Here is a 205396-nt window from a genome sequence, read left to right on the forward strand (position 1 = left end):
ATCGTCTGCACTTTGAAAGGAGGGGGACGACTTTGGGCAGAATCGTGGTGCCTGCCAAGGATTGGCACCTGAGTTCCGGCCATTCGAAAAGCATATAAGACAAAACATTAGCTTTCTAAACTAGTCACTACACTGGAGTCATTATTTTCCTGGTGGGCGAGCTTCTTCGGACGGAGAAACGGAGGATCATAGGTCAGTGTCCCAAATCTAAGAAGAGGCAAACACAGCTATGTAGGGTGAGACACATTCCGAAGCGACAGTTAATCGAATCATTTGTTCATTTCGCACACTTTTCTTGGCTATTCTAGTATTAACGTAACGATACACAACCCGTGAAGTAGTTGACTGATTTGTTTCCCTTTGCCTCACACAAAGAGGCCTCTGCCAGTACCGGACTAACAAAGTTCCTAGGCCGACCTTTAGCCACATGACTGGCTGAGCTACAATCAGTACATATTCATATTTTATGGGGGTTTCCTGGTCCATCCTGAAAGGTCTGGAAGCGTGGATCTCCTCACGAACGGCAGCTTTTGACACATCTTGTACCACAAACTTAAGGAGAGGATATGACATGTCAATGAAAAAAGCGCATCGTTTCAGATTGTACTCGTAAGAGTAGGAACGACGTAATATCGATCACACGCATCAACCTGCTTTGACGGGTTTGCACTTACTATGTAGCGCCCCCTGTACTCTTAGCAAGCCGCTCGAATTAGCGGCAAATCTGCCCCACAACCGCCTGCAACCATGGTTCGCTACAGCGGCTGGCCACTTCGTACAGCGACCCTTAGCGTTCTATCGTGCGCCTGAACGCTACTACGTAGTCTAATACTGTCGGGACTCTCCCGAGACTTTTCCAGCTGTTCTGCGCGACTTCATCCGTCGGTGAGCAGTGCCACGCGATAAAAGCGGAGAAAGAAACCCCCCCCGCCGTTTGTTTGATTTTATATCATTTCGATCGAGCGTGAGTTTCATTATGATTCAGGTGCTCCAGGCCTGCTGAACCGTTGGTGACAGATGCGTTGGTGATACAGTCTCTACAAGTCTTAACACACCCCGGTACTCCGTATATATTCCCATTTGTGACGCCGTAGTCCGATATACCAAAGTAAGATACTACCGTTTCAAACCCGTTTTCAAGTCACTTCGGTTGTCATTCCGGCAATTGTTAGATATGGGAGACTCCGGACATCACTGCGGAAATTGAAAATCAGGGCGACGGAGGGAGAAAAGCTGGCGAGACAAAGTGGGCATAACAGAGCTACGTCGTAAGATACATAGTAGATAAGCACCCACACGTGGCATATCAGGTACCATAAGAAGAAGGTTGACTCTCTGCTTACTTTGGGAGGGGAGGGGTGTAAATACGAAAACGGGAGCTTTATCTAGCCATCCAGTAAGCAGAAAGATGTGACAGCACACCATAACAAGCCCAACAAATACGAGGAAGTATCTTGCGACTTAAGATAAAGAAAACGTATGCTTTGCTCCTTGTCAACTCCTTTGCAATTTGCTGCTACACTCCCTTATTTTTACGACCTTTCAGCATACACAAACAAGGGTCGAAAAAAGTCCGTTTATCTTCTAAAATGTCGACGTATTACTTTGTCAGGCCATATAGTGCGTACATCAATTGCACTCGGGGACAGAATTCACAGCGTTGATGTCTACCAGGGCGCCTGTGCTGGATGGCAACAACTTTGGTACCGATAAGCCGTCTTCTGTAGCCAAGCAAACGCAGAAACTCACATCCACCACATACGCACTCTCGGGGCGGCAAGGGGGGAAGACGGTAGCAGGTTTCATAACCAATATCCGGGATAAATCGGCACGGTAAGATGTACCCACCATGAAAGGTGCGGCCGTATTCAGCGAGGGGGCTCAGAAAAAATGGAACGGGGCGTGTATTTATTATTTCATACACTGGACCCAAAGCTATGTATCTTACATCGTAGAGGAATGTATCTTATAATGTATGACCAGAAAAGAAAAAGTTGCGAAAGGAAAGGGGAGGAAGGCGACTTCACCAGTGGCAATTATCAACAATGGAATGAAGCTACCCTCGCCATCCGTTACAAGCATTCTTTTTGATTTATTTTCAATTTACGAAGTATTTGATTGCTGTGTACTCCGTACATACTCTCTCAATCTATGAAGAAATGTGCGAAGATCTCCGAAGCCAAGATCGGGCAAGACGTGGCACTATTTAACTTATGCTTCTACTCTGTACTATGTATAATTTGCTACAGAAGTTGTTCCTTTTTTTTTCTAAATTATACGGAGTACAAATGAGATAATTCAAACGGTCCTCTTTTCCTGAACTTATTTGTCCCAAGTTTGTTTTTGTTATCGTCTTGTGCTTGAAATTTATATAGCATTGGCTATCACTAAAAGCGGTGTGTATGCCCACAATTTGAGGCATCCGAGACCCAGAGAAACGCCGTGTATCCAAAAGACTTTAGAATAAAGCAGATGTACAAATCTAATAGCTATTGGCTCACCGGATGAATGTTCGCAAAGGAAAAACCTACGTCAAGAGCCCTACATTTTCCTAATTCGGCCCTTGCAAGGTCTCAATGCACCTGTAGCGTTCAGACTCGCCTACCTTTGTTTATTTTCCCTTTTTATGTGGCCTTTCTATGTGGTGGATACTCTGGTTTATCTTTATTTTCAGGTCTGACCCCTATGTAACCCGTAAGAGATAATCAGTACTTCACTGCTTTTTTTTTTTTTGAGGAAAAAAAAAAAAAAGAGTCATACTCCGTATTGCTGGTCTTATTTGTGGAGAGGCGTGAACAGCTAAATGATCTCGGCCCTTGCTACCCACCCATACTTCTTGCACAGTACTCTGTATGTAGTACATTGTACGGAATTATGGATGGCGGAGGTAAATCGCCCTAAAAGAGGAGTTGCACAGCCATCTTATTTGAGAGCTGGTCGAATTGTACGTCGTAATGATAGATACATACGATGTGACACTGTCTAGCTGTCTTTGGATTGCTACCGACCATTACCAAGGAAATGAGTAATATTGAGAGTTACGATGTACGGTACCCCAACCGGACAACTACGACGTATGTATCAGCACCAGAGGAGCTTTCACTTGCGACGTATGGAGTACAGATAAAGTAAGATAAGATACATCACTAATACTCTGTACGGAGTAAGTCTACTTGATCTTGGTTCACCCAATATGAGTTTCCATGATCGTTTCGGTTCAAAAGAGGAAATCAAAGTAAGTACGAGGAAAAAAACACGGACACAGTTAAGAACGGTTGTAATTACAGCAGCACAGCTTACTCACAATGAAGGAATCATAAGTATGGCAAAGCTCTTGTAAAATACCAAACCTGCATGACAATGTATCTTATTCATCGAACGGGGTAAAGCTACATTGCAAATCGTGCTGAAGCTTTGATGTTGTGGTTCTGTCAGCCACGTTTTGATACTGATGAGATCTTAAAAATTGTCGCGCTGAGAGGCGCACGTCCTGGGAATTGCGTTTTGCATGGTGTAAGTGCAATGGATGAAGACTGACAGAAATTTGGGCTTGCGTTGTAGAGACGTCAGAAAAGACGGAACTTGGGGTGGCCTGTATGGAGACTTGACTTGATACAGTATTGGAACGTGGCCTTTTGTTAGTAGTCACCGGTGCTAGTTTTCGTAAAAATCTTCACAATGGCTGTCTTTGCTTTATGCCAGCATTCTTCTTTTCGACTAAGCTGAACACATACCGTGCCCAATTCGAAAAGAAGAAGAAAAAATCGAAAATATACGAGCGTAGATTTTGTCACCAAAAAGGCATCTCAGACACGGGACTAAATCACAGCTCTGTGTCGGGAGGCAAAGGCCTATTGTGTGGATACCGTTGACAGATTCTGCTAGGATGTCCCGGCAATTTGTTTTGGTTAAATCCTGTTCCTCGCTTTTCACTTAAATGAATGCTATCCGGTTCCCAACCATGGTATTGGAGCTCCAGTTAACATGCTTAGTGTAGAACTGGTACCAGGAACTGATGGCATTGGCAGTCTACTAACTGGCTCGTTTCCGTAAACATCCCATCGTGTCCGACTCTATGTATCTGCAATCTTTACAAAGTCAACGTAGAGCATGCCAAATTTGGAAATACGAGATGGGCTAAAATCAGCAGCCAAAACAACAGCAATTATTTCCAGTATATGGTCCCCCATGTCCCTTGCTCGTCGAGAGAAATGGTCTGATTTCACGCAGAGATTTCCAATATTCACTCATAGGGCCGATCTTGCGGCATTTACTTGTGAAATCGGCATTTACGCGGAAACCCTTCACGGCAAATATCTAATTCTAATCGTTAGAGGAGGAGCCACCAAAAACAAGGACATAAACGGGATTGTAGCAAGAGGGTCTGGCATACTCCGTACGTGGCAAGGGATCGACTCATCCAGTCTGATATCCACTGACGATGACATTTCCTAATTCTAAGACACTGAATGAAACGGTTTCTTAGTTCGAATCTTCCTGAACGGCTCCTTTTGTCTTGCACGCGGCAGTCACGAGATGTCGACATCCGAGATCCTCACCCTGTTCAAGTCTGTGCATTCTAGTAACTTGTACTCCGTACAGAGTACTCGTATTGTCACCCCCCATCCAACCGACGAGATTACGCGCCTACGCTGAGAGAAGTTGTGCCGCAGCAGTGCCCTGATGCACCTACACAAGAGCAGGCGGACATGCCGAGTTAACCTTTACTTCTCCCTTTGCATAGCCGTAGTAAAATTGCCAAGGTCCTACGCATTCAGCAACGCATCGTGGAAATTTTGATTATGGGCACAAGCAAAGACACCGGACTGTCCACAGAGCATCATTTTTTGACGAAATATGCCTTTTTGCATTTTGTCCTTCTGGATAGGACAGCACAGAACATTCAATACTCCATAAAAAGTCAACAGGGAACACTTACTCCGTATGTCCACATCGCGCGGCAAATAACGGTGACGATTAGTGGATGGGATGATCTCTTCAGGGTACGGAGTAGAGCGAAAATCATGTTAGGGCCTTCTTATCCCCGTTGTATTAGGATTCATGCGCAGGTCGTACGTCGTATTGAGATACACCCCCCCTGCAGCTGCAGCATAATTGAACAAGACAGACGCGCAAAAGAACAGCTGGCAGAAAGAGAGGATCTGTCAGCCCATGGGGAGGAGAAAACTGTACGGAGTACGGAGTACGAATACGGAGTATCATGTACGGAGCACGAGTACAATTTGCTGGACTTGAAACACCCAAGGAAGGGTGTCGAGTGGGCTGTGCCCATGTAGCTTCTAGAAGAAAGAGGCGGCACGGGCCCATTGTGGCTGGCTGACAGGGCCTTGGCGGCAGATGATTCCCAGGCAAAGCCAGCAGAGCCCAGAACCTTGCCGTCACCCGTATCAGGGCCACCTGTGTGCTGTGATTAGCAGGCGCGTTAAGGCGATCATCAGACCCACTGGCAAGAATCCCTCTCTTCAGCCTAGGCAAAAAGCAAAGGATGGCATGTGAGAGCCCCAGCTATGTTTCAGATGCCGGAGATGCGGATCCAGCTCTACCTCGGGACGGGCCCTTGACACAGAGAGGGAGAAATGAACAGCGAGGACAGCTGACAGAGAGCGACGTGGGGAAGCATGGGCTGAGAGACATCCGAGACGTGCGGTAAGGCTAGGCGCGGCGATGGTCAAACGAGGAAGAAGAGAAGGCGAAAGTGGCCTGAGAGCACGAGGAAAATACTCCGTGGATTCGTGAGGTAATGCGCACGAAAACGCATTGGCTAGGGAGACAGGAGTAAGATACAATCCGGGCCGAGGCAGGAATTTTGGGCAAAGCAAAAAGAAAAAAGACAGAAGAAAGGGAAATGAACGAAAGCAATCGGAGCCTTTTTGGTCGTGCATACGCATTCTTCGCTGGCTTCCCATACGTAACGTCGCAGTGCGCAGCCTCTCTTCTCCTTCTGTTCTCGCTCGTTATGTTACGGAATATTTCGTAAATTATTCATGCATGACCGCAAGCCGGTGAGTGCGACCAATGCCCCGCTTGTCGGCAGCCGGCAAAGCCTGTCAGGCCTGTCAGTCGCGTCTTTCCCTGCGAGGACAGTGGCTTTGAGGGCGAAGCAAAGCGGATACTATGTATGCTCAAGACCTCCTGCTGGGGGGGGACTTCGGACAGCCAGGGTGGTGTACAGACTAATAACAGCCTTGCGGGACAGCCGTGAATTTTAGCGGGGAGACTGGTGCTACTACGTAGTACTCCGTAGTACTCCGTAGTACTCCGTAAAAGGCCGAGAAAAAGGCCTGGAAACCCCTGTAGGGTGCCTGAAACGCCACGAAGAGGCCCTGGCATGACTGCCTGCTGAGATTGCTGCACTGTTTGGTGTCCCAGGTACGGAGTACCTCTAAAAAGTGGGTAAAATAAGCCCATCGCATCGATCTCATCTGCGGGAGGGATGCTCCGTAATCACAGTGGCGGCTACCGTATTTTGCAGCCTCAGGGCTATGCTATGGCAGGAACCGACGGTCCTGAAGCTAAGCTGCGACGTGTTCAATGTGCGGTGTAGAGGCCACAGCCAAGTGACAAGTGACACGACGGTCAAGAGACATGGACCCCGTTCTGGTTTCAGCAGGCTTGCCGTTTGCCCGTCTCTGCTGATGGGCATTATCGAACGACGAACCGGTGGCGATAGGAGAAGAAGGAGACAAGGGGAGGAAGAGGATAGGAAGAGGGGAACAGAGCGACAGTCTGTGCTTTGCGCAAGTCAAGGCTCAAATAGCGGTCAGTACAGATGTACGAGTAGTACTCACATCACATAGTAAGATACATAGTATCAGTCGGGGCGAGCAGCCGTCTTGTGTCTCTTCGCTTCGCCCTTCTTGATTTATCCGCATCATCTCTCTCATCTCCCGTTGAAGAAGCCGGCCTGATGCTTATACCGCAGCGGGCTTAGTGATTGCGCTGCTTTGGCGTATGGCACCAGTAGGGAGTACGACGTAAGTAGCTTAATACTAGAAGGCTGGTCAGGGATAGTCTGCTGCGGAATCCATAAACAGCAATCGATTCGTGCGGACAGCAGGCCAGTGCGGCGTGGTATTGCGCTCGCACACGTATCTTACGAGTACGCCGTTGTATTCTCTGCCCCCTCTGCGCGGTTGGATGATCAAGAAAGGCCAGAAAGCCAGAGGCTACGAGTACTCGTAAGATACAAACACCGTAGCCCAGGCGAATCCCGAGTGCCGAGAGCTTTGCAGGGTAGACAGCCACTACTCGCAATTTACCGTTGACAGTGGCCCGAATTGGGAATGGCCATTTTCGGCTGGCGGCAACTCCCCCTGTTGACTCTCTGTTGCGGTCTGCAGCGAAAAGCCTGCTGCAGCCCAAGGTCACGGCGAGAACGGAGCAGGATACGAGCAATGCCCACAGCGCTAATGTGAGGCGGCTGACGACGTTGTATTTTGCAGGCAACTGGTGGTGATATTCTCTGCACGGAGTACTATGTATGTACTCGTAGGTGTATTCGTATCAATATCGCAGGTGCCGAAACGGCAGTTGTGCGCGCATGAGAATGGGTCTGCCTCGAAGATGGCAATCTCACGGCTGTGGAGCAGGATGATTCATCAGGATTGCCTGAACCGGTTAGCCTGAGTTGCCAGGCAGAAATCATCCTGAAACAGTTTTGTCCTGAGCACCTGATGGCCAGACGCAAGAGACACAAGAAACTGCACCCACATCAGCGCGCTTCTTGCTCTTGGCCTCTGGATCCCACGCGGCAGGGGGGATCTATCACGGGTCCGCTTTATGTTGTTGGAGACGCCGTTTTACTTAGCAGGCCAATCGGCACAAAGTGCCCTACAAGGGTGGTATCTGTCCGCTAGTACGTACATACATACGAGTACTCGTACATACTCACAGGCAACAAATCGGTGAGCGACTTAAAATCTCCGCATGATGGAGCATGCTGTACTACTATGTACGAGTATGTACGGAGAAGGGGTGAGGTGAATATAGCCGGATGCGACCCGGTAGCAGACGGAGCAGACAGAGCAGACAAAGCGTGTGGGATGGGTTTCGTGGGCGAGGGTACATACGGCCGGAAATGCTCGATACGAATGCTTCGAAAAAAGGTAGACAGGCATGCTCGCGGTCAGGCGAGTGGAGATTGATGTTCCTCAAGCATTCTGGTACCCAAGGCAGGACGACGATCAAATTTGCTTGGCTCGAGGGCTGTCTTCCGTGCTTCAGAATTGGAGATGTCGGCTTCTAGCGGCGGTGTGTCGTAGACATTGTTTGGGTCTGCTTGACAGACGCGTTTCCGGTAACGCAGGTTTGAAACAAAATAAGGACCTCTTCAAGGAGTAGCCAGCCCCCTTCCCCTCCTCTTTCCCCCCCCCAAAAGAGAAACCCTTCCCTCCCGGAGATACGATGGCACACTGGGAAACGGGGGCGAAATGGTGGGTTCTTCCAAGCAGCAAACGACAGAGGGAGGAGTGCTGCCCTCGGAATTTGACAAATCTTCAGGGGACAGGGGGAGCTCTAAAAAGCGGATCTGCTGCCCTACTCTTAGAGCACGCTAAAATATAAGTACATAGTACGACGACCGAGTACGAGGGTATTGCTCTACGTCGTATGGCTATGTAGCAGGCCTGTGGGGCGCTAAACGGAGCAGCCGATCTGGCTGGGCTCGCGCTTGTGCTTGCATCTTACGAGTCTCTGGCAGCTGTGCGGTGGGCCACTGTGACATGAGCTCGTACCCCGTGCAGAGTGGGAGCAGGACGGCCTGCCTGCCATTTGCTACGCAGTGGGGCAAGACGTATCTTACGATCGGTCTCGGTGTGGCAGAAGCATCGCAGAGGGCTGTGGGAGCTGTTAAGAGCCCTGGCCTGCGATCGGCAGTCTGTCGGCCAATCACGGGAGCCGGAGTTGCTTGACCTTGCTGGTCCACGACTGTGCATACGGGGTGTTGCACTGATGGACGATGGCGGACGAAAGCAGTGGTATTCTGCTGCTCGTATACTTAAATGGGACCATGACGGAAGTCAGGAGGACTTGACTGATACCTAGAGGCACGTGCACTTGTCTGATTTTGTGACACATCGGGAGCCTGGAAATGAGGCCAGACAATCGCAGTCTGTGGCCACCTCGACGGGAGGTCCTTGTTGGAAAGACAACAGTGCAATTCTGTCGCCCGTCTGTTCCGCCCTTTGCCCACGTGGACGCGTCTTTTGCAGCTGAAGGGATGATGGGGGTGAGTGCCGGATGTCGGCTGTCGGATTTCGGTTGTCGGATGTCACCTTGGTCAGAGAAGCACGACAGGACGGGATAGTCGTGAGGTCCCGGCCGCTGCAACCTTTTGTCTTGCTTCACCGGAGTTGGTCGCAGCTCACAGAAACCTGTTTGTCCTGCTGGCGCAAATCTGTGCCACCACAGGGGAAGCTGCCCAGACTTCTGCTCTCTTCGGCACTCCACACCCGGCGCGGGTTGTGCTTGCAGGGCGTTCATCTTCATGTTTATCTTCATATGGCCATGCGGCCTTTTTACGTTTCTTTCTTGCCATGCAACTTAGCAGCCATTTTGGTCGGCGGCTAATACGAATCTTCGTACCTACCTGCTCTTCCAGACACGATCCGAATGCGGAAGGGGTTCTACCACAAATGCGACGTGTTGCGCCCCCTGTGGAAGGCGCCATGGCCTCCTCAACTCCAGATTAGGCCGTCGACTGGACCGCCACTTTCTGCTCTCGGATCGTACGAGTACGGGAGGCGTACAGCCTCATCAGCAGCCAATCATGCTACGCCCCGGGCGCTCCAGCGTAAACCCCTCCAACAGGGCAGCCCAGATCCTGCGCGTACCCGTTGTGTACTATGTAAATACCAGAGTACGGAGTATGTTGCGCCCCTTCTTTCTGCTCCCGTGACGGTGAAGGAAAGATAGAGTGGGTACGACAAACAAAATTGGAAAGGGAAAGGATGCTCGGCCGAAAAGCAGAAACCCCGGGAATTTTAGGAAAGCGCCTATGCCCGTAGTGACTCGTGACCCCCCACTGGTGCGCCATATGCACTGCAAATGGAAGGCACGCGTGTCTGCCCGCAACGTTTTGAGGAAGGTAGTGGCGCAACGCGTTCCTTCACATAGCAGCCACATCAATTCGAATGGTTTCATGCAGGCGGGAAACATCCTCGTTCGTGGTAGGATTACTGTACTGCCATTTCTCCGTTGCATTGCACCGGGCCGTCACTCTGTTCCCCATCTTTGGCCTCCCTTTTTACATTACTGCCAAGTCGACGACTAATTGCCGTCGCCGGCCATGTCTCGTGTCCATCATCCTTGACATTTCTCCAATCCATACTACGTATCTTACGTCGTACAGACAGGGTGCCGTTGCTCGACAGGCTCATGGGCAGCCTGCAATGGCTCTTTGCTCATTGACGGAGTTTTCCGTTGTCTGTCACCCATTTTGAACGAGGGGCGAAAGAAGTGACAGAGGCTTGGAAAGATACTGCGGAATGTTCGGGTCTTCTTACGCCTTACTCTACATAGGAGCCCCTCGCATGCGCCACGCGGGATAAACAAGGGCATGCAGAAAGGCATCAATCAGAAGGCTCCAGTTGCTCACTACGGCTCTTGGCTCACTACGAGTACTATGTAATACGGGTACTGTGTATTCTCTCTCGAATGGCTGGTTGTGTACGTGCGCAGACGCCAGTTCAAAGCTAAGGCAAATGGGGGATTCTGTTCGTCTTGGCCAATACCACTGTCGAAGAGTTGCAATGCTAATAAAATCATTTTAGGCCCTGTGTCCATTAAAACCCCATACCAGGTGCTAGATGCAGCAGGAAAGCGTCACGCATGACGGCTGTCGATTTAATTGCTAGGTCGTATCGATGCATCAATTCTGCGTCCCTTTCGAATCAAGTCTCGCCCGCCGTACTCCGTAATTGGCAGCGCTCTTCTCTCGATATCTGGCCTGCCTATCTGTCCGAAATGAGCCTCCATCCTCCTTCTGCTTCCTCTCAATACACCTTCCTAGGCCGCCTGGTAGGTGAACCTAATGTGGGCTTGCTGCCCAATGACGACTGCAAAAAAGGCTCCTTCATTCTGCTGTCGACGCACGGCCGTGTCCGAGCGCTTTATCCTTTTTTTGGACCAACCTGTCCGCGACCATCTTTAGCACCAGCTGCTACTCATTGCACCCAATTCTCGCTCCGTGTCACTGAATCACACTATCACTTAATGCTGTAATACTGGTGTTGTACAGATCTGTTTGGCGGAACCAGTCGGTACGAGTATACCAGTTTGGCCCGGCACAAGCATACGGAGTAGTTCCGCATGCGGCTGCATGGGAGAACATTGGTCCTGTCAGGGCCCGTGAAAACGCTTACTTCGCTGCCTTAAGCGTTCACTAATATTGAAACTACCGAACGGACTAAGTGACTGCTACATACAGGCACCTTCGGAACGGCAGTCAAGCCGATCTTCCACTAATGGTGCTACCTGCTACGAACGCAAGATTAGGCCCCGTATTTGCACAAACAGGATACCCACCACCGTTTCCGATGTACCGATACGAATGGGCAAAGGTCTCGGGTTCTCAAGCCGTTCCCTGCCAGGATTCTCTGTGTATGGGAGTATTCTTGGCCAGCTATGGAGTAAGGCAAGGGTGCGCTGCCAAAATTGACAGCGTGGCTGATCCTCAACTCACTCTTCGAGGCCTTTTTACCAATTGCGCATTGATGCAAAACGTGACTCCTAGTCCCTGCAGGCCTATGTATTACGAGCAGATTGACACGCCTTCTGTAGGGGCCGTTTGAACACGGAGTGGCCGAGCCCGGGGACCCTCACCTGAAAGTTAATACAGCCAGGACAATGGGAAATGTTTTGGAGCAATGGAAGGCCTTTATGACTTTTTGACCATTTCTTTCATCTCCACCCAGAGGACTGGAGCCTGGTAGCAAAAGGCGAAGCAAAAGCCCGACTGCCAGACGCCGGGCCACGGCCGAGAAAGGAAGGCAGGATTTGGAAAGAGTACGAGTTTCGGCCTGGCAATACATGAACAGGGCAGAAATCGGCGCCAAACCCCATTACGGGGTAGTTTATCTGGGTACCTCAGCGAGCACCCCGTCCTTGGAAGGCCACCATTCCTTTCACCCTGGCTGTGGAAGCTATTCTGAAATCTTGTCCAAGGGCCCCCGGCCATGTCACACTACCCATGTCTGCCTTGTACTCCGGACTACCAACAACCTCGGTCTGATGCTTCGCCGTTTTATTTGTTTGGCAGGTACGGAGCACTCGCTACGTTACCTTGCTCCTTCGCAGAAAGCTCATGCTCGTTCTAGGCCTGGCAGAATGGAGCCATGGACGAAGCAGGGACAAATATTTGTCAGAGGTAGCAAGAATAACAGCGTCATCGACTCTTGCAGGGCCCAAAGCTCAGGTGACACCGTGCTGTCGCAAAAAGAAGGATGGCATTCGGAAGCCGAGTTGTCACAGATTGCTTCGAGAACCCGTAGAGCTGCCAGCCACGAACAAATGAAAGTGTACAATCTGTAGGCCAGCAAACGCCGACAAATGCTAACGAATGACATTATTATGATTTTCGAAATGGACAGACGTCCACCCTCTGTCACTCGGCCTTTGAACTGGACGGACAGGGTTTACTGGCTTGGGTCGAGGCTCTTCTTCGCACACCCCCTTCTCACTCCACCCCCTCTCCCATCATGCTTCCATGCTCGTCCGTGTCTTCGCGCCACACTTGACGTACAAGTACGGATTCCGCTGCTTGTCCTTTTTGGCTGTGATGCGGAGTAGACACTGCCTCAATGCATTGCATGAATCCCCAAGCTTCCACCCCTCCCACCAATTTTTACACTGCCTTTTCTCTTCTTTTAGCCAACATCTCGCCTTTTATCCTGGTATGGAGCTCCAAACAGATAGTGTCTTCTAATTACATCGGTTTCTTTCTATTTTTGGCCTTGCCTATGCTTTGCACGTCAAGTCTCATCATTAACTCACACACATGATTGCTCTGCACCGCTCATCGTGTTGACCGACATTGCTCTCCCTCAGTCTCAGCAAATAAGAAGAGGCCAGGATCTTTATACATATACTGCCCTGCACGATCTGCTGTCAAACCGTGCTCTTGTCTAGGAAGCTCAACCAACATCTCCCACTGCAGATCATTCAAAGGCAGACAGGAAACGCATGAATATCCATGTTGGTCACATCGACGACCACACAATCCTACGCTCTTAAGTTGTCCACCCAAAAGCTAGCCAAGGGTACTACTGGGTTGTGTACCGCTCTGTTGTGCCATTGCAGTAACACCCTGCTATCCGTTGCGTTCCAGCCTTATCAGAGAGGGGAGCATTGCGGCAATCAGCGGTCAGCAGTGTGTCTTTGCTCTCACCGTGAAGACCGGAGAGCAGCTGGGCCGGTCTTTTATGGTGCGGAAAGTGGGCGAAGCCATCCGAACACGAATCATAAGCCACACCGATCGATCGACCAAAGAACACACGACCACAGCAAGTCTTGGAGAGGACGAACTGCCACGGCTGCTACACAACGTTCTTGAAGAACCCGGCACTCGGTCTTACCGTATCCGCCCGACTTTTGATTTCACGTTTCGGCTGTTTGCCTGCGTCCTACCTCGTCTTGATCCTTGCGGGTTTAGACCTTTCTGACTCGCATTTACTACCATTGCCATCACTGTTTTGATTCGGCTAGCTTTGTCTCGAGCCTGTCTCCGCCTACCTTCATCCCATCCACCACCACCTACTCTGTACTGCAATGCTGGACTAGTAAAGTAGCAGGCCACTCCACCCCAACCAGACTTTGATTTTCGGCACCAGCTTCGATCTGCTGTTACCCTACGGAATAAACGGTCGGACCATTCTTTAAGTGCCCTCACTTGGTTCCCCACAGACTGCTTCCGTTACAGAGGCAGGCCATCTGGATTTACTTCCCGTACCTGCAACAAGAAGCAAGAGCCAAAAAAAAAACGCTCACCCGAGTTTTCATCACTCCTCAACCTCGTCCCTGTTTGTCTGTGCCCCAGAAATACTTGGCGAGACCCTTCTTCTCTTTATCTGGTCCGGACGGCTACATCCACCTCTACCACACGCTCCGGCTTGCATGAACAGACGCACTGCTCACACACATACACTTACTTATCTTGGCCTGTCCCCTCTATCTCCAGATCGTAACCAAGAACGCAGCTCGCCTTTCCCTCCCCGCGCTGATTTCGTCAGACTTCCGGCCACAGTTTGGACTCCCGTCATCCCTTCTCGCACAAGTACGACATCACTCGTTTCTTTAACGGTCGCTTGCTTGTTTGTTGCATGACCGAATAACAGGTTGCTTCTCGCCAGTCTCTCTACGACGCACATTCTCATTACGTCCCCAAGCCTCTGTGCTTGGAACACCCCCCCTCCCCCCCTCCCATCTTTTATCCACACCCCCACATACTACCTAATCCTCCTTTTATAAGCACATTGCTGTTCACCCCCCTCCCTTCGACCATCTCGGTCACACGTATATTACGGATATATTACCGTCTCGACACTTGCGTTCCTCGTCTGGGTACCATTCAGAATCAGAAAACAAAACCCGCCTTCTTTCCACTTCAGACACTGCTTTGCATTTTCATTTAAACAAAGTCACCTTGCTTTCAAAACTCGGATCCAAATCATATGCAAGCCGGCTTTACCATCTCCCACTATTTTATGACACTAGGCGACAGTGTTCGGCAGCTCTAAAAATCGGGTGGCGCTGGCTTTCAAGATCGTGTTTAGTGCTCATATTACTCTACACGTTGCTGGGAACAGCCAACTGGTCTAGACTGGCTCTTTTGGTGTGAAGTTTGGAGACCACCTAAGGCACCAAGGTTGCAGTGGTGCTGTCTGCGCAACTCAACCACTCACCTTTGCACACGCCCCGCCTATCTTCCCTCTGGTGCAACATCGAGGAGGTAGCAGCAACGGTACCATTCCTACCCACCGTGCCGTGGACCACTCAGGCGTCCGTCTACTTTACTGTGTGCTCTCACTGTTCTTCGACTTACTTTTCTCGGCTTAATTTGCCTCAAAAAGTCCCTTTCATTTTCCTTCTTGTGCGGTTCTATCTTATTTTATTCTCTACCGACTTCTTCGAGCCTCCGCTATCCTTCCTCACCAAAGATCACATAATACTGGCACAGAAACAAGCTATCCTGATTACTTTCCCCCCTGTCCTACCAAAGACTCAAACTGCCCCCAAGCACAAGAAAGATACGGGATTCATACAAGCTATCAAGCATAGCTATTCAGGACAAGAGTTGCTTCTTTTCACATCGAAACCTGATCTCATATTCATTTTCCGACTGGTATCGGATCAACTTGGGCGTGGATTGATGTTTGCCACACTGGTTTCAAGAAAACCGAGCGACCACTATCGCCCCTGCCAGACCATTGGTTACTGCTATTACGCGGACATAGGAAAACTTGCCCGGAATTCTCTAGCCAAGTTTTCTATCAGCATTATCAACAAACAGAGCTATCGGACAGCAACCAACCACAACAACATACCTCTGCAAGATTTACTTTGTTAGGCCTCCTATCCGAGAAGAAGAAGCAAGTGTCACGATACTTTAGGGCTCTGTACGATTGCAGAAAAACAATTGGCCGTTGTTACCCATGAGCGAGAACTTCCATCCTTACTCGACTTTTGGGGATCACACTATTCCGCACCTTCCAGTGGCTCCAATCAAGATTGAAGATAGGTGAGCATGCAAAAGGCCAATTTCCCTCATAATGCCTGCATACAGGAGCTGATCATCGTACCCTCATTAAAGCGTTCCAGACTATATGTTGGAAATCCGGCAGCAACCCCAGCATGCCAGGGTGGCACTGGGTAAGGATAAAGGTACGTTTGGTGACAAAGAATGGAGCAACCAAAGTCTCACGGTCGGGTTGGAGTAGAATGACGGGCAAGGTATTAACTCATCAAAGCAGACCGAAAGCCCATCGACCCGCCGCCAATCCTACAACTGAGGGTTAGCCACAAGAAAGACCCGATGCAGCACTTCCTTCAGAGTAAGCAATTTCCTACCACGCCGACAATGACAGGGGTAAAGTATGCGAAGGTGATACGCAGTTCTAATGCGACATCTCTGACTAGGCCCGTATTACTTCATGTCTTGTTCGCTTCTCAAGGGCGACGAGACGTCAAGCAAAGATCCACTTCCAAGTTATCTCATCGGTACCGTGGTTTCTTCTTTGCATCGACTAAAGGACACGGACAACCAAGACGGCGGGTTCTTTGTCTTTGGCGACCTGAGCTGCAAAGTGGAGGGCAAGTTCCGCCTGCTGTTTACGTTGTATCAGATGCAGAAGACGGAGTGCTTCCACATTACTTCGACCGTCTCAGACGTCTTCCAAGTCTACCCGACAAAATCATTTCCGGGCCTAGCAGAATCGACCTTTCTGACCCGATCGTTCAGCGACCAGGGCGTCCGGCTCCGTCTGCGAAAGGACTCACGCAGCATAACAACGAGGAAGCGGAACGCAAAGGCAGCCGAGTTTGCACGGAAGACCCAAAGCCAGCAGCATCATGACCGCAGGGTGCTGGCAGGGCGGACAGATAGCACCCATGACAGCTCGTCTTATGGGACCATGGCAGGAATATCAGCGGCGCAAGTGGGCTTCGACACCCACGCAGGCACTGTCTATGGAAACTACAGTACAGACATCGGGCTTCCGAAGAGACGCCGGATGATAGGCGACGAAGTGACAGCGTCTCATCCGTACGGGACTGTTGGTGGCAGCAACGGATCAGGCCCAGACATGTCTGCGTACGGTGCGTCTCGCGGTAGCTACAATCCGTCGCCTCATATGACGCTTCCAGTCAGCTCGGCATCATACGGCATGTCGGTGATGCAGACCACAGCCGCGACTATGGGATACGGAACAGCGACCGGACCTCATCAGCTCGGACGAATGCAATCGCAGCTGGCTGGGGCTCATCAATCCGGGCCTGGCTCGGCCGCGTCAATGTCGTTCCAGTCGGCACCAAGTCGACAGTCGTCGCACGCTTTCCAATACGGAACAATGCAGCCGGCATCTTCATCGATGGCGTACCAGCCAGCGAGTGCAACGGCAACATCGATGCACGCCCTGACGGGCAGCCCATCGGGCGACTATCGTTCCCATCCAGGCACGCTTTACACGAGCAGTGTGTCGACCGACGCGAGCCCGCGATCCCATTCGACTCCCAATCCACACAACTCCACGCCGAGCGGTACGAGCACGAGTCCGCCCGATGCCACGACAGCAAACTATACGGCGGCGGCGGGTGGAAGCATGACGCCCTTCTCGCAGGGCTTGAGCCCCTACAGCTATTCCCATGCGTTAGGCGATCCCCAAGCACATATCCCCTCGTCGACAATGGCGACGGCACGGTCACACGGCCTCCGCGGGCTGGATCTCCAACATGTCAATGGGGGTGGCCTGGGCCTGGATATGAACTATTCCGAGGTGGATCGACACACTCACGGTCAAGTTTGAGTGGCGGACACAAGACGCAAGGCAACAGACACCAGTCTATCGATCTTGCGTCTGTCGACTCGGATAGCATGATGGGACGACAGAACGAAGGAAAGAAAGAAAGAACAAAAAAAGATACAGTCCCATTTCATTTGTCGATTAATTGATAATAGACGGACACGGCGGCGGGAGAATGGCAGACGGCAGACGGCAGCACCAACATCAACGAGCAATGGGGCAAGCATCCATGATTCAAGAGGAGGGGACGGGTTTGCATGGCTGGAGAGCCAAACGAAAGGGAGAACGGCAAAGGATCCAATACGCGTGGAATGCATCAATATTGTTTTGGAAACTGGACACACTCGTCGCCTTGTGAGAAATGGCCAGAGAAAAGCACATGTTTACGGTTTCGGTTGATACCCCTGGGGAATAAGAGAGACTGTTGATTGCGCTTCCTTTCATTTCTGTCAATCATTCAACTTCTTTTTTGCCATTTTACGACTACAACTACTATTCTTAAACTTCTTCTTCTTAATCCTTTTTCATTAAATATCCTTTTAGTTGCCGAGTTTGACACTGCCAGAAAGCATGCAGAGTAGACTCAGCTTACCAATTCATTTCGTTTCAGTTAGTTATAACTTCAGAGGCAGATATTGCCATTCTTGTATGCCGATACACAAAAGTGCTCCTATGCGTCGAGTGTTCTTATACGCCGTATTGCAGCAATCAGATACGGGGTATATGAGCAATTTTATTCGCCCGCCAAAACAGCGTTATTTTCCCCTTTTCTGTCTTTCTTACTGGCTTTTTCTCAATATATCGTTTCCGGATTGAAAGGGACAAAAAGTGCAGTCTTTAAACGGTGCTCTCCCTCGTTGCCAAGCATTTCAACCAGACAGGCATTTTCATTCCGAGAAAATTCGTAATACATAAAGGTAGCGCTATAACTAATTGAATAAAACAGCCATCTTCTTACCGGCACCATATGTCCCTCACGGTTGCGCAGAGTTGCACCGTAACCATTGTTGGCGGTCTGTATTTGCGAATGAAAGGAAAAACCAAGCAATCTGGTTTGTCTTCCCGATTAGGTAGCATGCCGTTTCCCAAGACAGCTGGTCTCCTGTAAGGAAAGGCGCAACCAGTGAGGTAACACGAAACACCTCCTACAGGAAAGAAGGACCCAAAAGAATGATGCGCGTACAAACTCCAAGGAAAGAGTACAGTAGGCCGACGATGGAATTTTGGGCGCGAAAACATTCCACCCAATGCGCTTTCATCGACGAGGATGCATGGAGCATGCAGCTGCTTGGAGTTTCCATTTTGACTTTGTCGAGATTTTACCCACTATTCAGACCTTCGAAGGTAGCCAACGCAAAAGACCGTCACCCACGATACCTGTAGTTTTGTCCAGACCATGATCCTACCAAAAAGGCAGACTGCTACTGGTCTGGCAGTGCTAAATTGGATGAATCTGGCTATGCCTGCTGCATCCATGGCCACCTCCACAGCCCGTTCGGCACTTGTGTCCACTCCTGGCGATGTGGCTGCGATTCCGACGTGGGACATTCAGTCGACCGCGAAGATCACCATAGACCCGGCAACACTTTCGAAACCGGGTACGATGCAGGGCAGCGAGGGCATGTCGTCGTGGTACCATATTCCTGTATCCCGCTGCACGATCATGGGCTGTCTCTTGGAGGCAGGCATCTATGACGACACCCATCTGTTCTTCTCAGACCACATGGCAGCAATTGACCAGCGCCAGTTTCAGGTGCCGTGGTTCTACCGAAGCGAGTTTTTCTTAAATGCGAACGCGACACCCAACACACACTATCTGCTGGAGACAAATGGCGTCACGTCCAGTGCCGACATCTTCATCAATGGACAGCAGATTGCCGATCGTTTCGAGCAGGTCGGCGCATACGGTGGCTACGTATATGAAGTAACGGACGCGGTGGGTGAAGACAACGCTATCGTGGTCCGGGCATATCCAACAGATTACGACCGTGACTTTGGCCTTGGCTTCGTCGACTGGAACCCATACCCACCGGACAACGGGACGGGCGTCTGGCGCAATGTGACAATGCGGCAAACCGGGTCGGTTGCTATCGAGTCGACAAGCGTGATGACTGCATTTTCGGGGTCGTCGCAAGAAGTGGACGAGCCGGTCAGCGGTACTGTGACGATCCAGGTCACCGTGCGAAATCTCGAGAACACGTCGCCAGTGCATCTGGACATGGCTGCAATTGTGAAACGGGACAATGGCACGGAAGAGCAGGTGGTGAAGCTGGTGTTGCCAGCCCCTAGCACGTCCCCCATCAAGCTGATGGCAGGACATGCGATACAATTGACATTGGAGACAGAGATCAGTGCTCCAGCAGTGTGGTGGCCACGGCAATGGGGCAATCAGCCGCTGTACCAGGCACACCTGAGGGTATTCGCCGGAGGCCATTTATCTGACACTGTGTCTATGACCTTTGGGTTTCGGCAGGTCACGGCGGAAGTTGGCAGTTCAGGCGACATCTTGTTCGAAATCAACCGGCGGCCCTTTCAGGTGTTGGGAGCTGGTCTCAACCCAGACCTGTTTCTGCGGTGGGACGAGGCTCGCTTCACAAACGAGGCGCTCTACGCTCTCGATATGGGCCTCAACACACTACGACTGGAGGGAAAACTGGAGCAGCCAGAGCTGTACGCAGTGGCAGACCGACTGGGTATAATGGTTCTTGCTGGGTGGGAGTGCTGCGACAAATGGGAGACATGGTCACACAACAACAACTTGGAGCAGCCGGTGATTGCGTGGACAGATGCAGACTACGCCACGGCCAACGCCAGCATGCGACACGAGGCAGCGATGATGCAGGCACATCCCAGCATGTTGTGCTTCATGATAGGCAGTGACTACTGGCCGGACGACCGGGCAACGGCGCTGTACATGGCAAGACTGGCCGATGCCGGCTGGCAGGCGCCCGTTGTGTCTTCCGGTGCCAGAATTGGCTTTCCGCTGGCCTTAGGGCCCGCGGGAATGAAGATGACGGGGCCATACGACTGGGTTCCACCACGTTACTGGTACGACGTGGTTCCACCAGACGACCATATCCGCCACGGAGCGGCCTTTGGCTTTGGCAGTGAGCTGAGCTCCGGGGCAGGCACACCGGAGGTGTCGAGTCTTTGCCGATTCCTGTCGGAGGCCGACTTGGACGACTTGTGGAGAGCCCCGGACAAGGGTCTCTACCACATGTCGACAGCCAGCTCGTCTTTCCATAACCGCAGCATCTACAACACAGCGCTGTGGAAACGCTACGGCCCGCTGACATCCCTCGAGAATTATGTGATGCTTGCACAGATGGCTGACTACGAGGCCACACGATCCGAGTTTGAGGCTTTCGAGGCTTATTGGACACCTGATAAAGACGACAGCCGCCCGGCAACCGGTATGGTTTACTGGATGCTTAACGCGGCCTGGCCGGCCTTGCACTGGGCCCTGTTCGACTACTACCTGCTTCCAGGAGGCGCCTATTTTGGTGTCAAGGCCGCTGCTAGTCGCCTAGAGCATGTTGTCTATGACTACGTCCGCCACTCGGCCGTAATTGTTAATCGATCCATCGATCGCGGAGGTCTCCGTTCTGTTCATTCTGAGCTCCTTGATGGCTCTGGCCAGATCCTCGCCACTAAGACCACTCGCCACGGTGCCCTTAACTCGATACCCAACACCAGTCAGGTCGCCCTAGACAACATCCTGGGGGTAGCAGAATTGACAGAGGTCGTTTTATTAAAGCTCACGCTGACAGACGAAGACACCAGCAAAAATCTCAGCCGCAGTGTTTATTGGCTCGGACCTGGCGATGACGCCCTCGACTGGGACGCGTCCACTTGGTTCTGCACTCCCACAATCACGTACACGAGTTTCAGCGGACTGGACACGCTTGCACCAGCGAACGTGATTGTGGAGTTACAAAAGGCGACAGACGACGGCTGCCACAACATCACGCTTGAAAATCAATCGGATGTGCCTGCCGTCTTTGTGCACCTGCGTCTCGTGGATGCCGCCGATGCCGATGTCACACCAGTGTATTGGTCTGACAACTACGTAACGCTTTGGCCGCGGGAGATACTGCAGCTAGCACTGGAGGAGATGCCGCAGTCTGGTGCGGTGTCCCAGGGCGCAGCCATTCATATGAGTGGGATGAATGTGGCGGCTGCAGTGGTTTCGTTGTGCACTTTTGGCATGACGTTGGCTAAATCAAATGTGGAAGAAATGGCACTTTTCTAAGACTGGACACTTCCTTGTGCATAATGTGTCCCCTGCCTCCTCCGTCGCATGCCCCTCGGTAGGCGTGTTAGTTCTTGGGGCATAAGCCCTTGAATGGCGACGTTAAAACGTATAAATAAATTAATAAGATACTTCCTTGTGTGGATTTTCGACAAGCCTGCATATCTATTACGAACAAATGTGCCATATCCGAACGCAAAGGTAGGCCAACCCCATCTCGGCTCACCAGGGGAAAAGCACATTGTAATACCCTAGTAGTATGGAGTAGGCCAGTTGCAGCAGGAAAACGAGCAGCAACAAGAAGTAGCGAAAGTAGAAAAAGTACGGAGTAAAAAGATTGAAAAAGATAAAAGAAGACGCGGCGGGCAATAGGATGAAAGAAAGGCGGGGTTTCTAGCCCCGCTTATGCAATATCGCCTTACGAACTGCCGGCAAGGCGGTGTTATTCGCTCCGTAGGGGAGGCAGCAATCCTGGTAGCGAGGGCCTGTTTGTTTGTTTACCAGATTTTGGCAGTGAACCGGATCCACAAAATATGTCCTTGTTTGTTGGACGAGTACCGATAAAGAGGATGGTCATTGAAAATCGACGACGTCGATGACCAAGTTCGGTCTCGCGGGGGCCCACATGATCTGCACGATACTCATCCATAGCAGGCGGTTTCGAGACGCTGGTCGTGTAGACTTTACAACAACTGAAGCTAAACTGTTCCCAAGCATAGGTATATGGCAAGAAGATAGTAATTGGACTCTACAAGGCCAGAAACATAAGAGTAAAGGAAGTAATTATGACAGCTACGAGGGGACCCCGTTGTACAAAGATGGGCTACGATCAGATCCAGGGAACGGTGGAGAAGAAGAATAACAACCAGGATATAAGTATACAAATGAGAATACCAAACAGAGACGGATTGGCGATGTGACAAGCGGCGTCTGTCCACTTAGGCGCTAATAAAGCCTGATTTATGGAGTAGGCATGGCGGCTTTTTTCGACACCCCGTGTTGATTAGGACACTTGCCTACATTAGTATTAGATGCGACATTAATCAGGTGAGTCTAGATGCACGTGCGAGGGAAGTTGAGGCTAAGTATCCTACTCGATGCGATCCGTACGTGTTGGGTGTCCTAAACATAGCAAGATCGGTTTCAGACACATATGAGAGCGGCATAATGTTACAGCTATACTAGCTAGTCTCGTCAAGTACAGATGGGTTGTAGTCAGTGGTAGCCTTGAATTGGGTTCTTTTCAACGTTCTCGGCGACCATTCTGATTCAGTCGGAATTCCGCCGTGCTCACTCTACTCGAGCACTACAGGAGACACCAAAAATCGCTTGGTCGTATAGGCGGTGCTTTGACGTTCGATTGCGACACGCTTGCCAGCGACCACAAGACGGCTAGTGAGTCTGTAGGTAGCACCATGTAGCCATGCCTGTCTCGCTATCTTTCACCTTCCTCTGTGAGACGAAAGTATCCCCAAGAGACTACGGAGAGCCATCCAGCAAGTCTGCCAAAAGGTGTCATCTTCTGACTGGCAGTTCCGTTAACAGGCATTAGCGTCGGCTACGTAGTTTTTGTTGTCGCAAAGTCCTGAACGCTAGGTCCGTTCGGGGAAGGGGTTTGCGTGGGAATTCGAAAAGGAGTTTTGACCGTGCGGCCGAGTTTCTGAAAAAAGTCTAACGGGGATCAAATACATCGTTTCTAATTGTGTGAGGAATTGAAACAATCTGATGTTGCGCGTGGCAGTGCCTAATGGCAGGAAAATTGAGGCCATCCAGGGGGGCTGTGCCCTTGTATTTTTATGTATCGGATCGCAGTACTTCTATAAACAGAAACATAGGGTCTTTGATGATACTATTTTCGAACAGGTATATTGTAAGAGTAGTAATGCGCAAGGAAAGAGCACTTTCTCTTCTTTTAACAATTCGACTGCTTGTGGGTTTATTAAATTGAAAAGGCCTCTGCTTTTCCAGCATCCATACGGAGTACACGGAGTACACGGAGTACATTTCGTCACCGTGGATTTGCTTCAAGGTCCGTGCTCGTATCCTAAGTACTACGTCTACTCCGTACAGTGCGATTACTATGTATTAGCTATCCTCCTACGAGTAATACGGGGTATCTGAACGAGAACTACTCCGTACCTTGGACACAATCTGGGCTCATCCTCGATCAGTGTCAGCTTACTCGGTACGACCATTATCAAAACATAGTCTTCCGCAGGCAATCAACGGCGCTAATTACTTCGTGCTATCAGTTTCTGTCGAATTGTCGGTGTCTAGAAACAGTGTGCCTATTGTTGTGTTTTTAGTATGTAGACGTGCACGAAATTCCCTACCAAATAGCGGCTTGAGCCACACAGTGCATGCACACGTCTTCACACTCCACACATTTTGGACTCATCCAATTGACAGTTTCGTTGGAGCCACGTATCATTTGGCTGTGCATCCAGTACAAATCCTGAAAAAGGCATGTCTACAAAGATGTTTGGGAAGAGAAAACATATCTGCACCTGTCTTATCGCGAACTGATTTATGGCTAGTGTCCAATTTATTCCTCAGTCCAGATGTATGAACAGCTTTCCTCCTTCTCTACCGTCATACGTAGCTGGACCCTAGGTTTGCTCAATCTTGGGGAGAATGACGATGCACAGCTCCGGGAAGGGTTAGAAATAATGTAATTTGTAGCGTCAATGGCGATGCACGTAAAGGGGCCAGCCTTCTAGTTTGCCCAGGTTTGAAGTACTGAGGACACAAGATCATTACTAGAGAAATCGAATCAAGCATGGATACGGTATACTCAGAGGTGAGTCTTGGTCATGTATGGAGTAATACGGAGTATACAAGCTGCAGTCGGCGCGTCGGGCACCGTAATTCGGAAACCCAGAAACACGAGACAGTTGCCTTGAATTCCGTATAGCCGGAACCGAAAGCTTATCTGGACGGAAATACGGAGTACAAGAGGCGGATATACGCAAAGGGCCCGCCGTCCCCCTGATTTACGGGAAGGCTGACGTTGCCGCGTTCCTTTGCAGCTCGTACCCGAAAGCCCGTAGCAGTACCGTTATTCGCAAGTCCCAGAACATTTCCTTGAAAAGCATGATGCGATGCAACGTAGTGGACACTGTCGCTCGACAGCTGTTATTTGTTTCGTTCACCTGATTCGCTGATACGTGCTTCTATTGCTCTCCTTTTCCCATGCCGGAGAAAGGGAGCCGTCAACAACCAAGTTAATTATCGCGTCTGTAAACGTCTTGGCGAAAATATCATTCGATATCATGTGGTATCTTACTCCGTAGTGCTGCATTAGAAAAGCTCTGAAGTCGCTTACTAAGCGGCATGTCCGACTGCAAGCGGGCCGCCGATCAACGCCCCTTAAGCCCCGATTATCATAGCGCCGTCGATTGTTAGTGACAAAACTACTTTAGTACTCCGTACTCCGTACGGACCCGAAGACTATGTCACAACGTTCTACGACGCAAACTAAATATTCTAGAAAAAAACAACAACCACGGAGTAGTAAGACATCGGTAATTGGAGTAGACCGCGTATCGTGCAGTGTTAAGCACTTTCTGACGTAGTCTCGCAGATCCAAATGCTACGATCTCGGGTTGTGCTCGTACTCCGGAATCCGTAGAATTTGCCCAAGCCGTAGCCGGCAGTGGACCCCGGCTACGAATACGGGAAATCATCGCTTAAAACCGTTTCCTAGGTAGCATGTAGCATCCTGTATGGAACGGTTCACCCATAGCTCGGGTTTCAGATGAGGGCAACCGGGGCTCTTTGCAGTGTAACGTAATCACAACAAGTAATGGCCGCTTCAATGAATCTTGATGTGTCCATGTTCTCTTGGGCTTTACTTGCTGAGTACGCGGATTTAAGGACATTCTCCGGAAGCGACCTGAAAGTTCGTATGTCGTAAGAGGTGTGCAGGCCGGGGATGATACTTTGGAATGTACTCGAACTCCATACAGCGGGTAACCGTCGTATGTATCGATAAATTAACTTAGCTCAACGGTACAAGGGCTTGGCGATCATTGCCCACCATATAAGTTGCGACCGGTCTACACCTGCCAGACGTTCCCAACTACTTTCATTCTAGCTAAAATTTCAACCCAGAAGACCCTACACCCTCTATCCAGCGACAAGAATCATGGCTGACACAACTGACCACCGATTTGACCAAAGCAAGCGCCACTGGATCTCGGCGGCGATTGAGTCTCTTGATCCTGAGAAGGATTACGAGCTCATGTGGCGCTTGATGTCGTGCTACCGCTCGTCTGACTTCATGAACAACTTGACATACACGTTGACTTTTCCCAACTTCATCGTCACTCCACATGGGGGCGAGGTGGTCTGGCGGAAGGACGGCGGCAAAGTCACAAACAACGCGACCAGCCGGGTTGAGGACACGGAGAACTACAACATGACCTGGTGGTACTACGGCCCGAGTGACCCTCGCTGTCGCCAGTCGGTCGACCGAATCAACAAGCTCCACGCCAGCTTTCACGAAAAGTACCCCGGCAACTTCTCACACATGGAGGACTACGCGTACGTCGCCGCTTTCAGTGCAATTCTCATGCACCGACTCCGTCTGCGGCTTGGGCTTTCTGGCTTCTCCGAAAAGGAGAAGATTGCAGCTCACCACTTCTGGCGCGATATGGTGCCCCTCTTCTTCGTTGAGGGCCAAGGTTATGCGCATGGCTTTCCCGACGACTTCGAAGGCTGCATAAAGTACGCCGAGGACTTCGAGAACACACCCCGGGAGCACAATGAGAATGCCCGCCTCGTCGGACTTGCAATATACAACCAGTTCGCCTTCCGCTACTTCCCTCCCGGTCTGCGCTGGCTCGGTGTGGCTTTCTGTACTTCGCTCTCGCTCCCAACGACAATGCGTGTTATGGGCATTCAGCCGAACAACCCGATTGTATCAGGATTCGTCTTCTTGTTCGTGCGTGCGCTGATGTGGGTCTCCGAGACTATCCTTCCGGATCCCAAGGAGTCTATCATCCGACATTTGGAGACCATGTCCGATGCCAACAAGAAGCAGCGAAAGGAGGAGATCAGGACGCTTGATCGCAATTATGCGCCATACCTGAAGCAGAAGCTGGGCTTGCACGGCTGCCCTTTCCGCGCGAAGTTGGATTAGAGTGAGACTGGAAATAGCAAGGTGTCCTGAATCTGGTAGAGGTGTCGGTTGCTATATTGGATAGTTGTGCGTTCTAGAATAGTGTCTTTTCAATAACTTGTTATATTACATAAACATACACCCCTAGCGAGACGGAAGTAGACTTGCCGGCTTGCCGGCGATAGCACCTAGAGGAGACAGCCATCTAGCGATCCCCGCTCATAAAGTTTAGCCCTATGACACGGCCGAGCTGGTCCACGACCCTGGAAATGGGCTGACGGCCCGCCCCATCCTCCACTGGCTTAACCGTAGCCAGCGGATCTTCCAATACCAGTCACCCGCTTGGATACGGCAGATGTCAGCAAATAAGCTGGGCGACCAATTCCCCACGCTGCTCTCGTCCTTTCTCTCCCTCCTTCTCATATATATTTTTTCCTTCACCGCCTCTCCTCTCTTCTGCCATCCGATTCTCGTGTATCTTTTCCCCTGCTCCCTACCTCTTTTCCCAGATAGCTGCACTCCGCCTGTCTCTGGCCTTTATAGTCAGGATGGGCTGGATATAATCTAGATGTTCCCCAATCTCTAGAATCTGACGTAGACGAACCACCCCGTAGTCCTAGGATATGGATGCGCCCTTCACCGTAGCTTGTCAATCAAAGTACCCGGATTTGTAGTAGAATTTATGTACGGAAAATCTATGAGAACGACGGGAGGCAGTCGTTTGGCGGACAGATAATAGCATACAGAAAATCCAAGTCAACTCTCTTCCCATTTCTCTCTCGCCCCCTCTCTCCCGCTATCCATTTCTCCACTCTCCATTGTAATGCTGCCTCTGGATTTCGGATGTGGCGAAAGCGCTTAGAAGGTGGCCTTGGCGAGGTTGCTGTTGAAGTTGGCATCCTTGAAGGGAACGTTGGCCTTGCCGAAGTCCGTGTTCGTGAGAGCGACACGGGCCACGTTGGGCAGGCTCTCCCAGGCAATCAGAGGCTGGCTGCCACCGACCACGTTGGTCAGGCCGCAAGAGTGGTCCAGGGGCCAGGCACTCTCGTACTTGATGAGCGGCTTGGAGCCCTGCAGGTTGTAGCCGCTCGTGGCGCACTTCCATCCGCCGTGGGCAGACGGGCAGACGGCCGCGATGTTGTTGGCCGCCGTGCTCGTGCCGCTCTTGAGCCAGACAATGGTGCCCTCCCAGTCGTGACGGTGGCCAATGCCGTCAGACGGCTCGTCCTTGGGGAAGTACCAGGAGTACATGAGCGCAGTCTTGCCGTTCAGCTCGCCCTTGCGCACGTAGATCTGACCGGTGCTCTTGGAGCAGTGGCCTTCACTGGCACCCGTGTCCTGAAGACCACCACTAAGAGAAGGAAACAGTGTTAGCAGGTTGATTTCTTTGCATCTCCTCCTCGTCCAGACTTACCCAGTGTTGCCCGAGGCATCGACAGCCGGGAAGGGCACGCAGCCATTGACGACCTTGAGAAGCGGCTGGTACGCCAGGTAGACGCTGCCGGTGACGCCACCAGGAACGGTCTGGGAGAAGCCAACGACCGCATCGTGGTTGATGGTGCCACGAGCTTCGATGGGGTTGGCAACGGCGGCGCCAGCAGCGAGCAGGACCGTGGTGGCCTCAAGAAGACGAGAAATGCCAGACATTTTGACTTGGATTGGTCTGAAAAGATTGCTTTGGGCTTGGGGGCTTTGGAGGCTGAGTTTGAGATTGAAAGACGAAGAAGTGCGAGATAACCGATGTGAAGCGGATGAAGAGCTTTCAAAACATTCAAAGCCGGCTTCTTCTGCTGTCTTATATACCTTTTTCTCGTCCTCAATCCCGGCATCCCGTCCATGTTTCTGTCCTTCTGCCTGTTTCTCCCTCGTCCCAACAATTGTCCCGACTGTGCCTTCGCTTGCCGTTACGAGCTAGCGACATGAAAGTCTCTCATGCGAGTTCACCAGGAACCCATGGGACTAGCGGCATGATACGATCGGCAGACCAGACACCGGGTGATGTCAACCATAGCTATGCGATCGGATGCTGTCACGGGATTTGCCTATTGCCCAACAACCTGTCTGCCCGTCTGCACGGACGCCATCGTATCATAAAGCTCGTATTACCGGGATCCGCAGTGCTGGACCACATGCGATCGGAATGCTCGCTATTGGTGCAAACCAAATTTGGGTTAAACCATATTTCTCCAAATGATCTTCTCTAGGTCCCCTCTTCCGGCTCCCACGCAAATCTTATTGCTAATTTGGGATAAACCTTAGCACCAATTGGGGATCCAGAATTAGGCTTCCGCGTTTCCCTTCCCGGAGTAGGCACTCCGCAGACTAGGTAGTATTTCGACACCCCGCCACACTATGCGCTAGCCTAACTCGTGGCATTTTCGCCTAGCACAGAGTATCAAAGCGTTAATGCCTTGAATCATGTTTGTTCCGTGGCTCCCCAAACATGGTTGACCTCGTAAATGCAGTTTTTCCACATTTCCAAACAACAACAGCGCTTCGCAGACACCTTGTTGAGCTCTCTACCAAGAGGACAGCCTGAGTAGAGGCATTTCTGAGCCAGATGGGGAAGACTGTCATTTGCTCGTATCAAATACAACATCACCTTATTCGGTTGCGTCTGGTGGTCGTTCCTCCACCAAATAGCCTCTTTTTCTACACATTTTGCACTTTATCTATGCGGGAATTTTACAATGAATGCTCCGTAGGCTCCGTGGAGATGCGTGTGTCGGAGCCGTCGGCTGTCTTTTGAAACTCGCCCTTCAAGGGCTCGGCTACACGATTGTCACCAGAAGCGGCGAATAGCTAGGATCTCTGGTATTTGGCGCATCTTGACCTCGTAAACATGGCCGTGCCACATCCACTTCCATCAGGTTCACGATGTTGCCATACATGCCTCTGATGTCATACGCGGGCGAGCCGGAAATTTGTCGGGCAATGACAATCGCAAAACAACCGCGGCCAAATAGTTTTCCCAGAGGCCCCCTCTAGGAGCACCTTGGCTCACTTCGGGCCAGTATAGTCAGCAAACAGCTTCGTCATCTACTTTCATATTCAGAGCTAGATGATCGCGGAAGAAACACACACGCAATCTCGAAAAGGCAAAGTTGTGCAGCGATCCGGGGCGTGTGATGAAGATGAACATCAATCAGATGAAGATTGACATTAATAGCGCGCATTGGTGTAATGCAAACTTGGCCAAGCAAAAGTCGAATAGGATGAAGAGATCTGTAGTAGTATTTCACAAAATATGAATGAACATAATTTGTGCTGTGTCTTGAGTAATGTTTTATGGTATCGTGGAGACGTTGGCATGAACCAGGTAATACTTGATGCACGACTGTACCGCTATGGAGCCGATATCAACTTGGAGGTTTGCTACCGCCGAATGTCATATATTGACAATATATTGCTGAAGGCCGATGCCGACGTGCAATGCAAAGACATGATACGAGGACATCTGCTGAAGTACGTTACGTACCGAAGCTGCAGACTTATTAAGCTTTTTCAAGTAGAGAAGCTGTATGCATAACGAATTATCGACAAACTTGGCTGACAGCCCTAATTTTTATATTCATGTGCATTTACGACGAGGTAGTCATGGTGCTTCATCAAAAATACTACATAGGTAATAAAAAGTTAGACGAATGGTTTGGCAGCGATCAATCTGGACTTTACAGTAGTTGTTGCGACCAAACTGCTTGTCAAGTATAACGATTACTATAAGACTACAGCAGCTTAGGAGGCTAGAAAGCATGATCGCGGATTAGTATGTATGTCCATATATAATCTACAAGGCTGGGTTACAGATAAGAAGCAAGATAGGCAAAGAGTTAAAACCAAACGGAAACAAACAAAATCTGGCTAAATAAGAATTCGGCACATCGCTATAGGGTTTTCATCGGGATTATGTGAACATTTAGAGCTTACTGGTACTCTGTATAAGCTTATTGTGACCCAATTTTATGGAAATAGTATAGGACATCGCATCAAATGCGACTTTATGGAGACAGCCAGCTTAATATGTGCACATCGCGAATGAAGTCAGACCGCGCAGAGAAACCACTGGACCTGCATGCAAACGAATTATAGTATTTCGTCGGAGAGAGTTTTGGTGGATGTAGAAATGAAGATGTGTTTTTCGTGATCAGCCACAGGAGTACTCCATAATTCTGTGGCTTGCAGATCAATGGAGCGGCTGTACGGAGTACGGCTTTTGTTTCAAATGGAAATCTACAGCCGAATCATCAGCCCCACACCGACGGATTTAAATCCATTTTTGGAACCGGCTGTACGGAGTACTTATCTTCAAGACAGACAATGAGTACACATCGTATTCTTGTCAAATAGAAGCCACTGAGTGCAATTCTCGCCGAGCAGTGTGTGTGGGAGAAGAAAAGCATCATAAAACCCTCGCTGTTTTTTTACACATCAGGTCCCAGACGTTGTCACTGCTCCTTGAGACGAAAGAAGGAAAAAGCTTCAACCCCACCATGTCTTCGCACCCAACAGCCGACGAGTTTTCTCGTTTCGATAACTTCACCGTCATCAACACCACGTACAAAGTTGTGGCTGGCCATGCCATAGGAGCGGACTTTCTCATCCCGAAGCAGCTGCTTGTTGCTGGTGACAAGAGCAGCAAGCCGCGGCCGATTATTGTACGGTACCATGGTGGTTATCTCATCGGCGCCGGAAGTATGTTTCCGCCATTTTTTGGACCTTGGATTCTGCAGCTGGCAGAGCGGCATTCGGCTGTGATTGTCAGCGTCAACTACCGGCTGTATCCCGAGTCGCCCGTGACGGACATTCTGACGGATGTGCGCGATTTTTGGACCTGGCTGCACTCAGCCGAGCCAAGCAAGATTCTCGACGAGCAGACGCAGGGCCGCGTCCAGCTCGACACGGACCGCATCATCACGACCGGTGAGAGTGCTGGCGGCTACCTGAGCCTGATGACAGCTCTGGATCATCCTGGCGAGATCCGCGCCGTCACGGCGGCGTATCCCGTCGTCGACACCCGGGTTGCCTGGTACACCGAGGCCAATAAGCTGCCGCGCCTGGGCCGGTCGTATGTCCCGCGCGACATCTTTGACGATCACGTGGTCAAGGTGGCCTGCGGCGAGCTGCCGGCAATCATCTCGAACGATGCCAAGTTTGAGCGCAACGACATCATCTTTTCGGCCGTGCACAACGGCATCATCGGCCAGATGTTCGACGTCGAGGGCCGCCAGCAGCTGCCCTCGCAACGGGTCGAGGACGGCGCGGTCTTTCCGCGTGGCGGCGTGTTCATCCTGCACGGCCGCGACGACACAATGGTGCCGGTGGCCGAAGTCGAGGCGCTCAAGGCAACGGCGAACAGGCTCGACCCGACGCTTGACTTCCATCTCTCCATTCAGCCTGGAGAACACGGTTTCGACGAGGACATCAGCATTGACGATCCGTGGATGAAGGAGGGCCTCGAGGGTGTTGTCAAGTCATGGTTAGCATGATGTGTACATAGCTTCGCCTGGACAAGACAATTGTCTATGTCACTATTTTGATTACTAATCAAACTCGCGCATACTCTTGCTTTACTACTGTACTCTGTATAAAATGGAATACAGATAACCTTAGCCGTCGCTGTGTTTGGTCTCTTCCATATGAAAAGCATGCACACAAATTTCACTACGAATGAGCCCCCAGAATGTACAGTTCCCCTTCACGACGCTGCACAAGGCGACGCTCGCAATGAAAAACAAGATGTGGAAAGCAAAAATTGCGCCCGGGTCGGCCCCGAAGGACAAACCAAGACGGGTAGCTCCGCGATGTGCAATGCAGGCTTCCCACCCTATGGCCAGGTCTTCATGATCACCCGACTCATCGAACAAGGTAAGTATGAAAAAGAAAAGGAGAAAAGAAAATTAGAAAAGGAGACGGGCGGTGACGGACTAAATATGTTCTGGCAGATGGCCCGTGCGAGAATGCAAACAATGTACAGTGTTCAAGGCCGTGCGTAGACAGTCTCGGGACTGTGCACAGGTGCAGATTGGCACGTGAGCGGGGTTCTCCGCGTCGATGCTTCCGGCTGAACGCGGAATGCGGACGTGTGCAGTACGTGATTCAACAACTGCAGCGAGTATTTCCCCTGGACAGTGCAACAAGAAGCCCTGGCGATTGGTCCGTCTCCAGGCACAAGCATGGCACTAGGAAGCTGGGACGAAGCCAAGACAGCGGTTGATGTTTTAGTGGCTGCTAATGCAGTTTGAAGATCGCAATGACGTCAGGAATCAAGTTCTTACTCACGGACAGCTCGGCTATCCAACGTCAGAGCTGGAAGATCTGGGAAGTAGCTAGGGGAAAGACCAGGTGGAGGTAGATAAAGGTCGGAAATGTCAGCTTCTCTTCCATCTTTTCTGCGTCTCTCAATCTCATTATTCTCAAAGACTACCTGTTTGTTATCCGTTATCAACCGCCACGATGCCGATAAAAGCGACAGCAGCAACCAGCCTCCGGGACCAGTTCAGCCTAAAGGGCAAGGTCGTGGTGATCACGGGGGCTTCGGGCCCGCGTGGAATGGGCATTGAGTCCGCACGTGGTTGTGCCGAGATGGGCGCGGACGTGGCCATCACATACTCGTCGCGCAAGGAAGGGGCAGAGAAGAACGTGGCGGCACTGACGAAAGACTACGGCGTCAAGGTCAAGGCATACAAGTGCAACGTGGGCGACTACGCCGAGGTGGAGAAGCTGGTGTCGGATGTGCTATCTGACTTTGGCAAGATCGACGGTTTTATTGCAAAGTGAGTAATATGGGATGGATGAGGAACGAATGGAATGAAGAGCTAACTGGACAGTGCCGGTGCCACGGCTGACAAAGGCGTCGTGGACGGCTCGGCGGCAGACTGGGACAAGGTGATCCAAACGGACCTCAACGGCACGGCATACTGCGCCAAGGCCGTAGGAGCGCACTTCAAGGAGCGCGGCACGGGCTCGTTTGTGATCACGGCGTCGATGTCGGGACACATTGTCAACTTCCCGCAGGAGCAGACGTCGTACAACGTGGCCAAGGCCGGGTGTATCCACCTGGCCAGGTCGCTGGCCAACGAGTGGCGTGACTTTGCGCGTGTCAACAGCATCTCACCCGGCTACATCGACACAGGTCTGTCGGACTTTGTCGACCAGAAGACACAGCAGCTGTGGAACAGCATGATCCCGATGGGCCGGCCGGGCCTGGCCAAAGAGCTCAAGGGCGCTTACGTCTACCTGATCAGCGATGCTAGCACGTACACCACCGGCACAGACATTGTCATTGACGGCGGCTACTGCGTCCGGTAAACGGGAGGAGGGAGGCCAGGCGGCGTGTACCATAGCAGTGTACCAGTTTCAAGGCAATATACTAAATGATAAATTGTTAAAATCCACCACACATGTCGTTTTGCGTTATATGCTAGGGCTACTCTGCGGGAAGGCCCTGTTTCCGTCGCCAGGCAGCGGCAGAGCGCGTCTTGGGGAAGAAGCGAGCAATGTCGGCCTCGGAGAAGGCGGTGGTGTGGCGACGAAGCATGTCAGCCCGCTCGTCGAGCGAGAGACGGCACTGCTCGGGGCCGAGAGGGGCGAGGCAAAGGGCGAGGTGCTTGTAGTCCTGCCAGAGGATGAGGCGCAAGGTGATCTCGAGGTAGTCGATGCCGAAGAAGACGAGGGCGCGCTCGGCCGCATAGACACGCTTCTGACGAACAAAGGCACGAGGATGATCGCGCCAGTGGCGACGGGGGTTGAGGTGATGAGAGGTGTGGTAGCCGTCGTTAAAGCAGACCCGGTTGCTGGCGACGTCAACAAGGGTGATGCTGGAGCGGAAGTCGGAGTCGGGGGAATCGGGGTCGACAAAGGCATGCTGGCCCCAATTGCCGAGCATGAGGCCCATGCGCATGATGGCAAAGGGCAGGAGGAAGACGCAAAAAGCAGCACCAGGTGCAGTGACGAGAACGGCGCGAGAGCCGAGAAGGTAGGAGCCGACGAGAAGAACGTAGCTGGAGAGCTCCCAGAAGCCGGCGCGCACGGCATTGTGGTAGCGGTGGGTGCGATAGAAGTAGAGCGGGAGGTCGAACCAGGCGAGAACGAGGAAGCGGCCAAGATAGCAGGAAAAGTCGAGGAGGCTGTCGCGGCGAAAGCGGAGGGTCGACGAGAGATCGTCGGGGCCGTTGCCCTCGACATGGTGGTGCTTGACGTGGTGGTAAAAGTACGAGTTCCAGGTGTGGCCCATGAGCGGATCGAGCAGGTAGGGAAAGAGCCGGTCGACAGCCCGAGTCCAGACGCGATCCCGACGCAGGACGCCGCCCTGGTGGATGTGCTGGTGCATCATGATGGTGTAGGAGCCGATGCAGGTGGCGAGCACGAGTGCCGTGTGCAGCAGCCCGTGCAACCACGAGAAGTGCCAGAAGAGCAGCGTGGCCGCACTGGGCACCACGAGCCCGAGGTAGCAGAGCAGGTGCGTAGCAAAAACGACGTCTGTCCGGTGGCGGACGATGTGATCCTGTGCCAGCCGGACGAACCGCTCGAGCAGAGCCACCTGGGCCCAAGCTCGCAGCCGTGCCCGCACATGCATCTCCGCAGTGCCAGCAGCGTCCTTGCGCGCCGTCGCCGCTGCCTGCAGCACATCACGCCAGTCGGCTGATGTGAACACGGTTGGCTCGAACCGGCTGTCGGTCTCGTCGTTGAGCCCGTCCAGCGTCGAGAGCACGTCGGCGTCGGCGGCCGCGTCCGTGCCCGTCTGTTTGATCGTGCCGTTGCCATTGATCTGGCAGCTGGCCGTGTTGTCGTCCTCGTAGTCTCGACCTGCCCGCACATCTCGGATCATGCCCTCCAGCACGAGCCGATCGGCCGGCGTCAGGTTTGCGTCCAGCGTGATCAGCTCGGCCATGGCCTGCCGATGGGCCAGGGTCGCATCCGCAATCGTCTCGTCAGCCATCGCTCGTTATCTTTGTCAGGGGGAGGCCTGCTGGTTCGTAGACGTCGGAGAGGACAGAGTCGAGAGAGAGACGGACAAGGACCAGAAAGATCGTAAGATACGCCTCGGCCAAAGGCGGGCGTTGGAAGCAGACTGGAGCTAGACCATTTCAAAAAGACGGTGAAAGAAAATAGAACCACTGGCAATTAAAAAGGGGAGACAACACGGAAACAATGCAATGCACAGCGCTAGCAAATTGTGGACGTGGTAGGCGAGGTGTAATCGGTCGTGGTGGTAATTACTCAAAAAGGTGGATATCGTTATTTTCCAACGATGCGGATTACTGTGGTATGTTGCTGCTGAGTCAGCATGTCGAGCGAACAAGCTTCCGCCAAGCGATTTTTTTATTCGTTCGAGAAAACACATTATAGCCCCCTCTGCTCCTTAATCCATCACGTACGGCCATAGATACTGGAAAGCACGGGATCCCGTCCGCTCTCCCCTAGTTAAACCAGTAATCGGCGGATTAGTAGTTGGGTCGGTGACGACCAGCGAATACCCGCTGCTGTACGTTTTTCTTTTCCTTTAAGATGGAGAATTATTTTTACTAGGAAGCTTAGCTAATCGTGATGTTATAACAGTGAGCTATGAGACAATCAAGTCTAGTACTTACTACCTTTGGTAGCTGCTATTACTCAGAGCATACGCACCAGCCTCTCAGACCTACCGCAACCGGGATTTCAATTCTGATTCTGAACAATGATTGCAACCCCTATCAAAAGTCTAGAGGCTCTGCTCAAACTTCCAAAAAGAAAAAACCGACAAGCGAAGTTGGGGCTTGACAACAGCGCTGAAAACACACGCCTTTTGCCAATTAGAAGATGGCAGTCAGTTCTGTAGACCTGCTTATGGGCTTTTCCAAGCCATCTGAGGATGAAGAGACTTATTACTTTGATGGCCTTGCGGGCTCACCACGTCTCATCGCCAAGACCTCCACCACTCCCTGGGAGACCCATACAGACATAAACAGTAGGTCGAAAAGGATCTCGACGGTGGGTGACCACCACCTCGTCCACAAATGGTGCCCAGAGCTGCGCACAGGCATCGTCAGAGCCCTGAGCAATCCCGGGGTGGGTTGGGATTGCTTCTACCCTATCCGTATTGGTTATGATGAGAACTCCGCCAATGCAGTTGTGTTGCTTGTCTGCCTACGGGCACCCAGGCAAGGCCCTCATCCATGGGAACCAGCAATGTTGGCGGCGCTGCGGATATGATGATCCATGCAGAAGCTTTGGCAGACCCGGACAGTCAAGATGGTTCTGTCACTCTGAATCTCGATGCCAACGGTTTTCTCCAACTTCACGGCCGCGATATTCCACCCCAGCCGCCCTTTGCATGCGACGATCGCACATCGCATCTGGTGGCCAAACGCGGCCAAACTACGGGCCTCCGATTTGGCATCACTAACGAGATCGAGGCAGTCCGGCGCACTCCATTCGGCAAAGGACAATCTCTTGTCTCGTATCATCTGTTGGTGTTGGATTTTGTGGGTGGTCACTTTTCTCAGCCGGGTGATTCGGGCTCAAGCGTCTTTGACTGGACTGGCCGTGTAATGGGCATATTGGATGGGGGTGAGAGGGTTAAGAACGTGGTGCGCTACATGAAGAAATACCACTTGGAGACCGGGGCTGGTCTGCCCGACGTGTCTGATGTGCCGAGTCAAGAGTCGCTCCCGGAGGGTTTCGCACAGCTGACAGCGAGTGCGATCTTGGGCCTCGATGAGCCAATCGAACCACTAGGGGATGCAATGCCTGGAGAGGACCCGTCGCCAGATGTGACATTTGTCACTCCTATCCAGTGGATTTTGGAGGACATACGGGAGTTTGCGGGCTGTGAGCCTGAAATTCTGTGAAGCAGATGAAGTAATACTTTTGTTATAAAGTATCAGGGATTACCTTTGCAACACAAGAAAGATGTCAGTAATATGCATTCGTCGCTTGTGAAATCTAATGCCCCTAACAGCCGTCCAAACCTTGGCCGCAGAGAAAGACGTTGCCAGCACCTCTGGTATATTGAGGTTAGCATTGCTAGTATAGAGGTGCCTGCTGTTTAACTACTGCGCTCCGACGTAGCTGCGAGGATATGCCGTTTGCTGCAGCGTAGCTGCTGTTTCGTTGTTTTGGAGAAGGCCTGCGCCACCCGGGAGGCTGCGCAGGGTGCAGAAGAAGAGCCTGACAGTAACTGGATTCTTGAACTCGTGCTCTGGTTGCACGAAGCTATGTTGCAGTATGCGATTTCACGTGAGGGGTTGAGAGCGCAATTACCCCGCCAGGAGCAAGCCCTCCCTCACATTATGTAAGGGCTTTCTTTGTACGACGTAAGGCTCTTTATGCAAATTGTGCACTGCTGCTTTGTTTGGGGTCCAAAATTCTCGTTCCTACCTTTCAGTTAACGTTTTGTCCCATCAACGATCTTCAACTAGCGCAACTTTACACAACGAACAGAAATATCGGGACCATGGTGGAATGACCCGCTTCGGCACATGTTGCCACTATCAAATCATCCATCTGTCTCGCCATCACTGTCACCGGCACCGGCTGAAGATGAGCTCTTGGCTACAGAAGCAAGCGTGAGAGTGGACCGGCTCTACGACGTCAACTACAATTCCGCGAAAATCTTGGAGACTTTTGTAAAGCACCTCGGTGAAAGGGGGAGAAGAGCCTTGGAAGCAGACATTAGATTCTGCCAAGACGATGCCCAACTAGTAAGACTTGCACGTCACCTCGTCGATGCAATCCTGAAGCCGTGTGAGTAATCTTCTCCTCTTTTGGTTTTTGCACTTCACCTATTTGTAGTCTATCTGCCATTGTGGTGTCCTAACAAACCACCCTCCCAACGCATTACAGTCTTGGTTGCTGGCGGACAAGCTCCGGCACCTTTGCCAACACCCCCAAGTCCCGAGGCAACTGCCGCAGTCGATCTGGCCATGGCAACTATTGAAACAGCCACCAGGGCAGAGCAGACCCGTCTGCGCAGGGACTGTCTGCGCAGAGACGGCTACCGCTGCGTTTATAGTGGCTCTTGGGAGATGGATGTTCACGACGACCAGATCGTCCTGCCTCCTCGCGGTGCTATGAGGACCTCTACCGAATGCGCTCACATCATCCCTTTCGCTTTGGGCTCCTTCAACGAGAATGACGCTACCGAGACGCGTGACAAGGCCATCATATGGTTCGCGTTGCACCGGTACTTCCCGGCGCTCCGTGAGAAGATTACAGCTAGAAACATAAATCAACGCGCGAACGCCGTCACCCTCGACTCGAGTGTGCATAAGATCTTTGGCAAGTGCAAGCTTGCTTTTTCCCCTTCAGACGAGGTAAGTTATAAATGTTTTTTGTATCTTTTTTGTTTCTTACTCATCACGATTATTTCCAAACTAATTAATGTATAGGAAAACTGCTACAACACAGCACTATTTTTTGATGATGTGCTGTCCGTCAGTTCAAAGAGCGGTTCTCCACTGTTCCGGCTCATTAGAATTGACGACACTATACCAATGCCTGATAAAGATTACCTTCACACCCATTTTGTGATCTCTACTATACTTCAAATGAGTGGGATAGGACGTCAGATTGAAATGGCTATCGGAAAGGCGGAGGCCGACCTCGATGGCCGTGGATTGCACCCAAGTGGTTGCACTAACGTTGGTCCCATCCTCTCGCGAATTCTACTGATGAACATTTGAGCAGACTTTGCTTAATGCAAGAATCAGACTTGCATTGCAAGAGACTGCTTTTTGTAAGCAAGCCGGTCGAAGCGAGAGAGGAAGCATAAGGTGGGAGAAAAAAGCAGGAACAAGACACAGCGTACTGGCCTAGGGATCTTTGCACCTGCCTACCACGATGGAAGGTATAGATCCCTACTTTACACCTTGGTGCAGGGGGTATAGCAAACTATAAGTTATACGACCGGCAGCGACTTCTCTACACAAAAGTCAAGTTGCTACACTATGCAGACCCAACACACCAAGCTACACAGTTCGAACCCATGCCAGATCAAAAGTTTACCAGAATAGAGACACCACAGAAGCCGCAGCAGTGGTCCACGCTTTCAAATTGGGCAAATCTATCAGGGAAACTTGGCACCTCTTCCGGAACTTTTCCGCTTCGCTGCAACCTGTGTGTTAGTAGGCAGGGTTATTTACGACCAGTTTCGATGTCAAACACTGCCTCATCCGCAACGGTTACAGCCAACGCTCCGCCAAGAATGAAGTTGTCTTGCTTGTCTGCCTGCGGCCAATTGAAATCGGCAATGCCGGCGGCGCTGCGATGCTAAACGCGCCTGCACGCATACCATGTCTACAACGCCAAGGAGGAAATAAGGCAGAGCAAATTGGTGCCTATAGCGTCTTCTGCCGCAGCACTAGCTTCCAGCATCGACTGAACATTTTCACAAGTGCTTCCTATCGCTAATCCCCGGGATCGGGACATGGCGGATATTGATAGAAAGATTATAACATTGCCGAGACACGTAACAAGGCCATTATATAGTTCGCGTTGCACCGGTACTTTCTGGCGCTCTGCGAGAAGATTACTGCTAGAAGCACTAATCAACGCGCGAACGCTGTTACCCTCGACTAAAGTGTGCATATTGCCTTGAGGTATTCAATTTTTTAAAATTGATTATACCTTTCCTTTTTACTTGTTACGATTACCTTTTAAAATCAATAAAAAGGAAAACTGCTACAACATAGTACTATTTGTTTCAGACGATATAGATCTTTGCAGTACAGATAGGGTTTATGTTTTACAAAGATGCCACAGGGACCAAAAAAAAAAAGAGACTGGGAAAGGGCGGAGCAGGTAAGGCTTTTCGTGGTAGGTTGCGATATCACGCCTTTTGGGTTGCTACTGTTCGTGTCCTTATCCCGCAAGGAATCATAATGCACGTAAATTTAGGGAACCTAGCCTTATTTTAACAGTGTCCGTCGTGTGTCTACATCGCTTCTATTAGCCTAGATTCTGCGTGCTGCGTGCTGTAAGCTCCCTTTTCTGCAAAGACAAAGAACCGACAACGCAAATTGTCCGGCGGCTCTGGCGGCTCTGGCTAGCAAAGTGCGCCGCATCGTGCGGCATAAGAAGGCCGGGCGCGATGTTACTAAACCGAGGAGGACATATGCGGGCTAAGAAGCTCCGTATGAAGCAGTTGGATGGCACGGCGGCGAAATCTGATTTGGCATCGTGAAGCAGAAGACTGGCGCTTTCCAGCAGCAATGAGCCTCTGCCATGTGGCTCTCAATGGCAGAGACTAGCCTGGTAAATGCAGAAACAGTGCCGTCGACTTGTGTTCCGCTGTACGGGTGCCATATCCAGGGCCTAAATGAGTCTGGTCGAATGTCCAGCGAGGCCGATATTGATCGTGTACAGCACGACAAAGCGGTCAGCTTCGCCATTGCTGTCCTCGTCTTGGAACATCTCCGAGGAAGGTCCGTAAATCTTCAGGAATCTCGGCTGCCTCGAGGAGGGCGACGAGAATGTAGCCGGATATGGATCTCATCGGCGTCGGATTAGCGCTTAGCACTATTAGCTAACATTCTTCAAGAGCCCTTGTAAAGTATATTCTGTCGAGCTTCGTCCAATAATAGTGTTCCACACAAGCTACGATCAGTTCCTCTTGCGTTCTATTGACTGCTCTAAAAGACAATCCGAGAACTGAAGGGACTGATCCAAGTCCTCTTCCCTGCAATATTACTACTTAGACCTGACTTAGCGTCATTCAACGCTACTTCGCTGAAACTTTGACTGTTCGGCCGCTGAGTACATCGGAAATACAACGAAACAGTTGTCACTTTTACTTAGCCTTAGATAACCTCTAGGCAAGGACACAGCTATAGAATTGGCCGTACATCAGACCCTTATCTCGGCAAATCATCTTCCGTGACATTCGCTGCATACATGAGTTCTCCAAGCCAAGTCCCTCGTCTGTCAAACCACTCATCCCTGTCAGGTGACGTAGCCATCCTTTGATACTCATATCGGAGCCACGACAAATATCCTCCCATTGAATACGCGATAGACTCGTCCGGAGGGTCATCATAATAAAGCTCAAACTCATCGTCATCCTTTGTTGGCGGGTTCTTCTGTTAGAAAAACCCAAATTTGAGATGGGTGCAAACATATGAAACTTATGTACTTACGTCTTTCACGAAGGTATCTTCCCGTTTTGCCGGTTTGGGATATAGGCCTATCACGATTTGCACAAACCTTGTTTTAAGAACAGCAAGGGTGTCCGTGGCGAGTTGCTGCATATCTCCTTCGATAAGTTGAACAAACTCGCTTTCTTCGTCGAGTAATTCTCCGGCATCCTCATCTGAGATTGATGGTTCTTTCACCCAATCTGGTATTCCCCGGCCCCTGTGACAACAGATATGTGAAATGCTAACGTCTTCCTCATCACATTTTGCCCTTCGGAGAAAGGACAGGAGCATGGTCTTAGCAGCCTGCATCCCACTATACTCTTCCACCAACGTCAGCCATTCAAAAGCCCAAATAGGGTCCATCGTAACATAGTTTTCACTGTTGCTAAGCCTGAATGCCGACGCAATATGACAACCTCCCGGCGAACAAGGGCATTTGCAATCATCCGCAGCGAAGAGGTCGACTCCACTTCGGATGCAGGTCCGAACCAATTCGAATTTATCGCTGGAGTCTTGGGAACTGAAGAGTTTTAGGCTTGAGAATAGATCTATCATTAGACTCTGGCGGCATTTTCTGCAGTTTTTGACATCTGCACCGTTATCAAGACAAAACTTGACCACATCGGCATCACAGGTTCTGCTCAAGTACCGTATAGCACAGTCACCTTCGCTGTTCTCCTGGTTGAAAGAGTAGAATCCGCATTGAATGAGGGTACGGGCCTCGTCAACAGACTTGACATAATGCATCAAGGTGTTGTTCTTGACACGCCTGTAGGAATCTTCTAAAAGAAAGTTGACATCGTCGACGAGTTTTGCAATTTCTGGGGAGAAAACAGCCTTTGGCATATTAAGAAGATGGGTCGACTTTGTAATGGCAGTGCGAATCAAACGATGGAATACGTCTACCCCGTATTTGTATTTGATAGCATCGAGCGTTTTAAGAGCCAGCTCGGTGTGTTCAAAGTAAAATGCCAATTGCAGAAAGTTGCCACAGAGTTTCCCATAGTATGATGCATGGATGTTTGCGCCTCTCGAAATCAGAAGCGTTGCCACATCACTTTGGCCTAACGATGCGGCATACATCAAGGGAGTCATTCCCCATTTGTCAGATACGTCCATGTCATGTCCCTCTTCTAGGATGAGCTGACACAGTGATAGGCTTCGGACTGCAAGATGCAGCGGCGTCTGACCGAGGAAATTGGTGTTCTCTTCAAGTGGGCGGGATCGGTTCAACCAAAACTTTACAGAATCGACTGATCCTCTTAGAATGGCGCTATGCAACGGTGTTGATCCAGAAAAGTCTAGCACATTTTAGTACTCGCCTATCTCGATGTAGTTCCTATACTTACATTGATTCTTGTCCACTAACTTGGCGAGAAAACCGAGAAAAAAAGGGTCGGGGTGTTTATTTAACCAGCTGTACCAACCTGGCCACGTCTCGAAACGGGGCGAGTCGATGGCTATCAGGTCATATCCGCAGTCCAGGATGACGTCAAGAAGCTCTTGCCAAAGGGTACTGTTGAAGATATTACGTACACACCCAGGAAGAAGTCTGCCCTCGCCTATTAATACATTATTGTAAGGAGCCAACAAGTGGAACTTACTCTTCAGTTTCTTCCTCCAAAGTAAAACCAAATTCATAAGTGAAAAGCTCAAGCAGGCTAACCTGCCAAGCGTCAAATAATCCCCATCCAGAATGCAGGATTTTCTGGAACAGTCAGGAATAAGAAACCATGCAATATTTGCGCATCGCTTACATGAATATAGCTTTTGCCTGAAGGGTCTCGGTGATATTTGAAAGTCGGGTCTGACCGGTTGAGTGATTTAAGCCTATCGATGACTTCCCATACTGAAACCCCATGATAGTGAAGACGATCGATCATCTTGAATGCAGGAGACGTATAAGGCACAACCCTTTCCGTTCTGAGGGAAGGTCGAATTGAGAACCCGCTGCGACTAGAGACAATCTCTAATCCGGCGATCATTGCCATCGGAATACCATATTTGGAGAGGGCCAGTCTCCATCCAAGGCGGATACGAGTGAAGTCGCATCGGCGGCGAAGGTACTCGCTAAGAAGAATCGAAAGAGGTGTATACTCGAGAGTCCAGAACCGACCAGAGATCTTCCTAGTTTGGTGGTAGGAACAAATACAATGCCGCCAAGTGCAAGTTCGGTGACTTTCTCTCCTGGTAGGGGGTACTGCGGGACTCTCTAGCCGAGGTTGATCGTTGGTGCTTGCAGACTCTGCTTCCGTGCTGATAATACAAGGAGAGGGGCAGCTTTCTTCTGCGATGGTCTCACAGCCATCAGTAGCTTGGGGATCGAGGGGTATCGGACGTTCAACATTGGCTCGAACTTCCTTGATGTGAAACCTGATGATAGTCAGACAAGTCTTTATGGACTCCAGCTTGGTTAGACCTTACAGTTGCAACAGAGAGATGACTTCATAGATCCGATCCTTGACTTCTTTAATCTGCTGCCTGACCTCACTCCAGCGAACCGGCTTGAACCGTTTCCAGCTCCGCTGACTGGGGGAGGCTCCCTGCGGAAGCTTGATCAGGAGCTTGTCAAGGAGCAGTTTGGTGTGGCAGTATTGTTTATATGCGGAAGAAACGATGACATTGACCGGGGGTTGGCCATCGAACATGCTTAGCTGTTGCAGCTCCACGTGGAGGATACGGAGAAGATCCGTTATAAAATCTAGATCCTGCTTAATCTCGTGAGGCTGGGGACCGAACATCTCGTGCAGCGTTTCAATGCTACCGGCAACTTGCAGAGCAAAAGCGGCGATGCCGATGCCGGCAGAGACCACGCCTAGGACTTCGGCCATGGTCCAGCTCCGTCGTTTAGAAGCGCACGCAAAGAATAGGGTCAGAAAAGAGACGAGGGAAAGAAAACACCAGAGCGAGCCTGCTTAAGGACTTTGCGGCCCAAAGGCAATTCTGCCATGCAGTCTGCCTAGCACTCTTAGGCACCAATAACTGACCGTTCTGCACCCGCTCGTGCATATTGTGGCGGTTCAAGCAAGTACCAGTGCATTGTATGTGGAGACTTGCGCAGGGTGATGGAGATATCTCTTACGTCGTAAATCTTGCATTGTGGCGCAAGCTGCCTAGACCCACGGATATAATGGACGCAGCTCACAAAAAAAAAAAAGGCAGAACAAACGCACGCGCACTTAAACCAACCATCAGGCAGACATTTGGCAGTCAATTTATAGGGTTTCTAGTGCACATACTTATCGCTCTATCCCCAAACTTCCCTGTATCGAATCTAGGCCATGATAAAGTACAGATATTTACATGGGAAAGGTCCACCCGATGCTTCCCTACTCGGCGGCTACCCATTCGTCAGCATAAATAGTTACTTTACACAATGATCTATTATGAGGTGGACAACCCTGCAGTCGGTTTCACGTCCATAAAACAGCGCAAGCGATAGGTAGCAGGCACGCCTCTGGTATCAAGTCCTCAGCATCCATTCCGCTTTGATGAGCCTTATATAATTATCGGTACGCCAAGCCCATTCGTACGGAGAAGCGATGGCCAATATATCCAGGAGCACACTGCCTTGCCAGTTGCGTGTCCAGGGAGACAACGTGTTGGTAAAGCCGGCGAGATGGAGAAAATCCACCACTTCCTGGACTGCGGCTGGGCTATTGGGGGCCTCCTCCACGTACTCGTATACGATGGCCATGTAATCTGTATCGGGGCCTTCGGCCCAGTTCGGCCATCTTGTGCTTCTGCACTTGATCTCAGCGTCCGGTGGGCGAAGTTGCTGAGGTAATCCAGCAAGGATCTCGCCAGAGATAGACAACCAGCCGTAGCATTTGCGTAGGCGTGGAACGGACAGAAAAGGGCGTAGTTTAATGTCCAGTTCTGCTGCCCTCTTGATGCGGGCCTCGGAGTCTTGGCGTTCTTCAACCGAGAAGGATTCAATGTTCTGAATGGCTTCGACCCAGGCTCTGGCTCTGTGGTTCAGCAAAACGGGCATGCCCACCGCCTTTCCATCCTCGACCGCAGTTTGCATCATCTGGAGAAGCGCGGCGTTGCGGCATTCAAGCTTCGAGGCAAAGCTAGCTCTAGATCTTTGCTCCCTGTCCCAGAACTGTACTTGGTTAGAGACTTGCTTGAAAGAAAGACAGGAAAGGAAAGGACCCGGTGGTGCAATCGGGCGTACGAGTGCCTACAAGCTTGATCACATATGGCCCCTCATTCCCAAACATTACTTTCCAGCAATAGCCGTCAAGACCACCTCCAAGAGGCTTGATCCAGGTGGTACTGCCGATGTCGAATGGGCACTTCCGCAGTCGCGGTCTGCGCAGATCGTTCAGTGTACAGCTAGGGGGCCCAATCATGAAGGCATCGGAACAGAAAGGCCAGCGCTCAGCGTCCTTCTTACGCCTGCATTCTCTTTTGCTTTCAGTAGGGGGGAACATTTCGAATGGACGCTCGCATAGTGATGTTCAAGTTATGTGTATTGGAGAATGAGAAACAAGAGACATAAAGGATGATAGTTGTCGTGTAAGAGGAGCTATTCTTCGGTGTTGTTCACGTGACACACTTTGTCATGACTCAAACTTAGATGAGTAGTGATGACCAAATGACTTTTGTTTCAAGACCCGAGAACCTTCAGTGCTGAATAATGACAAAGAGTTCATTCATGTAATCTGGTAGAGCTCTTTTATTAACGTTCTCATACACCGGTTCACTGATCTTTTGACGTATCCTTGTCGCAAATTACTTAAGCCAGCTGTAGTGGTAATTAAGGTGAACACCGTCAAATGGACCAGGACTGTTCGGAAAACAGATACAAGAAGGACAGGAGAAAGAAAGAGAACCCAAATATCCAAGCCTCCAACTCTAGTTTCGTATCTATCGCCTGGTGTTATGCAGTCGTATCTCAATGCGTTAGTCACGGCGTAGTCAAAATCTAGGCCACGTTGATTAAATGTCAATTCACTCTGGATCCTCGCAGCTAGCCAGCGTGGTAGAACCAAGAGTGCAGATCCAGGACAGGCAAAATCGAACTGAAACTAAAGCATGCAGGCAAATCTATTCGTCCAGTTCGTAATCTAAGTCTATGGTAAGTATGAGGCAACAACAGCCACAAATCCCACTCCTCCTAACCCAATAAGCCCAAGTCTATTTAATTTATGTGCAGCCAGCTTCCATCGAAAGAATAGCGGAAATAAAAGAAATAAAAAAATCGAAACCCTAAATCCTAGCTGTCCGTGTCTATATCCCAGTTCATCTATGATCGTGTCGTATTGCGTAAAACGTGTCCCAGATCCAACGTTCTATAAATTTTCAGGTCCCATACACGGACCTGAACGTGTCGTTGTTCCAATTGCGAAGAGAAGTGTTACTTTCCCAGCTCTCAGACGCGGGTATCTGAAGCTGGCGCCGAGGCAGCAGCAGCAGCAGCAGCGTCCCGCAGGACCTCCTTATCGGAGTCAGACCAGCCCTCGCGACGGTCACGAGGCATGCGGACATAGGCGAGATCCACAACGAGCGCAATGGCGGCCAGGCCGACACCAAAGTAGAGAGCGGCACGGTAGCTGGCGAGATCGCCCGAGTGCTTAGCCACCTGAGACTGGATAGTGCCAGCAGGGCCGAGGCCAAGGCTGTTGCCGTAGAGGTTGAGAGTGCCGATGAGGCTACCAGCGAGTCCCTGTTGGTGGCGGCTGACGCTGTTGCTCGCAATTATTTGGGCGGCAACGTAGACAAAGTCGGGGCAGACGCCACTCAAAAGAGTGCCAACAAAGGTCTGGGCCCAGTACGACTGGCGGACAGGCATGGTGGCCAGCAGCAGGTTCGACGCCATGACGGCAACGATTCCGATGGCCATGATGTACTGGGCAGCCAGGCGAGGGATGAGAAAGGCGGCAATGCCGACGGCAGCGAGGGCTGAAAGACAAAACGGCAGCCAGTGGACGACAAAGTCGAGGACAGAGAGGCCGCGGATAAGCTGCTGCCAAGCGATAAGGTACCACAGCGAGATGCCGAAAGACATGTATGTCAGCAGGTTGACACAGATGAGGGCCGAGAAGGTGGGCGCGCGGAAGATGGAGAGAGGCATGATGGGATCGGAGGCAAAGCGGTGTTCCCACAGGATGAAGCCGGCGAAGAGGGCGACGGAGAGGATTAGCAGGACGATCTCGCTGGCCTGCTGCCATCCGACAGACGGGGCTTGTCTGGGACGGTTAGAACACGAGCAGAGCGAGGAAAAAAAAAAAAAAAAAAAAAAAGAAAGAAAGATAAGATAAACATACGTCCAGACAATATTGAAAACAGCAAGGCCGCCGAGGCCGAGAACAGCACCGATATAGTCGATCTTCCCGCCCTCATCAAAGATCTCCTCGTTTTTGGGAAGCAGCAGGACGAGGGCGGAGAAGACAGCAAAGGTCACGATGGCCATGAAGTAGAACAGCCAGGGCCAAGTGCTGTAGCGGATGAACAGGCCAGCAACCAGGCCGCCGATCCAACCGCCCACCGGAGCAGCAGCACCGAAAAAGCCCATGGAGATGTTGCGGTTGCGGCCAGGCGGCACAGTGACGGCGATGAGGGCAACGGCGTTGGGCATCAGCAGGCCACCGCCAAGACCGGTGAAGGCGCGCACAATGACAAAGGCAATGTAGTGGGTACAGAAGCCGTTGGCGAGGGACATGATGGTCATGAGGGCGAGACCGGCGAGCAAGAGACGCTGGTGGCCGTAGATGGTGCCAAGACGGCCGCCGATAAGGACGACGCTGCTTTGGGTGAGGCTGAAGGGGGCGTCAGTACGAAGCTCTCCAGCTATAGCCGGTCAAAAGACTCACGAGTAAGCAGAGACCATCCAGATGGAGCCGGCCGGACTGGCATCGCCCACTAGCTTATCGGCAAACCAGTAGCCGGCACCCAGTGTGAGGAAGTTGGACATGTACTGGAATCGGTCAGTCTGACATCTGCTTGGCGAGAAGCGTAAAGCTGCGCACCTGAACAAAGCTGCTCATGATGATGCAGCCGGTGATGGCGAGCTGGCGTTGAACGCTCAAAGCAGGCATGGAAGTGGCTGTTGGGCCAGTCTCTGCAGCCGGCTCGGGCCCTTCTTCTGCCGGCAGGAAGAGCGTCGAGGCCGGGCTAGCCACCGACGACGGCACATCCTTCTCGGGGTCAAAGGGCGTTGTGCGGATGCGCACAATGGCTTCTGCCATGGCTGTCTTGGACAACGTCTTGGCCAAGTCACTGCGCCCATCCTTGCCGTCCTCGGGAGGGATGTCCTGGCTGGCCTGTGTTTCCGGCACGACCGTCACTGTCGTCTTTCGCTGGAGAGGCTCCATGGCAGCAGACATCGTGGCAACGAGTGGCCAAGCTGGTCGACTGGACAAGGTGATTTCTGGCCGGAAAATTGATGATGACTACGGAAATTGTTCTTTGCGGCCGCAACTCTGGGAGAATGTTGGGCTCGGGCTCCCTTTTCCTATTGATTTTATAAGACTACGACATACGCACCCGCTCAACTGTTGGCGGCCGTGCTGGATTGTACTAGTCCGTCTGGCTAACACGACAGAGAAAATTTTTGCTTTCGCCGCTCTGGCTGCAGATTTCTGACTCCGTTTTGTGGGCCGTGGCCGCTCGATCCCTCGTTCTTGTCCGTCTACGGCGAGGGCATGCAAGGAGCATGTGCTAGCTTAACCACGAGATGGAACATACCCACCGGGAAAAAAAGAAAAGGGATCCCAAATAGAAAATGCCGTCGTGGTCGAAAAGGGCGCGTTGATTGGTAACCGGTCGTTGGGCTGATTCGCCAGCAGAGATCTGCCATTTGCGTGATGGCTGCTCGGACCCACTTTAAATACCGTCTCAGGCACAACGCTGCGCTTGTCTCCTGCCGCTTTGCAGCGGAGTTGCCCCTTTTGGATACATCGACAAAGACGGCAGAAAACTCACGATGCAGAAGGGAACAGCAGCACACCGCCGCGTGCATGCCCGAGATCGGTGGCCGCACATGGATCGACGAGCAAAAGATAACCAGACCGGGCGGGAATAAAGACGGTGTGGCTATCGTCGTCGCGTCGCAGGCAGCCACGCACGATATCCATCACCGATGCAGACCCGAGGCGATGCGACGCAAGCACGCAAAATTGACAAATCAGTCGATCGGGCGCACGCCCGGCCTGTCGTTTGGGCAGCCAGCTCCCCTCGGCCAGGCAGCTAACCACCGGCTGGGAAATCTGCCAATACGGCAGTCGTTTGGAACTGCATTCGCAAGGATGCAGAGTTGCGCTCGCCCTGTGACTCGGCGACAACTGTGCATGCAGGCTCACAGCGATACCGTCTGAACGACTGCAGCCAGCAACCAGCCTGCACACCCCTGGCCCCGTTTCCCAACAAGCGTCTCCACCGGTCCGCCCAGCCGGCAGAGCTTTCAACTGTTTGCGGGTCCTTCACGCTGCAGTGGGCCCTACGGCTTGTCTGGACCGGAGCCTATTAATCCTAGACAACATGCAGCGCTTATCAGGAGAATGGATCATGCAACCAGGCAGCCAATGGCGTGCTCGTGAAAGATAGCCGGACCGCAAGGGACGGTGGCAGCTTGGAGCTGTTGGATACTACGTAAAATCTTTATTGATAGTCTTCAGATACGACTTACATCGAATCGGACGTCTCAAAACTGGTTAGCCGAGACAGCTGAGGGTATGTTCCAGACAGCAGGTCTCGAATCGGCTTTTCAGGACGACCTACGTCGTATATTCCTAGTCTCTCATCGAATCCGTCGTGCCTTCAACGCAGGGGGTCTATACCAAAAATCAGATGCCTCGTCAAGTACTGCAAATACGAGGTCAAGCATAGTTGACTGCAGCCAAAAAACAAAAAGCCCAGGTTTACTACCGCTAGAATGGTTGAGACTACTAGAAATAGGCGAGAAAGATCCTGACCTGGCGTGCACGGCAACTTCGATCAGATGAGAGACATGCTCAAGGAAAGCGGGCAACATAGGTGTGGATACCACGCAGTCCAGCTGCACCACGTTTCACCTCGAGGTGAAGCTCACGCTCGAATGCTCCGGTTGAATCAGCTTCAAAAGAAATTATCCGAGACAGAGTTTACCACCGCATCTTCCAAGGTAACGAAACAGAGAATGATTACGTGCTCTTTCAGGTGTTTTACCCGGAGGATGGTGCCACAACCAAGACCCATTTCTTCAGCAATCCCTGGCGGCAGTTCCCCAACAAAACCTTTCTATTATAGTGGATTATGGACGCAAGGTGTACAGGCGACAAGTAGCAGATGGGATACGTCAGCAGCGCAATGACTGTAGAGTAATACTTCAACGGTGTTGCATGTATGTATCGCATGTTCTTATCTAGCTTTTCCTCGTCCAGGAGCTGCCTCAAACAGAGCCTTCCACTTTTCCTCCTGCCGAAAAAGAACGATGCCCTCGAGGGCTGTAGGCGTGCCATGATCCGGGTCAGCACCGCCCTCTAGAAGCGCCTGTACGATTGCAGTCAGCCTCGGGATCCGACCCAAGAGAAAAAAAAAACTTAAACTTACTGTGACAACCGCATCTTCACCCTTAAAAACAGCGCCTGCCAGTGGGCTCTGGCCTTTATCGTTAAGCCGGTTTGGGTCGGCACCATGCTGAAGTAACAAGCGCACCAGATCGACGTGTCCGTGGTATGCGGCAAGCATAAGCTGGGCGGTTAGTACGTTTCCTATCTTTGTGCCGAAACCACAATAACGGCCCGCGTACCAGTGTATCCCCCTTCTCATTTGTTAGATTGGCCGGCAGACCAGCCGGCAGAGATTGCGTAAAGAGCGCGAGGTCACCAGTCCGTGCGCCGTCATACATGCGTGCTGCTAGCGCCACGGCCTCGGGCGGAAGCGATGTTGCGGTCCCTGCGTCCATTTCAACCAGAGTGTATGATAAAATGAAAGAATTTGCACAGACGAAAGTACGGAGTTGACGAAGCTGGAATTGTCGGCATTTGAGACGATGACGTCATATTCTGTATTGTTTGGCGTATCTCCGGAGTCACATTATCTGGCGATACTGAAGCTGAGGGGAAAGATATGGGTAACCAAAAGTCTGATTCGTGCTTTTGCTGTTTGCAGTCATTCCGGATCCTTTCTTTTCTACTCCGTACGGAAGGGTTGCAGGAGTACCTCCAATTGCGTGGTAACCGACTTGCACAGGGACGTTCATGGATGACGTAATCAAGTACACACTGCTGCCCCACCATTATTCACCACTAAATTAGCGGGCTGTCAAATCACGATGGCTGTTCTTTTCCCAATTATCTCCAAGCAAAAGCCGTCTTCATCGAGAGACAACGGCTCGCCGATCCGCCGCAGGATCACTCGCCCAGATACCCCCCACACACGTCATGCCGTCTGCACGACAAACTCTGGCCGCTACGTCTTTGGTGCGTGCCGCCAGCCGCAGGTCCGGCTGTTTCTGGCGAGCCTCGACTTTTTCCCTCCCCCACCGAAGCTACTCCTCGTCAGCCGAGCCGCTCGTCGTCGTGTCCGACCTGCCTGCGCCCAACTCGGGCCACATCCGAGTGCTTGAGCTGAACCGGCCGGACGCGCGCAACGCCATCTCGCTCGCGCTTCTGGCGGCCCTGCGCGGCCAGATCGAGGCCGTTGCGGATCAGTATGACGGCGAGGGCAACGAGCTGCCCGCGGCCAGGACCGCCGGACAGGATGGCCTGGGGCCTACACGGGCATTGATCCTGGCCAGCGCCGTCGACAGTTGCTTTTGCGCTGGCGCTGACTTGAAAGAGCGACGGACGTTTACACAGGAGGAGTGAGTTTCAGCGGAGACGTGTTTCTGTTCGACGAACGGTGCAATTGCGTGCGACTCGTCTGCTCACACTCTATGTCATATCTCCAGAACGAATGCCTTCCTTGCCGACCTGCGCGGCACGCTCTCTGCACTCTCGGTGCTGCCCATTCCGACAATCGCAGCGGTCTCTTCCGTGGCCCTGGGCGGTGGCTTCGAGCTGGCGCTGTCCACACACATGCGCGTGTTTTCGAGCAATGCCTTTGTCGGCCTACCCGAGACGCGCCTAGGCATAATACCCGGTGCTGGCGGCACGTACCGTCTGCCTATGCTGATCGGTGTTGGCCGGGCCCGCGACCTCATCCTGACTGGACGGCGGGTGTCGGCACCTGAGGCATACTTCTTGGGCATCGCAGACCGGTTGGTCGAGGTCTCTGAGGAGGCTGAGGGCGAGGGTGAAAACAGCGAGAAGGACGAGAAGGAGAGCCAACAGAAGGTGCTTGAGACGGCCCGCCGGGCGGCGCTCAGCGAGGCCGTGCGACTGGCCGAAGAGATCTGCTCAGGCGGTCCTGTGGCTGTACGGGCAGCTCTGCAGGCGGTGCAATACCCGACTGAGGCCGTCGAGAACGCAATGTACGACAAGGTCGTGGCCACGCACGACCGCAACGAGGCGCTGCGGGCCTTTGCCGAGAAGCGGCGGCCGGTATTCCAGGGACAGTAGTGCAAAAGAGAATCTGGCACGCAGTACACAGCAATAAGGGACAGCAGCTTGGTACCCGGTCACATTTTTAGTTCAGCTAGCGTCAATGCTACCGAACCGAAACAATACGCAATCTGTTGCTCGCTAACCTTGCCAGTCGGCCAGAGCTATTGCTAATTACGCAAGAAAAGCTGCACATGTGGCTGCAAACGGAAAATGCACCACCGCATCTTAACTCCTGGCATGAATGCGCCATTTTCCCAAATAAAAATTTCGAACAACCGAGAGTAGCCCGCCGAGGACACAAGGCCAACGTAGGCGTACACTGCGATGTGCTGCCATGACCCAGTCCGGTAACGGTCAACGAGCGACGAAGAGCTCACGGCTAGCCAAGAATCAAAAACACGAGCGGTCTCTCCGAGGCCAGCCGTCCCAGCATCTGATCAAAGCAAAGCAACGTGCGTTTGGCCATCAAGCAGATTGCAGGAAGGGGAGAGCCTTGAGAAAGATGTGGTGTTCATGTTCTCATGTCGCATGTTAACCGAGATGCTTCTGCAAACGGTTGTCTGACCATTGTTATTAGTACCTCGCATCCCGATCAGTTGCTAATTCGGGCTTCTTTCTCCGCTGCTTTTTTAACGTCTTCAGCAGTCCGTCCAGCTCTAGCCCAGCCTAACTATAAATTAGAGAACCAGAACATGTGTATTGGGATGAAGAAAGTAAAATACGCTGTGGGTAACTACGGCTGAAAGGCGTATATAAGTACGATTCAGACCTTTTGTTTCTGAGATTTGAATCTATGCGCTTTTGGATAGCAAAGTTGTAAAACAAGAACTATAACATTTAGAGATCCCAACATTTCAGGGTGAGAAGAAGGTCGTTAATTATATTTTCACATCCCGCTGATTTCTTTGCAATATTCACAAGTCAAAGTTCTGTAGTGGCCTCGTAACAAAAATAGTGGACGCTTTTATCTCTGTCAGGAATGTAGAAGCCTTTTCAGTGCCACCATCCAGGCAGCATTAGCTTTGCAAGTTACGGATATCCTGACACGTATCAATAGAGCTTTTGTGTCCGTGTGTGAACGCCATCTTTGAATCGGATGCTAATTGACAGCAGCCCGATGGACGTTCCTCCATCGGATGCTGAATTATCAGCAGAGCAAGCTGGCACTTAGTCATACAAGTAAGGTTCCGTGGTCTAGTTGGTTACGACGTCTGCTTCACAAGCGATATGAGATCGCAGAAGGTCCTGGGTTCGAGCCCCAGCGGAGCCAATGTTTTTGCCAGCCAGAATAGGTTTTTGCCGATTTTGCTGCGGCTGTGCACAGACCAGGCAGGTATTTCGGCTCGGGTTTGCACTTTAGCCTCAGATAGCTGTTTTTTTTTTGTATACATAGCAAGCCGGTGGGACCATATTTTAAGATCGACCTTCCCCAGTTTTTACACTCAACTCTTATTCGCCGGTTGGCCTACGGACGAGAACCAAAAAGCCAGATTCTCAGTAAGCATTCAGGACAAGGGCTAGTGCACGAGGGAGGGTCGAACCACTGCACTGACTGGTATCTCTGTTCTATTTTCTGACAATTCACATGGTCTAGTCCGGTTCGCTAAACAAATGCACCTTTACAATGTATGAATGCGTGATTTTCACGCTGCTACTGCACTAATGATCACCCTTCTGGAAGCCGTCCCACCGCTGAAAGTTGCCGGCATCGAGATCAAAGAGATCGAGTAGGCGGCCGACCATCTGGTCGAGAAGGTCGTCTATGGATGCGGGTTTTGTGTAAAAGGCAACCATGGGCGGCGCGATGATGGCGCCCGCCCTTGTAACCTCGCTCATGTTGCGCAGATGGATCTCGTTGAAGGGGGTCTCGCGCACGGACAAAACGACGCGTCGGCGTTCTTTCAGACAGACGTCGGCGGCGCGGGTGATAAGCTCGTCGCAAATGCCGGCGTTGATGGCGGCCAGCGTCTTGACCGAACAGGGCACGATGAGCATGCCGTCGACCTTGAATGAGCCGCTGGCAATGGGCGCCGCGAGGTCGTGCGGATTGTAGGTGAAGTCGGCCAGGGCGCGCACGCCTGCAGCCGTGTAGTCGGTCTCAAATTTGATCGTCTCGGCGGCCCATTTGGAGATGATGAGATGCGTCTCGACGTTGAGGCGACGGAGCTGTTGCAGGGCACGGATGCCCAGAACGGCGCCCGTTGCGCCGGTGATGGCGACAATGATGCGCTTCCGTCGCCGGTCGCCATTGATGTGGCTTCCGCTAGTGCCATTTGTGCCATTTGCATTCGTACCATGCACGCCGGCGGTGCCATTTGTGCCGCTCATGCTGTCGGGTTGAAAGAAGATGCTAGTGCTATTCGATGCTGCCGAGTGCTGTTCGCTGAAAACAAGAGTCTGATGCTGTTTGCGCGGAAATGCAAAGGGCCGTTCTTGATGGACATTGAACGAACGGCAGGATTGGGTGGAGCCGAACAGAGATATATAATATATACGACGACGGCCCCCTCGAACTGGGACGGACGGCAGGCCAGCATTGCATCCGGAGTGACAGTCCGAGATGCTCCGAGTGGGCCGAGACTACTGCGTCATGACTGAGGCCAATCGGCGGACCCACGATGTCGGAGACCTCGGCTTTCTCGGTGGACATGACCTGATCGACGTCACCACCCACTTGACTATCCCCGTCGTCCGCGAAGCTCAGGGCCGTCGGGAAAATGTGTCCCCCACTCATTGGGAGTATCTATATATTCACCGCTTGGCACTGTTGCTTCTTTCCGGACGCTCGTTTCCTCACAGCCAAGCAGCCCAACAGTTTGCAGTACTTTCATTCTTATTCATTCACCAATCATGGCGTCCTCGCAAGACCTTCCGCACATGAGCTTCCGGGCTTTCGTCGACGAGCTTCGTGCCGACGGCGATATTGTCGAGATCAACGACGAATGCGATGCCGATCTCGAGGTGGGCGCCATCATTCGTCTCGCCTGCGAGACCGATGCCAAGGCCCCCCTGTTCAACAAGCTCAAGGGCATGGACGGCAACGGGCTATGGCGCATCCTGGGCGCGCCCAACTCGCTACGTGCAGACCCTGCCCAGCGGTTCGGCCGGCTGGCTCGCCACATCAACCTGCCGCCGACTGCGTCGATGAAGGAGATCCTCGACAAGATGGGCGCTGCCAAGAGCACCCCACCGATTCCGCCCAAGACCGTGCCTACCGGCTCCTGCAAGGAGGTCAAGCTGACGCCCGACCAGTTCGACCTCACCACCCTGCCCTCGCCCCAGCTGCACAAGTCTGACGGCGGCAAGTACGTGCAGACGTACGGCATGCACATTGTCCAGACGCCGGACGGCAAGTGGACCAACTGGTCTATCGCCCGTGCTATGGTGCACGACCGCAATCACCTGGTCGGCCTGGTCATCCCGCCCCAGCACATCTGGAAGGTCCAGCAGGAGTGGAAGAAGATCGGCAAGGACATGCCGTGGGCCCTTGTCTTCGGCGTGCCTCCTGCTGCTATCATGGCTGCCAGCATGCCGCTACCTGACGGTCTGTCTGAGGCCGAGTACATTGGCTCGCTCGTCGGCACCGCCCTGGAGGTTACCAAGTGCGACACCAACGACCTGCTGGTCCCGGCCAACTCCGAGATCGTCTTTGAGGGTTTCATGTCCTCCACCGAGACCGCACCAGAGGGTCCTTTTGGCGAGATGCACGGGTAAGCCCCTTTTCTCTTTTCTATTTCATTTTTCCTTTCTTCTTATTCTGTTTCTTCCCCCTTAAGTTATTGCTTCCTGCTAACCTAGACAGATATGTGTTCCCCGGCGATGCTCACCCACAGCCGCTGTACACGGTAAATATGATTACCCACCGCAAGGATGCCATTCTGCCCGTGAGCAACTGCGGCCGTTTGACAGATGAGACGGTAAGTAAATGCTAATAACACATACTATATGCCTATCTTTACTAATACGACCAGCACACAATGATTGGTCCATTGGTGGCCGTCGAAATCAACGTTATGCTCAAGGCAGCTGGCCTGCCCATCACAGACGCCTACACCCCCTTCGAGTCACAGGTCACGTGGTGTGCCGTCAAAGTCGACACGGCTAAGCTGCGGGAGCTCAAGACGACCCCCAAGGAGTTCTGCCGCAAAATCGGTGACTTGATCTTCAACACCAAGGTCGGCAGCACGATCCACCGCATTGCCGTCGTCGGTGACGACATTGACATCTTCAACTTCAAGGATGTCATCTGGGCCTTCTGCACGCGTTGTCGCCCTGGCATGGACGAGTATTTGTTCGAGGACGTGCCTGGCTTCCCGCTGATCCCCTACATGAGCCACGGCAACGGCCCCGCGAACCGTGGCGGCAAGGTCGTCTCCGACTGCCTGTTGCCGAAGGAATATACCACCGGAAAGAATTGGGAGGCTGCTAGTTTCAAGGAGTCCATCCCCGAGAGCGTGCAGGCAAAGGTGCTGGGCAACTGGAAGGCCTGGGGCTTTTAAGTCATGGACAGACGACCGTCCCATTTAGAACTAGCATAAGCATTAGTCATATGATTCAACGGGGACAATTCAAAAACATTTCTCCCACAACTCACGCTGGGTGCCATTGGATCAAAAGTGATGTAGTCAAACGCCTCTATGGGCAATGCAGAGCCAAAGTCGAATGAGCGCAGAAGCTCGTCAAACTCAATTGTTCTAACCCAGCTTGTCAGCCTGGCACATTCTCTCTGCTGTCTCAGGGGGGCAGGCATACTCTACTGACCCAGGGTCTTGATACATGCCCATTGCATTTCCGGCAAAAGCAAGATTCTCAGGACAATCCATCGGGTCTTCCCCGGTCTCCGTGTCCGGCTGGCCTCGCAGGCCTGGTCGGACTGTCCGCTGGCGCTCCTCTTCGGATATTTTCCGCAGCGCCTTCAAGGCCTTGAGCGACTTTCTGTGTGCAATCGTCATCTGTCTTGCACAGTCGCCCCCGGATGACGCGCCAGATTCCGACGCCAGGATCCCGTCGCCCTCTGCCAGACTCTTGATGAGTTCGTCCTGGATCTGTCTCGACTCATCCTCATTTCGCGTCTCCTTCACAAAGCTCAGCAGCAGCGCCGACGTCAGGCCGTTGTGCACAAAGGCCCACGATCGGCTGGCATATCCCGTCACAGACCTTGTCCGAATAAAGGCCTTGACACTGCGCTTCAGTGAATCTTGCAAACGAGCTAGGACCAGTTCTGCCTCGGCCTTGGTGAGGCCCTGAAGCCCGTCTTTTGATAGAATCGGGCGGCAAAAGGTCGAGATGGTAAAGTTCATGTTCACCTCGAAGCTGTAAAGCTCCTGGATGGCCTGGATCGAATGGCAGGCGTCTCGGCTGCGAAGATGGTCCTGAAGAGCGCCTTCCAAGGCGTCCATGTCGCTGAAGAGGTTCGTGTACCGGTCCATAGCTCGGTCTCCTGGCCGGCTTACCGCGTACTGCCAGTGCTTGAGCGTAAGGTGGCACAGCCAGTTCATAGCATGTCCATAGCTCAGTCCCATGGGGCCATCATCCATTCGCTGGTCGAGGACTGGGAGATCCTGCACCGAGTCCATATCATGCGATGCCGGTGGCCGGTTGAAGGCCAACGAGAGAAGCGCATCCTGCCATACAATGGCCAACCTAAGAATAACACTTGTGAGCAAGATCATCTCGTAATGAAATACTTGGCCTTGCCCTTTCTTACCGGATGCTCCGTGCCGTCTCAGCTGGCACCGGCGGTGGCCCTAGTTTTGGGCAGCTACTTGCTGCATGGATGCCCAGGGAAATGGCCATGCGGATCGTACTACCGCTCAAGATCCAAGCCGCCTGGGGATTGCCATCGTTCTGTAGGACGTGAGCCAGGATGACTAAGGCACTTACGCCCTCGTGAAACGGCTGGAGCAAGTAGTTTTCGGCCATGAGCATCTGAAAGGCACACCGTACTGTCCGTAGCCACTTGCGTGTCAGCAACAGGGAATCAAAGACAGAAGCCCGCACATACCGTGTCGTCGTGAGATGTTGCTCCGGTCGCTGGCGGAAAGGTCCGAGAACTGCCCACTCGTCGCCAGAATAGCGTGCACGAGGCACAAAAACTGGCGCCGGACCGGTACTGTCGCAGCGTTCTGCGCATCCGCGCCAGACAGGCCTCTGCTTCTGGCTCGCCGGTTGATGATCGCGCACAGCTCGCTCTCGACCGCTTCGATGTCGGCGAGGATAAGCTGGAAAGGATGCACTCTAGTCCGGTAGATGGAAAACAGGTCCAGCAGTTCTCGGTCTCGGGGCAAGTCGGCGTACAGGTCGTCGCCTTGCAACGAGGTCCCCGGGCGGCTGTTGTTGTCCATTCCGGGAACTCCCAGCAACGGCATGACGGCATTCTCCAATACGTCCCCTCGACCAGCATCGTCATCGACGCCATTCGTCTCCGAGTCGTGCTCTCGCGCAATGGCCAGCAGCGAGCCGCCACCCAAAAGTGGCATCCCCGAGGACGAAGACGGGGAGTCCTGCGTTGGTTGTGCGTAAGCACCATCCAAGGGCCTCTGTTGGTGGTCCAACGAGGGCGACTGTCGGTTGGGAGGTTCTGCGTGGCGAAAGGCAGTTGAAGCTAGCGAAGCTGGCGGCGTGGTTGAGACTGCAGGAACAGGCTGTACACTGCTCAAGCGTGCCGGAAATGGCGCGTCGGTGTAGATGCACAGGTCCGCATGGTCGCGTTTGATGCATGTCAGGCACGGGTGCTCGCGATTACACCGCACTTTGCGTTCTCGACACGGAAGACACGAGATGCGATTTCGCGCTTTTTGTCGATCGCGGAGAACTCGGCGAAGATCGGACGCAGACACAGAAACAGGGGTGCTAGTAGACCGTCCGTCAGCGCCGTTTAGTCGACTCTCGGGGGCCATCGCCGGCAGCCTTGGCATTCGCTGTTGTATTGCATGAGTTTCCGTTAAAACAACGGTCCTGGTGGAGGTTAGCGATCACGTAAGGATGCCCCTTGATTAATAATAGTTCACACGTGATATAAAGCGTAAAAGCACGTGATACTCTTTTGGGTTAATGCGACTCTTGTATCCTCTTCCAATGGAACTATCAACGAATTGATATCATTACTACGGAGTACTTTTTGTTTATTTTCGTCGACTGTCTCTTATTCCATAAGACGCATTTGGTCCTGTAGTATTCCGTGCATGTGCGTAAGACTATTTACAGACCGCAGAAAGCGTTTCGAAATGGACGTCTGCTCTTAGTTATTGGGAGACTGGACCAATTCCATATACTGAGCCTATGGCTACGGTTAAACATGGACGATGGTTTACCAGAGACTCGTCCATTGCTGTGTTGAACGTTAGGCTCGGTAGGCTCGGATATTTTCGCAGTCCGTGTCGTTTATGTGTAGTGGCAAGCACGGACAATAAGTGGCGTATTAGCTAGCTTCATTATGTGGTCATTTCTAGTTTCTGTCTCGACACACCGTATGGAGCACTACTATCCATTCCATTCATCTGCTCGTAAGCACGTCCGGGTATATAAACAACGGGTCTGGCCTCTATTATTTCCTCAAAGTTCTGCGTTCCTCTGATGGTGAGTCCTCGGCATGCTGCCCGTCTACTCCACCCATGAGAACACTGGTGTCCCTGACAAGTTAGTGACATGTCTAGAACTCACAATGGAAGTGCAGACCTACTCTGGAATTTCAAGATTCGGTAGGAACCAGGTAAAGATGATTGCCGGGATGGACATCCCGAGGGCCGAGTATGTAATGTATCGGATGACGTCGGAGTACTGTTTGTGACTGCTGTCAGCTGAGAAACAGAAAAGAAGGAAAGAAGAAAAGCAAGACCGGGAAGCTCACAGCAAGGTTGATTGCAATCCGATCGGCCGACCCCCATGTTGGTAGCGTCCCAGTGATGGAGTTGTACAGGGAATCAACCAGAGCAGACGAGGCATCGCTGCCCAGGCGCGCGATCAGACGCTCCCGCATCGTGTTAGTGTAGATAGCGCCGGCGATGGTGGAGCCCAAACTGCTGCCGAGATAGGAAAAGGTCCACACGACGGCGATCATTTGTGCGACTTGGCTGTGGGGGATGACCAGCTGGGGCGCAACCAAGGGGGCGGTCTGGATGATGCCGCTGCCGGCACCTTGAATGACTTGGACAATGAAGAGCTCGGCCAGGGAGTTGTGGGCACCTCGCAGGCGAATCATGACACCGTAGCCGATGAGGCGAAGAACAGTGCCAGACATGATGAGCCACTTGTAGCGACGGGCCCAGTACATGTAAAGTCCAGCAAAGATGCCGACGAGGCTTTGGATGACGCCGTTAGTGTAGACATAATAGGTATCGACAGTAGGACGGAAATTATGGGCCACAGCACCCCAGTCATAGAGGTATGTGTGGGTGGCACTGAAGCCGATACTGTCGGTCATGACCAGCAAACAGGACAAAATGATGGTGGCGTTCTTAAGGTAGAACATGGGGATGATGGGGTGACGCGAGTAGTACGTCTCGTAATAGGGCAGACAGATCAGCAGAAAGGCACCAATGATGATGAGCGCAATGATCCAGCCGGTCCTCCAGCCGTTCTTTTCCTGGGCCGCAATGGTCAGCGGTAGGAGGAAGCAGGCAAAGCCAGCAATGAAGAGCAACATGCCGCCGAGGTCGATCTCAGAGCAGAAGCCGTATAATGTAATCGTTTGCGTATGTAGGATGCCGAGCTTGCGCGCTTTTCGCTGATACCACAGGAGAGTGCCGATGATGAAGCTGGCGCCAAAGGGCATGACTGAATGAGTTAGATGATCGAGACAGACAAGAAGAACAAACGGGACGGTCATATGCAATGGTCGTGAAGAAGATACGCACGAAACGCAAACATGCCAATTCCCCAGCGCCAACCGATGCCTCCGTCAGACACGACACTGTTTACAATCAGGGCCGATACCCAAGGCGTGATGAGGAAGGGGAAGTAGCAGATGGCAAGGCCAAAGGACCGCCAGCGTGGACTGGTGATATCAGCAACGATGATGTGCTGGTATAGTGAGTGAGTGGCTGTTTCTCAGCTGCGTGCCTAATTGGGAGAGAACCCACCGTCATTACATTCATACCCGACTGGCCAATGTTGTAAAACACCATGCCGCCGGCGTACGGCCCAATCGACTTGGCTGATGCCATGAGGATATAGGCGAGAAGATAGAAGCACACGGTCATAGCCAAAGTCTGGCCACGACCGATGACGTTGGAGATCTTGGCGATGGGTGGCTTGGCCACGGCGAAAATGATGACTGTGGCTGTGTTGAGGGTACCCAGGGCCGAGAGGTTGTTGAAGTCTGAGGTCGAGTAATTGCTATAGGTAGAGACAGTCGAGTTATCAAGCTCGCTGTAGTTGTCAGCAGAGTGCCGAAGAGATCATTGCTGAGATCCAACGAAGCAAAAACTTACAACAAGGTCATAATCATGGCCAGTCTGGAGTCAGGTCAGCCTTCCGGAACACCATCGCATACATACATGCTCTTTCCGGAAACATACCCTATACACACCAGATAGAAGCCTTTCTTTCCCCAGACTGACTGTGTCGCCGCGATATTAGACACGCCTGCTTCGGCCTCGGCCACAGCCGCAGTTGTCGCCTTAGCCAGGCCCTTCTCGCCGCCATCATTCTCAGCGGCAGCAGCAGCTGCGCCGATCGGCGTCTCCGTTGCAGCGAACACGTCGGCCCGCTCGTTCGCGGGCACCCGTCGGATCATTTCCTTTAGTGCGTCTGTGAAATCCATTCTGGTGGATGTCGGCTGGTAAAGGGTCTCTTCCTGGAGAAAAGCGACCAGACACAGAGAAGACAAATGGGGGCCTCTTAAACCGTACGGAAGATGAACGCTGAGGTCTGTAGACCTGCCTCGTGGAACCCTCTCCGAGCCGTTATCTGCCCCGCTGTCAGGTTCGCTATCTGGAGGCCGGAAGATGGTCACTTTGGCAAAAGGACGAATCGGGACGCAGACGATCATCGCCGTGATAAAGGTCCTCGGAAATATGTGACAAGAAGGACGCTACCCAGATAAGGAAGGAGAGATGTTATACCACAATGCGCCCATTGGGTAGGAGTAGCCTGCCATTGTGTGTGACTGGCCGATCGGCGTTCTATCGCGATGGGACAGGGATGTTTGGCCCGACAACACGAAGTAGGACAGACTAGCCACGAGTTCTGTACGCGGAGATGACCATCAAAGATTGAGCCAGATGCCATGACGTGACCCGTGGAGTATCAACGCAGTAAGTCATCGGCGATCCGCGGCGTGCAGCGTTTTTTGAGAGACTTATCGGATTGCATCAAATGTGGATCGCTTCACCGGCTATTGGTCTGCAGCGGTAGCTTCCGGGGCTTGAAGAAAGCTTATCAAGAGGAGCAGACTGGAGTGGTAGAAGTATAGTTCATACAGACGGAGTTTGCCTGATGCTGTTGAAGTCCGTTGAATCATGCCTTCTGGTACATTGTCTCTGGAAGGTCAGCGATACGGAAACGAAGAGACGTCTCCCAGGGCCCGATCGCCTCATTCTATCCCCAAGTCTCCATCAAAACCGCGGAACTTCCTACTTGAACACAGTTGTTCCTCATTTTTCGTAATGTCTGCACGACAACCATTAAAAACAATGTCATAAGGTAACGCACGCAGAAATAGTGACTGGTCCATTAGCGATCAAAGGCGACTAGACCTATCAAGACGCTTGTTTGGAAGAAGTATCTGCAGCCGAGCGGAAAAGCTAAAATGTAATTCATGCCTAAGTTCTACAGCTTCTTGGGCGAATCTACAGTCAACAGCTTGCTAGTCAGGGCTGAAGATGGAGCCAATTTCTTGTCCTCTTTGCCTAGAAACGGGGCCATTAGAGTCGAAACCCGGAGTCCAGTCCACGCAGAACACAGCTGTCAAAGGCATGCATGAATCTGTAGCTGAGGAGCAAGTTTTTAACTCTCCAGGCATTGGTATCGACTTTGCTCAAATCAAGATCACAAGTCACGTAAAGACGTCTGCACCTTGATTGGTCTTGATGTTTAATAAGAATTAATAGAGTAGAGCTTTCAGAGAGTTACGGCACGTCCCCGCCTTCTTCGGCACGGTCCTACACGTATGGACTTTGCAATTGCCCATACTCCGTATTCGCTGCTTGCTATCTTCATGGGACCGGAAAATGAGATACGACACCATTCGTTTAGACTGCGTAGACATTTCAGCGCACATCGTCGCATCTCGATATGGGCTAAATACGAAATTGGAGACAAGCGCTGGACGATTTGGCCTCAGCTGTCAGAAGTACGAGCACATTATTTGGTGGGGAGTATCGTCTAGATCACACGTTGAGGGGCTCGAGGTACCTAACCTCGTACCACGTACAGGTAGACTGAAGCCACACAGTCTGATATATCACGACTTTGACAAACCCGGGGTCCACTCAGTTCGTTTGTAGCTATATGATAACTGAGCATTGATAGTCCCGGAGAAAGTATTTAACCAAGTTATCCATCCACTTCACTTAGATTGTCGTTGTATTGGCTCAATTTAATTTTTCAACTTTCTGGCTTGACACGCCGCAAGAGCTTAGTGCATGGTTAGCGTCATCTCATGCGTCCTTTTAAGTAGGATAGATTGGTTAACCGGCAGGTCAGGACACATTCCCAGCCACTGGGTATTGCAATTCGAACAGCACCACAGCCATAAGTATGCACCGTGGTCACTACTATTGCGTTCCCTGGAGAAGCACGAGCCGTTTGAGGAGATGAATACGCAAGGCGTGTACACAGGTGCGTGTGTGGCTTATCAGATGGCATAAGCGGCCCCCAATGCAAACTACTGGTCTGGCTATCAGCGGCTGTTTCCGGGACCAAGGGCTTATCATGTGGTAAAAAGGAGCAGAGTATAAAGAGGGCAATACGAAGAGGACTTTGGAGCGAAAAATCTCAGACATCAACTGACGTTTTATAAGAACAGAAAGCCTGTGTTATGGGCGAAATCGAGCTGGAAAAGCTGGGCTTCCAGCCGGCAAGGCTATCGTTTGGGCGGTCTGCAAAGTCAGCATCAACATGGATCCTCGCAGCAGCCGGACTCTGGGCACTGGTGAGCTCAGTCGGTCGTCTGCGGACCACGACACCGACAGAGTTTGGCTGGACCGACATTCAGCCGAGTCGCGACCTGATGTGGCACGCCTGCTATGGCGGCGAGTTTGAGTGCGCGCGCCTGGACCTGCCGATGGACTGGGTCGAGCCGTCAGACAGACAGCGGGTGTATCTGGCCGTGATCCGGCTACCGGCAAAGACACGGCAAGACTATCGCGGGCCAGTTTTTGTCAACCCAGGGGTGTGTACGGCTTACGGACTCACTACGATTCGTGACTGACTCAATGTAGGGACCTGGCGGTTCTGGAGTCGACTTCCTGGTCGATCACGGTAAAGAGATGCAGACTATTGTTGGCGACAACCAGGTAAGTCTTATGTGATCACCGCACCCCATCTTATCTCTGACAGCCGAAGGACATGATCAGCTTCGATCCTCGTGGAGGTGAGTACCAACATATCATAGCCAATAGCTGTTGGACCGTCTGCTGATTCTGGCTCTCAGTGTATGCCTCAGTCCCACGTGTCGACTGCTGGGGTTCCTCGCACACACGCCACGACTGGGAGCGGACGTCGATCGATGTGCTGGATGCGCATCCGGGCCTCGTGTACGAGTCGTATGCGGCAGCGGATGCCTTCTCGCGCCAGTGCGAAGCCCACATGAACGCGACCGCACCGGGGCTGCTGGAGCACATCAGCACGGCGTCACACGCGCGCGATATGCTGGCGATTGCCGAGGCGGCCGGCCAGACGAAGCTGCGATACTGGGGCATCAGCTACGGAACTATCCTCGGTGGCACCTTTGCGGCCATGTTTCCCGACCGAGTCGAGCGTCTCGTCAGCGACGGCAACGTCGACTATGCCAGCTGGTATCGGCTCGACCAGCGCAACTTTTTCGAGGACACCGACTCCATCATGGAGGCCTTCTTCCACTTCTGCCACAAGGCCGGGCCCGATCGCTGCGCCTTTGCTCTTCCGGCCTCGTCAGATTCGTCGCCAGCTGCCATCCGGGACCGTTTTTTCACCCTGTTGGCCCAGCTCAAGATGAAGCCGGTCCTGATCCCGGCCCACGCCTTTGACACTGCCCGTCAGCTGCCGATTTTGCCCGAGCTCGTGACTTACGCCAAGCTGCAGGTGCTCGTACGCACCGTGCTCTACAAGCCGTTTTATGACTTTCCCGCGCTGGCCAAAGCCATGACCGCACTTGAACAGGGCGATGGCCGGCCGTTTTACGCCATGGCCGGCGACGACGATCTGCTGCAGCCCAAGATCTGCTCGCCCAACGCCGACGACACCGAGCCTGGCGGCCTCGAGGACGCTGACAGAAACTGGGGCGACGTCTTTTCGGCCATCACGTGTGCCGACGGCGACGACGTGGCCGACACGCCCGACTCGTTTGCTGACTACGCCGCCGAACTGCAAAACATCAGCCGCTATGCCGGCACCGCCTACTCGCACTTTCGCCGTGGCTGTATCGGCCGCCAGATTCGCCCGCACTATCGCTATGCAGCGCCATGGCCCGGCTCTCTGCCCAATACGAGCTTCCCCATCCTCTTCATCGGAAACACCGGCGACAATGTCACGCCGCTGAGCAGCGCCTACCGCAACTCTGCCGTCTTTCCCGGCTCTGTCGTGCTCGTGCAAAAGTCGTGGGGCCACGCCAGCATGGCTGCTCCGTCCACTTGTACCGCCCAGACCGTCCGGGCCTACTTCCAGGACGGCCAGCTACCGCCAGCCGACACGTACTGCGAGCAGGACTTTGAGCTGTTTGCCGACTCGGAGACCGTCAAGGATGCCATGGGAAGTGCCAACGACATTTCTCGAGCCATTCGCAAGCTCACCAGCGAGGTGTCGTTGGGCCGCATAGGGAAGCTATAGCCGTTGATAAGGTACAAGTGTGATGACTAAGCGTTGATCAAGAGCCGTTGTATATAAACCTGTCTGTAGATTGATAGGCTCTCCTAAATTGATTGAGGTGCTTTCCGAATACAGTATCAATACGAAGGGCGTAATAAGTATGAGTTGCGAAAGATGCTGTTCGGACTCGCGACAGGTCTCCAAGATCTGATAACACGCCTAAAACACGAAAGTAAATATGGTTGGGCTTTTTGTGGGGCCTAGCCTTCTTTCTTTCTTTAGCATATGGCCGGCTGCCACCCCCGTCTCCTGCACGCGCTACAGCTCGTACAGTTCTAATCTCTTTCTCAAACTTCAAGCTGCACCCGCTCAAACAACAATCATGGCTGACTTGTGCCAAACTCGCTGAGCATGTGGATTGCGAGCAAGGAAAGATGAAAAGGAATGACATTAAAATCCTCGAAACTAACTTCTCCCCCGTTATACTCCGTATAGCACCCTCCTTGCGTTGACCGGGCTGTCCTTTGTCCCTCAGTTTTCACGCTTCGTGACCGGCCAAGGCGTTAGGGACATTTCCCTTTTTTACGCCACTTTCAACTTGGTCTCGGACACGGAACAGTTTATGCTGCTGCTTCGTCTGGTGCCTTTTTACGGTAGTACCGCCGTGTCGAGGCGTGAACTCCATTTGTCCGACTGGCTGAATTATGGCCAGGGCTCTCTTGTTTTGCGCTTTTTCTCGTACAGTCCGACGCCCCATCGCTTCTCGTGCTTGTCAGTCCCGACTTACTCCTCCTGCCAGATTTGTCCTCTGTCTTTCTCACTCGCCCGTTTGCACCTGTGGAAGAAAATCGTATTCGTGATTTTCTTCGTCGCCCTTCTCTTCGTGACTGTCCTGCCGGCCATTGCTATTCGCTTGTCATACAAAATGCGAGATGGCTACCCTGACGAAGATTGGGAACTATTCTTTTTTTAGTGGACACATGTATCTTGTGAACCCGGTGGTGACTCTCCTAGGCGTGGTGGCCATTTCACCTACGATATTTGCCTGAGATGCGCGTCTGTCGCTAATCTCGCTGTTTACGAAGTACCTAGCTAAATCCCATCTTCAAATTGTCGAATAAATTAGGCCAAAATGGCGGAGTCTTGTGCCGTGTATTCCGTACTCCGTAGTAATGCATGTACTGTGCGGTGCAAGGCCCAATGTAGTGGAAGATTCTATAGCTCAGAAATACCTAATACAACAATACTCACATGCTTATGTACGAAGTACGGGAAAATCGATAAGCCGTGCTGTTATTGTCACCTTCTGAGCTAGTACATTGTAAGCTCTGAAAAAAACGGCCCGATATGAGCAGTTTCGGTCAAGAATCATCTATCTGTCCGAGCTTTGTCTGGTTAAACTTGTGCCAGGACGGGGAAAGAGCCGGGAAAGTACTCACCTGTCCAAGTTCATCAGGGCCAGCCTCTCTTCTTGTGGGGCGTAAAGACCGGCTCCGAGGTGCATCTGGGGGGTTAGTGGGTGCAGGGGGGAAGAATGATTGTAGAATAGGAATGTGATGAAGTTGATTACCTCTAGGTAAATTGTTTTTTTATGTAAGTCTATCTATAGGACGATTAATCAAAGTGGTAATAATATCAAAGGAGCATATAACGGATCACTTACACTCATTTGTAAATGCTTATGAGAGGGAATACTGCTGACACATTCTGAGACACTGTAAACAGTCGCCGAAGGTCTCTCTACTAGTATTCCATTCTCTGTTACATTCTCCGGAGACATATGGCCCATTAAGTACGTACCGAATGCTAAATGCCAAAAACCTTTGCCATATCAACCATGTTTAAACCGTTGTTCTGTACCTCACACTAGTAACAGCTTTATGGCTTAGTCCAAGCTTAGGTGTACAGAATGCTCCCTGTAAATTGATGATGACGTCAGGGTCGGTCCCGAATCACACGGGCGTCGAAAATGTGGGACATAGGGAAAGACTCACAGCCGGACTTCTTCAGGCGATTACTGCTCCGCTCACGTCTTCAATACTAGGATGTGATGGGTAAATGCAGTGCATAACGGTTTGCTCACTTTAATGGCTTGTTTTTCTCTTGTGCTAACTCTTCTCTCCCGTCTTTCCTGCCTTTGAATGCATACTAAGCTCTGTTCTGATTCTCTTTGACACATCCAGGACCGCGGGCTTGCTTCCGGCTTCTATCCAATCTAGCCGATGCCTCTCAATTCATGCATGGCCATGCCTAGACTTCTGCCAGTGCGAAATTTGTCCGCTGCTTCCCAGACCTCCTCCGCCAATAGGCCATTGACACCTATGCCGAGAACCTTACTCCGCAAGTACGTGTGGCACCACTCCATCATCCTTGCGGGGCTCTCTTTCTTTCTGTCTATTTTGAGAAGCGGATCCACGTATGCACCGAGTTCGAGACCGAATTTAGCATTGCCGACAAGAAGGACCAGAAGCCGGACGAGGTGACAATCGGGATGGAGAAGTGCGGAGCAACGCTAGAAAGTAACAACTTGGTCATTCAGAGGTAGAAATACATACGACAAACAAACTTATCAATTTTTATAAAACTGCGATCCCTGTTCAAGTACAGAACAAGCCTGAAAGCTCACTCCAGTTTTTCATAAATTACAGCACATCACAATAGCAAACAGACGACCGCTGCGGTTGAATCTCCAGGATCGATGACCAAAACTGGTACTGGAAACTAAGGTCTCGTCTTCCTTTGTTTTTTGCGTTAGGAAACCCGCCTGACACTTCCTCCTTGGTCAATTATTCAAGAACTACGACTGCAACGGCATATTCCGGAAGGCTAAAAGTATAGCCACCGCTTGCACTTCCAGAAAGGGTTGATTTTGTCGGGGTTATTGTCACGTCATGGGGATAGTTGCTGGCGGTTGGGTTACCGCTCAGCAACAGCAGGCTGGCCGACCCGAAAGAAGCGCCTGGGACCTTGACTGTGACCGACTGTGTGGTGGTGCCATAGTTGGCGAGCTTGACATAGTACGTTCCCGTATTTGTGGATGACGCGACCCAGTACACCGGCCCAAAGGCGGAGTCGGATGTCACTGGCTTAATCGTCGTACCTCGGTTAGATGCAAAGAGCTGCTGGACGTAATAAGATGTGGATCCGGTAAGCGAGCCAGAAGACGAGTCCAACCCAAACAGATCAGGGCTCCACTCGGCGAGGTCAAAGTGCTCAAGCAGTGGTGCAAAGCTGGCCATCTTGACAATATCCGAGTTGCGCTCCAGGCCAATCATGTACACTGCCTCTGAGCAAGAGCCGACCAGGTTGCTCCAGTACGTTGTGGAGCCATCATTGCCGGTCGTGCTGGCATACTCCCCGACAAAGATGGGCCAGGTTCGCGACCAGTTGTCAAACTCGTTGAACCTTGCCACAAACTGGTTTGGCTCGAGATAGTAGTGAATATCCGTCCAGACACCGGAGGGCAGGGTGGTGGGCAGGCAGTTTTGGTCCGTCGTTGAGGCAATAACGGTGATATCAGGGTAGGCTGCATGTATGGCGTTATAGATCTGTGTGAACCTTGATGCATAGCTGCTGCATCCTTTGGAAAGGTTGTCTTCGTTGCCGACCTCAATCATGTCCACCTTGAACGGCTCTTCCCGGCCGTACGACGCTCGGAGTGCTCCAAATGGAGTCGAAGAGTCGCCCAGAACGAACTCGAGCTCGTCCAGAATGTCGTCAACGTATGGGGCGAGTTGACTTCCCGTGACCACCGTCCCATCTAAGGCGTGACCGGCCCAAACAGCCAGAACGTTCGCTATGCCCATATCCTCCGCCCAGTACAGGTATTCCATCAGACCAAGGGCATCCGTATTGATGTAACTCCACGTGCCGAGGTGACCAGGCCGGTTCTGCACCGGTCCAATGGTTTCATTCCAGATCCATCTTGTCGCAATTGTGTTTCCCTCGAGATTATTGCCGCCAGGCCACCGGAGAAACGAGCCGCCAATAGCGTCTAGGAACGTGGCCACATCATTCCGGAGGCCATTGGCCCGGCCCTTGTATGTCTCAGGAAAGAGCTGGGGCAAGGCGAAGTTCAAGTGGCCATCGGTAGCAGCAGATGCATCGTAAGTCAGCCTCCAGACATTGTCTAGGGCAACAGAAGATTGGGTGACTGGAAGGTCCACGTCATAGTAGGTGTACTCTGAAGATGTGGACTTGACCGAAAATGCCACCGATCCGAAGACAGTTCCGGTAGAATTGGATACCAAAGACACTGTGACCTGGCCGGAGTACGTTCCCTTGATCCAGACAAGCGTCTTGTATGTGCCCTATTTTACAGTAAGAATGGTGTCACCGTACGGAGGTGTGACTGCCGAGAGCAAGGAATCAAAAACGAACTCTATCCACGGGAACACCGTTGTAGCCCGAGTTTGAGAAACCAACAGTACCCGAATGAGAGGACGGGTTGGTAACCTTCAGCGTGCTAGTAATCGCCGTAGAGAGCGGGTTGGCAGTGTCAATTGACAGAGTACTGCCGCCCACAGCTGCGTACGCAGTGAGTGTTGTGTCGTATCCAGGCTGAAACCCGTTATTCTTCAGCACCTGTCCGTGAATGCCTCCGTCACCTGTTACTTGTTAACAACCAAAAACGACAGACCGTGATACTTCAAACGTACCGGAATTATTGATGTCCTTGTCGAGGTTAGATTAGCAGAAGAAGGCAGCAGAAACAACTTGTCGTTCTCACCTCAAACATGTATCCCCAGAGCAGCGGACTGGATGCATTGCCACCACTGGTCGAAACAGACAAGGTGACTGCCTGGGCGGACTGGATGACAGCAGAGGCCAAAATAAGGCCGCGCAGTAACGAGGTCATAATGCCCACGATGACTCCGATGAGATGGCTGTCTGGATTTTCAAGATTAGGAAAGTGGTTTCCGGGGAGAAGACTGATGGGTTTCTGCAAACGAGAGACGGAAACTCGGTTGGCCATAGCCAGCTTTATACTTCTCGGCTGCAACCGCCGCCATGTCAGCGAGTACCATGGATCCGCTTGGAGGCTCTGAACACCGTGCAGAAAACCTCGGACATCTTTCTTCGTCTTCCGTTGAGCCTGCATCCTCAGTATTTAGCCGAGCGTGCACTTAGGCTGCGGCTGCAACTCGATGCGGGGCCAAAGCGGGGGATTGTGGGATGATGAGCTGGCCGAATCATTTTCTGGGGCCCCGATGTCAGGTGCAACTCGGCATACGACTCCTTCACTATATTAGCATGTGCTTCTTATGAGGAATGGGTCGTTAATTCTGGTGTAGGTAAAAGGAAGCTATCGTGACAAGTGAGTTGGGTCCTAGGAGCCGGGTGTGAAGTAACAGCATGGACATGCGATCATATACACGGCATTTTGAAGATCGTTTGAAGATCGTTGGTTAAGATATTATCGTCAGTTTTGTCGTCCGATTGATCAACGTGGCACCTGGGGGCAGAAAATCCCGTACCTCACAGAAGTACGGACGGGAATGCCATTAAGCCGAAGGACCCGTTCCAGGTTGCATCAAACTGGATATAGCCTTCATACTCCACTGTTTGTAACAAGGGGAGGAAAGCGGGACAAGTGTGGAGGAAGAGGGGCTTGCATGACGGACGTATTTTTCCGTCAGCGGATCACGTCTAGAGTCTCTGGGAACAGAGAAGATCGACGATTTAGTCAACTGTCGCCATAGACGGGCCGAGATGATCAATTTTCCATTTACATCAGCGAATAGTGGCATGCTCACGTTCTTAAGAACGGGTTCAGAGTAATCAATGCTTATAACACGGAGTATACTCGATTAGGTTGATTCTGCATACAGGCGCCACTTTGTTCCGACTTGCTTCTTGGCAGTGTCAGTGCAGCCATTTTATGTAAGAGATCTGTGTGCACAAAGCCAGACTTGTCACACCTGATAAGTCAGTTATCTACTCCAAACTTTACGGGTTAAACGCGGGGAGGATAGTTTAACTTAGCCAATAGAGCTGATTGCAGTTGTGGCACAAATTGTGGCACAAGCTCGACCCGAGCCTCGTCTGTAAGGTCGCGAGAGTGGCTTGGGCGCGTTACGTAATCATGACATCTGGATCTCGACTTGTTGGCCAAGCATACCGCTTTAGGTAAACGGATATTGCTGGAGCTTGCCACCCTACATTTGCAATACACTCATAGTCGTACACACGACCCACTCACATTCCTATTCTTACGGCGATGCCATATACGTCATTTCGAACATATGACATCATGACCAGAGCGAGCTCGCTTAGGTATAAAGACTCGACCACATATGTAAATCAGAACTGCAGGTTTCATTCATCTTTACGAAAGAATCTGTCAGGACCGACCAACACACTTACAACATATAAATCATGTCGTTTCTCACCGGTGTCTCTGCCCGCCGGCTGACAGTGGCTCTGCCCCGCAGCAATGCTACGTCCTTTACTACAACACCAATCGCGTGCGCCATTTCGCTGCAGCACCAGCGGAGCACCTTCTCGACGACGCCTTTGCGTGCCAAGACGGCCACCGAGACAGCCAAGGACACACTCAAAACAATTGACCGGACCGTGTCTGACAAGCTGGTGGACGGCATTGATGCAGGATGTAAGCTCGGTCTCCTTTCCGCACTTGATATTCTTTACTGACAATAGCAGCCAACGTTGCAGGAAAGATACGTGATGCCGCGGAGAGCATCCAGAGCCAGGCTTCCAGCAAGACCTCGGAGCTTAAGGGCGCGGCATCCGAGATGCAGGGCAAGGCCTCCGGCAAGGCTGCGCAAATCAAGGGCGAGGCCAAAGGAAAGGCAAATGAGATGGCGGCGGACGCCAAGGGAAAGGCAGACGAGGTCAAAAAGAGTATGTAAGGTTGCGGCCATTAACGTCGAGGACAAAACTGGGAAGAGAGCTATGTATCACCAGCAGAAATTACTAAAACACGTTCAACATTGTGTGCATAGCGATAAAGTGGATTCGGAGGCGTCGATCCGATCTGGGACGGCCGTCGGTGGGTCTTCCAGCTGTGCCTGCCCTGCTTGCTGGGTGCAGCTTTTAGCTAAATTGAGCGCTAATGACGTAGATTCGCAGCGTCTGCAGCTGAAAAGCTATCGGTGGGAAGTCGTCAGTTCGCGCTTGCTCTTTCCGCTGACTTTCATGTCTTAACAAAGGCTCAATTTCCACTCATTTTGATCTATGGCTGTCTCTTTTTCAATTTCTCCTCTTCATCGTTCTTCATCTCTCATCATCCTCCTAAAATCTTACTTTCGTCCTTTCTTGGCTATTCAACCTCATCTATTATCGATCATCCTCAAACCCCATCATGCCAGACTCTCTCGTCATTCACCTTCAGAACCACACGGATTCAAACGAGGTATTTGCCTACATTACCGGCCTCGCAATCCAGGCAAATGGAGCTCGCGTGCTGCTCAAGGCCAATGGCTGCGACCTATACTTTCCGCAAAATCCGACCGACTCCAGCGCGATTCTCCAGCCGTTGACCGAAGACTGTGCCATCCCACTCGGCGCGCCTGGTAACACTGTGCGGGTGACGATCCCACAGATTGCGGGTGGGCGCATTTGGTTCAGCCGCGGGCCTCGACGGCTGATTTTCTTGCTCAACCCTGGCGGTCCTACCGGTCCGGCTCTGGTCGAGCCGTCGGTGCTGAATCCAACCGATCCCAATGCGGCTGTCGACTTTGCCTTTGCCGAGTTTACGCTCAATTCCGACCAGCTTTTTGCCAACATCTCATACGTTGATTTTGTGTCACGCCTGCCCATTGCGCTGACGCTGCAACGAGCCGGCGACATGCAGGCGGTGCAACATGTCTCGGGCATGCCAACTAATGGTCTCAACACGGTGTGCGATGGCCTGCGTGCACAGGCCAGCCGCGACGGCCGCCCCTGGGATAAGCTCATTGTCACAGACCCCGCTGACGCCAGCGGAGGGACACCACTGCGTGCGCTGAGCCCCACGCATGGCGACGCTGTCGGCGCCTCGTTTACCGGCTACTTTGAGCCGTACGTCGAACAGGTGTGGGCCAAATATTCCAGCGGCAGATCGACGGCGAGCATAAATACACAGGCAGCTCCTGGTATCGTCCGCGGTGCCGTGCGCGGCGACGCCCTCTTTTATTTTGGTAACGAAGGCTTTGTCAAGCCTACAACAGCCGACATCCTTGGCTGCAACACTGGGCCGTTTACCACTGGGTCGTCGGCTACGCGCAATGCAATCATTCCGCGCCTAGCCGCTGCCCTGCAGCGTAGCACGTTGTTGGAGGTGGCCGACCAACCGTCTGAACCGAGCACGTTCTACAAGGTAGACCCTACCAACCACTATTGCCGCATCGTACACGCGGCCAATCTGGACGGCAAGGGCTACGCTTTTGCCTACGATGACGTGCAGCCGGACGGCGGTGCCGACCAATCGGGCAAGGCTAATGCTGGCGACCCTGCATACTTTCTCGTGGCTGTGGGCGGAGGAGCGGCATATGCCGGTGACCGGTTGCCTTAGGACGGTGGCCGGTCCCGTCACAGCCGTCGAGGGCAGAAATTGACTCACGGAGAGCGTGAGAAAGAGCACAGAGCGCGCAATAAAGGTCGTGTCGGGCACCGTGAAAGCCTATACAACAAAGTCACAAGGATGCGTGAGAGCTGGCGCCATGACTATGGACACGACGGAACTGGGGAAAACGGAGAGGAAGAAAGACAGGAAACCGGAGAGTCAGACACGAGTGGAGAAAGCCGTCAAAGGACTGGCGACGAAGACCATCCGATGAACGGAGAACCCGATGGAGAAGCCGACGGCAGTGCCGAACAATTCAGATTGCAAGTAGCGGGTTCGGAAATCAGCGAGCAAGCGTGTGAAGACGGGGAGAGCTCCCAGGCAAACGAGCTGTTTTACCTTCCCCTCCGAGGCTTTAGCAGACGGTGGACATTGTGATATTTTCCTTTTCTGAACTGCGTTTTTGTGAGGCCACAAAAGGCCGCAGCGTCTGTCCAGCTATTCTTATCACAACTAAAGCGACCAATAAGCTGGCAAAACCCCAAAAATAGCGATAGACACGACTTTGTTTTCAGATAAGACTCTTCTATCCAAACTTCTGAGCGCCTGCAATCAAACAAACTATTAATTGTAAAGAACGCGAATATTTGCAAACTCCTGCCCTCCTTCTAAACTCATGATATGCTTATGCTTATGCTTATGCTTCCATCGCTGAACTGAACTGGATTATGCTTTCCATTGATACGACAGCTTTCGTCGCAGCTGTTGCAGCAGGCTGCCGGCGCCGTTATCAACGGCCAGATGGGTGTCGTCAGCCGCTGTCAGCGTGCCGTTACTTGATATCGTTTCTGTGCGTACGTACACGGCCATGCCCTCGCCTATGCCGAAGTTTTTGACGTCGTAGGGAAACGGCCATTCGGTGTAGGCATCGCGCACCATGGCGATGACGCGAGATGACGGGGGGTCTGACCAGCCACCGCGGTCGTCGATGCCATGGGGGGTTGGTGGTATGGACATGAACGGTGAAGAAGACGAAATGGAGGCAATCGGCAAGCGGGTCCAGATCATGGCGGCCGGCCGGGCCAAGTCAGCGACAATCTGGCGCACGGGCACGCTGGGGGCGACAGCGATGACGATGGCAGACTCATCGACGGCTAGGAATCCATGCGGGTCCTCGATCACGGTGATTCCGTGCTCGGTCAGCGTGGCAATGTCGGCGTCGTCGTAGGCGGGATCCTGGACGAGACACAAGAGGGGAGTTTTCGTTTTTGTTCTTGTCCTTGCCTCCAATTTTGATTCTGCTCTGGTCTCTGTCCCGTTCACTGTGCAGGACTGCTGAAAGTCTTGCAAGAAGTCGCGCACCGTCAGCAGCATGGCGTGCTGCACCGCATGGCGGCCGATCTCGCGAGGGCTGGCGTCGGCGATGGACCCGCAGGCAAAGGCGACGATCTTGCGGACGGCGAGCGCGGTGGCGGGTGCAGCAGTCAAGGCCTCGGCCAATGTGGCCCGCAGCGTCTTGCAGGCCTCGCTGGCGTCCCACTCAGCTCTGTGTTGGCGGAAGATGGCGCGGGTCTCGTCCACAGCGAGGGGCGATGACGAAATCGAAGGGCGGGGTGGACAAAGAGGGACAGGGACCGGGTCAGCTGGCTCTCCTGCGTCTGGTGTTGGTGTCGTTTCCGATGCTGCAGCGTGGGCAAGACTGCTGGCCAGATCACAGACCGTGCGGCTGCCTTGGATGCTGACGGACCCGTTAGCCGGGTTGCGGTAGCGGGCCTCGCGGCTGTGGCTGATGCGCAGTGACAGAAAGGCGTGTTCGGGGTGAAAGTGGCGGACGTGCCAGCGGCCACTGCCGGTGAGCTTCTCGATGTTCCAGTACTGGATCTCGGGACGGATGCTGTGTCAGGGGTGAGCAAGACGGACGTGCGGGTGTGGGATGCGCGGTTCGAACCGGGGAAGCAACAGGGCCGAGCTCACTTCACCAACACGATATCCGGATGGATGTTCGACTCGGAGATGGCGCCCGACTGCGTCGACAGCCGCACGCGAACGCCGTCGATTCCACGGACGGAAATGGACGCGTTGCGCGAGCCGTCACGGACGCTGCTGCTGGAGCTGAGCTGGCGGGCCATATCCAGCAGCGCCTCGCGCGTGTACAGCGGCACGCCGGCGTCATAAAGTGCCCAGATGCGCTCGGCCACGGCAGCCATGTCGGCACGACGCTGGCCGAGCACGTCGTCCGAGTTGACCTCGACCTCGGGCGGTGGTGGTGTCAGTGTCAGCAGCGGCGTCGATGTTGCTCTCGGCCTGAGCGGCTTCGCGACGCTGTCGACGTACGGCTCGGCGCCCGAGTTCGAGCCTGTCTCCTTGTCGGTCTCGGCGACGGAGATGGAACCGGTCAGCGTGGCTGCCGAAGCCATGCGCAAAAGACGCCAGAGACTCTGACCGGTGGCCGGACGATCGGAAAGGGGTTCCGGAGCGTCCGGGGCCAAGCCCTGCAGCGGTGCGACCGCGTCGAGAGCCATGTTCTGCTCGCGTGTGCACGTCAGGATATGCGGGTGCAGTGGGAAGCGGATGTGCGGATTGGACTGGTGAAAGCCACGATGTGAAGTGGTGAGCGTCTGGGCAGAAGCAAATTGTGCGTCCGTCTCTCTTTTGGCAGGGCCAATGTCCCGGACGGGAAACGTCGTGAGCAAAGAAAGGGGATCGGGCAGGAGCCCGCAGCCGACCCAGAAGGAGCGTCCGACCCAACGCTGAAGAAGCAGGAAAGTGGAACCAGCGTGGCTTCCAGAAGGAGCTACTGGCGCGATGCTGACGACAGGAACCCTGCAAACGGCTCCTCTCAAGGGAAAGGAAATAAAGGAGAGGCCAAAAAGAGAGCCGATGTGACGAATTGCTGACGCTAGCATCCAGTGGAAGACGGCCGCTCCGGAGACGTCGTGGATCGCAGGCGGTCTGGAGGATCTCGCCGTTTCAGCCTCCTCGCTGTAGTGTCACAGCCCTTTCGCCGACCGAACGCTTCACATATGCTATAGCTCGCACGCCGACACCCATGTCGTCATTGCCTGCGGCTTCATGTGTGCCGAAGGCACTTGTGTGCACTTGTGTGCAAGTGCCCTGCCGAACCCGGCAGTTTAGCGCAGTCCTGCGCTGTAGTGGGGTGGACGCCTGCTAAAAGGGGAATTACTGGCCGCTTCCCCTCGTACGAAAGCGGTCTGGACTGACTGCCGGCACTGCCCAAGACCCTTAGCCTGGCCCTAGGGCTGCTCTGCCGCCTGTACAAGCATAGCACAGCAGGCGCGGCGCTGCACTTTCGCGGGGTTAGGGTGCGGCATCGCTGCCACTACGGCTGGCCAATGGCACAGAGGCGGTTAAAACAGCGATCGTCTTAGGGGCACTTCGACACAGGCAGACGACCAAGCAGCGACCTAGCTGACCTGTTCAACGACTGCTTCCTCTAAGCCACAGTGCACTCCGTAAAAGACGCTGGCCTGTGCTGTGCAATTTGGTAAAACTGCCCGCAGCTGTCGGACCGTTGGTGATTTCCGAGGCTGCCGTGAGCTGCTTGCTTTCTGGAGCCATGACACAACGAAGCATTTCTACAAGCATCCACAGATCAGGCCAACACCAACCGTTTCAACTCCTTCTGTCGCATGGAAGTTTCGTGAGGATGAATAACCGGCTGACTGGTAATGGGCAGCTGCCCCACTGTAATGACTCGCATAACCCCGCTGAAGGGCAATTTACCCGGACATCAGGCGAGTACAAAAAGCATCATCACCAAGTCTTGACCGGCTCGCCGCCTGCACCCGTCCCGACATCCCAACCCTCCTGCTCCCTGTCCTGCCTGCCATGGCTGACGACGCTCCCTTCAGCTTCCTGCCGCTCGGCGCCATCATCCAGCGCTTCGACGTCGACGGCACCAACATCGTCCAGGGCTTCCCCACTTCCGAACTGTATGCCTCCCACAACGCGCCCTACTTTGGCGAGACGATCGGCCGCGTGGCCAACCGGATCAGCGGCGCCCAGCTACACAACATCAACGGCAGCGCCGACTGTCCGCTGACCGCCAACGACGGGCCCAACGCTCTGCACGGCGGCCCTGCTGGCTGGGGCAAGAAGACCTGGACCGGACCTTCGCCCGTGGGCGTGCACACACTCTTCCCTGGCTTGGCCCCGCTGACCGAGGGCGGCGAGTCGGTGCGGTTCACCCTCGACAGCCCCGACGGCGACGAGGGCTACCCCGGCAACGTCCTTGCCTCCGTCACATACACGGCCGGACGTCAAGCTGAAGACGACAAACGGATCACCGTACTGGTCATCGACTATGAGGCCGAGCTGGTCGGCAATGCAGACGAGACCGTCATTAACATGACCAATCACTCGTGAGTGTGTTTTTGTTCTGATCTGCTGTTCTGCTGTTCTGCTGCTATTGCAGTTGATTCGGCTTCTATTCATTTGATCCCCTTCTGATTCGCCATCTCTGGCACCTGTACAGCTATTTCAACCTCTCTGGCACCACATCCATTGAGGGCACCGTTGTCGAGCTCGCCACCAACAGCTACCTGCCTGTCGACAGCACCGGCATCCCCACCGGAGGACCCGTTCCTTTCGCAACAGTGCCGCCAGCACACACCTCTTTCGTCTTCGGCGCCACGGCTCCTGACATTGACGACTGCCTCGTGGTCAACGAGGAGCCCTCATCGGTGCCTATCGATACGCGCAGCTCGCCGCTGGTCCGTTTCCTCACCGCCCACCACCCTCAGTCCGGCGTCCACCTGGAGGTCTGGAGCACCGAGCCGGCCTTCCAGCTCTACACTGCCGGCTATGTCGACTTGCCCCCTCTCGGCGGTCTGCCAGCTCGCGGTCAGCGCTGCGGCTTTTGCGTCGAGCCCAGCCGCTATGTCAATGCCGCCAACGTCGACGCCTGGCGCTCGATGGTCCTGCTCAAGCGCGGGGCCAAGTATGGCGCTCGCATCGTCTATCGGGCCTGGAAGGATGCGCAGAAAGAAGGCTGAGCTCATCTGCGATAGAATCAATGCACATCCATACGCTGCACATCAGTCCTCTTCCTCTTTCGGATCCTCCTCGCTTGGCTTCTCCTGTTTCCGGTACAGCGTCGCCAGAAAATCGCTCGTGCTCGCCTCGTCGATGCCCTTGTCGTCACGTTGTCGCAGGAACCGCGGGAACCGAAGGCTGAGCCCTCGCTCGTCGCTGACCAGCCCAATTGCCGCCGTGTATGTTGGGCTGAGCGTGATGTCTGCAAATGCCATCTCCCATACCTCCTGCGGCTCGAACCAGATATCCGGTGCTGGACCGCTGTAGTCTACAAAGCTCGGCTTCTGTGTGCGCGTGTTGCTTTTGGCCTTCTTCTCGGCCTTCTCACCATTCCCATCTTCCTCGTCGTCATTGTCGTCGCTGTCGCTGTCGCTCTCGTCTGCTTCTTCCACGCTGTAGAAAGCCCGGTTCGCTTTGTAGAACGCGTCCGTAAAGCCAGACATACACTTCGTCACTGCCTCTAGTGACCCCGTTTCCTCATTGCGCACCGCCATCAGAATGGGTGACCACCACTTGGCCTTGCGTCCCATTCCGTGCCACGCTGCCACCGGAATCAGGTCCAGCGTCTCGTGTGTCGACCCGTAGTCCTTCTTCACCTTCAGCCAGGAGTCCAGTCGCCGGTCCGGCTCGTACGTTGCCAGCAGTGCCTTGCGTCTGCCACCCGTCTTTGTCTCCACATCGGTCTCGTCGTCGTTCGCGTCAGCTCCGTTGGTTTTCCTGACAATTCCTTTACCCTTTTTCTTTTTGGCTTTTGCAACAACTGGAACCACTACTCTGGCAACTTCTGCACTCCCCTCGCTGGCCGGTAGGTTGTCCAGAATCTTGACCATAATGCCCTCACACTTGATATCGGTGGCACGCTTGAAAAAGGCCGAGATCGCATCGCCGTCCTCCGAGGTCGCATCCATGCTCTCGACGCAGCGGAAGTGGTGTGGCATCTCAACAAAGAGCGAGCGCAGCAGCTCGCGCCGCTCACGGAAGGGCCGATCTAGCAGCGGCTGTCCGTTGAGCAGCATCAGGTCAAACGCAAACAGACACACATCCACCGTGATGCTGCCGACAGCCACGTCTTTGCGCGCCCTATTTGCCAGCGTCTGGAAGCTGCGCAGCGCTCCTGTCTGTCGGTCCACTGCCACCACCTCTCCCTCCAGGATGAAGCTGCCGACGCCTGCGCCACGGATCTGCGGCACCAGCGAAACCAGATCCGGATACTTGTCCGTCATCCGCTCCAGGTGTCGTGAAAAGATCGACACTCGTCCAGCCGTGTCGCAGTGCACCTGTGCCCGCTGTCCGTCGTACTTGAACTCGCACGCAAATGGTCGCCCCTGCAGTCGAGCCAGCATCTCGCCCAGGTGCCGCGTGATCGCTCCCAACATCGGCCGAAGCGGCACGTGCAGCTCCAATCCACAACGCTGCAACAGTGCCTCTGATATCCCCATCTCCAACATCGCCTCCACCAGGTCGTCGTAATTCGGCCGTCGCGCAAAGCACGCCTTTACGATCTCCTCTGACCGTCCGTGCACTTCAGCCAGCTCCTCCTTTTTCAGCCTTGTCAATTCTGCAACACTGCGTGTCGAAAACTCCGCTCCGGGTGGCCGTGACAGCAGAAAGGCTCGCGACAGCGCAATCAGCATCGTTGTCTTGACCGCTCCGATGCGCAAATGCTGGCACAGAGTCCGCACAATGAAGCGGCTCTCGTCACCACCCCGTGCATCCTGCAACAGTCGGTCGACGATCCGTTGTTTCGCCTCCACGCTGCCCGGGCCTTGGCTGTCGGTCACTTTGCAGAGCGCCTGGTACACGCCCTGGATCGTCAACGGCCGAGGCCGCCGTAATGTAAACGCCTGCTTCTTTTTGGCCTCGTATGCCACATCACCAGGATCGCCGTGCTTGTGAAACAGGGTCCTTAGGCTACGTCCGTCCAGGCCACAGACCTGTTTGAGCGCTTTGGAGATTGCCGACCCGCCCAGCCCCAGCTCTCGAGACACATACGGGGGGCTGATCGAATTGGTGGCTAACCACACAGCTGGCAAAAGGCTCCCCGGGTCTCCCTCAATCAGCAGCCGCAGGCAGTTGACCAGTGTATCCACAATCTTGATCCGGCTCTGCGTTCCACTGACCAGCACGAAACATCGCGTCAGCAGGGCATATGGTGCGCCACCACCCTCAGCTGCCCAACTCTGTTGCAGCTTTGCTGTGTATTTTGCCGGCTCAAATACCAGCGGACTTTGGTCGAGGGGAAGGCTGGCTGTCATCTCGTCCTCGACCGTGCTCACAGATTGCAGAGAGAGCGTGCCGTTCTTCGGCAGCTGTGTAACTGTTGTTGCATTGCCATTATCCTTCAGTGGTGCAAAATGGCTGGACTTAACAGAAGAGTCCATATTTGGCGGTTTCACCGGTTCTCCTAGCTCTCCTAGCTCTCCATCTTCCAGGGATGCAATCGACAAGACAGGTAGAACTTGCTGCTGCTGCTGCTGCTGCTGTCGCTGATCCTCTTCATCCCACTGAGCCTGAAGCTTCCTGGCGAACTCTTCATCTGAGATTAGAGTGGATCCTTGTGACGTAGTGGCCGTGACATCGCCATCTTCGACCACCTGTGGTGTCACTGAGCCGCTTGACCCGCCATTTTGCTTCTGCTTTGAGAAGAAATATTCAAGGCCCCGAGGCTGGGAGCTTCTTGCGTTCTCATTCAGCTTCCGCTTTTTAGCTGGGCTCGGCATCTTCTGCGAAACGCCGTGTGAACCCGGTCATGTTGAGCTGGGGTAGCGTCACAACAAGCGCTGATGGCCGTCATTTTCAGGTCATTAGAGAGCAACGTCAACACCGGAACAAGTGTGGCGCTATGTGGCGCAGCTTCGATGAGCTGCCATCACGTGCCTCACTGGGCTAGACATTCCCGCGCTAAACCGTTTCAAGCCCTGGCAATTCACAAAAAAAGGATATCGCCAAAAATGTGCCCCGCCACATTGAAAAAAACTCAAAGATCCGAGCCGGAACGACGCATCTCCCTCCCACGAAGCCCACCCACACCGCGACGCACATCCTCCTTGCGCTGCCCAACATGAGCGGCGAAGACCCGTCAGAGCGCCCGGAGGCCATCTCCGCCATCATCAATGGGCTGGAGCGGTACAACCCCGAGGCCGTCGTTCACCTGGAGGCATACCTGGCACAACAATGCGAGGAGCGGTTCTGCGACTGCAATGCGAACCGGACTCTCCTGAAGCTGTACGTGTTCTCCTCCCGTTATTAGGCTATCTGATTCTGGTTTCCTCTGCCACTATTTTAATGATGACTTAAAAAACGTTTCCTATTACCTGACCTCTCATGAAGTCAACTGTTGAACTCTCTGATCTATGGCTTGTGTTTTGTTTTTTGTGTCCAAAGTGAGAAGAATGATGGAGGAGCTAGAATGCTAAATCTCCTCTACGCCCCCCAGGTACCAGCTCAACCCGGACCGGATCAAGGATGAGGTCATCACCAACATCCTCGTCAAGGCCATGACCCAGTTTCCCTCGCCGCAGTTCAGCTTGGGCCTGCACCTGCTAGGCCCGACCGCCGCCTCCACCACTGCTGCTGCTGCTTCGTCCACCTCTGGCGCCTCTGAATTGGCCGAGGCCGTGTCCAAGCTGCGCGCGCTCAACAACCTGCTCGAGGGCGCCCAGTACGCCCGCTTCTGGGCCACGCTCGACTCCGACGACCTGTACGCTGACCTGACCACCGACATTGATGGCTTTGAGGAGATTGTCCGCGTGCGCATCGCCCAGCTCATCAGCCACGCCTTCCGCGAGATCCAGCTAAGCCTACTGGAGCAGTGGCTTGGCCTGAACGAGGATGCTGTCCGCAAATTCGTCACCGGCACCTGCGGCTGGAAGGTCGAAGGTACCTCAGCTATCATCCCCAAAAACCCCGAGAACGAGGCGAAGAAGTCAGAGATCCGCGAGGACGTGAACATCGACATGTTTGCCCGGGTCATTCGGAGGTCTTGGGAAGAGGCGGCATAGAGAAATACAAGCGAAAACAAAACCACTAGGATGAGGGTGCAGCTTCTTTCATGTCAGGGAGTCATGTGGTAGTGCTGGCGTTATTCGAATTCTTTAGTTTATAACAAAAGAAATGGGCTTCCTTGTTCATATGGCGAATTGAAAGCCATGATGACCGTCAATAAGGTGCTTCCTTCTATGCTGAAATCGTGTTTTGCTTGTAGAGCCAGAGGACGCGTCTCCTCATTTGCGGCTGATGCATAGGCTACAAACCCTACAGATACAGTACAGTTTGGTAGAAAGTCCCCGCATAAAGTTCACTTCGTTGACATCGTGGCCGCGGTGTTGTCTAAAATCATTGATTTAGATAGAGCCTAGATGCTCGTGTAGAATTAATTGGGCCTTGCCCTGACCTCACTGCGCTATAGCAGTGTGCCGATATCTCAAACAGAACTGAGGGAGCCCAAATGTACCTAATGCTCCGTTGACGAGTCCCTGCACCTTGTGCACTGAGCTTCCTCGTTCTATAGGTGTTACGAAGACTCCTGGCCAGAATACAAAGTCTGTTCACTCTCGGACAACTGCAACCTTGGTAGTGCAACTCGCTCTTGCAACCTGCTCCTCTCAGACAAAACAGAGGTTTAGGCGACCACAAACGTACTCTCATCCCACCCGTAAATTGTTCGCAGCCGCCGTGCAAAGATAAGAATCATGTGGCCTTCGATCTTGAACCGAAGCGGCTGATGAACGGTGAGCGGCTTCTTTGCCAGCATGGTATCCGGAGGATAAAATGTGTAGACTGAGCCCAACTTGAGCAAGACCGAAAATCCCATATCTCCCATGGCAGCTTCAAACGCCGACCAGGTTACAGACCCCTGCGAGACCGACTTGGCAAAAAACGTAGCAAAAACCTGTGCTGTCGAGGCGCTTACTTGGAAGGTCTGCGGGGGGGATGCCGGCACCACAGTGGTGGCCACGTCCTTGCGCGGCGCGAATTCAAAGGAAGACTGATCTGTTGGCGTCGTCTGATTTTGTTCCTGCTGCTCCGAGAGGAACTTCTGGGCGTCTGGATCTGCAAGAGGGGGGGTTGGCGGAGTGGCCTTGCCACCCTGCGTCAGCTTGATCTTGGTCATCTCAAATTGTTGCTGTAGTCCTGATAGGCAGTCCTCGACAAGGACTTGATACAGAATGCCTATATTCATACCGGCCTTCTCAATCACAAACTTGTCAAGTAACTGCAGGGCTCCTTCGGCCATACCGGGCACCAAAAGGTTATCGACGAGAGCAGCGAATTCGCTCAGGTCAACTTGGTTCTTGAGCAAATTCAGTTTAGTCTGCAGCTCCTGCATCCGAGAGACAAACGTCTGCCCCTTGTTGCGAGAGAAGGACGGCATTGGGATGACATTGGAGAGATCCTGAGAAAATTCGATGATGACGGCCAGATCGCCAAGGGAGTCGACTTCGCTCTCTTCCAGCTTCTCTCGCTCCAGGGGATGAACCTTGTGCAAATTACTCAGCTTCTTCATCCAGTCGGCTGCTTTGGACACACTGGTGTCGGGGAGACAGAGGCTGATAAGGTACTGAAGCTGTGGGTTGTCTCGTGTCAGGCTGGCCGTGTTCCCTTTCACGACAATGCGTGCATTACCGGCCTTGTCATACGCGCCGGAAATCCTCTTAAACCACTTGACACCGGAGCATCTCTGAACTTGGCGCTTGAGAGTGGTCTGGACGCGCCCGTATTCTAGATAGCAGGCATTCGAGAGCTCCTGGAGAACGATTGTCCGCAACACCTTGTCTTGTCCACCTATGCTGAGCAATGTGAGAAGATGGGCAATGTACGTCCAGATGGCAGTGCCTTGGACAGCGTTGTGGACCACGTCAAACACGGAGCCGCTGATATACTTGTCGGTGTGAAAAGGCATTGTGCGGCCCTTCTCGTCGGCGATGAGCTCGGGCTGACTAACGAATTGCAAGTTGACCGCATGCTTTAGGACGACTGGCTCCACAGAGAGAAGGCCGAGGTAGTCTTCGAAATCAGTCATCTGGTCGTGTGCGTAGGCTAGAAGATCCGAAAAGCTGATATATGCAGGCGCCTCGAGGATAGTGAGCTTGGATAGTGCCTGAGTCACGGATTTGGCCATCTTCTTCGACCGATTCTTCTGGCCATGGGCCCAAGCACCCTCATCCAGTATATCTTCCACAAGGATGTTAAACGACTTTAAGAGGCACTGTTGTCTGATCAGGATCAGCTCGCCAGTCGCCTGAGGAACCGCGACGCGTGCCTTAAGAGCAGGCGTAATTTTGTTCAAAACCTCCCCCTTTTCGCGTGCGATTTCAAACGACTCGCCGTACTTTTCGTCGTCCATGAAAAATGTGATGCAATTGCGGAAACGAGTCGCATGCCGCAAATTTTTCGTGCGCATCATCAGTTCGATGAAGTCCAAATCACCCTGACCGCCGCGGACTCCTGCTTGAAGTTGTTCAATGAGCGACTTGTTTGCTCGGTGCCGCAGATGGTCTAGCAGGAAGTCCGAGCCCGATTCTGCAATGTCCCTGAGGTTTATCTCAGGTACGAACTTGTACACATCTCCCAAAGACCTATCCAGTGGGTGTGCGAGCACACCTCCGTCGACTAAACCGGCTTTGAGGCATTTAGCTCGCGTGGCGCTGTCAAAAGAATGCCACACCTTCTCAATAGCGGTCCCGTGCAGCGCATATTTCCGGCGGAGATCTTTGTGAAGATCTCTCACTACTTCTGCAAGTGACGGCTCGTTCATCTTGGCTCGTAAGCGTTGTGAATGGTGGGTGACTAGCGTTTGTTTTTAGCAAGTTAGGAGAGGGGCGGTAATGAGGGGGCGGGGTAGAAAAACCGTTGAATTTCCAACTAACGCGTTGGCCGAATATTTATACGACATCTGCATAAAGGCATGTGGCTCCTACATGCATATGTGCTTCCAGCACGTTCTTTGATGGGATCCCTTATTGATTCCTTCTCGTGCAGACAGACTTGAATTGTTATGAAACTATTTCCACACTGGACAGACCATTATCTAATATAAAGAGTAAACGAGATTCAACAACTGACATACGCACATGCAAACTATGCAAACAACTGCCCAGAGCCATCTAGCTAGATCTCAGGAGTATGGTTTCTGGGCCCAGACAACATTACATTTGTAGTAAAGACGGATCTTCAGGCTGCGTAGCTCGCGACGCATGTGAGCGCAATAGACAGTAATTTCTTCTGGTGACCAACCAATCGTACTCGCCATGAAGCCCATGAAACCCTCAGGATCGTTTTCCCAGGCAGCTCGAATAAACAAGCCAACTTCTTTCAGCTTTGGGTCTTCTGGCCATTCGGAGCAAGGGACCTAGCAAGTTGTCAGTCAAGTAAATCAGAGCAACGGAAAAAGAATTGCAAACCTTCATTGGGTGCTCTTGAATGTTAATGAAGCCCGCCTCTTTGAGGCCTTTCTGCTGCACATTATCGCTAATTATCGTGAAAGAGGCCGTTGAGCCAAGCTTCTTTGCACCCTCTCGAAAGATGTAACCCCACTGGCTGGCAGCAGCCTTGTCGGTCAAGGAACCATCATCAGACTCAAAGAAGCCATTGAAGTCAAAGGTTTCGAACCAGCCACCTGGCTTCAATGCTTCGAAGGCATTCTTAAATAAGGCCGTCCAGTCCGTTACGGAGCCTATCAACCAACGTCCGTAGATAAAGTCGATTGACTCTCGCGCAAATGTCCACGGCTGGGTAAAATCTTCGATCTCGCTATGCATTTATCAGCCATGCGCCGCAATAAAAGCCAGAATCAAGGCACTGCTCATACAAGCTAACGTTCGGCGGGACCCATGAGGGCTGAATAGGAGATAAATCGGTACCGGTTACCGTGGCGTCAGGGTGTAAGTCGGCAAAGTCACTAAGCCACCGTGTCAGCCGTTATTGACGTACGTTTACACTTGGAGATTGTTGATGGGCTTCCTTACATAGCCCATACTCCCGTTCCAGTTCCAATGTCCAGTACGCGCTTGATTGTACGTTAGCCATATATATGCAAGAACAAGATACAGTGGACAACTCACCTCTATGTTGTCTGGCAAGGGAGCGAGATGGAGTTTTCCGTCCAACATCAGCAAGAACGCATGGTGGCTAGATATTAATAAAAAAGGCCACAGAAGTAGGATAGCTTTAGGCGTACTAGATGTCCAGTGCATTTTGCTGATTCGCGTCATTTGCACCCCTTGATTCAAGTTAGTGCATATCGATGTCGGCACTGCTGTTCTCAAAGCTTACCAGTACTTGTTGGTTGCGATGCTATCGCTGTGATATGTCCGGCCGTTGACTGTCCGGTATCTCAGGATAGATGATGTGATGGAAGAGGTAGAGGTAGCCGCATCATCGCCTTGCGCCGAGTCATTGTCCTATGCAACATATTAGGCAACCGTACACACGCGACCATAGATGCCCACGTTCTTGCGAGGACAGCGTCGAAGTTGGGGCAATCAGAGCAAGTCTCACATCGTCCCACGGCTGGGCAGTCCAATAGTGGCCGGGGTAAACCTCGACGTCTTCCGAGGTTGGCAATACAGAACCTTCCGGTGCAGGAGTGGGGACCACAGGGCTAGTGGCAGATGAAGGTTGCCCTAACGTCTTTTTGGCTTCTGCCATCTGTTCGCCTAACTTAGATGTGAGCGCCGCGAATCAAGTAAACGATGATACGGAGTATATTCAAATTAAAAGAGAGGGAAAAACGGTGACGGATAAGTGTGCAAAAGGTGGCTGGACGATTGTAATGAAAGAGGGGTACGTGTGATATTTCGGCACTACATACGGAGTATTCTACTTGATTTGATCCACGAGGCAAGCTGAAATGTGACGTGTTATGACCAAGGCGCAAATAAGCACAAATCACACCGTACAATGTAATATTTCTACTCCGTACCAGAAGCACATTGCACTTAGCAGCCGCCTGCACTTTCAGTAATCTAGAGCAAGCTCTAGATGTTTACAGCAGACGTCGCCGAAAATTACGTTTAGTTCCTATTTGTCAAGGTTAAAGGAGGCTATACGTAGCGGTCATATAACGTGATGCACTGTGAGGAGCAGGAGGCTGAATAGGGTCTAGTGTAGGCGAGAGAGTGTTGTGTACTAAGGAAGAAATAGATACATCGCGACCCTTCTGGGGATCCGTATTAATACTAGTGCCAGGCCCCGCTTTTGTGCCTTCTAACCAATCACAGGCCCGTACGGCCAAGTGGGGCGGAAGGGCCACAGTGTGGCGGATTCCAATGCTTGACACTATTCTTTACATGCAGGTAGCGGTGCCTCTGCGCCCTCCGAAGTATAGCCTGTACGCCGTAAGTTTCTCTTCGGGTAGGCGTTCCCGGGCCAGTTGCACATTTGCAGAAGGCAACTATCATGTCTGCTCGTATCTGTCATACATATCTTACTATTCCGTACGGAGTGATTTACTGTCTGCGGCGCAGACCACAAAGTAGGGGGTAGTGGATCCTAGACGGAATATTTCGGAGACTTAATTGGCACCGAAATTCGCCCCTAAAGAAAGGAGTACTCGTACTCCGCACTCTGCATCTTACTCCGTACTAGGCCGTAGCGGACGCTGGCTCGTGATCCCGCGCGGGATACTAAGCCCTATCCAGTAAGGATCATGCTTGCTGCCCCCTTTTTATCGGTTTATATTTACGTTAGAAATCATTGATTACGTACAGAGTACGGTGAGGCCATTCTCGGAAGTGTAACCTGTCCTGTAATCGCACGTGGTCTAGAAGTCAATGCCGCGCTGTAAAGTGGAAGGATGCTATTTTATAGGACTGCTAAAAGGGGAATTTCGTTTACATTTTACCACTCCGCATATCGTCCAAGAACTTAGTAATTCTGTGTTGGTAACAAGACTCTGTACTATGTAAGATAGAACGAACATTCGGAGTAAGCTAAGCTTCTTATGTGCAAACATTTACGGAGTACTCCGTATTAGGAATAGTAGTTTCGCACGGACCAACACAAGGCTGAGCTTCAGCGGCCGCACAATGTAAAAAATACTCCGTAAAAAGATGGAAAACGTGCTGAGCCAAGATTGTTGTATTCCTGAAAACAGGCTGCCTTGTATAAATGGTGGTCCGTGCACCACCGCGCAACAAAGTTGGAGCTCTCCGGAAATCTAGATGCGGTCCAAATCATTACCAATTCAGACATAAAACTGCTACGGAGTACTACATAGTAGGAAGTAGCCACACACGTCTGTGCCTGAAGACCCATATGCGACAATGCTACGTGCAAACGGATGGTGGGTCCAATCGGAAGAGTCCCTCAATTCTCGGGTCTTCTGGTGCCATTTTGTGTATTCTGTCTTTACAAGCTCCCTGACTGGACAGCGATAAAATAATGTAAGCATAGTCGGGGAGCCGAAAATCGGCAAGGCCGGTCATTCCAATATCACTGCAGAGTACAGAGCAGATTTGGCTCTACAAAGTTCAACAACACGAAATCTTCCGATCTTCCCCCAGTTCACCCCTGCGCCCCGACATTTGGTTATATTACAGATAGAGTGGTCAGAAAAAGCCACACGGGACCAGGCGGCTGATAATCTTAAAGGAAAAAAGGCAGCTGGGTGCAGGTGTCGTCGAATTTTCTCGTCATCTTTTATTTAGGCAGAGGTTCACAGACTGATAAGAGAACAGGACTAACGGAAACTATGCTGGTACCGAAGCTATCACAGCGAGCTAGATTTTAAAGCCGAATAAGGTCTTACGTGGTGCATCACTCCTTTGCAGCGGGCGTACACAAATCAGACGGCGACAAGAACGACAAGAACGACAAGACTTTAGTGAAGATGGTACTCAAGTACATGGCATCAATGTTCCACGTATTGATACGGCATTGAGCAACGCACTGGCCTCTATCACACAGACGCTGTAAGATAACTACTGTCATAAAACAACCATAAGCAAGGCCGTCTTCACGCGGCTGCTATTTGAGCTGGATATAGCCACGATAGCTTCAGATAGGCCGAACTACCAAGATCATCGCTAGGCCGGGGCTTCAGTCGCGGTAGTGGCAGGCTTCGGTCCTCGGCCGCTCGACCGCCCAGCATTCAATGATGCCCGCGTGAGAAGCTCAAGGCCTAAAGTGGGATCCTACCCAACGCGTGCTTATCAGCAATGCCGGACTGATTTCTCAAATTTTGCTATAATAAAGCTATACTCACTTAAAGACCTCTGTCGCTTAGCAATAGTGCCAGTCGCTCTCCTACCCGATATACTCGATGTGCGCCATAGTATTGCTCGCAGTAACCTTGCAGGTGTATAAGCGTACCATCGAACTCGACAGGACTAACTCTCGCGCTGGCTAGAAATGGTTGTGCTACAGGAGCATGGCTGCGGCCTGTAACGACTTAACTGGACGACAAAGGCCCTTGTGCATGCACAGACCGCTCTGAAGGCCGCAGAGAGCAACGAAGTCGACCGGGTGCCTACCTATGATGGAAAGACCACGATGCGGCTATGAGACGGCGACTACACGTACGCAACGAGCGAGGCCAAGGACGCAGTTGATTACTATGAAGCAGTCTCCGCCGGGAGCAGCCAGAACACGAAGGAGGTAGCTTGGACTGTTGCACGCGCAGTTGAAGCTTGGCGACGCCGACACCCCGAAACTGACAGTGCGGGAAATGTTCCAGTCCGATGGCAGCAGCATACCGTTGGTGACCGTTCTCATGCTTGTTGTGCAGCAGGATGTGACGACGGCGTTGGCACTGCACTACTTTGACCATCCCAAAAGGGGACGACGGTCGATACAATAGACACCGTCAGTATTCCCCGTATAAAATACTGGTACGCTGGACCGCTTCAGAAGTCTGAAGGATCATATTGGACCGTAATAGCTTGCTCTCGGCTTACGGCGGCTCAGACCGGCTTGGCTACAAGGCTAGAACGGCTATTTTGAAAGTTAGTAATGGGATCGTGTAGCGTCTATACTCGAGTATCCATAATCCAGTCAGAGACTGCAACGTCCCCCGTCGTCAGATTCAGTGATTAGAGGAGAGATCTTAAGGAAACGGCAGCTTCAGCACGTAGGCAGGGTCGATGCAATCGTGAAGTGGCGTACTTCCTTGGGAAAAATACGACCTTGCTCGAAAGCTTCGATTTCCATATTCGTATATCTTACGTTAGTTAAGGGCTAAGAAAAGTGGCTGTATTCCTTACTCTGTATCTTCCTTTCTCAAGCACACATTGTCCCGAATGCTGTCAACAATCTGCCGGCGGAAACTCTTGACGGATATAGCGGATTTACGACAGGTGTATTCCCCCTCCCCATAAAGCTCCGTAATATACTCCATACTCCGTACAGCGCCACAGGATCGACCGACCACCCAAGAAGGGCCAGCACATCCACACGCTTCGATCGGGTAGCAGAAAGCCCCGCTGTAACGCGCAGGTCCGCCACGCCAATCAGGAAGACAGTAAGGCTGTCATCAGAGATGCATCCACCGTCTCCGGACAGCAGGTGCGGTCTCTGGGTATATTTGACAGGCCCAAATCTGTCGGATGGTATACATACTGCACATAAGGCGAGAAAGAGTAACTGTGGGGTCCCGCCCTCATTATGGATAATCTGACAGAATTTCGTCGGGTGTCAGAGTATAGCGCCTGCCGCAGCACCCATAGGCTGCTTAGTCGTGGGCGCTAACGGGCGCATCTTCTTGTCCGACTGGAGAAATATACCGAGATAGTTGCCAACAGCCATCACGAGGGCCACGCCACCAAGCTGTTGGTCGAGGCCACCTAGAAGAGCCTCAAAGTCGGCCAGGTTGCCGCCAGATTGCCGATCATCGGCGGAAAAACCTGTATTCATAAGCATTACTCCGTACTTGCTGTCAAATCAACGAACGCTCGCGGCCAAAATCGTACGTCGTACAGCGATTCGTGCCTGCTGGCACGACAGGTCGCAACGGGCGGCAACAACATAGATAACACGACCCAATCACAGGGGTTAGGGGCAAATCACCCGGTCGCGTCGTCAGAAAGTGATGCCATCGCATGAAACTCGAACCGGCTTTGGCTAGTTGGGCGTACGCGGGCGGAGCAGACTGAAGAACCCAAGTCTTGTCCCCAATAGCGGGCTGTCTACGAAGTGATAGCAACAAACTCCACAACAGGCACTACTGCAGGCTCAACTACCAGCGCAGCAGCTTGGGCCTCAGTCCTGGCTCGCACAAGAACGACGAAGCGGCGCGGCAGGAGGCTCAACAGAGAGTGTCCGCAAATCTGAAACTCTGGACATTGGTTACGACGTGTCAAATGCGGCTCCAAAACATCTACTTCTAGACCGTCGCCTGAGTCGCCATGCTGCCCCCCATGAAGTACGAGGACTCGGCCAGGGACAGCGACTTTAATAGATAATATACAAGACAAATAATTTGAATCCCCGAGCTGCGATATATAGCAAGAGCTGGTGAAACAAGTTGAAGGTTTTCATATGTTTATTTGGCTTGGCCCCGCGTTTCTTCCGTTGGGCCAATCAACGCGCATTCATTGATTACTAACCGATGAGCCGCAGTGCGGGGGGCTTAAGGTGATTGCCGTTGTCCCTCAACGCCAACTGACCAACAGCAAACGTAAATTGAAGACTGCTGTCTAGTTATCAGCACACACACTACTCAATCCCACCACACCCAAGGTGGGCACAGGTGACTGCAATTTCGCCCTAAATCGTATACGTCAACCCAATTTCAAGCCATTGCCTCTCGGAGAATATGGCTGATCTGCTGGACGGCCAGCTCTGCAAGCGGGATGAAATAATTCGCTTTCTGTATTGGGGACGGAGATTGTAAGAATAGCCGGAGTTGATAGATTTTATCTCTTTATTATGGAGAGACTGGGAGCGGAAGCAAGTGACCGATGTTGCTAGTGGAAATGAATTATGTGGTTTACCAATCTTATTGCCGCTTACGAGCTTTCAAACGTCCAATAAATCACGTTTGCTTTGTCCGAAGCCACAATTTCTCCTGTCATTCGACATATTCAATCTATGGGACGGGATGTGGGGAGGCAGTGTAGAAACGAGCAAGGCACAGCTGCCGTAATGCTTTCAAGGAGGCCGCCGCGGACCTCTACAAAAACCCCGGTTATGTGTGCCAGAACGGACGGATCAACAGTGTGGTATCAACAGTGCGTTGCCTTGATTTGCCTTCAACTTCTGCAATGGAACCTGGTAGGGTTTCCTTTGCCATCATCTACATGTTTATCACCCTGCTTATCACCCAGCGCCTCTGTAGCAACCTGCTCAATTCATATCATCAATTTTTCTAGTGCATGACGGTCACTTAGGAGTATGGCAGCGTATGGACTTTTGCCACGCATCCACCACACGCAAGTCTCAACTCGCACTAATGCAATGGCAGCTGTACGAGTACGTCGCGACCAGCTGCCTTATAGCGCCATTTGCAGTCTAATCGGCAAACACAATACGGCATTGTCTGCACTGCTACCCGATCAATGATTGTCCGTTAGGCGTTTGTATGTGCCCAGGATGTGACGTTCTTGGGAAAGTCATATAAATAGGATCATGGGATGTCCTGGGTCTACTAATCTTCTTACCATTCTCGGCTTTCAAACAATATCAACAACGTCTACCTGAATAAACAATGGTGTCCAAAAAGATGACGGTGCAGGGATCGGGGATCATTGATTCCATGTCTTCTGATTTAGACAAACAGATGGTGAGGCTAAAGTCTCCTCCCTTTGAGGAACCCATCCGATCGGACAGCATAAGGACATTCCGAGTGCGCGGCGTTCCCAAGGACTGGACAGAGGACAATCTAGAGGCTCGTCTTACTGCAACGTACGGAGAAGAACTTCCTACTGTTGAGTCTTTGGCCGTCGAGTACGACGGACAATGGCAGACGGCCACAGTCTCCTTTCCATCGACGTTCCCGACCGGAGAAAGCAGGATTAAAATTGAAGGATCACGTCGCAATAGAGGCACCTCCCTCACAGTCGATGATGGCTTCATCGGTATCACGACGCTCCACAAACCCGCCCCCGAAGACCACAAATACGAGTAAGTGCTGTTCTGATTTGAAAGCAACTTCACTACTAACTACGCCTAGCCTGATTGCTGTCCCCGGTCTGGGAGCGCATGCATTCGGCTCGTTCAAGGAGCGTGGCGGAGATCACATGTGGCTGCGAGATGCGCTGCCGGCCTACATGGCCGGCACGGGCAAGTCAAACACACGCGTGATGACGTACGGCTACGAAGCTAGCCTGAGTGATAGCCGGAACTTTCAGGGGCTGTCCGACATCGGGATTGCGTTTATGCATTCTGTTTTTGATGCCACACAAGGTCCTAATTCGGCAGGTAGCGACTCCCGCCCGATCATCTTCGTAGCCCATAGCCTCGGGGGCCTGGTCGTCAAGCAGGTGAATATAGACTGCAGCACCCAGAACGAATGTTGCAAGATTCTAACAGTTCAAAGGCCCTTATAGCATTGCAAGAATCCAAGGAGCCGGAGCACATGCGACTTCTTCGTGCTGTGCGTGGGATTGCTTTCTTTGGTGTCCCAAATGACGGTATGAACATAGGATCTCTCAAGGCCATGGTAGGAGATCGGCCGAATCGGCAGCTGCTCGAATCGATCGGCAGCGACGCAGATTTTCTACGGCGACAATACCAGGATTTCCAAAAATTTCTTCAAATGTATGACCCGGTCATCATTTCTTTCTATGAAACCAACGAATCTCCAACGGCCCAAATGGTAAGTCAATATTACAAGCCAGTCGCTGCAAGGGTCTTACTGACGGCAGGTAGGATGAGAATGGGAAGTGGAGTATGAACGGGCCGCATGCAGTATTGGTGTCTATTGCGTCGGCCACGCATTGTAAACCAAACGGGAATAATATGAGCGATACTTGTGCTTTGGCTTGCGCTCATTCGGAGTTGGTCAAGTTTGCGCAGCATGATGCGCGTTCTCTCTTGGCGCTGGGACGGCTTAAAGCTCTTATTCAGAAAGCGAGTATGTGTAAAGAAGCTCCTAGCAAATGGAGCTGGCGTTAATATTTGCAGACCCATTACACATAATACTATCAGACCCGGAGATAAAGTGCCTACAGTCATTAGCATTTCCACACATGCAGGATCGCGCCAACAATGTGAAGCTCGCTACCGAGGGAACATGTCAGTGGCTTTTGGAACACCCAAATTACCGGGACTGGGCCATTTCTGGCCAGGCCGTGCTCTGGATCAAGGGAAAGCCCGGCTCGGGGAAGTCGACGCTTCTCAAACACGCCCTGCGCAATCAGGCAGCTGCTCCAAGCGCTCGGCCTACCGATCTTGTCTTGTCCTTCTTCTTCCACGGTCGCGGCCATGACCTGCAGAGAACATCGCTGGGACTCATTAGATATCTTCTTCACCAGGTTCTTGAACAATTACCAACGGTATTGCAAGGACTCGTCGACATGTCTAAACAGAAGAGCAGCCAATTCAAGGAGAATAAGTGGCATTGGAATGAGAATGAGCTCTGGCCCTTCTTCGAGTCAGCAATCCCAGAGATTCTCGAGAAACGTTCCGTTTGGTTGTTTACCGATGCCTTGGATGAGTGTGGCGAGGATAGTGCAACAGTCGTCATCGAGAGGTTTCTATCCCTGATCACCAAACTCTCGGCCCGCGCCTCAGACCATCACCGCTTTCGCATCTGCTTCGCCTGTCGTCCTTATCCAGTCCAGGACTGGAAGAACGGTCTGGAAATACATCCCGAAGACAACAACAAGGCCGACATTTCGACTTTTGTGATGACCCAACTATCGCATGTGGATCCGGCCATTTCAGAACTTGTCATCCGCCAAGCTTCTGGGGTGTTCTTGTGGGTGGATCTGGTGGTAAGGAAAGTTCGGAAGCTCACAAAGAAAGGTACCTCTCCAGCGAAAATCCAGGCTGCTATAGCAGCCATTCCGCAAGACCTCTATTCACTATACGCCGATCTCATTCAGCAAATGAACGCTGCCTCTCTGAGGATGTTTCAATGGGTTTTATTTGCTACTCGGCCTTTGTCGCTAAATGAGCTACGCTGGGCCATGGAGATCAGACCCGATCGCCCATCCTCTTCAAACGCCTATACGATGGACAATGAACAAATGAGCCGACAAGTACAAACTCTGAGTTGTGGGCTTCTTGAGGTCACTGCGACGCCTGAAGGTCATGTCCAGTTCATTCACCAGTCGGTCAAGGACTTTTTCAACAAGAAGTTGACCGATTTAGACAGCCGCTTTCCTCCCCGCAACAGCTTGCCATCGTCTACTCTCGCGATTGGACGGGCATACTACCAACTGTCTAGAGCCTGCATTCGCTATTTGAAAAGGGAAGAGCTGCAAAATACCCGGCTGAGCCCTTATACGATGTTTTCCAGATACCCTTTCCTTAAATACGCACTGACCTCATGGTTAACGCACACACTGCAAAGCGCCAAGTATGGCGTCCCCATGAAAGATATTCTGGGACTGTTTGACTGGCCGTCAAATTCCTTCGTTGCTTTTTTGGCGCATATCGAACAGATTCTGAGGCTCATGCCGGAAAACTATAGGCTGAATCATATATCAAAGGGATCCAGTTTAGTCCACATTGCAGCAAGATTTGGGATTCAAGAGCTTTTGTCAGACATCATCAAGTCCAGCCACGATCACATTGACGATCGGGACGAAGACGGCATGACACCGTTATCTTTTGCTGCAGAGAAAGGGCACAAGGCGGTAGTTCAACTACTACTTGCTACGAAAAACGTCAAAGTTGATTCGAAAGATACTCTCGGCAAGACGCCGTTGTCTCGAGCTGCTGGGAGTGGGCATGACGATGTGGTTGCGCTACTACTAGCTACGAACACTGTCGATGTTAACTCGACAGACCTTTACTACGGCCAGACACCGTTGTGTTGGGCTGCTAAGCAAGGGCACAAGGCGGTAGTCCGGCTACTGTTAGCTACAAAAAAGGTCATTGCTGATTCAAGGGACGAAAACGGCCGGACACCGTTGTCTTTGGCTGCTGAGAATGGGCACGAGGCCGTGGTTGAGCTACTAGTAGCTGCGAACAATGTCGATGTCAATTCGAAAGCTGTTCACGGTCAGACACCGCTCTCTCGGGCTGCTGAAAATGGGCACGAGGCTGTGGTTCGGCTACTACTAGCTACGAAAAACGTCAACGTTGACTCGAAAGATTCCGTATACGGCCAGACACCGTTGTCTTGTGCTGCTGAGAAGGGACACGAGGCGGTGGTTAGGCTACTGTTAGCTACGAACGGCGTCAATGCTGATTCGAGGGACGAATTCGGTCGGACGCCGTTGTCTTGGGCTGCTGAGAATGGACACGAGGCAGTGGTCAAGCTACTAGTCGCTACGAACGGCGTCAATGTCAATTCGACAGATGTCTACGATAATACGCTGGTTCATAGGGCTGCTGAGCAGGGGCACAAGGCTATTGCCGAGCTACTGCAAATGGAGATACAACGTCGTGGAAACTAAGGATCAGAATAGACACAAATCTTGTTGTAGGCTATATACCATTTATTGTGGCTCGTCGACGTTGCTGTTCTATAGAGAAGAAGGTATAAATCAGTAGGGCACTACATCCACTTCCTGGAGCTGCGGCAGCAACAAAGTCAGCAGATAACGACTTAGGCCGGTTGAGGCAGCATCAGAGCCGAAGACGCCGAGCCGAGAGAAGTCGGCAACAGGTGCATGAACAACTTGGCTAAGCTGACCGGGCTGGGACTGTCGTTCAGCACGACCCTCTCAGCCTCCACACCGGCTGCCACGGGATCCTGGAAAATGCCTTGGGCGCAGATCCCGTCGGTAAACCATCCACGCAGGTAGCACGTCCCGTGGTGCTGACGATGACGAAGCTCGGCCAAGCTTCGATCTTGGAGCTCGGCAAAGAACCGCTGGATCATGCAGAGATCCCGCGGCACGCGGACACTCATGGTAAACGGGCTGCTCAGGCCGTAGACGGTAACAGGCAGGTCGAGGTCCTGCAGCGTCAAGTACGATACGGTCACGCCTAAGCTGTTCGGTAAGAGCCACAGAGTTTTGTATTGTCCGATTGGGCTTTCTTGCAGAAGCACCGAACTGGCTGGAGGAATGGGAGGGGAGCTCTAAGTCGGCATCGAGGTGGCCGCTGTGGACGTTTGTGAGGCTCGACGTCGGTGCAAAAGAGGTATTGTCATTGAAGTTCATGTATAGAACCAGCAGGGTAGGTGCCTCCCGAGGACATCTCGCTGGTGCAGGTCCGAGGGAAACTTACTGTTGATGCGAATTGTGATGCTGATGTGAGGCGGAATCAGGTTGTGGCGCACCAATGTAAGACAGCGTCCAAAGCCGACTCAGCGGAGCCGCTGTTACCCTTGTGTCTAGCCGGGAGATCGGGCTGCTTCCTAAGGCTATACGAGAAGACGGACCGGAAGATGGAGCCGGGGCCGAGGCAGGGGCAACGATGCCGAGCACGCCATCCATCTCTCAGGCGTTGTCGGCTTCTTTTCCGGTGCCGTACATCTCGACGTAGCTGACGTCGTTGCGATAGAATTTGACAGCGGCCAGCACGCGGCTAATGATGACATTGTGGGTGCCGAGGTGGTGACGGCGTCGCAGCGACTGCGACATATCGCTGGCCAGCCAAATGAATGTGCTGACTAATCCCAACAACCGGGCGCACTTCCTCTCGCGTACCGGCGACGTCATTATTCTCAACGCCAGCACACGGCCACACATCCGTCACCATAGACCCCATCTCCATGGCCTCGTAGGCCGTCAGGAGGGCCAGCTGATGCGCCGGGTCCGTTTGCTCGGCCTCGCACAGCCACAACCCAAAGAACCACGCGTCAAAGCCGACCACGTGCTTGAGGAAGCAGCCATTCTCACAGCGTGGAACCCGGACGACTGCAAAAGGAAAGACGACTGCCTCGTTATACAATGCAAGAGCCTAGATGGCAGTGTCCGCGGTCTAGGGCCACCATAGCGTCTGTGTCGGGACGTCTCCAACAGCCATCAACAGGTCTGCAGCAGACGTCGCTGCCAAGGTCTGGCTGGAGATGACACATAGACGAGCAGGCTAAGAGTTTTCCGCGCTGCTGATTCTTTGCACCAGATCCTGTGAGTCCCTCTCAGTGTACAGGTGTGCATTGCGTGCACAACCCTTTCAAACACGCCCCGGCAAATCAGTCACAATGTAGAATTATGCCTCGTGCGTGGACAATACTGCGACCGGGTCGGTATCCGCTACGACGCTACCGAATGATGCCTCTTTGTGATAGATTTGGCCGCATTGGCTGCCACGGTAGCTGCGGTCTTGACCTGAACCAACATGCCTGTACGGAAGACGAGTGCCTCTATCTTTGGAGCTGAAGAGACCAGTTTGGCAATGCTCTTTCTACAGCTAGCAGCCGTGGCTGCGAAGAGGCCAATGGCCGACGGTCAACAGGCATGGCGGCTGCGGAACACTATGCCGGTGTCTTTGAGGCATTTATAGGCTCGGTACAGGGTAGCCGTAGGGATCTGTTGCTGATGCGTTTAATTCGAAATTGTTGCCGTTGAGCGGCAGACGAGAGTCGACGTGCGAGCCGAGAGCAGTGACCAGTGAGTCGGCTATCTTGACCACACGCCTCTCAAAGGACATGACAGGCGTCTGCGCAGCTCCATCGTCAAAAGAGGGATACCAAATCATGCGTGATCGCGATGTAGGCCGATTTTTTAATCCCAGTGGGGCCACAAAAGCGTCGGGAGCAGAAGGCGGCTGCCTATCTCTGTCATGAGGATGTATTGAACTGAACTAAGGATCGAAAAAAACAATACCCACTAAGGGGCATAGTGGCCTCCTTATATACACGTAGCAGACGGCATAACAGGAATCTGAATGGTATTGGAGGGCGCCGTGAAGGGTGGGAAAAGTGAGGTTTTTCGTAATGGGTGGCAATAATTCTTCTTCGAGATGCTACTATTATGATCCCGAAGAACATCACGAGATCTTCCAGCACGTAACTCTTGGAGGACACAAATTTATCTCAACAGCCGAGATAAGAGACTATGCGAGCGATGCTTAGCGACACCATTTCTGCCACAAACACCCTTGCCGGACCGCATAGCAATGCGGGCATCTGTTGTTACCCCGGCAGTGAGCAATGGTCCCACAGAACTGATTGCACCGCGACACATCCTCACCCAGTGGTATATCTGGAGCCGCCGTCGCCTCAGGTTGTTTGCGTTCACAAGTATTTATGCGCTTGCCGAGGTCCGCATCAGTCGGTGTCTCGAGAATCTCCGCAGCTCGCTGGGCTTGTTGGTCGAAGTACTGACTGGCGTATTCGCTTGGAACGAAGGTGGCAGAGTGCGCCGGGCTCTCGGTCGCCGAAATCTCGTACACGTCAATCTGCACGACGTTGGCCTCGGTGAGGTACATGTCTAGGAACTGCGTGTCACCGAGCGTGGCCATAAACGTGTCATAGCGATCCAATTCGTCAATTTGGATAGCATCGCGCGGTGAGAGAGTCATGGCTGTAACGGCAGCTACCAACCAAATGGTCGGGAAGAGGACAGACGATAAAGGCAACATCAATATTATATACAATGTGTATTATAATGAATCTTCTTCTTTTGCCCTGTTTGATTCGTTGAGCGGCTATTTATAAGATATATTTTATTAGATTAAAGCGATCTAAAGTCAGAGGAAGAAACACATCTTTCTTACGCTCTGTCCTCTAATATATCCGAGTCTAGGAAGCTATCGTGGTGTGAAATTGGGTTGTATAATATAGAGAGATAGGTGGTTAGAAAGGGGTGATCTCGGCGACACCTTATATAGACTTTCTCCTTAATAATCGAAGGCTGCAAGTAGTAGAAGTGGTTGAATTTAGTGAAGGTAAAAGTCCTTAGCAGCGACGGCCAAGATAAGCTTTTGAATAATACCGCGACTTAGGGCGGACCACAGATAGTTTATGCTGGCTTTAACAAAGTCTTTTATACTTATTCTTTAGCTACATCTGAGCACCGGCGTACTTTCAACGTAGTAACTGTGCCAGACCATGGCTAGGTTTAGTCCTCGGCTCCGCTGTTAGCACCCTTTGTCTCAGTCCACACTTTCTCCTTACAGACACCTACCTTCACCCCACCTTTGCTAGACAAGAACGAACTATATGGCCACGAGAACTATACCATTTTAACCGCCTCTTTCACTTGATTATGGCCGTAGAGCTCTCGATATCCACCTAGCGAATCAAGATAGCTAATGGCCAAAATAGATACAAGGACGATAATAAATGGATTAGGAGTCTACCACGTTAAGCAGCCATGACTACGAACTAGCACTCACCGGTGACTCTCACGAGACGATCTTAACTAGGATAAGAAGGTGCAATTACGGCTACTATACGGAGTACTAGGAGGTATACAATTTAAATCACCCAACAGTGTTTATCCCCAACAGCAACTTATCCTATTAGGCTAATAATATTGTAATCAGCAGCTACCAACTGTTCCGAGTAAATTGTTAAGACTCTTTACGGAGTACTGATGTCTTAACGCATTTCAGCGTGCAACGGCAGACCTGCTAAACTAGGGTACGTTTACTAGCTTTTGTTAACATGTAAAGAAAATCTCGGATGTAAGATACCTGTAGACAAAGATGTTCACGCTTTAGCATATCTCCTATGATTATACCTGCCGAATTAGGGTGTGTTTACTAGCTTTTGTTTTACATGCAAAAAAGACTTGGGATAAGTGCATTGTAGACGAGGGTGCTTGCTTTTATTCTGCTGTAAATTGTGTGCCTTAGGTACGCTTTATCCTATCTGCTATAGAGGGAAAACGACCACAACTATTAACGGGTAAAGGGAACATTACGCTAAAGTATTAGTGATGAGACTCTTAGAGAGGGGGGCAGGGGCCTCAGGACCCCTTCCTTTGTGTACTCTCTCGCACACCATTTTTGAGGCCGAAAAAAACTCTTTTTAAGAAAGCATCATCCGGATAGCATACTCTATCAAAAAAACTATGTACCTTTCTTGAATGGTGCCCCTTTAATCCCGTAAACTGTACTCCGTACTCCGTAGTTACAGCGTTTCTATGGACATGGACGTTGATCACGTGACCGAATTGCGGTGCTTATCGTATCCACCGGCTGGTTCACTAGCGCTCACCTGAATATTCCAAGTCTCAATACTCCGTACGCTTACTCCGTACTCTCTTCATTATCAACATCATCGTCCTCCATCGCCATGGCTGTTCATATCAACTACCAAGAGCTGTTCAAAAAGGCAGAGAGCCTCTTCAAAGCAGCAGAAGCCCGAGCAGCCGAGGCAGACGCTCAGGTGAAAGCAGCGGAAGCCGAGGCAGAAGCTGCGAAAGCCGAGGCAGAAGCTGCGAAAGCCCAAGTGGCTGAGGCAGATGCTCGAGCAGCCTTGGCAGATGCCCGAACTGAAGAAGCCAATGTTTGGGTGAAAGCTGCTCAGAAGCAGCTTGCAAAAACAGCGTTCTTCGAATTTCTCGACATATGCCACAGCAACGTCTTCATGAAGCTCGACGTGGAGAGAAACAAGCTCCTCTCGACGACCGGCGGACTGACGAGCGTGGACGGAAAACAATACCCTCGCAGCCTTCAGCCGTGGACCGAGTTTGATGCCCTGCACGACGAGAGCTTTGCGGTCTTTGAGCGAGCATTCCGTTCGCAGGAACTGTTTCCTTCGCCTGCTGGCCTAGGGTATCTTGCCGACAAGCTGAGCGACAAGAAGCTGGCCAGCGAGGAGGACTTGAAAAACTTTGAGTGCTTAGCTGTCGAAGGCTGCGTGCTCGACGTCCTCCCCCGATTTCTCGAGCTTGTCAGCGGCGACACGTCGATATTTCCAATGACCGACCCTCCCCGCGCCATCTCTTTCAACAACTACCCGTTTGGCGTCATCGCCGCCGAATCAGACGAGGAACACAGCGAGCCTGAAGCCGAAGTGGAAGCAGACGAAGGCAGCTCCTCACAGCGGGAGCAAAGCCGAGGCCGGACTCAGCACCGGCCTCTCCGCAAACCCCTGCTGATCAAGGACGACCGGCCGGCGTATATTGGCGCACTCGGTACTGCTAAGCGGGATATGGATGCAGCCGCAGCAAGGGCGGCGGCAGAAGCGGAAGAACGAGAGACATCGGGCCCACCGATGAAGCGGCGATCACCAGAGCGAACCAAGGTGCATCCGGACCAGTGGTGTTTCCGGCACTGCGCAGACGACACCATCGACGCCCGGCCGCTCTTTGTGATCGAGTACAAAGCAGCACACAAGATTAGCGATTCTCTGCTCCGCGATTGTCTCGTTCCCGAGACGGCGGCTTCCCTGATGGAGGGCGCCATCCGAACGGTTGCTGGCCAAAACAAAGCCGACAACGTAGCCACGGCCAAGCGAGACATTGCCAAGGTATTCACGCAAGTCTTCCACTACATGATCGACTACGGCCTGCAATACAGCTACGCAACCACCGGCAATGCATTGATTTTCCTCCACATCGACCTGAAGCAGCCGACGACGCTTTACTACCACCTAGAGGAGCCGATCCGGGCCGTACAATCAGCCGAACGCGAGGACGTCAAACGCTCCGCTGTTGCGCTTGTGCTCTCGTTCGTGCTTATGTCGATGAAGGGCGAGTACATGACACAGCGGTGGAAGAAGAGCATACACAAGGAGCAGCCCAAATGGCCCCAGCCATATGCAGACATGAAGGACATGAAGGACATGCCTACCAACACTTTGACCGATGTGTCGCTTGGTACAACGACAGCCACCCTGGCTTCAAGGACGGCGGAAGCCTCTAGAGACCCTCAAAAACGAAGCAGCACACACCGACAAGGCCGCGATGACGAGCGGAACCCAAGCCCAATGTCCCTCGCAAGCGACACGACACGATCATCATGTGCGTCGAGCAATGGCACGGTCGGCACAGCTACAACGCAGGTGGAGCCGGACTGTTCATATGCAGGCAATGTCCCTGTATCGCCGACTCTGGCGTTCTGCACACAGGCGTGCCTATTGGGCCTTAAGACAGGCGGCAAAAAGGACCCGCGCTGTCCTAATGTTCATCTACACAGGCGAAGCGACGCAGAGGATGAGCAGCACCCGATTACGGCAGACGAGCTACGAACGAAACTCACGCAGCAGCTGGCTGACGACATGGACCACGATTGCCAGAACCTTGAGCGGTACGGCATGTACGGCGCGATTGGGGCGCTGTTCAAGCTAGCGCTAAGCGAATATGGCTACTGTTTCGTGGGCAAGGGTGTGCAGCGGGTACACTGCAAGCAGTTGGAGCAGGAGGCCTTGGCATACAGCTTTCTGGAAGCGTGCCAGGGCCAGCTGGTGCCAGTGGTGTTTGGCGTGATCGAGCTGGAAGACGAGTACTGGACTCAATGCGGCGCGCACATCTCGCACATGATGCTGATGTCGTTTGCCGGTGAGTCGCTGTGGCACCACGGCCGGAAAACGCACAACCCGTCGCTCTACCACGAGGAGATGATGCGCACGCTGGAGGAGCTGGAGCCCTATGGAGTGGTGCACGGGGACGAGAACAACAACAACATGGTGTGGAATGAGGAGCTGCAGCGCGTCATGGCGATTGACTTTGACCGTGCAGTAGTACCGCCGCAGCCGGCAGACGCTGACCTTGCAAAGACACTGTCTGCAGGCGGACAGGACAAACGGAAAGAGGCATTTGACGAACACGATAAAAAGGAGACGAAACGCGCTAAGCTAGAAGCGGACGGCACAACACCGTAAGGGGCCAACGGTGCGGGGCATCGTAAATCCGGAGCTACAAGTGTCACGTGTCCAGGGACTCATGGGCTCTTGAAGATCGCTATTGGCATTCCTAAAAGAGCGAGATCTATCGTCCATCCTAGCACCAGATGGCTGCACACACTCCTAGCTGATAAAGCCCTTGGGGCCGGCCCAGGTGCCCTTGACCATGGAGCTGTAATAGACCCAGGGAAAGAAGTCCTTCTTGAGGTAGTAGAAGGAGCGGCGGGGGATGCTCTGGTCGATGCCAAAGAAGTCGCCAAAGGTCTCCTTGGGTTCGCCACCATACTTGAACTCGGCCAGCATGACCTTTCCGTACTGGGTGATGAGAGGGCAGGAGGTGTAGCCGTCATAGACAGCCTGGGGGTCCTTGCCGTCCATGGCCTGCAGCATGTTGGCAACCAGGATAGGCGACTGCGACGTGATGGCAGCAGCAGTCTTAGCAGTTGGCAGACTAGAGGCATCACCAAGGGACCAGACGTTGGCAAACTTCTTGTGGCGCAGGGTGGCGTCGTCGACATCGACCAGGCCGCCGGGGTTGGCGAGGACGCTCTTGGCGACGAAGGCATGGGGGCCCATCTTGGGGACGACATGCAGGAGGTCGAACTGGCGAGTGACCTTCTCGCCGTTAGCAAGGGTGAAAGTGGCCTTGTCGCCATCGATGGCGGTGAGATCGTGCTGGAAGAGGCCCTCGACACCGCGCTGGACGCGCAGCTCCTCGAGCTTCTGGCTGTACTTGGGCACGCCGAACATGGCGGGCAGGGCGGTGGCGAAGCTGATCTTGATGGACGAGGCGGCGAGATCGGCAGGCGTGTAGAGCTCGTCGCGCGTCCACTTGTCGACAGCCATCCAGAGGACCTTTTGCGGTGCGCCGGCGCACTTGACAATGCCGGACGGCTGGGTGAATATGGCATTGCCGCTGCGCAGCTGGTCGAGCGTGCGAAAGACCTTGTCGCAGGTCTCGTAGCCGTAAATGGTCGAGACGAGCGAGCTGGGGTCGGCGAGGGCCTCGGGCAGGCCCTTGATCTGGTCGTAGTTGATCGTGATGCCGGGAGCAACGACGAGCTGCTCGTAGCCGATCGTGGCACCGCTGCTGAGCGTCACGGCATTGTCGGTCGGACTGAACGACGTCACGCCGGCGCCGTAGAGCTTGAGCTTGCCGTCGACGAGCGAGCTCATGGGCGCTCGCAAGTCCTCCTTGTTCTTGAGCCCGCCACCAACGAGCGTCCAGCCGGGCTGGTAGTGGTGCCACGAGGCCGGATCGACGATGGCGATGTCGTCCTGTGCGAACCGTCCGGAACGCAGAAGCTGGTGGCTCACGGTCAGACCGGCCGAGCCGCCGCCAATGACGAGGACCTTGTGACTCGCAGAGGCCGGCCGCACCGGCGGAGTAGTGGTGCTGGTGCTTGCGATAGGACTTGGCGTTGCTGCGGTGGCAAAGGTCCGGCCGAGAGACCAGACAGCCGCCCGGCGCGTTACTTGTGATGCCCGACTGGCAAGCATGGTGATGCGGTTGAGGAGCAGAGGGAGAAACGTGCAGGAAGGAGAGCACGAGAGAAGAATGGCCGCAATCGCTTGCAGACAGATGAAGGATCCTGAAATTTTTCGAATGTGGGTCAGATGAGAGGCACAAAAAACTAGTTTAGCTTCCTGCCCAAAGTTGTGGAGGGCCGGCGATCAGCCCACTGTTGGTACCCCTGACGAGCCCGAGAGCCGACGGATAGCAGGAGGAGGATGTTGGACGTCGGGCGGAAGAGAATAGTCTTTCAACGGCTGTGTGTCTGTGTGTAAGAACCGTTTGCAGGACGGTGCATAACTATAGGCATATCACTGTGTAGAGGGCAAATACCCGCAACAGATAAGATGTCGGAGTGCGATCACAAGCTCTGTATTCCAGCCTATCGAAGCCGGTCCACCGGCTCGCCACTGGCGACCGATAGCCTACAGCGGCTTGTCGGTCACTGGTCGCCGACGTTTCTGGCCAGCAATCGCCGACATCCTGCGAGTGCCAAGTAGAAGTAGTAGAGTATATGGAGGCCACATTTCGCGCAAGAAGAACTGTCTTCCTCGCCGGAAAGCGACCATCTTCACAATGAGCATGCTGCAACGCCAAGTCTGCCGTCAGCAGCCGTTCGCAGCCAGACGTCTGGGGCTGTCGCTGGTGACTGCAACACGGGCGCACTTTCGCACATCTTCAGCGGCGAGACAATCTACACTAATGACAAGGCTGGCTCCTCTCCAGCTTACATATCGCACCTTGAGCAGCCCATCAACGCTACTGAACTCCGCTTCCTTCGCTTCTGCGGCTGGTGTGACCAAGGAGCCGAGCATACACAACGTCTTTGAGCCAGTCACAGGAACGTGGCAGTACGTAGTGGCTGATCCGGCTACATTGCAAGCCGTCATCATGGACCCGGTCTTGGACTATGACCCAGTCAGCCAGGCCGTCACTACTGAAGCAGCCGACGCTCTGCTGGCTTTCGTCCGGGAGAAAAGCTACCAGATCTGTCATATCCTGGAAACGCATGCCCACGCCGACCATCTGACCGCTGCATCCTATCTCCAGAGCCGTCTGGCAGAGAAGCAAGGACACAAGCCACGAATTGGTATAGGCAAACGCATCACCCAAGTGCAGACTCTGTTTGGCAAGCGCTATGGCGTTCCTGCAGAGGAGTACGGGGCTGTCTTTGATACGCTCTTTGAGGACGACGAGACGTTTGCTATTGGAAACCTGCAAGCGAAAGCTGTCCATCTGCCTGGCCACACGCCGGATCATGTTGGATATATGATTGGAGGTAGGTATTTCGTTTAAATATGTATTGAATAACTCGTCGCATTATACTGTGTCTAATCTGACATTGCTCTGGCCAACAGACAACGTTTTCTGTGGCGATTTGTTATTTCACGCAGATATTGGCACTGCTCGATGTGACTTTCCCGGAGGAAATCCTAGTCAGCTTTTCCACTCGGGACGCAAGCTTCTCGCTCTGCCTGGACATGTAAAGATCTGGACAGGACACGACTACCCACCCGAGGACCGTCGAGACGCCGTGGCATGCTTGACCGTGGACGAGCACAAAGCGCAAAACAAGCATCTCTCTGGTGGTGTCACTGAGGAGGTGTATGTGACCTTGCGTCGGGCAAAGGACGAGACAATGGCAGCCCCAAGGCTCCTTCACCAGTCGCTTCAGGTCAACATTCGTGGAGGTCGGCTGCCGAAGCCGACGTCAGAAGGCTTGCGGTTGTTGCATCTTCCTTTGAAACCAAACGGGACGGAGTGGTGAGGTATAGCTCGTGGACGATAACATAACGGTAGTATAAACTATGATAACGGCCGTTTCCCGACATTGTTAGTTAACGTGGATTTGTATACAGCGCTGTTGTCGGCTGTAGACGTACACGGCGACTAACAGTCCTCAAGCCAAGCTTTCTCGCTCTTCAGCAATAGAAGCAAGCAGCTCACATCTCCATCATCACTGGGCCATGTATACGAGCTGCTCTTTGAAGCGCGATGTGCACACGAGCCAGTAAGAAGAAACAAAGACCCGTTGGTACATGGTCCATAGTATAAATCAAACATCTGCCAAAGCGAAAGGCGGAGGACTTCGGGCCAACTTTCTCCCCGGTCGACGCCCTCGTCACTCCCAGCTTCGTCTGTTTCTCTTTCCTTGCCCTAACGACCAGAGGTATTAGTCACGTGTAGTCCCACGAAGCGCCGCTCACTATTTCTATTCAAAAACATCGTGTGACACAGAAAAAATCAAAAATCAAATCAAAACAAAACACAAAATCCTCAAGAGTCAAGTGAGATCTACGTTCAGCAATACTCATCAATACTCATCAAAGCCGCGGTGTCAGCACACCAAAACCGCCCAAGATGCTTCCGGGGTTCCTCTTGTCCTCGTACCAGCATTACAAGCATGACACTGCCATCGTCACCTCTTGGCTTGTCAACACGGCCAAAGAAAATGGCTACGACGCTTCGCTAGCGGGAACCGCTGTGGCGAAGCCGTCTAGGCTCAAGGGCAAGGCCCGCAAGCTTATGAAGGAAGAGTTGGCGAGATCTGGGAAGCACACTGGCGACGGTGTCAAGAAAGCAACAGGGCACAAGCATACCTACAAATATGTGCTCCGAACAATCGACTTTGTTCCTCTTGCACAGTTCATCGCTGCCGTCACGAAGCCGAAGCCGGTGGAAATGCCCCTGACGATGGCTTCGACCATCAATCGCGTCATCCGTGTGCGAAAGTCATTCGCCATGATTCTAAAAAAAGAAAATATTGAGACGGATGAAGAGTCAGACTTGAAGCACTCTCACTTTGTCAATGTACTTCAGCGAGTCCGCGATGTACTCCAGCCTCTGGGCAATTTTTCAGGCTCATCTGGGGCACAGGGGGGGAACACACAGGGGTTGCCCGGTATTTTCACGGCTCTGCAAGCCTACAACACGCCCGAAGGGTTCCCGGACATATCAGAAGACAGAAATCGTAATCCGGATCATGAGCCAGAGTTTGAGAACTCAATCGATGAGGCATACCTTGCCTTCTGCGCCTTGTTTCAAGACGCTCATACCCTCCGATCGTGCATCTTCAAACTCTGGAACGGGTACCAGGATGGTGATCTCCACCTCGCTCCGGTCGCTATGGCGACTAACACGGCCATCCATCTGCTTCGTCAGATGGAGGAGGACATGTCGGAGCTGGTCAACAGGCACGGTGGCTTTGGCTACTTTCTTGAAAGCTATTACATGACCGCCTGCGTGGGGATGGGCGAAAATACCGAGAGAAGACAGCAGCGCGATGATGACATCAACACAGACACATACGATTTTGCAGACTACTTCATGGTCATCGTCTGGAAATGCCTCTCTGCATTTAGCTGCTCCAACCAGACCGAACAGTTTCGAGTCTACAACGGGGACTTTGGCCATTTCGATCTGACCAAGGACAGAGACGAGCTGTCCAATGCCCAGAAATATAAGCAAGACAAGGCCGCTCTCATGGAGATGCTCGGCGACATCACGGTGGCCATGACGTTCAAAAGCCCGTGCGAAGACGCCCTCATCCGCGGCGTGCGCCATATTCTCAAGTACGACACTATCCCGTTCTGGGTCATCTTTGCTGCCCAAGTGTATCTCGATACACTTCACACTTTGCAGGGCCCAGACGGCCAATACTTGCACCCCATCGAGGACATGCAGGCCAAGGCCCAAGACGTCTCGGAGTCGATGCGTGCCGCGATGAAATACCATCGCGAGAAAAGTATTCGTGCTAAGACTTGGAGGGGTTCCAATGATGCCTCTCTTAAGCGCATCATTGATTTCTGCGACTTCTGGGCTGCTGATCCTGTCGGGGCCCTCAAACAACGTCATGGGTACAGCTACACCCCCAATTTCTTCTTCCATCATCACCCTCTGTACTGTGGCCTATGGATCCACCATGTCGTCAGTGCCTTTCACGAAGAAGGAATCGCCCTCACACAGGCCTGGGGTGGAACAGAGCACATGGGACAGCTTTACCACGCCATGAAGCGAAACGGTGATCTTGAGGCGAACAGCTGGGCTGACATGGAGGTCCTCATGCGGATCCAAGTCATGGATAAACTCTTTGTGGATGGCTTCCCCGAGACCTTTGAAGAGGATTTCATGAATTTCTGTCAGTGCTTGGGATACAAGACGGACGACTGGGTGCCACCCAGCCGAAAGAAGAGGAGCCGAGGCGTCATCTCTTCTAAAGTTCCTCGGGTGTTCAAAAAGCAGGCGCCCGTGTCTATGCGCTTCAACCAGCTGCTCGGGCGCAGCATGGATGGCAGCATGACGACGAAGGATATCATGCTGGTCCTCAGCGAGAGCCAGTGGACACAGATCGATGAGGATGACGAGCTCATCGTGGAGAGAGACTTTTCTTCGGGGGCGGGTGCAACGACCACTGAAGACGAGGACGGTGACGAAGCTGGGCCGAAGAGGATTGCGCCCGCTGAACTTATGTCCAAGTTGGTCACGGCTTTGCAGGCCGAGGCGCTCGAGATGTCCTTTGACTACTTTTCCATGCACGTCTCCTGCTGGACCATGTTTGAGGCCATCCATGGTGCTCTGGAGGGCAAAATGCGCCAGCTGTTCAAGAACACTTATATTAGCGACGTTAGCCGACTTCCCTCTGTCGTTGGCTACATTTTCATTGCGGCATCGCAGAAGCAGACGTGGCCCGGAGAGGAGCCGCTCGGCCTCATGCAATTGGCAGCACCGCCCATGAAGACGGTCATTGACGAACAGGGTAGCAAAATTCATGACCAGCTGTACAAACACGGGATGCTTTGTGAGTACGCAGATGAGGAGAGCGAGGATGAAGATGAGGATGAAGATAGCGACAGCGAAGACAGCGAAGACAGCCAGGCAGGATCGGAAGACGCTGAAGAGTGAGTGAGCGACAAAGGCTCTTGAGCAAGCCTTGGCGGACACTGTCTCGACCTGTTGGCCGTGCTAGAGCCCTAACGACTGCGATGTCTTGATCGTATTCTCAGATGCTGCCCTGTCTGTTTGGAAGTCCCCGGAGAGTGCGTGTGAAAAAGGGGAACAGGTGAAAGGCAAAGTGTGCAGTGTCATTGCCACCACTCAAGTGGAAAAGGAGCATTTGTTTTTTGGAAGCAACATGGTCATGTATTGCTGTACAGCTGACAGGATGGGTGTACCACTGACAAAAGGTGTACTACTCTTGACTGTACTGTTTGTTCAGATCTACAGATTGACATTTCTCAGATGTCAGACATGGCGGCAAAGTGTTTACAATCGTGTATTGATTTCCAGTACGCAGGACAGATACTTCAACGCTGTTGTCGCAGATAGCCATATAATAAAATGTGTTCGGTATATGTCGTCCTTTCATTGTCTGTGAAATTTGTCACTTTTCCTTCAACTCGTAAATGTGCAAGCTTCAATGTTCGTAGGACTGTAATCATATGCTATAGAACTGATATTATACATGCAAACAGTTTCAAGATGCGCTTTCAGCCCAGCAACCTCAAAACGAAGTTGAATATTACAGAATCATCGAAGCATCCTCTTCTCTTCACTGCATGTGCGAGCAACCTGAGATAATATCCTACGAGAATACATTCCTTCTGACAGTTCATAAACTTTAGGGCCTGTGAAGCACATTAGCTCGTTTCTGGCGTGTTGACCTCTAGTTATTGGCAAGTATGGCACACGAAACTTACGCCCTGCTCATCTTCTCTGCCAGTTCAGGTGTACATCGTGCTTTACATGCAGGATTCTTCTGAAATCCTAGAGTTGTGAAAGCAGGAGGGCAGAAAGAAGTACGAGAGCTAAGCTACGAAGAAAGCTATCTACTATAGGGCAAGGGTGCTTCCTTACATAAAGTGGACGGCGTAGCAAATATCTAAGGGCGTTAAAGGGCGCCGTAAATCGACTAGGGGGGGACAAAAAGTGATATTTTTTAGAGTAGGTGGCGATATCACGACTTCGGGTTGCAATTATTATTGCTACCCCGCATACTCTGCACTCCCATCTTCACCTCCACATTCTGACGAGGCGAAGATCGTTGTAGTCAGAAGACAGCTATTAAAGGAAGTCTGGGCTGGATACTCTGCACTGAAGGTGGTCCGTGCACCACCGCGCAACACATTCTCACAGGCTCAGCGGCCCCACCATTACGTGTTAGACTGCGCATACGACGTAATCAGTCTTCTTGATATTGCGCCCAAACTTAGTTCTTCGTAGGTGAACTCCGCGTCTCTAAATCAAGTGTCGCTACCGAAATGAGCGCAAGTTCATGTTCTAAGCCGGATGACGATCGAGTATACTTAGCAACGAAAGATACGTTCACAAAAAATGGAAAGAAGAAGCTGAAGGCGATTCGCAAAGTCATTACAACACAAAGCTGCGACAAAGATAGCGACCTTCGAAAGTTGGTCGATCAATACGGTATCGAAACTATATGCATAACTGTTCAAAACCTGCTCAAGGATAAAATGTACGAATTTGAAGGGAGATCGAGCACAGCGGGCATCAAACTACTTACAAAATTGCCTGCCCAGAGTCAACAAGCTACTATTTTTGAGATCAAACCTTCCCAGGGTGAGGAGACTACCATTGAAGAGGTAGTCAGGAGTAATTGCAGCACGGATCAAGGGGAGGAAGAGGTGGAGGTTGGAGAAGAAGTAAAAGATGAAGAAGACCAAGGCGACGAAGCACATGCCGAAGACGAAAAAGAAGAGGAAGGAGAGAATGGTCAGTTATATCCACAACACAGAGGTGCGAATTCTAACGAAATCTTAGACGCTAATACACATTCCTTACGTGCCAATTCTTCGATCCCGTCGCTGTTTCCGATACGCTTTCCATTTGATGCTGAGCATTTGCTTATGGAGCGGCTACAAATGCATCTGGAGCGGGTATCTTTTGGATTTGGAGAACGGATGATGCCGGATGTTCTGGCGAAGAGAAATTGGAACTGCCCCGAGTCGATTGAGCTCAATAAGTGGCCTATCATTCTCAAAAGATCCAAAGTCCTCAATGCGGTCGTTGTCAGAGCCCTGACTGGACAAGTGTTTCAATCCGTCATGCACATTCGGCATACAGCGGTTCACCGCTTGCGAACAGACTCAGATGGGATCGAGCGATTCTTAGAGGCGGCAGAGCTTTATTCTAAGACTCTGGGTGACGAGTCGTACTCCAAAGCCATGTCACAGCTCAAATCAAATGTCGAGTTGGTGATTGCCGATCTTCGACAACACAAGCTGCTTCTTCAGCAGCAAGAAGAAGAGACTCGGCTGTGGATAGTGGATCAGCGAGCAGAACTGGACCGTCTCGAGAAACAGGCTGTTACTCATATGCTTGTGGAAGATGAAAAGTACCAAAGAATTGCTGGGGATAGACTGAAGAGGGTGATCTTGCATCTGGAAGGCTGCATCGCTGCGCGTGGTTTTGAAGCGAAGGGAAACATAGGCCAGGTCAATGATCATGACCAAGTAGATGATGAAGAGGAAGATGAGTTCTATGACTGTGAGGTATACTAGGAGCGACTAGTAGCAACGGGTGTTTGCGACCAACAAAACGGCCAAAATGACTGCAGTTGGACGTTGGCACATATTCGGATGCTAGTTCATGGCTCAGAAAACTAGACGCCGTTGGAACGTGATAATACAAACGGTTTGGATTACTACATTAGTAATCGTTTCATTGTGCATTTACTTCGTTCTACGCCTTATATACTAGAAGCCATCAATACATATTATTCCGTAATACGGAGTAGCTTACAGTGGCTTAAGGCTGCTTAGTAGCTTTAATCGGACACCTTCCAGGGACATGAGCGGGTCCACAGTTCTACACTACCAGATCAGCGAGTTTAACAGGGTCTGCTGTGACGCGTCCAGACGCGCTTTCATGTGCAGAGGTTCCAAACGGAGCATTTCTTCCCCATATTATCTCACATTCCTCCCTCTCGAAGGATCACGCCTTCAGGGATCTCCCCCGCCTTTTCTCCGCGAAGCTTTGTCTTGACACTCTTACTATCTGTACTAATGGCCATGGCTGGTGCAGGCGGGCCAGAGGCTTTGGCCGAACTCACATATATATCTCTGACGGATCTGGGGAATCAGAAATCACATCTTCGCCTGTTTCGCATACCTCGTCGTATGAGGAACGGCACGACACTTCCAACAGCCCCCACCCTTTCCTCCGCCGCACCCTTGATGCCATCAAACCGGCGGGCAGTTTCGCCGCATTCAACTCGCTGTCGTCACTGAACCTAGGACTCGCCGTTCCAGATGTCGGCACCATTACCATGCCGCTACAAGAGCCACAGGCCAGACAGATTATCGAGAAGGCTCGCCAGGCACCCTACGGCAAAGGAGAGGAGACGGTTGTGGACACGTCTGTCCGCAGCACCTGGGAGCTGGACGCGGGCCAGTTTGAGCTGCAGGGCCCTGCGTGGGAGCGCCTCCTCGAAACTGTGCTGGCGAGCGTGAAGAAGAGCCTGGGGGTGGTCTCGCCTATTCGCGCGGAGTTATACAAGATGTTGCTATACGAAAAAGGTGCCATGTTCAAGGCACATACAGAGTGAGTCTGCCTAAGCAGTCGCAATAAGCTTGGACGTAGATTGCTGACATGGAAAATGGATTGCTAGTTCTCCCAAGATCCCCGGCATGTTTGGCACGCTCGTCATCGTACTTCCCTCTATTCACCAGGGAGGCGAAGTTGTTTTGAGGCACCGCGGCGAGAAGAAGGTCTTTGCGTCCTCTCATGTGGCGCAGGGATTCATGGGCTGGTATTCGGACGTGCAGCACGAAGTTCTCCCGGTCACAATGGGCTATCGGTGGGCTCTCACCTACAACATGACTCTCGTTGATCCAGCTGCAGATCCGCCCTTTGCTAGTCGGCTGGGCCACGAGCAGCAGTCACATCTTTTCAGTGCAGTCGAGCAATGGATCGAAGGCGGGAGTGGAAGTCCTGTCTATACCCTTGATCACAACTACACCGAGGCTCGCATCTCTCTCCAAGCCCTCAAAGGCAGAGATATGGCCGTCGTCCAGGCCCTGCGAGACATCTCATCCAAGCTTCCGGTGGATATATTTTTGGCAATCCTGGAAAAGCAAGACACGGGAAGCTGTGACGGCGGCGATTATTATGGCCACTACAGCAAGCTTGTGCGCAACAGGTGCAATGAAGATGATGAGGACGACGAGACGGATGGAGGCGGTGGTGACTTGCATGGTCTGATCGATATTATCAGTACTACGCACTCATTCAAGAAGCTCGTCGATCTAAACGGCACTCATTTGGCCGAGGGTTTCGTCTTGTATGAGAAGGATTTACTAGTCCGGGGTGCTTTCGCCAATGGTCGTGTGAAAGAGATCGACTTTACAGAGGGATTTTCCGGAAATGAAGTGAGTTGTAATTCCCAGCAGGACAAAGCCTCACCGTTGAAGAAATTTAGCTGACACTCCATCCTTAACACAGGGAGGTCCAAGCGCCACTCATGCCTACCTAGTCTCGGTACGTAATGCTTGTCTTTCGACCTCAACGGTTACCAAACTAACATGTTGCTTGTACTAGGGCGTTGTATTAGTGCGGCAAAGATCCAATCATTACTTCATGCTCTCAGCTCTCGGCAAAGAAAGTGAGGTGTTCTACGGTTCAGGTTTCAAAAACCTATGTTCTCTTATCTCGTACTACTCTGTCAAATGTGAAGACCCCTTCAGAGATGAGGCTCACCTCATCTTACTAAAGAAGCTATGCAACCGGGCCTGGCAGCCTCCAGTGACTGTATCACGGTATCGGAAGGATGTGGACGGGCCAGCGGCGACTCTTCTTCTTCAGGCTGCAGTGCAGATGAGGGATTGGGTGTTCTTCGACAAGGCGGTCCAAAATACCAAAAACGGATTCACCGACACCTTTTACGAGTGGATCACAGGAGAGCTGGCAAACGGCTTGCCATTTGCGGACGTCAAAGAGCCGTAAGTCACCGTCCCTATCAGAAGCAGGCGTCTCTAACTTTTAATTTCACAGGCTACTCCACGCAGTGCTGTCTTTACCACGTATAGGACAGGCTTTTCTGGCAATCACCTCCATCACTATATTGAAGCCGAATACCCAACCAGGGACCGATAGCAAACAGGATTGGGCACTCAAAGCGCTGGATGGAGTCCTAAATACATTGGGGTCAAAGACTCTTGAAAACCTAGACGGCAGATTGCTAATCACAGTCTTCACTCGTTGCTACAATGTCGAACACATACGAACGCGGTGAGTCCTGGGCATCTGCATCCCACATAGACGGCAGAGCGACAGCTAAACAGTGCGTGCAGAGTTGTGCCTCTTCTGGCGAAGCGAACAACGCACGTGCCAGTTTTTCTCGAAATCTTAAGCAAGATTGCCGAGGAGAGTAGACGAGAGAGCGACGAAAAGAAGCTGTGGTTGGACATGTACGAGCTTCTGGTTACATCTCTGATCACATCCCTAGATATACTGAGCTTGAACGCGGAGGCAGGCGCAGTGTCTTCCCGTCCTGCCAAGGTGGCTCGGCACTACTATGATGCATACCTGACCTTGCCAGAGCCCAACCCCCAAGGTGAAGGCACCCGCGATAGGGAGCAAGTGGCTCGCCGAGCTCTACAAGGACCTACTTTCCCTGTTGCCAATCAGCGACCTGGCAATGAGGCTGGCGCAGAGAATCAGCAGAGCGGCGGAACAGATCAGACCGGAAGAATTTGTTTCTCTGTGGATCCCGTTCCTTCAGCAGCTCGTCCCTGTGTTGGAGAAGAGCTCGGTCCCACTTTCAACGCCACAGTATCAAGAGGTATTTGTGGCGCTTCTCGATGCGTATCTCAAGTACCACGTCTGCAAAGAAGTCACGGATGAAGGCCGTACGCTTCAGCGACCGACAGTCCCGTGTCAATGTGGCGACTGCGCCAGATTAAACGCCTTTCTTGGTAACTCTGAGCTGTGCGTCGGCCGCTTCGCTATCGGCAAACGCCGACGGCAGCACCTACACAACGTGCTCGATGGGGCCCGTATCGACTGCCAGCACGTCACCGAGCGGCTTGGCAACCCGCAGACGCTGGTGGTAAGAAAGACGTCCACGAAACACGAAGCTGCACGGAAAGACTGGCTAGCACGAAAAACCGAGGCAGAGAAGCTGCTGCACTCGTTTCCCAATGAAAAATTGCGTACCCTCCTCGGAGCGGAGTATCTACGCATCTTTCATATGGAAGACATTCTGTGGTCTGAATGGAAGGTCAGTCCTCAGGCGGTAGTGGTGCCTGGGCCACCTGTGCTTAGGCCATCTGTGCCGGCACGAGGCCTGAAGAGAAAGGCAGAGACAGATATTGAAGTGGTTGATCTTACGGGTTTGGATTGATGATAATACAAGAAGATAGTCAGTCTATGAACAGTTGGGTTGCCGAAACTTGTTGTCTGGATTTGAAGATCAGAACAATAACACAAGATGCTTTAGAATTGCCGAATTTCTTTTGACAACAGTGAGAATGAACATGCCGTCGTGCTCGCAAGACACCGTTGTTATAATCTAGTCGTGACTTTTGCTACTAAGCTCGATTGGCTTCAGTTCTCACTTCCCGACTATGCATAGACAGTGTGAGAAATACACCGAGCGATAAGTAGAGATCTCGTACAAATACAATACTTTATTCCGTCCGAAAGAGACGTCAGCAATGAAGTGCGGTGAGTTACCGACTTTCATGCTTTTGAAATGTCTTTACATCAGCTGGAAGCTTTTGCAGGTTTTGTGATTTGTGGGGTACCATTCTACTATGGCTCACGTCGGTCATTATCCAATTTTTAAGGAGCTACGCCATAACATAGGTCTATTTCTCACAAAGCTTCTATCAAGTGAGCCCACGAGAAAGGCTATAGTACCACATCATCTTCAAAACAAGATCAAGCAACATGCCCGAGAGGTGAAAATCAGACACCCGTCCCTCGTGGAAGAAGCGATCTATCGCTGATGCAGCGGGGGGCCTATCATCGCAAATCGCAAAATAATATCCCATGTGTCGACTCTTCTAAGGAATACTAACTTTCGAGTTGTGCCATATCTAGACGCACATTTACAGCTATAACAGATCCTCTATCAACAATGTAATCAGAACCAACCACAAATGCGCCATGGTTTGATGCCACAAAGATCACGAGATAAGCAACCTTCCTATACCCCCCTCGGAGTACACCCAATCGAAGACACGAGTTGCTTTCGTGCCGCCCTTAAACATATAATAAGCTGAAGCTGACGATTGACACCGCACAAAGCGGGATGAAATCAGCCCAAAGGTTTTGGTTCATCTCTATATATAAGGTTTAGATACACCGAACTTTATCGATCTATGGTCCACAACCGACACCTCCCTCTATTCAGACTCAGATGTCTCGTCCAGCAACTGTCCTATGCTCAGATGCCACTTCATCTCGTTGAAGCCCCCGGACAGAGGAAGCCGCAAGGGAACGTTCAACGTCTCCTCCTCTTCTGCGATCTCGCTCGCCACATGAGGGTTAAACCGGTATGGGGCTGTCACCAGCAACTTGAAGGTGCAGGTCGGTTTTGACTTGCGCGACTTGCTGTCACGTGACAGGCGAAGCAGCCCATGCAGCAGTTGCTCGGCCGCAGCCTCAGTCCTCTGCGCGCCCAGATAGAGAGAGAGGCCGTCGACGATGCAGAAAACGATCGTATCTGCAGGAAGCTGCAGAACTACAGCACGAAAACGACGCAGCACCGACTTCACATCATCGTGCTTGACCTTTCCCAGGGCGATGGCCGGCCGGACGTCCACGCCGGCCTCCTCATCCGTTTCGCCACAGATTGTCACTAGCTGTGCTAGCAGGCTATTTGCCACGCCGCTGACCATATCCTGGTAACCGCCTCGGCTGCCGCTGGCAATGTGCTGGCCGCAGAAGTAGTACAGCGGCACGACATCGGGTTTGGCCTGCGAGCGCATGTGCAGCAGTGCTGCTGCCATTCTTGCGCACACAAACGACATTGCCGAGCAGCGCATTGCTGCTTGGCTGCCTCCGTTCACCAGCAGTGCCGTTGAGTGTGGCGCAGACACCCACGCAGCCAACTGCTCTGACCGAGTCACGTGAACACTCCGCTCCTGATCATCGCGGTTCATCGTGTGGATTTCCCCGAGGTCACCTGACTTGACCTCGGCCGCCGAAATTACTAGATAAGACGAAGCCCTGATCTGCGCGCATACTGCGCACAGTCTGGTCTTCAATCAGTCAACCACCGAACGAAATACCATCACTAGATCTTCTGAAGGCCTTAGAGCTTACTACGATACGTGCAACTGGTCCGGACGAATATCCCACAAGGGTTACCGTACGGGTCTTACACTGGTGATCACGCAGAACGTGCGTGACAGACTAGTGGTGCACGGAGTAGAAGCCACAATCGTTGGGCCTATCTTATACATATCCAGAAGGTCGGCACTGGTAGCAGCGAGGTCGTAGTCGAGTCTTCGGAGAAGTGTCTTGCATGCAGCAACGCGTTCTGGTCCAAATGTCAGTCAACGTCTTGTTGTTTGTGCCAATTTCATACTAAAAGCACCTACCCTCTTTGTCCGCCTTGGGTGCCAGTAGAGCCAGCCGAAATGTGCGAATGTCGGCCCCAGCTAGATCATTCAATGGGGCATCTGTATATGTTTTCGTCAGCTTCCGGAGCGTTGCGCTATTTTAATACGCAAACACAGGAACGCTCACTTAGGGCCTCGACAGTTCGTAGCACTTGTGCATTTCCTGTCATAAACTCCATCAAATGTTTCATTGCTTCGGTCTGCTCGTCTAAGGCGATAGCCTGTCGGTTCTGCGTCTCCCTAACGTCGACAAGGTGGTCCTTGATCTGAAACAGGTTCTGCTCAATGGCGTTGTAGCTATGTTGCAGCACCTGCAACACGCGGCTGTATTCCTTATTGGCAGCCACTATGACAGCGTGGAGTGTATCGAGAATCCGTGCGTTTCCGGCAGCCGTGGCCTTGGCCAGCTCGTCCAGCGTCTCCTTCTGGCAGATATCTGCCTCGGCGTTGAAGGCGTCTCGTGCCGTGGTTATGGCCTGGACCTTTGCGAGAAGCCCCTTTTCGAACGAAGTCGGTGTTACGATGGCTTTCAGTACCTTCTTGGCAGATTTCTGTCGTAGATAATGGAGGATGTGGCCGATTGCCGTCAGGATAGAGACGTAAAAGGATTTGCTCAGGGCTATAAGAGTCGGTTTCTTGTCGTAGATCGCGAGCACGCGCTGTGCGCTGTTGAGAAGGAAGGGAATCTGCAGCAACGCCTCCATGACGGCGTCCTTGACATGGCTCATGCGAGCAGCCGCCTTCATTGTCAGCACCGAAGATCCAGATGGAAGATGCAATTCGCCGCAGTATACAAATGGGCGGCTTACCGAAACGACCATCTTCAGCCCACCACACACGATTGAAAAGTATTCAGACTCGCTCGGCAGCAGTCCCAGCCAGCTGTCCAGATTTTCTTTGCTCTCGCCCAGCTTCTGAAACGCCTTCTCTATGCGACCCCAAGCCCCGCCGGTCGGCTGGGACGTCTTCAGCGCATCGGCCAGCACTGATTCAAGCTCCTTGAAAGTGTGCGTGGCTTCTGGGTCGATGCCGGTGCGGTACTTTGGCTTGGCCGTGCTCTCGTACTCTTTCATGGCCTCTTTGAAGAGACGCTCCTCGGTGGAGACTTGCTTATCGGTAATCGTTTGCTGTTCGTCCTTCGGAGCCAGCGGTTGTGTCAAACGGCGTGTTAGTGTTCTGAGGGGGGCAGATACAGCGACCTTGACGGCCTGTAGCGATGGGTGCAGCGAACCATCGAGTGGACTGTCGGGGGAGGTTGCAAATGTTAGGCTGAGCGTGCGGGCGGCCTTCTTCAGACGCGCACCTTCGCCCATCAGCTCGGCAACGTCGCCACCGGAATCCACATACAGCGGAGTAGAAGCCATTATTCGGATAATGCCCAAGCCGGGAAACGGACATGAAAGAAAGAAAAGGGCCGCAAACTCATTTCTACTACCAATTTGTGGCTATAATTGTTCAGATTCGTTCGTCCACCAGCTTGAGGATCAGCCTCACATCCTGCAGCGTCAGCGTCGCATCGCCACGTCGATTAGGACTAGCTGCCTGCAGTAGCTCTCTACAGAGTACGGATTAATATTCGTCTGGCAAGACGCAAGATAGAGGGGCATGATAACTGAGAGGGGTCAACAGAGTGTCGAGCCTAACATATCAGCAAAACCCCACCTATGAAATATGCTTCCCCTCTCAGTTTGGGCTTATGCGATCGTCTGTAACTTGTCATCGGACTTCCTATGACACATCGAGTCAGAAAAGACATGCCACCACTGAATCAGGACTCTCTGCAGTCTTCCAATAGTGTTTTTTTATTGCCCCTGTCCCCGAACATTCATCTAAAGTTTCAAGGAGCAAGATGAAGGATGTGCAGTCTGACTCTCTTCCCCGAAGGCCCGAAGTGCCATCTGGACTGCCACCTGGACTACCATCAGGCGTATTTCCGGATGAAAGTTCCGATATCTCACAGGACACGCCTGTGATCTCTACTAATTCATTGCCACACCTGTCAAACACGTCAGCCTATGTAGAGACTCACGACCGCAATGCCGACCAGAGCGAGTCAGACGCCTCAACGGAGAGAACGAGCTCCTCCCACTCTAGCGATAGCGTGGTAACCATAGACGTAAAGCTAGACGGAAAAACCCGACAAATAAAGCGAAGACGGCAAGAAATGAAGAGTATAAAGAGGGAACGCAAAACCGTGGAGAAGCATTTTCTCAGGACCGACGAGGGCATCACCTATGTGCAGAACGACGAATTTGAAAAATCGGCACCGCATGCCACGAGAACTCACCTCCTCGTTGCCCTGGACTCTTTTGACATTCCTGCTTCCCATGTCAGCAGTTCTGACATGTCAAGCGTAGACCAGGGGTCAGATACCCTATGCCCGGGTCGTGGTAGCAGCCTAGAGGCAGCCAGAACGAACGCGAGAAAGCAGACGCCCACTTGTTTGCGCCTTGTTAACAGACTCCTATGTATAGAGCTGTCTCGCATTTGTGATTGCGATGTGGAAAGTGACCACAGTGCACCCTTTGAGGTCTTGCTTTTGGCTGAGGAGAAGATCCGCAAAGCTTATGCCGAAAAGGAGACCGAGTTCGCAGAGATACGAAGCCGCTTTACCGGCCACCTGGCAGTGCTCCGAACAGAATTCTATGAGCTTGCCGGTTTCAGCGTCGCCGTCGATAACCTGGATGAGGAATCAAGGATCGATTCCATAAGTCGTGCTAGGATTACGCTGGACGGCTTTCGGGCCTTGATGGTCCTTTTTGACACGAACTTACGCGGTTTTTCTGAGACGGCGAAACGAGTTCAGCACGATAGGACAGCCCCCAGCCGCGACGCTGTACCTGTGCCTGAGTTGCCCTTCTCTCATCTTTACTACCTCTTTGGTCCTGGCGATACGATAGTGCGGCTAAACCCCTATCCCCAGGCCTATCGCGTTACTCGGGTGTATGGAGGCAGCACTACCAGCCCACTGTCTGGTCCCAAAACTCGCATCCGACGGAAAATCGCAGACCTGGTTGTCATGTGCTTCCATCTAGATTATGATGGCAAGGAGTTCGGTCCTGTGCACACGGACTTCAAAATTCGGCCGTACATTGGTGCCCAAGCTGTTGTCAGCCTTTGCGTTTTCCCGCTGTTTTATGCCTCCCGGGGCCTTCCGAGCTGTCTCCTGGAACGCGGTAGAAAGATGCATTCGTTGCACAAAACTAGCCACAAGACATACAAGGGACTTAGTCTCAAACAGGGCGAGAAGTTCGATTCCTTCGAAGAGGTAGGCTTCGTTGTACCTCCTCTGCGTCGACTGGACTAAGACTTATCCTTAACAGATCGACAGCGACGTCATCGTCGACTTTCAGCTGGCCTACCAGAACAGCGAGCCAAAAATTGATACGCCCCAGTTCGAAGAATTTCCCACGTATCCAGAGGACGAGGCACGTAGGCGCCAGCAGATTTCTGACGACGAGGTAGATATAATGGTGCGGTTCCCAGTTCCCATAGAACGGCAATCATATGAGGAGAACAACTTTGGGGATCGGCGCTGGATCGAGTTCAGAAACCGCATAGCTCATCTCGCCGAGAAGCGCTTGCCTGGGACTCTCGACGATGATTGTCTTCTGCTTCTGCCAGGCAGAGTGTATGGATACGTATTGCTTAATCGCAAGTGGTGTAGGTTTCACGCATTCCATGCTTCCATTCCAATGGTGCTCTCCTTTTTCTGACCTTGTAGTGCCTCTGGACGTGAATCTCATTGGGGATGTCGTGAAGATACGTCAAGGCGAGAACGACGGTTTCCAGAAGCTCATCCTGCCACGTGGCCACAAGAACATTGTTCGTGCCCTGGTCAGTACGCATGCTGCCCGACAGGCAGCTGCCCATGGCAGGTCCGGCTCGGACCCTTCCGGACACGACTTCGATGTGGTCAAGGGCAAAGGCAAGGGCGTCGTCATTCTGTTGCACGGGGCTCCGGGCGTTGGAAAGACATCGACGGCCGAGTGCGTTGCACAAACGGTCGGCTGTCCACTTCTGCCCATCACCTGCGGCGACCTCGGGGCGACGACGGCCGGCGAGGTGGAGAAGAATCTCGAGTCATTCTTTGAGCTCGCCCGGAAGTGGGGATGCGTCCTGCTTCTTGACGAGGCTGACGTCTTTCTTGCTGCACGGGAAAAAGGTGATATCCGGCAGACTAGTCTTGTGTCTGGTAAGTTTAGGTTTTATATGCTTTTGTTTTTCTTTTCCTATTGTCTACAGCTTCCTTCAGCCTAACTCCTGCAGTCTTCCTCCGCGTCATGGAATATTACCCAGGCATCCTGATCCTGACGACCAACCGGGTCGGCTCGTTCGACGAGGCTATCAAGTCGCGTGTCCACTGCGCGCTGTACTATCCTCCCCTGACCGAAGACCAGAGCCTGAAGATCTGGAAAATGAATCTCGACAAGCTCGAAAAGAATAATTCGAGCTCCGATCCGGCCTTGAAGGTGCGTTTCAGCCGCAAGGAGATCGAGAAGTTTGCCCAAAAACATTGGGACACCAGCGATGAAGGCACCCGGTGGAACGGCCGGCAGATCAGGAACGCATTCCAGACAGCCGTAGCATTGGCTGAGTGGGACCACCTCCAAGAGTCACCTGGCGGAATTCGGCATCCCGACGGACCCCAGCTCAACAAGTCCCATTTCAGAACTGTCGCCAAGGCTAGCCGCCATTTCGACGACTACCTCACCAGGGTGCGCGGTACAGACGAGCATTGGGTCAGGACTCACCAGACTCGCTTTGACGGTTTTCCTGCATCGGAAGACTTGCGGACAGAAACGGCAAGGAAGACAAACAAGCCGGACAAGCCCAAACCAAAGTCCAAGGCTAAATCCAGATCGAAGTACACGTCAAAATCTAGCAACAGGCGCCCACCTTCAAACTCGCCAGATATGAGCTCCGACAGCAGTGAAGATGAGGACAGTGGGGTCGACGACAAAGCTGATGACAGCGTGGAGAGTGAAAGCGAGAGCGAGAGCGAGAGCGAGAGCGAGAGCGAGAGCAACAGTGAGGAGCCCACGCCTCCACCGACCAAGGGCAAGAAGAAGAAGAAAGACACAAAGAAGAAGAGCCGGGGAGAGTAAACATGTTAGCCAGAAGAACGAATTGAGGAGTAACTTTCCAAGTATCCCCAGCACCTACCTACGTTGTGGAGCGAAGAAGATGGTACCTCTTACTTTGACATGTGCCAACATGTTGTAATCCTACCACGTAAAGCCTTGTCGTATATATAACAGGAGAGGCAGATAACTTCCTACTCGGTCGTTCTATGCGCTCTGTAAGTCTATCCGCCATTTTATGCCAGCCTCTGCTTAGGTTTTTGCTTTCGTATAGACTGAAGCTTGGTATCATATTTGGACTGACCGGCTATTACGGCATCATATTAATCTGGAAGGTAGCACTTGTTCGGAACAGATCTGTCCCCGGGGCATATCTAGGAATTACAGTCTTAATTCTTGCGACTCGAATGACCTAGATAAGCTTGATAGAGTCCCGCGTATTCTCTGGGTTGTCTGTACTAGCATCGCGCGTTGCATCCGGAGCTGCAGCATCCTTCTCGCACTAGAACGGAGTACTTTTGTAGTTATTGTTACAGTGTCTTACTGTTTTGCCGAAATTCCCCACTTTTCCATTCGGAAATGTCGCAACTATGGGTTATTGTGAAGGTTAAAGGAGGCTATACGTAGCGGTCATATAACGTGATGCACTGTGAGGAGCAGGAGGCTGAATAGGGTCTAGTGTGGGCGAAAGAGTGTTTGTGTACAGAGTACTAAGGAAGAAATAGATACATCGCGACCCTTCTGGGGATCCGTATTAATACTAGTGCCAGGCCCCCGCTTTTTGTGCCTTCTAACCAATCACAGGCCCGTACGGCCAAGTGGGGCGGAAGGGCCACAGTGTGGCGGATTCCAATGCTTGACAGTTATCTGCATTTCTAATCCGTGATTTCTAAGAATTCTGGCCAGCCTACATTTATGCCTTCAGTAACCTTCCAAATATGTCGAACATGCCCCCTGAAAGCACTGAAGAGAGCATTGCGGCTGCGACAGCCGACGAGGCTCTCGTCTTAACTCCACAGGAGCAGGAGTCTCTAATCGAAAGTGTGTACAAGAACCAGGGCGGAGACCTGGTGGTGCGGATCGTGGAGGAGGTCGGCTTAAATGACTTTGGCTTCGTAGTTATGCGGCTCGACTACGGCAACGAGGAAGACTGGGTGCGATGGAAGGACTCTTTTACGGAGCACCTAGACCTGAGTCTGGCCAAGGCGGAAGGCGGCGAGAGGATCATGGACAATCTGCTTGTCAACTTTGTAGAAGACGAGGAATTAGACATGGCAGGATTCTGTGGTACAGCTTGGTACGTATCAACAAAGTCTGGTCAGAACTGTACACTGCAGAAATATCAAGGAAACTAACCTCTACAGGTACTACGTCGCTATCCAGGAAGAAGGACTAGTGCAGCCTGGCCTAGACTCGAGCATGTTTCTTGCTGTGGACAGGAACGCGATAGACTCTCTCTTATCACCTGTAACAGGCCAGGAGCCCTGGGTCTGGGCTGTTGATAGGACGTCCTCGTTCGAGGTCGGCCAGCAGCCACCCCAGGGCGATCCTCCGTTATCTTTGGAGTATCCCGGATACTTTCGAATCGCAATCTCAGAGCTCGTTCCACAGCTGTGGCCGGTGTGCATGCTGCTGGAGGAAATGTGTGGTACGCAGCTGTGGGAATCGCTCGTTGGCATTGGACTTAATTTTCTGGTGCCCGGCGTGTCTCACACTCTTGGATAGTGTCATGTGCTATGTCCTGAAGCTGCCTTGTTACAAAGTTACAGACTCGTCTTGGTTGTAAGTCTTTGTCTTGGCACTCTTCTGACTCTCTTGACCCTAATAGAATACAAAACACTTGGACAATTGGTGACAGTGTTCCGTATTAGCATATTAGGTGGATAGGCAACGAGATATTAACTGCAGATTGAAGAGAGTACAACATGAGAGTGGAAAAACTTCCGGAAGAGCGGCATTCAAGTTCTTCCTAAGCCAATATTTGAGCCTTATCAAATAGGGGCACATAGATATGAGCGTACAAATCTAGTCAACACCGAAAATCAAGATAATTCTTTCAACTGATATAGCAGGAAGAAGCTTTTGCTTAAAATCGGTCAGAACTCTTATAGCGGTGCGACCAGTCAGGATATGAGACTTAAAAACCTTGTTCATCTGTAGACTATAATTGGCCTGCTTACTTCACTTTATGGAAGCCAAAATATGTGTGCGAATACGCCCTGGTCTGTACATCCTTGCATTGTCGGACTACTTAGAGTCACGCGCTCCGTGTTCTGAAGTACCTTAAGCTAAGACGTATATAATAGCAGAATTATCCCGAGCTGATGCCTTATTTTCTCGGCGATGTCCTCAGCGTTTGACTAGTCCAGAGATCTCAGAAAAACTTCACCCTACTGGACGTGCCGTCCTATTCCAAGACACTTGCAGCAAGGACTGCCTCTGATTTTGCGATCACGTCATAGGAGAATATGACACTGATAGTCTCGTCTTGATTCTGCAAGCTTGTGCCTTTGGGAAGGTACTTCATAGCAGCGTCACGGACGCTTTGTGGCAGAGGGTGTGCGGCGTTGGCTTTCTCAAAGAGCTCGAGACGCACCGCTAGAGTTACTTTATCCTACTGCAGTATCCTCGATGGCTTTACCACCGCCTTGGGCTTGGACTGTTAATCAATGTCAGAAGCAATACCGACTCGATCTAACGCATGCATTTTGGAAGCAAGGCATACAAGGAAGCATGGGATGAGCAGCATCTCCAACCAGAAGAAGCGATTTTTTTTGCCGCGAAGGCATTGGGCGTCTGGCAACCAGTTTCCAGAATTTGACGTCCCTGGCTTTCCTGACTGGGGTGTTAGTCAAACGCTTCAGTAGCCAGGTTTCCTGTGACTCGAAACTCACACAAGAACAGTTTGTAGAGCCACACTAAACTCCTTCTTTGCATAGTCCATCACCATGCTCGGCTCTATACCTGCTTGGAAGTCTACAACACGTTCATGTTGGCAAAGTATTAGTCGTCACATGAGTCGAGTGTGCATACCTTCTGTGATACTCTCACTTTCAAACGACTGTGAGAGATAGAAGAGGTTCTGTACTTCGTTGCTGTAAACGGAAAGGTCACAACTTAGCAAATAATCACTGGATCAAAAGCAGAGGTTTCGGACGCACTTCCTACACGGATACCATACCAACCCCCCGCCTCGAGCACCCACGAAGTACCTCTGCGTAAATTCTTCGACCAAATATGCAGTATCTGGGTCTGACAGCAATGACCCCGTCGGAGCCAGCCATCGCATAGTAGCCCAGCCCGTGTCACTAGCAGGAATCTCGTCCGAGATGGAGACATGTTCTCGGGCCGTCGAGTGCACGCCATTCGCCGCAACAAGCATGTCTGCCCGCCAGACTGTACCATCGGCAGTAGTGACTTTTGCATGAACAGCATCCTTATGTACCTTCTCAGCAAGGGCCGGAGAGAGTGTGGACTCGTTAGAGGCGCAGCTTACGTAATCAACCACAGCGGCACGAACATGTAACTTGCACGGTTGACCTGGCCCGGCCTCTCCTACTGCCAGTGATTTCAGTTGGTCATGCAGATCGACGCGGTGTACTGAGTAGATGGGAAAGCCGTAATTGTTTTCAATATTCTCATAGTACTTGGGTACTACCATTTGCATATTGCTGCCATTGAGGATGCTTCCTGTCTTGATGCCGACCATACGCGACTTGGCAAGGTCGAAACCCCAGCTGCGGAGGACAGGTGTTGCATTCGGTGCTATCGAAATGGCGGCTCCGGTCTCTTGGAGCAGGGAGGACTGCTCGAGGATCTAGTGCACATGTCAGAACGTGGCATACGTCGATCTAGACCTTGATGTTAGTATCGGCAGCACTGAGACATTCTGGACGAACCGTCACTGTGTGTCCTGCTGTACGCAGAGCAATCCCAGCACTGAGGCCGGTAATCCCGGCGCCGACGATGATGATTTCCATTTGTCGGGTTTTTCTGAACTTGTGCTGTACTTTGGGAGGTCAATGCTGGCAGCTCCGGGATTGTACTTCCTTATACGCGCACACGATACGACGGACATATGCCAGTCTGGCGACCAATCGGATGATAGTGACGGATTGGAAATCGGATCCGAGAACATACTTCTTGGCCGTCGATTGTTAAGTGATAATAGCCAATGAGCTCGTTGGCGACCTTCGGACTTCCATTTCAACAAGACTAAACATTTCACTCTCCTAGGCCCAGTTCCTTTCGAGGGAGGGCCGAAACGTATCTCCGGCCCTGATCCTACTATGGTCGCTTTAAATGTTGCAGTATTAACGATCGGAGTCATTTGCTTGAAACATTGAGTAAGTCCTAATCAATCAGTGATACTCAAATTACGTATGTCCTGCAATCTGTATGCGAAAACCTTTCTAGCCTGAGATAATGCAACTGATGTGTGTACATGAAGTCTCGCAGCCCCAGATACAGTAAAGCCAGTCTAATTGCCGACATCATGACATAGTCTACATGTCTCAAGACAGCCAGGTCTTCGGTTCGTACCGTGAACAAGGACAAGCCATGGTTACTTTCTAACACTGTTAATCGCAGGTCTTGAGTCCAAATAACGCCGTCTGTGTCTATTGCCGTTGCCTTGTCTAAATATATATACTATAGTTACTTCAAATACTCCGTGCTTGAAAGGGATTAGCTGTGCCCACTCCACATTGTGAAGCTCAGTCTTTGTAGTTCCGCGACTGGGGCCGTATCCTCTCTCTGCATAACTTGTCCTGTTTTGTCCGGGTTCTTGCTCGCCCCGTGCTCAACTACAAGTTGCATTGTATCCCGTATAGCTGGTGTGCGCCTTATTAGTGCCAAGACCGAAGACCGAGTTGATGCAGTTCGGCGACTCTTGTCCGCTGCAACGGTATGTGTCCGATTCTGTGGAATTCTGGGTAGACTCCCAATACTCAGTGCGAGAGTGACTGTAGCCAAAAATAGTTGGGGGGACCAATGGTATGCCATCTGCAAGCACAAAGACATTAGTCCAGATCAGGCTCTGCAGTCCAGTAAGTCACCATTGCTTACCATTGCTGTGCGTGACGCGGTAAAGAATGCCGGGTTCGGTGTCTGAAGCTCCGGAGATAGAGTCGAGGTAGTTGGCAAATGCCTGGTTACCGGTTCTCGGCTGGCCATATGTGTACGCTGTGGTGACGTTGTACGGGCCGTTTACCAGAGAGGCAAACGCAAGAGCGGCGATTGCGGCACCTAGCGAATGCCCGCTGACGATGGTGGTGTATCCTGGGTTGGCTTTCAGGGCCTTTGCGAGACTAGCCGAAACGGCTGGTTCAATCGAGTTCCACGCTTTCTGGAAGCCGTCGTGCACTTTGCAGTCATCAGTACAGTCGACGTTGGGCGACTTGTACGAGACCAATGCAATTTCCAGATCGGTAAAGACATCCCGGTCGCCCGAAGTACCTGGGATACCTAGGACGATTTCCTTGGTGCTGGTGCTCTTCCAAAGCGCTGCCTGGGTATCTGTCGAAGTGACGTTGATGTACTCGATCAATTCACCGCCATTGCCAGGAGCGCAGGTGGTATTCGTTGCGAGATAATGGGTGAATCTCGGGAACCCAAGATAGTACACCATTTTCTTGAACGTATCATTGTCCACTGAATAACCATAATTAGTGTACTGCACTCTCTCGACGGATCTTATCAAGATACATACCGACAGTTTTGTCACTGCGCATAAGCACGGGATTTGCGCCAACGAGGCTGGCGCAGAGCGCGATGATGGAAAATGACCGCATATTTGTATGCGAACGTCGACTGGCTTTGAAATAGAAGATGCGATGATTCTTAGCAATAACCTATGATTATCAATGCGGCCATGTGAAGCATTATATACACGGAGTATTCTCCGTATACGTCTCCTTTCACATGCTGCATAAGTGCAACGGCATGCGGAAATTAGTCCAGTGGCATCCATGTCGATGAGGCCTACTCGTGGGGGTGTCAGCCACAGTCAAATGCTTCTCTTTTCCCCTTTTTGACAGGCGAACCAGATGTGGAAGACGAAATACGAATTTTCGTATGGGGAAGCCACACCACACTCGTACGTCGTATCGTGTGGGGAGCTCATTGCTACTCCGCCACATTGTCACCGCGGTCGTATATCCCTGCGCATGAACGTGCCCATACGCTAGCCTTCATAAATGGAGCCGCACGCACTAGAACTGCCTCATTTAGGTAGTTTGTCCTTTGATTTTCATTTTTAGACGCGAGTTGCCGGCTATGGGATGCGCAGAGCTGCGACGGGCATTTTGGGTTCAGAGCAGGAAATCAATGCGTCGGACGTTATGCCGTCGTTCTTCGCAATCGTAGGCAGATCGGCAACTATTTTTGGCCTGATGAGCATTTGACTCGTCTGCTTTGATGGAAAATAAAGTCTCGTCCCAACGTACTCCGTATTCAGATTATGGATGATGATACCCCGGTTCCTTGGCAGACAGGGCCTCTCGCCCTGAAGCACGACGGGCCGAGGGAAGAAGGACGGGCAGGGGAATAAGTTACCAGATTCCTTCTTCTTTTATAGTACAAAGAATATGTTATGTATGTGCTTGGCTGCAGATCTGCACAGGAACCCACCGCAAAAGGGCTGGCAAACGGCTGAATTGGGGCGTCAAATACTCCGTACTCCGTATACACTCTGAAGCAACGATTTTCTGATTGAAACACGAGCCTGTATCGTGACTGTACGGGAAATGTAGTAGCCATGTAATCTTCGTTGACACTCTTGTAATTTTGGACCAGTTTTCTACAGCCCGAGTCTATCCGTACTATGTAGGCGCTCCCAATGCAGCCTAAGAAGACGCGTTGTAGGACGTTTAACGTCAAGCTGCAATAGCTATTACGTATTTCATTAAAGATGGGTATCAAGTGTACGAATTCAACCTCGAGAGATTGCGTCACCTCGTGAGAGTGTTTAGGTGTGCTCTTCGACTTAAAGTCCCAGTTTTTAATTTAAACCCCCCTGGTCGTTCTTCTATGCCCTGCCACGCCCTGCAATTGGGTCTTTCTGTCCGCGGCTCGGCTTAGATATCTGGCGAGGCATCGATTGCTCTAAAGAGCACATATCTCGGTATCTGATAGAAGAGCAGCTGCAGAAACAGCACCGAAACAAGTCCAAGATGGATGCACCGTGACTTTAATGAGTACATTGGGGATGCCTTCTCAGATTTCCGCGGAAGAGCGTGTTGAGTTGACATGTGACACTTGCCGAAGAAATTAAGTATTAGTGTAGCGATCCTTGTAATCTCTGTGCGCATGTCCGGTGCCCTCGTGAGAAGACTGCTAGGGTTGAGCCATGGCAGCAGTGTTTTTCCGTACTTGCTCTACGAGTTAGGATCCGGCAGCAGGGTGATGCTGATTTAATTTTGGAGCCCGGGGATGACAAGTCGGATGCGAGACCTCCCGAACCCATACAGTATGCTGGAGCCCATAGTCGTAAGCGCAGCTCTGTGCTTCCGCATTTCCGGTCGTGTCAAGATGATCCGGGAGTAATCTCCAAGACGAGACTGCCTGCCGTATGGGCTGACATGGGGCATCTGCCTGACTTCTTCATTGCACTAGGCCCAGTGTTTGCAAATCAGCACCCCGACATAATGAGCCCCGCTTAAACGTTATATGCATTGACCGTTACAAACTGTACTTCCGGTGTCGACACCTTTTTTGACGACATGGTCTATACTCGTCGCATTTGACTCTTCTTCTTCTATCTCATGTCAGTACAGTCTATGCATAGCTCAGGCGTCCTCATACGTCGGGGATGCAAGACTGACCTAGAGGTCACGCAGTCAATCTGCCTTGGTTCTACATCGGACGTTTCGTTTGTCGTTGGACCAGAGGCCGCACTCCAAAAGGAAGCGGGGCTTTAATATGGGAAGCCTTCATTCGCCCAATTGCAATGGACTCTCGTCTTGTGTCAGCCGCAGTTGGAGACGGTTGCGCTAGTCCGAAAATAGGCAGCTGAACACACCGCTGCAGTTCTCTCAAAGTTTATCCATACGTCGGCATATCGTTTTCCTCCACCTGTGCTCCCCATGTAAGGGACTCGTTACAGCCAAAGAGCAAGAAGAGTGCTGCCGTACTAACTCCATGTCCACTAAGAAACTCCTGCCCTAAAGCAGTCAAGCCCTTTCAAACATAAACCAAACTCAACATTGGAGCTGTGTGCGGCCTGCCGTTCCCATCCGGTATCTGGAGCATACATGAAAACAAACAGAGGAAGGAAAGAGAAAGAAAGCAGAAAGAATAAACGCCCGCCCCCCTTTATATCATGACCGTCGTAGCAGGACAAAGAAGAACCGGAAACGGAAAATGGGATATTGGAAAAACACAAACACAAAAACAGCGGAATGATGGCTGTGCAAATGCAAAAAACCCCTGGTCGAAACACACTTCCCCTCATCAGCCTCACATATCCAGTCCCGTCATCTCGTCCTTTCCGTCTTCGGGGCCCAGCTCCTTGACCAGCTCCTCGGTCACAAACTCCTCGTATTCTTCCAGGCTCTTCTGCATGTGCATCTTGAATTTGATCACATCATTGAGCATCCGCATGATCTCGGTGTGCAGCTCCTCGCGCAGAGCACTGGCTCGTAGGGTGAGCTGCTCGTATCTGGCTCCTTGTTAGTCCGGCTCCCATGCATCCGTGCATCCGCAATCTGTCCAATCACTCACTCAATGTTCGTGTTCATCTCGCGCTGCTCCATCAGCTGCACCGACTCGGTCAGGTTCGCGCGCATCTTGGCCAGCTCCTTTTCCATCTTCTCGATCTGTGCGTCCGAGGCCAGCCGCTGTGCCGTCGTGACCTCCTTGGTCTTCTCGTGCTCCTGCTCAGCTGCGCGCACGCGGTGCTCCAGCGCCTCCACCTCGTTGCGCTTGTCCTCCATGGCTTCCTTGATGTTGTCGAGCAGATCGTGGTCCTTCATCATTGTCTCGATCGCCGTGTTGCGCCGCTCGGCAATGTCCTTGCGCAGGGCCTGGAAGCTGTTCTTAACCGTGCCTCGCAGGTCCAGGTTGAGGATGTGTGCCGGCTGGTAACCCGTCACCGGGTCGGCCAGCAGCCGCTCGCTCTCCATGCTGCTGCCACCAGCGTCACCCAGCGCCGCCGACAGCGACCCGGGCCCGGAGCCCGGCCCCATTTGCGATGCCGTGAAGCTGGGCCCGTCGTTCACCTTGACGTGCAGCTCGTAGTCTTTGCCCTTGGCGTTGGCTGCCGTGGCTGGGATCAGGCCAATCTGGTAGGCCAGCGTGTTGTATTTGTCCACCATGCGTTCCAGCTCGTCCAGTCGCTGGCTGGCATCCATCTCGCGGTCCGACACCCGCTTCTTCGCCTCTTCCAGCCGCTGTCCCGCCGCCTCGATGCCCTTCTGCAGCCGTTCACGCTCCGATGTCATGCGGTCGATATCCGCCATGCTGATGCCCTGGTCATCCACGGCCTGACGCAGGCTGCGCTGCTCGTTCTCGGCCTCCTTGACCTCCTCGTTTAGCTTGTCCAGCTCTTCTTGCAGCAGCGGGATGCGCTTCTCGTACTTTTCGCAGCGCTGCAGTGCGAGCTCGTTGTACTCTTCAAACTTCACTTTGTCCTCCTCCATGATCTTGAAGTGGTCGTCTAGCACGGCCAAATCGGGCGTCGACTTTTCCAGCTCTTCGATGTCCTTGAGCAGCTTGGCATTCTCTGCTTCCAGAATGGCCAGCTCCTCCTCATTCTTCGCGTAGGCCTGGTCCAACGCCCTGGTCATCGATTCGATGTGTGGCGCCATCATCTTGGCCAGCTGGTCCGCGTCGTCTGCTGCGTCCTCGTCGACATCCATGACCAGCCAGTCCTGGTATGCATGTGCCAAGAAGTCGAAGGTGATGTGATCGGCCACCACATCAACACCGACCTCTGCGCACGCATCGTCGTAGCGATTGACCGAGTATCGCTCCAGCATCACGGCCAGCTGCATCATCCAGTGCAGCATCCCGAGGAACGTTCCCCAGTTCTGGCCGCCAACGGCGGCAATCTGGCTCTTGGTGATGCCCTTCTCGTACGGGTAGCGGAGCTGTTTCATCAGGACGGGCACCTCCTGATCAATGCTTTTATGGAATTTGTAATTGGGATCGATGCGTCGATATAGCCACTGAAACATGTAGACAAAGTCCTTTTGTGTGGGCGACTTGAGCACGTTCTGTGAGAGTGTATGGCTCATCTCGAGCTCAAAGTTGTGCTGCGTCATGTACTCTATCAGCTCCTGGCCAATCCGCGCCAAGTAGGAGCGGTCCCGGAGAGGTCGTGGATCGCGCACTGCTCCTGCTGGTGCTGGTGCTTGGGAGAAGAAGCTCTGGTGGCTGCCGCCCATCGCTGTGATGCCGCCCATCCCGCCACCCATCCCGCCACCCATCCCGCCGCCCATAATCGACTGCCGTCCGCCCTGGTAGACGCTGCTTCGCCGGTCGTTTGCAATCGATGCCCGTCCGGGCACACCTGGTGTGAACGGGCGGATGGACGAGCGCTTGGCCGATGTGAGGCCCAGGTCGACTAGATTGGCGCCGGTCGAAGAGCGCTGGAACAGCGGCTGGCTCGGCCTCGTGGGCGCAAGAGAGTGCCGTGATCCCGAGACTGATCGCGCATGGTTGGCCGAGAAGGGAGCGCCGCCCTGGCCGACGGAAGAGTTTGACCGCTTCATTGCGGACGGCGGCTGGGGGATGGCCGAGTTCAGGGTGAGGCCACCGAGGGTCTGCGTGCACGACGATCTGGTCAGCAAAAGGCACGAGAGGGGCGGAAGGAACCCTGCGTAGTCGCACCTCTCGAGTGCGCCTCACGCTCCAGTGGCCAGTATCCTGGGCCATTCTTACGTATTCTGCTCTATGCTATGTCGGCGTGACGATATTCCAGCGTTGCAGAGAGCGGTATGTGGTAGGGATATTGAGGCGCAGATCTGAGGCTGAAAGCACAAACAAAGAGGTCACCGCAATCGCGAAGAGACGTGGCAGAGTTGCGACAGACAGCCCCCTCCCAAAGTCCAAAAAAGAAAAATGGTTGCCCGGACGAGAATGTAAACATGGCGCATGGTGGGGCATAATCAGCTGAGGGGTGGCTACAAACAGGGTCTAGCGCGTGCTCCTGTCACGTGCATGTTATTACACAGCATCGATCAGCATTTGCCGAGGGACGCTGCGTACGACACGTGACTAGGCGACTGTGATCCTAAATACGGCGTACAATTCCTGGGGTTGGCCTCGGTCCATTACGACCACCTGAATTCATCACTTATCGCCTCTGTACCAGACACTCTTCCAAGCAAGCCATCTACCAGGAGTGATCGGCTCAGCTGTGCGTCTTTTTATCGTCCTGAAACAGCCACGCGCGCCTGCCATCCATTTTGTGAAGCTTTGGTCGATGCCAACAGCAGAATAAGGAGCGCGTACTATTTGGCAACGATGGCGATCCGCGAGGATCTCGTCGCTTCGGCGGTAAGTTTCCATCCAAGAGACGCCTGCCAGGGTTCTAGGGGCATAACCACTGCGTCGCGGTTGCTAACCGTTTCAATAGGCAAAATGTACGTTGACGTCCGACAACAACAGCAACAGCTCCCTGCAACAATTGGCAACAAACTGACCGCATGTGAACAGTCCTCCAAGACCCGAACGTGGCTTCGTCTCCGCCCGACAGCCGCGTGGCCTTCCTCAAAGCGAAGAACTTGACACCCGAAGAGATTGGCGCAGCTCTCTCACGCGCCGGTCTCGACGGCGCCGCGCCTTCGTATGCGGTTGCACCGCAACAACAGTCCGTGGCTCCTCAACACTCCCCCGTGGCACCGCCGCCATACTACGGCAGCCCGTACGGACAACAACCATATCCGCCCTATGGATGGCAGCCGCCACCGCACGAGGCTCCGCGCCGCGACTGGCGCGACTGGTTTATCATGGCCACCGTCGTGAGCGGTGTAGGCTACGGCCTGTACTCCTTGACCAAGGTGGGTGTTTGGATTGGCGGTCAGGAAGACAAGGGTCCGTTGCTGGGACACGGCTGACGCGCGCGAATCACAGAGATACGTCTACCCGCTGGTGGCACCCCCAACGCCAGACCGGCTCGAGCAGGACAAGCAGGAGGTGAACGCGCAGTTTGAGCGGGCGTTTGCGCTGGTAGACCAGCTGGCCAAGGACACGGAGGCGCTCAAAGCGGCCGAGCAGGAGCGCACAAGCCGCATCGATGAAGGCCTTACGATGCTGGAGACGGCGCTGAGCGACCTCAAGGCAGCCGGCAAGCGGCGCGAGGATGACGCCGAGCGGCTGCGCGACGATGTCCGCAACCTCAAGGACGCGCTGCCTAAAGCGCTCGAGGCTCAGCGCGACGTCACCGACAATCGGCTGCGCGACGTCAACACCGAGCTCAAGGGCCTCAAGACGCTTGTCGGCCAGCGCCTGGCCACAGCCGCGCCGACCCCGACGCCGGCACCATCGGCCGCCATCATCGGCGCCGGTCCCGGCTTCAGCACCGTCACCAGCACGTACACGGCCGGAGCCAAGCCCGACACTGATGCCGCCATGTCCACGCCTACACCTGTTTCCGTTCCCGCACCCGCATCCGGCTTCATGGGCAACTACATGGCCTCTGACCTTACCACGCCGGCCAGCAGTGGTCTTCCCGTCCCGACATCCCCCACAACGACGCCACCGCAGTCGAAATCCCCGCTCAGTGGCGCTGCCGGCAGGGCCTCCATCCCCGAGTGGCAGCGTGCCATGATGAAGAAGTCGACAACCGGCACGAACGGCAATTCTGCTGCCACCACCAACGGCACCACCAATGGCACGGCCGCCGGTACCGCCAGCAGCGTGCACTCGGCCAGCAGCAGCTCGTAGACTGTCGGGGTACAGCCACTGCATGAGTTGCTTACGAGTGGATAATGGAAAACAGAACGGAAAATCTGTGTAATTTTACGATATGGGCGACTTGCTTTTTTTTCACACGCATCTTCACTTTCATCATTATCAGGCTTTTCCACAGCCTTCCACTTGATTATGTAATTCAATTTATGCAGGCTCTCCGGCGCATAGCATCCCTTCAGATAACCAGTTCTCTTTTTACTTTCAAAAATCGGCGTAGCAGTCCATCGTGTACCAGAGGCAAGATAAGGGGGATGCCTAAACTCGGGCCGCATGTATGAATTGCTGCTTGGACAATCCGGGGTATCCCAAGAGTTTACGACAGGCTGCCATTCAAGGACAAAACATCAGACTGGTGTATCATTTCAGAGTATGTTCAACTGCGTTCGTCAACGAATTTGTCTAGAGGTAGTTATACCATCCCATTCACTACCCTGAGCACCAGATTCACCTCATGCCTCTTACCGGGCAGAGATGGCTTGCAACAGTTTTGTGTCTTTTGGGTTTGTAGTTTGTGAGTTTGGAAGCCATGGCCTTTGAATGGCTTGGTCGTAAGTCAACTTTGGCTTCGTTTGATTTCCCACTATGATGTTCCTCAGTTAGTCAGCAAGACTCACACGCAACTTCATATCCGATTTCGCTGTTGCCTTTTGTACTCATGTCTGGACAGTCATCTGACGGTCGCTCTTTCCTTAAAAGGCACATCTGTAGCCAGATGCAAATATCCTGAAATTAGCGTTACCATTGTCTGCCTCCCTTTTCCCCATGCCAAGATGCTTCCACGCAGTCTAGACTCACCCAAAGCTGCCCAACTGCACACGCCACTTATTGAGGCTTTGAAAGCGACCATTCGCATGAGAGAGGCGCTGCGTATTTAAAGTTCAAAGTCAACCCGACCAATACGACGATAAAAGTGCAAGTCGGAGGCAGATAGCAGAATCAACCGTTTTTTAAAACAGTCTACCACACCAGTCACCTATCTAAAGACATCATGAGCAGCTCTTTCGACCTCGCATCAGCAGACTGTGAGCTGGACCAGCGTACCATCAGACTCGTCAGGAACTCCATCGATCTACCCGCAACACGGTCAAGCACATCGACATGGGCTTACGATGACGACGACGACGAGACAAACGCCGCCATTCTACTGCATCACGAGATGGTCGCATATGTTTCCGCTAGTGCCAAGGAGCTCTTCGATCGAGGTCTGCCTTACCGAGTCTTCCACGGCTCCACCAACACCACACGGCCTCGCGATGCCACCCAGGGGCCTCCACTAGCCGTGCTCAACATCTCCGGTCTCGACCGCATCCTGAGAATTGATACCACCCGTCGCTGTGCCCTCGTCGAGCCCAATGTTCCTATGGACCGGCTCGTGGCCGCCATCCAGCGTGCCAGCGGCGGCACGCTGGTGCCGCCGGTTGTCATGGAATTTCCCGGAATCACCGCCGGTGGCGGATTTGCTGGCACTGGAGGAGAAAGCTCGTCTTTCCGACATGGCTTCTTTGACGAGACCGTTTCTCGCGTAGAAATGGTACTGGCCGACGGTGCTGTCGTGGTAGCCGCAGATGGCGGGGATGCGGTCGATGGGACCTCGCCATCTACCATGCACCACGATCTGTTCCATGCTGCGGCTGGCGCCGTGGGAAGCCTTGGCACCGTGACCCTATTAGAGATTCGGCTCGTTCAGGCCCGAAAATGGGTGCGCACCACATATATACGAACATCAAGTGTGGCAGAGGCCGTGGCTACTGTGCGCAAAGCCGTGCAGAGGGGCCTTTCGGCGGACGATAGCGACCCTCCCGACTTCGTCGACGGAATCTTGTACAGTCCAACCCACGGTGCTATCATGAGGGGCGTGCTCACAGACGACAAGCCGGCCAACGTGCAGCCGCAGACGTTCAGCGATCCCTGGGACCCGTGGTTCTACTTACATGCATACAAAAAAACGGCCTCGAGAGGAACAGATCAAGCGCAGAACACTGCCACAGCCGTCGACTACATCCCCTTGGCCGAATACCTCTTCCGCTATGACCGTGGCGGCTTCTGGGTCGGCCGAATGTCGTTCCTCTACTTCTTCATGGTTCCCTTCAACCGCCTGACACGCTGGCTGTTCGACGATATCCTGCACACTCGCATGATGTACCGCGCCATGCACGCGGGCAGCGGTGCCCATGCATTTGTCTTGCAGGATATGGCCGTGCCCTTTGACCGAGCTGCCGACCTGGTTGGCTTTACTGCCGCCACCTTTGGCATCTGGCCGCTGTGGCTATGTCCGCTGCGGCGGCGACCTGGTCCGACCTTTCACCCGGCCATGATGGTGAGCTCTGCAGATGAACGAGAAGCAGAATACGGAGCGGGGACCCATGCCAATCTCCCAAAGTCTACCGATATTGCAGACACCCACATGCTTAACATCGGCCTCTGGGGTCCTGGCCCGCTGGCACGCAGCTTGTTTCGCGCTCGCAACAGGGCTCTGGAAGACAAGTTGACAGCCCTTGGTGGCCGCAAGTGGCTATATGCCAGCACGTACTTTGCTGAGGATGATTTTTGGAATCTCTACGGTGGCCGCGCTTGGTACGACGTGCTGCGCACTCGCTACCGTGCCGCCGAGGCCCTGCCCTCCGTCTTCGACAAGGTGCGCGCCAAGGATGATGACGGCTGTGATTTCTCGTCCATTCCGTGGCGCGAGAAGCTTAAGTTCATCTGGCCGCTTGGCGGTATTCTAGGAATCTGGCACAGCTTGCGGACTAAGGACTACCTGCTTCACAGGTACGCTGAGTGGCGGTATAAGGCTGGGGATGGCGAGTAGGAGGTTGTTGAGAGGAACTATATGGCCAGCCGAATACTGTCTTTGATGGAAAAAGTATACCGCTACATTGTGTAGTGTGCTTGTTCTACAGAAGTAGGGAATTATGATTTTGACATATAGCCAGATACATAGTATGTAAGATACTCCGGACAAACTTCCATGTTTACAAAAGGAGCAAATGGGACGAAATATGGGAGCAGCCTTTATGAGATAGCTCAATAATTGACTCCTTCACCCTATTAGTTAAAGTCCTCTGGGGGCTTCGCTTTTGCTTTTTTTGAGAATTTGCATGATCTGTCCCCTGCCCTCATCAATTGCAATGGCTTTTCTAAGTGTCGACAATAGCTTTCCTTTCCGGCCCAGCGCACATCGAGGGTCGATGTTCTTCAACAACCTGTTCGGCCTCGCACAGCTTCCGTGGTGCAGTTGTAAAGAGGGTCGTGTCAGTGGCCATAATGTAGCGTGTTCGAGCCGTGCTGTAGACAGCTTTTTTGTGGCCAAATAAAGTCCTTCGCATGCATTCGTCCGAATCCGGCGAATAGAACTCCTGTTACAGCTTGGTCTCAGGCGTTGCTGCGCTTACCTGCTCTCCACGTGGGATTTGTACATAGAGCCACCTTCTATTGGTGACTGAAGCCCACAATACTGGAGGTCACATTCAGGAATATTACTTTATCGTTTTTTTTTCTGTCTACTCCGTACAGAAGCTGTTCTTAAGGTGTTTGTCTCAATTTGGCGATGCACCCATTCTTTCCCAAAACCCAACGCTAAAAATAAACCCATAAAATCAAGGCAAAATATGACGACCCGCTCGCATATCAGTCAGTCTGTGCGGGGCCTCTTTTCAGGTACAGTAAAGCAGTCCTTGAAGATGGAGTGACTGAAAGCTTGATGCGTGGGTCACAATAATCAATCGATCTAAGCACCAACAGACGCAATATTCTGGTGTTGCTGCTGCTGCTCGGGACTCGGCGTCAAGCGCTGCCGGTACACCGGCATCACGCTGAGGCCCGGCTGTGGTGCTGTTTCCACGGTCACGGGGATGCGGTCGCCCATGCGGTCGGGTACGAGGTCGAGCTCGTCGTTGGAGGCAGGATCAAGACCGGGGACAGAGTAGGTCTTGGGCGATGCATCCGGTGTGACAGGGACGTCGACAGTAACGACAAGCGGCCTGACTGGCGATGGGATGACCAAGGGGGTAGGTACTGAAGCTGAAGCCGGAGTACGAGCAGAGGTGGAAGCAGAAGGGATCGTGCCGGTTGGGTGACGAAGACGTGTGGGCAGGACCTGGTGGAAGCCCTGACCGCGGGCGACCTGCTCGATGCTCTTGAAGTACTTGACTGTCTTGACGCGCAGCTCGAGAGTGGCGTCCTCGTCGCACACGACCATGGGGTGAGGGTGCAGCTGCAGGCTGGAGAGCGTCCACATATGGTTCACGCCCTCTTCGATGCACTTCTGCAGCGCCAGGGCCTTGCGTGGGCCCAGAACGACGGCAACGACCTCGCGGGCGTCCAGAACGGTCTGCACGCCGACGGTCAGCGCACAGCGCGGGACGGCGTCGATGTTGCCGCCGAAGAAGCGGCTGTTGACCCGGATGGTGTCGTAGGCCAGCGTCTTGACCCGCGTGCGGCTGGCGAGCGAGCTGCCCGGCTCGTTGAAGGCGATGTGGCCGTCCTCACCGATGCCGGCGAGAAAGAGGTCGATGCCGCCGGCGGCACGGATCCTCTCCTCGTACTGCTGGCACTCGAACTCCAGATCGGGGGCATTGCCGTCGAGCAGGTGCACGTTCTCCGGCCGGACATCCACGTGGCTGAAGAAGTTTGTCCACATAAACGTGTGGTAGCTCTCCGGGTGGTCACGCGGGAGACCGACGTACTCGTCCATGTTGAAGGTAACGACATTGGCAAAGGAGACACGACCGGCCCGGAAGGCGTCTACGAGGCGACGGTAGACGCCAAGCGGGGAGCTGCCCGTAGGCAATCCTAGCACAAACGGCCGCTCGGCCGTGGGCCGGAAGGTGCTGATGCGGTCGGTAATGTAGTCGGCGATGAAGGAGCACGCAGCATCCTCGTCGTCACGAACGATGAGACGCATGATGATGATGTTGAGTGGGGGAAGATATGGGAGGGGTTATGAGAGGGGAAGAATGGAAAAAGGTATATGGAAAAAGAACAGAGAATGTGAGTAATCGACACAGCAGTTGCGGCTCAGTTGGTGGCAAACTCGACTGAGGAGCTTCAGGGAAAAGGATCAGTCTTGAGGATTGTAGGATATCGGCGGTTTCTTCGATAAGAGGGCGGAAGTTTGAAGGCCTGATTTTGGAAGCATAAATAAGAAACGGCAGAGGAATGAACTAGAATGAGGCACCTTCCTGGAAGGGCCGGACATGATGTAAGTACTCCGTAGTCGCGGGTGGCCTGTGGCAAATAGCGCCTGGCCTTCCGAGGTCTGGTGCCGCTTAGAGGTATCGGACGACGGCATCACCTATCAATGCTTGGTTCCCTGTCAAAGAAGGAACTAGAGCAAGCCATGCTCGCTTGACGACCTACCACTGGCCACTTACATATCCCGCTGCATTCTTTGAATGCGACCGTCCTAGTGGAACTCGCCGGAAAACCCGACAGCCCACCGGAGCGACGGTTGACCGTCCATGAAAAAGAGGAAAAACCCTCTCAACGTTCCGAGACTGTCTAGATAATGACATTGGAACGTGTGCTTGCGCGCATAATTCCAGAACAGGGCAAGGAACCAGAGACGGGAGGCCACGCCATCAGTCACCAATCAGGTTGTGTTTGGACATCACATGGAGACAGTGCATAGCCGTAGATTAAGCACTGTGCGTAATTTTTGAACCGTCCCTCCGTTTTGGAGAGCAAGCACTACGGGCTGAAAACGGAACGAGATTATTATGTGAAGAAGGGAGGGGAAGGAGGTAAAATAAGAGGCCGGACGGGACATTCTCTGCCGATCTTTCCGATATGTGGGCGCACACCTGCCATTTTGTCGTGTAGGAAGTGCAGACAAGGCAGACGTCAATCAGCTTCATTGCGAATGCGGGCCTATCAGATATGGCGGGGCTATGTAACGAGTTATGATGACTCAGCATCCGTGGCGTCGCCTCCAGCCACACCAACCACACCACGTGAGTGTGGGCCTTTGGAGCTTTAGAGGCAACGTTACAGACTCGCGGAGCGTGACAGTCCGGCTCCCTCTTTACCTGGTCTCCTACGTCGCAACAGCTGGCAAGGCATCGTTGCTACTTATAGCCAAGCGGAACACGCCGTGAGCGTCGTCGCTGCCATGGCTGCTGCTGTCGCGCTTGTCTGGCCCTTGATTGTCTTTCCTGCTCCTACGTAGTGCCTTCCTCTTGCAGGTAGAAATGCCTGGTCGGAGGATCCAGCCAGCCACCAGCTTTTGATCCTCCCAGCGCAGCAAGCTGTGCTCCCTGGCGCCTTCCTATTGTGCAAGCTTCTTGCTCGTGCCGCGTCCTGATTGGCATCTTGAACTCGTCCCGTTATTTGCAACATTCATCCTTCCGCGAATCAGCCTGGCTATTCTCCTAATCAACGGCCCACTTACTCTTGTTAGTTACACAGCTGGCCGCCTCTGCTCACATCTTCATTGTGTCTTTCCTCATTTCCGTTTGCCTCATTTGTCCACTCCGTTTGCATCATCCTTCGGCTCTCTCGTTATCGGCCACGTCTCAACCAAACCTGCACGAAATCGAACTAAGAATCCACCAGGACTCATAAACAAGGAACGAACGGTCACGAAGCCAAGCCTGCCAACAGCACCCCACATCTCCTCGGTCATGCCCAGCCTTAGAGATCAAATAAGCTTCTAAACGCTGCGAGTATACGGAGTACACCCCCTCTCTTGAACTGTCCTTCGGTTCCCTCCTTTCGCTATCACATACGACAGTGCGACGTATCTTACACCGGCACACGCGACACCACGCAAATACGGTTCTCGCCCCAGTCCTGTTTCCGTGTCCCCTCCGTGTCTCTGTCTCTCAGCTGCCCTTGCAACTCTTTCTGCTGTGCGGCCCTACGCTCAACCCGACCCCAGCACTGCGCTCGTGTCTCTGCTTGCTCGAGTCCACACAGCCACACCACAGATGCACATCACTGCTGACGAGGCAACGAGTGATGAACGGCAATACAACCATTGCCTCCACTGAAAAGTACGAAGCGCGGCCACGTCTATTAAAACTGGACTCGGCAAGACCAGATCGACTAATACCATTGCTACAGGCACCCGTTTCTCTCCTTCTGCGACATACCACAAACAACGGTCCCTCGTGTTGATACCTTCACTTGTTTCAACACCGCATTGATCCCGTTACTCGCCCTTCTTTGATTCTGGCACTTTGCAGTTTCTGTATTGAGAGAGCGCACGTTGTCCGCCCTCCCCTGCTTCCCTCTTGCTCTCGTCCTGCCTCTCTCCCCTGTCTTCTCAACTCACTTAAATGTCATGACCGATCTGATCGTCTACTTCCCCTCTCCTTTGGCTACCTCTCGTCGTTCTCGTTGCTCGCGCAGCCGCTCGTTTCTGCCATGACGAGTTTACGAGGCACCTTATTTGCGGCCATCCGGTCTCTGGTCCGGGGCAAGTCCTTTCTCAAGGTCCTGTTGCTCAGACGGACAGAAGAGACGCCGGCGATCCAGGCTCCGGAGGACACAGCACCGACAGAAGTAGAATCGCCATCTGCATCACTTTCTCCATCTGCATCGACGCCGCTCTCAACGCCACTATCGTCATCCCCGTCTTCGACGCCGTCATCGGCTGCAACCACTATTCCAATCTCACAACAGATAAATACAACACGACCAGTAGCGGATTTCTTGAGTGAGGCTGAGGAACTACTGCTTCGCCCAGTTGAAAGTGCCCGCTTGGGCCTCTTTTCCCGGCAGCTCAAGGACCAGTACCGTGAACGATTATTTGCAAGCCCAGCATGCATGCTTCCGTCGTATAACCACCAACTGCCCAATGGCCAAGAGTTTGGCCGCTACCTATGTCTGGATGTAGGTGGATCAACGCTCCGGGTGGCACTCATCGAACTTCATGGTCAGAATCGGAAAGAGCTAGAAGAGCCCGAGTCGAACATTCTTTGCATTCAGACGGTTAAAATCACCCCGGACGTCAAGAGGCTTGAGGGCATGCAGTTCTTCGACTGGGTGGCTTTCCATATCGCCGAGACAGTGAGCAAAGTTGGAGGCGTCAAAAACGCTGCAGATGAGGCCTTGCCCATGGGCCTTGCCTGGAGCTTCCCTATTGAGTGCGTCAAGACTGCCTAGCCTCTGTTCCTGGACCATTCACCAGCCTGTTCTGCCAGCTGACCGTTTTAGGCAAACTTCCCTCCGCGGTGGCCTGCTCCAAGGTATGGGCAAAGGCTTCCATGCAGCCGACTCACTAGAGGGGCAGGACTTGGGTGATATAATACAAACGGCTTGCACTTCATATGGGCTTTGTGTGGAGCTGGCTGCCATCGTGAACGACTCGGCAGCGGCACTTCTTTCGGAGGCGTATGTGCGGACATCTACCCGTTTCAGCCTGATCCTTGGCACCGGTGTCAACATGGCTGTGCATCTTCCAGTTTCCATGATAGGCCGGCCAAAGTTTGGGAGCCGCCCTGAGGCCTGGTTCGATTCGGCTAGTCATGTGATAGTCAACACGGAGTTGAGCATGTTTGGCTGCGGCCTTCTGCCGACTATGCGCTGGGACATGTTGCTCAAGGCTGATCACTTGAGGCCCGACTTTCAGCCACTCGAACAGATGGTATCTGGATACTACCTGGGCGAGATTTGCAGGTTTGCACTGATCGAGGCAACTACCACAACTGGCCTTTTCAGAGGCATCCTTCCGCCGTCTTTGCTGAAGCCATATTCACTTGATACTGAGACTTTGTCGATTATCGAAAGGTACATTGCATTTGGTGGTGGCGTGTACCATTTCAACGACGATTTTCTAATTTCCTAACAGCGATAGCTCTCCTTCTCTGGAAGAAGCCACAGCCATCTTCCATAGCCGCCATCCTTGCATTGACGGTTCGGCACCGACGAAGGCTGATATTGCTACTGTGCGGGCGCTTGCTTCGCTGGTTTCACAGCGATCGGCCGCAATCGTTGCCGCGGCTGTATATGCAATGTGGTTGCTCAAAATCGAAACGGAAGGCGAGCTTCAACACGGACTAGCAGATTCTAGTGAAGGGATGCTGGCACGACGGCATGCAGATGCAGCCAAGGCGGAACTCTCCATCATGCACGAGCGCACTGCGGTGGCGTTCAACGGATCTGTGCTCGAACGATACCCGCGATACCTAGAGCAGTGCCAGGGTATTTTGAACGAGCTTCTTCTCGGTGATGCCAAAGCTGGTGAACCGGCGGGTGTGATTGAGATGGTGCCGGCCAAGGAGAGTTCGTTGTTGGGTGCAGCAGTGTCTCTAGCTTGCCTAAAGGCTTGAAATGACAGCATGGCCCAATCTTGACTGTCTTCTACATTCACCTATACCTGTTTAATTGCATTTGCCGCTGTGGATAGACTCTTTGGATGTGTGTCGTTTCTGTTTCCGTTGCATTGTGGGCGCGGCAAAAAAGAGATGCTGAAAAAATGTCTGGAGAAATAACGGAAACCGATTTCAGCCTAAAGTTAAGCATATGTCGTATCATGTGTCATATTTTTGTAAAACCTGCTAAATGCCAACTGATATTGACAGGGATATATGCACAACCTCATTTCAAAGTCGTAAAATGTGTCTTGGTCACTCTAAACGCCCAGCTGCGGCAAAACATAAAGAGTGGAAGACAGAGCTGAAGTAGAGAGTAACCAAGTAAAAGAAAGCAAGAATAAAGAGAAAGAAAAGGCAAAAACGCCCTAACAACAGGACCCCAAAACTCGTTCATTCATTCCATGGCGGTTCCGTCTACCAAAGCAGAGCAAAGCAGAGCAAAGCAGAGCAAAGCCAGGTGGGAAGGATACGTTTCCTTCCCAGACAGCGCTGGTGCTCCTACTCGGCGGCAAAATACCGTTTCGTCTTGTTGCGCACCTGCTGTGCCTTGACCTCGGGCGGCACAACTGTGTGGTGCACAACGTGCGGCCGATAGACGGCGTCGACGGGCGGCATCCTAGTGTCTGTCAGTTCTGTTGTCCTGTTGTCATTGTGCGCAGAGATACTCATGCTTACCAATCATCAAGACTCAGCGGGAAGTACTCGTACAGCAGGTCGTCGTCCTCAAACGGGTTCTCGCCCGATGCCGCAACGGTGTTGTTGGCCATGCTGCTGCTTCTGCTGCTGTTGTTGCCGTTGTTGCTGCCGGCCGTCTTGGCACCGGCCGCTGATGACTTTCCGGGCAGGGCGCTGCCGGCCGACATGTTGCCGGCGCCACCCAGATGGGGGAACGGCGGGCTGTTGGGCAGCGGATCGGTGCTCAGGCGGTTGGGACTGCGCTCATCTTCCGACAGTGAGAGGCTGAGCGGGAGAGCCGTGCTGTTTGCTCTCTTCTTCGGTGGTGGTGGTTGTGACTGTTGGTAGAGGGGTGGATGTTGCTGCAGCTGGTGTGGCTGCATATGTTGCAGCTGGTGTGGCTGCATATGTTGCAGCTGCTTGTGCTGGATTTGGTGGTGTTGATGTTGCTGGTGTTGTTGTTGTTGTTGTTGTTGTTGTTGTTGTTGTTGTTGATGCTGCTGCGGCTGTTGTTGTGGCAGCATCTTGGACGGCATCCGGGACGGCGTGTCCCATGAAGGCACCGGCGGTCGCGGCAGACTGGGCGACAGGCTCATCTTCTTGGCCGGATGGGGGCTCTGCTGGGCAAAGCCGTGAGCCCAGTCACCCGGCTGCACGCTGCTGAGTGCGCTGTATCGCTGGAAGCTTTGCTGCTGCTGCTGCTTCTTGTCCGCGACGGCGGTCCCACCGATGCCAGCGCTGCCTGTCAAAGGCACATCGCGACGGCTGACAAAGTTCCGTGGGCTTCGACCTCGCACGATGACCGGGCCAGATTGGATCTCGGCAATCTTCAGCCAGCCATCTTGGCCATCGTTGCCAGAAGAGGCAGCGGCAGTTTTCGCGCCACTCTTGTTGCTGCCGTTACTACTGCTGCTGCTGCTGCTGCTGCTGCTGCTGCTTCCAGCAGCACTTTCGGGCTTGACCCGTGCCAGCAGGTTGATCTGCACGACGTAGTGCTGCTGCTGGCCCTTGCGGCGGCCGTTGTTGGCGGTAGCATGCTTGAACTGTAGGCGCTTCCACGAGATGGGCACCGACACGCGCCCGTTCTCGAGCTCCTGGCCGTTGGCGAGGTCGATGGTCAGGTTGGGCGGCGAGCCGGCCGCCTTGGTGTCTTCGTGTTGGGCGGTAGCGACAGCGGAAGCGGTAGCGGTGGTGGCCGTCCCGGTGGCGGTGGTGCTTTTCCAGGGGATGCAGATGATCTCGGTCGGCTTGCCCTCGATGCTCTCGATGGCAGTGATGGAGACAGCCAGCTCGAGCACGGCCAGGTGGCGGCCCTGATCGGCGGTGACGGCGTGGGTGATCTGGCGTGGCAGCGTGATCTGGCCGGAGCACCACCAGAGATTGCGGCGGTAGCAGGTCAGCTCGAGCGGCCGACCGGTGTTCTCCGCCGCGTAGACGTCCTCGGCCAGGAAGAACATGCCAAACAGCTCAGCCGTCATGGCGGGATCGGCGAACTGGCCGGCGTCGTCGAGGACGGCGGCCTTGACGATCGGATCCGAGAAGCCGAGCAGCTTGTTGTCGAGGCCCTCATCTTGCGGCGAGATGGACTCGTGAAAACCGCCGTCAGTGTCGAGCTGGGCGAGCTCGTAGGGCCGTCCAGCCGGACCGGCCGAGTAATGGAACGGGTCCTCAAACGTGTTGGAAAACGTCTCAAAGTCGTACGTCGGCGTAAAGGGCAGCGGTGCCAGTCCGACGTTTTCGCTGACTTGTCAGAGTGGTGTTTTGTAGGGAGAGAAGAGAGAAGAGAGAAAAGGGCAGGTCCGATCGACATACAGCAGCACGTCATCAAAGCCAATGTCGCGATCGAATCCTTCCAGGCTTAGGCTGCCCGCGCCACCTGCATGGCTCACGTTGACGCCGAGTCCCAGGCCATCGGCGCTGTCGGCGCTGGTGCCCGCTGTCGCCGAGAGCGCCGACATGGGATTGTAAGCGGCCATTGTCGCATGGCGAGAGCCACGGAGGTCGTCTATGGCACGGGGTCGTCAACGACACGGCGGCCGTTTATCGGATGATCGACTGCACGATCGACTGCACGATCGATTGCACAAGTGTCTGACGCAAGGGAATCCTCCGTGGCAAAGCAGCCGTGTGGTCGAAGAGCGGAAGGAAAAGACGCCGGACGAAAGCTCTGTCGTGCGCCTTCGTGCTGCCTTTCCCTCTGGGCGGCCGGCTCGTATACGGAAAAAACGTCTTCGGCCGTGGACGTGGGCGGTGGCACTCTGTTGGCCTGCGGACGCGCTGCGATACTTGTCGATGTGTCCGAGGAGGAGACCGGAGACAGTTGAGAGAGGAAAGAGAGGAGAGAGAGCAGTGAGATAGCGCCTCGTCCGCTCTGCCTCCTGGTTGGTCCACCGGACAGGAAGAACAGTGGGGCTGACCCTTTTAGTGAGGAAGCGGTCGCTACGTCTGCGCCTTCCGTTCGCGGCATCTTATCTCAACAGCTGCTTTCATTTCCATCTCTCCCCTTCTGTACGTATAGCATTGCATTGCTAGTCTAAAGGACAGTAGGAAGAATGGAAGATAGTACTGGAAAGTAAAGCAAACAAGGTATGCCTTACATACGACACTGCGGAAAACGAGACAAATCCAAGACAGCCAAGAACCGAAACCCAAAAACCAAAAACCAAAAACTCCACACTCCCGACCAGGTATCCTTCCAGTGATCGCATCCAAACATCGTGAAATCATGTGATGCATCAGACAGCATTCACGTCCGCCCACTGCGAGTGTTAGTCGTGGCCGACGGCACAAATCTCCCTCGACAAGGCACTCACATTGTCTGGCGCGTTGGTAATCTCCTCAAACGACTGCAGCACCTCAAACTGCATCACCAGCAGACCCTCATACGCCTCATCGGCCACCCGCGTCAGCACGCTGCGCAGTGCCCGATGTGACTTGTTCTGCCGCACGCCCATCATGACCAGACCCTGCAGTGCCGTGGTCGAGTGCGCCAGTCCCGGCACCACCACCGGCGCCACGATGCCGCCCGTCGCCGCGTGCTCGTCGCCCATTGCGCTGTTCATGTTGGCAGCTCCTCCGTCATCGCCTGCCGTCGCCATGTTGCCGTGCATATCTGACCGAAACGTCTGCAGCACTGGCAGAAACGTCGACAGCTGACTGTCTGGAGCGCAGACGATCACCGTGCCCAACAGGGTTTCGCTGTTGCCGCTGCTGTTGCTGCTGCTGTTTCCTGCACCGTCTCCCACGCCTTCGTTGCCCCCGTTGATCTTTGCCCGCACAACTGCACACGTCTTTCCGGCCTGCAGCAGCACAAAGCGATACAGCTCGACGACTTCGGGTCCGGCCAGCGCGGCCACGTGGTCCAGCACACCGTCGGCCATGTCGGGGCCCTGGATCAGGTCGAAGCTGATGCCAGCACTGCCGAGATGCCGCGTCAGCCCTTCGGGCGGACTCCAGCGCGCGAGATCGTGGATGGCCAGGTTCGTCAGTCGCCGTGGAAACGACACGTCCCAGCCGCCGCGGGCAAACCATGCACGCAGACTGGCGCTGCTGCTGCCCGTTGTATTGGCCGTATTGGGCGTGTTGGGTGTACCGCCAGTGCTGCCAGACGTGCTGCCGCCGCTGTCGTCAAAGACGGGAATGCCGGGAAAGACGCCGGGGAAGCAGGCACCGAGCTGCATCTTGGTGATGCCGGCCTTTTGGCTCAGCAGCCGCAGGGCGCCCCGATGCAGGGACCGGCCGACGGAGACGTTGCGTTTTGTCGGGTCGACAAAAAGGCCGCCGAGCATGCCGGTGCCCCCGACCGAGTACGTCGCGCAGAAGCCATAGAGCGCCTGAGTGCTGCTGTTGCGCACGACCAGATGGGCCTCGTCGACGTCCGGCCGGTGCAGCTCGAACGAGGCAGCCGTGGCGTGGCGCAGGTGCTGCTGCAATCCCGGTCCACTGGCACGCGCAACAGCCTGCAGCAGCTCGTCGAGCCCGTGGCCGTCGCGGTCGCGGTTGTATGCTTCGACCAGCCAGTTGCGCCGCGACTTGAGCGCCTTCTTGCTCTTGCGCAGCGTTCCCGGCAGCGTGCCACCCGGCGTGAAGACACCAAAGAGCGTGCGCACCAGCGCGTTCATTGCCGTCTCGGTAAAGTCAAAGGTGCACACATACGTGCCGATCGTCTTGTCCATGGCAAAGTCGTACGGCGAGCTGACGGCCACGACACACAGCGACTTGTTCTGCCCGTTGGCCCGTAGCATCGAGCACATCATCGCCACGTGCTTGGTGAAGCCGGCCTGGTACAGGTTGCGGTTCGCATCTGCTGTCACGATGATGATTGTCGATGCCCGGTGGATCAGGTTCTCGTGCACCGGTCGCACTCCGTTGGCTGTGTAGGACGTATGCAGCAGCTTGCTGTGTCGTGCGCGCGCCAGCGATCGGCCGAGCCCGCGGAACACGCCCTCGCCGCTCATGATCGCGCTGCGGTCGCGTTGTGTCGCCAAACCGGAGCCTGAACCCGAGCCCGGACCGGAGCCCACGCTTAGCCCGGTCTCGAGCGTCTTGGTCGAGGCTGATGCTGGCAGCGGCTTCACCAGCGGCGTCAACAGCAGCAGCTCTTCCCGTGGGTGCATTGACCGGGACAGTGGCAGCAGCCGGTCGCGGTCGCGCATCACCGTGATCGAGTCGTCGTATGCCGTGCGCGAGAGTGCCAGATGTGATGGATGGATCTTGGCCAGCAGCCCGATGCCGGGAGGATGCAGCGCCTTCGCCCACGACGTGCAGCCCTTTTTGAGCTGCAGAACCCGTCGCAACGACGTGAAGATGCGCTCGCGTGTCAGAATGCCCGTGGCATAGCCCAGCTTCAGTCCTGCGATCGCCTCCAGCTGCACGTCGTACGCCCGACACAGCATCACCACGTCGCAGCCGGCCTCGACCGCCATGACGGTGCCGCCCTTGACTCCGATCTCGTGGCTCAGAGCCTCCATCTCGAGGCATTCGGAGATGGCCACGCCGCGAAATCCCAGCTCCTCACGCAGCAGCTCGTCCACCACCTGGTCCGACAGACACGCGTGGCTCACGTTCATCGACGGGTTCGTGATCCCGCACCCGCCCACAAACATGGCATCCAGACGGCCAGTGGCGATCGCGTTGCGGAACGGCACAATCGCGCTGAGGCTCAGCTCCTCCAGCGTCTGCGTGATGATCGGCACGTCCAGGTTTGAGCCCAGAAAGTCCAGGTTGCCGTACGACGGGAAGTGCTTGCCACACGTCGCCACTCCGGCATCCTTGTAGCCGTTCATCGCCGCGATCCCGTACTGTGACACTTCCTGCGGGTCGTCACTGGTCGCCCGCACTCCCAGCGGCTGGTATCGCGCGTTAGTCAGCACATCGAGCACCGGACCCAGCATCAGGTTGACACCACATGCCGACACTTCCGTGGCCGTGGCCTTGGCGATCGCGTACGACAGGTCGGGGCTGCCGGCTGCCGCAATGCCCATGGCGCTGGGAAACTGGCAGATGTAGTCCTCGTCAAACAGGCTGTTGACACCGCCATGCTCCTGGTCCAGGGCGATCAACAGCGGGCACGGGTGGCCGGCCTGGTGGGCTATCGTCTGCAGCTCCTGCACCAGCTTGGCCGTCTCGTGAGCAGCTGTTCGGTCAGTCCGTTTCTATTGCTGTGTGGCAGCCAGCTCCTTCACGCTTACATCGGAGGTTCTTGGCCGTCAGGTGGATCGACCCAAGATGGTGCTCCTCAATCAGATTGCGGATCTGAGGGGTCACCTCGGTGCCGTCCCAGCCCATAATCAACATCTGGCCAATGGCCCTGTAAGCAGTAGCCAGCCGTTAGCATCTCTCCGCTTGGACCCACGCCGTCCTTCTTACCAGTCGAGGTCGTCCCATAATGGATCCAGATCGCCGTCCAGCTTGCCGGCCATGGTGCAGAGAGAAGCAGGAGGGGGAGGCCGGAGAGAAGGCCGCTTGTTGGTCGTTGGTCCCGCGTACGTTGCTCACGTCATAGCAGCAGCAAGAGAGTCCGTCGGCGGCGAGACGGCCCCCTATTCGGCAGCTCGTCGTAATCGTACTGCCCCGACGCGATCTCGAGCCGGGACACGAAGACGGCTGACGTAGGTGGGAAAAAGTGGAGGACGCGTGGCTGCTGTCTGAGGTGTGGCTGATGAGAAGGCAGGGGTCGGGTCATGCAACGGACAGCAGAAGTCGCGATCGTGCTGAGCTTCGACGGAAGAGCGGCGAGGAAGCTACGACCACCGGAGGGCTCAGGCACCCACACGTTGCAGAGCACGCGTCGCTTAGCTCATCGCCTAGTGCCGTCTTACTCTGTACGGAATGAACGTTACATTGGTACGCTGTCCATTACGTAATCGCGGCGATCTCGCTCACGGCCAAGCGCCAGACAGGCGGAACGTGGCTCCGTTTGGCCAGCCCAGACGTCCACCACGCTCGTCTTATCGCGTCTGCAGACGGAAAAGCCGCCGGCACCGGCTCGGGGATGTTCGGCTTAGCCACCGTTATCAGCAAGCCACGAATAGCGGCCGCCACCCACGAGGCGATGAGTCCATGGCCTCTGCCCTTGTTTGCCTCCGTCTGGATGGTTGCGTCCGCGGGAAGGTACGAGGGCGCTATATCCCCGACGTCTTTCCTCGTTCTGGCCCGGCTGCCATTCCTTCTCCCCTCTCGTATCGTTTCGATGGAGAGTCCAGCCAAACACTTCCGGACACAGGCAGTCCAACACCACCGGCGAAGACGCGCAAAGACCTGAGCGAGCAGCAATTGACCCCACCTTCACCATGCCGTCTGCCGTCTCCGCTTCGCCTGCGGGCGCTCACGGCATCACCAAGCTGACAAACTGCCGTCTCGTCCGCGGTGATCGTCTCGTGTCGGAGGATCTTTGGATCAGTGCGGCCACGGGCAAGATTGTCCGCGGCCAGGCCGCCTTTTATGACGACCACGTGCTGCCGGACCAGACGATCGATCTCGGCGGCCGCATCGTGGCGCCTGGCCTGATTGACGTGCAGCTCAACGGCGCCTTTGGCTTCAACTTCTCCACCCTTTTCGGCGACGAGGAGAATGGCCCGAGGGCTCAGTACTGCAGCCGTCTGCGGGACCTGAACCGCAAGCTGTTCCAGACGGGCGTCACGTCCTACGTGCCCACCGTCACGAGCCAGACGAGCGAGCTGTACCGCAAGGTCATCCCCTTCCTGGCTCCCACTGGGAGCCGGATGGCCGAAGACGGGGCCGAGTCGCTGGGAGCCCATGTCGAGGGCCCGTTCCTGAGCCCGACCAAGAATGGCGTTCACAACACGGCCGTCCTGCGGGTGGCCGAGACGTTTGCCGACGTCGAAGCCATGTACGGCGCCGAGAACCTGGCAGTGCCGACTGACACCACCGGCGACCAGGACAACCGACGACGGCTGCCAGCCGTGCGCATGATTACGGCTGCTCCTGAGCTCGGCCACATGACCGACGTTGTCTTCCCGGAGCTGAGTCGCCGCGGCATCGTCTGCTCCATCGGTCACACCGAGGCCAGCTACGAAGAGGCTGCTGCTGCCATGCACCATGGCGCCACCATGATCACGCATCTCTTCAACGCCATGCGCCCTCTGCACCACCGCAATCCCGGCGTCTTTGGCGTGCTTGGCGAGGCACCCACCAGCGGCAACGGCAGCAGCAGCAGCAGGCGACCGTATTATGGCGTCATCTCGGACGGCATCCACTTGCACCCCACGACGGTCAAGATTGCGTACAATGCCCATCCAGAGGGCTTTCTGCTCGTCACCGACGCCATGCATATGGTCGGCTGTCCCGACGGACCCTACAGCTGGACCAACGGCGACCGCGAGGTCCGTCTAAACAAGACCGGAAAGGTCCTCCTGCTCGAAAACTCCACCACCATCGCTGGTAGCACCACCACCTTGATCGAGTGTCTTGAGAACTTTGTCAACTGGACCGGCACCGACCTGCCGCGTGCCCTGCGCACCGTCACCTCCACCCCCGCTGCCATGCTCGGCCTACAGGGCGTCAAGGGCACGCTCGACCCCGGCGCCGACGCTGACCTGATCATCCTGTCGACCAACGAGGACCTGCCATCGCCCGGCGGCTCACCCACTACCCGCCTGCACATCGACGAGGTCTGGAAGTTTGGCACGCGTGTGCACAAGCGGGAGTGAGCCACGATCGACGATCGAGCATCCAGGACGCTGTGTTCGTCAGTGAGATGTAAAGACGGAGCATTATCCTGAACAAATTGTAGACACGAGACTTAGAATGCTAGGAAGCAACATTGTTTGCGCAATTGTACATAAGCTAAAAAAATGATCTGTATCTGCTGTGTATTCAAGTGCGTAGTTGGTCTTGCTCTGGAAGCTCGTGCAAAAGAAACTGGGTCTTGGCTCCTAAAAATACATACAAGTATAAGAGTGTAGAAGAGAACGAGACGCAAACAAAAGGAAATCGCTTAGTAAGCTCTGGTTTTACTGCAGCTGCACTCCAGCGCCCTCCAGCGCCTGCAGCCGCATCATCGCCTCCATCTCCATCGCCTGGATGTAGGCATAGTACCGTACATCCGCCTCCGACAGCTGCTCCGGCTCTTCCTCTTCCGCTTGCACCGCATCCAGATACACCGGCGACACCAGCTGCTGCTGCACAGCCATGGCTGCGTACTCGCGCTCATGCTCCAGGGCCTCGATCCGCGCCATGATACTGTCGTCGTACTCGGCTGCCCAGGACTGCGGGTAGCTGGCAGCCAGGGCCTCCTGCAGTGCCGCGTCCCAGTCTTCGCTCGGCGTCACCAGAGCGGTTTTGCGAATTGATGTCGGGACTTTGGCCATGATCCAGTTGGCCTCCTTGCTCTGCGTAGACGACGCATCGACGTTCCAGAGGCTCGTCGACGTCAGCGGGAGAACGGGCAGCTGTGCCAGAGACCGTGGCATCCGCACTACCTGGGCTGCCACAGACTCCATCGCCGTCGTCCGCGTGTCGGCGTGTTGCTTCTTGGCCATCACGGCCTCCAGATCGAACAGTGGGCCCGCCGTCTTGACCACGACCGTTGGCTTCGGGGCCCAAAGACGCTTGCCGACAGGGCTCTTCGGCGCCGGCTGCCAGAGGCTGGAAGACACGAGCACCTCCAGAGGGGCAGGAGATGCCTTGCGTGCCTTGCGTGTCATCCGCAGGGCAGCAGGTTCCTCGTCGGTAGTGCGGGTGTAAGCACGGCTCTTCTCGGCGATTGCAGCAGCCAGATCGAACAGCTGGCTCGTTGTCATGGCCACGGCCGTCGGCTTGGGCACCCAGAGAGTTTGGACCTTGGTGTTCTTGGGTGCCACCTGCCACAGGCTGGAAGACACTAGCATCTCCAGGGGAGCTTGAGACACCTTGCGTGCCTTGCGCGGCATCTGCAGAGCAGCAGGCTCCTCGTCCGTGGTGCGGGTGTGAGCACGGCTCTTTTCAGCGACAGCAGCCGCAAGGCTGAACAGGTGTCCCTGAGCCTTGACCACGACAGCTGCCTTGGGCACCCAGAGAAGCTTGCCAGCAAGGATCTTCGGGGCCAACTGCCACAGGCTGCTAGACTGGAGTGTCTCCAGGGGAGCATGGCTTGCCTTGCGTGCCTTGCGAGCCATCAGCAGAGCAGCCGGCTCCTTGTCCATCGTCCGGGTGTGAGCCCGGCTCTTCTCGGCCACAGCAGCTGCCAGATCAAAGAGGTGTCCCTTCATCTGCACAACGGCTGCCGGCCTGGGAACCCAGAGCGACTTCGTGACAACAGCAGACTGCCACAGACGGCTGGATGCCAGCTTCTCCAGAGGTGCGCGGCTTGTCTTCCTGGCCTTGCGCGGCATATTCAACGCCGCCGGCTCTTCGTCGGTGGTGCGCGTGTGGGCACGGTGCTTCTCAGCCATGGCGGCCTCGCGGTCGAACAGCAGGCCCTTGGTCTTGGTCGTCATCTGCGGCTTCGGGGCCCACAGCGTCTTGGCGATGCGATCGTGCCGAGGGACCGTCCACAAAGAGTCAGACACAAGCTGGTCCAGAGGCGTCTGAATAGCTGCCCGCGGCTTGCGTGACATGTGCAGGGCAGCAGGCTCCTTGTCAGTAGTGCGGACGGAAGCCCGCATCTTCAGTGCTCTCTCCACATCCAGATCGAACAGATGGCGCTCAGCCTTCACGACAACCTTCGGCATCGGAGTCCAGAGCATGGCTACCCGTCGGTTGGGAGTGGTCCACAGGCTGCTGGACGTCAGCTTCTCCAGAGAAGCATGTCTGGTTGTGCGAGGCAACCTTGGGGCATTGAGCGTTGCTGGCTCTTTGTCTGTCGAGCGAGTGACTGTAGACTGCAGCTTCTGTATGGTCGCCACGTCCAGGTCAAACAGAAGGTTCTTGGCGGCCGTCACTACAGGCTTCGCTACGGGAGCCCACAGCAGGGCCGTGGTCGTGGCCTTCTTCGGGCTGGTCCACAGGTGGTTCGACGTCAACGTCTCCAGAGCATCGTGTATCGGCGTGCGAGGTGCTCTCGGGATATACAGAGCGGCAGGCTCCTCATCTGTGGTTCGGATCGTCGTCGACCGCGTCTTGAAAGCTTCCAGGTCGAAAAGCATGGCCTTTCCGGCCGTCTTCAGACCCTTGCTTGGCAGCGGAGCCCAGAGTTTGTTAGTGGTGGGGGCCTTGGGAGTGGCAGTCCACAAGAACGAAGGAATCTGCATCACTGCCACTGTTGTCACGGCCGGGACCTCCCAAAGCTGCTCGGTCTCAATCTTGGCTGGTTCCGAGAGCCGGGGCTTGGCCCGTGCCGTTGCTGCTTGGCTGTTGCTGTCGTAGGACTTCCATGTGGCCTCGTCTGGCTGCGAAATGCCCATCTCCTGCTTGGCTGATGCTGCCCGCTCGGCGGCACTGCGCCTCCAGAGAGACAAATCCTGGACATCCCCGCTGACGTCTGCCACGTCCGTGCCCTCAAAGAAGTCCGTTTCTTTGCGCTCCTCGGAATCCTCGGAGTCCTCGCCCTTCACATCCGCCTCGTGAGACTCCATCGGCGGCAGCGGGGGTGGGAGCAGGCTGAACTTTGACGGAACCTGCTGTGTCTTCAGCAGGCTGGCAATCTCCCACAGTGTGCTCTCGTCGAAGCCATCGTCGCTGTCGGAGTAGTCGGAGTCATCGTCCAGGTCCTGCACCTCCTTGTCAAGCTCGTCTTCCTCGTCATAATCGTCGAAAAAGCTCGTCGAGTATTCTTCCTCCTCCAGCTCTCTGGCACGGGCTTCGAGTGCCGCGCTGATCGCCGGTCCGCCCGAGGACATGGTCCCGGGCATGGCCATAAATGTTGGAGGCCGGAACGTGGACATGAGAGTCGGAGGCTGGAACGTGGCCATGTCTGATTTTTCACCCCAGGGGAATTGGAAAATCCCAAGCGTGTCCCGCTTGTTGGGAAGTGGCTCGGGGTTTTCTACAATGTCGGGAAGCACGGTCATCCGCCTGCTCCGTCTTGGTGGACGTTGTGTAAGTGGCCGTTGTGGCTTCGACTGGTTTTGCGACTGGATGTACATGAGATCAAGCTCCAGCTCGAGTTGTGCTGCATCCTGTTCCGTCTCTGGCGTTGCATCGGCAGCCGGTGTGGGGGTCAATGACTTAGCAGCCCACAGGCCCGTACTGGCCTCCTTCGTCTCCGTGGCTGCGCTCTGCTCGCTCCAGAGTGCACACGTCTCGATCAGTAGCGGATCGGCGTCGGCGTTCTTGCTGATTTCGCGCCGACGAGACGATGAGTGTGGGGCCTGCTCCAATCCACTCACACTCTGGGCAAACAGAGCTGCAGACACATCTGACCTGCTTAGTGGGGGGGTCCACAAAGTGGCCACCAATGTTGTCGAGGCCCGCGCAACCATCGGCGTCCATAGCAGCTGGCGCGCAGCAGCAATCTTCCTTGCGGCTTCGGCCACTGCAGCAATTGTGTCGTCTATGCTGGCCGGCTGGTAGCGCTCAATCTCGACATCGGAGTCGTCCGAGTCTGGCGGTGTAGGGCTTCCCAGCTCAGACAAGTCTAGGAAGTTTTTGCTGCGCCGCGATCCACTCAGACGAGTTGAGCTACTTGGAAGTTCCGCCTGTGCCCCAGTCAGCCTCCGCTGCCACGCATTGGCTCCGGACACTTCAGTGGCGGTAGCCGCCGGACTTGTTCTCTCCTCCGTGATTGGGGGAGGCACTGCGAGAATTGCACTCTGTATCCGCGAGCGACGGGATGCACGATAATCAGCACTAATGACCTTTCCGGGCGTCGACGCCATCAAATCGCCAATGCTGTTCATTGACTGGCGTCGAGATTCTGCAGCGTTCGACGTGCGCATAGACGACATCGAGTTGCGCCCCATATCCTGCTGCATAGTTCGCCAGTGACCGGCCTGCATGTCCATCTCCTTTTCGAGGTCTTCCAGGAGCGCAAACCTCTGGCTGGGGCTCTCGTTGACTGGCATCGTCGTCCCCTCGAATCTCTTCAGCTGTGCCTGAATCTCAGCCAGAACATGGTCCGGCGACTCCAGTGGCGATGGCTCGGCAGCCTTAACGATTATCGGCCTCCTTGTCGATGGAACGCCGAGCATGAGGGGCGTCGGGGGCACCATCTTTCGTGACCAGATTTTCTCCTTCCGGTCTGTGAATGTCGGGCAGTCGTCGCCTATCCGGTGGTGCCACCGAGGCATTTGCGGCTCCTCCAACTTAATTTCCACCAGTTCGGCATCCGCGTTCTCCTCTTCGTCTGTCAATGGGGGCGAGTCTCCTGGAACAGACGGTGCGTGAGGCATCTTCATAGCGACGTCTCGGCGGTCGCCCTGCACGTACGTGGATCGAGCGACCTGTCGGTTCGCCTGGATAGGCACAGCGACCACAGACGAATGCAGCGAACCCCAGTTCGTAGTGAAGTCGTCGTGGGAACGCCCGTCACTGCTGGTCGTGAATGCTGAATCGCGAATTTGTGGAAGGACTGGAGACGATGCCCGTCTCTCATTTGTCATATTGGTCCTGCGTTTGCTGCTGTTTTCGCCAAGCTCCAAGGCGCGCTGCATGGCCAAGACAATGTTGCCGGTGTCTATGCCTGGCAACCACGAGTCTCCGGCCTCATCAGACAGGCGCCGGCGCCGCTCTCTGATGTGCAGCGCATCCATGGGTGGAAGCTCAACTACCTCAAGAATATTATCCGTTCTGCCGGACGTCCTTCTAGTCCTGGTTGTGGTTCCTGACATCCGGCTGGACTCGGCCATTGGTGACATAGTAATGGACATGAAATCGTACGGTATCTGAGGAATTTCGGGCAGCGAAGAGCGACGACGAGGCAAGCCGCCCGCACTAGGGGGGGTCGGGAACAAGAGCGTCATTTTCTCGTCGAATGTCATGCTCTTCGTGTTGTTGGGAAGTGGCCGATTGGTCTCTTGCCCGCCTTTGTAGGCTCCAAAGCCCAATGGTAACAGAGGCATCGGAGGAAGTTGTGGCGGACTTTCATCTGTATACCGAAGAGATTTCTGCACAACAACAGCGCCAGCTGACTTGCTTCGGTAGTGACCAGCCATATGCGGTGTCGAATTGGATGGGAAAATGTTCCGGACGTCATCAACATTCCGCGGAATTGGCCGAGGCCGGTGGACGACCGACATGGAAGCTCGCGAGTCGTAAATTTTCAAATTAGCGCCTTTGATAACACTCTCCACCGTATCCGGATTGTCGTACTCGATCTTGTTCATGAACAGCACCGTCTGTGGCCCCTGCGCATCCGCTTCCTTGGCTGGAGCCTTCATGGTTTTGGCACGGGGATTGCCCGGCAGGCCGAATGTTTGCCGTTTCTGAAGAGGTGTCTTCTCAGACTCGGAGCTGGAGGTGGACTTGGAAGGCCCGAAAGACTCAGGCAGCTGGCGTGATGGGCGAATATTCTGAACTGCCGTTGGTGACTGTCTCGGAGAGCGTCGTCGAACCTCTTCGACGCCGGGAGAAAGGAGGGCCGAGGTGGTCACAGCAGCGGGCATCAATCCCGAAGGCGGAGTCGGCGTTTCGAACATCGGTTCGGATGTCACAGAGGCCACTGTTTTTCTCTTCAGACTAATGGCGCGCAATATGCCTTCCTCGGGGGTCAGAGTCGGAGGATGCGGTGCTGGACGATGGGCCACCAGAACAGACTCTCGCCGCAAGTCGTCAGCACGTCTCTCCCTCTCGCTCCTCGCAGCATCCTCCAGGCTCATCGTGGGGATTTTGTTCAAAGGGTTTTGCTCGCCGTTAGCCTGGAGTATTGGTTTCGAGATCACAATTCTACCAGAGGCAAGGCTGGCTGCCTGTTGGTAGCTGAGAGTTGGCCGCCGGATATCAGCCCGCGCATGCGCATTTTGGGGGGCGTCTGGTCTGGGAACCTCCCGTGGCCGCTCGAAGGCTGCTACGGACAAAATCTCGTTGCGCTTAAAATCTTCGAATTGCGAGGGGGGGTAGTCACTGGAGTCTCCGGTGGTAATGGACCGGCTTGTGTTGGCTTCGCGCACCCCAGGCGACTCGGGCGATCGTGGAGCTCGGATCAGTTCTGTGGTCAATTGGGCATTGCAAGCGGCCACAATGACTGCGCGTATTAGAGCCTACATGTCACGAAACAAGCTCGGCAAAGATGGGAGGAGATGGATACATACCGACGAGGAAGAAGAGGCCGATGGATGGAAGCAAGGTACGCAACAAAAGGGCGGTAGTCTGCATGCCCAGAAGCATCAACGCACTCATCTAGACCAAGGCAACTCGTTAGTTCAGAGCCCGATAGACGTCGAGCAAAAGGGTGGCGTCTTTCACTGACCGCTGTCCACACGGCAAATGTTGCAATGACAAGCAACACTGCGTTGGAGCGGCCTGAGCTGGATTGACCTGCTCGGACCTCTGTTGCCGAGTTCGAATTGATGGCGCGAATAGCCAGCAGGACAACAATGAAGGCATCGAGGGCGACAACGATGATGCCAACTGCAAAAACTGAGGTTGTCGGGACACACACGGGGTCGAAGTAAGGCCTTGAAAGTCCAATGAAGACAGCGCCAAGCACAAATCGGATGGCGACGAGGACCTGGGAGATCATCTGCTGGACGCCCGCCTTGGCGCCATTGTTGATGGTCCAAAGGAGGTACTGTTCGATGGAAAATCGGCCAAGCTGATCGAAGAAGGTGCTGATAATGACTCCAACCTGGCAGGACCCGGTGGCCGTAGTGTTGATAGCGATGGAGATGAAGTCAGTTTGAGCCCAAAGGGCGGCGCTCAAGAAAAAGACGGCGAGGACCAGCCTCTGGCCGTCCCGAAAGATACTGTTGCCATGGCTGCTGGCGTGGAGGAAGAGCGCAGCTGAAGCCGCATTGACGACAATACCACTGAACGATTAGAGACGGATGGGTGGAGATGGGGAGGTGAGGGCATAGAGGGGCAGGAGAGACATACAAAGTGAAAGCCGAGATGAGAGCCGGGACAGAGGAACCTGGAATCGACATGGCAGCGACGCCACCAGCAGGGAAAATGGGAACCGGCCCGTAATGAGAAAGCAAAACCCAGTCAATGGGATATGGGATATGTTGGACAAGACTGAAAAAATTGATAAAAAAAGCGGTAAATTAAAAGAACGTAAGAATGACTACACCATGATGCAATTCACAAAAGACAGGAACAGGGGCTGAAAGCCGCTGGCAGATTTGTCGCTTGACCACGGTAGTAGGAAGAAAGGCAAAAAAGGAGAAGAAAAGAAAGAACAAGATAGAGGAAGGGGAAAGGAAGCCAATGTAACGAAGAGTGTGAGAGGGACGAGAAGACAGGGGCGGAGAGGGGTGGGTAGATTGGGGATCATGCACGGCAGCAAAAAAAGCGAGAGCCTCTCTCTCCATGGAGCGGTTTGGTTCCTGTGGGGCCGCCAATCTCTTCGCCAGCGGGAGCAAAGCATCCTGGTCCACGCAGAGTGTCGATTCATCAAGACGGTGGGGACTGAAGACAGCCTGGCCGAGGAAAGATAGAGCAAGAAGAACAGTGTCAGAGTGACAAAACATTGTTGTGGAGCGACGTCTCAGGGCGGACACAAGCGAGTGCGAAACGGCCAGGGCCTTGTCCAAGGACAGGGGAGGGTGGACAAGCAGCTCGATGCTGATTGGATTGGCCACGAGGCTGACTGGGGCTCAAGTTGTTGGCGTTGTGGGCCGGCAGCCCCTGTCCAAAGTCTGTTTCAACTGAAACCCGAGACGTCGCATATCTTGGCAGGAAAAGACAGTGAGAGAGAACGCGAGAGGGAAAGGACGGAGAAAAGACAGCGAGATGTTAGCGCGAGATGGCGGGAGACGTATGTCTGTGTGAAAACGTTGTATGCAGATGATCGAGCTTAAAACTTAACATGACAAGGTTGATATGTTCACCACCTTTTTGGGGCATCTTGACAGTGGTGTTTGGCCTCTCCACAGCGCCTGCACATATACATCGTACGCGTAAGACAACAGCCAGCTGAAATGTGTCGCTTCTGCATTGACGCCCGGCTATGACTTGGCATAATTCTTGCTCCCGTGACATTGTTTTAAGACGGCATCTGAGATCAAGCAGTCTGCAGACGACGGATGGCAGGTAGGAAAAATGCGAGCTAAACAACAGTGCTGCGTAAATTGCCTTGTGCAAATAGGAGATGTGCTCCAGTATTTAGACGAAGGGGACCCAGCTGTAGTGTAGTAAGAGGCGCTAGGTTTGGACTAGGGGTGTTTGGCGTAGTAGCCGGTCTGCTGGTTCGCGCACGATCCCCTTGTCCTTGGTGCAAAAAGAGTAAAATTTCGTTATGTTTATTTTTAGAGGAAGTGGAGGCGTGGCCAAATGTCACGAGGACAAAGTAGAGGAAACAAAGGTTGTCTGTCAGAGTGATGTAGGCGGCAGCTGACGATCGGATCAGGAAAGAGCGATGTTCCGTAATTGAAGCCAAGAGGCAGGAGCAAGTTCGTACAAGTAACCATAGTAAGTACTGATACAATTGCAACAAGATGGGGCCGAAAAGAATGTACACATATTACATAATCGGCTCGTCTCGGGTTTGTAGTGAGCCGCTGTCGAACTGATCATTTGGGCTTCAGACGAGGCCGTCGCGAAGCTGTACTACGTCTTTTGTCATTGCTTTAATTATTTAATTCCGTATTTTTATATAAGTATCTGCCTGCTGAACAATTACCAAGTTTAGAGGCCATTGGCCATTGCGCCGTACTCGTACTCGTACAAGAATATTCCATACATAAGCTTAAATACGTATTTTATGGAATCGTCATCCTCGCCATGGATTGTTTAAATCAAATTGCTTATATAATGCATTATTCTTATTTATGCCAACCTTTCTTATCTGCCTTCAAGGCGTTCGAAGAAAACCATAAGGTCTCTAGTATTTATAGCCATCGTGTTTCTTACAAAAACGATATCATTCTCATAGCTATTTAGGCCCAATTATTCTGCAGTGGCCCTTGATATTTAATCAAATCCACCATTTTCGCCGAGTTCCACCTACCCACGGCAAAGCTTTCATTGATCAAACCGTCGTCACATCTACAACCTGAACTTGAGGATTGGCTTTGGTCAAGCTACTGATATTTGAATCTTGATGATTTTCCGTTACTTAGTATGAATCTGAATAAAACGGGGTTGACACTCATCACCTATATTACCACAACCTGTTAATGAGTTTAGATTGAAGAAATCTAACTGAAAGACCCGATGTGTAGAAATGTCCAATGCAAGTACCATTACCATAACCCTTTGTAAAAGTCTTTACGTTGTTGCCTTCCTCACCCTTTCACTTAATTATGCCTCTGTTCGATGCAAACACTGTCGTTGCCATGCAAGGCACGATTACAGACGAGAGCACTGTAGCTTCTTCGCTACAGTTCATAAGCGTCGATTATCATATCCTATATTCTAAGAGCTTCAACCACTCTCTAGCACACTAATCTGACTTCGTCCACTTTCCTTCCCCGGCCTATCCCTGTCCCACATGCCACCCATAGAGCGCGCCTATGTATCCACCGACGGCACCACAGATCGCGGTAAGAGACGCGGCAGCCCCCCCTGCACCAGCGCTCTGCAGCATAGCGAACAACGACCCAGCCGCAACGCTGCCTATGCTGCTATGCGCGCTGGCCGCCAAGGAGCCTTCGGTGTCGATGTCAGTGAGTAACAGATAAAGAAAAGAAAGCAAGAGGAGGCCCACCGGCAACGACGCCACCAGGGCCAAAACCAACAGCATTCAGTATCAGAACTATCCCAGTTGCCGGCACGACGCCCACGATGACACCGCATACCGCACCACTTGCAACGGGATGTCCCGAGGCCAGCTGCACGCCCTCGGCCATCGCCTTCGGCGCGCTCTCCTTGAAGAACTCCCAGGACTTCTCGGCTGCGACGCCGACAGCAGCGTTGACCTTGGGCGCCGTTTCGGCCGTGAGCCCTAGAACCTTTCCACCGGCGTAAGCGACGAAGCCCCCCACCTCGGGTGCGGTATCAGCGACGAACTGCTGTGTCGCGTCGGCTGCAGAAGCCACAGCTGTCTGCACTATCGGAGCTTTTCCGACTGCAAACCCCTTGAACTTCTCGGCCGCAAAGTTCACGGCTCCTTCTACCACTGGCATGCTCCCAACGGCAAACTGCCGTGTATTTTCGGCCGCAGACGCCATGGCAGCGCCCGTCATCTCGAAAAAACCCTGAAAGGCCATGTTGTCGGAATATTTCGTGCTGTCGGTGATTTGCGTTAAAGGCAATCTACGAAAGCTAAATTAGAGAGGCGTACGGAGTGCAACCACCCACCCTACTTATTCCCCGCCGACGGAACGGATTATTACTCAAGCGGACAAGGAGAGACTGTGATTCGAAGAGCTGAAAAATTTCGTCAAAGTTGAGACATCGAGGGGCCGAGATTGATACGCTTGCTAGATGCGTGCTAGCGGCTTTTATTCCGGACGGGATTACAACGTAATATAAACCGAAAAACGGAAACAAATCGATTCTTTCTTTTGTACAGAACTCATTGTAATTGCTTCATTGCATTTGATGCTACTGACCTGTTTAGCCTCACAGGCGTAAGATGCTAGCGCGCGCCGGTACGCGGCATTCCCCGCCTTTTAGCCGTAACAAGCCCCTGCAAGCACAAACACAAATGGAAAAAAGTAATACACAACGACACACCCAACAGTTCGTTGGAGCTGATAAAAGCAGTATATACCTAGAGTACGGACGGAATCACTAGTCATCATGTACCGGGAAAAACATAGCGTGGCATTTATTCAAATGCAATGAGGCTTCCAGGTGGTATTCATCTCGTCTGGATGAGAAGAGTGGATCCCTTGGATGCGGAAGGATGGGCCGCTTTTGATGGGTCTTTACAAATGATGGCTGGCACGCGTTATAGAAAGAACCACAAACAACGGAGTACTCCACACGTTTCTTCTGATGCTAGCTCAATGATCATACGCTTCAAATAGGGCGCCACCTTCCACAAGCTGTCGTTGGACACGCCCACGGGAGATTCCATGGCATGGCGTTAGGGACAGAGTTAGCATGCTTACGTTCAGTATGTAGATCTATCAACATCCGACCTGTCTTTTTCAATCCAGCTGACAAGCAAGAGAATAGAAATGCCGGCCATCGGAAGCAACCGGCTTATATACTTGGAGTATCATGGACAGGCTTTCGTCTTCTATCGGCCCCTCCTAAAGGAGCCTTGCGTGTTAGCTGCTCTGACAAGACCACGTGCGAGCTACCAACTCAAAACACCGACAAGCACTGTAGCATCTGTCGTAAATTAAACAACTTTTGCAAGCCATTTTCCACCAGCGACGCATTTGGCTCGTCCCTGCGCACAGCTGACACAAGCAAGTTGTATGGCCGGTCTGGGTAGACCGACCACTGCATTGCAGATCTCCAGTAGCAGAAGAGGCAAGAAAACTCGTGAGACGAGGAAACAAACTCTGGTTTCGGGCAACAGGCTGCAGTCATAAGGAAAGATACTGGCTATTGACTCCAACATGGACGAGCCAAGAAGTTGATGGCCACTCGTGAAAAAGAAGGGCTCGTACAGAGTGATGGCGAGTTTTCCACGAAAACCCATGGCTCTAGGAAACTCAAATCTGTGAGAATTCCAGCCTTGGACGTAATGTCAGGCAGTACTCCGTAGTGTTGTCCTGTATCATTGATGACCGCAAGACAGTTGACACTCGATTCTGCCGGTTCTGACCGCCATATGGTTTTGCCGTGCCACACCGCAAAATGACGAACCTCACCGCCTTTTAGACCATTTCAAAACAGCCCCTCCTCCTTTTGCCAACGAACCTCGTCACACTGATTCAACGGCTGTCTCCAGCCTCCTTATTCCACCATGTCTAATCTATTTTCCGGAATGTCAGTTCTGCCGAAATCATACTCTACCCAATCCCCCCCCAATTTCCTTATATGCTGACCGTCCCTTCACGACAGCAACGCCCGTCTTCGAGGATCAAAGACAGGCGGCTCCAAGTCTCCTACGAACTCGAGCACACCTACAACTGATGCTCAATCGCCATCGTCGGCCACTGTTCAGAAGCGGCCATCCTTCGAGATTACAGCAGCCCCCGCCACAGCTCCGTCTTTGCCCCCCCTCTCATCTGCCATCTCGACAAGCATGTCGACTGCCGGCGACAAGAGTCCGGACTCGGATTCCATAGCATTACCGCTATGGCTCAATCCGTTGTATACGAAGCACATCGTGAAGGGCAACTTCATGACTCTCAGCGCCAGACCAAAGTCGGTAGAGCAAGGAGAATGGATCGCTCACCATGGTACAACCCCACTTCTCCCCCCTTTTTCTTGGTTCAGGGGGTAACCTTCTCTGACACGACCAGTTGTTGAGCACTACCGGATCCTCTGGATTTTTGTTCGCCTAGTTTATGAGAAGGAGAAGGATGGCAACACCATCTGCAACTCCACTAGTTGCCCCAAGATGTCGGCTGGAAAGTAGGCCATCTCCATCTCCAGCCGCTGCCCCAGCCCCTGCCTGCTCTCGACTCCACGCTGACAGTGCAGAAACCATTCGTACACCTGGCTAAACAGCCGGCTCGAGCCAATTGAGCTTCCAGCCCGTGAATACATGACTCTCATGCAGCGGTGGATCTCTGGCAAGATCGACGATCCCAAGATTTTCACGACTGACCCGGCCACGACATCTTTTGCGGACAACCCGACCCTCGCTCCGAGCACGCCTCACCCATTTCAAAACAGCGATGGCGAAGACTGGGTTGGCAAGAAGAGCGGGTTCCCGAAAGAATTTATCAACGTCAGCCGGGCCATCTTCCTGCAGATGTTCCGTGTCTATTCACATCTGTACTGGGACCATTTCGTCGACCCATTCTACCACCTCGAACTCGAAAAGCACCTTAACAGCTGCTTCTCACATTTCATGTTGACAGCTACGAGCCTGAACATGCTCAGACCCGAGGATGTCGAGCCAATGCAAAACCTCATTGATCTGTGGGCCGCAAATGGCACGTTTCCTCCCGAGTCAAAAGCTTATGGCTTGGCGAATGTTGAGAATGGGAAGCGCTTCATGCAACAATGAAGCGCAAGCGAATGAAACCAAAGCGGGGTGTAATGTCTGTGCAACTATTTATTTGTTCGTCTTTCCGTGAAAGCTTGTCGTCATCTCCATGCTGCTCAGCGCTCAACATTGCATAATCCGACCATAACGAGCTGTATGCACGTCCTTTTTATCGTCCAGTATAGCAAACACAATAGCAACCCGATGTTCCACTTGCCCGACTCAAAAATAGAAAAAAATGCACGTGTACGCAGTCGTTTGTAGCTTCGTCATTTAAGCGACGGGTTGTTCACAGCAAGCATTATAGCTAGATGGCAGCTGAATTAACACAGTCAGGGAATGAATAGTATTTTCTTCATTTTATAGCCAGTTTGGACTCTTGTGCGGCCCTATCGCGTGTATGTGTCTGCAAAGTCATTGCTATGACTCTGAAATGCTCTGTTTCCAACGCCGTGCATCTGTTAGTACTTCTGGTCTCTCCTATCTTCTTGCTTACGTCTACGATAGCTAGAAGGACTATATCCTGCTCTATACAAGCGTCAAGTCGCTGGCCTTTCAAACAAAAACAGCACTGTCTGTGTGGAAGTTGTACAGCTGCTCTTCCCAAAAACTACTGGAAGTCTGTAGATTTCTTGGCCTGTGCCTAAGAAACTTTCGTATCTAATTTTCATCTGTAGCACCCAATAAGTTATATGTCGGAGCCGAATGCTTCTTTTCCCTCCGTATGTTCGATGCCTCCGATATATCCTGTTGCTTGGGGCAAGAGGACTGTGCAAGCAGTCGATCTATAGCAGAACGCAAGATTAGCATGCTGTAATCAGTCTGCAAGAGGTCTTATGCAACAACATCTGGGGACCTTCTGAATAAACTCACTGCCTCAGCAAGAAACTGGCTAGTTTCTAGGCTCCAGGTCCAGAAATTTATCGTACGATGCCGATGCTATGCGTTTGCTGTCCGGCAGCCAGGCTACTGCAAGCTACCTGCTGGTATGGTTGCTCAAGGTGGCAGTACATCGGTTCTCGGAGTCCTGACCCGAACAGCAGCATCGTGAAAAGCTGATGCTATCTGCCTTCCATCCGGTGACCAGGCTACCGATATAACCCAGACTGTACGGCCTTTAAATGCCGTCGCGAACTAGCTTCTACATCGTCTCCTCTTACATCTTATTATATCAATCTTATATTTATTCTACACGTACAAAGAGCCGAGGATGGGTAAGGCCTCGGCTTAGGCAAACCAGACCACACAAGCCTACCAACTACCTAAGTATCTGTGCGCGTAAGAAGTGCCGTGAGGCACATCCCTTCGTTAGGAGAGTAGGTAGCAGGTGGCTAGTCTAAAGGGGAAGAGAGAGGTATGCCATGTGCTCTTACCTTAGAATCCCGCTAGGGGAAGCAAAGTAAGCCCGCTCGGCGAAGGCATATGCGTATGTGCGTACTTCCATTCTGATGTTAATTTTCACACAAGAGTGACGGGCAAGAATGCAGGTGACTTTTTTCAAGGAGCGATGATGCCCTTCATTAAGTAAAACAAATAAAGGGCGCGATCTATGCACATGTGTATGTGTAAGTGGTGACAAAAGGCTTAGAGACTTTCACTTCTGATTGGTCGAAAACGTAAAGTAGGTCATGTACTCCGTAATGCGTTAGCATTTCGAGACGTGTACTAATCTGCTACCTATGCAAATAGTATAGGTGCTCTTAGGGGTGCACGGCTCCTATCACTTAGTGTGAAGGTTAAAGGAGGCTATACGTGGCGGTCATATAACGTGATGCACTGTAAGGAGCAGGAGACTGAATAGGGTCTAGTGTGGGCGAAAGAGTGTTGTGTACTCTGTACTAAGGAAGAAATAGATACATCGCGACCCTTCTGGGGGCCCGTATTAATACTAGTGTTAGGCCCCTCTTTTGTGACTTCTGACCAATAACAGGCCAGTACGGCCAAGTGGGGCAGAAGGTCTACAGTGTGGCGGATTCCAATGCTTGACACTTACTCGTAGTACTCCCTTGTCAGGCATCGAGAACAAAGTAGACCCCGAATGATGTGGCGGACACCCAGTGTGGATCCTTGACAAATGTGTCACAAGTTCAGTCTGGGAACTTGAATTAAGGAAAGCTTGCATGCAAAAGTAAGTCGAACACACAAAGAGGCATGCCGCGGCACGTAAAAGTAAGCTGAGCACACAACGCGCAGCCTCGCTGCATTTCGGAAAAGTAAACGCTGAAATTGGGTCTTCGGTAGGAGTGCAGAAATAAAGCCATGATGATTTGGCCTTCGTGCAGTGTCGATCATTGTGACAAATGTGTCACAAGTTCAGTCCGGGAACCTAAATAGAGGAAAGCCTGCATGTAAAAGTAAGCTGAAGACACAAAGTGGCGTGCCGCTGCGCGTAGAAGCAAGCTGAAGACACACAGCGGAGCATCGCTGCTTCTTGGCGGAGTTAACTATGAATACGGGTCTTACGTACTCCGTAGGCATGCAGAAAGCAGCAAGAAAAAAAAGAGCATAAAGAGCGAGGCTTTCTCTAGAGAAAAGAGGAAAAGAAGAATCTAAAGGAATATTTACTTTGAATATCAAGCCTCCTTAAAGATCTCAAGTCATCGCAAGACTAGCTTCATATCATTTAACCCTCTAAAATTACAAATAGTTACAAACATGACACCAATCATCGCGAAGCACGATAACGGATTGCCTGAGGGTGCAGTAGGGGTTATCTACAATCCTCCTAGAGGTGGTAATACCCGTGCCACAACGGACTTCACTCTCACCAACGGCAAAAATGGCGCTAAGAAAGTCACTGTTTGGGTTGGTCCCAGCAGCTGGACACCTACGGGACTGCTAAAGGCTATCCAGGTAGAGTGGAAAGACGGTATGACAAGTGTTGGCGGCAACGAGAACAGAACCGGTTTCGAGAAATACGAATTTGAATTCCGTGATGATGAGACTGTAACGAACCTGGACCTTTGGGCTGGAGGGCGTGTAGACAAAATATCTATTCAGACAGCCAGGACCACATGGGCACATGGGGGCTCAGGCGGCGACAAGTACCCCCAGAAGGTGGGGAATGGAGTTTTGCTTGGCTTTAAGGGAACCACCGACGGCCAGGAGCTCGTTACCCTTCTATCTGTATTCAAGGAGGAATCTGACTAAAGGTATGGTCAAGCTTTATATCTCAGTGTTAATCATGGAACTAATTATATATATCTAAGGTGAAGGTACGGACAGTTCCAAGGCACGGTACAAAGAGCAGGTTTTACCACGGCTAAGATAGTTTTTTCCCCAGAGGGTTCTATTCTAGCTCACCTCAGGCCGGTATAGTCAGGAAATGTCTCCCGTATCTAATTTATGCATATAGAAATAGATAGTGCAGAATAAGCAACAATAACAGCAGCAACAGATTGCAGGCCCACAGGATTCGTAAAGATCGAACTAAGAGATTTCACGGCTCCTACACGGTCCACATGCAGCTTAAGACAGTGTCTTGTAACTCATTGCAACCTAGTTAAAGATAAAACCACTATACTACTGCTATCACGCATTTTACATTGCACGAGTGATGCCAGCGCTCCCGGGCTGCTACCACAGTTAGCATGGTGCTAACTAAAGTTGCCTTGCTTGGTGTTAATAAGTTCCGGTCCAGACAATAGCGTCGGCGTCGGCGTCGGCGTTGGTATCGTCTGGCTTGCCGCTGCCGAAGACCTCGAGTACGAAAAGGTCTGGCTAGAGCTCCTCGAAGAAACAGCCGAGCACCTGGACGGCGACCTGCGAGTCGATGCCAAGCTTAACGAGCGGGACGTCATGGTCAACCTGGCCGTCCAGCCGGGAGATCATGGCGAGCTTGGCCGATATCTTGGCGCCAGCCAGCTGCTCGTGGGCAAGTCGAGATGACGTCAACATCCATCAAATTGTATCTTATCTTGGATCAATTAAAACGAGGTTCGGAACGACGGAACCGAATCTATTCCGCTCAGTTCCGCCACATCAAACACTAAATTAGACACATGCAAGCAGACATTGCATCTGTCCAACACCGACAGAAGCAGATCTAGACTGTTTGTGATAGGACCGTAAGCAGCAACAGCCACACCGCATCTACATTCCGCATACAGCGTAGTGCAGGCATTTTTAGTCTCCATGTTCCAAATAGGACAAAACGATCGACGATGCCACGGAGAATGCTATCGGTAGCCGTCGTGTCGGTGCGGAGAAGAAGGGCCACACCTTCCAGGGTAGTGTCTAGAACTGCGCCAATGAGTCACCGTACATTAGCAACAGCCTTTGGTGTGCCTATAAGATACGATAAGCCATCGAGAGTCGACGTTCGCTATAAGCCGAGCGCGACAGTCACAGTAGCTAGACGAGACCCATCATGCCTCGCTTTGAGCTCGAGTATCCCAAGGAGCCGTACAGCACGGTGCACCGGAAAAGCTCACGAGGTAAGGCTAATGATAGTCATCAGCCTCGCACAACGCTGCTAACAAGTCGTTTCGCCGTACCAGCCACGTATGCGCTCAAGACAATCCACGGCATCGTCAACGGCTCGCAGCTGGTGCATGTCTCTTTCCAGGCGCCAGACGCACCCTTCCCGGCCATCCTGCCGATGATCGGACAGATGGGCTCGTTTGAACGGCCCAGCGCCGACGTGGCCGACGTGCTGGATCTGTATCTGCACGGGTACGTGTCGTCGCGGCTCATGAACATATCGCGAGGCGCCGAGTCCTCTGGGTCCTCTCCCGGCCTCCCCATTGCTGTCGCTGCCAGCCAGGTCGACGGCCTCGTGCTGGCCCTCACGCCCAACGCGCACAGCTATAACTACCGGTCGGCCGTGCTCTTCGGCCACGCCACCGTCGTCACAGACGCATCCGAGAAGCTGTACGCCATGCGGCTGATCACAGACGGCATCGTGACCGGTCGCTGGGATGGATCGCGCGTGCCGCCCAATGCGGCCGAGATGCAGAGCACGTCGGTTCTGCGTGTGCGCATCGCCGGCGGCAGCGCCAAGATCCGCACCGGGGGCCCGCACGACGACCGCTGCGACCTCGGCGACGAAGCCGTGCTTGATCGCGTCTGGACCGGCGTCCTGCCCGTCTACCAGACCATCGGCGCCCCTGTCGCCGGTCCCTACAACCGCGTCGCTCAGGTGCCGGATCACGTGACCGCCTTCCGCGACGAATTCAACACTGATGCTGCCGAGCTCGCCCTCGAAGCTTTGAAGGAGCCGGGCAAGGAGAAGGAGTAGACGAGACATTGTGGAGTCACATCAAGGCCAACAATAGACAGACAGCTTATATGTACCCTACTATGTCTATGTCCATGTCCCTATCGTACACGTGACCAGTCTCGCCTACCAAAGCTCCCACACGTGAGCTGGCAGCACGCGTCGCATGACCTGCCAATGACCCAGGGCGCTCTCGTAGTGCCACTTGGACAGCTGCTCGGTGTCGTTGCGGCGGACGAGACGCGGCTCGACGGGCGAGCGGAAGTCAGCATCGGTAACTTCGTGAGTCGGCACCAAGAACTGGCGGCGAGTCGCGCTGTTAAGTAGATCGGCCGTAGTAGGACGGCGGAACGAGATGGGGGCGGCGCTGCGGGTGCAGAAGATGACGACGTTGGCAAAGTCGGTGCTGTCGTCTTCTGACGCCTCGCTCGGGTGCTCCCGGAAGACGCGGCAAGACGGAAAGACGGCGCGGATGGTGTGGACGACAGCCTTGATGGGGGTCAAGGAGAAGTCGCCAGCGTAGTTCTGAGAGTGTTAGACAGTTACATAGGGGAGAGACATGATTCTGAGACATACAATAGCTATGACGCCAGTCGGCTTGAGCAGCGCATGCAGATCCTGCAGAAATTCGAGGGTGAAGAGCGAGATGGGCTCAGCGCCACCGGTGAAGACGTCGTGCACGATGTAGTCGTAGCGCGGGCCAGCAGGAACAGCATGAGCCGCACGATCAGCATACGTCACAGCGTCTTCGACGACAGCGGTGTGGTTGGCGGGCATGTGGAAGTAGCGGGAAGCCAAGTCGTGGACACCAGGGTCGATCTCGACGACGGTGGTGTCGATGCCGTGGGCAACCAGAGCAGCCGGAGCGGTGCCGATGCCGAGGCCAATGACGAGAGCACGAGCGTCTGCATCAGGCACGGGAGCGGATACGTCGACGAGGCGGACGGCCTCGAGCATGACAAAGACGCCGTAGATGGGCTCGGCGACAGGGTTGGCCGGGAAGCGAGTCCACTCGCCGCCGAGGAGGCTGTGATCGCAGCGAAGGACACGGAAGCCCTGGTCGAGGTTCTCGAGCACGGCGAGGTAGCCGGTGACGGATTCGCGGCGATCGAGCAGGACCCAAGTATCGGCGCCGCGAAGACGGACAGCCGCGGTCTGCAGTGCAACATTGGCTGACGGAAGTGTCCAAGCCGTCGGTTCGGCGACGTGCACGTTGAGAACGGCAGCATGCAGCAGTGCCGGCACGGCGTACCAGAGCAGGCGGGACGGAGCAGCAACGGCATATGCGACGATGATGGCGAGCTGGCGAAGGACGCGAGTGTCGAGAGCAGCCGCAGTCTCGGAAGCGAGATGGGTGGTGAAGAAGACCGGATCGGCCGTCCAGCGCTCGGCGGCCTTGAAGACGACCCAGGAGCCGAGGCCGGGCAAGGCATCGGTCAACCAGCTGGGTAGACGCGGGAGAACGTCCTCGATACCGGTAGCAGCCTCGAGCTCGGTGGCCACACAGGCGGCCGAGCCGGCGACGAGGGGGAAAAGCGTGAGGGCCTCGGTGATGGCGGGGCCCCAGCGGGCCGTCAACACGGTAGAGACGCCGGCGAGCAAGTACTGGGCCACCGGCAGGTAGGCGGCCAGCAGCGGTAGGCCGACGGCGAGCACGGGGGCGTTCCAGCGGAGGAGAAGCGTGTTTCTGTGACGTCGAGCGACGTGAGGAAGCAGGCGGCGCAAGTGCAGGTTCGAGGACCAGCCGACGAAGCAGCCGGCCGCCACGACAGCCGTGTGGTTGGCAGCCGCCGGGATGGCGCCGTAGACGGGCGAGAGAGCCGCCAGTGAGGCGTTGGCCGAGACAGCAGCGAGCACCAGCAACAAGACGGCGCGACCGTAGAATCCGGCCTGCTTGACGGCCGACCGTGCCCAGGTGGCCCAGGAGGCGTCGGCTCGGGCCTGGGCGGCGAGCGAGCGCAGCTCGGCTGCAAAGTTTTCGTCCGTCAGCGAAGACTTGGGGTCGATTGGAGGTGGATTGGAAGCCATGGTGGGTGTTTGGGGGGGGGGGGGGCGGAAGAGGACGAAAACGAGCAAGAAAAGGACGGTGAAACGACAAGACAGACGGGAGAAGCAAACGCGCGAGAGAAGCGAGGAAAGGAAAAAGCAGAGTCGGCCAGCCGGTCTGCCAAATGTCGCGTTCGAATGCAGAGCTCCTCGATTGTGTCGACGTGTTGCGAAACAGTAAAAAAGCTGGATTCCATTGGTCGGTCAGCTGACCTGGAACGGACCGTAAAGCTTGGGCCACTTTGGAGTACGGAGTATTCTGTGTTTACGAAGTAAGATATGTGTCACAACTGATGCTTATGGCAGGGGTAGCGGTGCACTGTATGGGGTCTTCACGATGTGGCTGATGATCTGCGTGTTGTAACTAGCTAGGAGAGGGTACATGGCGCGCCTTCACTGGTGCAGAGATTTCACTGGGGCTAGTCCCCACTTGTATCTGTCTGACCAATGAGAGGCCGCGTTGCTGGCATTAGTCAGAACGATCACAGTGCGCGCCATTCTAGAGCTTCACAATATGAAGTACTCTGCATAATAAACAACGTTCTGTTCCTATGGCTTTCAAGGCCAATACGAACGGACAGGCTTTCCGACCCGCATAAAGTATAGTTCTAGCGTGTCGATTAAATACAACTATCTGCATTCTCGGTCTATTTCACGGCCTTTTTAGGACATTTCCATTCGTGATGGTGATATGGCACAGCATGCATTGTCCAGTACTTGGACGGTGTCGAGGGGTTATTCCGAATTTGCACGTACATGCCCGATATGCCAAACCAAATGCGATACTCGTACTGAGGTGTGCCGATCTTTGTCTTTGAGTGAGGAATAAGAAGTCCCCAGACGCCATGGATGGAAAACCTCGAGCTAACCGTCTTGGACCAGCCGTCATAACTGAACGGCACCTTGATGCAGCCTTCCTCCACGGTAGACATTGTGTTGTTGGCAGAAGTGGGCGAGCGTGTGCACCCGTAAGAAACGACGGTCATGTTCTTGCCATTTTCAAGCGTGTTTGAAAACATTCTTGTCCTCTTGTACATGTCCTGGATATTGTAGTGCACTGTAGCGGTTCTCCACACTGGTACCGAATTATCTGGTGGCGGGCGGGCCCCCTTTGAATATTCCGAGTCAGCATATTCTTTACTTGATGAATGACTTCTCAAGACCTGACTGACCCTTTTCACTAGCCAACCCGAAATCTCCTAGACACCGGAGACCGTAGCTGCATCCGAAAGATTTTCTTTTGAAATCTAAATTATTCGGGTCGACAAGATCTTTGACCGGCCACCGATAGAACGCCTGGGGACCGCGGCCCATCGTGAAAATGTACCTGTCACCTGGCGAAGTTTTCCACTTGCGGGATGTCGCCTTGAATGCGCCGTCTGCAAGTATTGTCCAGGAATGTTGCTTACAGTCGTAGCGCACAAATAGCAGGTACTGTTGGCCCCTAAAGTCTATCGTTTCCTCACCGTAGTCAGGCATTTTTCCGATATCACCGACATAGATGGCTTGGGTAGTGTTGTTGTATTTATCCAGCCTTCCTAGGTAAGTGCATTCTCCCCTTATGCCGCCAATGTTGATATTGCCAACATTTCTCGTCACTGTCTTGTTGCCGCGCTTGCGTAAATCAGAATTTCTGGGCTTAGAGACGCCACGTAGCCGAAGCATCGTGGCTTGGATTAGGTGTGGTTGCGAGTGCGTCAGAAATTGCATTTTGTACTCCTTAACGTACCATGGCGAGTTGTCCATCCAGTGTCCCGCCCATTGGACCCGGCCTTTGTGCACCACCTTCGGCATCTCATTGTCCGACTTCTGGCCGGCCTTCTGCCCATGAGGGAATCTGGGTATGAGGCCCGAATCTGGCTGCTGCCAGATCTCGCTGCCATAGATGCCACCGAGAGTCAACCAAACCGGTCCAATGTTTCTGTCGGCCGCCGTCTTCCGAGCCAGGTCCTCAAAAAGAAATTGTGGAGCTCGGTTTTTGCGATAGGGGTCGATTTTGACTTTAAAGATGGCCATGACGCTATACACAACGTCCGCAGGCTTAGACGATGTCCGCATGTACATGCTCCTCCACACGCCGATAAATTTGATTTTTTTTGGTTTTGGAAAGGCTAGCCCGTAAAGCCCTCCGAGGAACGTCGCCGGCCCATCTTTCCTCTCCGTCCAGAACCTTTATTTCGGGAATACCGGAAACTTTTTTGGAATCGGCAAGATTGAGTAGATCTTTTAACAAGATGAGACACAGGCTGTACCCTAACTCTCCTCGTGCAGTCTTCACATGATGAAATTGAAATTTCCGCCGTTTATCCTGGCTATCAAGGGCTTTGACTGTCAGCTTATCCGAAGGCCACTTGATGTAGACATAGGTTGTCTGATTCAGGATTGATTCCTGCAACGTCCATGCCCTATCCATCCAGCCGGTTGGCTCATTGACATGCTGCACAGCTGCGACACCACCTATCATTGTGACGACAGCATACGCGTATGTGTAAATGTGGCCCATGATGCAGATTTGGTATTCCTTTTCTTTGTCCTCTTTCTGGGAGACTTGGTCAAGACACAGCAGGTCTAGCCAGATGTACCTGGCTCGTTTCTTGCCGGGCATATTAGCCGCCGCATGAGCCATCTGAACTAAGCCGGACCAACTGATCATCTTGGAATCGAGGCTATTTTCGTCCGGGCCGTCGATGTCAATTGCAAGTTGCTCCTTCTCTTCCATATCGTTCCAGACGGTTTCAACAGCATGTCCAAATTTCCAGACGTGTGAGATGGCGATGTACTTGTTTTTGGAATCAGGCTTCCTCATGGATTCCAGAGTCTTTTCATAGTTTGGATTGGCAAAAGTGATTTTTTGTATTCGAGAACTTTGATCTCGGGGTCTTCCTGTAACAATGCGTTGACGCTGACGACGCGAAAAGCTCCCGGAGTTCGAGCTTTAGTCCCCTGCTCCTTCTGCAGGTTCGTGTAGTTGACCGTCCTCGGCGTTCCATTAAGAAACTTCGCCTCAGACTTTTTAAGGGAAAAGAGAAACGATGGACTCATGGTGATGGATGGTTATCTTGAACAAAAATAATTGGTAAAAGTCTGTGGAGATAGTAGCTGGACGACCAGATTGCGTAATCTGATATCTGAAGTGCCCCGGGGTTGTTCGGCTCTCCTTACTTAAATAGCAATATGAAGAGCAACCGTACGGTAATGAATGTGTTGGATCAGGCCAGTCTATCAGCTCGATCCGCATTTGCCGCAAGAGCCCCGCCTCTTCCACTGCTTCGCATCCTTCACTTTGTACGAGGTACGGACTGCTTACAACACAACCTCAAATCACTCTGTCAAGTGGGGTAGTTTATAAGATCGATACTCATGTTGTCTTCTACATATGTATGGACCACTAGTATGAAATGCGAAGGTGATGCCTTCGCGTAGTACCTGTGTAAGAACTGTACTTTTCAAAGATCTAGTGGTGATAATTTGTAAAGGTAAAGAGGTTGACTGGGGCCAGATTTCGGGCCGAGGTCACCTGACCGTTGGAATCCATCGGAGTGCACTTAGCGCGCCTTTAGTCTAACAAATGACGATTATTACAGACCTGCAATAACACGTCACCATTTGTTGAACGAGCTAGGCTAGAGTTGGCAGGTTGTACCTTACAACCTTGTGCTGTGTAACGAAAATATAAGACATATGCCGTTGCACGTGACCTATGGGTTGCTAACGTCCTTTACATCCTATGCTCGTTTTTCCACGATCACATAACTAAAAAAATTCATGAGGCAGGAGACTTGTACGAGAACTTGCCAGTCTTTCTGTATGCCAGTCTCTACGCTAGTCTCTCTGTACGGAGAATACTAGTCTGTATGCAAGTCTCTGCGCCAATCTCCGTGCTAGCCCCTATAGGAATTTTTTATTATGAGGTCCTGGTAAAGCACGAGTAGGAAAGACTTACTTTGACCCATTTCAACAAAAGTAGGGCGCGCACGCGGGGGACACTGGATACAAAAAAAGCTAATAAGAAATACAGTTGTGTGATTGCGAAAACGGGGCAAGACACGAACAATGGTCGCGGTGTAGAGATTTCACTACCACAGTGCATGCACTAGTTTTGTCTGCCTCTCATGATCTGCTTGCCTTTTCTCCTCATATGTACTGTAACATGGCGTAGGATGTCCTTATCCACCTGTTTAGTAGAGAGTTTCATGCACTTCAGTATACGAAGTGGTTCGGAAGCAGACAGCCGCAACGATACACAGACGTTCGGAGGAGTCCCATACGTCGTAGTTCAATACCTGTATGCGCATTAGGTGTACTAGTGTCATAATGAGGAGAAGCCTTGTGTCAGTCAGCTTGGCCAAGACAGCCGAACACAGGCATTTCAACCGAACTTGTTGATACAATTCGCCTACCGTCCCAACAAATGCCACAGATATGTATACGCCAAGACACGTCAGATGCCCTACGACGTGGCACCAGCAAATTACCGGGTCCGGACTGTGGCTATGTCGTGCGAATCGTCAGAAACGCTTTTCATCGACAGAAGCTAATACTAAGGCTTGTGGATGGTCAATCGAGCAAGGGTAAAGAATTTTCGGAGTCGGACATTCGGAGAGTTCCATCATCGAGATTCCATCAGCCCTTGGCCATAAAATGCTGCACGGAAAGTAGCAGCGGACTTTCAAGCCTTTGCCCAGTCATACCAAACTTCCAACACCAGACTGAGCACTCCTACGGAGCACACAAGCTGACAATGGCTGACCAGACACTACCAGTGAGCGACCTGGTGAGAGCTGTTGACGAACAGTTCCAGCACCTCGCATTATATGTTAAACGTGAGACAAATACGGCATCCTTTCCTATGGTGGCCTTCGCACCGCTGACAGACAAGTAATCTTGGTCTTTATACTTGCCAATAAAACGCTCGGTCCTTTTCGAATTTTCGAAGACTGGACGCAGTTGAGTCCATTACAAACACCGACAATATGTCTCCTCGTGGTGCTAGCATATCTGGGTGGGTGCTTAAGGGTCCCGCATTGTCAGAATAGCAAAGTCCCGGCACCGGTCTCAATTTTTGCTAAAGTCTCGCTGGGCTGGCGCACTACGTACAACCATGTCGATATTTTCATCACGAGTGAGTTGAAAATCCTTCTATGGAGTGAAGCAGGCCCCTTTCTTTGTTGACAAGGTTACAGCTGGCGCGTTTATTTTTCTGGCATGGTACATGCCACATCTTCATGGATCCATGATACTTTTAGAGCCGTGGCTGGCTCTCCCGTTCGTTGCCGTGATTTCTGCCGTTATCGGTCATTTCGTTTCACTACCACGGTTTTCGGGGCCGGTCCGCTTCGGTTACCACGAACACTTTCGAATCTACCGGAGTCTCTTTGATTTCTAAATATGCATTGTGCTCGTTACCGCGGTATCCCCCGTGTCTCTGTCATTTCTTGGCATCGGGCTCAGCGTCGCCTTGTCTCTTGCTGCATGGACCTATGTTTACCGTGCATATTGCGAGAACCTACGTGACGTATCCAGTCAAGCCGCCATTGCGGTGTCGCGCGCAAAGCTTGCTGCTGCCACCACTCGCGATTACGCTGCAGAGGCTCGCCGGCACGAGGAGCGGATGCTCGATGTGGCAGCCACAACAAAACGGGATGCCGTGATGGTCAAGGCCGTCCGAATCACCGATTTCTTTGACTGTGCCGCAAATGCCTGGGCGGCTATGGGGAATGTCACGCAACTCACTCAAGACACTATCAAGAAGGCCGACGAACTGGTTGAAGCCGCTCGTGTTGCCAGTGATGCGGACAAGCCAGATGCCAATCCCGATGGATCTGATGATGGCCAGGATAGTTATCAAGAAGAGCTTGCCGAGAGGCTGAAAGAATTCGCAGATAGGACAATGCGCGAGGCTTGTGCGGTTCAGGAACAGCTTCATGTCGCCCAAGGAGCTGTGCATATCTCCAAAAAAGCCATAGAGCAGGATACAGCAGCGCGGGAGGCCGTTGAGAGCAATGCCAAAACGGCCATGGAGGCGACCAAGCTTCTTAGCGAACGGATCAAGACCGTCTTGCGAGGAGCGGAGCTTGAAGTGGCAAACGGAGTGGCCAGGGTGACGTTGTTCTCGGAACAAGCAGTGACTGCAGCCATAAAAGGCGAGACGACTCGGGCAAAGGATTTGGTTGAGTCTTCCAAGACGGAAGCTACGAGCATTGAATCTCAATTGGATCGTGTCATTGCGACTAGGGATTTGGGGCTGGACGGAATTCTGGCATTTCTCGGGGGTAGCCTATAAGGATAAAGCTCGATTCATGAGCTATGTTGATCATGTAACTTTATAGATGCTTGTTCGCACCGTAGGCACACAAATTTCTTTCTGGAAGAGTCCTCGTCCATAGACACGAAGAAATAAAGCAGTCCAATTCTATTGTATACGTCATAATCCATATAGATCCTGGTGAGACTGAAAGTGTCCGTAATCAAGACGAGAAATTTAGCAATTCACAATCTCCTATTTGAGTACGTACATATCTTACATAGCAAGAAAAAGCGGTGTTGTCATTGGCCCCATATATTTACTTCTCCGTACGATTTATTTCATACTATTCCGTACCCCGTACGATATACTTAGCTGCCATTCTGTTCAGTGCGGGTTTTGTAGCTCTCCTTTGCGTCCTTCTCCCTCTCCTCTGCGTTCTTTTTCAAGGCGTCCCACTTTTCTTTCTCGTCTTGCCTTAATTTTCCTCCCGGAAAGAATATGCCGACCATGCTCAAGCCTGCGTGCGGATACTTCTTCTCGACCTCGAATAGGCTGTCCATGACCTTTGGCTTGCCAATAACCTCCACAAAAGAGAGCGACATGCCATATGCAGAAGGAGTGCGCATCGTTCCCGCAACAAAGGCATTCTCGGCAAGTCCAAGGCCACCGATGGCCAGCAGAAACCAAGTATTCTCTTTGATGCCAGCAGCCGTGATAAGGAGTAAAACCCATAAAGCAGCAAGAATAACCAAGGAAATTCGGGTTGCCTTTGGGTTAGAAAAACTGGTCCTGTCCCGGCCTGTGGCAAGAGTTTCCAGATCAAACCCTTTCCCTTTCCCAAGGATGAGAATGGCATGCTGACTGCCATTGCCTCTTGTCAAGATCATATCTTTGTCGCTTTTACCACGGCACGCCCACTTTTCCTCCCTCCACTGCGGAAGGCTTCCCGTCACAAAGGACAGTATGATTCCCACAACGGTGATAAGGAAGATACCCCAATCACCGAATAATCCATAGGGAATTGCTGCGATCACCAATTGTATGATGGATGTGCAAATGCCAGGCCAGTAGACGAAATCGTGCCCTGACGTTCCGACCTTTGCTTCCTCGGCCTCGTATACTGAGATACAGAGACCAGCTTTCTTAACACTGTTGCTCGATTCAGGTTTATTTCTGATCGCTTTTTCTCTGAGGAGCTCGTATTTGAGCTCTTTCATTTTCTTGAGATGCTCTGATACCTTCTCATCCTTCCAGGCATCGTAATCCCTCACGATGCGGCCAATAATCCAAGAGGTATTAAAACGCGAATATCCGGATTTAGCATTGATGACAAGGCAGGAGGAATCAGGGAGTGGCATAAGCTTGTTTTCACCAGCCGCAGCCACGAGTGCGGACACGGCATAAGCAACCCATCCTAGAGAGCCATTAGAGGGGATAATATCTCAAGCAGCCAGCGGTAAAGGTAAAGTACCGAAAGAGAATGCAACTGGGACTATCCTGGAGCCAACAAGTTGTGCAAGGGCACGAGCGACAACATCGCCACCAAAAATGAGAAGCACGGAAAATATATCACTAGGGATTGTCCATTGGACCTGGAACTCGATGGATGGCCGAGCCGGATTGAATGAGCGACGAACAAGATCCACTACAATGGGCGCCATCGCAGCTGTCAATAACGAAGCCTGTTGAGGGGTGCTTGTTGAAAAGTAGTTGCGGCGTGTATGGGGAGTGCTCCAATGCAGGTGAGACAGTGCCGCCTTATATATGTCATAATCTTGAGCCTCCTCCGTAAGTCAAAGGGTCCTCTTTTTGTGTACAGCCACTGGCCATGTTACAATTCCTTCCACACATCTTAGCACGAGAGTTTCCGCGGTACTGCTTGCTACATGAGTCCGTACAGACTTAGGTGCGCAATCAGGCATAAAGTCATCCACTGGCGTTGGGCACAACCGTTAGGCAGGCCGCTAACGCGGTGGCTGTGTATATCGCTGCGCATGGCCCACTTTGATACTTGTGCCCTTCTGTTTCTCACCGTATGCATGGGTGGGGGTCTCATCACGATTTATATTCGTTTATACGTTTTAACGTCAAAGCAGGACAGAAGGAGATTGTGTGAAACGTCCCTCGCGCCTTCTGAGGGGCATGCGACGTACAGCGTGCGATATTCTATAGACTACCCCTCCTGCCTCCCACGTAGAAGGTGCCCTGTCGAACTATCTAGCTGTAAATTCGAAGAGAAAGGGTGGTTGTAACCGTTCAGGTCTGCATTCTTACTCCTATGGGTAAGTAAGCACTTAGCGGCCTAAAAGTGAGGGGTTTCTACCATGAAATCTGACTGTTAGTGATATGGTGGTAGGAGCACTAAAACACTAACAGTAGCTAGCGTGGTAAAAACATTTCGAGGGAGAGTTTGAGTTTTATTACGAGACATTGTGCTTAAAGCAATAAACTTTAGGGAAGAAATATTATTAAGGTTGAGCGAGTTCTTGTTCTTTTTCTGTATATAGTATATAGTACTATTAAGAAGGATTGTAGAGTCCGTTTTTAACAAAGCAGAGTTTGGCCGCCTGCACTAATCATGTTTGATTAGTCTTGCAATAGCATGGTGTATGTGTTGTTATATTATTTTGTTACTTTTCTTCTTAATTGTATCTCTTTGTCGAAAAGCCGGATCTTTACATTGTTATTTTTCCTCTTAACACTACCTGTAAGAACGATGTCACTTCTTTGTGGCTCCTTTCTTAAATGGCAGTACATACTCCGTATATTACGTTATATTAACACACTCTAAGAAATAATCAAACACAAGCCCAACATCCAGCCTTAAGGAAGAGAAGAAGCAAAGAAAGTGATAAGGGGATACTTCTCATACAAGCCAGCTCCCGCGTAGTCATGCCTAGGTTGGAGAAGAAAGAGAGATTTAGAGAAAGTAAAAGTCAACAGAAAATATTCTAGAAGCTGGGGTAATTGTAAGGAATTTGGACAAGTCCTAGCTCTAATAAGACCATGTGCACGCTGTCAGAATTTACAGTATGTTTGCATATGACAGCATATTCACTCTTATTTCTTCGTGGTGCGCACCCTGCGAGTTTTCATGAACATTGCATGACACCCGATTCATCAGACATCCTTTTTTTTCTTTGAAAACAGGGCGCAGAATTGCCGCTTCTACGGAGTACACATGATGGTCTTGCTTATCACGGTTTTTAGAGAGACTTGAATCGATACATCCCCGTGGCCAATCAAGTGTGTGAGATGACATGAGCGACAGGAAATAGAACGGGGTTGGGATGATGCCGTTTTTGTCGTGCGGGTCAGCGCTTCGTGGAGTGGAGCACAACGTGCAGAATGCGCTGTTAGGGATTGATAGCAGTCATAAATAGGATCCGGACCCAAGGGCGTCCTGCGTTCTATATCGCATACTGTACAGGGGTACCTGCAGATATGCGTAGAATTTGTCCATTGAGAGGCTATCATCAACTCTACGACATACGCGCCGTGTTGTGCTGTAGATAAAAACTGTCATCACCCCTGCAGTAGCCAGTCGTCTAAGCGCCTACAGGAAGCGGGTATTTTAAACAGCCCTACATATCCCGTACGTTACGGAGTACACCTTATTAAACTGTAGCCCCTAGTTAACGTTTTGGTCGTAATATGCTGCCGGTACATCTTTCTCAGGCAAGGAGGGAGGCGCCAGAACTATTTTCTCCAGTTTCGGGACAAATGCCTCTCAGTATAGATATGGGACGAGCTCTTGCAATCTGCGTCAATATCTCTTTTTTATAATTATCACATCTCGGTCTTTTTATGAGCATTTCATATACAAGTTAAGCCATCATTGTCTCTGTCTTCCTCTCAATATTGAGTTTTGACTGCGTAAAAAGGCCACAATGACGACACAGCAGCAGCTCTCTAACGCAAAGCCGCTTGAATATCTAAAAGGACTAAACGGCGAAGAGGCTAGAGCCTTACTCGACACCATCGACAGTCTGCGTGAGCTGGAAATTGACAAAATCGAGTCGCTTCCTCAAATCATCGTGGTGGGTGACCAATCGACAGGCAAGAGCTCTGTTCTCGAGGCCATATCTCGCGTCCGGTTTCCCGTCGACGCAAAGCTATGCACTCGCTTTGCGACAGAGCTGGTTCTGCGTCGAGCAGATGAGACCAGAGTGACAGTCAGCATCCGCGTGGCCGAAAACAACGGCAAAAAGGATGGCAGAAGTCACGGTGAGCCGTTTACGCGGACCAACTACGATGTGGCCTCGCTGCCGCGCATCATCGATGAGGCCAAGGCGCACATGGGCGTCATCGGTGCGCACGCGTATGGGGGCCAAGGGAAGAAGCGGTTCTCGAAAGATGTCCTGCGTATCGAGATCTCACGGCCTGACGTGTACCCACTCACGCTCGTCGATCTCCCCGGAATCTTTCGCAATGTGACAGCCGAACAGACTGCGGAGGACATAGAGACTGTCAAACAGCTCACAAACGAGTACATGGCCCAGAAACGAAGCATCATTCTGGCCGTTGTAATGGCAACCAACCAGCTCGCAAACCAGGACGTCATGATGATGGCAAAGATGCACGACCCGGAGAGAAAGCGCACCGTGGGTGTGATCACCAAGCCGGACTTGCTGAGCGAAGAGGGGGTCACGCAGCAGTTTGTGGACGTCATCAAGGGACGCGATCTGACAAACAAGCTCGGTCTCGGCTGGTTCGTCCTGCGTAACCTGTCCGAGAAGCAGAAACAGGACCAGCCAGACGTTTCGTTTGATAAGAGAGATGCCATGGAGCAGCAGTTCTTCCGGACAGGGGACTGGAGCTCTGTCCAGCAGGCACATCGAGGAGCCCAGAGCCTGCGCAAGACGCTTAGCAAGGTTCTTCTCGAGCACATCAAGGCCAGCCTGCCCGAGCTGATCCAGAAGATCGAGGAGAAGCTGCACCAGCGAAAGGAAGCGCTGCGATGTCTGGGGAGGCCGAGAGTCGATCTAGACGAGCTGCGGCTGTACCTGCACGACGTTGCCAAGGAATTCCACCGCCTGGCCAGCGACGGTGTCAACGGACGTTATGCCGACGCCTTTTTTGACGGACAAGAGGACGATGCGGGCGGGCCGCGCAAGCTGCGCGCGAACCTGCGGAAGCTGAACAGCGTCTTTTATAGCGTCCTTAAGGAGAAGGGTGCTGCCAGGAAGATTGTTTCCGGTGAGTTTATATTTTGGGGCACGGACGCTGCAGACAAAACGGCTATACCCCCGTACCTGCAAGCCCTCACGGCACAGTACAGCCACTTCCCGCATCCTACCGCCGTCTCTCAAGAACAGTTTAACCGCGAGATTGAGGTGTTTGCTGCCGACAACCAGGGCCAGGAGCTCCCAGGCGTCCCCAGCAGCGATCTCGCCATCAGTCTCTTCCGACAGCAGGCCAAACCCTGGAGGGAGATTGCGCGCTTCCATCTCGACCTCGTCCTCAAGTTTGCCCAATCATTTGTCGAAGACGTCTTTGCGCACGTTATAGGAGATGACAAGCACACCCAGGCGGCCTTTTTGAATAGGTACTCGGACCCGTTCTTTGACAGAAAGAGGGAGATCCTCGAGGCGAAGCTGGACGAGATTTTGCGTCCCTACGTTCAGGGCAACGGACTGCCGATGGAGACTGAGTTCCGTACGTCCCTGAACGCAGCCACAATGCTCCGCCTTGGGAAAAGGGTGGTCTCCGTCCTGGAAACTGAACATCCCGAGGTCTTTTCGAAAACTAAGGACTCGGGAGACCGGCTCACACCGGCTCAGCTCTCGCTTTCCATTCGCACTGCCGCGATTCTGCCGGACAGTAAATTTGGTGCCGACAATGTTGTCGATATGATGACAACCTACTATGATGTGAGCTCGGGCTTCTTTTCTCCTCTCCTCGAAACACTATGCGCGTACTCACAGTCTCTGTCGGACAGATGTCCCACAGAACGTTTACCGAGAATGTGATCAATCTTGTCGTGGAAAACTGTCTCGTGTCTGACATTCCAGAAGTCCTGACGGCCGGCATCGTCTTTAAGATGAGCGATGGTAGAGTGCACGAGCTGGCCGCGGAGTCAGACGAAGCCATGGCCGATCGGGCCCAGCTACAGGCCGAGGCCCGGATTCTCGAGCAAGGGCTCTCTAGATGCCGAGTGTACAAGCCTCGAACCGTGACAGGTGTGTTCTGGCATTCCACATTCCCCTCAACGTGTCTTGCAAATCCGGCATTTATTCTTGACTCACCGTACACTTTCACGTAGTGCTTCCATCGACCCCTTCTGCTACAAAATCTGTCCCTTCTTCCAAGACATGGCTTTCACCTTCACCAAACGTGAACAATACGTACAACAAGGCCAGTTCAACTAAATCTGTACCCTCTGAGAGCGGCACGAAAGCAGGGTTATTCGGGAACCTTGGCGTTAATACCTTCACGACCACCAAAAATACCTTCACGACCACCAAATCCGCTCAGTCGCCAGCAACTACAACAGTAGCAGCGTCAGCAAAGTCGATTTTTCCCAACCCTTTCCCCAAGGACCCAGCACCCCTGCAAGCTCCAGCCACTACAAGTATCTTTAGCTTTACGCCAATTAGCCAACCAAACTCCAGTACAGGCCATCCCGGTGTGCCCGTTTCCAATAATGCAAAGGTAGGAAACAAGCCCCCCTCATTCCGCTCTAAAATTTCAAAATATTAAAAGGACTACCCCTTACTAGTTGCAATTGATCAGAAATTAGGACGTGCTTGCGATATCGTCTACGGAAATGGCCATCATAACCTTGAAACAGATGGGAGTATTATGGCAATACAAAGTATATGTGCCTGTGTCCTGCAGCGATTTGGTGAACTTTCCACAGAAGAGCTGCGATTGCGTTACATCCAGGACAAAACTTAGTCAGAGTGTTGCAGGTTGTATTCACACTTCTTCATCAACACATAAAAAAAGCTTGTAGTGGCTAGTTTTGCCTGTGTCCGACCCGTATTGGGGATCCTGTAATGCGGTCTCCTCCATGTGGTCCAACCGTGATGTGTGAGAGGATGTGCTACTCTCTCATCTCTTTTGTTATTGTACGAGTATTGACAGTATGCTAGCTTTATAAGGAAGGCGGGGTTAGTCGAAGGACTTAGTTATGGCTAGACCAATTAGAATGTCTATAATGCCGGAAACTGTTATGGCAAGCCCCTATAAAAGTCCCACCTGCACCTCTAAATCAATTTAGTAATACTAGACACAAAATCTGGCTCTTCCCTCAATTTGTCCGCCCATCGTACTACAGAGTAGTTCTACCTAAGCGCGCCTCATGATGGATCCCGTTTCGGTAGTAGGCCTCGTTGCTAGCATTGTTCAACTAATTGATGTGACAACAAAGGTCATCAAATATGTTAATGACGTCAAGGATGCCCCGGCTCAGCGGGCCCAGCTTGCCCGACACTCCTCTAGCCTTCTGTCAATGTTGACTGATCTGAGATTCCAGGTGGAGGATGCCAATTCTGCCTCGGAGCCATGGTTCGCGTCCCTCCGCGGCTTAGGCGTTAAGGGGGGTCCGTTGGACCAGCTACGAGATCATATGGAGAACTTGACCACGAGATTCGATCCGCCTACTGGGCGTCTGAAGAAGATAGGAAAGGCTTTAACCTGGACACTTGGCAAGAAAGAAATCGACGAGGTGCTATTGCAAATTGAAAGGGTCAAATCACTCGTCACGATTGCTTTGCAGAGGGATCAGTTGTAAGGCACTCCTTTTCAACGGGCGTGGCGTTTACTTGTATCGCTAATGTATTCTTCAGCAAGCTTTCTTTGGCAACGAAACGAGAGCTAGTGGATGTCAAAACGGACTTACAGGGAGCTATTGGTAAAGCTACTGCGGAACGAGAAGGTTTGTACCAACAGCCTATAAAGCAGCTATTACTAATATTGCCCAAACTAAACAAAAAACCGACGATTTAGATAAAGAATTCCAAGAGATCACTGCCTGGCTCTCCACCCTGGACTTTAAAGCAAAACAGAAAGACTTTTTCAAAAGGCGTCAAGCTGAAACGGGAGAGTGGCTCCTCTCTCATCCCGACTTCCAGAATTGGGTAGACGGATCGGAGAGAACGTTGTGGTGTTCGGGATTGCGTAAGACCAGTCCCTTTACGATATAATCGTATCTATGCGATGTCGCTAATGAAATATAGCGGGCGCTGGAAAGACGACTCTGGCGTGTGTATTACCCGCTCTGCTACAGACATGCTCAGTGGCTCAGGTTGCTAATCGCAGTTCACAGGTCAATGGTTATCGATTGGCTAGAGAATCAACGCACGCAAGCTGCCGTAATCTACCTATACTTCAGCTACAAAGAGGAGGAGGTTCAAACGTCTTTGAGTATGGTTGGAAGCTTACTAAAGTAGCTTATCCAACGTCGAGCTGCTCTCCCGGATGACGTGCGCGACCTTTACAACCGTTACCTCAGGAATAGGACGCGTCCAGATCTGGAAGTGCTTGCTCGGCTGCTCGAGCGAGAGGCGAAACTCTTACCAGTCTTTGTCGTGGTAGATGCTCTTGACGAGTGTCCTGAACGCAACAACACAAGGGATGAGCTGATCGCCGAGTTCCAAAAGCTGTCACAGAACGCACATGTCCTGATTACCTCTAGATACTCTCAAAAGATCGAAAACAGTCTTGGAGGTTTCCCACAAATCGATATCAAAGCAACCGATGACGACGTTAGGCGATACGTCGAGGCACGCATTGAACAAAAGAAGTCGCTGTCAGGGCATGTCAGATCGACACCGTCACTAAGGGAGGAAATTTCCGAGACCATCACTCGGAACTGTCAAGGAATGTACGCATATCTTCTCTTTACATGTCCCTCCTGTTTGTTTCGCCAAGTAATACCGTTCTCTCTAAATTTGTGACTTTTGGATTAGGTTTCTGCTTGCTCAGTTACACATGGACAGTCTGGCGAGAAAGTTGAATATCCGCGGCGTCCGAGCAGCATTGCGCAGCTTGCCTATAGAACTTGACGAGACCTACGAACAGGCGCTGCAACGGATAAAAACCCTTGACGAGGAGAAAACTTCCCTAGCCTACAGAGTGTTATATTGGATTTCATATTCCTACCGGCCACTCACCGTTGCGGAACTAAAGCACGCCTTGGCCACTGAGCCAGACGACGACGATCCCAACGACGATCTCGACGATGATTTCGACGAAGATGGCCTCTATGAAACGGATCTTATGGTGACGGTATGCGCTGGCCTGGTAACCGTGGACGAGGAAAGCAACCAGATCCGCCTAGTGCACTACACAGCGCAGGATTACTTTGAGCGTATTCGCACGGGTCTGTTTCTCGGAGCACCTTCAACCATAGCCATGACCTGTCTGCGGTACTTGTTATTCAAACCGTTTTCTGAGATACATTGCTCAACCGAAGAGGAGCTCGCAGCACGCCTTGACAAATACCCATTTTTAGGGTACGCGGCCAGCTACTGGGGAGATCACATACGTGACGAAATGAACGACGATATCCGTAGGCTTGCCCTAGAATATTTGGGCAACAGCATCCGCATCCTGAGTACCTATCAAGCGATCGACGAGGCAAAGCAGCTTCGACTTTCCCCGATCAAAAGTATAAACTGTGGGAAAATCACCCGACTTCACGTCGCCGCCTTGTTCAATCTCGTCGATATTGCACGAAATATACAAACAGGGTGGGCCGACGTTAATGCTAGAACGGACTGGGGTATGACACCACTCTATGTAGCGGCGGAGGCGGGCCATACTCCAATGGTCGACTTCCTGTTGCAGGCAGGGGCAAATGTGGCATCCAAAAAAATCGGTGGCCTAACACCGTTGCATATAGCCGCTCGAAATGGACACGAGCCTGTGGTAAGGCTTCTCATCGATGCCGGGGCAGACTGTAATGTCCGTGCTTCAAGGGGGAAGTCGCCGCTCCACCTCGCAGCGGAGTATGGCCATATCGGCGTGGCGCAAGTTCTGATTAAAAAGGGAGCAAAATGTCAATCAGAAAGACGCCGTGGCGTATGGCAGAAAGAGACTTGCCGACAAAGAGCCTTCTTCTCCCACACTAGATAAAAACGACGAAATCAGAAACAGAGACAAGTCCGACTACGAGTCCGGCTACGAGGAGCTGGGCAGGACCCCGTTGAACCGCGCTGCTGAAAAGGGTCACGATGCTTTGGTTCTCATGCTTCTAAACAATAAGGCCAACATATCTGCAACCGACGAAAAAGGTCAGACGGCGCTCCATCAAGCCTCCCAAGCCGGTCACATCAAGGTTGTGGAGCACTTGATCGCTACAGGCATAGATGTCTTGACCAGAGATGAAAGCGGTCAATCTGCGTTGCACTATGCGGCACGGACAGGTCAAGAAGCGATAATCAGAGTACTGATGCAGAACAATGCAGACGTGCTAGCGGAGGACTTTGAGGGGAAAACAGCAGTTGACAAGGCTGCCATGAATGAACACGAGACTGTCGTCAAGATACTGCTGGAGCACATGGGCAAGGAAGATGAGACTGAGCGATGGATAGCAACTGCGCTTCTCCGCCGTGCAGTTGAGCAGGCAGACGAAGTCGAAGTCGACGCTCTATTGAGGAAGGGGGCAGATCCAAATGTGAGTGTCAAGTGGGACGTCCCGCTTTTACACTTTGCCGTTACACGTGAGGATGCCGATGTGCTACAGCTCCTACTGGTGAATGGCGCCGATGTCGACATAAAGGAGAGCTACGGCAGGACTCCTTTGCATTGGGCGGCCTATAGAGGCTACAGCACTGGTGTTCGGCTCTTGCTCGGCCACGGCGCCGATATTCAAGCAGCCGATAACGATGGGGCAACACCACTGCATATGGCAACGGAATTTCATGGAAGTGCTCTAGTGGTGGAGCAACTACTCCAGCACGGAGCACAACCAAATGCAAAAGACAGGAACGGAGAAACAGCCCTGTCGTGGTTGTTCGGCTTAGGAATAGATGGGTGTATGCCTCTCATGGACGAGAAAGTCAGCCCCTTAACCCCCTGGACTGAAGACCGAACGGAAGATGATGAACAGAAGAGCGAACAGCAGGTCGAAGCCAAACAAGAGTCCAATCACCGTCTTGCCGTGCTTGATCTTCTCATTCTAGCAGGGGCAGATCTAGATGCAAGCTATGCTTTGTTGTCACACTAGCCATGGGATGCATAACGTCGGTTTGGTACGGCGACTTGTCGAACACGGGGCAGATGTCACAGCAAAGGACCGCTTTGGCTGCTGTGCACTATATTACGCAGCCTATTTTGGGACTCTGGAAGTAGCCAAACTTCTGGTGGAGAAGGGGGCTGATGTCAATCAGAAGAACAAGAAAGACAATTTTGGACCAGGTCCGGACACAGATGGTGTGACAGCACTCCACATAGCATCAGCGTCTGGTTCGGAGGAAGTGGCTCAGATACTCATCAAAGCTGGAGCTGATGTGCAAGTGGTTGACGATGATGGAATGACCGTGTTGCACGAGGCTGTCAGTGGCCGGAGGCCAAAAGTGACCGTCGTAGATTTGCTTCTTGCCGGTGGTGCTGATATCAATACCCAGTATGGCGCTAGGAAGGCAACCGTACTTCACAATGCAGCTATCAAAGGGGACATTACAATGGTGCGCCATCTTCTGCAAAGGGGTGCTCGAATCACCGCGACAGATGTTAGCGGGGAGACCGCTCTCAACTGGGCCAAAGGTGTGAATCTCGAAGCAATGACTTTCTTTCTTAGCAGCTATAGCACTTAGTATAAAGCCACTATAGCAATAGCGCATCTGCTGCGAGAATAATCAAATACAGAATGCTCTCAAAGACGACGAACTGGACGAAGATACGCATGGAGAGTTCCAGTTGCTTGTTGTGCAAGAGGAAGATCGCATGTCGGAAACACATAAGAGGGAGGAAATTCTTGAAGACAACGGCATCATTGATTTGAGCATCTTTGGATGCTCATTTAGCCGGGCGATCAGAGCCAGACGGTTGCCGGCAGTCCCATACAATGGTGTGTCAGCCTCTGGCCTTACCAAGAGCAATTCAACAATGATGTCATGTTCTGGACGATTACAGCGACACACAGCTTTCGACGGACAGAAGTTGGCAACGTCCAATTCGATCTCAGCTTTCCCGTCTTTCCAGGTACAGTAAGAATCGCCGATCTTCCTGTCTAGGCTCGAGGTTTTGCACTAATCAAGATTTTAAGAAGAAAGCCATTCTACATGGCAAGAATGGCAAGAAAGACGTATAGCTTGAGTCAGAGCAGCTTGTGGGTTTTCAACAAAGGTCATTAACAAAAAGCCTCAATGCTTTCTCTTACTAGCAGGATGCGTCCCCGACTCAACTTAAGAGGTGGAAGCACGGGGTATCTGCACGAAAAGAGGTCCCAATAAATCTTAGCTATGGTGGAACCATAGGTCACATGACTGTCGCACCACTTGTGGCTTCTACTCCGTGCACCACTAGTCTGTCACGCACGTTCTGCGTGATCACCAGTGTAAGACCCGTACGGTAATCCTTGTGGGATATTCGTCCGGACCAGTTGCACGTATCGTAGTAAGCTCTAAGGCCTTCAGAAGATCTAGTGATAATATTTCGTTCGGTGGTTGACTGATTGAAGACCAGACTGTGCGCAGTATGCGCGCAGATCAGGGCTTCGTCTTATCTAGTAATTTCGGCGGCCGAGGTCAAGTCAGGTGACCTCGGGGAAATCCACACGCCCCCTTCTTAAACAAAATCGTCCCCGATTTCTCCATATTATATACAAAAAGGTACTCCCAAAACAGTGTAATTTGCTAGCAATTTAGGGTACCGGCCAAGTCACTCGTATGTTTAGCCGGGGAGGTAGGAAGATAATAATAAGGGCAGTAAAAAATAAAATAAGGAAAAGTATAAAAAATCGTTACTTATAAGCTAGCTTTTTAGCTCTAGCGTCTTTAGTTAGCTTTTAGCATCGTTTTTAAGCTGTACTAGAGGCTTAGGACGGGTTTGTAATCCTAGACGTACGCTAGAAAGACGTTATTAGGATGCTATAGATTTAAGAGTCTAGTGCTATTAAGCGTGCAAAGCTTAAGGCGGCCGTTCGGGAGCACCTAGGTTACCTAGAGCGGTCCTTTATAAAAAGGCTTATGCTTGTGCTTCTAGGGTTAGGCCTAAAGCACCTAGTCTCTAATACTAAAGTAACAAGAGGCGGCTTTGTTAGCTTATAGAAGGCCTTATATAGCTATCTAGACGTGCTTTATAGAGGCTAGCCAATCTTAAATACTACTAAGGTCTGTTAGATTATAGGCCTGCTATTTAGCTGCTTTCGCCTTCTTTGCACAAGTAAGCTCTTACACGTACTGCGCGTACGTTACGTGCATAGAAGGCTAGCAGCTAAAGGTTAGGAAGTATAGGCTATAGCCGTACTTTATAAGGCGGTAGCGGTATATAAGAATCGCTTTACTAACTAGGTTTAAGATTGTAACGCTAAGGTAGGTCTGTATTAGCGGGTATAGTATGCCCTTTAAGGACTAGTAAAAGCGTTTATGTAAGGGTATTCCACACACGCGTCCCTACGCACCGGTTCGGCAACCAGTCGCTTACCAAGCGGCGGACTTAACGAACTATCTTGACACGTTGCACGGGACTAGCACAGCCACTTAGCTGCGCCACGCCCCACTGGGTTTGCGCTACACCGCATCTTCCAGCCACGTATATATTAGCTGGCAGGCCTTTGCCTACTAATCTCCTATAGTTCGTTAAGTTGAAGTCTTAATACAACAGTACAAACCAGTTAAGCCTTCGTGACCACGCATTGCACACCAGCCCCTTACATTCTTCAACTTCTTTTCCACGAGGAGCAATGTCCGATCATGGGGCGGCCACTCCGCGATCAGCACGCGAACTGTCAGAAGCCGAGGACGTGCCAATGCCACCCCCTACGCCAATGCACGGCAGCCACACCTTGCGCGCAGCATCTGCAGGCACCCCGACCCCGTCCGTCGAATCAGAAACGAGACCGGTACACGTGCCGCTCAACGACACCTTGCCGCTCAACGACACCTCGCCGGCCAAAAAGCAGCTGCAAAGCGATGAATACACTCGCATTATGCAGACGCTGGAGGCACTGACCAACATTATGGCCGCAAGGGTTACGGGGCCACCGCCTAGCAGTCGCCACCGTGACGACAAGCCACCGCAATACGGTATTGGGAGGCTGGAAATTGGTGCCTCCGCTACGGAGACGGAAGAGTGGTTGGCGACGATAGAGGACGCCCACAACACTGATGCACGCAGCGACGCGTCGGAAGACATGAAGATCATTTGGGCAGGTAGTCGGCTGACTACTGCACTGGCGGCTGATTGGCGAAAGCACCGCGACCGACTCCGCGCCAGTGAACCCCCAGTTACACGCTGCACATGGACGCACTTCGTCGCGTTCATCCGTCGGGAACACTTAAACCCCGAATTCCAGATGCACCGCATCTACGAGGAAAGCTGGACGCTTCGGCAGGGCGGCGAGTCGCCGATGGCGTACTGGCGGAAATGGGACCACTTGCAACGAAAGATTGGCAACACCTCTGACCAGGCAGGCGAGATCGCCTGGAGGTATTGGCGAGGGCTCGACGACCACTTGGCGAAGTGGTATCAGAACAAGACCATCGGCAAGTCTTTTGGTACAGCAATGGAGATCGCCAATGCTTGCGAAGAGTATTGGTCCCAGGGCCAGGAACGGAGGAAGAGACAGGACGACCAGAAGCGGGCGGTTACGGTCGACGGCGTGCTGGCCAGCAGGCCAACAAAGAAACAGCGCCGCGACAATAATAAGACAGGGAACCGCGGTCCTACAGGGAGCAACCCAAGCCCGCAACCGGTCGCCGGCCAAGGTCAGTCCACTTCCCGACCTGCTAACCTTAGCAGTTCGAACAACATCAACGTCGCGTTGAAGTGCTGGAATTGTGGCAAGAGCGGGCACACCTCCCGGGAGTGCTCTGAGCCCAAAACCCGCGCACGGGTCGAGGAGCTCCGAGCGGAACTGGAAGACAGTCTCCAAGAGCTTGACGACCAGGAGGCGACCTACTCCGACCAGGAAAACTAGCAGGGTTAACGGAGGAGCCTCGCCCTCCATTAACCCTACCGGCGTGGCTAACCGGGGATGTAATTCCCCGCTGCCGTACCCTGGCTGAGGCACGGACGCCTGGCAATCGCCGGGCTGCCGTCGTTGCAAACCTGGATTCCTGTGCTGACCTGAACGTGGTTGACCTGGAGGTCGTTCAACGGCTTAGTCTGAAGCCGCTTCAGCAGCACCCGAACCTAAACCTAGTCTCTGTCGACGGGAAAGCACTGCGGGCCCGCGGCCTGTATGAGCTAACTATCGTGCTAACAAAGGATGGGGTCTCTCGCGCGTCAACACAGGTCTTTACGGCCGTTCGCCGAGTGGGCGCCAACCGCGGAGACATCATCCTAAGTTACGAGGGACTAGGGTTTCTAGGCGTTGTCATTGACACTGTCCAACGGGCCTGGTCATTCGCTATTATGGTTTTTGAGACCTCTGAGCGGATGAGCCAACGCCTACGCAACGGCGAGGAGTCGTTTGCCATCTGCTTAACGCAGTTGGATTTGAGTCCCTATGAACCAGACATCCCTACTGTGGACGATGATCCGGCTCTACCAGACCCTAGCTAACAACCGCCGTTCTGCATACAACCGTTTGCCAAAGTGTTCAACACTAACAAGGCGAAAGAACTGCCCTTATTAGCAGACGCAAAGCACCCAATTAAGCTAAAAGACAGCACAAAGGTGCTGTATAGCCCTTTATACCCGCTATCTCCCGCCCAGCAAAAAGAGCTCCGCCGCTTTATCAATAAGTCGTTGGCGAACAGGCAGATCGCCCACAGCAACAGTCCGGCTAAAGCCCTAGTAATCTTCGTCCTAAAGAAGGACAGTACTCTTTGCATGTGCGTCAACTACTAGGGTCTAAATCGGGTAACTAAGAAGGACCGCTACCCCCTCCTCATTTAATTTAGTAAGCTGTTAGATCGCTTAAACGGCGCAAAAGTGTTCTCTAAGGTACCGACATAAAGGAAGCGTACTACAGAATCCAGGTTAAGGCCTCCAATCAGTAGAAGACCGCTTTCTAAACAAAATACAGGCTCTTTAAGTTTCGTGTTATGCTCTTTAGACTAACCAACGCGCCGGCCACATTTTAAGCATATATCCACCGCGCACTAGCAGGGCTAGTGGGCACAGTCTGCAAGGTGTACCTAAATAACATCTTAATCTACTCCTAGACCAAGAAGAAGCACAAGAAGCACCTCCGATTGGTTTTCAAACGGCTAGAGGCCGCGCAGCTGTATGCAAATCCTAAGAAGTGCGAATTCTTTAAAGAGGAAATCGATTTCTTAAAGTTTGTCGTCACCATAAAAGGGCTAGCTATAGACCCTAAGCGAGTTAAAGCCATCGCCGATTAAAAGGCCCCTAAGTGCGTACAGGACGTGCAATCCTTCCTAGAGTTCGCGAACTTCTACAAACGCTTCATTTCCCACTACTCCCGCATTGTACAGGCCCTAACAGAGTTAACAAAGACAAGCCCTAGCCCGCCGCGCAAGCGCGGAGCCGTCGCTACGCAACCGTTCGTGTTAACCAAAAAAGCAAAGGTTGCTTTTAAATCGCTAAAGACAGCATTTATAACAGCAACAATTCTCCGCCACTATAATAACACAAAGCCCACGCGGGTAGAAACAGATGCGTCGAGCTACGCCATCTCTAGCATCATCTCCCAGCTTGCAGACAGTAAGTAGCAACTAGTCGCTTACTACTCGCGCAAGCTAACGGCCCGCAAGATGCGGTGAGAAGTAGGACAGCAAGAGCTCCTAGCCATCATCGAGAGCTTAGAGCACTAGCGTCACTATTTAGAAGGTCTAAAGGACCTATTCGTAGTCCTAACCAACCACTAGGCGCTAAAAGGCGTCGTCAAGGCATCGGCAAAGAATCTCCAGAACCGAATTGCCCAATAGGTGTTCCGCCTCTTAGCGTTTAACTTTAAGATCGAGCACCGCCTAGGGTCTACCAACCCAGCAAACGGTCTGTCCCGCCGACCAGACTACATAAAAGATAACATCGTATATAATAACGTGCTCCCCTCGCTTCTTAGCAAGCTACAGATCGCAGACTAGTCGTCGAGGCTCCCTATACCAAGAGCTCCGTTGTTATTAGTATAGGAGGCGCGGGTCGCTACTAGCCAAGAACGGCCGTTGCAACCCTAGTGCTCCCCCAAACTATACAATACTATTCGCGACGCTTAAGGCCAAGACCGATTACTAGACGACCTGTTTGCAAAGGCTAGACGAAGCCGGGGGAACAACACCTATTATCTGCAAAAAGAGAACACCTTGTTCTACAAGGATCGCATCGTCGTCCCATCGGCGGACAAGCTGTGGGCGAGGCTGATTAGTCTACACCACGACTCCCCTATAGTAGGCTATATAGGAGTCCACAAGACTATAGAACTCCTTACTAGGAAGTACTACTGGCCAGACATAGCCACTAACGTTCGTGCGTTCGTCGCGAACTGTTCGTTATGCATAAGCAACAAGGTCTTACGGCACAAGCCGTACAGATACCTCTAGTCCCTACCTATGCCTGTTTGGCCATTCTAGCACATTAGTATAGATTTTGTAACCGGTCTTAGGTTAAGCCTAGGCTTAGACGGCTGTTTGTACAATGCTATCCTAGTAGTAGTCGATCGCTACACAAAGCACGGCATGTTTATCCCTACCTAAAAGACGGTCACGGCTGCTAAGGTCGCCCGACTCATCTACGACCGTGTAGAGACTAAGTTCAGTATCCTAGAAGTAATCGTTAGTAATAGGGACAGCCTATTCACCAGCCAATTTTAGCAGGAACTAATGCGACTTCAAGGGGTCCAGCTAATAATGTTAACAGCGTACCACCCACAGACAGACGGTGGCACTAAGATCCTTAACCAGACCTTAGAGCGCTTCCTGCGAACGTTCTACGGTCGTTCGCAACACTAGTGGACGCGAGTGTTAAGTACAGCGGAGTTCGCGTACAACAACGCCCGCCACACTACAACGGGGACCTCCCCGTTCTATGCGTTGTACGCATACCACCCTTGTTTTATGGACGACTTCCCCTTTACTAAGGCCGCGGTAAAGGGCGTGCGAGAGCGTGTTGGTCGGCTACAGGCTATCCGGCGGAAGCTGGAAGTGTCGTGGGAAAAAGCGATTTGCCAACAGAAGAAGGGCTACAACAAGCGACGCTTACACAAGGACTTCGTTAAAGGCGAATTCGTGGGTTTGTCGACAAAGCACCTAAACCTAGCCGGCTTAAAGAAGCTAAACCTAACCTTCTTGCGCGTCCGCATTGTGAAGAAGCTAGGCCTGGTTACGTATCGGGTCGCCTTGCCATCGTAGTACGCACGCCAACACGACGTATTTCACGTCTCCTGCCTTAAGCCGTAGACCGCCACAGTGAAAAATAGGGAAGAGCTTCCGTTCCCAGAAATGGTAGAAGACCAGAAGGAGTATAAGGTTAAAGACATTATTACTCACCTTAGCAAGGGTTCGCAAACCTGGTTCCTAGTGAAATGGAAAGGCTAGCCGGCCGAGTATAATACCTAGGAACCTAAAGAGCACCTGGCGCACGCCAGCCGCAAGTTGCAGTCTTATCAAAAGACTATAAAACGCACTCATAAGAAATGGGAAGACTATAAGGCAACGGCTAGCTGCATGCTAACCAATCGTTAGTCAACCACTCTAGCCATTTCTTGCGCAATTGCGCACTATAAACTACTCGTTCCAGCTTTGAGGGCGCTCCCCAAAGCCACAAACCTAAAACACACCGTCGGCAGGCTGTCGCTTAGCCACCGGCTACTTGTCACTATCCTCCTCCGCAGACGTCCCCTCCACCCCCTCGTCCCTCTCCTCGACACCGTCCTCCTTGTCCCTCTCCTTGCCGCTAGGCAAGCCTTTGCTAGCCAGCATATAGCCACCACTAGCCGCTAACTAGCCGCCTGCTAGCGCACTCTCACTAGGAACAGTCTTAGCGCTACGCTAGCGCTTAGCTAAGGCTAGCAACTTGGCGCAAGACCATCGCTTGCCGGGCGCCGCCAAAGGCAGCGGCCAGGGAAAGACTACTGCCTAGTTAATCCAGGCTAGCTCGACCAGGGCCGCTGTAGTCTGCAGGATCCGCTTAGGCGGCCCCTCTACTCTTGCGGTGTAGTAAAGCGTGCCGCCACGGCCGGCTTAGACAGCCGCAGCGCGCTAGGCCAGGCTAAGCACGATAAAACAAGGATCGGCCTAGGTAACAGGTTAGCGATAACTCGACAATAAGGATTAAGGGACTTGCCATTGCTTCAAGGGCAGTGGCAACTCGGGTCCACGCCTGCGACGGTGTGCCCACGTCCAGGGACGTTAGCGGCAGGAGCCGGGCCACCTCTGCCGACCGCTGCGCGGGCGTTAGGGTGAGCTCCGGCTCCCGCTAGTACTGGTGGAGGACACCGAGGCGCAATGCAGCCCATTGTGCCGTCTCAAAACGTTCGCGCCGGGAGCGCTGGTCGGTCGCCGGGGGCTCCAACTTGTCTTCCTGCAAGGCGCGGCCAAGTTCCTTGGTCACCGCCGTCAGGGCTATCAACCTTTGGGCGATTGCCGCGCAATCGCCCGGCGCTGCGACGATATTGTTGACCGTCATCCGCTAAAGCAGCAACTCGTTCGTGCCGGCCAGAAATTCCTAAATGTATCGGGCCAAGCCCTCGATCTCTTCGGGGAGCTGTCGGTTAGCAATTGGCTACCGGCGCACACGAGTTAACGCACTCACTGGCAAGCACGACGTGTTGTCGGCCACACAACCAACGCAGCGCGCCGGGTTCTTTGGCGTGGCTACACACGAGAATTCGTAGTAGACGTCCAGATAGGCTTTAAAGACGCAGTTCAGACACAGAGCCTACTATAGGGTTAGCTATCGCTTAGCAGACGCCGTGCTAGCAGAGACCTACGCTCTCGGGAGACAGTGCGTATGCCCAAGAAGAGCGTTTCGTAGGGTCTGCATCCACGAAAAAGTCCATCAAGACTTAGGAGCGGCTTTAGTTAAACATCGTCTGTAAGCGATCGTTAGCTAGCCGCTACGCGAAGGCGCAAACCGTTGCATCAACCTACTGCGCAAGTAGGATCGAAGAAAAAAGAGCTAAAAAGGCAAAAGCAGTCCTGTAAGTGCGAACGAATTCGTCTTAAATTATAGAATGCACCCGCTCTTTTATACCCTAAGGCAACAAAGAAGCCGCGTTCTCAGACGTTTAAATGCGTCTTAAGAACTCGCCTAACCTTGCTTTAACAGCAAGGTAAGAAACGTCTAAAATCAGACAAAAGGACGTCCTAGCAGCAAACCGCCTCTGCTGTCTAGTAGGCGACAGTTCTACGATCGGCGGGCGACAAACGGCCGCTGTT

At 52.8% G+C, this 205396-nt stretch overlaps 59 protein-coding genes across 59 annotated transcripts; 31 read left to right on the plus strand and 28 right to left on the minus strand.

The window, feature by feature from the left end:
• Positions 1-15668: 15668 nt before the first annotated feature.
• On the plus strand, positions 15669-17537 carry CMQ_6280 (developmental regulator; the record flags this gene model as incomplete). The annotated part of the gene is made up of 4 exons (XM_014315345.1): positions 15669-15754; positions 15827-15897; positions 15987-16067; positions 16153-17537. The coding sequence occupies 4 exons, from the start codon at positions 15669-15671 to the stop codon at positions 17535-17537; spliced, it is 1623 nt and encodes a 540-aa protein (XP_014170820.1).
• Positions 17538-18930: 1393 nt separating this feature from the next.
• Positions 18931-21786, plus strand: CMQ_6491 (glycoside hydrolase family 2; the record flags this gene model as incomplete). Its single annotated transcript, XM_014315556.1, has 1 exon — positions 18931-21786. The coding sequence occupies one exon, from the start codon at positions 18931-18933 to the stop codon at positions 21784-21786; it is 2856 nt and encodes a 951-aa protein (XP_014171031.1).
• A 4147-nt stretch (positions 21787-25933) lies between these two features.
• On the plus strand, positions 25934-26929 carry CMQ_6233 (uncharacterized protein; the record flags this gene model as incomplete). The annotated part of the gene is made up of 1 exon (XM_014315298.1): positions 25934-26929. The coding sequence occupies one exon, from the start codon at positions 25934-25936 to the stop codon at positions 26927-26929; it is 996 nt and encodes a 331-aa protein (XP_014170773.1).
• Positions 26930-27766: 837 nt separating this feature from the next.
• Positions 27767-28555, minus strand: CMQ_6183 (necrosis and ethylene inducing peptide 2 precursor; the record flags this gene model as incomplete). Its single annotated transcript, XM_014315248.1, has 2 exons — positions 27767-28259; positions 28323-28555. The coding sequence occupies 2 exons, from the start codon at positions 28553-28555 to the stop codon at positions 27767-27769; spliced, it is 726 nt and encodes a 241-aa protein (XP_014170723.1).
• Positions 28556-31398: 2843 nt separating this feature from the next.
• Positions 31399-32394, plus strand: CMQ_6399 (uncharacterized protein; the record flags this gene model as incomplete). Its single annotated transcript, XM_014315464.1, has 1 exon — positions 31399-32394. The coding sequence occupies one exon, from the start codon at positions 31399-31401 to the stop codon at positions 32392-32394; it is 996 nt and encodes a 331-aa protein (XP_014170939.1).
• Positions 32395-33361: 967 nt separating this feature from the next.
• Positions 33362-34216, plus strand: CMQ_6444 (sorbitol xylulose reductase; the record flags this gene model as incomplete). The annotated part of the gene is made up of 2 exons (XM_014315509.1): positions 33362-33681; positions 33736-34216. The coding sequence occupies 2 exons, from the start codon at positions 33362-33364 to the stop codon at positions 34214-34216; spliced, it is 801 nt and encodes a 266-aa protein (XP_014170984.1).
• A 118-nt stretch (positions 34217-34334) lies between these two features.
• Positions 34335-35846, minus strand: CMQ_6125 (phosphoinositide 3-kinase regulatory subunit 4; the record flags this gene model as incomplete). The annotated part of the gene is made up of 1 exon (XM_014315190.1): positions 34335-35846. One exon carries the CDS (start codon positions 35844-35846, stop codon positions 34335-34337), a length of 1512 nt encoding a protein of 503 aa, XP_014170665.1.
• Positions 35847-36706: 860 nt separating this feature from the next.
• On the plus strand, positions 36707-39362 carry CMQ_6393 (uncharacterized protein; the record flags this gene model as incomplete). The annotated part of the gene is made up of 4 exons (XM_014315458.1): positions 36707-36955; positions 37048-37717; positions 38732-39201; positions 39327-39362. The coding sequence occupies 4 exons, from the start codon at positions 36707-36709 to the stop codon at positions 39360-39362; spliced, it is 1425 nt and encodes a 474-aa protein (XP_014170933.1).
• Positions 39363-45484: 6122 nt separating this feature from the next.
• Positions 45485-46460, minus strand: CMQ_6019 (uncharacterized protein; the record flags this gene model as incomplete). The annotated part of the gene is made up of 2 exons (XM_014315084.1): positions 45485-46129; positions 46212-46460. The coding sequence occupies 2 exons, from the start codon at positions 46458-46460 to the stop codon at positions 45485-45487; spliced, it is 894 nt and encodes a 297-aa protein (XP_014170559.1).
• A 941-nt stretch (positions 46461-47401) lies between these two features.
• Positions 47402-49355, minus strand: CMQ_6416 (major facilitator superfamily transporter; the record flags this gene model as incomplete). Its single annotated transcript, XM_014315481.1, has 4 exons — positions 47402-48218; positions 48297-48788; positions 48843-48946; positions 48999-49355. 4 exons carry the CDS (start codon positions 49353-49355, stop codon positions 47402-47404), a joined length of 1770 nt encoding a protein of 589 aa, XP_014170956.1.
• Positions 49356-51366: 2011 nt separating this feature from the next.
• Positions 51367-51913, minus strand: CMQ_6061 (ankyrin-like protein; the record flags this gene model as incomplete). Its single annotated transcript, XM_014315126.1, has 3 exons — positions 51367-51498; positions 51559-51699; positions 51758-51913. 3 exons carry the CDS (start codon positions 51911-51913, stop codon positions 51367-51369), a joined length of 429 nt encoding a protein of 142 aa, XP_014170601.1.
• A 478-nt stretch (positions 51914-52391) lies between these two features.
• Positions 52392-53510, plus strand: CMQ_6238 (mitochondrial methylglutaconyl-hydratase; the record flags this gene model as incomplete). The annotated part of the gene is made up of 2 exons (XM_014315303.1): positions 52392-52813; positions 52901-53510. 2 exons carry the CDS (start codon positions 52392-52394, stop codon positions 53508-53510), a joined length of 1032 nt encoding a protein of 343 aa, XP_014170778.1.
• A 1644-nt stretch (positions 53511-55154) lies between these two features.
• Positions 55155-56229, minus strand: CMQ_5970 (phenylacrylic acid decarboxylase; the record flags this gene model as incomplete). The annotated part of the gene is made up of 2 exons (XM_014315035.1): positions 55155-55898; positions 56113-56229. 2 exons carry the CDS (start codon positions 56227-56229, stop codon positions 55155-55157), a joined length of 861 nt encoding a protein of 286 aa, XP_014170510.1.
• Positions 56230-56345: 116 nt separating this feature from the next.
• On the plus strand, positions 56346-57994 carry CMQ_6352 (carboxy-lyase-like protein; the record flags this gene model as incomplete). The annotated part of the gene is made up of 3 exons (XM_014315417.1): positions 56346-57205; positions 57298-57412; positions 57467-57994. The coding sequence occupies 3 exons, from the start codon at positions 56346-56348 to the stop codon at positions 57992-57994; spliced, it is 1503 nt and encodes a 500-aa protein (XP_014170892.1).
• A 24-nt stretch (positions 57995-58018) lies between these two features.
• CMQ_6089 (c6 zinc finger domain containing protein) lies at positions 58019-60412 on the minus strand (the record flags this gene model as incomplete). Its single annotated transcript, XM_014315154.1, has 6 exons — positions 58019-58024; positions 58090-58189; positions 58257-59138; positions 59203-59324; positions 59379-59440; positions 59500-60412. The coding sequence occupies 6 exons, from the start codon at positions 60410-60412 to the stop codon at positions 58019-58021; spliced, it is 2085 nt and encodes a 694-aa protein (XP_014170629.1).
• A 629-nt stretch (positions 60413-61041) lies between these two features.
• On the minus strand, positions 61042-63258 carry CMQ_6024 (siderochrome-iron transporter; the record flags this gene model as incomplete). The annotated part of the gene is made up of 7 exons (XM_014315089.1): positions 61042-61117; positions 61177-61274; positions 61345-62270; positions 62351-62516; positions 62576-62831; positions 62927-62950; positions 63014-63258. The coding sequence occupies 7 exons, from the start codon at positions 63256-63258 to the stop codon at positions 61042-61044; spliced, it is 1791 nt and encodes a 596-aa protein (XP_014170564.1).
• A 2217-nt stretch (positions 63259-65475) lies between these two features.
• On the plus strand, positions 65476-67463 carry CMQ_6174 (alpha beta hydrolase fold family; the record flags this gene model as incomplete). The annotated part of the gene is made up of 4 exons (XM_014315239.1): positions 65476-65829; positions 65879-65953; positions 65997-66030; positions 66091-67463. The coding sequence occupies 4 exons, from the start codon at positions 65476-65478 to the stop codon at positions 67461-67463; spliced, it is 1836 nt and encodes a 611-aa protein (XP_014170714.1).
• A 2765-nt stretch (positions 67464-70228) lies between these two features.
• On the minus strand, positions 70229-72300 carry CMQ_6091 (alpha-n-arabinofuranosidase a precursor; the record flags this gene model as incomplete). The annotated part of the gene is made up of 4 exons (XM_014315156.1): positions 70229-71752; positions 71823-72049; positions 72101-72116; positions 72172-72300. The coding sequence occupies 4 exons, from the start codon at positions 72298-72300 to the stop codon at positions 70229-70231; spliced, it is 1896 nt and encodes a 631-aa protein (XP_014170631.1).
• Positions 72301-73820: 1520 nt separating this feature from the next.
• CMQ_6123 (lea domain containing protein) lies at positions 73821-74314 on the plus strand (the record flags this gene model as incomplete). Its single annotated transcript, XM_014315188.1, has 2 exons — positions 73821-74055; positions 74106-74314. The coding sequence occupies 2 exons, from the start codon at positions 73821-73823 to the stop codon at positions 74312-74314; spliced, it is 444 nt and encodes a 147-aa protein (XP_014170663.1).
• A 452-nt stretch (positions 74315-74766) lies between these two features.
• Positions 74767-75957, plus strand: CMQ_6278 (glucanase b; the record flags this gene model as incomplete). The annotated part of the gene is made up of 1 exon (XM_014315343.1): positions 74767-75957. One exon carries the CDS (start codon positions 74767-74769, stop codon positions 75955-75957), a length of 1191 nt encoding a protein of 396 aa, XP_014170818.1.
• Positions 75958-76674: 717 nt separating this feature from the next.
• CMQ_6274 (uncharacterized protein) lies at positions 76675-78470 on the minus strand (the record flags this gene model as incomplete). Its single annotated transcript, XM_014315339.1, has 3 exons — positions 76675-77184; positions 77272-77842; positions 77923-78470. The coding sequence occupies 3 exons, from the start codon at positions 78468-78470 to the stop codon at positions 76675-76677; spliced, it is 1629 nt and encodes a 542-aa protein (XP_014170814.1).
• Positions 78471-79797: 1327 nt separating this feature from the next.
• Positions 79798-80963, plus strand: CMQ_6314 (aldose 1-epimerase; the record flags this gene model as incomplete). Its single annotated transcript, XM_014315379.1, has 2 exons — positions 79798-80330; positions 80444-80963. 2 exons carry the CDS (start codon positions 79798-79800, stop codon positions 80961-80963), a joined length of 1053 nt encoding a protein of 350 aa, XP_014170854.1.
• Positions 80964-81005: 42 nt separating this feature from the next.
• On the minus strand, positions 81006-83723 carry CMQ_6279 (DNA ligase; the record flags this gene model as incomplete). The annotated part of the gene is made up of 1 exon (XM_014315344.1): positions 81006-83723. The coding sequence occupies one exon, from the start codon at positions 83721-83723 to the stop codon at positions 81006-81008; it is 2718 nt and encodes a 905-aa protein (XP_014170819.1).
• A 341-nt stretch (positions 83724-84064) lies between these two features.
• CMQ_6140 (eukaryotic translation initiation factor 3 subunit) lies at positions 84065-85004 on the plus strand (the record flags this gene model as incomplete). The annotated part of the gene is made up of 2 exons (XM_014315205.1): positions 84065-84228; positions 84440-85004. The coding sequence occupies 2 exons, from the start codon at positions 84065-84067 to the stop codon at positions 85002-85004; spliced, it is 729 nt and encodes a 242-aa protein (XP_014170680.1).
• Positions 85005-85624: 620 nt separating this feature from the next.
• CMQ_6312 (ipa protein) lies at positions 85625-87760 on the minus strand (the record flags this gene model as incomplete). Its single annotated transcript, XM_014315377.1, has 1 exon — positions 85625-87760. One exon carries the CDS (start codon positions 87758-87760, stop codon positions 85625-85627), a length of 2136 nt encoding a protein of 711 aa, XP_014170852.1.
• Positions 87761-88120: 360 nt separating this feature from the next.
• Positions 88121-89652, minus strand: CMQ_6382 (uncharacterized protein; the record flags this gene model as incomplete). The annotated part of the gene is made up of 5 exons (XM_014315447.1): positions 88121-88354; positions 88407-88755; positions 88814-88903; positions 89278-89405; positions 89503-89652. 5 exons carry the CDS (start codon positions 89650-89652, stop codon positions 88121-88123), a joined length of 951 nt encoding a protein of 316 aa, XP_014170922.1.
• A 3984-nt stretch (positions 89653-93636) lies between these two features.
• Positions 93637-93861, minus strand: CMQ_6088 (uncharacterized protein; the record flags this gene model as incomplete). The annotated part of the gene is made up of 1 exon (XM_014315153.1): positions 93637-93861. The coding sequence occupies one exon, from the start codon at positions 93859-93861 to the stop codon at positions 93637-93639; it is 225 nt and encodes a 74-aa protein (XP_014170628.1).
• A 1786-nt stretch (positions 93862-95647) lies between these two features.
• CMQ_6185 (ankyrin repeat-containing protein) lies at positions 95648-99509 on the plus strand (the record flags this gene model as incomplete). The annotated part of the gene is made up of 4 exons (XM_014315250.1): positions 95648-96063; positions 96113-96422; positions 96479-96757; positions 97302-99509. The coding sequence occupies 4 exons, from the start codon at positions 95648-95650 to the stop codon at positions 99507-99509; spliced, it is 3213 nt and encodes a 1070-aa protein (XP_014170725.1).
• A 152-nt stretch (positions 99510-99661) lies between these two features.
• On the minus strand, positions 99662-102528 carry CMQ_6451 (polyketide synthase; the record flags this gene model as incomplete). The annotated part of the gene is made up of 5 exons (XM_014315516.1): positions 99662-100049; positions 100534-100634; positions 100696-100962; positions 101518-101672; positions 102198-102528. The coding sequence occupies 5 exons, from the start codon at positions 102526-102528 to the stop codon at positions 99662-99664; spliced, it is 1242 nt and encodes a 413-aa protein (XP_014170991.1).
• Positions 102529-104248: 1720 nt separating this feature from the next.
• Positions 104249-106780, plus strand: CMQ_6018 (phosphotransferase-like protein; the record flags this gene model as incomplete). Its single annotated transcript, XM_014315083.1, has 1 exon — positions 104249-106780. The coding sequence occupies one exon, from the start codon at positions 104249-104251 to the stop codon at positions 106778-106780; it is 2532 nt and encodes an 843-aa protein (XP_014170558.1).
• A 144-nt stretch (positions 106781-106924) lies between these two features.
• CMQ_6362 (pyridine nucleotide-disulfide oxidoreductase) lies at positions 106925-108301 on the minus strand (the record flags this gene model as incomplete). The annotated part of the gene is made up of 1 exon (XM_014315427.1): positions 106925-108301. The coding sequence occupies one exon, from the start codon at positions 108299-108301 to the stop codon at positions 106925-106927; it is 1377 nt and encodes a 458-aa protein (XP_014170902.1).
• A 589-nt stretch (positions 108302-108890) lies between these two features.
• CMQ_6191 (metallo-beta-lactamase superfamily protein) lies at positions 108891-110082 on the plus strand (the record flags this gene model as incomplete). The annotated part of the gene is made up of 2 exons (XM_014315256.1): positions 108891-109593; positions 109673-110082. The coding sequence occupies 2 exons, from the start codon at positions 108891-108893 to the stop codon at positions 110080-110082; spliced, it is 1113 nt and encodes a 370-aa protein (XP_014170731.1).
• Positions 110083-110675: 593 nt separating this feature from the next.
• CMQ_6267 (uncharacterized protein) lies at positions 110676-113216 on the plus strand (the record flags this gene model as incomplete). Its single annotated transcript, XM_014315332.1, has 1 exon — positions 110676-113216. The coding sequence occupies one exon, from the start codon at positions 110676-110678 to the stop codon at positions 113214-113216; it is 2541 nt and encodes an 846-aa protein (XP_014170807.1).
• A 1976-nt stretch (positions 113217-115192) lies between these two features.
• CMQ_6243 (uncharacterized protein) lies at positions 115193-115831 on the plus strand (the record flags this gene model as incomplete). Its single annotated transcript, XM_014315308.1, has 1 exon — positions 115193-115831. The coding sequence occupies one exon, from the start codon at positions 115193-115195 to the stop codon at positions 115829-115831; it is 639 nt and encodes a 212-aa protein (XP_014170783.1).
• A 767-nt stretch (positions 115832-116598) lies between these two features.
• Positions 116599-119673, plus strand: CMQ_6307 (uncharacterized protein; the record flags this gene model as incomplete). The annotated part of the gene is made up of 5 exons (XM_014315372.1): positions 116599-116873; positions 116941-117700; positions 118047-118270; positions 118622-118829; positions 118870-119673. The coding sequence occupies 5 exons, from the start codon at positions 116599-116601 to the stop codon at positions 119671-119673; spliced, it is 2271 nt and encodes a 756-aa protein (XP_014170847.1).
• Positions 119674-120679: 1006 nt separating this feature from the next.
• Positions 120680-123264, minus strand: CMQ_5966 (uncharacterized protein; the record flags this gene model as incomplete). Its single annotated transcript, XM_014315031.1, has 4 exons — positions 120680-121286; positions 121740-121818; positions 121880-121960; positions 122028-123264. 4 exons carry the CDS (start codon positions 123262-123264, stop codon positions 120680-120682), a joined length of 2004 nt encoding a protein of 667 aa, XP_014170506.1.
• An 800-nt stretch (positions 123265-124064) lies between these two features.
• CMQ_6383 (uncharacterized protein) lies at positions 124065-127008 on the plus strand (the record flags this gene model as incomplete). Its single annotated transcript, XM_014315448.1, has 4 exons — positions 124065-125168; positions 125224-125563; positions 125625-126095; positions 126146-127008. 4 exons carry the CDS (start codon positions 124065-124067, stop codon positions 127006-127008), a joined length of 2778 nt encoding a protein of 925 aa, XP_014170923.1.
• Positions 127009-127922: 914 nt separating this feature from the next.
• Positions 127923-128709, plus strand: CMQ_6463 (uncharacterized protein; the record flags this gene model as incomplete). The annotated part of the gene is made up of 2 exons (XM_014315528.1): positions 127923-128281; positions 128349-128709. 2 exons carry the CDS (start codon positions 127923-127925, stop codon positions 128707-128709), a joined length of 720 nt encoding a protein of 239 aa, XP_014171003.1.
• An 889-nt stretch (positions 128710-129598) lies between these two features.
• CMQ_6468 (salicylate hydroxylase) lies at positions 129599-130964 on the minus strand (the record flags this gene model as incomplete). The annotated part of the gene is made up of 6 exons (XM_014315533.1): positions 129599-129643; positions 129789-129819; positions 129879-129960; positions 130018-130079; positions 130197-130801; positions 130884-130964. The coding sequence occupies 6 exons, from the start codon at positions 130962-130964 to the stop codon at positions 129599-129601; spliced, it is 906 nt and encodes a 301-aa protein (XP_014171008.1).
• A 706-nt stretch (positions 130965-131670) lies between these two features.
• On the minus strand, positions 131671-132776 carry CMQ_6252 (lipase, class 3; the record flags this gene model as incomplete). Its single annotated transcript, XM_014315317.1, has 3 exons — positions 131671-131789; positions 132052-132636; positions 132695-132776. 3 exons carry the CDS (start codon positions 132774-132776, stop codon positions 131671-131673), a joined length of 786 nt encoding a protein of 261 aa, XP_014170792.1.
• Positions 132777-135441: 2665 nt separating this feature from the next.
• On the minus strand, positions 135442-137859 carry CMQ_6293 (hec ndc80p family protein; the record flags this gene model as incomplete). The annotated part of the gene is made up of 3 exons (XM_014315358.1): positions 135442-135643; positions 135706-137747; positions 137815-137859. The coding sequence occupies 3 exons, from the start codon at positions 137857-137859 to the stop codon at positions 135442-135444; spliced, it is 2289 nt and encodes a 762-aa protein (XP_014170833.1).
• Positions 137860-138450: 591 nt separating this feature from the next.
• Positions 138451-139872, plus strand: CMQ_6489 (peroxisomal membrane anchor protein; the record flags this gene model as incomplete). The annotated part of the gene is made up of 4 exons (XM_014315554.1): positions 138451-138483; positions 138563-138569; positions 138643-138986; positions 139060-139872. 4 exons carry the CDS (start codon positions 138451-138453, stop codon positions 139870-139872), a joined length of 1197 nt encoding a protein of 398 aa, XP_014171029.1.
• Positions 139873-140887: 1015 nt separating this feature from the next.
• Positions 140888-142708, plus strand: CMQ_5999 (FAD-binding domain containing protein; the record flags this gene model as incomplete). Its single annotated transcript, XM_014315064.1, has 1 exon — positions 140888-142708. The coding sequence occupies one exon, from the start codon at positions 140888-140890 to the stop codon at positions 142706-142708; it is 1821 nt and encodes a 606-aa protein (XP_014170539.1).
• A 918-nt stretch (positions 142709-143626) lies between these two features.
• On the minus strand, positions 143627-144802 carry CMQ_6131 (glucosamine-6-phosphate deaminase; the record flags this gene model as incomplete). Its single annotated transcript, XM_014315196.1, has 1 exon — positions 143627-144802. One exon carries the CDS (start codon positions 144800-144802, stop codon positions 143627-143629), a length of 1176 nt encoding a protein of 391 aa, XP_014170671.1.
• A 2462-nt stretch (positions 144803-147264) lies between these two features.
• On the plus strand, positions 147265-149171 carry CMQ_6285 (hexokinase-like protein; the record flags this gene model as incomplete). Its single annotated transcript, XM_014315350.1, has 3 exons — positions 147265-147986; positions 148057-148629; positions 148691-149171. 3 exons carry the CDS (start codon positions 147265-147267, stop codon positions 149169-149171), a joined length of 1776 nt encoding a protein of 591 aa, XP_014170825.1.
• Positions 149172-149714: 543 nt separating this feature from the next.
• CMQ_6175 (transcriptional regulator vib-1) lies at positions 149715-151867 on the minus strand (the record flags this gene model as incomplete). Its single annotated transcript, XM_014315240.1, has 3 exons — positions 149715-149832; positions 149892-151631; positions 151704-151867. 3 exons carry the CDS (start codon positions 151865-151867, stop codon positions 149715-149717), a joined length of 2022 nt encoding a protein of 673 aa, XP_014170715.1.
• A 792-nt stretch (positions 151868-152659) lies between these two features.
• CMQ_6374 (glycoside hydrolase) lies at positions 152660-155812 on the minus strand (the record flags this gene model as incomplete). Its single annotated transcript, XM_014315439.1, has 3 exons — positions 152660-155526; positions 155582-155700; positions 155760-155812. 3 exons carry the CDS (start codon positions 155810-155812, stop codon positions 152660-152662), a joined length of 3039 nt encoding a protein of 1012 aa, XP_014170914.1.
• An 870-nt stretch (positions 155813-156682) lies between these two features.
• CMQ_6217 (n-acetylglucosamine-6-phosphate deacetylase) lies at positions 156683-158062 on the plus strand (the record flags this gene model as incomplete). The annotated part of the gene is made up of 1 exon (XM_014315282.1): positions 156683-158062. The coding sequence occupies one exon, from the start codon at positions 156683-156685 to the stop codon at positions 158060-158062; it is 1380 nt and encodes a 459-aa protein (XP_014170757.1).
• Positions 158063-158365: 303 nt separating this feature from the next.
• CMQ_6477 (uncharacterized protein) lies at positions 158366-165352 on the minus strand (the record flags this gene model as incomplete). Its single annotated transcript, XM_014315542.1, has 4 exons — positions 158366-164451; positions 164519-164606; positions 164677-165235; positions 165303-165352. 4 exons carry the CDS (start codon positions 165350-165352, stop codon positions 158366-158368), a joined length of 6783 nt encoding a protein of 2260 aa, XP_014171017.1.
• Positions 165353-167844: 2492 nt separating this feature from the next.
• CMQ_5953 (uncharacterized protein) lies at positions 167845-168577 on the minus strand (the record flags this gene model as incomplete). The annotated part of the gene is made up of 2 exons (XM_014315018.1): positions 167845-168017; positions 168076-168577. The coding sequence occupies 2 exons, from the start codon at positions 168575-168577 to the stop codon at positions 167845-167847; spliced, it is 675 nt and encodes a 224-aa protein (XP_014170493.1).
• Positions 168578-170235: 1658 nt separating this feature from the next.
• Positions 170236-171450, plus strand: CMQ_6154 (protein kinase activator; the record flags this gene model as incomplete). Its single annotated transcript, XM_014315219.1, has 4 exons — positions 170236-170258; positions 170334-170674; positions 170738-170849; positions 170919-171450. 4 exons carry the CDS (start codon positions 170236-170238, stop codon positions 171448-171450), a joined length of 1008 nt encoding a protein of 335 aa, XP_014170694.1.
• A 2634-nt stretch (positions 171451-174084) lies between these two features.
• Positions 174085-175317, plus strand: CMQ_6448 (uncharacterized protein; the record flags this gene model as incomplete). Its single annotated transcript, XM_014315513.1, has 2 exons — positions 174085-174298; positions 175070-175317. 2 exons carry the CDS (start codon positions 174085-174087, stop codon positions 175315-175317), a joined length of 462 nt encoding a protein of 153 aa, XP_014170988.1.
• A 481-nt stretch (positions 175318-175798) lies between these two features.
• On the plus strand, positions 175799-176668 carry CMQ_6378 (uncharacterized protein; the record flags this gene model as incomplete). Its single annotated transcript, XM_014315443.1, has 2 exons — positions 175799-175865; positions 175929-176668. The coding sequence occupies 2 exons, from the start codon at positions 175799-175801 to the stop codon at positions 176666-176668; spliced, it is 807 nt and encodes a 268-aa protein (XP_014170918.1).
• Positions 176669-176773: 105 nt separating this feature from the next.
• CMQ_6355 (spermine spermidine synthase family protein) lies at positions 176774-178675 on the minus strand (the record flags this gene model as incomplete). Its single annotated transcript, XM_014315420.1, has 2 exons — positions 176774-177172; positions 177224-178675. The coding sequence occupies 2 exons, from the start codon at positions 178673-178675 to the stop codon at positions 176774-176776; spliced, it is 1851 nt and encodes a 616-aa protein (XP_014170895.1).
• Positions 178676-179340: 665 nt separating this feature from the next.
• Positions 179341-181499, minus strand: CMQ_6438 (uncharacterized protein; the record flags this gene model as incomplete). Its single annotated transcript, XM_014315503.1, has 3 exons — positions 179341-179802; positions 179960-180863; positions 180946-181499. The coding sequence occupies 3 exons, from the start codon at positions 181497-181499 to the stop codon at positions 179341-179343; spliced, it is 1920 nt and encodes a 639-aa protein (XP_014170978.1).
• Positions 181500-183666: 2167 nt separating this feature from the next.
• On the plus strand, positions 183667-184976 carry CMQ_6291 (uncharacterized protein; the record flags this gene model as incomplete). Its single annotated transcript, XM_014315356.1, has 2 exons — positions 183667-183695; positions 184217-184976. 2 exons carry the CDS (start codon positions 183667-183669, stop codon positions 184974-184976), a joined length of 789 nt encoding a protein of 262 aa, XP_014170831.1.
• A 332-nt stretch (positions 184977-185308) lies between these two features.
• On the minus strand, positions 185309-186157 carry CMQ_6083 (uncharacterized protein; the record flags this gene model as incomplete). The annotated part of the gene is made up of 1 exon (XM_014315148.1): positions 185309-186157. One exon carries the CDS (start codon positions 186155-186157, stop codon positions 185309-185311), a length of 849 nt encoding a protein of 282 aa, XP_014170623.1.
• Positions 186158-188830: 2673 nt separating this feature from the next.
• On the plus strand, positions 188831-191311 carry CMQ_6289 (dynamin family protein; the record flags this gene model as incomplete). Its single annotated transcript, XM_014315354.1, has 3 exons — positions 188831-190813; positions 190882-191122; positions 191253-191311. 3 exons carry the CDS (start codon positions 188831-188833, stop codon positions 191309-191311), a joined length of 2283 nt encoding a protein of 760 aa, XP_014170829.1.
• A 1792-nt stretch (positions 191312-193103) lies between these two features.
• On the plus strand, positions 193104-196116 carry CMQ_6251 (nacht and ankyrin domain containing protein; the record flags this gene model as incomplete). The annotated part of the gene is made up of 4 exons (XM_014315316.1): positions 193104-193148; positions 193337-193770; positions 193856-194816; positions 194956-196116. The coding sequence occupies 4 exons, from the start codon at positions 193104-193106 to the stop codon at positions 196114-196116; spliced, it is 2601 nt and encodes an 866-aa protein (XP_014170791.1).
• Positions 196117-205396: the final 9280 nt, after the last annotated feature.

The sequence above is a fragment of the Grosmannia clavigera genome, assembly GCF_000143105.1.
Source record: "Grosmannia clavigera kw1407 unplaced genomic scaffold GCSC_167, whole genome shotgun sequence".
Lineage (NCBI taxonomy): Eukaryota > Fungi > Ascomycota > Sordariomycetes > Ophiostomatales > Ophiostomataceae > Leptographium > Leptographium clavigerum.